Genomic DNA, 288,358 nt, shown 5'->3' on the forward strand with positions numbered 1-288,358 from the left:
TTAACAAAAAATTTCGCTGATGCTCAAAAGTATGTACTACGCGGTCTTGGTTTGTTGCCAACGTGTGAATGCAGTATTCGAGACATTGCAGCAGCTGCTCTACAGATTTGGTTGAGGAACCCTTTTCTCATTGCTTTGCTTAAACGGGTAGTTAGAGTGGAGGACAGTGTGAGCACAGTAGTTAAGGAATCTCTGGACATCTGGAAGGGGGAACAACACTAAAAACAATGGAGAATGTATCTAGTCTGCTAAATCATGTCAAAAAGAGGTACATCGTGTATAAGATGAGAACACTGTTGTGTGAGGGCTGTTAACAATGCGATATGTGACACAGATAGGACACTATGTTGTTCTAGATTTGACAAACAGACAGAATGTGTTAGATGAATGACCTCGGGATGGCGTACCATGGTGGAAATCACAGCGGATAAATATGCAGATGTGAAATCTACTCTACTCGATATAGCAAATGTTTTTCCTGTGAATGATAATGAGTTTCATACGGGGCATGTGTTTTGTTTTTGTACTACTACTATATATGATTTGTGTGTTTTAATGCTAACCAGAAAACAATATGTCGATGTTGCTGATGTAATGTATTGCTTAACTGAATATTTGGTTTGTAAAAACATAGGTGCTTGTACTGATTTTCTAAAAAGTGTATACTTGTAATCATTGCTGACGGAGATGTTGCGTATGTCGTTGGAAATAAAATACTTGAACACAGACGTTGAAGTGTCAGTCTTTGTAACAAAGATCATGGAGGAGGTGATGAGGAATATATACTATGCGACTGAAAATGCAGGGGGTTATGGAGGCAAGCAAAAACTTAAAAAGGCCATATGACACTACTGGAGTTCGGTACGCAGATTCAGACATAGAAAATTGGCTCATGAAGCAAGATGTATTTACGTTGTTTAAAAATTAAGAGTGGTAAATGCGTCACAACGTCCTTTAAAGATATCTTAGCTGAAGGTAGAATACCGCATAAAATTCAAACAGACGAGGGAAAAGAGTTCCTAAACAATGATTTCGAGGCGTTAATGAAAATTAATAGTATCGTACACTTTACTACATCAAATGAGACTAAGGCATCTGTAGTAGAGCGCTTTAACAGGACTCTGAAATCTAAAATGTGGCGTTATTTAACAGCCAATAATTCTAAACGATACGTTGATATATTGCAGGATTTAGTCATCTCCTACAATCATAGTTATCATCGTAGTATTAAAATGAAACCGACTGACGTAACAAAAGATAGAAGAGTAATTCGTTTTAAATATGAGGTGGGCGATACTGTAAGAATTTCAAAACTACGCGGCCCTTTTAAAAAAGAATAGAGAAAGAAAGAATATTTCGCTGTAAAGGAATGCGTGTCAAGGGACCCTCCTGTTTACAGGTTAAAAGACTATGACGGCGAAATATTACAGGGGACATTTTATGAGCAAGAGATGCAAAACGTTATTATAGATAAAAACAAAACATTTAAAATAGAAAAGATTTTATCTAGAAAGAAAAGACAAGGCTGGGACATGGTGTTAGTCAAATGGGTCGGATGGCCAGATAAATTTAACTCGTGGATTTTGGAAAAACAGGTCATTCAGCTACCTTAGCAGATTACAAACACACGTATAAATGGATACAGAAGATTTTTTTGTCACCCTGCCCAGCAACTCGTCTGCATTATTTTACCCGAGCAATACAATAGCAAACTTTAGAACGAAACTATCCAAGCATTTACACTTTAAATCAGCATACGAGGTGGGTTTGATAGAAATACAATATCCAAAAACATGGAAATCGTTTTCATCAGAAGACTCAAAATTTGTTGTGTTTGATCAGCTACACAGAGATTCTATACAACAATAGATGAACTAAACAGTTTATCTGAAAACAACATGGGTCACATTGAGCTTGATTACAACAATATTACCAAGAGAGTAAGCATTTTACCAACGAGAGATGTAGAATTAATGTTTCAAGGAAAACTTACACAAATGTTGGGATTTATCCCCGGAGCGGCTTTTAAAACTCACGAGGGAATTGCAACATTTAGATCTCAGCCACAAACTAACACAGTGTTGACACAGATGGCGTATTTGGTAACATCCTGCCGATGTTAACGTAGGGATGTATAATATATTTGTTTATAACGATATTGTTGATCATCAAACAGTAGGGGATTGTTACGTCCCTCTTTTAAGAATAGTACATATTTCGGGTCCAAACAACCATATGATCACAAATACTTATGACAGACCACACTATCTGAGGCTCTGCAAAACACACATCGATAGTATCGAGATTTCTCTCAAGACAGATCAGAATCAACATATCCCTTTTACGTACGGCAAAGTGATAATAAAGCTACACTTTCGACCAGTAAAATATCAGTATTAGACAAGGAGCAAACATTTACCATCCATATGCTCACAATGCGGACAAGTATGTTGCATATTATACAGCCCAAGCAGGTGGTGATTTACCAGGATATAGCGTCCTCGGTGCTCAGTATGGTGCAGGGTTAGGGGGTATCTTTAGGGGTTTGTTAGATTAGCATTCCCCTTATTCAAGAAAGGATTTACATTTGTTGGCCCTCATTTAAAGACATCCGCTAAAAACATAGCGACAGATGTTATTACTAACGTCATGAACAGACATCAAGAGGGGTCGGGTATAGTGGCCGTGGCCCCCCGACCAATAAAACGACCTCCTGGGAAAAGAGGGAGTTCCCCACCAAAGACCCATACTAATACTAGAAAAAATAAACAAGCAAGGAGAAGCAAGTCGACAAAACATTTTCTAACAAGAATGTCGTTGGTACACAGCCTGTCACAAGAGTGCGTTAAGTCGGAGCTAGACCTGTTTATGGTGCCGTTAACACAAACAAGTATTGAGAAATGCGTCTATGTCGAATTCCCTCCTCTAGCAGCGGTATCAGACTCTGCACCCCTTGAATTTTTCATTCCACCTAGTACGGAGGACTACTTGGATCTAAACAATACGTTTCTGTACACGCGCGCAAAAATCACCAAAGCTAATGGCGGAAACCTGGATCAAGCAGACGAAGTGGGCTTTATCAACTACCCTGGATGTACAATATTTTCACAGGTCGACATATCGTTGGGGGACCGACTCATAATGCAATCATCAAACACATATCCTTACAGGGGTATAAGAGAGTGCCTTTTGAACTACGGAAAGGACGCTCTGCAGACACAGTTTGGATCCGGACTATTTTGCATGGATACAGCAGGTCATATGGACGACGCAACGGTTGGAGGACGCAATGGACTAGGACTAGTTAAAAGAATGGAGTACACACAAGGCGGCCGCGTAGTGGAGCTAATATCCCCTTTACATTCTGACAGTTAATGACAAATGGCGTAGACCTCAAGATAAAATTCATAAGAGCTAAAAACGAATTTTGTTTAATGCGCAACACTGTAGATGACTTTTGGGTTAACATTATGTCAGCAAGCCTGTTTGTAAAGAAAGTCACCGTATCTCCGGCTGTTAAGCTAGCACATGCTAAGGCATTAACGCATGGCAACGTTAAATATCCCATAGACAGAGTCTGTCTTAAAAATTTTAGCGTCCCAACTGGCATTCGTGTTTGTAATTGTAAAAATGTATTCTTGGGACAAATACCTAAATTTATTGTAGTAAGATTTGTAGATCATGAGGCATTTACAGGTAGTTATGCGCATAATCCATTTACATTTAACCATTATGAGTTAAGTTTTTATGTTTATACGTTGACAGCCAACAATAACCTTCAAAACCCTTTCAACCCAACTTTACCAGAGGGAATGCCATCAGGGAGTATCATCAATTGTACTCGGCAACTGGAAAGTATCTTAAAAACAACGCTATGGCCATAACCTGCGACGAGTTTTTTAATGGATATAGTCTGTTCTGTTTTAACCTGAGCCCTGATGAAAGATGCGGAGACCATATGTCGCTCATTAAAAACGGTAGTGTTAGATTAGAGGCTCGTTTTAGAAATCCGCTTCAGCGCACAATAAATGCGGTTATTTACGCTACATATGATTCTATAATTGAGATATCATCAAGAAGACAGGTTCTCATTGACTTTTTCTAACTTCAACAAACGATAGTATGAATACGATAGAACTGTCAAAAGTACTTTATAAGGTAGTGAAGCAAGGCATCTTTCTTGGAGTATTTGCACTCCCACTCCCACCTGGGAGGACAACACTGGGTCGCTATCTATCTACTCTCCGGTATACTCACATTTTCCTGAATCCTTTTCTGTCTTTCTCAATAGTAATTGTTAAGTTAGACAAGTGCAAGATGTGGATTCTGTAGTGTGCGGTCAGCATTGTGTGTTTTTTCTTTACCATATGGATAGAGGGTTATCTTATGACAATGTAATAACTAAATATAGTAATAAACGGTCATGCAATGATTATATGGTGTGCAAATTTGTGAAAAAAATACGACCCTCGGTTGTATGTAGTCAAAATAATTATGCAGAATGTAACCAGTGTGTCCAAGTATCAGATTCTTTCAAGTGTGTATAATAATATTAGAAGTTGTGTGCCATTCATTATCAAAATGATTCATCGATTGAAACGTGTACGACAATATTTTTTGTTATTATGGTGATATAAATAAAAACACTTTGAAATGAAAAAGTTATGTCTCTGTATTTATTTAAAACTGATAACGATATACAATTAAAAAGTTATCCAATCACTCAATGCATTTTAGGAGATACAAAGGGACTTGTTTCATTGTTTACTAATCGATGCCCTCTGGTAACAAGAGGTGTAGATGGTTGTCCAGTAATAAGAGGAGAAGTCTTTCTCTTAATCTCGTCAATTTTTCTTTTGACCTGTTGATTTGGTACAACTGATAAAGGTATATTCAATATAGCCAACGATTGCAGATATTCATCCCAACCTGTAGGTCTCTGGCTGTCAGTCACGTTGTGAGAAGCAGTCACTCCTCTTATCAAATCATACACGAGACCCTTTAATAACATTACCGTTAAACACAAACTCCCCATGTTCAGTTCATGCAGATATGTTTTTTGAGGAGGACATTTTATCCAAAATATGCTGAGCTTTATTCCTGCTGTTTTTTGGCATGTTTTTAAAAATTTCTTCAAAAACAAAGTCTCTTCCTTTTTGATTCTTCTGCTCTGAAGAGTGAAAATCCTCAGCGATCGGCCCGGATGGGTTACTCATTTTGTTACTGAGAAAGTTTAATTGTCCGCTATAGTTTAGACAGTTAACACAGTTAAGAGAAAGCATACTTAAATCCACGCTGAATCTCAGTAGACCCTCCCGCCTCTACATCACAATCTCGCAACTAGATGTTACTGCATATAGAGAGACAGAGACAGAGGCTCACACACCCGCAATGTAGGACAGCCTATCAGCTTTAAAGGCCGTCCCTCAGACATCCCGTGATGCATTTCGACTATGGGAGCTTTGTTAAAATTTACTGAAAAAAACTCCTATTTGTATGAAATACAGAAGATGCTTTGTAATTTATGTTTTCTTAAATGTTTCTGGTTATAATATAATGTTTTTTGTCGGTAATTATCATTCCTATGACAGTTTACTACTTAAACCGTGAGTGAAAGGACTGTTTAATTTGATGGGGATGGTGACCGGACAAATTCTTAGCAAGTTACTGCACACAGTTCTTAGCAGATTGTATAGTTGGTCTGTTAAAGTGCAGTTGCTACATTGCTAGCAAACATGTGTTGTTGAGAAACTCTCCTAAATTCACATTGGATTAGAGATGTTCTGTTGGCTCAGACTAGTTGGTGCAGTAATAACCTGCTATGGTGGGAGTTGATAAATGAAAACCCCCAGAAAACAGTGCTAGTCACATCAAACTCTCTGAAACTTTGAGCAACTAATAGTGCTTACGGTGTTTGGCTAAACTAGGCATGTGATTGGGGGAGCGCACAAAGCTGCCCTTTATTTACTACTACTTTGTAATTATTTAGTGTTCACAGGCCATCAATACAATACTTACTGTGTACCTATATGGAAGTAAGACATTTCCCCTTGTTCCCTTGTCACTTTCTTATGAACAACATACAGAGCTGGAATCTAAAGCATTACCAAATGTCGTCAGTTGAGTTGCATTTTTAATGTACATGTAAATGTTCAATGTTATACTGAAAAACATAATCCAGGTGGCGCATGGAAATGAATGCGATTGAAACTGGCATTCATCACATCACACTAATCATCCAGAAGAGCTTATCCATGCCGCTCAAGGGGAGAATAGCAAGTCATTAATTTCAACAGCCATCAGACTGAAAACACCCCTACATTACAAGGCCAACACAAGCTCTATGTCCAAGTGTCACATTTAGCTGTTTTAAATGTGCAACTGCCAATGTAGCAGTTTTTAATCCATGCACGTGTTAAATTTGTTAAATCACGTTTTTTTTAGCAATATCAGTGACATGTGCTCCAGTGGTAATGTCAGTCTCTAAGTGGATATACCACTGTGGTCCAGACTGAAATATCTTATCTTCTAACAAATGTTGGACAAGAATGGTCCCCAAATGATGAATCTTAATTACTTTGTTCCCCTCTTTTCCTCACCATGAGTGACACGTGACATTTGAGTGAAATGCCTCAACAACTATGGGATTAATTGCCATGAAATTTGGTTCAGACATTCATGTCCCTTGCAGAATGAATTTTGATCACTTTGGTGACAATCCATTCAGCAAAATTTTAATTTGTCCAGTACTTTGTTTATGACCAAATACTATGTAAGCGTTGTCATGGTGAGTATGTTAGCATATAGATGTTGCACAGAAACACATTTTCTGATTTCTAACAACAAAATAGTGGCAGTTGACCAGATGATCAGTTAAAGGCTTGTACAATCATGTCTATCTTTCACACTTAAATGCAGAACACAGTTTTTCCAGTATCTTTTGACAATGTAAGCCAAGAAACCCTGTAGTTTCGCTTGCATTGTGATCGCTTCAATAACAGTTCATAATGATTCATTGCAGTCACCAAATGCCCGGATAAATAACAGTGTGTGTAGGTGTGTGTTCGTGTGTTTAAGCTACATGTGTGTAGAGGCTGCATCATGATTGATGAAGGGCCTGTCTTGCCAAATGATGACAGATGTGAGTCTGACTGACACATTAACAGCATATCTCACACTAATATGCACATAAAAACATGTATCCATTACAATAATATTTATCTTACATACATCGACAGTCACAAACATGCACTTACTTGAAGCATCTCAAACTAGAGACGAAGATGAAGGAGGAGGGAAGCAAATGCAGAAATGAAGGACAATTACGCGGCTTTACCAGAATGGGAATTTAATATTCATGTCAGGAGGACACAAGAGTCTAGAAGGACCACCTTCGAAGCTAAAACATTATTCATTTATTCACTCACGCACACACACAGACACACGTCACTTTATAATTTTCCACCAGGGATATTAAACTCTTTTATAGAACGTGTGCATCTGCTTGTTTTTGAACTCTTTTTAAATAAGATAAATGTCAAAAAGTGAAACTTTTGAAACCAATTGATTTTAAACACACATATGCTGTTTATACGTATAGGCTATAAACAACAAGCAGCAACCTTGACAGGGTCATCGGTCACAACGTCTGGAGTCACCGTCCGGAGTCCGGTCTCCTCACACCTCCCGCCTGCGAATAAATTGCTTCATGTATCGCGGCAACAGCTCCAGATGCTCTGAGTCACCTTGAGACAAAAGGCTGGCCTGCCCTCCTTGATAGGTGAGAGGGAGGTAGGAGAGAGCGAGAAGAGGAGATAAAAAGAGAAAGAATGCGGGAAGAAATCAAGAGAAGCAGAGAAATATTTGGCACATTGGTAGAGGGTATATGCGACTACAGATGGCAAAGGAGATGGCCGAGAATTGTCAGAGGAGGAGAGATAGAATGAGTTACAAGAGAGGAGGAGGGAAGGAGATGAGGTGGCTTTTAGAAGAGATAAAGAGAATAAGGGAAGGGTGGTGGGGTGCAAGAGGAGAGGGAAAGATAGGAGAATGAAAGAGAAAGTGGGCAGCATAAGGAAAGATATTAACACAGTTGATATGAGAACCGGCAGGAGGTGAGCAGGAGGGCAGAGGGGGGAGATATTTTTTTGTGTGATAGAAAAAAGGAGTATGATATAAACTGCAGGGAAATATGGGGAAAAAACTATGATAAGTGCCGATAAGTATCCCACGTCCTCATTTCCTGGCTGAAAATGTGCAATTTTGCACTGATAGCCTTATTAAAGGGAGAAACACAAGCACCAAATCACAACATCATTACTGTTTCACTGACATACATGCAGAAACGTGACGTAAATGACAGCCACTGTGGTTGTTTTGACTTCCATTATCACATTAACTAAATCATCAAAGCAGCACAGCATTCTGAGTGTGACAGCTGTCTGTGCATATGAGGACAGATTTTATTGTGCTACAGTGCGCAATTAAACTTTGAATTTGAGAATCTGCTATGTGTGTGCGCGAATGTGTGTGTGCAGTGGTGCCTCCTGTATCCGAGACGAGACGATTGGATCTGCCAGCCAGCAGGAACGTTAATTACTTCAGCAATCTTCAGGCTCACTTCCCACAATCACTCCCATCTCAGGGAATGGAATGAGCACGGCCATTCAGGAAGCCCAGATCCAGACCGAGCCTCCGATTCGAATCTGTTTTTCGAGGAAGAAGGAAATCAAATAAGCAGAACAATGCAGATGGAGTCCAGAGTATGTGCACCGTGAAGAAGTTCTTCTCCTTTCCACCTTCTAAAAAAGCTGGGACAATGATGTATAATAAATGCTTTGATGTAAATAATCACTTCTGTGTGTAAAGTTGAGAATTTTGGTTGTCAGGGAATTTAAAACAGACGCTAAGGGACTTAATTAAACAGAACATTTATTTCTGTAAGTTAGTCTGTCTATTCCTCAGTTAATCATTTAATTCTTTAATAAACCTCCAATTCCATTTTCCTGCAAACTGTAGCAAAAGTGCAGAAAACTAAAGGACGCAACCCTATCTCCAAGAAATTTACATACCGCTAATTTGCTACAGCAAAATTTTATCAACATAATGAGGAAACTTTGCTGATTTATGTATCAGTCAGATGTTTCAACAAGCAGTATTAAACAAACCAGACACAATGTGTGAATTACTGAGATTTGGAGATGTGAGTAGACGGACTTCTATGAATTCTGTCTGGTACAAAAATGTAGCACTGCCTGCAGCGATTGTGTTTCTTACCACAATATCATACCACAATATCATTTGGAAAACAAATTAACAATATAAAAGTAATTTGTAGGTGACACGGTTGAAGAATGATGATGTGGTTCTACGTCATGCACCTCGTAGCATTTTTTTCCTCAGCTTCATATTGATCAGCCTGATTTTTCATCCCTTCCAAACTGTCACAGATCTCTATTAGACCAGAGGCTTCAATCCTGAGGTGTAGCAGTCTCTCGATGAGTTTTTCGGGGAGCAATTTCTGTGTGGCATATCCAGGTCTGGGTTGTGTGTACACAGCCTATATATCATCAGTCTGTGGATTCAGCTGCAAACTAGAAACACAGAGGAACAAGAAGATCTCTACAAGAAATAAATCAGCTTTTTGGAGGATCTTGATTTCTGCGTGAGAAGATGCTGCAGCTCATCAGATGAAAGCCGCAGCTGTGATTAGCGGGTGTCGCCCTGCTGACGTCCTGTGAACGACACTATAAAGCACACACTGTTGCCTCTTCTCTTGTCCTTCCAAGGTGACAGCTCCTGGGGTGTTTTGGCAATGATCACTTCAGCAAATTAACAAAACCCCACGATGAGCCGCCAACGGCACAACCAAGGAACCAGGCCACACACACACATGCCGTCTCATCACAGAGTGCGAACAGACGTCTTCCAGTCTGCCAACAAGACACCAACACACACATACGCACACACTGCAGGCTACAGAAGCCAAAACCATAGCACTCTAATTAACCAGTCCCACCCTCCTGACCCAGTAGCCAAGAGCAGCCTTATTATCAGCCAGATCGTTACCCCTCTCTGAGTCTTTTCCTGCTCTGCTAAAATGAGGTTCAGCCCTCTGCTATCCTGAAGGAGGACTGCCAAATGAGAAGAGAAGGGAGAAAGATATTAGTTAGGTTGTTACAGATGAAGACTTGTGGTTTTCAAAGTTAATGACCCTTTTTTTAACATATCAGTGTGTGATAGATTCTCAGTTGGAGATGGAGAAAGTTGTAACAACAGAGTTTACAGACTATCCTTTCTACTCACTGAAAAACTCATCATCATCCTGCCTTAAACTTTTATTTTGTTTCTTTTCCTGTCTTGTTGGTGATGAACCCACTGAGACTGCAGTTCCATTCAGATCTATGGAGGTTTTTGGCATTTTTCAACTCAGTTTTGTGGGAGGCATCTTTTTTCATCACAGCAGGCAGAGAAAGTTAGCAACTAGCTGGTGAACATTGTAGAGTATTTAGCAGCTAAAAAGCCAGATATTGTAATCAGGAGATGGTGAAGACCAAAAAAAGGAGAATATGAGAATATGCGGCTAGTCTATCTTTTAAGGGAGCTGCGTCAAGCTGCACAGAGCAGATTGAAGCAGGCAGGAAGCCATTTAACTATTTAGTCTACTTACCCATGGTAGAAGCGCAAAAATCAAGGTAAATTACCAAATCAACAAAATCTGAGCAAGTCAGTAATATCAAACAGGCAAAATGCTCCGCTTCTGAAATGCTCCCAGCGGCACTCCAAATGAATTGTAATGTTGCTCCATTAACTTAAAAAGGTGATTATATTTATGTCTTGAGTTAAAGGGGCATTATGTAGTTTTCAGGGCCACTAGCGGTGCAGTTTTTAGATTGCAACCAGGTATGTGCTCACATGTGTGCTCGCCTCATGAGCAAGCAATATCCGCTCATGAGCTGCATGCAACATCACGCAGCACATCTAAATGTATTGGATGAGCTAGACTGAATATTAAATAGAGTGTTGTCCTGCTCCATTATGTAGCATTATTATTGCGTTACAGTGACTGAGATAGTGGAGAAGCTACGCACCTGAGTATCAGTAAAACGACAATAAATCTAAATTCAACACTACAAAGCTAACATTAGCTGGCTGTCCCCCTGCCCTTGCATCACTATAAGCTATAATTAACACATCACTCCACATTTGCTTTGTACCCCTACGTCATTTCTTGCAGGCTAAAATCAACACTTTGACATAATACTGGTGGTACACAAGATAGTCATAACATAGGATTAGGCATACTGGCTGTCAGAGGTAACAGAAAAACCCGTTTTTATGTGAGATTACAACCCCTTCACAAACAGCTGTCCCCAAGTTATTACAGGTTTAAGCATGGTGACTTGCTGAACTGTTACCAGATTAAAGAAAGCAGTACAGAAGAAACAATGAAAAACATTCATCCGGTTTAACAACTTTGTGTGTGTGAATGATAAACTGTCTGCAGACCAAAACATATATATCACATAGTTGTAAGGGGACTTAAAAGTCCATTTCAGTTTTATCCCTGAGGAAATCAGTGGGGAAGCAGCAACTATTAGAAATTTGGAACGATGATTCCAACCGAGTCGGTACAGGGACACAGCGACCTTCATCAGGACCATAGACATCATCTGTTAGCACACAAAGACACATACACACACACAAACACAGAGACACGCTCACTCTCTCTCGTACTCATCCTTATTCTTGTTTTTAGGCATCTGCCAATAAATGGCAGTGGAAATTTGTGTGATTGTTGCTGCTCAAGATACAAACACCTCTGTCTCACCGGGCTGCCACACAGGCCTATTGTCATCGCGAACATTTGCCTCCGGGTTTGACATTGATTTCCTGTTATACAATGCATTTGACACGCTTCCTCAGGACAGCTGGATACTTATTCTAAGCTGTTAAAATAAAAGTATTGCAAAACAGTAGTTAAGAAATGATTTCCTCATGAATCACTGTGCATGCAGTTCATCGCAGGGGTCTAAAGCAAGGGCAATTCACTACTGCAGAAAATGTACTTGTGACCATTTCATTCTCACCCTGCAGTTCGCTATTTGTCATATAAACCATGAATTTATTAAACTGCTCTGCAGAGATTAAAAGATGGTCTTCAAATTCAGCCTATTTTCAGACATTTTTATGCCCAGAATTCACTGAACAACCCAAAGTGTCTTTCTCCCCAGCTGAAAATGAAAGCACTAAAGCCCAATTCATGCTTTCCATGTCAGTGCGGCCGCAAGGGTCAGTGTGACTTTTGGAAATTTTGTCATCTGCCCATGTCTACCCAAAATTTGTGACTGAGTAGATCCTTTCCACAACCTTATAATTCATCTTTAAGGATAAACATAAACAAAAAAAGAATTCCTTCTCCTGCTATTGTGAACCCTGAAGTTGCCTCGTAGTTCATGGGGCATGGTGTCTCAGGAAACACTATTTTTTATCAATTTGTTTGGGGTCTAAAGGGGTAGAATTAATTCATTTTCTCTAGAAAAGGAAATAACTCCTGTTGTAACGAACACTTGAGCACATGAGACCAGAACCTATTAGTACAGTAGTGTGATAAAATGACTCTGCATGTAATTAAAAAACTCCAAAAAGTAGATTCAGTGTTGTTAGTCTTCATTTTCTGACTGATTTCCACTTTCTAATTATATAATAATAATGTTGCCCATATTTATTGATCAGTACATCACAAAGTCAAGTTTTACCAGCTGATTATGATAAAGAGATGAGAGCCATCTGTACATCAGAGGTGATAAATAAAGCTTGTGGAAGGTTGTGTCTTGCACAAGCTTGTGTGTGTGTGTGTGTGTGTGTGTGTGTGTGTGTGTGTGTGTGTGTGTGAGAGAGAGAGAGGGAGAGAGAGAGAGGGAGAGAGAGAGATCAGAGCTGTGAAGAGCAGATGAAGGTGGACAAGTTTGCTCTTTAAGGGAGACGATAAGATGGGTGTACCTTATCTGAGTCAGCACAAACCACCTCTGACAACACTGATAGAGTTTTCAACCCGCGGTGTGCGTGTGTGAGTGTGTGTGAGGGAGAGAGAGAGAGAACGAGACAGGGAAGATATTATCCCTGCTTTTAGAGGCAAGACCAATTTCTCCAGAGTGAGTTTCTGGCTTGTGGTACAAACAAAATTAAAAAAGCTATGTGAAAACAATGTGCGCCCAAGCTAGTATTTCCAAATTGCTATAGTAAAAATCTCCATCCACAATGAAATGCCTAGACAATAGGGAAATGGTTAAATTACTTCTTCTCCCTCGTCTTTCTGTCCACAAACAAAAACACTGGGCATCACAGCAACATCTGATCTGGAGTGGGATCTCCGATGAGACAATTAAATCCGACCCATGAAAGCTTGAATCACTGATAGATTATCAGATGTGAAAACACTACACAGTGGTTTATAATACTATGAGGAAGGGTTTTTGCTAAAACTCTGGAACAACACAGAGGAGACTCATTTTATCGTTCATCAATCATTCATGTTACATAGTAATCTATCTGTTGAGAGTGAGTTTCTATGTGTGCATAGTGTGGACAGTCTCAAAGTGGCTTTATTGCATATATGTAAACTATAGTATGTACTTTAACAAAAAAGACAGATACAGATGTGTGAAAACTAATCTACAAAACAGATGCATGCACGCATTCACTTTCCTTTCCCTCACATTTCTAGCTGTCTTCACCTGCACTCAGTTGCTTGTTTCGTTTCCACTGTCCATTTATCTGATCCTGTTCATTTACAGAGGAGAGAACATGACACTTTCTGATCACTCTCCCTGAGTCATCGGCAGAGCCGAGTATGTGAAGCCCATCGCACCTGTCAGCGCTTGGGGAGAGAGATCACCATCAGACCATCCAACAGAGATCAAACCAGACACACTGGTTTGGATGTAATGAGAGAGAGGAGAGGAGAGGAGTAAAGACTAGGAGAGGGAGAGAAAAAAGGGGAAACAAGGAGAGGAGTTGAGAGATTAAAAGGATGGAGGAAGAGAGGAAAGTGGGAGAGTAGGGTACAGAAAAACAAAGGAAGGAGAGGTGGAGAGGAATGAGGAAAGGAGAAAGATAAAAGAGGAGGGGAAAAGGGAATATGGGAGGAAAGAGAAAAGATGAGACAGGAAATGAACGGGAGAAAGGTTAAGGAAAAACAAATGAAATGGGAAACACATGAGGGAAATAAAGGAAAGGAAGAGGGGAGAAAAGAGGAGATCAAAGGGAAGGAAGGGAACAAAAAGAGGGCGAAACGGACACAAAAGTAAAGAAAAGGAGAAACCACTAAAGGAGAGGAAAAGAAAATTACAGGAAAGGAAAGGATAACAGAAAGGAGAAAAAAGGTAGGGAAAGGAAAAAAGAGTAGAGTACAGCAAATGAAAGGAAAGGAGAGAAGGCAGAGCTTGAGACAGATGTACAGTTGGTCAGTTCTCTGTGAAGCACTGACAGGTGAACTTGCACAAGCCCCACTGGAGAGCTGCACACTTGCCAGACTTTTATCTCTAACGTGTACATGTGTGTCTCTTTCTGGTATCGCTGGTGTGTGTTTTTGCATGTTTGTGCATGTCTGTGTGCAGATGCGCGGAGACTCTGTCTACACTGTCCAATCAGCCATGCTTCATTACTTTCTTTGTGTGCTTTTGAATCTGTTTACGCCTGGATTAGCACCACCAGTGATCCGTGTGCGAAGTGCCGCCTTAGCCCGCAGAGCCGAGCCAGGACTCCATTCATCTTTACCTGTCTGCTGTCACCTCACGCCACTGACTGCTAACCTGATACAACAAAACGGTGATAACCGCAACAACAGGGTAGAGAAAGGAGGCGTGAAAAGAAAGAGCACAAAGAGGAGGCCATCAAATGGATCGAACAAGGCAAAGAGAGAAAACAAGGAGAAGAAAAACAGAAAAAGAGACTGTGAGCAATACTTGAAACCCAACCAGACAGAACACCAGACAGATAGATGTACAAAACATATTTTAGCATGATTCATCTGAAATCAGTAATCTTCTGCTGCTGTTGTCCTCTTGTTAAACAACACCGGATCGAAGAAACCGCCGCTATCGATTAATATCCAGCGAGCAGGCCCTTCTCATCACCACAGGCTGTTCTTGTTTGTTTACTTATTTATTCATGCTGATTTCATTTCTGATGAAAGAGCCATCCGCCTCACTGCGTTTAAATAAAGCCTGATGTATTCATCTATTGCAAACACTCACACAGTAAGGAAGTAATTGCAGCACAGCATTTAATACTCTTTAATTCACCGTAATCACATTACACACTGCCGGTATGTCTGGGTCTTTTTCAAAATTCTTTTTCCTGTTCAACTCATACAGGCCTAACTTTCTTTATTTGCTGCATTTTGACCCTCAATACTGAGGACCAAACAGATCGACGGTAAAAGAAGAGTGAATTTTGGATTGGATTTCTGCTGTTGCTAGGTGTCTGAAAGATGTGTTAAAAAGCCACTGTTTGCTAATGATTGTTAATCATATCAACTATATATGGAGCCACACGATTATCATTTTATCCCCATTCAAGTTAGTGTAGGCTACCTAAAGCGCTAAAAATAAACACAAAAAAAATGCAAAAAACCCCACCACAAATATTGCTAAAAATAGCTAGCTAACACTAATAATACAAAAACAAACACTGAGGTTGGTTATTTGTTTCACCCGTAGTCGAACTTCGGTCTTCTGTGTGAAGGTCTCCCAACCCACTACCTCCAAAATAGGAATTTTCTGGTTATTTATATCGTATACCTGGTGTACTTTTTCCTGAAATTTTTACATGCATTTTGTCAGTCGGCCGCAAGAGATCACTCATAATGTAAAATAAGCCCTTCAACTATTGACCTATGTTGTCGTTTTCTGGGGGAGGACAGGCTGGTATAAATGTGTGGCTATGTGCGTAACTTATGCCATATGCTACAGAGTAATCTCGACATAGAAGTATAAATCAGGCTTTAAAATGTCAAAGGTGTGCCTTCTCTGTGTACTGCTTTAAATGAGAAAGGGGTTGTATAGAAACTAAGTATATTTCTAGCGCCAGAAAAAAGACCCTTCTGTATATCACTTATAAGGGCCCAAAAACATCCACATAAAAATACAATACACATACAGTCACCCTCCCACAAAAAAAGGCATTGATCCATCCACCTGGCTAATGACCCAGGTTTTGAAGGATTAAATTGCAAACATGATGAGTCAAAGTAATCTACTGGATAATGTCTCATCATTCGTCACTGAAAAAAGTTATAAAGGTCAATGAAAAAATCTACTCCTAATGACTATGGCCAGTGTGTATCTTGTTTTACTGCTTATTTTTCAAGTCAAATAATCAAACTCACAGGAGAAATGTATTCTGAAGCATGCCTCCGTACATACAACAGGGACAGAGTGAGTTTCTTTGGGGGTGTAGATGGGAGTAGGAGAGGTAATGAATATCTCTGTGAGGTTTGTAGACTGTCAGTGTGACTCCCAAACCCACTTAAATGGCTTCACGCTCTACATCCCTTCCCATCTCTTGTGCCCTGCAACCTCAGGAACAAAAAATTGGACTATGCAATAGCTAGGAAATGAAAGTCAAACTAAACCCTGCCCATGGGAGGTTTCCCATGATATACCTGGACCTTTCTGTTGCTCTGTGTGTGTGTATGTGTGTGTGTGTGGAGACAGTATGTCTACTGGGGACAAAATTTGACAAAATAAAACATACATTTGATTTTTACTGCAGCTGCATTCAACATGATGTAAAGTGGTTTCTGTCTTAATTGTTAGGTTAAGGTTAGTAAATGGGGTTAGGGTTCAGTTAAACCTTCAGAGAGTGGATTTAAATCACTGCCTTAAAAGTGCTGAACCAAAATGTGTGTGTGTGTGTGTGTGCATGTGTTTTCGTGTCCACAAACTGTTAAAACTGTAATAAATCCTCTTTAGCTGAGGTATCTCGGTTCCAATTCTGTTTCTAATCATAGTGTTTTGACCTTTGGGAACCAAAGAGATTTTGTTTAAGGGGAAATTTGTTTTTTTTTATTGTTTTATTTTAGTAGGCTACTTTTTGCCATCTTTCCTGTAACTCATTGGTGAGATCTCTTGATGCTAGAAGTCCATTATGGCACGATTACTTGCTAATTACACGGTAACAAAAGTAATTTTTTTATATTCCTCATCACATTACTTTTGTTACGCAGCACAGCTATGTTTAAAGTGCAATGAAGTAACTCCAAATCACACATAACATTCTCTATTTCACACATGCAAAAATAGAAAACGAGACGTTGAGTTTTACTAAGCAGCCTCACAATTTGGAAATAATTACTGACCATCTAACAGCTAGCTAAGCCTCAGTTCATGGCTGTTTTTGCAAAAAGCTTCGAATTCAGGTTGGATAAAAAATTCTCTCTCATTTTCAATAACTTCAGAAAAAAATCCCTGCAAATGTTGCAAGCACAATATCATGTGGGACTAAAGAGAGTATTCATTCACATGACCCCCGGACCCCACAGTAAATTTATTTAATATTTTTGAGTATTGATTTCACACTCTTCATATGTTATATATCTTAGTGTATTCATATACACCCCTTACTGTTTATTTATACATTACCTCCTTTACCACTTTTGGTTTGCTCAGTACTTGCTGTGCAATGACAGTAACATTGAATTTAATGTAATTTACATTACATTGTGAGTCACTTGCAATAACTAGAAACAAAAGGCAACTGATTATTAAAAGTAAACCATAGTAACAAAAGTACCTATAAGGTAGTACCTAGTATTAGGTTGTACTAATGTACATAATATATGTTTATCCTTTTTTTTTACCAACACACATCTGTCATAAAATAATTATAACACATTATAACCCTACATTGTTTCCGCATCCACACAACTTAATTTTATGATGGCTAATCACACATTTTGAACTATTTTGGATGATTATCGTTTGGTCTCTTTTTAACATGCCTTTATCTCTACATGGTTTTTTAATTTAGGCTTTGACAAGGCCGTGAAAATCAACTATTAAACAGATCTACCTACTATAAACGGAGATAAACATATCTGCATAATTGCCTCTAAAAATAATCAACTGTTTGAAGCAGTTTGAACCTGACACCCCCCGCTTTAAAAGCGCTTTCTCTTTTTCTGTTGACTGACTGACAAAATTACCTTCCATATCTTTCCTTTTTTTATGAAAAGCGATGGTGTATGTGGCCCCTGAAGAGCCACGTGTCAAGTCAAGGTTTGACAGTATCTCTTGAATCGTTGTCCTTCAAGTAGCCTTTCATCTGTCTTCCAGTCATGTCTTGTCTTGTCAATATCAGACATGTGAGAAAAGGGCAATTCATTTTTCACCTGTAGGAGATTTAGATCACTCTGATGTTAACAGATTCATAATATAAGAAAACTATAAATTCATACATCTGCTTGAACACATCTACTGTACATGAAGTGTGTATGAATTTTAAATGGTCTTCCTGCTTTCTATGATGTTCCTTTCCTCTGGGCAGACCCAAACTAATATTACTCAGACTCATCTCATCTGTCCAGAAACATTATAGTGGTCTATTACAGCTCTCTATCTCTCTCTCTCTCTATTTCCCCCTCCAGGGCACAAATGAACAGAGCCGTAATGGGAACATCTCTCATCCATCTCTCTCCTCCTATTCTGTTCGTTCGAGACTTAAAAGCAAGCGGTTAACGAGGAAGAGTAAGAGGAAGTGGACGAACCGACTGGCTGTATCTTTGAATCAACCGTATGTGAATATATGTGCAAATACAGCCACACAATGGTCACATGCACACATTAGCAAAATTTGTTCTTCTATACTGCAGATCACTGCAAAATAATTTTGTGTTAATAAAGCTTCTACATTTTCTTAAAAACACGAAGATTTAAATTAAGATGATATTGGTGATACATGAAAAGTCTTGATTTGTTCAGAAAGCCTGTAAAGCATTTTAAGTGAGAATTGTGAAAATGCTATATTTAAACCATGGTCAGCATCAAAAGAATCAAATATCCTGTCTCCAAACTTAGTCCAAAGTTAGAATTAAATATGGTAAAAATGTGAAAGTGAACTGCAGAAACGCCTGGTGTTAACAGATGTAGTACCAGTGACAGCCCGCATCTGGCTCTTAGGTAGTGTTAATAATCCACCCTGATTGTTATCAGAGCCACATTTTTCCACAAGTTACATCTCTGTGTTCTTTCTGGCAACAATTTTGCTAATGATTACAAGCTGCAGGAAGAAATAAATTCTCCATAGAGGTCTGAGAGAGGTTTATTAAAGGATATAGGCGTATTTTTTAACCTTGAGCCTATTATGTTTTTGTGTCTATGTGTCTAACTGGGACAACGTTTTTTGAAGTTGGTCCAGTATTGAGCGAACAGTCTGCAGTCGGCGGCAGCGAAACAGGGCTGCAACATAATCCTTGCAGGCAATTGCGGCCCGTCAAAGTATGTCCACTAAAGTGCGTGTTTTTGGCGCTGACAGGCTCAGATTGGGTCAGACAACATAACAGAGAGGATTCCGACAGAGTAAGATCCTTTCTGTTTAACCAGAAACAGGTGCTATATCACTATCATCACAGCCATCAGACTCCACTGACAACAGCAATTTTACCTCGCAGAACATGGTCATTGCTGGTCTGGTTAGTTTGTTGGTGTTATTTTGTGACTTTGGTGTTTTTGTTTCACCACTTTTCCTCTAGCGCCACCATGAAGTTGTCATGTAAACCATTTGCCACTGCCGCACAGTTACACTTGGTTACACCACTACAGACCTCCATCCTTTAAAACAGTTCCATCTGTCGGTCTAAGAATAAGTAGACCTAAACAGAACACAATTTAAACAAACAATGTATTGAATAGGATGAGTGAATATTAACTCAGCTGAGGCAGTGTTTGTACTGGCTGATGGTCCAGCATCTCCGATTCTGACAAACTTAAGCCTAACACTTCTAAATTAGAGATGAAAATACTATTATTAATTTTATCAGCTGCATCAGGTCTATTCAAACTGGCTCCCCCAGATTTCCTTTTTTACCACATCAACTTAATGTTACTGTTATTTGTTGACATCAAACTTGGAGAGAACACAAGTTTACCTGGTATTGTTGTTCCCACAGTTCACTCTCAATGTGTTTTTTTTTCTCTTTCTTCTGCCTCATCCTCTCATTGAAGTTGTAAACGTTGACACCTGCTTTGACACCCTACGCAACTTACCAGTGAGCTTATAGGGCCCCTTGGCTCTGCTAGTTGCTGACAGAGAAAAGCAGACAGATGAAAACAGGAACAGATGAGGGTCACATAGTGCCACCTGGGTAATGCAGTTTATTTAGGGCCATTATAAATTGTCCAGAGAACACGATATGAAGAGGGGAGAAAAGACTACCGGCAGATTGTGAGAAAAAAAAGGTTATGGTACACCAAAAATTAAAATGTGCCAGTACTGTGTAAAGCCCACTTCAGACATTGTACGGAAAGATCACTTTTATGAACCTAATGTGAAATGATGTTGCAACTAAGTGCTGTATTAGCTGTAGCCAGTGTATTAAAACTGATATCAATACTGCAGTTGCAAAAGTAATTGTGGTGTTAGTGGTAGCAGTAGCAGTACTGCTCATCTCCATCGCCTGATTTATTTTTAGTAGGATAATATGCCAAAATCCTCACTCCATTTAATTACTAGCAACTGACTTTCACCAGATGTTGAGCTTTCTGGCTTTCAAGTCTCACTTTGTACTTTCTACCCAAAACACAACTCACTTTTAACACTCCAAAATCTATTTTTAATTAAGTGTAAATGCCATGATTGATTTACATTCTTAAACTCCCTGTTACTGTGTGTCTGTCTGGCTGTTCAGGTATTATTAGCAAAAAAGGAAACTGAGTAATCACAATTCTGAATGTAATTTTTCTGAGGAATTTTAGATGGATATTTGAATATAACAAACCTACAATTCAGCAAGTAAAGTTGTGTATTTGGATCTTTTAAAATATATAGTTCCTCTAAAAATAACAGCAACAATGACAAAAGAAATACAGTCAAGCTGTAAGGATTTAAGAATAGCCCACAATCAATACAATAAATTCAGAACCTTGTACCTTTACAAAATAACAGCTCAAAAGGGATTTTAGCCAGGGGCAAAACAAGGCTAAAGCTTTTGCGTTGAAAAAAAAAAAAGCCACAGGAATACAAAGAAGAGTGTTGTCTAATGCTCCACAGAGGGTCAAACACATTTGTAATGTGTGGATGAGCTGCCACCGAGGAGCACTACAGGGACAGTGGCTATGTTTGCAAGATCACGAGTTAAGCGATATCACAAGGCGATCACAGGCTGGCAAGTGGATGTGAGAGTGGATGAGTATCAGGAGGAGATAAAAAATAAGCTGTGAGGTGGGGGGCTAGAGAGTGAGAGTGACGAAGAGTAATATTTCACAGTTACCATGTTCTAAAAAAAAACCAAATACACAAAAAAACGAAATGAACGATAATTTTGCTCCATAACTATAATGTAATGAGTAAATAAAGAAACAAACTGTTTGCGAAGAAGTTTGCCAAATCATCTTAAAATGTTTCCACTGCCCCCAAGTGTCCAAAAAAAATCGTGGAAGGAGAACACACGGAGGCTGGAGTAATCTTTAAATATTCAGTTTGAAGTGTACACCAACAAGCATTTCAGACTTGTTTCAGTGAAAACTACTGTTTACTTTTAAACAGGAACCTCATCCTACAGACAAACGAAAGTTAACGAATAATCAATTAAGGAGCAGGTTAGCATACTATACCCACATGTGCTTACGCAACTCAGACACAGAGGCCTGGGCTACACAACTAGGACTACAAATCTATTGGTCCAGCAGTATGGAATAACTAATAGACTGTAGAAACCAGAATGTGTTTGGCCAGTGTTCAACCTACTCCATAGGGGATGGGTTAGCATCATGACAGCAGGTGTAATGAAAGGAACAGACAAGGAAGCTAGGGTTGATGAAGTTGCCCTTTGTGTTGTTGCAGGAAAAATAACTTTAGTTAGAATGCTTCAGGGGCGTAGGTGTAGACAGAGCAGACAGTGCAACTGCAGTAGGCCCCGCAACAGGAGCAGTCCCCACCAGGTTAAGAGCATGACTTTGCTGCTTACATCATAATAACAAACCTAGATTTCCAGCTCTCCTCCTATCACTAATGCAACTTTGAGATCATGTGGTATATATACACTCAAATTTGCATATCCCCTTTTGCCGTGGTGCCAGTCAGTAGTATCACCCACAAAAGAAAGCAAAGTATAAAGAAAATAGATTGCACAGTTTTCACAGACTGAATATTGTCTTATTTTCTTTGGTAAATTTATGACGTTTCATAGAAACATAACTACATATGCAATGATGATTGCTGGGCAGTATGTATGGCTTCCCAATCTTACGTTAAAATTTGATCATGTGACAAGACGACAAGACTTTAGCTAGGTTAAACCAGGTGAAGGCAAGTAGACTAGCTGAGCACACATACAAGCTACCAGTCATGCCATTCAAACATAAAAGTTGTTCATTTCAGGGACAGATCGCCACCAAGCATCTGTTGTGTATTGTGTAGATGTGCTTGTGGGTTTTAAACTGTGCCTTAGCTGGCCTGTTTTCAGAACGTGGTGTGTTTTTAAGAAGGCTGATTTTCTTTCTTATTTACCATAATCTCTTGCCTCTCTATCAAAGAGGAATGTGGTTGTAGTGATTCCGGAGGTTATTGTACTGAAAATGCCCCAAAAAGTCTACGTCATTCAGCAGAGTGAGCACTTCCCCTGCACTCAGCTATTTCTAAGTTTTAAGATTTTGATAATGACAGCACTGGACGTGCTCCTTATAAATTTCTCTTTGACTTCTGTACTTTGCAAATACAAAAGAATAGGTGACACATTATGACTCTAAAATCCATCACATAATACAGTATACTTTAGATTGCTGCGTCTGGGCGCACGCAACACAGCCGCAGCAGCAGTGAGTGTCTTTGTTGGAGAGAAGCACATCAAGAGAACTGTTTAATTTAATATTTTAATATGGAAAGTTGATTAAAGGATTTTTACTGCATCTAATCTTATCTGACCGATCTAGCTATCTAATGAAGAGACAAGGCACACAAATTTACCAATATAGGATTTCCTTCTAGACACAAACACATTGTTTGGCATTTGTGTGCGTGTGCTTTGTAACTGTGGAACCCAAGGGCCCATCATAACAGCCTGCACTGGGGCCCATTGTTACTACCTTACGCTACTGGACTGCTGGTTTGCTCCAGCCAAAATATATATTTTGTATGTGATCATGGGCAATGCAACTGATATGACTGGGTTGGCACGCCATCCTCACAAACCAACACACACACACACATGAACGCACGCACACACACACACACACACACACACACTTTAGACATCATGTATACATTCACCAATTCAGGTAATATCATTAGGTCAGAGTTTTCCTTGGCACTTAGTATTAGTACGCAGTATCTGCACACATAAGTACAAAAAAACACCATCTTCACTAGGCAATCAGAGACTGCTGAGATGTGTCAGTGCATTGCCAGCTGCCTGGCTTTAATCTTTGGCTGCTATCTTCAGGCTACTCATAGCCAAAACATTTACAGTTCTGTCAAATATTGGAACTCTGAGCCTGATCACACACATGCAAACAAAAATAATGTTTCTACACACATGGACAAATATGAATGTTTGCTCAACAGTGTGACTGCTGCTTAGAGGTGAAATGAGTGGGCTTTTCACCAGTGGTAATACGCACACCAGCTGGGGTGTAGGAGATCTCCAGCCACAATCCGCACTGAGATCCCCGCTGGGCTGCTGGGTAACAGTAGATGGACACATCCCAGGTGTAACTTTACACCGCTGCATGAATGTAAATAAGGGACGAGCAGCAAGTGTGTCAGTTTTCTCTGCATAAAAAAGATAAAACAGTCTAAATCGAAGTGTCAGCCCCTTGGGGTTGCCTTGCCTGTAGTGGGACTAAATCAAAAAGGTTTAGCCTCTAGAGCTCAGAAAATGTTATGACAATCTGCCAATTTGATTAAATACCTTATGTGCAAAATATTCCCCTCAGGGGGCGCATGAGTAAAAACTCATGGACAGCCCAACATTTAAAGGGGGCCCATTCTCTTGTGAGCATGAATATGCTTGGTGAACTCCATGGTAAACCATGCTTTAGGTTTGTGTTCAAGTGGGAAGTTGTGCATCATGGCATTTCTTAAAAAAAAAGATTAGGATTCTTTTATTAGTCCATTAAAAATGTTTTCTTTCAGTCTGTAGTTCAAAAGCCATCTTACCCTGCAGCAGTTTTGCAGACAGATTGATTGACAGACAAAAAGTATTGAATCAAACATATATTAACTCAGGACTGTTAAATAGTAGTTCTTCATCTTACCTAGGTGACCCTTGGATGTGGGGCTATAGTCCATAAATCCCTGCCCTAACATTAACCTGCATTATTCCTCCCTTTAAAACACAAACTGACTGAGCTCAAAGTGACCCAACACCACAGTCCTGAGGCAAAACCAGAGGGAGGATACACACACGAGCTTCACGACTCACACACACACACACACAGTGAAACACAATACATTTTCTGTAGTCCTTCCCCACAGTGGCTTCACGCAGGGCGATGGAGTGTCAGCCTTGTTTGGTTGCTGTGAACAGAGAACAGGTGCAGCAGTCGACAGATGAGGAGAACTGTCTCCCCTGCTTTCTGAATAAAACACCATCTATCTCCATTTCAAACTTTCTCTGCACTCATTCTCTCCCCCAGTCGCTATTCTCTAAACAACTGTCACGTTAAAGTCATCAGCTTTGTGAAAAAGCACTCAAAATTCTCACTCTTCTCTTGTTTTTGGAGAACTTTTGTTTATGGTTTGTGCCATTTGTGAACTAATAGTGCATCATCAGTTAAAACTCAGTCGCTTCTTGTCATTTGGTAGGGTTGGTCTTGTCATTTTTACTTTATTAGAGGGATACAGACTGCACAGAAAGAAAATAATAATTTTGTGACATTTAGCGCCTGATGGGAAACAGCTATTAAAGTGTTCAAATTCACTAGGTAGTAATTAATATGTAGCAGCCTGTTCTCATGTGACTTACTGTTGTCTATTGTTTTTGATGTTGATATGATCCTTGATTCAGATTATTTAATAATCATTCAGTTACTTCCTGATTTGTGACTTGGGCCAGGTCAAAGCCCACGAGTATTTGAAAATATCTGACATCGGCTTCTCATAATGGTAGTGCACATTTTTCTACAAAAAACAACTTATGCCTTTAGAACATTAGATGCTATAATTACATGTAAAGGGCCTGCACTACTCAGGATTTAGTATTCCTTTTTACAGTGTTGCACAACCCAAAATGAACAGAGCAAAACGTGTCCATTTTACTGCAACTTTTTAATGGGAATGCCCTCAGTTCAGTAGAAAAGCCCTTATTTCAGCCTAAACACTGCATTTCTCTTAAGTATTCTTGAAAGAATAGTACGCCCTTCCTAAAGTATAAGCACAGCAGTGGTAAGCAAACATACATACATGTTTCTACCATGGAGTAACAGAACAATGAATAAACCAAAAATATAATGTAAATTATTACTGTAATCAATCAAAAAGAAATGTCAAGTAACAGTTTCAGTTTGCCTCCTCCATCATCTCTTTCTACATCTCAGTCTCTTTTAAGATAATTTCAGTTATTCCTGAACTTGCATTTTTCCCATTATTCTTAATAATAATGATGATTAATCTTGACGCTGTGAGTAGGATATGTAGGTTTTTTTTTGCAGAACATGGGGCAGATTATGGCACTGAGTATTTGCATGCTATGGGCCAGGTCAGATTTCAGATTATGTTTTCAGATTATGGGACACACTGTCTGACAGATGGGAACCCATAAAGGGAGTCTTCCAGAAACAGCATCCCCCCCACCTGTCCTGATACATGACCTACAACCTGGAGCCCACCAGCCAGTGACTGATGGAAGCAGATGGGGAATTTGCATGTTTTAGCCCAATAATAATAAATAGCATTTTGACTTCCTCCGTGCTTTGACTAACATAATTCCTAACAGCATCCATATATAAATTGTTATCGTTTTTCAACAATGAGGCAATTACGGAAAATCAGGAAAACATTTCTAGTCTGAATTTTCAATAAGAAATGGCAATCGCCAGACTAGTTCTCAGTACATTTTAGATTTCCAAAGGGCCGTTATCAATTCAGTGCAGACAAAAATGCCTCTGGATGCACTTGGATAGATCTACAACTAATCAGAGCATCGAAAAGTGTGATGCCCATTAGTAGCCCCCTCCAGTTTTGTCCTCCATTCAGACTTTCTCTGACTTTGTCCTCTTGTCTTGTGCTGTGACTTACAAGTACTTCTACAGTGGCTATTGGGTGTGACCCAAAAGCAATGGGGTCAAAATGTACGTCTGTCATACACTGACCCCCATCTCACCAGAGGAATGTATACATAAACAGAGATAGGCAGGGATGAAGTACATCTCTCAGTCTCTCATTATTGTCCTTTCATACACGATAAAGCAATAACTGTCAACATCAAGATCCGACAACATTCCCCAGTGACAAAGAGAGAACAAAACACACTAACACACACACATATACAGCTAGATAGACACATGATAACACACACATGAGTGAGGTGAAAATTATCATAAGACTGTAGTGTGGGACAGGACAGGAAAATACAGCCACAAAACAACAGTCAAACAAAAGTCATTTCATCCCAGAGGACAAAACTACATCAATAAAACTATAAAATGTTGCCTCATTGACCTGATTTCTGCCCTATGTACACACACACACACACATTCACTACTGCCTCACACACTGCCAACCACCCACATGTATTTAAAGTATTCATACCAACACAAAAAAAGTCGGTCATTTGTCAATGCATTTCAGTGACCTATGTGACTGTTCCAAAACTAAATTACATAGATTTTTTCTGCTCTGTGACCTCTATGGTTGAGGTTTAGTTACATTTGGGCAACTAAAACTACTTGGTTAAGGTCAGGGAAAGATTGTGGTCATAGTGAAATGTTTAAAAAAGTAAACATTGACTGGTTGCATGAGACAGTATAAGCCCTCTTCTCCAGTGTCAAAGGCATCCACCAACCAACACTTGACACTTTTTAAAGAGGTTTAATTTTACATTAGTTACTGCTTTGGAAGTGAACATAATCATGGCATTACATTTACTCAAACATATTAGCAAGTGCAAATCAGTTATATCTGAACGTAACTTGGAGAGACAGGGTTGTACAGGAGTACATGTCTCACCATCTGAATTAGAACATTTTAGAGGCCAACAATGTAAGTGACTGATGAAAAGGTCTAAAAGGAAAAACTCTTAAGAGTCTCAGCAAGTGTTGGTTGTTTAAAGTAATGTTTGAAGTCCAGCAGGGTTCAGTGTTGCAATAAATCAGCACCTGTGTGAAGGTTTTATCCCTGGTCTGACTTTTAAACTCTGAAGACTGCAAAGCTCTCAGAGAGAGGTTCAGAGTGTGAAAGGGACTTGGTGGCATGGTGGCTTTGTTTGAAATCTGTAATTTCAGCAGTGACATTGCATTCTCTTTTGATCCTTGTCCCTTCCTAGTACCTGGAGTTAAAAAGAAAATTCCCACAGAGGTACAAGAGAGGCAAAGTGAAACATGTGCACTTACCCTGAGGGTGTAAGAAAGCACTTCATGAAAGTGCAGAGATAAGAGGAAAACAACAGGGGTCTGGAGGCAAACAACAGAAAGAAATGGAGTTTCTGGAAAGTTCTGAGAGCAGTAATTTGCCTAATGTAATCACTGTAATTGAATAACATTAAGCTACTTCCACCTTTGCTACCAAATGAATAGTAGGCCTACAGTGTATGGCATTTGAACAATAGACGACTCAATTGGCAAGAAAACATAAATGTGTTGTTTTAAGCATTTGAACACAAGACCAAAGCTGTCAATTTTCAACTGAGGACAGACTCAGCACACAAGTACCCATAACATGTGTGATCGTGGTGGGTTCATCCAACTCATTCTCACTCCCAAGTTGTCACATATGGACGCATGGTCAAGACCCCTTGGGGTTACTTTGTAACCCACTGGAGAGCCCCTTAGCGTCATAGTTCAACACATTAGGAGAAGGCCTGTAGCGCTGTTTTGTAATGGTAAAGGTAGGTGTATAATATGTAACACTGCAAGTAAGGAGGTGGTTGGCGTGGACGGATAGACGGGTGGACGGGTGGACGGGTGGGCCAGAAACCGGACTTTCAAGCAGGAGACTCGTGTGAAATGAAAAGTCAGCAGTGACAGTTTTTCTTTGTTACATAGGTTATAAAAGTAACATTACTTAACTTACGTTAGTTAAGTCACGTAAGTAAGGTTATTTTAAGCCAAATCATTATGTTAACCCTAACCCTAACTAATAATGTTCCATTTCACAACGTTAACCAGCAGTTTATTTTGAAACTCTAACAGAATATTTATTGCATATTTATTGTTGCTAACTTGACAGAGGAGCCCTACACGTCCAGAAACAACGCTAAAGGGGTGCCCAAGGTGTTGACCAAGCATCCACATCTGATGAGTTGGGAGTGAGAATGTGTTGGTTCATACCTATGCTCCCATGATCCTAAGTTGAAGACTTATAAGTAAGGGCTATCTTCGCCAATGAAATTGCAAAGGACCCAGGGGAGATGGACAAAAATTGTCTGCCCGCAAATTTGAGGGTGTAGGTTTAAAAGAGTATAATCAGTAGGCTATAAGCTGTCGGTGTCCAAGGAAGGTTAAAGAAAATAGCAGTTGCTATTGATTTTAACATTCCTTGGATCACTATTACCTGGATGATTGAGAACCTTCACAGTGATCTCAACATATTGACATATTGGGAAAGATGCATTGAAGATCTGACCTAGGAGAAAAAAACATTGTTTAGAACATCAAACAGGGATACTGAACTGGGGAACGTAGGACCCTGGAAGCCCAGGTACGCTCCCAGCTTATTCAGTGTTGCTCCCTGCTCTGCATTCTGCACACACAGATTATGGGACAGATCAGTTCGACCCCACTGTCAGACAGATGGGAACCTAAAGGGGGTGTCTTCTAGAGACAGCACCCCAAGGTCTCCCCACCTGTCCAGATACATGACCTCCTACGTGGAGCTCACCACAGGGCTGATGACTGACTGCATGAGACCACAGAGAGAGATGGGGAAAGGGGGAGGAAGGTGTTCAAGCCTGTGGGGAATTTTAAAACGACCAAATTGTGTATATTTGATATTCACCTTCTAGGCAGTTAGTGGTTTCAGTTCAAGCAAGCACAGTATGACACCAAGTTGCAGAGATCTGTAACCAGCTTTATAGGTCAACCTTCACAGGGAGTCATTATTTTGTATTTTTAGGTGGTCATGTTGTGGTAATCCAATTGTCAGCAAAGGCTGTTTAGAAAACTCTTGCTTGCCGTTTTACTGAGTGAAGCGCTGACATTAAAATTCTTAAATATGATAGATACACTGCCACTATCATATCTCAGCTTAGTTATTACAGCAAACATGTTTGCAAACAGTTGTCCACTTACACATGCAGAAGACACAGAGCACAATTAGTATTCATTTTGAGTCATATTTCTGGCCACCTGGGGTGTGTAAGTCGAATACTCAGTGGCCTTTTATCTTTGGTTTGCTTCTCCTCCAGCTCCAGAGGAAAACATCTGGTTCATTAGTTGTTAAATGCTTAACTATATTCACTGAGGGACTTTGTCTATCTGCCATTTGGTGCTATGCTGGTAGTGTACAGTGGGCTTATCAGTAGCTTGTTTTTTGAAAACAGCTGCCTTTTGCTAGTGGAAACAAGGTTTAAGAGAGTTTGGCGTAACATAACATAAAACAATTTGTGCTAAACGATTGGTATGATGCTTTAAGAAAAGTCATGACACTTGTTGTCATATAGGCCATCCAGGGCAATGATGACTGAGTGAAAAGGGACATCTTTATATGTGTGCTCACATTTAGTCACACAGATGCTATCAATTTGTTATAAAGGTGAGGAGGAAATAAGCCTTGACCTGTAAACTACAGCACCTCTGCTGCCTCCATTACACAGCCCTCCATCCATGTCGGTGTCTCGCAAGCATCCATCAGACAAACAGGCTTATCGGAAACACCCAAGGTCAGAGTTTGACAACGTAAGATGAGGTGTTGATCAAAGTGACAGAGCTAAGTAGAGTACGGTAATAGGGTAGTAGGTCATGTACAAGAAGCCTTCAGAGGTATTTTTTATACAGCGACGTACCACAAACAAACTTCTGGCTCCTTCTTTCAGGTTGTCCTGTTTTTGATATGATGGAGATGCACTACTACACAGCTTTAAGTCCAATTATAGCAGCATTTCATTCATCATGACTGGTTTACATAATCAATCTTGACAGTTATAGTTAAGGCTGAAAAGAACTGGCTTTTGTTGGATAATAAAAATTAAAAGTCACTTAGTGATTGAATTTAACTTTGACATCCCAAGATGTATTGTATATTATGTTTATGTTACCAGTTGTACAAAGTATTCAAGTACATTTACTCAAGTACAGTAGTTATGTACAGTTTGAGTTAATACTACTCTGCCACAGTTTAGAGTAAAATATTGTGTTTTTTATTTGACAGCTTTAGTTTTTAATGATAATGAAGATACATTTTTTTATACAAAACATATGATCAGCATTCAAAAGATGACACTTAACAATTAGCACCACCTTGGCCAACTACAACAATTTATAGATGTCTGTTTCCAAGTTAATACATCAGTAATAATAATACAATAATGACATATTAACAACTTTATAAGGTGGTGACATGTCAAAGTTATGTATACACCACTGCCCCCAGGTATATATAAACTGGTTCAAGTAAATGGTCTGAATACTTCGTCCACTGCAGCTTGTAACAGATATGAGTTGTATAGTAAGTGGAGCACATCGCTGAACTCTCAGAAATCAAACAATCATATCAGAACTGTTACTGTGAACTAGATCTCAGCCTAACAAGCTGATGTTCACAAGCTGGTGCTCTGTCAGCGGTAAATACCCACCAGCAATATGTATTACACCACCTAAGGGCATGATACTTTTGCATCCTAATATTGTTGGTACATGAATATTCTACATCCAACATATGCTTAAGATTGCACACAGGAATATTGTTTCACATTAATAATGTCCTGTTTTTTTAGAGATTTGCATCCGGGATGAGCTCTGTGGTTTTGTTTAGCATCTTTGAAAACATCTTTTTCAGTTTTCTTTCAGGTCTGCATACTCATTTAGTTGTTATTAATGTTATACAGCACATAAAACAGCATAAAAGTTATTCTGAAGTTTGTTTCATTTGTTGGAGTGACTTATTATGTTTTTTCAGACACTAAGCAAACCCAATGTGTTGTGTGACTGACCAGGGAACAATTAATTATCTGAAAGCTATCAGGACTGTTATTCTAAAGGCAATTTTATATACTTTCCATCCATACATCCATCGTCAACCGCTTATCCTGTGTACAGGGTCGCGGGATTTTATATACTTTAATATACTTAATAAAAACTTGAGCATTGATATTTGTAAAATGTGTTTCTACACAATCTTTCAAATGAAAAACATTATCCACCTCAGACAGAAGTTAATATTCAAAGTATTAATGTGGATTATCAAACCACTCTTGTTGTAGTGACTTGACAACATTTATTCCCCACCATAGACTCTGGTTTAGATAAATTAAGAAAAAAAGCTTGTGTACTAAATCAAAATGCCAACTTTGCATCAGGGAATAAATGTTTGAGCCAGTGCATGATACAATGAGCAAGCTGTGGATGTGAATCATTTCTGTCATCGCAGGTATTACAGTTCTTTGCCTTAGGCAATGCACAATGATTGATAACTCAGATGATTACACTTTGCCAAGGGGAGAGGGAGGAAGATCAGGAGTTGTGAGGGGAGGAAGAGAGGAAAGGAAGGGACATAATGACACTAATGATAATTACAGAATTGTTAATACCTGAATCTTCAATAAAGTAGCTGTGCCCTCAGTCCTAGACATAGCAAGATATCCTTTAATCCCCATATCATCCATGGGATTTAGCCAGTGTAGAATTTCAATCCAAAGGCAATGGGATAAATATGGATCTCAGTGAGGCTGAGATGTAATTTACTTTCTCTGAGTAAAAGCATCACAAGTGACTGTTAACTAACAGGTGTCATCATCCATCTCCCATAAACCCTTGCATGTTGGGGCCTTTTCCTGTGTTGGCTCAGAATATTGTTGACAGTACGTACACAATGACACAGAAACACAGGGTTTTTCATTTCTGGATTATGCAATTTTAATGATGACAGGCAATTTACCAACTTTGGCTGGACCAGTGTGTGTGAATTTATTTGTGTGTGCGTGTGTGAGTATGCATGTGTGTAGTTTATAAACATGGACCGGAAGGATGTGACAGTACATTAAGAAAAAGACCACACAGCATACTACATTTAAAGTTACAATTACTGTCTAATAATGTCATTCAAAATGAATAAAGAATAATTTGTCAAAACTGAGCCAAATTTCAGACATTTTATGGTACTTCTAAGTAGGGACGCGCTGGTTCACCATTATCTGTATCTTTATCTGTTTAAACAGTTAAATGTTTTGTAAATGGTCGGGACTAAGTGAAAGTTGGTAATTTAAGCCTGAAATTCATTGATATGGGTTGAAGAACTGCCTCAGAATTGAGCTTCAGACCAATGTTTTTGATCACGATAATATGATAACTATTTACGGAACAAGATTTTTAAAATAAAAGTTCCTATATTTATTGTTTATTAGAAAACAGATATTGACACATTTTACTCTCATGATACTCATACTTGTAAAAAGTAAATTTTCTCCCTCCGCCCTACTTTTGAGTTCTCAGTCTGGCTTGTAGAAAATTTTTTAGATCAGGCTGGTAAATACTGTTTAACACTTGTTAATATGACCTGCAACTAAAAATATAGTTTCCTGGCCATGGCTGGGCAGAGGGAAGGGAAGCTGTAAATGTGGAACTGACATATATAATAACTTTTTAAGTTGATATAGGAAACTTTGTCGCCTAATACACAGAAGTAACAGAACAACATTAGCATTAATTTGGAGTGGTGTTTCTGACTACTTAGTAAATGTTAGTTCAGTATTTACTCTCCTTTTAATTCCCTGGTCTCCATCAACTCTGGATGTAAACATCTGGCTCTTTTGCTGTTATATGCTACTTAATGTTCCAGCTAGTCACTGACTGTGCCTGTCTGATGCAGCCTGTCCTCACCAGACAAACAACCATATAGCATGTTCAAGCACATTATCACGACTCATGTTTAGGTTTTTTGTGGCTGCAACCTCTAGGAATTGCTTTTTTATAAAGAGTGAGAAAGTCCGCGTAAAGAGCTGGACATTTTTAATGTCATGTGACTTACATCACGTACTTAAGGTCCAGTTGCCTGTCGCGGGACTGGTACAGGAAATGCTCATTTGTGTCGTTTTTGGAGGCATGGACAAACGACCTATTTTGTTGTTTAGAGGACATGTTGGTCTGATGTTTGGGGCTGGCTTTTTCGCTGAATACCGCTTTGCACAGCAGAAGGTCAAAATATTGGGCTAAAGGAATCTATAAACCTCTGTAGAACAGAATGGAACTGCAGTAGTAATAGCTCTCTTTGGGTTTGTCACTACTAGCGACCCCTTTTACATACACAAAGTGATGTGATCTAATTTTAATATAAAAATATTGATTATGGCAGCTACAGTTCCATTGCTACAGCTGCTAAATAAAACATTTGAGAGATGGAGACATAGACACTTCACTTCGAAAAATTAGTTATGTTTGAATTTTGCTGCGTCATGTTGGCAGCCCTATCCCAACAGTCTATAGCAGCTTGCTAATTACTGGATAGGGGCCTTGCTTTCCCAAACTAGACCTGACAGTCTTAGGTGGCGCACTCTTAACATCACAGCAGCTAAATTAAGTCAGTGAAAATTCCCTGCGGTGTTCTCTGGTGGACGGTCCTCCTAAAAGCAACATGGTTTGTCTACCATGCGTACGTTGGCCCCTACAGCTGCTGTCAACATGTTCTGCAAAGGTTGAACCTGCTCACCCTTATTAAACTAAGCTCATGGAAAAACATTTACTTCCTGCATGGCTGAACATGAACAGAGCAGGTGGGAGGAAGCAAAATAATGTTTGTGTGTGTTTGTGTGTGCATGTGCTCGCAAATTTACGTATAGCCTTGTATGTTTTTTTTTCTTTATGTGTTCGTTTTTTTGTCTGATTTAACTGCAAAGTTCTGTGTGTATTTATGGACAAGCACCTGCATGTGCTTGCTGTTACTATTTGTTTGTGTGTGTGTCGTGTGAATGACTTATTGCTCCCTGATGAGAAAGTCTGTCAGTCATACTTCAGCATTGACGGGCTGATAATCACCTATAATTAGCTGGTCTGGAGCCAAACAAGCCAACAAACACACACACACACACACACACACACACACACACACACACACATACACGCGTACCTATCCAACAGTGCACCGTCGGAGTAAACTGCCAAGTGTGGACCTGTGTTTCCAGTCCTTTTTAAGTAAAATAAATATAATACAAAATTTACTTTTACTGTCTTTTAACATAATATTACTGCAAATTTGCTTTTTTTGGCTTTTTAAAGAAATTGCCAAGAGGGGACTTAGATCCTTAAACGATAGCTACCTATCCAAGAGGGGACCTCCATTGTTATGCAGTGGAACTTTCTGTGCTCATTCTCACCTAATGAGTGTTTTTACCTTCAAAGACTTTCTTTGTTTCTTTCAAAAATGGATAATTTAACTTTAATGTGAGCGATGTGTAAACATTTCACCGTGATCCAAACTTTAATCACTTTAACTGAAAATAAATAAACTTTAAACTTTATTTCAGAAGTAACTTTGCTGCATGCATTGATATCAAGCACTACAGTATTACCAACAAAAATTACTTGATCTAGGTTTCAAATACCGTTTAAATAATAAAATATCTTATTACACTAGTGCACTTATTTTAACTTTCTCTTAGGGGAATTCATATTCTTCTGTGTGGGATGGTCATTTTTATGACCTGTGTGGAATGGTGATGTATGCATTTTAAAGAGTTACTTTGTATTTGCTCTTAATAACTGAATCTTAGACTGGTTTTGAATCACACATCCACTACACTCTGTTAAGGCTATTTGGATATCTTTAGGGGCTAAAGTCATTTATGAATATAATGAGTTCAGACAACAGATAATGAGTTATCCTTTTTCTAATAAGGATAATTTGACATTCAAACTATAGCATGTATGACAAACGAAAGCAAAAACAATAATACTTATGAGAAAAATATAATCTCAACTAAGCAGTCTGTTGACACATGATTTGATAATATGCTTTTAAAACAAAACTTAAAGGCTCAGCAATAGTAGATTTCCTAACTAGTATTAAGCTTCAGACTGTAAGATAAAAGGCTACCCAAATAAATTGATGTCCTGATGGGTTTTCATCAGGAATGCGTGGTATTTTCATGTTTGCATTAGGCCTACAGAAAAAAGGTCCACACTTGTATGGTATTTAATGACATGAATCCACTGTTGGTTGCTACATAACGACACATGTCCCCTCTTAGATAGTATGGAGCAACAGTCACACTCCAACATCCAGCATCAATAATTATTCCGCATGATTTGTTATGTTTTTGTAATGAAATATAAAGTCTCAGCTTTAATGGATGGCTTAAACATTTTCACTCTTGACACTGTATTATAATGAAGGGCTGCCCACAAGTTTAGGGAGTCATAAGTAAAACTTTACCAACTTAAACCTTCAAGAGCCTGAAGTTTGATCCTCCACCTGAGAATCTGCTGCCCTTTGCTAACAAATGTGTAACCCACATTACCCATGAGAAAAAGACTATTACCGATGACATGACATCCAGAGGCAAAGTCGATCCCTTGTTGAAGTGTGGAATGAAAATGCTGGTTTAGTTACAGACTTGCAAGCTTCGATGTACCTGTGTACTTTATGGACAAGCCCTAATATAAAGGGCTACCCAAATTAATTCATGAAGCATTAATGTCCTGATGAGTTTTCATCAGGAATGCATAATATTTACTGGTCCGCATTGCCTACAGAAAAAAAGGTCCACACTTGTATGGCATTAAATGACAGGAATCCACTGTTGGTTGCTACATAACGACACATGTCCCCTCTTAGATAGTATGGAGCAACAGTCACACTCCAACATCATTAAATATTCCTCAAGCATGATTTGTTATTATTGTTTTGTAATGAAATATGATGCCTCAGCTTTAGTTGATGGCTTAACCATTTTCAATCTTGACACTGCATCAAAATGAAGGGCTGCCCACAAGTCAGGAGATCATAAGTACTTTAAGATAAATAAATAAAAAGTAGGAACAACATGGTCAGCAGCAAGATACTTTGTATTAATTTTTTATTAATTGCTAAAAACATATTTATTAAGTTTTACTAGACCTTTGAAATGGTTTAGCCCCCAAATCTTCCAAATATGATATTGACCAATTAGGACATGGTTTTAATCAATTTTACAATGTACTTGTTTCTTTAATCTATATTTATAGGTGTGCATTTTGTTTGTTGATTTGCATTACAGAAATGTCCACTGTTGGCTGGTATATAATGACACAAGTTCCCTCTTAGATAGCATGAATCGACACTCACACTGCAACATGGATGAGTAAAAAAGAAATGTATGATTCTTAAAAGAAAATTATAATGTAACCTAAATAGAATCTTTAGTTATACTTGTAAATAAGGTCTATTGTTATGTAACAAGTAATAGTTTCCAAATAACTCTCAATTAAGTCTTTTCCAACTCATAATATGTTCTTCATTCAAAAGTATTGCTCATAACTAGTTCACTGGTATTTGACGCTTTTGACCCACACACATTCCCTATTCTGAACTTGCCTCCTTTCTCCAAACAAAACATTAAAGCAAAAAACTTTACCAACTTAAAAATTCAAGAGCCTGAAGTTTGATCCTCCACCTGAGAAGCTGCTGTCCTTTGCTAAGAAATGTGTAACCCACATTACCCATGACAAAAAGACTATTACCGATGACACATTAAATGACAGGAATCCACTGTTGCTACATAGGGCACATGTCCCCTCTTAGATCCTATGGAGCAACAGTCACACTCCAACATCATTAAATATTCCTCAAGCATGATAAATAAATTTAAATTAGGAAGTAAATGGTCAGCAGGAAGATTCTTAATGTTCTCTTTTTATTTGCTAAAAACAGATTTATTATGAACTTTCCAATTATGACAATCACAGGATTTCAATCAATTTTACAATGTACATGTATCTTTAATCTATATGTAACGGAATGCATTTTGTTTGTTGTTTTGCATTACAAAAATGTCCACTGTTGGCTGGTACATAATGACACAAGTTCCCTCTTAGATAGTGGATTGACACTCACACTCCAGCATGAATAAATAAAAAAGAAATTGATAATTTCTAAGAGAAACTTATAATTTAAACTAAATATAATCTGTAGTTACTTGGGGTTTGAAGAGACACTAAGTTTACAAGACTAGGCGAGACACAATATTGGGTGCAAGTGTGAAATGTTAAGTAGTTCAAGTTCAAAGGCCTAACGATCATCATTGGTCGCAAGAAACCCTCCCCCACACTGCAGACAATCAGACACAGATTCTCACTGCAGACAATCAGACACACGTTCACACCCCTCACCTGCTCCAGGTCACCTCTCAGAGACAGCACTCACACTTTCTCCAGGATTTTGTATTTAGCTTAACTCTGCATTGGATGCTAATTCATAACACAGTTTCCTACAACCACAAAAAGAAAACGGTAGAAATATATGTAGACATATGTTTAGTAAAAGTGCCCAAACACCCAATTCTAATAAAAATCTGATGATGGTACAGCCAAAGAGAGAAAATAAATACAGGAGAGAGGAGATGCATGCTAATAAGCCACAGGTTTGATTAGAACTGGGCCACTGCAGTAAGAACTCATTTGTGTATGGTGCACATGCTCCTGAAGACACACGCTCATAAACTGAAAGTTTCTTGCTCTCTTCTCTCTTAACTTTGACCCTCAATTTACTGTATACTGCACTATAATGGCCACTCTACATTTTGGGTTTCAACAATACGCTTAAAAGAAATGTATGCCAGTTTGTATAGCATATTTACAATATTGGTAAGCCTGAGAGAAGTTCTCACCACTGTTAAATTATAGTATCCCTGACACAAGTGGCATGTAACACAAAATAATTAAACACTCAATAAACACAATTAAGGCAAATAAAACAGAAGCCTTTTAACTACATAGCCTAAATACCTATGGTAGAAGCACAAAAAGCAAGGACAAATGACCAAATAATAAAAATCTGAGCAAGACAATAAGGCATTATGTTGGTTCTGAGACAGGCTGTAGGTAACTCCACCACTACACTTAATGTACGTAGAAGTTTAAATTCATCAGAAGAGAGTGACCTAGAATTTGAATGACTATGAATGCCTGGTTGACATTCATTGTAAGCCTTACATATTAAATGATTCCCACTGCTTGTAAACCTTTTCAGTGACTTTAAGCATTGTTGATCATGTGTCAGACCAATCAGAGAGACCATCAGTCTTCCTTCTTTTGAGATAGATTTCCATCCAAATACACTATATGGACAAAGGTGCTACCCCTGTCCTAATAAATTTGGTAGGGGCTGTGTTTTCATGGGTTGTTAAGGGAAATCTTGCCTATGGATTTAGAATGGGATGTCATAAAAGTAATGCGTAGGTGTTGCTGTATTTTTGTCCATACTAGTGTAATAAATTAACTCCATATTATACACAATCGCTTTAAAATTAATTTGGTGATATTTTAAAAGTTATTCAACCCCATTATTTGGGGGGTGTACTAAATCGCACATATGTATGGTTATTATACTAATTCTTAGTAGATGTTTTCTGGTGTAAAACACCTTATTTAGCTACTTTTTGTGAGTAGCTTGTAACATAGGGTACAATTTTCAACAAAAGTGGAGTATTGTACATCCGCTCTTTACAGTTTCAAAATATCTCCCACAAGACTCCAGAGAAGTTGCATTACTAAAGGCCAAGTCACTGGTTTGCGATCTTGACGCCCTAACGACCATCGTCAGCAACAAGAAACCATCCCCCACGCTGCACACAATGGAGAACAATGACTGAAACTTCACAACCCTCACCCAAGATGACTTCTCAGAGACAGCTCTCAACATTTCAACCTTAAAACATTTGTGAATCACATAGGCTCTAGTCACTTAAATGTAGAGGATTCTTTAAATCTACATCATTAACTGAAGACATGTGTAACTCTTTCTAAAAAATCCACAACAATACCTTCAAGCAGTATGTCTGACATGTCTACCACAGTAAACAAAAGTAAATCAAACCTATATCTAATTGCCAGAGAACATTTGCATTACTATGCCAGCAGTAGTTAGCATTTGATGTCTTATCCTAAGAACCAATCACTGTCCAGATAGCTAGTCAGGATTGTGTATATATATTCTGGGCTCCTCAGAGAAGGTGCATGGCAGTCTTTGGTGTCTTGTGGAAGTGTTGACAAGTATGCAGTTTTTTGAAGGAGAAAACCAACTTTAAAATTTCTTTACTATTCTTACTAATCGTTTACCAGTCATCCATTTATCTGTCTATCTTAACGGTATGTAGACATATTTCACCTGTGTTGTTCTTTTGAAAAACTTTTTCATCTTTCCATCCTGAAGACCAAAGCGAGAGGTAAGTTGAACATTTTTACCAATACCCCTTGTATGTTTTCATCAAGGCTGTTTGTAACTAAACTATCAAATTTAAATATAACATGTACATATATATATATATATATATATATATATATATATAGTATTGTATAACATAGTATATTCTGACTGTATCAGATTGTACAGATAGTTTGTTATTGTATATTGATTGCTTAGTGTGTAAATATTTTTACACCTATGTAGAATGTTACCTGTATATTGTATATAGGGTGTATATAGTATGAATATTATTTATACTAATACATAGAATTTTAACTGATTCTACTTTTATTGTATTTTATTCCTTACATTCCTATATACATATATGTACACAGAAAAAGTACTGATAGCTTATATTGTTTTACAAAGTCACCCAAGTTATCATGCTGTTCTTCTCATTGTATAAACAATAATCTTAAATTAACTTGTTATAAGTCAAGACACCATATGATGTATAATATATTGTAAAACATTTCACTGGAAAATGAGAACCAGAAGGGTTTTTCCTAAAAAGGAAGCCTTGCAACTTCACTGCATCTGAGAAAGAAAAAGCCAAATTTCAGAAAGGATTCATCTACAAGGAGAAAGGTATTAGATCAGAACATAAGATTCTCTATTCAATACTGTATTTAACTACAACTTTCTTGGTTGCTAATGAATTATAAGGAAATGGAGCATTGTTAAGTGTGTGCATAGTATTATACACTATATATAGTTATATGTTGCCATGTAAGGTGCAACCTGAAAATGGTTTAAAGGCATAGCTTGATTTTGTGTTCAGATATGAGAACAATATTGATCTTGTCATTCAACTCTCAGCAAGTCAGTCAAGCTAAGCAGGCAACAATTAAAATAAGAAATACCCACTGCCATCATACATAGTGTACAATTTTGTGTGTATTATATAAATGTAGATACAAATCCAAACCCTTAGGGTGACATTGCATAAGATCCCATCGAGTGTTAGAACTGCTGAGATAGTGTTGGTCGTTCATGGAATTTGATGACAGACAGACTGACAGATAATTCATTTATTCAGTATAAAAATCACCACCAAAAACACTGAGCCAGGAGAATTCTTGCAGGAATATATTTGAAGACACATCACTGACTCCAAAGAAGGGGCCCGGTTCTGAGAGTACTCCTTGTTATGGTACTAAAGAAGTCCTCAACGATTACACAGTGGCATTAAAGTACTATAAAACAAATGTCTGGGTTTGATAACAAACCGATTCTCTATTCCCTCAACAGCCCAGGACCTCCACATCCAGCATCTTCACCACCAAGATTGTCTGAGACCAGCCAGCCGGACAGCTGCTGCAAGAATCGTTTAGCATCCTCAAATAATTTCTGCACAAACTGTCAGGAACCATCTCAGGGAATCTCATCTGCATGCTCGTCATCCTCTTTGGGGTCTCGACCTGACTGCAGTTTGCCATCATAACCGACTTGAGTGGGCAAATGCTCACATACGATGGCGTCTGGCACTTTGGAGAGGTGTTCTCTTCATGGATGAATCCCAGTTTTCACTGTGCAGAGCAGATGACGTGTGTATGGCTTCGTGTGGGTGAGCGGTTTGTTGATGTCCTAGTTGTGGATCGAGTGGCCCATGGTGGCGGTGGGGTTATGGTATGGGCAGGCGTGTTTCACGGACAACAAACACAGGTGCATTTTATTGATGGCATTTTGAATGCATAGAGATACCATGACGAGATCCAGAGGCCCATTGTTGTGCCATTCATCCACAACCATCACCTCATGTTGCAGCATGATAATGCACGGCCCTATGTTGCAAGGATTACAATTCCTGGAAGCTGAAAACATCCCATTTCTTGCATGGCCAGCATACTCACCGGAGGAATTGGGGCAAAAACAAAAGTGTTGCGTTTATAATTTTGTTCAGTGTAAGAACACAGAAGAGGGTGGGCACATGAGGAACTTTCAGTTTAGGAGTTTGTGTGTGTCTTAGCTTAAAAGCACATTCAATAAAGTTTGCTTCAACATAGTTCTGTATATTTTGTACTGTTTTCTATTTGTGGTTGAACAACTTGTGTTATGAATAGCCATCCAACGTTGTGATGGTTCTGAGATGATCTATAGGTAACTCATCACTATTTCAATGGCTATTAAAATCACTAACACACATTTAAACTGTACATGCTAAAGAAAGAAGTTGAAAATACTGAGATGTAAAAATCTATAAAGACAAATACCTGCCAAATATCAGTGTGAACTTAATGCAGCACTGGTTGTGTGTTCTCCAGTTGATGCAAACTCTAAGTTCCATTGTTACGATGCTGCACCATTTGACAGCCCTCAAATATGCTTCTCTATTCGCCAACAAATGTTTAACCCCACATTTCAAAAAGCTACAATGAGAACATTGCTGGTGACACTTTTCTAAAAAACAAAAACAACAACACTACAGCTTATATATTTGGTTTAGATTATAATTTTCGAATTGTCCATTTTGCTTATTTCATATTATTTGTAAAGTGTGTCTGAATGTCTCTGTGGACCTTTCTCTAAGGCTAAGAACAAATGTACTGCCGAAGCATTTTAGAAAGATTTTCAATTTTTCAGAGACAGGCTTCATTTAGCCCCTTAATTACCACATCATAAAACCTAAACACGCACATATGAACTTGTTCATTTGTAGCTAAACTAACCTTTTCAACATTTCACACTTTAGTTTCGACATGATGTGATTTCAACTGTATAAAAGTAGCTCATCTCGGCCACACCTACTGACTACCAGTTATGCACAGCGTTCTAACTTTCAGCTGTATTCTAAAACTAACATAGCTATCCTTATTAGCTAGGCTCCTTACATGCTTGCTGATAACTTTTTTGAAGGTGGGTCTCCGACATTGACAACATTGTGTTGGATAGATTTGTGCAGCGGTGTTTAGGAAACTAACTATTCAATTGACAGACAGGTCTGTTGTCAATGTGTTTGCGAGCAACAACTTCCTAAATATAGATTTAGGACACATACAAACACTGGTCATGTATCATGATAATTAACAGCATTAAATCCATTGATTAAAAATTAAGAGATCTTGCAGCTGACCTTTGTATTCATTTTGTTTTTACTTTCACTTTTTTTGTGCTTTTAAAATACTCATTCTGCTGTCTACTGGGTAGTCTATCATTTTAGTAGTCTGAAGCTTGAAACAATTTAGGAATTTCACTAAAACTCAGCCTTTGTATTTTGTTGAAAATAACTTCAATAAAAACTCAGGCTTTATATTTTCTTACAATAACAGATTATACCAAATAAAGACACTCTGTAATTAGTTTCTTCTCATAAGTATGATTAAATTTGCTTATTTATTTTTTTCTCACAAGTTGGAGTGTGATTATCGCTCCATGCTATCTAAGAGGGAACTTGTGTCATCATGTACAAGAGAACAGTGGACTCCTGTCGTTCCACACAGTACAAGTGTGGTCCCTTTTTCTGTAATTCAAATCAATAAATAAAATGCATTTCTGTAAGTGTAGACTAAGCACATAGATATGATGACAAAATGTATTGACATTCAGTGGTTGTGAAAACTGGTCAGTTTGGTGTTTTAGGACTGAACAAGTTTAAAGCTGTAGTCAAAGTCTGATGTGAAATACTTTTTAACAATTAATTAAAACTGAATAGAAAGTATCTTACCTCTAATCATTTAATATATAATTCAACTCTGGTTGTTTTTCTATTTTTGTTCCTTTTTTGGAATCTAAAATCCATTTTACTCTCCAGGCCTTCAGTGTAGCCCTTTATTTTAATACATGTTGATCTTAAAACACAAGACATCCACTAAAACTCAGCCTTTATATTTTGTTTTAAAAGAATGTATAGAAAATAAAGAGACTATTTAGTTAGTTTATTTTGTCTCAAAAGTATGATTAAATTTGCTTATTTATTATTTTCACACAAGTTGGAGTGTGATTATCGCTCCATGCTATCTAAGAGGGAACTTGTGTCATCACTACAAGCGAACAGTGGACTCCTGTCGTTCCACACAGTACAAGTGTGGTCCCTTTTTCTGTAATTCAAATGCATATCTTTAAGTGTAGACTAAGCACACAAATATAATGAAAAAAAATGTATTGATGTCCAGTTCTTGTGAAAGCTGGCCAGGTTAGTATTTTGGGACAGAACAAGTTTAAAGCTCTAGATGTCAAATGTCAAATATTTTTTATTAATTAATACATTTTTTTTATAATTAATTAAAACCGTAAAGAAAGTATCTTTATACTGACCATTTTATTTCTAATTCTACCCTGGTTGTTTTTCTATTTTTGTTCCGGTTTTTAGAATCTACAATTCATTTTACTCTCCTGGCCTTCAGTGTAGCCCTTTTTTTAATACATGTTGATCTTAAAACACAAGACATCCACTAAAACTCAGCCTTTATATTTTGTTTCAAAAGAATGTATAGAAAATAAAGAGACTATTTAGTTAGTTTATATTGTCTCAAAAGTATGATTAAATTTGCTTATTTATTATTTTCACACAAGTTGGAGTGTGATTATCGCTCCATGCTATCTAAGAGGGAACTTGTGTCATCATCTACAAGCGAACAGTGGACTCCTGTCGTTCCACACAGTACAAGTGTGGTCCCTTTTTCTGTAATTCAAATCAATAAATGAAATGCATATCTTTAAGTGTAGACTAAGCACACAAATATAATGGGGGGAAAAAAAGTATTGATGTCCAGTGCTTGTGAAATCTGGTCAGGTTAGTATTTTGCGACTGAACAAGTTAAAATCTCAAATAAATGTCAAATAATTTTTTATTAATTCATTCATTTTTTATAATGAATTAAAACCATAAAAGTATCTTTATACTGACCATTTTATTTATAATTCTACCCTGGCTGTTTTTCTATTTTTGTTCCCTTATTTAGAATCTAAAATTCTCCAGGCCTTCAGTGTAGCCCTGTATTTTAATACATGTTGATCTTAAAACACAAGACATCGACTAAAACTCAGCCTGTATATTTTGTTAGAAAAAATTAAGAAATTGTGTTTCAAGAGACAGCTTTCTTTACTGAGTAGCTTGTATAATAGCCCCTCTACAGTCTGATAGACTCCCTGGGGCTGCAAGCCATTCACTCTATAGGGGAGTGTTAAGAACGACGTGTGTGAATGAGTCGTTAAAATCTTTGCTTGATCCACTAGAGGCACTGCTGAGTATGGACTTAAACACTCACACACCTGCAGGTCCCCTCTTGACAATAGTTTAAAAAATTTACCAGATGGTTTTAGACATGATTTTAGCATGATTTAAAGCATGTCCAACAGGGGACCTAAAAAATGTCCCCTGTTCACTTTTTAGTCCCCTCTTAGTGGGTGTGTAACGACGTCGAGGTCCACTGTTAGATAGGTTGGTAAGTGCACACACACACACACACACACACACACACACACACACACACACACACACACACACACACACCAGTTTTATTAACGTTGGCAACAACTCACTTTTCAGTAAGTTTATTCCCAAATCAGATGTCTCCCACCTGTCCGACCTTTGGTCCTTGACTCTTCTTAATTTGCACTCCAGGGGTCATACCAGCATGCCCTGCAGGGGCAGAGGATATAGTGAAGTAGAGTTTGTCTGGTGTAAATTTAACACTAATGGGTGCACAACACCCACTGCAATTCGCCTTTTCAGTACAATAAATCAATAGGGATACTATGTTAATCCACCCACCTGTTTCAGCGATGGAGAGGGAGGGATAAAGAGAGTAGTGATTTAATGCAAAAATAAAATATAATTTGGATCATTGTATGAGTCAAAAATAGATTTCAGTTAAGAGTGTGCGTTATAATTTATTTATTTTTAGTAGACAGGCTCATCTGTTTGCAGTGAGAGGAGAGGAGGCTTTGGAGGAGAGCCGGATAAGTCACCGCTCTCAAAGAGGAAGGATGAGAATCAAGGTGAAGATGAACGGCAGAGTAGCAAAGAAGAGTATTAACTGGATGAATGCAGAGGAGGATGACTGAGAGAAGAAAAGGCTTATTAAAGGGAGGTGGAGAGGTGAGGTGGGCTGTGTTCGTCTGAGCTCTGACCAGTCCCTCTGTTTTGACTGGCAGATGGGTCCTGTCGTGGTGCCGCCTGAAGGATGGTGTGCCATGCCGACGGTACACACACACACACACACACACACTCAATGTTCTCTTGCAATTTTACTTCCTTTCCTGCCAGCATGGCCGCAGCACTGACAGATTGAGAGCAAACAGGCAGGCAGGCAATCAGCACAGACACCTGAGAACGCCCTAAGGACCACAGGTCTCGCTGGCAGGAGGAGGGGACTGCTGGCTATGTTGCAAAACACCAATTAGGTCCTCAAAAAAAAAAGCTCCATTAAAAGACCAATTAAAGAGCCATTACAGAATAATGAGAGGAGTGGAACCTGTTAGGTCTGAACCAACTTACTAGACAGACAAACACCTGAGCAATGTAGTTTTATTGGACAGCCACATGGTCAGACGTCACTCTCAGCCACTGAGGTTGTGCTGACAGTGCAGACTGACATGACAGAGGGTTACGGTTATCATGTACAGTAGATGACCCATAATATCATATTCGTTCAAATATATATTCCCCTAAGTGGATATCAGGTGAAGAAGACCTATGAATCTGAATTTTCAGAACATAGAAAGATAGATTTCCAAATGAGTAATTTTGACATAAAATGGGCCACATTTGCAGTGGAACATATCTAGGGAATAAAGAGGGGCATTTTCCTGCAGGGCATGAAGTGAGCTGTCAATGAATTCCCTTTTTGTCGTTAAAAGATGTTGGACTTTACAAGGGCAAGGCAAAGAATGGTTCGTAGACTGAAGACTGAAATTGTCGTCTAATCACTTCACTATGTGATTACTGTCTATTCCTATCCACTGATGTGGCCTCTAGACACGTGTCTAATTCTGTGTGTGAGAGAGAGAGTCCCAAAGACAGACAGAGACAAGTGTCCTTCTGCTTGATATCTCAGCCTCCATCAAGACCAATCAATACAATCTCTCAGAATTACTGTCACAACAGAATGAATTACCCTGCTATGCACAGAATACATACAGGCACACACACACACACACACACACACACACACACACGCACACAACCTCTGTATGCTACTCATTCCTCCTTCTACACACGTTGTAATTTATTTCAGCTCAGCAACTTCGCTGTTTTGGTTCAGTCTCACTGCTCTCATAATCCTGTTTTGGGCCACTGCAGACAGCTGTTTTCAGTAAAAAGGCTTCGATAAATCTAGTGCACATAACCTGCCCAGAACCAATTTTCAGACAGGCAAAGTTAATGACTAGCTGGTGAACTTAAAGTAGTGGTGCATTTAGCAGATAAGGAGCCAGCTTTTTCCCTCAGGAGTCGGGAGTGACCGAAACGAGTTCTAAAAGAGAGTAAATATTAGAGTTCATTCATCAGGTGGCCAGGAACATCACTCCAAATGAATGATAATGTTGTGGTGATGATGTGTCAACATTGTGTTCCCTGCCCCAAAGTGGCCACGTAAATGTATTATTGAAAGTTTAAATTATTACCCAAGCTATTCTGTTGTAAACTTACATCATATAAATTACAGTTATATACTACTAATTTGCAAAAGCAAATATGTTTTGAAGGAATTCTCACCAATTAGTTTAAAAACAAATCAGTTGAATACTAACTACAGTATTATTACACTTTTATTAAACACGTTATGTTTAGTCACTCACAGCACTTTGTTAAGGTTAGAGAAAAATTAAATTTGAAGCAGTCTGACCAAGCCATCATCCAAAAACACCTCTCCACACGGACTTTGTCACTCTTTAAACTGCGTCACCTGACACTGACCTGACATATAATGCTTGTAGCGTTACAGTTTTTTTCAATTGCTAACCTGCGTTGGTCAAAACTGAAGTCACATTGTCAAAACTCTTCACACAGTCAGCGCAACAGAAGTGTATGTGGACCAAACTGTGAATCATTTTTCGTTGCTTTCACACAAAATGCATTCAATGACCCCTTTCTCCAAAATTCTCCAAAAGGGGACAGCTTCAGATGGCAGTAGTTTAAAAACATGGATCAAGGAAGACAGGTTGGTGGGGAAAGAAGAGTGGCAAGGGGAAGGCTTTGTGGAAGACAAAGGAGAGGAAAACCAAGAGCGGTGGTCTCTGATGAGATAAGGGCCACAATTATTGACCATGTTGTAAACCATGGTCTCTCTTTGAAAGAGGCTGGTTTAAGGGTGTAACCAAATCTGCAGCGTTCAGATAATTTTACGTTTTAGATAATCTGCCAATGTTGTTGTCTTGAATGACATGTCTGTTTGTCTGTCTGCTCATTTCTCACGCTATCTGACTTTGCCATGTTTCCAGATATCTTACTTATCTTATCTTACTTTTAAGAAATCACTGATGGATATGATGTGCTAATCTTAGAAAATACGACACATGTTGTAATAATAAACCTGATTTATTCTTTAAAGAGACTGGATGAATGGATAAAATTGACTCTCCTGCGAAGATTGAGCTTATCTGATTTAACCAATGATTGTGCATAAAATATTAATGTGATTTTATTATGTTGAAATACAGAGTATCTCTCTCTCTCTTCCCTAATCTCTCTATCCACCTCTCTGTCCTTTTGAGTGAGGATCTATCCTTGTTATATGGTGGCAGATTGACTTTGGCTGGAAAATAGATACCATGTATCCTTTGGGTCACATTTGTCTTCATAGATACCATGTTGAAACAGCGAGAGAGAGGGTGAGAGAAACAGAGAGTGACAGAGAGATGGTCAATAAGTAATAAAATAGAGAGGACAACAAGATGGAAAGAGAGTTAAGGACACATAGGAAGAAAGAAACAGAAGGACGAGAGAAAATAAAGGGAATGTGAAAACCAGTGAAATAAAAATGATCTTCTGATTCTGGCTGGCTGCTTTGGGCATCTGGGATAGGATGATGAAATGGAGGATAGGTGTGAGATGATTAAAGTATTGTGTTGGCCCCGTGAGACCCAGGAAACATCCGTCCTCTGTTCTTAATCACATGAGACTGCCGTGAAACAGCTGGCCTCAATGTCAGCACAGGGCTGCTGGTCTGGGATCTGTGGAGAAATACAGCAAGGAGACAGATGCTGATAACTAATAGCTGTTGTTAGAGAAAAACCCTACCCACAAGTCTGTTTTACTAAACATACAGCCTTGGAACAGAGCTTTTCTCAATATTCGGCTCGCTTATGGTGCATAGATAAGCATGTTTTTTTATTTGATATTGATGTTGTTGTTTATTTAATACTTTGGGTTTTAGTGTTGTTTTTTAGTGGCATTTAATGAAGACTATTACCATAAGCCCTAGACCTTTGCGGGCTAAATGACTTGCCAAAAGAGGCGAGTCTGTCACAGTGTGCTTGCTGACACAATGTGGCTGGACTCAAATGCAGACAGAATAGGCAGATAAAGTGCGAAGGGCCGGGTATGAAACACTGTGGTTGACAAGAGGGACTGAGGATCAAACTGTGACAGAGTCTATGGAGAGTAATCCGTAACAGCAGGACAGAGAGGAGCAAACACAACAGAAGTTTTAGAGAACAGGGATTACAGCTACAAAATTATAAAAATTACTCTAAGAAGGAGGTTTGTGAATTTTATGGTTATGGGCAAAATCTAGTTACGACGACATATGTGAGAAGGTTGCGCTAGTAAATTTTCATGGGAGCTTTCTTTGTGCTCAGTCACAAAGTAAACATAGTTTAGCTTTTATTGAAATCATCAAGGTTTTAATTTTATCCAGTGGAGGACGTATGTTAGAATATGAAATGCCAGGAACACGCTATATTTTTCCAGTAAAACAGATTAAAGAAATGCTGAATGAGAGAAGCTAGGCTAGCCTGGTATAAAATCTTGACTTCAGCTCTCTATAGTGGTGTTCTCCAGTGGGTGTGAAATTTTATTACCGATTGAAGTTGTTGTTGTTATATAATTGTAAATATTATAATTCATATAATATAATAATATTATTTCTTAAAATCTTTGATTAGTGTAATATGTGTATGAGCTGTTTGTGATTAAGTCTGAGTCCTGTAAAGTTACAGGACTGCTTGTGAGTGAGTCTGGACAGTTAGGTTAAGACTAGCTAGACCGCCTCCTTGGTTTAAAGTGTATGAGAGCTGACAATGACTAAGCAGGTTTTGGAATAAGCATGAAAAGTAATGTGTTGTAGGACTCATTGCTCACTTTAAGCTAGGCTAACAACAACTGCAACTAAACGCTTACATCGCCAGTATGATGTTCGGCAGCTAGTGGCACACCACAACAATTGACAGGCTGTAATTAGCTATGATTTGAACTACAGTAAAACATATTATATGGTACTGCATTACTGTGTAGTGTGTTTGAATCATACACAGTACAGTAATTTAATTTGTAGAGTTATTTGAAAAAAAAAATCAGTAAATAGCCAAGCTGTCCATTTCATTACTTTATAGTCATGTAATAAATATACACATGTCCATCCACTTATAGTGATCAGTTAGACCCTGACAGATGTGGTGACTAAATGGTTTTCAGTGTATATTTAGGATGATTTGCATGTTTAATCTCAATAACATGTTGCGTGTCAAGTAATTATATTGTCTCCATATTCTAACAGATGTCAGAATATATTGCAAATCAACCCCAATCACTGAATTGTAGTCTGTACATGAGCTCATCTCATTATGATATGTAAAATATGTAAAGTGCAGGCTGTACAAGGCTGGAATGAGCTGGACTTATTGGTATCACGCAGCTTGTACGTGGTCATAAACAGCATAATGCTGGCATTTTGTCAAAAACAAGCTGGATACTAGAGCTACAAAGCTGCTCTGTTACAGAATCAGAGCTGTAATTGTTATGACAGGAATTAGTTTGCTTTCAGAGAAGATTCTCACAATCTGTATGGCTAATATGCATATTCAATACATGGCTTATTGAGATAGTTCCTTATTTTAATGTAAATGTTACCATTATTATTTACTCTAAGTTTCATATAATAAAAATGTATGATAGGCTAAAACGATTACTTCTTCCATCCTCTTCCATCCCTGCATGCACACCATACGCACAAGTTAATTTGATCAACTGTTCATCTTCTCTCATCACACCCTCACCCTTATCTGCATAGGAAATATGCAGAACATATAACAGATCAGGCATACACACACTCACACATTGTCATCTGTGGATACACAGACAGAGGTCACTTTGGGCATTTGTGTGAGCAGCGGTGTTGAATATTTAGATTGGAAACTGCACTTTATGCCACTTCAAACAGAGCACCGCACCAAACAATTGTCATTTGTATGTGGTGAGTTTGTGGATATTTTATTCACTCGTTCACTTGTTGTCAGAAGAGCTGCTTTTATTGGCTGAGGACAAACTGGAGCAGTGACCAGTGTATTGTCATTGTTTACTTACGGGTGCTGAAAATTGTGTCTGATGAAAGATACAAGAGACAATTTAAGAGACAAGAGGAAAGTAGGGATAAAGAAAATAGCATAAAGAGAGAGTAAAGTCAACAAAATATATTCAGAATCACTCTCTATAAAACTGTTTTCAGCCATCTACGAGTGCTTTAGGTTCACCAGTAAAATAGATAATGTATAATAATAAAATAGATAGTGATGCACTGAGGTTGCCCTACATTATTATAAACATTTCGTGTGCACTCTGACTAAATTTTCATTTTACGAGTCTATTGTATCGTAAAAGTTGTCAATATACAGTGAATATACTGTATATACAGTTGGGGTGGGAGGGAGTGGGCAAAATAAGGGAGGGGGGAAATTAAGCAAAAAGGACAATACAGAAATAAGCAGAAAGGCAGCCAGACATTATTAACCATGATAACTGGTGGGTATATCAATATCGAGAATGGCTCTCTTTTTATTTCCACACGTAAACACATTCACACGCTCTAATATGAGCACACATGCAAACCTCCTCAAGTGTTGTGCAGCTATCAGTCATGCTATGATGGAAAATAAATGTATAACTTCACATCTCCATCTGACTGCCTCAGTCTAAATAGAAGTTGCCTCCAAGGGACACACCAGTGGCGCAGCCAAAGATGTTATTTGGCAAACTCCAGCAGCCTATAATCCCAACAAGGCACAAACATGAGTGTCATAGCCTACAGAAAAAGCGAAGCAGGAAAGCCAGTTTGATTTGAATGGTTCCTGCAATAGAAACTGATGCAGGTTCTGTTCAAGAAAGCACACCTGGCCTTGCTTTGTTAGCATTTTGTTTATGTTTGTATGTTTCTGTTTTTCATCGTCATGATGTTGATGATACCTATGACAAGAAGCACAGAATATATTTACCCATGATCACAATAATAGAAATAGCTGCTGTTATTGTTAAAAACTGTGACCTGGATGACTGAGAATCTTCACTGACAGCTGTTACTGTTAAACTTCTTTTGTGATTGCTGTGTCTCTTAGTTAATATTCAGTAAACTCACTTGATTATTTATAGGCCTCTCTCAACCAATTATAAAGCTAGCTGATGGAGAATTAAACTACCAATTTCTATTTGCTTTCCTTGCAGTGAATTAATTCATTATTGCTCTACCACCCCACTGCCATTCTGTCAATATCTTGATTTACGTTTGATATTTCATGTTACTGATATCTAAAAAAGTTCTGATGTACTTTTTATGTTTATATTCATGCAGAGATAAGAAATCTGATTGCATCTGTTTTACTTTTTCAATACGAAATCAGTGGTGAAATGTAACAAACTACATTCACTACAAGTACTGTAGGTCGGTGTAATTTTGAGGTACTTGCATTTCCACTCAATGCTTTATTCTTTTGGTCTAGTCAATTTTGAGCCTGAGCTTCTCAGAAAAACAACCATATAGGGCGTTTCAGCCACACAGATGTACGATTTATTTTTACATTTATTGTGGCAGCGACCTCTGGTGACCATACAGCGCAAACATGATGAAGATGGTTACATATTTATAAATAGCAATAAGTTGTACTCCGGTGGTGGTGGGTTAGGTTGAAGGATAGTAACTTTGCTGTTTTCCACCCAGGAGGTCAGCGTTAGGTTCCTGGAGTTTTGGACTTTGAAATTGCCGTTTTGGGAGGCATGGACAAATGCCACCGTTAGGGGCGCTATTATAGGATACACTCATATAAGTCGTGTTTAGTTTAAACAAACTATGTTGTTGTTTCGGTCGGAGGACTTGCTGTGGATGTTAGAGGCAAATATTGTACTTTTTTACCACTAGTTGTGCTATAGAGCAATGTTTTTACAAGTGGGTAGCAATGTAGCAATGTGCCAATATAAACATAACCTCTGTTTACAACAAAACTCAACAGAGCATCTTTAAGTGAAGGATCTGAATACTTTTTTCCACCACTGAACAAGCTGCAGATGTGTAGGCCCTAACACACTTCAGTCCACCTCAGCTGGGAGGAGTAAAGGAGGAGTTTTATTTCAAGAATACAGTGTATTTTTCACAATTCAAAATCTTGCTAGAGTGAATCTCATACTACATTCTGAAGTGGCAACTGGATGGAAACCCGTCTTTCATGCTTCCTGGTGTTTTGAGTATCAGCCGCTATTCGAGATACTTGAAGAGGAATAATTTCAGGAGATGGCACAGAAGAGCTTATTCCAACCTCCACAACTTGAATATAAACTGCTCAGAATTCCAAACTGTTATCACAGAGTGCGACCTCTTCTGTCACTTTTTTCACCAACCTTTCATTTCTGATTCTGTTAGAAAAAATCATTGCTGAAAGGAAATTTCATTTTCAACAAAGCAACAGGCAATTCTTTTCTCCGCCAGTCATTGACATGTGTCTGGGCATAACTCGTCTGTGTCAATCAAACTCTACCAATTGAACGTTTCTCCTTTTTAAGGTTTGGCTTTTTTGAGATTAATTATGTCTTAAATTATGATAGAATACGCTGTTGGAACTAAATGTTTGACTCTTGGATCAGGCAAAGGCAATCTGCCCTGAAAATGTATTCATTATCTGCTCTCTAACTCTTTAACTGAGAAACATTGCCATCAAGTTGGACAAACAGTATTTCTTTTTTATTAAAAATAAATTGTCCTGCTTCAGATAGGAGTCTGGCTATTATAGTTCAGGGGGCAGAGGGTGTTACGTCTGATTAAAGCAGGAATACACTCTCCAGTTTCAAGGTCAAACCTCATCCTGACTATTAAAATTCACTTTGCAAGCACTGATAGCAATGCTAATGACCACATGAGAAGGAGGAAGGATACTTAATCAGGAGAAATATTCTTCTCATGCTTCCCCTGTTTCAGGAGACAGGGGGCCTCTCCTCATTTGCAGTGTGACTGCTGTGTTGCATGGGGTGTCCCTGCCGGCTGGAGATGACGGCTGCAGAGAGGCAGCGGAGTGACTGACGACTCAGAGATGGTCCGTCTGTCAGACAGAGTGATGGCTGGGAGACACTCGCTGACAGATCAGGCGAGACGGGAAGAAATAAAAGGAGAGGAGGAGGAGGGCCAGAAGGGAAGCCTGGCAGCTTTGTCTTTCAATCTGGGGAGATGTGGGAGGTGGGGGACAGCAGGAAAAACAGAAGTGCTTGAGTGGCGACTGTGTTGCTTGTGGATCATCAGGCGGCACCTATACTTGTGGATGGTGTTATCAAGGGGGATCAAAGAGTGAAAATGTGCTCCATTAAGCTTGTATCCATGTGGTCTGCTGCCGGTGTGAAAGCTCTCACCCTGGGCAGACATAATGAACAGCCTAATCAGACGAGTCTGTAATCAGCCGAGTATCTTAATTAGGCTTGGGAGGGTTGCTGAAGAACAGTGCTCAGACTGGCCTCAATCAGTCAAGCCTCAACCAATCACATCTTGACTGGGAGGGAAAATATATATTTCATAATACCTTTTGATTATAGGCTTGAAACAGATGGGTTCTTCCTTAATATTTTTATCAGATTTGTAACTGATGTCATTTGTTGTCATGGCTTTTTTAAAAGGAAATTAAGCAGCATTTTTAGACATGCTTTTAGACTAGCGGAGTGGCTCTCATTGTGGCAATGTCGATGAGATCAAATCTTTTGTTTATTTTCGAGTAATGTATAACAGCTATTGGAGGGATTGCCATAACATTTGACACACATACCAATAGTGATCAGAGGATAATCTGATCCAGTATCACTATACTGGACTTTAACGATCCTCTGACTTTTCCTCTAGCACCACCTTGAGGTTGACATTTATGGTTTTGAGTGAAATATCTTGGATTGCCAAGAATTCATGTTCCCTTCAAGATAATATGTGTAACTTTGGTGATCCATCAACTATATGGTCTTACACCATCAGGTCAGAATTTGCCAAACCTGGAAAACTCAGCCTCAGCTGTGCTTTGGGTTTAGTGCTAATTGGCAAATGTTAGCATGCTAACATGCTAAACTAAGACCGTGTTAAACAGTCCGCCTGCTGTTTACCACTATCAGTGTGTTAGTATTGTCATTGTCAGCATGCTGGTATGCTGAAAGCATTTAGCTGAAAGTTCTGCTGTGCCCAAATACGGCCTCACAACAAATGCTGTAGATTCTTAGTCTGGTTTTAATTGTTGACAGCAGCATGATTATTTTAATTGTGGATATAATAATGTAGAAGTATCCTAATGAGGAGCAGGTTAAATAGTTATTATTAGTTATTAGTACACTGAACAAAATTCTAAACACAACACTTGTTTTTGCCCCCATTCATCATGAGCTGAACTCAAAGATCTAAGACTTTCTCTATGTACACAAAAAGACTATTTCTCTCAAATATTGTTCACAAATCTGTGTTAATGAGCACTTCTCCTTTGCCGAGATAATCCATCCACCTCACACGTGTGGCAAATCAAGACGCTTATCGACAGCATGGGTATTGCACAGGTGTGCCTTAGGGTGGCCACAATAAAAGGCCACTCGAAAATGTACCGTTCCATCACACAGCACAATGCCACAGATGTCGCAAGTTTTGAGGGAACGTGCAATTGGCATGCTGACTGCAGGAATGTCCACCAGAGTGTGAACTGAATGTTAATTTCTCTACCATAAGCCGTCTCCAAAGGTGTTTCAGAGAATGTGGTAGTACATCCAACAGGCCTCATAACCACACACCACGTGTAACCACACCAGCCCAGGACCTCCACATCCAGCATCTTCTCCTCCAAGATCATCTAAGACCAGCCACCTGGACAGCTGCTGCAACAATCGGTTTGCATAACCAAGGAATTTCTCCACAAACTGTCAGGAACCATCTCAGGGAAACTCATCTGCATGCTCGTCGTCCTCATCGGGGTCTCGACCTGACTGCAACTTTGCACAGCCATTGAAGAGGAATGGACCGATGTTACAGGCCACAATCTGACTGACTGGTTTCCAGACCCCCCTGGACTCCTCCAATACAGTGAAACTGCACATTTTCGAGTGGCCTTTTATTGTGGCCAGCGTAAGACACAGGATGGATTATCTTGGCAAAGGAGAAGTGCTCACCAACACAGATTTAGACAGATTTGTAAACAATATTTGAGAGAAATAGGCCTTTTGTGTAGCTACATAGAGAAAGTCATAGGTCTTTGAGTTCAGATCATGATGAATGGGGGCAAAAACAAAAGTGTTGCGTTTATAATTTGCGTTTATAATTTTGTTCAGTGTATTAATGTCCAAATGCAAGGCCAATGTAGACATGCTTGACACACCTCTGAAAAAGCCGTGAGATCGGATTCCCCTGAATGACAAACGCAAGAATTTCCTCTGCCTGGAGATACTGGGGAAATTAAAATAGGCTATGCTTCCATAGTTTGATGTGGACCAATCGTCGGGAAGCACACACTCCATCTCTCCATAATCAATTTGTTGAAAAGGGAAAAAATTGAGTGGAGATTGAACACACAACCCTTTGAACAGGTGTCCTGTGCACTACTGACTGAGCTAAAGTAATTTACACAGTAAATAATGGATTATAATTGATAAATTGATTTTGTTCTGGCCCGCCATCTAATGACTTGGAAAAATTTGGCCCAATGCCAGACTTATTTACTGACCCCTGCCCTACAGGTTATACCTGTGTATAACTGGTAAGTTAAATTAGAAACTTGCACCATGGAAAAGTTAAATAAATTTGCATAGCAGCAGCGCAGTCAATCATCCCAGTGTCAGGCAAGGGTTTCTCAAGGGGTCACACATAGTTTTCACTCTCAGGTTTGCCTCCTCCAGGCTTTACATATCCAGGACAAGTAGGAGCACTGAGACATATATTAGCATAAACTCTTCCCTCTCACTGCCTCTCTCACTCTCTTTGTCTGCCCTTAACACATTCATTGACAAGTCCTGTTTCACCCCTGTTGAAACTAATTGGCCTGCTTCAGAATCGAGCTTTTACAACTAAATTATATTACTTCAGTTTAAATGAAACACAGAGAGTTTGTTTTGTGTATTTAAGAGTGGCTCAGGTGTCTGCATCTTAACAGCAGCTGTTCTTTCTAAGGTTGTATGTGCATGTGTTTGTAGTGTGAACTGCTTGTGTCTGTGCACAGATATTTTACTGCAACCTTTGATCGCATTTTGCAGTCCTGAGAGTTGTATAGCACATCAGCATAACTGAAGCAAAGTGACACAGTAACACAGTCATCAAGATTCAGCAGAAGGACAACACATACTGTACTGTAAACCTGCAGGCTAGGGGAAACGATGAGTCAAGACTTTTACTGAAACAGACACAGAAAGCAGAAAAAAATTAGATGAAAGGTAAAATTGTAAATGGAGAGAAAATGGGAGGTTGAAAAGTAAGTTCGAAGACCATTTTGATGTTTTCAAGTCAGCTCTCTATTTTCATTTCTGTCTAGCTTCAGCGGCTGCTATCTTTTCTTCTTTTGTGTTTTCTTTGTGTGTGACTCATCTTACATTCTGCCTCTATCTTTGTCTTTCAATCTTAGTATGTAACTGTCTCTTTTCTTGTTTTTTCTCTCGCCAGTTTCCCTCACCATCTCTCCCACATACAGGCATACAAACACATACATGCACACACACACACTCTTTCCTGTCATTTTATCATTGATTAAAGAATGTCCCAGAGGTCTCAGCCATAATCAGCTCTTCAACTGTTCATTTAATCTGCAGCTCTGAGCTCACGGAACTTACTGCACACCTCCACAGGTTTAGACTAATAAACAAACACATGTATCTTTACACAGAGACACGCACACACAATTTCATTCAGATGGGACGTGCGAGAAAAATTGCACCTAATTTTTCAACAATTTCTACACTGCATGTTTGGAAATGAACATCGTAAAGAAATTGTTTCATTTTTGTTTTTCATTGCAGCGCCATGATTCAGTTTGTCCTTTCTAGCAGTCATGACAGTGTGTAGTTGTGGGCAATAATAATTCTCAAGATTTACACTCTTAAACTCTATGTCTGAAATACACGATTAAGTATGAAGAATTTTGATTAGTCCTTCCACCGTCTGCGCGTCACTGTCCCCTCCCCTAATTGACTTCCTGGTGTTTCTTCCCACGGTGATAATCTCCGATCAACCATCTGCCGTGTCATCTCTGTGTGCCACCGCTCTGCCCTTCCCTCCGTCCCTTCGCCATGTTCCCACTTTCCCCCGCTGATAATGTCAAGATGCAATATCCCCTCCGAACAGCCATTAAACAAAAAAATGCAGTGCATTAAAACAAAGTCAATAATTAGTCGTGCACTGTCCTTTCTGACACTGTCTATGAGCCCCAACATCTATGAGGTTGTGTGTGTGTGGAAAGGCCCTCCTGTGATGGACGTAATAGGCCAGGACAGATGGCTTGCTCACTAACCCGCCACTACATGCACACACACACACACATACACGCTTGAAGCTCAGCCTCGGTGTTTGGTCGTGGTTGTTGTTGCCTGTTTCAGTACTAGCCTTATTCTGTCGCTCAGAGCAGCAGGAGAGAGCTACATCTGTGCCGCGTTTGCTTGTGATGTCAGTACAGAAATAGAAATGAAGGAGCTGGCGTTTGAACCGACCATTCAGAGCTCTGACATCCCTGGGTAAAAATAAGCTGTCTGGGATGCGTTGGGCTCTTTGGTGTTTGGTGTTGAGTTTAACATCTACTTGTCATAACCTGGTACACATGACAATGTGACGGGGCAACCACAGGTGTGTTAGCATTCAGCTGAGACTGGATGGGATATCATTTGACTTTTTTCACTGTCGGTATTACAATAGGTCGAGTTTGATTTAATTTCCCTGATCATTATCAATTTGTTCTCTAATGATTGAAATTTTGGCGTGTGAGTGGCTCCATGTGCTGGAAAAAGGAAGAATCCCAAACAATGAAAAGAAATAGCTTTTGGTTGTCCTATTTTGTTATTAGTAAATAAACAATGTAAAATCAAATTGAGCTATTTCCAGTGTTATAGCAAAGTCAGACGGGATCAGCACTTTCTTGCTTTTTACTATTAAAAGTATTAAAAAAGTAATGCAAAAAAAAGTGTAAAAAATCCAAATTGCCCCAAAAAATCAATCAAATGTTAAAGACTCAGATTTGGTGTCATGTCAGAGGAAACTGTCATTGGATCCTAGCATGTTTTTGTTGATGCTTTACTGACAATTTGTCATTTTAGAATAACATACTTTATGATGACCAAGGCTAGACTGTCTGGCATCGCATTATTTTTCAGGAAAAACACAAGGTTACTATATACGTAGCATGTGAATCACATTATTTTGACAGGAGTCAACAGAGCAAAGATGATGTGGCAGTTCTTCATGTAGCTTTAGTGCTGTTAGTAACACAGACAATGGCAGTTCCATAAGGAGCGATCAATTGGTGTGTAACAATATTTATCAACAGAGAACAACGTTGCAGATTAGACTGCATCAGTGTGAAGCCTCTTCATCGAGTGTAGGCCCATATGAAGATGGGTGATCAGACACGATCCGCTTGGAGTTAAGAGGCAGGTAGTAATCTCCCTGGGCATCTTAGAAGTCATGGTAGAGGTGGGATGCACAATAGTAGGTATGAAACAGACAAATTTGCAATGAACATCCAACTGAGTGACAGAAGGAATGTGAGCAGAAAGATCATTGGTCAGAAATGGTGATGTCAGAAATAGCAGAAATTCACCCATGAAGTAATAGTCAGAAAGTATGAGAAAATATCTTCCTTATTGTACTTTTGCAAAAATTTTTGCTTGAAATAACTATTGTTCGCTCCACCTACACACCTAGCAAGTCACAGCTTTTTGCTGCCGGTTTTCACAGATATCATTCTCTATCAAATGTGCAAAAGTACTGGCAGTCAGAAATCAGTATCATACGCTGAAGAAGGTTGAGAGCAAGTGAGAGCAACAAAATAAATTATGACGCTATAAGAACTTAGTGAAAAGGTAAGACTATAGTGTATCTGAAAACTTTATTTACATTTACATTTACTCATTTGGCAAATGCTTTTATCCAAAGTGACAAAGTTACAAAGTGCTTTACAATGATAAAATAATTTAAATAACTGAGGGAAAAAAGATGACCATTAAATAAGACCCTGCCAGAGAATCTCAAGCAGCGAACAGGCTCATTTGATGATTATGATGATGTTAGTGGTCCAACATTTATGAAAGTTTTGCCTGTGAAAAAAGAATATTTGCTCACGTTTTGATTTTTTCATTCATTCATTAGTGTTACACAAATGTATGGTCCTTGATCTAATAAAGCCAAAATGAATGAAATGATCTGTGGTTGAGTCAGCCCATCTGCATGGTACTTGTGTCAGTTCTGTGAAAGTTTTTTTCTTGAAGTGTCCTGCTTAATAGACCCATGAGTCAGGCTGTCACTTTCCTCTGGCTTTAGGTTTGAGCTCCTCTCACAAGCTCTCTTCTCTAAGGTCGAGGCCACCATTGTCCCCAGTAAGAATGGCACACAATGCAGTTTAGGGGATCTGTCCAAAAACTCACTTGCACTTGACAGAGGCATCGATTGGCTAATGCTAATCCCGAATCTCCGCTGATGAGAGTTGCCATCGACCCGTCACAGAATTTGGGCTGCTGCAAAGGCAGAGAGGCAGAGAATCAGGGGTCCATCATCTTATCTGCTTGACAATAAATATTTAAAGGCAAGGAGTAAACCCCTGAGGAAAGGTCTTTCAAAGTGATTGCATTTACTGTTTGGTGAAATGAAACCCCTCCTGGATGTTCTGTGTGTGTGTGTGTGTGTGTACTGTGTGTTGGTTTGTGTCCTTGTATGTGTCTGCAGATGTTGTGTTTGTCTGCCTGTGTGTGAAATTATAGAATTATGTCCTATCTGTGTCTCTGTGTTTGCTGTTACGTTTTGTAGATTGTAGATTGTCTATGTGCTCAAATGAGAAATTGTGTTTTGTGAGTCAACTAGGTGGATCATTGTTGCTTATCGCTGAAGGATACTACGAGCAAAGAATAACGAAGGCCAAAACAGAGAAATGACGAAAGCAGTAATTAGAAACTCAGCACCATGAAATTCTAATGACATTACGTGGAGTTGTTTCTGCAGAAAACAACAAGAGGATTAAAGTTTAAATGACTCATTTGCAAAGACAAGCAATAAAACCGTCTTCAGCCATGTGATCTGGGTTTGAGGGCATATAATGCAAAGTTCATCATGCATTATTTATAAGTCTTATATTAAAAGTAATATTATGCAGGCTTCCTGCGTCTCCCATTACAGAGTGGAAGTGGAGCAATTGATTAAATACTTCATGTGTTTGATGCATCACGTGTTAATTCAAAGACTAAGGCAGCAGCTACAATAGAAGTATATTTTCTTGATAGCAGTGTGGCAATAAGTTCTGATAACGTTCAGTATTTTTTATCAAAGTAAAGTGTCAAAGTATTCAACATTAAATAAATAAGAGACATTGTGACATAATGATGAGGTAATCTTTAACCAATTTCTCTAGTTGTGACTGTATTTCCTAATCCAGGTTACCAGTAATGATATATGTCTTTGCTCTTTTAGTAAAACACAAGCGAAATCCATCCATCCATCCATCTCAACCGCTTATCCTGCGTACAGGGTCGCGGGGGGCTGGAGCCAATCCCAGCTGACATCGGGCGAAAGGCGGGGTACACCCTGGACAGGCTGCCAATCCATCGCAGCACAAGCGAAATATTGTTTGAAAATATAAAATATTAAATAGAGTAACATCAATAAAAAAATGTTTTACTTTTGATTAAGTTGTTTTTTTATTTGATTCTCATTTTATTTGAGTCATTTCCGGCTTCCATCTTTGTTTGGATTAAGAGAAGAAGGCGCAGGAAAACGAGTTAAAAATCTTTTTTTTTATCATAACAGACAGATTCTGGAAATACCTTCAGAACAGCAGCAAGTGTCTTTAAATGACCTTCTGAGTTTGAAAGGTATATATTTTTGGATATAGGCCTATTTATACAATTCAATCATGAGCACATTGTTACTGGCCAACAAGCTAAACAGCATGTTGACAGGACTCACTGCCCAAGTACTGAAAGCGCTGCTGCTGACAGCAGATAAGATCCTCTCTGACACGACCTTTTAGCTCTGTTTTAATAAGTTTGAGCTTCTCACCTCTGGTTACTGTTCCTGGACCCTGACTCCCAGGAGGAAAAACTCACCAGACCAACAGTCTTTCCATCCCAAGAGTTTATTGCCATCCCAGACAAATGTTATTTTCATTTAAAACATTTTTTATGTTTTGATTTAGCAAGCAGTAATGCATGTAATGAGAATATTGATGCCCCTTAGGCTGTCTATAAGGCTGTTTCCTTATGTAAATATGTTTCTGTTACACTTTAACAAGTGCACAGTGAACCTGTGTTTTTACAGAGGACAGTCAAGTTATTCAAGAACATGTGTACGCACCTCTTGTCTACCTGTAAATAATTCCAAAGCCTCATCTCTATCACATCAAATATTTAAGTGGCTCCCAGAGTAATAAAGTTAGAATTGATTAGTGGACATGACCCTGCGTTTTGACGCCTGGAGCTGAATGGAACCAATAAAAGAGGTAATTAGAGGAAGAGAAATCGGAGAAAGACTGAGGGGGATACACTTGTGTCTATCTTTGTTGGCATTAACAGATATACAGTCAAAGGGCAAGCGCTCAGTTTAACTCTGGCACTCTCACAACTGGCTTTCATATCAGCAAGAGAGTAAACCAATTAAATCTATGAAAATATCTGAAAATATCCACTGAGATGAGATGTGCAGTGAGGCAGTTTGTCATTCCAGCCACATTCAGTTCATGTGTGTAGGCTCATGTACAAAGTCACAACTAGCTAACTATTTCTTTTAATATTGCACTGTAGAAAGACTACAAAGGTTTCTACAAAGCACATGCATGCCATCTAGTGTTAAACTCCAGTAATCAAGTTGGTTCAGCAAGGCTACACATCTGACAGTGTGTGAGAGACCTGAGGACATATTTGCTTGTTTGTTAGCTGATTGATGTTCAGGACACACGGCTTTTCCACATCCACCTTCAGTTTGTGGGACTATCTGTCAAGTCACTATGCTACTTTGCCATGCTGTTTGGATGGGAGAGAAGTCAAATTTAGGAAATTAGATGCGAGACCATTACCCTGTGTCCTTGCTGGCCAGCATGTGGTCTTGTAACGTGCGTAGTCATTTCTCTGGAGCCTAAAACCCATTTGAATCCGATAACTGAGCCCAGTGCAGCACTCAGGCAGCCAAGCCTTTAGCAGATCAAGAGTTTCCAGGAGGCATCATATGTGGCCTCTCAACTTGTCATCTTCTGGGACTCATGTTGATGCAGTGCTAATTGCTTGTGATGTGTGATTTATTGTATTTGTCATTTGTACACTCAAATAATAAAATAATTTGTGTGTATGAATTAACAGAACATGGTTCAACTTTGTGTTTAGCAAAATAATAAGCAAGATTTTCAGTCATCCAGGTCATAGTTATACAAGGTAGGTTTGTAACAAGGGCAAGTGGACTTGGTCAAACATATTCAAAGATGTTTTTCCACTCATCCAAGATGCTTCTTCAGTTCTTCAGTATACTATGTCATATGTCATAGTTCAATCGCCTTGCTTGCCTGCTGTACAGATACATACACACGTTAAAAGTCATGGTCAAGTGGCTGTCAAAGATATTCAAATAATCAAACATGCAGGGTAAAAATGAATGAGGCATAATCAAAAATTAAACCATACCATAAAAATGATCTTTATCAATAGTGCTGCCAAGGAAAGAAAATCACAATTACTTCAAACACGTGTGAACAAATTAACAGCAAGGACATCATCATAGCATCCATTTGTAAGGTTTAGAGTCATCATTTTCATTGATTTACAGCATGTTTCTTATCCCTGATTCAATTATTCCACAAAAACAGTACTGCGTGGCATAGGATCCCAAAATCGCTGTGACTGAGTGTGTTTTTCCTTAAGCGGCGGGTTATAAAAGTCCACTTTTCAGAAAAAAACTGTCCTTTTCAAAACATACAAACTGAGCCAAGGAACAGCAAGCACAAAAATGTAAGATAAAAGTCACCCAGAATAGACGAAAGTAATTTGGAAGCATTCACAGTATGTCCAAGTATGCATGTTCAGGTTTATGTTGTGTAAATATTTATCAAATGTTTTGGTGTGTACCAATAACTGGTGGTAATTAGAAAGGTTGCAGTAATCCCCTCAGAGTTTTGTATGGCAGTTAGGTTAGGCCACCATGTTTGCAGTAGCTGTCAGAGGAAAGTGTGGAACACACGAGCCTTCAGACTTCTGGTTCGGGGAACATTCCTTGTAGAGAACTTTATCACCTTGTACAGATTTGAACAGCTCCCCAAGCTGGAAAACGGGAACCAACGAGCAGTCCGCTTGTTCCCGTGAAGGTTCCAGAAGGAGGAGGAGCAGCGCTGGAAAACCTCGATGTTGACTGCATACTGACCTGGTGCCCATTGAGACACACACACCAGAGTCACAGAGGAGGCGAAGCCACAGGTGTGAGGAGAGACGCCATGGAAAACAGACTCCCCAGGCCTCATAGATGCACCTCTCTCCCAGACCATTCCAGCCTCCTCTGCCACTCCCATGCCACTCAGGTTGCAGAGCGCCTGAAGGCACACCTCCTCCAGGGCCTCCTTGTCAGGAAAACGGAGCAGGATGGCAACAAGACGAGGCACTGCACCTCGACGTAGTAACAGTTCCTGCAGCTTAGCTGAAGGCAACAATATAAACACAGAAAACTGTTGTTTACGGTGTGTAGCATTTTAAAATATTTATTCTAAAAAATAGTATGATTAGCATTTCTTTTTATAAATCTCACTGAACCTGAGTAGGAAGAAACAAACAATAACAAGCAACCCTGTCTCACATTAGTGGCTTGACAATTTTCCCTAAGTCGGACAGAATTTCACATAAACCATGTTGGTTCCTATTGCAGAATGATTTTATTTCTCTACCTGGTATTGTGTGTGTTTTACCAAAAATTTAAACACTCAGTTTAATGTGCTCTATGATGCACCTGTCTCTCTTGCACTACAAAAAAATGGACCTTTTGTCAAACAATGCAAAGTTTAACTTGGTATAGGCTTCACAACAGTCCTTTTCTCACACATACCACATCTTCTACGCTGCAATTCAAACATATTCAATATATAAGATAATTCATATAGAGGTATGGTTCTAAACTTTCTTAGCTCTGAAAGGCATTGGTTTGTCAAGGTGATTAACTGGTCAAGAACATAGGTTTAAACAGCTTTGAGATTATTCACCAGAGTAAACACAAAGCATTATTGCTCTAAAGACATGAGTTCTTGTGATATTCTTCTGGCAGCTTGGATGACATCTCCAGTGTTGACTTTATCTCCAAATTCAATCTCTCTGTGCTCCAGAGAAGGGTTAGGGTTAGAACACACAAAACAAGGAGTACATTTCCAGAGCTTGTCATGAGGTAGGTTTTAGTGGTTTACTCTACTTACAGCTGTCATAAGACATGCGTGAGATAGCTCTGGCAGCGTGAAGGAGCAGTTCTTGATCCTTACTGGTCAGCACAGACAGCAGAGCCGGAACCAAACCGGCATCACCAAAACCTTTACAAACCACAGCTGAAAGGAAACAAAAAAAACCCCTCAATGAATAAACTCAAAACTACACAGACAGAAATTGTGCCGAATAAATTAGATCCAGCGTTTTCTAAGGGCAGCCAACAGAGAATCAAATATGTGAGGCTCCAGCAATCAGCCAACACAGGGATGATCTCATACACTTAATTAAAAAGAAACAAATAAGTTGCAGACCAACATATTTCTTTATAAATAACTTACATTCCTTGGCGAGTTCAGCCACTAGTTTTGCGGTCAGCACAGCGAGAGGCCCTCTTCTCCTCAGAGACAGCGCCAGAATTGGCAGGATCCCACTGATCACTACCTGCTCAGCAGCACCTTTGTCTGTACACACATGTAATTACACATGTCAACACAACAAATACAAACACACAATGACCATAACATATTATAATCACTTTGAGGCCATATCTAAAGAAACTTGTGACTGGAGTAGGTTTTTTAATCAACATGTTCCTTTAATCATTGAGCAGAATGGAGTTTAATATTTTGGTCTGTTTCAGTCTTACTTTGTACCTGATTTCCCTGACCCTTCTTTACCTCTCTTGCCTCTCTATCCCCCTTTCGCTAGGAGACACAAATACAGCTTAACGTCTTTCGAGGACTTGCAACTGTCATGCACCTGATCCCTTCTTAGCCTCAACCCCCAGGCTCCCCATCTTTTACCGGTGGGATTTTGCTACAGGTTTTATCATTCAAAAAGAGGAGCTGTTATGATATAGCTGCCACTAGGAGTGGGAGGCATGATGTGTTAAGGTATACTTGTATGGAAACACATAAATATGTAAATTGCATGTGGCAGCAGAGCTGTATGTGTTTTGCAATTCAAATCACATCAAATGAAAGACATACCACGAACACAAAAAATAACTCTGAAACCACTCATTATACTGTGAAACCTACAACACATTATGATTTTTTTTTAATGCTGTCTAGCAGACAGTGTTGTAGCTGAGGCTTGAGGGAGAGCATAACCTAAAATATATTCCAATTAGAAATGAGATATCACTGCGGAAAAGTAAATTAACTCACTCCTCTCTTTAATGTTGGCCAGCACTGTGTTCAGATGTGGTTTAAGTTCATCCTCTATCAGTTCCAAACCAAGGACTCTGATAGCACCTAATGCATTGTTCAGGTTGTCTGTGGGGAGATGTGGAAAAAAATGGAGACATTAAATAGGCCAGCAAGTATGCATGCTGTTTAGGAGTGTATGAAATATGAATCCCATTACAATTGGGTGAGAGTGAAGCAGGGCTGCCCATAAAGCATATTGGATTAAAACATGCAAATGAGAACATTTCAGTACAAAATGTTATGACTGTGCAGTTGTGGAGTTTTTTCCGTCTGGACCTAAGTAACCGATCGACAGACTGCCCAATATTGCCATTTGTATCCATCCGGCCAAAATGGTGCCAAACCAATAGGGTATCTGGTTCACTAACTGTCAAGTGTAGTGATCCAAATCTAATTCTACTATATTTGACTCTGACTCCAGTGGAAATTAATTAAAACATTTTTAAAGCTGAGTTACAGCAGCAGTCAAGAGGCAATGGAGGGCTACATACTGGAGACAGCTGCCTGTGAGCTGCTGCCCTTAACAATTTTCATACAGCTGACCTGACCAGCTTAAAGGGCCTTGGTCAAGGACATTTCAACAGTAAATAGCACTTCCCTGGTCAGATTTTCCCAGCTGTGCAAATATAAAACCCTCCAGTCACCAACCCAATTCTTTTGAGTGGTCCTTCAATTGACTTATTCAGAAGCCAGTGACCGATAATGATTAGTAGCAGTGAACAATGTATTCCCAGGCCTTACTTCAGCAAATAGCAGACTATTAACTGAAGACAAAAGCTTGTGGACGGTTATTACAGGTTTTGCATGTTTTAGCCCATTTACTACACATTTCATGTATACTTTTCACATATAACCATTTTGCATACTGTGCTACACATTTTAGTATATCTTTCTCTACCGTTTCTGGCAGCAATTAATTACCCGACTCCTGAATTGTGGACTCAACAAGCACGTTTCAAGAGTCTACTAAGTGATTTCCATATTGCAGAAAATAATAGCAAACAATGGCTGTACAATTTTTTTTAAGTATCACACTGGCGTGGTCCTTCAAGAAAACATGACTGAAAAATCTAAAGTTTAATCTCTTCAATAGGTATGAAAATGTGTGTGTATGAATAGTATTCCCTCCGCCCCATCAATAACTACTACTGAGGTGCTTTCAAATTAGACAGTTAACCCTAAACTTGTCTAATTAAGCAGATCAGTGGTCAACAGTACTCATGTCTCATTGCACCAACAGGTCCCATGTGTGAACGTGAAGCATGAGCGTTACTGAAACACATTAATGTCAAAGCCAATATCAAGATTTACACTGTACATCAGTCATGATTCTGCTCCACTCACCGTTTGGTGTGTAGGGTTGCAGTCGATTGGATCTGCGTTTATCTCTGTGGGAACGTGTGTAAGTGTACATGAGTGGCACATTAGGGTGTCCCATAGTGCTCCGTCCTACCGTCTCTGGAAAGCTGGTGGTGAAAAGCACGGCACTTTTTTATTGTTCATTCTTCTTTTGCTTCTCTCTTGCCAGATTTCTTTCTTTTGGTGAAGGTCTCTGGAGTCATTAGCTGTAGCTTTGAGGGAACCTACTTCAACTGACACTACATCTCACTTTAATCCCACTGCTGCACTCCCTACCCATCTTGTACTATTGTTTTGTGCAAAATAAACTTGTCTATGTTTTGTACAGGTCTGTCTTCCTTGTACTCCAGCTGGCCCTCTGTCCCATCTCAGGGTTAATACAGAGAAAATCCTTGCTAAAGCTGTTCTCCCCCCCCTCGTGTGTGTATGTGTGCGTACACAGTTAAGGTATTAGCACTTGGCTGACTCTGCTGAGCGTATTCTTACTTACTTAAAATCTCCCACAATGCCTTTCACCCTCTAGAAAATCCAAGTGAAAACAACAACACAGACAGGTGAGCATCTGCTTTTGTAAACAAGTGTATTATTTGACGGCATTTTCCCCGAAATGCTAAACATTGAACAGAGTTGGATTGCAAGTGCCAGTCTTTAGCCTTATTTAATTGACTGATAAATGAATGATCTTTTAATTAAATTTTTTGCCATCATCACAATATATGACAGAGCTCTGTAATTAAACAAATGCTTCAAGGTTAGAGTCTCTTAAACTCCCAAATATATGAAGCTTTTTACTCAATGATCAAAGCAGTTATGCACCACTTGGTCCATTTAGGACATCACAAGACAATAACAGACTCAATGTAGTTAAAAATTAAATCGTTATATTTTACTCAACTCTTGCAGTAACAGACATTTCAACAATCTAGTACAGAACGTTAGATGTTTAACTGGAAATCTAAACAATAAATACAACAGGAAAACAGGAGACATTGTACCACCAGTAAAAGATATAACACAGACCTCTGATATTAGCTGTTCTACATTATGGACTGTACCTGTGCATGGACAGGTTTTCTCAGTGTTCAACATGTTTAAATTTATACATACCGTGGGGATTTTATCTGCTCACTGATAGCATACAAAAATAATATATGGTTGGATTCAGTTATACTACATTCATACAAAATCTGCTACTAAAGAAACAGAGAATTCACTTTAACAAATACTTTGACATTTTGGGAAACGCGCTTAATTGCTTTATTGCCTTATTGCCAAGAGTAAGACGAGAAGATTGATACCACTCTTATTTCTGTAAGGCAAATGTGTAGCAGCAACCAGTTAGCTTAGCTTAAAGTCTGGAAACACGAGGAAACAGTTAGCGTTGATGTGTCCGAAGTAGAGTCTGACCGATATGGGCCTTTTATGGCAGATACTGATTTTGATATTTGAGGATTTTAAAATTTGTTACTCTGATTTATTGGTCGATATAAAATACACAAAGGCTATACTAACATTTGTTATGTGTAGTTATGAGACCTCACCAACATAACATGACTTAACAAATTTTTTTTAAGTTGTTATGAGGGGTTCCAGTTAGCTCACTTGGTAGAGCAAACGCTCCATATCCTTCTATTAATGGCCCTGGTTCGAGTCCAGTCCGCAGCCCTTTGCTGGTTATCATCTCCTCTCTGACTCTCTCTCCCTCCCTCATTTCCTGTCTCTCTTCCAGCTGTCCTATCGGAAATGAAGGCCAAAAATGTCTTTTAAAAAATAGTACTGAACAAAAGTACAGGGTGGTGGATTTGTGGCTTTCCAAACTCCCAACAGCAGATTGCAAAGTGCCCTCTGGTGGAATAACTATGCAATGATAACTTAATACATGATTGAAGGATCCGTCTTCTGTTACTTTTTGTAATTAGCTGTTATAACACCGACACTGATTTATCTGCAATTAGCTCATCTCAGCCATTAATATTGGCACACCAATTTATCGATCAGGCTGTAGTACCAGCACCTCTGAAGCTCACAAATGCACACATTCTATGTTGTTTTTTTGACAGTTGTATTTTGTAATATCCATCTTCTCATCTCACGTGGTAAGAAAGCTAGTACGTGTTATTTCCCAAAATGTCGAACTATTCCTTTAAATTGGACTTGAACATGTGACTTTATACCTTGATGTTGAGCTCCCCACAAGTGTGATCTCCTTCACAGGAGCTCAACCCAGCAACTTGCGCAGAGACTGTGTGCCATCACTCAGTAGCCCTTTGAAAGGGACTATGTTTGGTTCTTTAAACCTATCATTTGACCAGGTGTCAAACAGTTCCAGCTACATTGAGGCCACTGGAAACAGTCTCATATCCAACAGAAACCAGGGTAAGTACATTACTCTCCACGTCATCTGGCTTGCACTGCTCTGCATGGGTTTCCACAGGACCAGCAGCTCCAGTTTCCTGCCTTATCTTCTTCCTGACTCTGCCTCGCCCCTTGCCTTTTGAAATGACCTTCCCTTGCTCATTGACCCCCCCAGGCCCCTTGACAGACTTCTCATGGTCAGTTGAGCAGGTTTTGCGGTGGCGCCTGCGAATACGCCGCATTGGCGGACCAGAGTCAGCTGGATCTGATGCAGCTGCGCCAGACAGGATCCGAATCTGCTGTTCAATTACCATAACGACCATGTCCAGTGCAACGTTCAACATTCCCAGACCCAGACCATGAGTGACGTTGTCAAATGCGCCGCTATTGACTGGGTCCTTGAAACATTTTCTCATATCCTCAAGGTGGTTCCTTAGAGAAAAAGAGAGTGTTATTACTCTGTTTCTCACATTAACACACTTAAATGTTAAAAGAAGGACATACAGTACGTACTTTGTTTCAATAATTTTGGACCAGTGTTGAACTGTATTTGTGTCGGGGATGAGCTGTTTAGCCATGTTGCTGTAGTCAATGTAGTCATGGGCAAAGTCCTTCATATCGTTACACAAAGCTCCTGTGTCGCCTAAGCACATACATACATGGATTTAAACACAGTTTACTCTTTTGCACTCTTCTCCACGTTATCAAATTTAAACATTCCTACACCTAACATACGTCTGTCACCTTCAGTGAGTTTGGAGAAGGAGGAGGATACAGAGGTAGTTGTGCTTGGCGTGAGGCCGAGTACATTGAGTGACTCAAGTAGTGTTTTCTTGCTGGCCGGGCCTCTGCTGACCCGAGTGTAGGCTGCCAAAGAGCGCAGGGACATCTTCTCCGGGGCCTGCAGGCGACGTTTAATTTCATCATACGAGATGAGATACTTCCCTAAAATCAGAGCCGTACAGGAGGAGGTGAATCAGCACCAGCAGTTTTGGGATTCAATAGCACTTTATCAAATCTGAATATCGAATTTGCTTACCTGAATCTCTTATCATATTTAATGAAAAAAGTTTTAAATAACTTAACAAAAACCACGATATTCAAGAAGTCAGGATCTATTTGCTATTGAGCCAAATGACTGAATGCTTTTAACGTTGTGCTGTGTTAATAAAAAGAAAAGAGAAGATATAAAAAGGTTCAAGCCTGGTATTTTAGAAACTTGAAACCGGAACCAAAATGGAACCAGTCATTTTAACAAATGGCCACTTACGAGCCTTAGATCCTTTCATGTTGGGATCCAGGAGTGATGACACCTCTGCAAAAGGCATATTGGTTGCAGACTCTGAATTTGTGCTTGAGTTTGGTGGTGGGTCCTGATTCTGGGACACATCCTCAGCCTGGACTGGGGCAGAAACCTGCATCTGGGCCTGAATGTGAGGCTGTACAGTGTGCATTTCCACCTGGTTCTGTTCTAGCGGAGCCTGGCCATGTGTTTGAGGGAGGATCAAGGTGTTTTCAGACAAACCCTGCAGCCCAATTCCCCCTTGGGCAACACTACCTGTTTGCTCTGAAGACACCTGAAAGATGCCCATAACTGGTTTTACCACTGTGAAAACCATGTTCCCCTGGGCATCCAAACCCACCATCCTAGTAGATGGGTCCATCTTCACTGAAATTTTATCTTTCTAGTTGAGGGAGGAGGCTCAAGAGGGTTTAATTATCAGATCAGGTTCCTTTAGAGGCCCATGTAGTGTTACAGTATACTCCTATGTTCAGAAACAGTTATGGTTAAAGCTGCCCTGATAAAAGGGGAACGTAAACAGACTCTCTATCTATAGTCACGGTAAAACCTCCCACAATGAAACTGTTAGAACATTTCACTTTCTTTGTAGCTTGTAATCACTCATGGCAACACCACAGCAGAAGTTTCATTCTGAAAGAAAAAGAGAAGAAAAAAACATCATGGTCAATAAGAAAGTTGTTGTTTTTAAGTTTTGTGACAGACCTTCTAAACATTTGAAACGATTTAAGAGTCAACTCAAGCCAGACTCAGTGCATTAGAAGCTGAAATATAAAGGATTGGTTTTGGTTTGGGAAATTTAAGGGAATAAAAATGTATTTGACCTAAATTTTGTCTTTGATAGTTAAAGGTGAAAATGATATGGTGGGAATTCACTTTATTGACAGTACACGGCCATCTGGCTATAAATGGGACAAAGATGAGCTGGTTCATTGCAACAGCTGATGTCAGTGCTATTAATCTCTTCAGAGAATTGATGTTTGTTACATGTCCTACATAGCAAAGGTAGAGAGAGAAATCTAACATCTGTCCACGTTTTTTTAGACGATTGAATAATTTCAGACAATTAAAAACAAACTGCAATCTAAATGTACTTCAGTTACTTTGCTAAGAATTTGATAATTAAATCATGAAATAATCCTATTAGGTTTAATCTTTTTTAGCTCAGTAGTGTGTAACTGTATGAAACATGTAGGCTAAAACAAAAATTACCAGATACATATAGTTAAATCCTTGGGAATAGGAACAAGACTTTCTTCTGTGCCATTTTGCAATTATCATTACACCATAGGGGATACATATAGATTATAGATAAAACCAATTATATAGTGTCACATATACATAGTGGTTTCAGGTAATCCTAATATGTTTTTCTGTAGTATCGACATTTTTGTTGTCACTTTTTAACCAACAGACTATAATGGGAACATATAAATGAGTTTAGGTCTTGATCTACACTAGTATGCATAAAGTGGTGGGACTTAGTGAAAGACTGAAAAAAAAGAAAAGACTCCTGTCAAATGCACAGAGCCTACCTAAATGTGGGTTTGTATTTAGAGGTCAGGGACAGAAGGAGACCATAGGCTAAACAACACATCTGTAGCAGCTGTCTGAAGTCCAAAGCTTCAGAATTGACTTGCTCAACTTTTGCAGTGGTCGAAAGTAACCAAGCACATTTACTCAGGTACTGTACTTATAGTGAGGAAAATAAGTATTTGAACACCCTGCTATTTTGCAAGTTCTCCCACTTAGAAATCAAGGAGGGGTCTGAAATTGTCATCGTAGGTGCATGTCATGTGTTTAGACATAATCTAAAAAAAACAAAATCCAGATATCACAATGTATGATTTTTTAACTATTTATTTGTATGATACAGCTGCAAATAAGTATTTGAACACCTGAGAAAATCAATGTTAATATTTGGTACAGTAGCCTTTGTTTGCAATTACAGAGGTCAAACGTTTCCTGTAGTTTTTCACCAGGTTTGCACACACTGCAGGAGGGATTTTGGCCCACTCCTCCACACAGATCTTCTCTAGATCAGTCAGGTTTCTGGGCTGTCGCTGAGAAACACGGAGTTTGAGCTCCCTCCAAAGATTCTCTATTGGGTTTAGGTCTTGAGACTGGCTAGGCCACGCCAGAACCTTGAAATGCCTCTTACAGAGCCACTCCTTGATTATCCTGGCTGTGTGCTTCGGGTCATTGTCATGTTGGAAGACCCAGCCTCGACCCATCTTCAACGCTCTAACTGAGGGAAGGAGGTTGTTCCCCAAAATCTCGCAATACATGGCCCCGGTCATCCTCTCCTTAATACAGTGCAGTCGCCCTGTCCCATGTGCAGAAAAACACCCCCAAAGCATGATGCTACCACCCCAATGCTTCAGTAGGGATGGTGTTCTTGGGATGGTACTCATCATTCTTCCTCCTCCAAACACAGTTAGTGGAATTATGACCAGAAAGTTCTATTTTGGTCTCATCTGACCACATGACTTTCTCCCATGACTCCTCTGGATCATCCAAATGGTCAACTTAAGACGGGCCTTGACATGTGCTGGTTTAAGCAGGGGAACCTTCCGTGCCAATGCGTGATTTCAAACCATGACGTCTTAGTGTATTACCAACAGTAACCTTGGAAACGGTGGTCCCAGCTCTTTTCAGGTCATTGACCAGCTCCTCCCGTGTAGTTCTGGGCTGATTTCTCACCTTTCTTAGGATCATTGAGACCCCACGAGGTGAGATCTTGCATGGAGCCCCAGTCCGAGGGAGATTGACATGTTTAGCTTCTTCCATTTTCTAATGATTGCTCCAACAGTGGACCTTTTTTCACCAAGCTGCTTGGCAATTTCCCCGTAGCCCTTTCCAGCCTTGTGGAGGTGTACAATTTTGTCTCTAGTGTCTTTGGACAGCTCTTTGGTCTTGGCCATGTTAGTAGTTGGATTCTTACTGATTGTATGGGGTGGACAGGTGTCTTTATGCAGCTAACGACCTCAAACAGGTGCATCTAATTCAGGATAATAAATGGAGTGGAGGTGGACATTTTGAAGGCAGACTAACAGGTCTTTGAGAGTCAGAATTCTAGCTGATAGACAGGTGTTCAAATACTTATTTGCAGCTGTATCATACAAATAAATAGTTAAATCATACATTGTGATTTCTGGATTTCCTTTTTTTTAGATTATGTCTCTCACAGTGGACATGCACCTACGATGACAATTTCAGACCCCTCCATGATTTCTAAGTGGGAGAACTTGCAAAATAGCAGGGTGTTCAAATACTTATTTTCCTCACTGTACATACACTTTTGAGGTACTCTATTCTGCTTTATATATCTGCCCCACTACATTTCTGATGCTTTTATCCAAAGCGAGTTACAATTGCTATATTTGTCTGGAGCAACCAGGGGTTAAGTGTCTTGCTCAGGGACACATTGGTGGGTCACAGTGGGGAGTGAACCTGGGTCTCCCACAACAAAGCCATGCATCTTATCCACTGTCCCATTACCACCGCTTGTCACTCCACTACATTTATTTACCAGCTGCAACAAAGTGATGCTTACATATAAACGCATCCAATTATATAAGATTTCTTATTCTGGAATTGTCCCTTTTGCATATAATGGATACTTTTATTTAAGTATAATTTGATGTTAATACTTTTGCACAAGTTTTGAATCTTTAATACACTGTATATGAGAATATAGGAATGTGATTCGTTTGACCATCAGCTTCATAACAAAGCAAAGGGAAGAAAAGCCTCATATGGTTTTATCATTACACCAAAAGCTCAACTAGCAATTTAGGTCAAAGTTTTTGTGAACACTGTTTGCTGGCCACCAAAGCCCAGCTGCTGCTCCATAGATGGCTCTCTACTTCAGCTCCAACAACTGCACAGTTTGTCCAAGCGTCTACTAAATAATTAAACCCACATCAACTTTTTAAAGGCTGAGGAATACAAGAGGCGTCCATTAACTAAACGATGAGCCTCGCGTTCAGGGTGAGTTGGCATCTCAGATGTGCAAACTAACATAGCGTCAACTTTCGAAATTACACCAAGACAAGCCTTCCTCTCCTCACCTGACATTTTAAAAATACTTAATTACAATAGTGATACATTTGGACTTGCAGCTACACGACAAAAGACGCTGACTTTTAAGATACCAACTAACAACACAAATTTGATCACTGCTAGTGTTACATTTCTCCTAACTAACATTTATCATGGCTGCCAGGAGCAGCCGTTTCTCTACAGCAGCCCTGAAGCGTTACACAAAACGTGCAAAACTGTGGCGGACGGTAGCCGGTCTGGACAGGACAGGCCTAATTTAACCGGTAACCGCCGATGCAACTAGTGACGGCTGTCCCACTCACCGAATTGCCGTCTGACTTTTCCTAAAAGGACACTGATCCTAGAACGGTCCGCGTCGAAGCCAGCGACATTTTTCCTCCTTCTCTGCTGTTGCTTCGGCGGGTTGCAAATCAGCTGTACGTGAACTACCGCCCGAGAGCCGTAATCCCACCGCTCATTGGTCGACGGAGATATCAATCACGTGGCCCGCGACTTGTCATTGGATAAGCGTGCTGTCAATAGAACAGAGGAGGCGGTATTTCCGACTCAGACCTATCGAGATACAGTGGAACAAAATCTTGTACTGATTCGTTTGTTTGCTTGTCTTTTGTCTAATTTTCGAAGGTGTTTCAGGCTGAGACATAATTTAAACAAAAAGTCTACAAGGAATAGTCAGTTCTACTGGGTTATCTAGCTGATTGCTAACTAAAACCGCATTATATCTGGAACAAAAATAGATTTGTTGGTTTTAACGTTACTCCTCAAATGTATAGGTGCTTCTGTGATAATTATTTGTTAGTCAGGAGCGAATGCCAAGGCTTCCAAACTCAAGGGACTCTTAACAATCATTCTAAATGTAATATTAGGATGCTCTGAGCAATAATTCACTGACATGTGCCAGTAGTTATTAACATAATGACTAATAATTACTGGAAGCATTGATTAATCATATTGAGTTTCGACATATTAAATATGCTAACTAAATATTGAATTAGAGCTTCAGTGTGTATTACGGAAAGGTTTATGTTCGCAGAACAGTTCTTTGTCATTGAAATAATGGTTCTGCAGCCAAAAATTGTGTAAATCACCTGTCAACCGCTGTATGGACAGGTCAAACACAGACCCAGACAGAATAATACCCCTTTCCCAACTATACATTATCACATTGGTTCTAACAGTAGGGTCTGGGGACCCCCAGGGGTCCTTAAGGAGGTTCAAGGGGTTCCCAACAAAAAGGGGAATCATTTATTTTCACAGTGTCATCCATAAATAACACAATGACAGAATGTGTGACTATTTTAGTTGTGGGTTTCATTTACTTTCTGAAATAAAACATTTAAAAGCAAACATTCTATCAGATGTGGAACCCTGTGACAAAATCAAATGGGGCTCCGTGGTCTACTTTGTGTCAGGGGTCCTTGATGTGAAGTTTGAGAACAACTGCATTATCAGATTGATCCTGATCTGTATTTTCTGAACAGCGCCTACATAATAGTCCTGTGATTATAGCCTAATTATAGGAAATTAGATGTCAAAGATGTGAAAAATAAACTTGCTGGTTATATACAATATGTAAAATAATAAATGTAACAAAACGACTTAAAAAATCAAAACCCCAAACTGAATTTTCTTTTTTAGGAGAAATTTGTGTGTTGTAAGTATTCAGATTGTCCATCAGATGGCATACTGTAGCTTGAATGCTGGATAGTTCATTCATCTTCTGCGGCTACTGCACCATCTAGTGAACATTTTAGAATATTACACATCCAAATCAGTAGAAAGACTCCTACATCTTCATTACCATAACATTAAATCTAAAGTCCCAAAGTGTTCTATAAAACAATTTCAGTGTAAGCACTTGATGTATTTATTAATGCACTGATGTGGACCCTGATCCTGAGTGGCAAACAAATTCTGCAGTGGAAATCTCTTGGTTACGGACTCTTGTCTGTAATTTGCATAGATGCAGCAATGTTGTGAACTAGCATGACACAAAAGTGCCTTATGAACTGAGTCTTTTTATCTCACTCCTGCAAACAATTAATTTTCTACAATAAAAGGTGGTAGCTATTTATTGCAGCCAATGAATTGTATGTTTGCACCAAAAAATAAGGCATCTTTTTACTTATTTCCTTTGAATTTATTTGGGTACAAATAAAAAAAAGTACAAAATAAAGCATAGAAAGTAGTAATTATGAAAACAATGTCAATGACAACAACATACAAGAAAAGGCAACAGTTAAATAACTCCTTAAAAATACAGCCAACTAATCAGGAAAACTCAGCAACCCATGGTACTATACACCTACACAAACAGACATGACATTTAACAGTCAAGTTTGGGTAAGAAAAGGCATAGACCTTGGGTGTGTGAGAATACAACATTGAGTGTCCAGAAGTGCACAACAATCAAGATATTTTAGGCCATTTTTTCATTATACACATCACCGTAAGTGTAATATCCTCTCTGTCTAATAAAGCCAGTCTTTTCCCTCGATTGTCATTTACATCACTACTGTGAGGTTGAGCCCCACAAACATCCCCCATTAAATTGATCTTTCTTTCTTACTGGCCTTAATAACAAGCACTGACAATTACCAAACCATATATACTCATAATGCACAAACATTGGTACAGTGTGTTGCATTCACAGTGAGCTTGACACCATCCTGACTTGACGATCACATAAATGAGCACGACAGGAAGCTAAAGTGGAAACACTTGATAGAACAGAACACGCACCGTATGTCTAGCAATCTTTGGCGTCTGTAGGCTTATAGGTCTCAGAGCCCATTAGCGCCGTCGCTCAGTGTCCACAACAAAGCACAGTGGAGACCTGTTTGGAGGTATCCAGTTACTGTCTGGTTAGTCTCCGTCACACTGCCTCACAATCTTGGCTAATGTCAGTCACTGAGGGGTTAACTGTTCATTTTAATGGGGATGGGGGTGGGTATGGATGCCCTCGGCTCTCCCATTAGGAGACTGTTGCCTTCGGGGCTCAGCGGGTCTTGGTGTTAGTGCTGGTGTTGAAGATAAATGTGAGTAATGGCTCAGTGTTTACGTGTGCGCTGGCCCCCGGTGCCCGTAGTGGTGATGTAGAGGAGGGGCTGGGGCTGCCGCAGCTGGGGCCCTCGCTTCAGGTTATTCATGTAGGCTGCAGAGGACTCTGCATTTGAGCCTGTAGAGAGATGGGGAGATAACAAAAACAAAACTCGATAAAAAGGTTGTTATGGCCGAATGTCACTTAGTCTACATTGGCAGTGACAGCGGTTTACCGGTTTGCTGGCTGCTGTGGGGTGCCCGGACTTTGGCAAGAGGAGGGACCCCTCTGTACTGGGGGCGGAGCATGGGACCCTGGGGCTGACTGTTATTGTGGAGATGGGGGTCTGATGTGCTGTCCAGAGGACGGAACCTCTGAGCTGTGGTTGTCTTAGTTTGAGGCAGCTGCAAGCGAGAGCAGGAAGAAATTATAACACCCAAACTACTTGTTCTATAACCACTGACAATCTAATAAATGCTGTTTAGTCCTATGATAACTATTTTGTGGGTTTATGGCTTACATATGTATTATGTGACACCATAAAAACCAGGCTAAAAAACAAGTAAATGATGCCTGTTTCTGCTAGATGTGTAGGTCAATAATTTGTATACATGTAAGCCTGAAAAACTGGACATCTACAATTTCACTACTGTCACAATTGAGTTCTCAAAGTATGTACAATGTAGTGATGAGTGATTCCCTTGAAGGTTTGATTTAATGACAAACAGGCATTGGGCATGTATTTTTCTGAAAGTTTTTTATGTGTGATATATATGAGTGTGATAATAATGATATTAAGGCTTGTTGCCATTTGCTTTGGAGTCTCATCAGTGTCTCTTAAGGACATGATACAACTCTTCCACTAATGATACTGCACATGCTGAATTTGGAAAATACTCACTGCTTGACCAGTGACCTCGAAAGAGCGTGAGCGCCTCTTCTTGCGGCGAGCTTCAAAGTCCAGTTCACGAGGCATTTGGTTCTTGCTGGCGACCTGGCGGTTACGTGGGCGTGTCCAGGTCACATGCAGGCCAGGCCCCTCACCTGTGCTGCTGGACAAATTATCGTCCGAGGTGGCGTGTCTGAGCTCGGGACTAGGCTGCCTGCCGGGCCGCATTGGCAAACCTCTACTGGGTGCCTCAGTCAAAGACAGACTGCTTTTCTGCTTCTGGGGGTCCAGGGGAGAGGGGGTAGGGGGTAACCGCAAGGCATCAACCTCCAGAGCTTTGGAGCGTCGACGGGCCGCTTTTACTACAATGTTCTGGACGCCCTTCAGGATCTGCTGCCGCTCTGTGGAAACACAGGGATTATTAATACACCGGCGAGTTGATCAGGCAAAACAAACAATTTGAATACTTGACCTTGGGCAAAGGGACATTGCAATGCACAATTATCTAAATTGAGGGTCTAAGAATGGAGTGTGTTGTCTACTGTATAGATTGTAAAGCAGTTTAAGGCAAATTTGTCCAAATAAAATTGACTTATCAGAAGAAGAAAAAAATGAACAGGTTTATCTATTGTGAAAATGTTTAGCTGTAGCTAATGTACAAATGCTAATCAGTGTGAAAAACTTTTCAAAATACCAATTCACAAAACTGGATTAAAAAATGTACTGTTGAATGTTCTTACACCACCACAACAACAACAACAACAATTATTTGACCCCAATTGCCCTTCCACTAACCCACACTGCACATGCACACTCAAACTTCTTACCAGTTTGTAGAAGAGGGATATCAGCCCCGGCCTCGCTGCTCTCAGGTGAGGAGTCCAGGTGGCTGCTGACACTGTGGCTGAGATGGCTGTAGCTCAGAGAGCTCTCAGGAGCCAGCGGCTGCAGCTGCAAACATGAGATGCAGAGTGCGACATTATGATCAGACATTCACTGCAGTTCTTTGCTTTCAGATGGTCACATTGAGTGCTACCGTAGTCATTTCTGTCTCCATAAAATGAAATTTTCATTTTGAATAGGGCATTTGGATTCAAACATTCATAACTCTTATTACGTAATCTTGTCGATGAGTCACACTGGATACATTTACATAAAACCAAAGAAGATTAGATGCAGGTAATATTATTTCAAGCCTGGAACAAAGATGTAATTCTACTGGTTTGCAAATTTCAACATGGAAAGCTGAGCACAAATCCTGGAAGCAAGAGTTGAGAGTGAATTCTTATTATAGCTTATGGTGGAGTTTATTTTATGGAGCTGTGAGGATTGAAAATGAAAATGTTCTACCGGAGTGAAATATCTGGTGGAGTTTTATTAAAACAGGAACCCATATTGCTTTAAGTGAAAAGCAACACCCGACTAGATTGTATTAATCCACACCACGAGGCCCCCCTTAGGGATAGCTACTGAACTGGAAAAAAACAAGGCAAATACTGCCTATTAAAATTGTCCTCACCTCTCTGTTGCCCTTCCCGTTAATGTGGATTGGAGGCGGGGTCATGACAGCCGGGTTTTTGATCTGCCTAGCATGAGGGCTGTTCTTAAAAACTCTGTTATTGTCCCTGACACAGAAAAAAAGATATAACAAGTCATTATTATTACTTATAATGCAGTTGCTGTATAAAATCTAAATGGGAAACATATGAACAAGATGTCCTCTTACAGCTCAGGCTCAGGTAGAATGGGGGGCAAAGTGTGTCTACGGATTTTAACTTGGCCACGTCTGTTATCAGAGCACATGTTGCGCACACTCTCCTGGTCAGAGTCCATGTCCTGCATGTTGTCGCGACCCTGACCGGGCAGGGTGATCTTGGGTAGAGAGCCCTCCTGGAAGTGAGAGCAGAGCATTTATTAGGAATTATGTGTATGAGCATTCATCTAGAACACCTTATACATGATTATGTTTAATTTAGTTTCTAAATTTGATTTGTCATGCGGGGGCTACCTTGATGGTGTGTCTGATGGTCACCTTATCCAGGGCCATGGCTCTGTCCAGTTTCCTCTCATCCAGCTCCCTCATGTACATATCATACAGCTCCTGGAGGTGTGGAGGTACTAGCAGACTGTGGTCTGGAACACACAGAGATTATTTTCGCAATTAATTGTTTGGTCTATACATCATCACATAAACAAATGTCAGAAATATTCAATTTACCATAATGTAAGACCAACAAGAGCAGAAAACTCTTAGATTTTAGAAACTGAAACCATCAAATGTTTGGCATTTATGCTTGAGAAATGACTAACAAGATTAGCAAACTAGCTGCTGATTAATTATTTCGATTGAACAATTGTTGCAGCTCTAAACCAGACTTGTGGACTTGCACAGCAATTAACTAAACAACAGATATTTAATAGAGATAGGCTCACCATCAATGAACTGTTTCTGCTGTTGAATGATCTCGTCACACAGGTGTCGGTGCTGCTCGAAGCGCTGCACCACATAGTTTTTCTGCCGGATGACATTGTCCTTGAGCAGCGCGTGGGACTGCATCTCTGCGTTCTCGATCTCCAGCTCGTGGACCTTGCAGAGCAGGCCCAGGACCTCGCGTTGCTCCTCTGAGCTCACCCGCCGAGGCAGCAGCTCCTCCAAGCGCCGAGCCCGATCCCGAAGCTCCAGAAATCTGCGCTCAAGCAACGCCTTGAGGACCAGCGGGGAAAAGAATGGTACAAGATGTGTGCACTTTTCTTTTTCTATTCATAAAAAAATGTCATGTAAAGAAATGTAAAATCACAGCAAAGCCTCAAATGATTTATAAGGCATTTGAAGCAAGTGCTTTGTTTTTATATTCTAAGGAAACTTACAAGTATATGAACCAATTTCCCACAGTTTTAAAAAGTAGATCAAGAATCCTACCTTCTGTTTGTGAATCCTTTTCTGTTCAGCCATGAGTGTAACCAGGTTTTCTCGGGCCATCGCCACCTGCTGGGTCTCTGTGCTGTCCGGAGGAGACTCCGGGCAGTCAGAGTCCTTCTCACTTTCATCCTTATTGACACTTTCCTTCCTCCTTTCAGCCCGCCACTTCCTCCTGCGCCTACTCCGCTCCTGCTCCCAGCTAGGAGAATAAGAATACACACCAGCATGTCATCTGGTTTGTAATTTACAGCTATTGATCACATTGATCGCTTTTCTGCAGCTTCATTTGAATGTGCACTGTCCTGAAAAATTATCAACCCATATAACCCATGGTTAGATCAGTTGTAACCAGTGAAAATTAAATGAATGTAGCAAAGTGGTTGCTATGGTTACCTGCTCTTCAATACACCTTGCTCACAGCTGGTATAATTAATACTCAATACTAATTTTGATTATATGGTACACATACTCATAGTCATATAAGTCAATTTGCCACATTGTCAGTTCCTGAATGTCACACAGGGGGTTACAGATCACTGTATTACGCTATCAGACAGGGTAGGAAAGACAGATATATATATCCTAAACACTGACTCTGCAATGGTTAGCAGGTGTTTGGAGGTGTCGATCTGGTTCTCCATGTTGCTGTTTTCCAGCTCCATCAGGCTCCTCCTGATTTCCATTTGTTGTCGGAAGGCATCCAGGAGATGCTCCCTCAACTGGTCCATCTCGGCCCGACTCTGATGACTGGAGTGGGCCTGGACCTCCGCTACGAGTGGGGAGAGATGACAAGAAGAGAGAAGAGAGGAATAATGAATATTAGGAATAAGGATATTATTCAGGTACTGGAGGAGGCAGTGTGGAGAAGACTTTACCCTGGACATGGCGGATGTCAGCCCGGTCTGAGTTGAGCTGGCGACTCGCCTGATCTGCAATCTTCTTCTTGAGCCGCTGGATCTCACAGCGCAGGTCTGAGATGATGTTGGTGTACTGAGCAATGTGGTATGACACATTTATAAGGTTCTTCTTTACCTGTAGCACAAAACGATGATGAGAAATATAAAGAAAAGAATACTTAGATATTTGAGACTGAAAGTTGCATTTTCTAATTGCAAGTAGCTTAATTAGATTCAACAACATAATAAAATGCCATAAAATTGCAAAGCACTTTACAATTTGCTTATAATTCAACCATAAATCACCAATAAACTGTAATAAACTAGTCTTCTAAAGTGAAGTATCATTTCAATGAATTTTTAATTGTATCTTGAAATTCTCTCACACTCATCTCTATTTCAACTGTAGTAAAGACAAATAAGAGACTAACAGCTATGTGTTCTGAGCTCACCCGTGTTCGAATGCTTTTGGCACGGTCAGCGTAAGCCAGCGTGTTACGAGACTCCTCAAACGCCATAGAGGCGGGGCTAATGTGGGCTATCATGACCGTTCGGCTGTTCCCGCCCAACGAGTCCTGTCATTCAAAGACATCAGAAGAGAAACAATACATGAATAATATCTGAATCACAAAATATAGTTCTATCCTGGAGTTGGTCTCCTATAAATTCTGAAATTGCTGTACCTTTAGTAGTCGAGTCAACTTGCTGTCTCGATAGTTGACATACTTGGTGCCATTTCTGTCACTCAGGGCGTTGATGCAGTTGCCCAAAGCCAGGAGGGATCGGTTGATGTGGGCCCCCTCTTTCAACCGCTGACCCCTATTCTGAGTCTAACAGATAGACAGATAGATGCGATTAAGAGATTTTAACACCTTTTAGACTCAAACCGGGGACTTTGTAATTACATGGTCAGCACCTTAAAGGCCCTGAAGACTAATTTTCTTCACCTTACTTATGATGAGCAAAGTGATCCCACAGTCCCCCAGTATTTTCTTTCATTATAACGATTTTAGTTATTTCACCTGAGAGACCACCTTCTTTTTCCCTCTGTCCTCTTCTAATTGGCTTCAAGTTGGCCGGGCTCAGATAGGAAAAAGTGATGTCACATTCTTACGTGAACCAATCAGGATTTAGCAACATTTGAATGGATAAATGGGTTGTTGGTCACTGTCAATAAATTCTGATCAAATCACACAAGCACAGTCCTGATGGAGGAGATTAGCTAAGTTTTTGAGTTTTAACCTCTTGATAAACAATACCTTTTTTACTTTCATTGTTACATATTGAATATTTAATTTAGTTACAGAGCAATGCTTAAGAATATAATACTTGACCACCTGGGCACCCCACCCTAACACGTTTCCTCTCTTGCCCAGGAGATGGCATTACCTCCTACCGTTGGTCTATCAATACTTTGCTCAACTAAATCAACTTACTAACTGCATGCACACTCAGATACAGAGAAAATGTTCCTTGTGGCCCCAAGTGCCAAACAACTCTGTTCTGCTCAATTACTAATGGAGGACATATGTGCTATTCAGAAATAGTGTGGCTGTGAACCATTCACACTGTCTCCATGGTAAAGAAGTGCTCTCACTCACTGACTGTTTGCATGTTGCTGTCATGGCGTACAAGGACGTGGCAGTGTTAACATGGGCGACAATGACAACGCATTCATCTGACTGAAAGAAGCAGACTCAACTTGAAAAACTTCTAAAAACTGAAAAAATACTCAACATTCGCAACATTCTCACTATACTGCTTAAAAAGAGGTCAAAGCAACAAGTGACAATAAACGGAAATAACTCGGGTACTTTCCACCAGTGTCAATCACAGTTTTACACCACAACATGATCCCATTTGCCAAAAGGTTGGTGTATTTAATAAACTGCACAGTGAGCTATAATGGCAGATATAAAGAGGCTTTTATTAAGGTCTCCTGAGGTTTATGGGAACCTCAATCCTCTGGACTGTTGTAAAGATACGCTGCCAAGCATCCCCAGTGAGCAGACTACATTTGGGTCCAGACACTCACAAAGCAGACTCTTGTTGTTTTGAGGATATACACATGTAATGTCCATAAAAGCTTAAAAGAAGTTGTATGTATGTAACATGTACATTAGCCAGTCTTTGAACTTGAATTTGAGTTTGGCAGAAAAGTATGTGACACATTGTCTAGCTGTACAACTACCATTGAACATAATTTCAGTTATTTAAAAACCTAATGACTAAGTATATATACACACACCTGGGCTGCTCGTTCTGAGCCGGCGAGGTCAATCATGAAGAGGCGTGCAAAGCGGACCTCCTGCAGGACGTCTCGACACCGGCTCTGCTGTTTGACGGCCACCTGCAGCACAGCGTGGGAGCGAGATGATGTCTGATTGGCGGCTGTTGGCTCCTGGGTGCGCTGTTTGTTGCCCCTCATCAGCAATTCCATGATCTGTAAACACAGATAGAGTTATTTGTCATGTGTGCAGTGTGTAGTCATGTTATGCACAGTCAGGTAGCTCCTCTAACCTCTTGTGCATTGATGGTAGAGACCTCTGTGATGCCAGCAACCTGAATCTCTCCTTTAGAATCTTCTCTCAGGTCCAAGAAGCCCGAGGATGGGTTCAGCAGGTCACGGATCATCTCATTATAGATCTATAAAGACAGATAGAAATATAAAACCGTCAGCTGAATGCACCTGCAACATACATAGTTGAATTGAGCACAAGTCAGGTAAATGCAACACTTCATGTATATGCTCGACATGCTTATGTTATGTTCCTCTGAATAACAGACATGAATTAACTGGGAGGATGTTTATGTCCATTGAAAAAGGTTCCATTCAGGCTCTCAGACCTCCTACACAGACCCAAACCTGGTACATAAACATCAAGTGCTATATTTTCAGCAACTTGTCATTTAGAAACCACAGCTTGTTGGGTGGCAGGCTGTCATTAGCCGGAGTCAGTGCTCTTCATTCACTAAAAGAAAATTCATGTGACTTCTCTGTACTGACATTGATGGTGCAGCGAAAGCCCCCAAACCCACATAAAAGCTCAGTGCAGGAAGTGACATCCTGGAAAGTGATGACTGGGTGACAAACCACTGGGTTGATGCTGTACAGGTAGTTTTTATTTGTCAAGCAGACCTCAGCCTCAGACTCTGAAAGGCTGACACTTTTACTGACACTGACAGTAGGATATGTGTTATATTATTTTTTTCCATCTGTGCTCTTTCATAACTAGTGAACTTAGAACAAGAGTCCACAGCCATGCTAGCAGCTCTGTGACGCTGTACACAGAGTGGTGCTTTGATCAAAATGCTAATGTAAGTGTGCTAACATGCTCAAAAAGTACTAACGTGCTGATGTTTATCAGGTATTATGTTTACCATGTTCCCCATCTTAGTTCAGAGTGTTAGCATGCTAACATTTTTAATTAGCACCAAACACAAAGTACAGCTGAGCCTGTTGGGAATGGCATTTATTTTTCAGGTATTCGGTTATAAATCAAAATATTCAACAAATGAATATGTTGACCTGATGGTGGCACTAGATGAAAAGTCGGGATCACCAAAGTTATTACAATTCATCTTCTGGTCATCATGGATATTTGTATACATTTTCATGGCAATCCATTGGATACTTTTTGAGATATTTCACTCTAGATAAGAGTGGTGGGCTGACCAACAGACTTACAATGTGTAGAAGTGTACAGTAGCAAAAAAAGAGTTGGGAAACTAAATCAGAATAAACACAAAAGAAAAGGGGGAGGGGAGTACTGTGTGCATGTGAGTAGTGAAGAATAACTGTGCCTTTTTTTAAAACTCGTACAGCGTACATTTATTTGTATTCGCTGCATGTATGCTTCTGTGCATGTGTTTTAGAGATTGCATGTGTGAAAGCGAGTGTGATTTGAACAAGAAAAGTAGCGGATGTGTGCACATCGCTCAGTCAGGTTGTAAAACAGCGTTTAACCTCTTTGCGGTGAGGCAGCAGTAGCAACAGATTGCTCCCTGGAAACAGCAAACACACATGTCACTCACAGCCTTGTGTCAGGATTCATCATCAAGACTTGTGCAATACAGGTCAGAGAACATCTAGACCAAGATTGCCGTTTTCATATGAACATTTTCACTTCCACCTACCCCCAGTGCTACTAAAGAGATTGTCAATCATTGAACATAATAACAAACACAAAATTTAATTTCAATTTCTGTTCCATTTTCATTTTCAGTTTAAGGTTTAATGCTTTTTTCATATTTGCTCTTTTTATACAAGGTTATATTCATCATCTGCCCCTTCCTTTCTGTCTGTATCCCTTTCTTTTCTATCTCTCTGAACACTTTGCTCGTCCTTTGTCTCTTTTTCTCTCACTTTAATTTCATTTCCTGCCAACCTAATATTTGGGGGAAAAAAAGTCAATTTCTAATTTTTCCTTTATATTAATGCTGCCATATTTTCCAGAACGACTTTTGGGAGCAAATTATACAACAACTTGTTCACTTAAAATCACTAAAAGGTTCACAGTCATTATGGAGATAATTTACGTGGTTATTTTATGGACTGTTTTATGGATCTGTGGCGTTCAACCTCAGTTACAACGCACAGTAAGACAATACTCTTGGGAGTTCCTAATGCAATGGGACGCACAGAACCGTGTGGACATGCAGATGGATGATCACAGGGAAAAGAGGTGTTCGACAAAGATTAAAATGTTACAAACTGCGGCGCAATAAATAAGACAGACGAGCTGCAGGCTAACACAAACTATCTACATGAATATAGAGATGCCTGCATTATGGCCTTCAGCGAGACATGGCTTACCTCAAAAGATACCGACTCTGATCTGACAATCAGCGGCTTTGGTGCATACAAATACTATGGGGAAATCCCAAGGAGGGGGAGTATGTGTACACATAAATCAGCGGTGCTGCAATAATGTCTCCATCAGGGCATCCATATGCTCAGCTGACATATAACTGTTGTCCGTTTATCTCCCCAGGGAGTTTCCACAGCTATTTGTGACAGTGGTGTATATACACCCAAAAGCAAATGCACAAATCGCTGCTGACACTATCTACAGAGTGAATCAAAGACTTCAGTACCCTTCCCCTGATGCTCCGTGTTTTTTAATGGGAGATTTTAATAACTGTAAACTTAAAAAATCCCTGAACCTTTACCAGTATGTTAACTGCCCGACGAGAAAAAATAAGACTCTAGACTTGTGTTATTGTTCTATAATAGAAGCATACAAGGCTTCTCCTAGGACCCCCCTTGGTTCCTCCAACTACAGTACCATCTATCACTGTATACAGGACAGTACTTAATACAGACTTAAGGTGAAGACAAGAGAAATCAAGGTCTGGAGTGAAGATGCTGTCTCTGTACTACAGGGATGCTTTGACTGTACAGAGCTTGGGATGGAATGAGAAAAATGAAATACAGGAAAACAAGTCATTTACCTTGCAGGTTATGATGGTAACAAAGACTTAGCTGACGCACTTAATACTTTTTATTTACAATTTGATACAGAGGATTTTGCAGATGAACTCAGGGAAATATGCAGAGTCTGCCCTCCCCACAAAGACAAATCTGATGTCTTTGGAGCAGCGAAGGGTTCCAAGGCAAAATGTGGAAACCCAAAAGAGCTAAATGACTTAAGACCAGTGGCATTGACATCACTGGTCATGCAATCATTGGTTAAAGGGGAATTGTTAGAAATGGTGGGGGAAGCTCTGGACCCCATGCAGTTTGCATATAGAGCTGGGATGGGAGTAGAGGATGCCCAAATCACATTACTCAACTTCCTGTACAGTCATCTAGAAAGTCCCGGTACGCATGCTAGACTTTTTTGTTTTTGGATTTTTCATCTGCATTTAATACTATCCAGCCACATGTATTAGCCAGGAAATCGCTCATTTATTTTAATCTTGATGTTAACTTTGTGGGCTGGATTGTAGATTTTTTAACGTGTAAGTTTCAGAGGGTGAGAGTAAATGGCTTTCTGTCAGATCAGCGCTCCTCCTCCGCTGGCTCTCCTCAGGGCTGTGTCCTGTCCCCTCTGCTGTATATTCTCTACACCACTGACTGTAGAAGCCAGCACGAGGACAGGCACATCCTGAAATTTGCTGATGATCCAGTTATCATCAGCTTGCTTAACAAGACAGAATCTGAGCACGGGCCAGTGGTAGATGATTTTGTTATATGGTGTGATGAGGCCTTCCTCCAATTAAACACTACAAAGACCAAGAATATAATCATAGATTTTAGAAGGAAGTCATCCAAATCACCGTCTCAGACCTTCATAAAGGAACCGATATTGAATTTGTAAGTATCAATATTTACGAACAATCATTGATAGTGACCTGAAATTTGATGCTAATTCTGATGCAGCAACGTTTGTATTTCCTCAGGAAGTAAAATGTTTTCGATGTTGACAAGACAATGATGTGTTTGTTTTCTTTTATTGAATCTGTCCTTCCTTTTTCTATGATTGCATGGTATGGAAACCTGAACATTAGGGACAAAAACCACCTAAACAATATTGTGAAGGTGGCTGGTGAGGTTATAGGTATCTCACAGACTCCCCTGACTGCTTTGAACAGCAGGTTCTCTGTAAGTCCAGGTTTAAACTAGACTGTAAAAACCATCCTCTACATTCTGAGTTTGAAATTATTCCCTCAGGTCGTAGATTTAGAGCTCCACGATCAAAGTGCAATAGGAGCAAAAACTCCTTTGTTCCCTGTGCAATAACCCTGCTAAATTGTCTCAGGTAACATCATATTTAGAGATTGTTTTATGTTTTCATGGTAGGCTTACTTATTTGTACTGTATGTACTGGTTACATTTTATTTTATTTTTGTGTGTCTTTTTTGCGTATTTGTTTTTTTAATTTTATTTAACCTTTATTTAACCAGGAAGTCCCTTGAGATTGAAATCTCTTTTCCGAGGGAGACCTGGCCAAGACGTTGTTGTATTGTTTATTCTGATCATTGTATGTATGTTTTATCTTGTGCCCTGACTGCAAATCGAGTTTCCCACTTGGGATAATAATAAATGAACTGAACTGAACTGAACATGATATAATATTTTCTGTATTTAAAATAGCTCCATGCAAAGTCTGTCATATACATTAAAACCTATGTGTACAACTATACTAATTTCAAATTGACCAAAGTCATGAAAAGCCAAAAATGACCTCTTTAAATGGGAGTACCAAGTCAAAGTAGTCAGGCTCAGTTACTGCTATCAGAGTCAAATGAACCATCTCCATTGTATCAAGTGCTATTTAGGGCTTTGTCATTAAACACGCAGTCTGAGCTGTACCTGCTTCTCAGTAATGAGGTTTGGAACCACAGCCAGCAGGCATACAGAGAAACCACCATCATCAGCCTGCTGTCTTATCTGTGGTTCATCATCAAGTAACAAAGGCAGCGGTAATCACTCAGCCAACAGGACCACAGATCACTCCACACCCAACAGTACTGTGGGCTTCTGTGCAACAAAAGCACATATACACCTACAGTGTGTGATCGGTTACTTACTGTGTTAGAAAATTTGTAAGTCTTGTCCAAGCTATAGTGGTATTACTAGTTAAGTGACAGATAATGTAAAGACAACAGACATAAGAAAGACATACATCCTGTCGTTAAAGTAATTTTGTGTGACAGTCTGGTTGCATTATTACCTTTGTGATGTCTTCAAAACGTCTCTATTCATGTCACTTTGCTAAAAAAACAACTCCACCTAAAGCCCCTGACACAACGAGCTAAAAAAAGTAATATAAATTGAGACAACTTTTGATAGTTTGAAGTAGTACTGGCATTTTTAGCCTAACAAAAAATAGAAATGAAAAGGTAGAGGGGAAAAAACAACAAATGGATGAAATTCCTGCAACATGGCTAAGCTGCTAAATATCCAATGATAAGGGTCAGTTGGGGAAAAACCACAAAAACAACAGCTGATGGTTTAATGGTGGTAATCTATGTCTGACTACCACTTTGTATTTGACTTCAAAAAGATTTTTCTATCAGTAGTATGCCTTTAATCAAGGTAAGTGCATTTGTACATCTCTTTTCAACAACAATTTAAAAGGCAATTCAAAGTGCTTTATGTAAGACATAAACAAGGCATCAAGACCAGATATAAAAGAATCAAGAGGCATATAAAACACACACATCTAGCAGTGTGGTGTTCTACAAAGTCTGTTCATCTGTGTCTGGGCTTCTCTACAGGGTGTGGGTAAGGATGCTGTCTCAGCTCATTTCAGACGTGAAACGAATGCCAGACTAGCGTAAAAGGACACCAGTAGGACCTACCTGCAATTGGCATTAGCTAACAACCTCAGATCTTATCAGTGTGAACATGTGATGGTGAAAGACAAAGTTCTAATTGTGATGCTGACAGAAACAGAGATAGATAAAGACAACTCAAATGTGACCAAATCAGAAGAAATCTTTGAACACTGAGTAAGCAATCAAGTCAATAGCTATTACATTTTGACTACATGGTCATTAGGAGATGTGTCACCACTGCATTAAGTAGATGTTGGGAGTGAGGAGAATAAATGTGGAGACAAGTTGTTGAAAACTGAAATCCTGACCTCCAGATAGGACATGGAGACGCTATACAGCATGTCGTCACTGGTCTCCTCGATGGCACGGAACAGGTCATTCAGCGTTCGAACGTAGATGCCTGGCTCCTTGTCTGTCCCCAACATAGTATATGTCTTCCCACAACCTGAAAATACACCATAGAAAAAAAAAAACAAAGAAAAAAATGTCTAGTCTGTCATGCTCCAATTATATATATCAGATCTGTTTAATTAACTTTATTGGCCATATACAATTTTACACAGTACAATGCATCCGAAATTTGTCCTCTGCATTTTACCCAACCTAATCAGGAGTAAGTAACGCCCAGGGAGCAGTTATGGGTTCAGTGCCTTGCTCAGGGGCACCTTCTGCAAAGGTCCGTGCTGGACTCGAAATGGCGACCTGGGAGATACATAGTGGAACTTCTAATGACTCTGGTTTTATGTCAGTAAGTTTACTGTTTTAGTTCTTTCTCACCGCTGTCATCAGCGTTAGCGATTAGCTGTTTAACATAGTGGACCATTTAACAGCTAATTAGCCAGATATTTTTGAGTTTTTGGACACTAGACCAGAGTTAAAAGAAAACTTTTCAAATGAATGACCGTGATGCTCTGTGTCTCATGGATGTGTAAACAGGCAAACGTGTGCTAAGCTATGTTTTCTATTTTAGAAGGTGATACTAAGAAGATCTTTTGGCCCCAAAAACCAAATAAACGAATGAATGCAGTATTAAGGATATCACTCATGATACAGTATTTAAAATTGGTTAACCAAAGTTAATACTATATTTTAAACCAAACCGCCTTATGAAAGCTAAATGCTAAAGCTAAACTTGTTTACAGTGTCAGCACAGGATGTGCCATCTTAATTTGTCCTTGGCTGCTCTGACCACACTGTTGCACATGGTGTAAACAGTGCTGTCTTAATTTGTCCTTGGCTGCTCTGACCACACTGTCACATGGTGTAAACGAACACATACACACACACACACACACATGCTAAAACCCCTGTTTACTTCCCAACGAGAAGAGTCAAAGAGCTGCGGATCTTAAGTAGTCTTTGACAATCTGTCCCTACCTGCTGGAAACGTGGGAGGTAAAGCATGACTCATTTTCTAATCAGACCTGCACTACAATTTAAAACCAAAGCAGATGCGAATAAGGTGTCTCACCTTTTCCTGAGAGTGTGCTGACTAAACGACTCAAAAGAGGCTGACCAGAGATTATGCACCAGAAAGCTAACACACCTCCATTCAGACCGTGCTTAGTTGTGTTTGTGAGTTCTGTGTAACTCACTCACACACACAAACCTGTGGGTCCGTAGGCAAACACGGTGGCATTGTAGCCTGAGATGAGGCCTTCAATCAGCCCTTTGGTTGTAGCTCGGTACACCTCCTCCTGCACCGGAAGAAGAAAATAAACTTCAAGGGTTCAAGTGCACATGCTGTGCCACACCTGTTTAGATTTCATATAGTTTCTGTTTTTATTTGAACTTTTACTTTTTGACTGACCTGACTGGCTGAGTAGTCAAACGCCACGTCAAACATGTAAGTCTTCTCCCTGGAGCGGTTGGCACGCAGGATGTCATCCGGATCTTCCATGGGGTCCATCAGAACCACCATCTAATGATGAAGATGAAGGCAAAGAAAATAAAGAGAGACAAGAGAATGGGAAAAAAAGAGGTACATGGTATGAGTGGGTATTATGTCTCCAGGCACAAATTGACGTCAGTGAGCAGCTAATTAACTTGAAGATATGTCTCTTGTCAATCACTGTCGAAAGTTAAGCTAAGTTAAGAAAATGTGAGCTCAATTCAGTGAGGTGAGAGTCTGTTTGAAAATATGGCATAAGCAAATGACCAAAAGGACAGTCGGAACGTTACTGAAACACAAAATTACTGTCTCAACTAGATTCCGGTGAGATTATAGGGAGTGGACGCTACTCTTATCATTTAGTGTACAGCGCACAGATGGAGAATCAGCTGTCAGGTCAAGCTAATACAAAATGCAGATGGCTCTCTGTTTGTTGCAGATGTCTGTTCTATAGAAACACTTTGCATGTGGTGTACAACAGGACATTAAAAGCCATCACATGCTCATAGCTACCAGCTCAGTCAGTTGTAAGATTCTGGCAGGTTTATCTGATGCAGTGGTGTTGAACCTTTTGTTTAAATGTAGCCCTACAGTCCAATCAGACGAGCTCATGTACCCAGTCATGGTCCTCACTGTTTTGACTTCTCTGCAATCTTCTTAACTAGCTTTCAAACAATTAAAGCAGGTGGCATTGAGGAAACATCTTAACTGACTTAGGATGGTGTTGTTCTGTGCAGCCTGCTTGTTGTAGCTGGTAGTTACAAGATTATGGTGAAAATAAATACACTCGCAATCAACCTTACACTAATTTGTAATCATACTGTGTATCTTATTTATTTATCTATTTTCCTAAAACACTACTGTATAGTTTCAAATGAGTCCGGTGCACATGGATTTTTGTGTATTCGGATCAGATTAAGAAAATGACTGGTAGCTAGAATGGAGAAAAGAAATGTCCTATTTAAAAGCAAGGACAGAGAGAAACAGGAAATATTTAAAATATTCACTGATATTAATAATATTCAATTCTTTTTAGAACTAAAACTGTTAAAAAAAACTAATCAGCAAACTAAACTTAGTAGCACTTTCCTACCGTTCAACGTTTCATTACCAATAATTTTAAGAAATATTATAAAAAAATGTCAATGGAAACTGTGTTCTCCAATGTATGACAGGCTGTCAGAAACAGCCCCTGTCCAGATCAGGGACACTTCTTACCGTGTGTGCGCAAATGGGCATTCACTCTGCCATAATCTGAATGTTGCTTATCGGACAGGATGACCTAACCATCAAGGACATTCATAATGTAGCATCCCAAAAATGGGTTTTCGTGCATGTGAAAGTGTGAGCAGTATATGACTAGATGGAGATTGGGATGTTTCATTGTTCCAATTGTGCTGTTTGACAAAGCCTAAGCCTAACCCATAATCAATGGTACATCACAGCTCTCCCAAAGAATATTTCAGGGACAAATTCTGAACAGATGCTGCACAGCATGACACAACAGGAAAATATTATAATGCTGTTGACAATTCACCAAATCAGAGTGGGTGCAACTGACTTGACAGGTTGTCCACAGCTAAAAGAAAATTATTCCCTTGACAGGGGTTTGGGTTTAAATCTCGTGCTATGGAAAGGGCAGAAAAGTCAATAATGATTAAAAAAATAAGACAGTACAGAGGACCTTTGGGTTTATTTCAGATACGACTGTTGGGTAGCTGGGAGTTTGCCATATTTTTCAGCTTATCAGCTTTGTTCAGCAGTGGACCAGGAGAGTCCTCTGCAGCCTGTAACACTGAAGCACCCGGCTTGTTTGATGACCCCCTCAACCACTGAGCCGCTCACTTTGAAGCCTCTCAATTGAAATTCAAGAGGAGAGATAGGGAGAAGAGAAAAGATGGAGAGGTAGGGGAAATGAATGAAACGATGCTACTTGTCCGTCCATGGACTTTACTCCTTTACTGGGCTCCAGATATGTCATGCATTTTTTTCCTGGAAGAGTGTATTGTTCTCTGTACAGAGACAATGAGGCTAAATTAGGCTCAAGACACAAGTAGAACTTCTGAAAATACTTCCTACCCCTCTTCTTTCTCCCCATTCTCTTAACTTCCTGCTTGCATGCCATCCAGATGCAATGACGCCCGAGTTCTGATCGCATTTCACAGGAAAGATATACTTCTCTTAGTATCAGAAGCACTTAAGGTTAGAGGCACTTCAGAGACCAATCTGAAGACCTCAGTCAGAGGAATTAGTTTGTCAAAAAACAAGAGTTTGTCTTACATAGCACAGGTGACTCCATTGATAAATAAAACTAAAGACCGTTTTTTGTCTCTTTCAGCATAGTTAAAATGTGACTTCACAGCAGTTGGTACAATGTACAGACACACAGAAAATACCTGGAGGGAGGGAGGGTTTGCTATTAGATCAGATTCCAGTTCTAAATATAAAACAAATATTTAGGAAGTTTAGGATTACCTTACTGATTAGGCTTTTTATACATATTTTTATACACAATACATTTTGAACCAACACACACGCACAATAAACATAAATAAAGAATCTTTAAATCAGCAGGTGCATTAGCAATCATGTCCTACATCTGAAATTGTCACAAGCCTAGTTGCAAACAACAAAATTGTGAATTACAACCACCATCTGGGGAGCAGAATCTGGTCTCAGCAGTTTACACTAAACCGCTGTTCCATCACCTTCCCACTGTATGTGATGTCTTCTGTTTCAATAAAGAAGAAGACACAATTTGGCTGTTTCCATCTTTTTTCTGTGTTTTTGTTGACAGACTGCATGAGTATAAAGTAGCAACATGACTATGGCTCATACAGCCTGTTAACTAAGGTAAACAGTAATTCCTTCACTGCTGCATCTAAATAAGTCATTTGACAACATAACAACAAATCAATGCAGCACCTGCAGAGCTGGGGACAAAAATGACTTATTCTTATTACTTCGACATAACATCCACCCATGTATGAGACAACATGCATCATCGTTTTAGAAAAGCGTCCTCATCCACACTAAAATGTGACAATGGTGTTTCCAAATGTGTCCACTGTGTAGAGCAGTTTTCTGGTGTGAAAAATTAAAATTAAATGTGGACGCAAGGTGAAACCAGCTTAGTGTGAACATTGCATGCATGCTGTGTGCATGTGCAATTGTGTTCCTTGCGAAATCTGATGAGTATGCTCTCACATAATTGCATGTACAGTAGGTATCAAATACTGTGCGCATCCATGCCCAGTTTTGTCCATGTGCACGCACTTGGGAAAATGATCAAGGCCAAGGGTGTTGATAACACTTCTTGTCCCATCTGTCATCTGTGTTTCTTGAGTTACAACTGTCCACAGCTACACCCATGAACATCCACACAGCACCTGTTGCTTGGGCAGGTTCTGTACCACTAATTTTCTTAAAGTCTTCTGATAAGACTGTAAGGTGCTGGCTCTAATGACAGTACACCATGTGGCAGCATGTGCCTCAGGGTTTCAATGCCAACTTATCCTTTTTGTTTAGTCAACACAGGTGCCCTTCCCAGTAGATCATAGTAGGCTTCTAAGAAACAAACAGTCTGGGGTAAAGTACAGGTCGCCCTTGGTTGTTGAGCGCTGATGTCAAGTGTACAGAACAGGTTAAGGAGCATTTGGAAACATGGCAGTCTCATTAAATCTCCCGCACATCCTCTCGCTTTCTCACACAGTTGCATGGAAACATCTATTCATACACACATAGCAACTAAGAAAGCAGCATTTCATGTCCTCTGCAACAAGCAAGTCTGTGCAAGCAGGGTGGCATGACTGACCACAGGAGTTGAGGTCTGCACTCCTCCACAGTGTGCTTGGGTGTATGAATGAGAGGAGGTGTCATCTGTTGTATTTTCTACACATTCAGACAGTGGCACCTGTCTTGTTCTGTGGGTACACTGACAAACTTACACAGATCATTTTATCATCCAGAGTGCAACAGATCTTAATAGAACTGTTAGCCGATTAATTGATTAGTCAATCTACAGAAAATTTATCGGCAACTAGTTTGAGCTGGTTTTAAGCAGAAATGACCTGGTTCCAGCTTGTTGATTGTGCATATTTTCTGGTATTCTTTCTCTTTTATGATGTTTCCCTACCAGTCAGTCGGAATTGAAGAAGTCTCTCAGATGAGGGACAAATCCGCTTCAAATACCTTCAACTGATTCCAGTCGCCCTTGATTTTAACCTTCCTCGAATGAATATTATAATGAGTAGGTCTAGTAGTCTAGACATACTCTATGGAAAGTGCCTTGAGATAACTTCTATTATGATCTTTGGTTTTTGGACTGTTGATCGAACAAAACAAAACTGTCTCCATGCATCTTGGTATTCTTTTTGAACATTTGAACTTTGAACTACATTTCCCCAATTGTTCTCTGTATTTGGTACAAGGTCATGTTATTGCAAAGAGGTAAGTGATACTAAATGAACATCCTCACACAAACACAAAACCAATTCATTTCTATGCCTGGATAAAGCCTATGATTTCTTTCCACATGGACTGGCCAAGCCACAGATTAAGTGTTATGATTATGTGTTAAACACAGATATCAGCTGATCAAAATGTCAGTTAGTGTAGAAGTTACAGTCAGTCACTGTAGAAAAGCTGATAGTCCCCCCTATTTGCGCCTGAATCATGAATCCAACAGGCTTAAAACTGGGCTGTGAATCAGTGAACAGCTGCACAGCAACCACTCTATAAACACAACATGCACAATACAGCAAACACATTAACCATAGACCCTGATAAGATGAATAGAAATGTCTCACTGGTGTCTCTGTTATCGAACAAAGTAGTGTGCAAGCTGTAATTATGACAATGATGTTTAGTTACAGGGACATTGGCTGTGACTCTAATGTGAAGACTTTGCAGATGTATCTATTTATCTAACCTCCTATAGTAAATTGTCTGACCTTACCCTGTTGAAAGCCAGTCTAGGTAGACAATTATTTCGATCAAGAATGATTTGACAGTTGAAACTATGTCAGGTAGACGATAGAAACAGTGTGAGTAGAGTCCTTAGCGTGATTTCCAAATGTCCACGATGGTGGTTAATTCTGTCTGACCTATCTGCAATTCTGCCAGGAGGGAAGTAGCTGGTTCAACTTGTTAAGCATCATCTGTCAAAGATTAGGAAACATCAGAATATTAGCAGACAAAGAAATTGCTCAACAATAGTCCAGTTCGATAACATATAATACCTTGACTGATGTCAAGGACAGATTTTCCACTGGGGTCTAAATTGGGCCCTGTTGTTCTTTCTACTGGGATTAATCACCCCTTTCTCGATGACCGCTGACTAATTCATAGCCGCCACTAAAGGAGATGTCAATTTTGACACAAGCGGGCTAGATGCCTAAATGACCCAAGAACTGCATGAGGTAAAAAGGAAAGTAATTTCCTGGTCGACAGCCTCTGTAAACGTGGTGTCATTTTTAGCAGTTTTAATCATGCTGTCCCCTTTCACAATGGCCATCACATGCTACACCCACTATACACTTGGATGCAGGGCTTGACTCAATTTAACCTGACCCCGGGGGATGACAAAACAAATGGTCAGAGCATAAATTTACACGCCGTGGCTATGAAAAAAAAAGGGGCTCCTAAAATATTCATATCCTCACAGATCAGCCAAAGTCAAAACAACAGCTTGCTTATGCAGCGACATGAAAGCAATTAGCGTGATGGAGTTATCTAAATGCCATAAAAAGCAGCTGGGTGCAATGAAGCACCCTTGCACAGCGCCATTCTCGGCTGATGGGTTTTCTAATCAACAGGACCTGCTGGTCTGGTCGTTAAAGCAGCAGGGTTGACTTGGTTGGCCATCTTACTGATTATAGCACCGCTAAATCCCACCGTGGATCCATAATTCAAAGCCTGGATGTGGTACGGTTTCACAAGCTGGCCTACCCAGGCTGGTTCTCTTTGACTCGTTCCACTATTGTGTGCCAAGTGGCAAACGCTGCCAAGACAGACCCACAAAAGTCAGCAGTCATGTAGCATGACTTTTATAAGCTTTGGTTTCATTACACCTAAATGATGGCTTGGATAACTAATAAAATGACAAAAGAGCAATTGGATATAAAGGCCATTCAGCTCACTGGCCACCACTCACACTGTAATAACACAAAGAGCTTGATTAGAAACAAAATTAAGTATTTTTCTCTCTTGTACTAAACTATTCTCCATGATCTTTACAATCAGACTTCCATCTGGTCTAACTGCCAGCAGGTAAGACTGGAAAGAAACTCAGGTCATATCTTAATAAACATTTAAGTGAAATTAACAAGACAATAGTCACTTAAGAAGACAAATACAGCAGTTACAAATACAGACTGATAAAAAATGATAAAAAGAACGGCTCTGAAAGACCAGACAACAACACCACATGGCAGCAGATAGAGAAGGACGTCTTTTTTAAACAACAAAATGCAGATGGGGTCTGAATCAGAACAATAGGGCTGAAGCGTGTCAACCACACGTCAAAGGTCATGAGGTTACATCCCATGACCATGCATGTGTTGGAGAGATTAAGATAGGGACTATTATCTGTGTGTCTTTTATCTTGTTTTTCCCCCGAGACACCATCATCCATTTAACCCTCATATCCATGTGACATGTGTTGTAGCCATTGAAGTGTGTTTCCAATTCAGTTTCAGCTGCTTAGTGAATGTGTGTGCAACTGGGGATGATCATCAATGCAACACCAAGGTATTATTTGAATCCTAGAAAATATTTTGAATTTTCAAAATCTCCACAGTAGAGCGGTATACTGTAAGCCATGAAATAGCAACAAATCAAAAACCTTTCACTGTTTAAAATCCTTTAAAAAAATAGTTTGATTCACACTAAGAAATGGTCAGTTGGGCAAATGGAGGAACTTTCCACCAAATCTATCTTCTCCTTCCAATGGCAATGTCCTTAGGTCAGTCCACCACTTCAGTCCAGACTGAAATATCTGAAACTGAAATTGATTTCCAAATAGATTTATTCCAGCAATGATGCCTGCCAGAATATGAATCCTACTGACTTTGGTGACTTCCTGACTTTTCCTTTAACAGCACCATCAGGTTGACATTTGTGGTTTTCACTGAAATGTCTTGACTACTTAGATGGACTTGGATGGCCTGTCATGAAATTTGTTTTGCGTTTCACTCATGTCACCCTCAGGATGAATTGTACTTGAACTTTGGTGATCCCTTAGCTTTTAATCTATTGTCATAATCAGGTCCAAGTTTTACAGTAATTTATCCAACACTTGGATATATAATAAATACTTGCAAAACTAATGACATTACTGTCAGCCTCAGCTGTACTTTGTGTTTTGTGCTAATTAACAAATGTTACGCAAAGATGGTGCACAGACATGTGGCTGTAGTGTGTCAGTCTTGTTAACAAATAATTATATGTATGTTATAGAATATTCTTGAAACAATACGACCTCAAGCATATGCGACACATGATAATATAATCTTTTGAGTGACTATTTCTTCATCTTAAAGTAAGCAGTTAAAGACATATAAAGTATTTGCAATTAGCCATTAATATGTTTACAGCACATAGGTGACAATCTATACTATTCATTGTCTTGTATAACGCTCCTTTCACTTTTGTGCAGATATTCATCTCTAATGTAATGATCAGCCTCATAGAATCCATCATAACATGAAATAAGTGTATCTGTGTGTGTGTGTGTGTGTGTGTGTGTAAGCGAGCACGTGTGTGGACAGCTGGGCTCTCACTGCTTGCATTTCACCTTTTTCCTTGTCTTATCTTTAGGTTGCACAATGACATAACCACAGAATCATTTAACAATGACATCTGAGTGCTGTGTGAAGAATACCGCAAAGAACAAAGGATCAAGATCACAAAAAGAAAGCAATCAGGTCTAAGCGGTGACCTTTACGGAGCAACCTTTCAAGCTGGTCTTTCAGAAACGCAACCAAAGTCCACCTAGCACAATTGCGGCTGGTTATCTGATAGAAAACCTCAGAGCTGCCCTCTCTGAACCCCAACAATGCTACTGTATATCCTGTTTCAGGGGCTCTCGATGATTGCAGGTGTGTGGTGGATCACAGTGTACCTGATACAGGGTGCTTGATAGCGCTAGGTCTGCTCTTCATTTGTGGTTACATAAGCTGTCTGGTTGTGACTGTGACAAACGAATGCCAGATCATTACATTCGGACGAGAGTAGAGCCCAACCAATATGGATTTTTTAAGTCCGATACCGATTTTGATATTTGAGGATTTTAAAATCTGATATGCCAATATATCGGCCGAAATTTATTTTCCCTTTATTTTGAGAAATGCATAACATAAACAAAGATAATCACCTATCTGTTATGTTGAGACCATACCAAGATACCATGACATAATGCAGTATAAAAAGAAACTTGTTATAGTTAGAAATAGCACTTTGAACTAAATTACAGCAAAATACATTAAAGTTTTTATAAATAGGAGTCAAATGTATAAAACTACAGAAAACATTTTAAAAATATCTGATTTGAGTACTACTACTAATTAACATTAAATTAAATAGTGCATATATTGTGGGGGCCAGCAAAACATAAACTATAAAAAATACTAATAAACTACTACTACTAAAAATAATAATAGTACAATATATCCTCTCTCATGTATATTTGTCATGCAGTAGTTATTACCTTACATAAAATCCGCCACTTTCTACATCTACTTTATCACCAGCACTCTGTTAATTCTATCCAAAGCTACGAGAAACCATTTCCTAACCACAACCCAGCTCTAAAAAATGGCGTCTATGATACAGTGACACACAGGAAACGCTGACCTTAAATTAATCTAATACTACATGATTGTCTACAACGAGGACATGCAACTTTGAGATTTCACATTTGAAAGGTGAGCTAACTTAGATAACTTTGTTAGGCAAGAAGCCATGTTACATACTTGTTCAGCTCACGTTTATTCACAAGTCCCTTCTGGTTTAATCATTTCTGACACGCCGAAGCTGCTCTCAGATATAATACGTCAAACACTAACGTACAGTTTATTCGTTCTTTAACATTAGCACTCCTCCACTGATAAACATGCCATTAGCTTTGTGGTTAATTTTGTAACAGGCAGAGTTCTGTGATGTTAGAGAATATTTAGAAGTAATAAATTTGAGAGAAATAAGAGGACTGGTCGCTAGAACTGCCACATGTTTCAGAAATAAATCTATAATCACATCTGTCAGCAGCGTAGCCTCCAACAGCCAACTACCTTAATATTAAACACTCTGCTGTGAGCCTGGAGAGGGCAGTGAAAAACGGGAGGGTTAGGAAGTCTGGTCTACAAAGAGGAGAAGTGATGAGGGCCATTTTTATTATTATTTAAGTCATGTAATGGACATGACAAAAGAGCAACTCACCGGGAACACTGAGCGTGAGAGCAACCAGGAGCTACTCTCCGTGGCTCTGGTAGACTGCGGTCAGCTGATGTTTTGTTCTGTGGTGCTGCAGGGTTTCAACAAAGGAGCAAACTATGCAACACCAGAACACTCATGACTTGAGGGAAGGATTCGACTCGTTGTTTCTTTTTTGATAATCATATATCGGCTGTTATAAACACAGATGCAGATATATCTGCAACTAGCTCATATCAGCCGATAATATTTGCAAAACGATAAATCGGTCGGGCTCTAGACCAGAGTCACTGTAATTCCAACTCAAGACACTCATGTGTGCACCTGCAGGAACACACGCACACACACACACACACACACACACACACACACACACACACACACACACACACACACATAGACAGATCCTTGCAGGATTCTCAGACTCTTACCTAAGAGATCTTGAAAGATCAAGAAATGGATAAGGCAAATTGCTTGTCTTTCTTTCTGCCAGCTGTTTATTTGTTCTCCCTTGCTCATTACCCTCGTCACTTCGATTCTGCATGTAGCACAGCTGTATTACTGGATAGCACAGGCACAGATGGTTACAAGGGATAAGAGGAACAATACAGCTATTTGTCATCCATGAAAGCGATTCATTGAACCTAAGATCTAAATTAAGTGTGAAAAAGTAGAAAGTGCCCTAATATTGCCATTAATGTCAACCTCAACATAACAAGTGTCTATGTGCCAGATGATGTAATTTTAAATTAAAATTGCAAAAATAGTGAAAAAAATATTTGATCTAAACCACAAGCTAAACAACTACCCTTGTGTTACAACACATTTTATATCTCACAAGTTTATATACTGCAAACTAACTAAAACTGTACTAAAAGCACAACCTCCCTTGCGGGTTGATTAAGCTGATTACCAGCAAAGCTATTACTTATCTACTTGGTGCAATCACAAACAACAAACATCCAAGGGTACACCAACTGGCAAGAAAGCTTAGTAGCCGAATGACAGCCTGGCACAGGCTGCTGTCTATTTAAGGTCAGAGGTAGCCTTGATGCCAGAGGAGTGCCATAACACACGAACTAGGACAATCACCAATTACCCAGACAACAACACACAGACATGCACACATACACATGCTTCAGAGAATCAAGTTACAGCCCTGTGGTCTTTGTGGGTCATCTAACCACAGGCTGACATTTTGAGTACCAGAGGAACAACTTAAGAGTCCATCTGAAGTTGTACAGCTGTCCTTTTGGCATAAAATAATGAGATCAAACAAGGAAATCTCAGATCTCAAATCTCAAGTCAAGTGGAAGCCCACCTTTACTAACTTACCCACTTAACTAATATTTCCTCTTAAAAATGTAAAATATCAGGTAAGATACAGTGAATTTAGGACTACATTATTGTTATTCATCTTCTTCTTGTCACTCAAACCATGTATCCGTGTTCATAACAAGTCACTGAAATGAAAACAACAATGATGACATTGAATGATAAACACCTGGTAATGCTGCAAAATTTGAATCTGCAACAAGTACGAGTTTCAGCAGAGCAGTGCAGCTGTGTGATTCTGCTGAAACATCTGAACTAAGATAATTGCTGCCTTCAAACGAAACATGTGAGGTTCTAGTTTTGATATGGAAGTCATTATGCTTGACGTTTAGGTGGTAAGTCAGGAGAACACTGTTGCTAAGCGACCGATAGCAAAAAAAAGGTGGATGATAGTTTTTGAATTTCAATAAAAGAAAACTTACCTCTGGTTAAGAACAAATAAAAAAACATCAGCATATGTCACACCTAATAAACTTGGAGCTACAGTATCAAAACAATGACAGCATCCAACTGCCTTTAACTTGACTTCACATATGACTACACTAACAAAGAATACTCTCAGTTCAGGAGTTCAAGAGTTAAGGGTGTGCAGGATTCACACAAATTGCCGAATGAGGACAGTTTTGCCCATATGCTGGGTTTTTTTGGAACACAGAATTTAGTAAAAGATTAAATAAATGTACACTTACACCATTGTCTCTCATTTTATGTTCTGCTTTTAATCATTCCTATATAACTCAAACAGTAAAGTATATAATATAAGCTAATTGGGGGAAATGTGTTTCAGTAAGTTCATTGAACATGAATGCTGTATCCATCAGAGCGAAATTTAGTGGAGAATGAGAGAATAGCTCATATCATAATGTCATGTGTTGAACCTTTGATAAGTATTACCCTTTGGATGAACTTTTAAGAAGGAGACAGCAGCAAGCTGTGCAAGGATCCATTTAGTACAGTGTCAAGTTAACTTCACGCCCATGTTCGCATATAATGATATCAGTAATAGCACAATGGTACTAAACACCATGCTATTTTCAGGCATCTTAGTCCATTTGCTTCCATCAGACATGACGAGATATCATCTGTGTGAAACACAAAAGCAGTCATTAGTGTTTCCAAGAAGCTTCCAGTCTTCTGCAACCACGGCACACAATGAACTTTCCACAGGGTTTTCAAAAAACACTGTACTCTGTTTTTTGAAGATGAAAGATTTCATGCACTGAAGTAAAGACAAATAGACACATAGCCACACATGCTTGCAGCCCCATGAGACTGTAAAGCTCATTATGAAGCAAGCAAAATTGGTGGATGGGTGAAAAAATTGACACACAACGTGGGTTTTGAGTATTCAGTTTGGTCGCACTGGAAAGTGGGCAAAATTATCTGCCTGATTTTTGAGTTTGCTGATACATTTTAGTATGCAGATTATGATGAAACAGCTCATGTAAGAGCCCAGGAAGGACTATTAAAGCACTAATCAAAGGCTTTCTCTCTGTGAGGTTTAAATGTCAAAGTCATGTTCCAACATCAGTTTGATTGACATTCATTGGCACACATCATGTATCATTTCCTGTTATTACAAACCAACTATGTACTTTATTTTCTTGTAACTGCAAACAAGCATGAACACTGCCATACTTGCTTGATAGCATATTAGCATCATATACTATATTTCTGGATGCAGCCCTCAAAACTTAACAACAAAACGTTCCAAAAGTGACTCAGCTTCTTCTGATCTGCCACCTTTGCGGATAAGGTAGGATTGGGTGACACTACTTCCCGGTAGGCTACTGCACATTAACATTTCCATCGTTTCCAGCTTTAGCCGGTGATGTCATTTTACTGGAAAGGCGGTCTCATGGATGAGCTTAACCAGACAAACAACAATTTGTTATGACTGGGATGTAACAGAGAAACACCCTTATGGACTTACTCCCTCTAGGTCCTCAACAATCAAGACATATGGGAGATGAGGTTGTTACTGAATTACCTCTCAATCTCTAGCTGCAAATCTGTCTGTCTTCAGTACCACTTTGCTCTGTCCTGATTGTCCCTCAGCCTCCTTCTGTCCACCTGTTGCTCTCACTGCACACCACACTTTCTTACACAGTCACAATTGTTTTCAGTGAATTGGTTTTCTTTTTAGCGGTCCTTCATATCAATTTGTCAGTGTCCTAAAGAGATTTTGAGAGGACGCTTTGCTGTTGATGTGCACTTTGGTTGTTGTGTTGCGACCTATTAGCTATGTTACAATGGACCAATCCCTGCTTGTGTTTCTGGCCAGAGGCCCAATAAAGACGGCACATTGATGGCCCTACGGCTAGCCTGCACTTACTGCTTGTGTAAGAGCTATTAGGTGGCCATGGATGAAGCGGAACATTGTCCACATCCTGATTCTGTTACAGAACCAGAACAGAGCACACACATACACAGACAAATGCACACACACAGCACCAATTGTGCTCTTATCACAATTTTGCCCTAAAATGGAAAAGATGTTATGCTTGCGTAACCTGTGTTATTAGTTGATGTGGTAACAGTAAAAGCCCTCTGGGTCGTTCCTTCCTTTTTATCACCCCCTGTGGACTGAAGAATGACTCAGAAGACAGCAAAGGACACAGCATGGTGTGAACAATTCACACCTGCTGCATTAAGTCCTCTATTATATAACAGCTCTATGTTTAATACTGTTTTCTTATCAAAATGCATAATGAACTCATTGTAATTCCTAGGTTTCTCCCAGTCCTTGTCACAAAGGCCCTGCTGTACAGGGGTTAGTCGGGGGCAATAAGTGTGTTAACTTGAGTACTACAAGCTGTTCAGAAGAACTAACAGCAGGGCCACTCCAGCACCTAGTCTCCTTCAGAGGCCCCTTGTAGTGAGCTGTCACGCCCTGTCCTCTCATCAAGATTAGGAGTGGAAGAGCAAGGAGGGCATCGAGTGGGATCTCATACAACTCACACAAACATGTACAGACCCACCCACAAGCACTCATTGTAAAAGAGACTCAAGGGGGGGGCAGGGATCAGGGGAATAAGAGAGAGTGTCACTCTGAGTCAAAGCAAATAAGGAACGCAAAGATTATCCACTTCTCAGGGTCAGACAGTCTATTTGTGTTGACATATTAACCTAGCTTGGCAAAAAAGTACCTAGTACCTTCTGTGTGTGACCCAATATAAACTCTTCTGTGCTTCTTCTTCATTTCTGCATCTCTCTGCCACTGTTGCCATTTTAGGTTCAGGTCTCGTTCCTGGATCTGTCTCTGTGTGTGGAAGTTAAATCTTCACAGTTAAAAAGGACAAGGCTATTTGTAGTTCCTTTCCCTCTCTTGTCCAACTGTGAAGCTATTCAAACACCTCGCCTCATAAAAAAACAGACTCTGCATGGACAAAGTGTGCTCATTCTTATGTTTTCCCCCAGAGTTTAACTAGGCTATTATGCCAATGAACGATGGTGATGGAGAAAACATTTCCAATAGCCGATGGTGGGGGAACATTATAACAGTAAGGAAACTGGGTCATTTTTATGCAAAATTTGAGAATTTCTGATGCATATTACTCACCCTCAGACCAGCAGTAAGATTTCTCCAAATGAAATCTGATTTGCTGTGTTTGCATTATTGTATCAGGCTAACTACAATGCAGCCTTTAAGCGTAAGGCTATTGAATCTCCTTTCACTGACAGACCGGTGTAGAGGGTGGTGGAAACTCTACACTGAGCACTGAGGTGAGGTGCTTTGTACTCAACAAAGGCAGAAAATTTGCCAATTCATGGTACACTGTATTCAAGTAGAGTTGTACTAGTACTAGTACTTGGACCAGGTTGAATGCTGATTATTGTTTTAATTTGAACTTTACAAAGGAACGGAGATGCAAAATGGCACATTTTTGTTTGCCTGCTGGCTGACATTCTCTCTCGCTCTCTCTCAAAATGAACCACCTGCCTCAGGGTTAGCTTTTCCTCTCCTTCAGGTAAACACGTGAATACAAGGTAGGAACGTTTTTTTTGTAAGTCTCTGCTCCTCTTGTTGTTATGAAGACAGGCTTTTAAGTCCTCAATTATCTCCACAGAATTCTCACTTTGAAAAAGATGACCATGAAATGCTACCATCAATACTGTGTGATATATTTATTGCTACCTCTCTTACAGTCCACTCCAAATTGCATTGACAACCCTGCCAAAAATCGGGCCAAACAAATGTTCCAAAAAAAAAATTATTTATTTCTGCCAATCCATCTGCAGATATTTTAAAAAACAACCAAAAAAGGGGCCTTTTCCCTTGCTGTTTCTTCTCATTTTCTCATATGGAAGACTGTAAAACTGAGGATTAAAAAACACAAAAAAACAAACAATGGCCATGACCTTGTCTAGATGTCTCCATGGAGACAAGGCCTTACTGTAAAGCACTCCCCACTGTGTGCTACTGACAGGCCAGGCTTGCCAAAGACATGCAAGTTCAAGGGATAAGTAAGACATATCCTGCAGGGTGTAAACACTCATTTCTACTGACATGATACATCTACATGAGTATTAAAACGCTTACAAACGTGCTTGATTACTGCACTGACTCAATCACCACTGCCAAGACCTCAAAGACAGATTGGTTTGGAAAAAGAAACCAGGACTCGGTGTAAATACATTAAAGCTAAAACATGCTTTAAAGAATAAAGTGTTGTGTATTCTGTTGTGTTTAGCTGATTATTTATCCTATCTAACGTATGCTCTAAATTCCTACCACACAGTCTTTTATAAGTAGAGAGAGATCAGTAGTGAGATAAAATAGTCCTCTCAGGTGTCTCAATCACGAGGTTGAGCGACCATCTTATCCTTGGAGGATAAACATTTAGCCCCATAAAGAGGGCTATCACCTCTCTGGGTCTTTAGCTCCAACGTGGGATGGTAAATATTGTCAGACCAAGGCTACTCTCAGTTTGGTGAGGTCAAAACTCCAGCAACACTTGTAACATAAAGGACAACTTTATTGTCAAACCATCAGGGTCATCAGGGTCAAAAAACCACAAGCCAAAACTCGCTGGTCTGACAGTAAAATTGTCAAAGAATGTTGGTTCTTTATCCTACAGGTGTTGCCGGGGTTTTGACCTCTCTAGATTTTTCCCGTTCTTCATGCATTGTACTAACCCCAAGCTCTGTGATATTTGAACTAAAATAATTTTTGTGCCCAGTCAGTTACAGCCATGACACACAAACAGAATGAGTAAGAGTAAATGGCACTCTAGCAGCTGGTGTAAATCACCATTTTGTCCATAAACGTAGTGGTGGCCAAAAAGAATAAATCAGCAGTTTTAAAGTTATAGTAAGTCATATGAGTGTGGTTTTAAAGGACCATATTGGCGTTTTAGAAAATTAAGTACAAATCACATAGATTACCACCCAAACATTTTCAAGGCATTCCAGTGAAAGCACACATTTTTTTAAATGATCTCCTTTCAGAGGAAACTATCAACTTCTATTATTCTTTATGTGTTTTTGCAGATACCTAAAACTGATTTGTGTTATTACTACAGTGGAAATAGCTATAATTTTTTGTCTAAATCACATACCACTGTGTATTATACAGCTACAAGCTGGGAACCAAAACATACCGGCTTATTCAAGGAACACACAGCAACAACGCCACAAAGTAATGAAAAAACAGCTTTTTCTTTTTCACAACGCTCATAATTTCCGGCTTCTTATCTACAGAACTTGTTTCTTATCTTCTTTAGAGCTCAAAATAGGTTATACATGTAAATATACAATGAAACTGTAACTTTTTATGATCAGATCTCCGTGGGTGTTCTTTCTTTTGTCCCATAACTATTTAAAATGTTGGCTGTTTTGACTGTCCACAGCGTCCCAGAAGGCACTGGTTTATAAATTCTCCAATCTGTGTCATTAAAATTATTTTTTAAATCAAGTTTACTTACACAAGAATAATGCTTTGATGCTTTTACAGAGCAAAGCTTCCCTGTATCTTGAACACAGTTTAGGTTTAAAGGTACTTTTCTATGCCGACCTTGACTGAATAACAATTGCTCAACCTGAGCCATTTAATATCTCATTCATAAATCCACCTCACTACAACTCTGACTGATGTCCTACTCACTCAAGGACAAGAAAAGACTATTGAGCATAAAAGGCAACAGGTGGTCTATGAAAGGCAGTGGCTGAATCCCTAGAGGCTGTCACTGAGGGAAGAGTAAAGCCAGAGATAGAAAGAGAGCAGGTGGCAGAAGGCTTAACCTGAGCTAAAACCCATCCTATGAGCTCATCTCCGCAGGCCAGATCTGTGTACTCCCACCCAGTCGGCCAAGTTAGCCACCAGCCCCCTGCTAATCTGTCTGAGCACTACCTCTTGACCATATGGTCACTGCCCGTCTGCCTGTTTCACAAACAAAGTAATCAGTACACAGTAATGTGTAATTGTAGAGCAACAGCGTGTGGAAGAGATTTAAGTTGTTATTGGCATGTACAGTACATCTCTGCAAATATTTGTGTGACCTGGGTGATGGCTAAGGAAGGTAAAAAGATTTAGCCATTCTGTGGTCTATAATCTCACAACATGCTTGTGTTGTTGTGACCTTCCTCATTATATTACCTCCATTCATGTCACAGCAGCAAAGGTGAGCCATTCTCAAGACATGGCCTAGGTAAACAGCAGATTATCAGATTGCCACGGTCTCAATAAAAAGTATGTATTGAACAGTAAACTCTGCTAATCTACCTGCCTACTGCTATGCTGTCTATCTATACTGTCCAAGCAGCAGACGTGCCGATGTCGTTCTTAAGACTTGGTGTAATTTAATTACTTCTGAGAAGACAGACAAACAAGTCTGATCTCAGCACTGTGGATTAAATGTTGCTAGAAGTGTTCTCTAGTAAATCCTTCTGCAGCATGAACGAACACTACTAATCACATCCTTTCCCTCCAGCACTAGTCACTGTCAAGTCTGAGTCACTGTGTCAGCTGTTGCTATGCTGTCACTTTTTTGGCTTTGTCTGAGTTAATCAAGAAAAGCTGCCCACCACCTGTATGCCCACTGCTGACTTAATCAGCCTACACTGAGCAAGGAGACACCTTAGCAGCTTTCCAGCCACGATGCTCATTATCATTTGCACTATGTTCATCATCATAACACGCTCACCGTTGGTACTGTTAAATGGTCTCCAAGAGGGACCGGTTCAAACGTGATGACTGCTGGGAAACATGGTCCTCATGGAACTCGTGCTTGTCCTTCTCATATGAGAGGTAATTTAGTAACAACCTCATTACATACAGCACACAGTGGTCATGCTCTAAGGACAGGATCATCTCTCTTGTGTGACAGCAATCTATGTCCAGATATTGAATTTTTTTTCTATGGCTAGGATAATTTATCCATTTTTATTCAATACAGCATGATGTTCATTTTGTAAACACTGGTCCCTAGACTGAAATAGACAATAAAGCAGGGAATGTTTCAGGGCGTGGCGACCTTGTGTCGATCTGTTATCCCTCCCCGGTGCCACCCTTTTGTCCAAATATGGTATTTTATATAGTCTATGGTCTCTGGTCAAATTTAAAGGAAATGTGTAAGACTAACCCTCTGCTGTTGTGTATAACTGTGGCGATCATAGGTAATCTACATTCTGTTCATTCTGAAACATTCCTGTCATAGTTTATTCTAATGGTAAATACAATTAGCATAACGGCTCCATTCAAAGCAGTTTATTTTCCAAATAAATCAGAAAGCCATCTCATATTTGGGAGCACAAGTGGGAGTAGAGTGGACAGGTATAGTGTTGTTTCTGTTATCTATTTTCAAATGTCAACATATTAGATGATTCAAATATACAGTGTGTCAAATGTATGTGCATCTTAAGGCCGCAACTAACTAATCAAATCAGCTTATAACATAACATGTGGGTTGAATTTCTGCTGGCAACGCAGTGGTGGCTGCAGTAAATAGCAGTCAGCTGTAGCAATAGCAATGTCTTAAATTGAATAATATATGAAGGTTGGTGTAGAGGTGAGCCAGTGAAAGTAAGTTAGCAGCAACATAATACAGCAGCAGCAGCAGTCAGTGTCATCCAATTGCCCTGGGGCAGTTGTTTCAGTAGAACTTTCTGTTTTATGTTTTGATTGTCTTTAGTTGGTGCACAGGGCATTAATAACTACATGCATGTCTACACATGCCAAGACTGATCTCAGAATAAACTTTTCTCTGAGAAATGGCAGCAAATACTACAGCTTGATAGTATGAGTACAGCATACAGGTTTTACACATGAATGTTTGTTAACAGGTCAGATGGAATACTAGGACTGAATTTGTGTAAAGCCTTTGTGGCTCAGGAGGGAGGGCTTGTGTGTGTTGGTTGGGGGTTAAGATGACAAATTCTAAAATGAAAAAAATCCAGGGGTATGGAGTTGGAAGAAGTGGGCTTAACAGACCTATGTAGCCCACTACTCATTTCTGCTAAATTAGCTGTTACTAGCATAACTAGCTTGAACCTCTGACATAACTGTCAGTGGGTCGAATGGAATTGTGGGTAATGTACACAGCAGGCAGGTTTTGACAAGGAAGAAAAATGCATGAACCAAAAAGGACATATCTTTGGTTCTGCTGCATCGATTTTGTGTTTGTCCATCGTGAGTCTGACAGTGTCATAGAAGTATAGAAGTGCAATGTTAAATCAATGCAGTACTCTTTTAAAGGATTAACCGACTCACAAAAAATTGCAACATAATTGTTAGATGAATTCATAACAGAAATAATCAGTGGCTGTGGCCCTGGCTATAACTCTTTATCATTCAAGTCAGAAAGACACTGAGAGAGAGACTGAGCCACAATCTGCACGAAGGCTTTATGTTAGAAGGGTTACACAGCTCTGCAGTTGTTGATGTCCAATTAATCCCCAGGAATTCACCATGGCAAAGCTTTCAGCCATCAGCTTATGAAAGAATTCATCAGTCGTTAGAAAGGTCACTCTCTTTGCTATAGGTCTGAGTCATACAGCATTCATTTACAAATGAAATGAAATGATGTTTGAGCTTTACAAACGAGCTGTTTTTAAAAAAGATCCGCCGGCTTTACAGAGGTCCCTGCAGATACCTTATCTGTACAGCCTGTGACAGGCAGGAAGAGGGTTCTGAAACGGAGACAACAGCCGTCTCCCACACAAGAGCACACACACTGACCCCATCACTCACTCACATGCATGCATACTGCGTGTGCACAGAGGTAAACAGGTTACTGACACACACACACACACACACACACACAGTGATAGAATGAAGGGCAGTCATCTCACCTGGTCGTCCACTCTGTGGGCCACGATTGTAGCCGCCTCCTCCTGCTCAGCATCGCTGAGGGGTCGGATCCTCAAGGCAACCTGCGGCACACAGATATAATTTAGTCGTCCTTGAATTTTATCAACACATAGATGTCCAATTTACTGAAATTACAAGTTAGAAAATTAATTGAACTCTAGCTAGGGTAGGAATAACACTGACAGAGCACAAAAGCACTCTAGCTTATATAATAAACAAGTTTTTATTTATGAACAATGCGAGTCTGAAGTCTGCATTGATGCAGAATGGAGCGCAAATTCAATTCAGTACAAGAAGAAAACTACATGAGTAATCTTTAAATGTCAAGCACAGGTTAAAAGAATATTTTACATTCAACCAGAGAGAAAAGGAAACTCATATTTAGAAGGTACTGGGCTTAAACCGAACCCTGTTGGTTGATTCTTTTTAATTCAGTTGTTATTATATTCATTTTAACATTTTTTCTCTCTAGTTTCCAGTCCCACAGCCCAAACTATGCAGATTAGGTCAACTGAAAAACTCTAAATTGTCCCTAAATATGAGTATAAATGTGTTACATTGTCTATGTGCATTAGGTCTGTGGCAGACTGGTGACAGGTCTAGGGTGTACCCTGCATTCTGCCTAGTACATGCTGGGATATGTTTCATGCTGCCAGCACCCTGAATGTGACTAATAGGTACAGAAAACAGATGGATCATTGGATTGACAAACAAATTCAACCCCACATGTCACTCTACTTCACAGTCTAAATAATGTCAATATCTCCTGCAAAAAATAATCAACGAATTAGAGTGATGACATTTTCCCACAATACGCAATACTCCTAAACTTAAATCTTAAATGTGAAACAGACACCTGTAGCTTTAGATGCTAAATTAGCCTTCCCTTATGAACACTGGAGAGCATTTGGCAGATACAAACCACCAATGGAACATCATATTAGTACATTAATACAATCACACACGGTTACCCTGTTGTTATACTTTCTCTCCCTGCATGGTTTCTTTCCATGAAAACATTCAGATCAGAAGGAAAGGGTTTGATTAGGGCTGAAGGAATAATGTAATTACAATTATCATGCCTGATATTGCAATTGTGATATTGTCATACTGTATTATAATATATGCGATGTTAGAGGGAATTCTGATATTTACATCAGTGTTCTTGTTTTCATTGGAAAACATATCAAAATGAATTGTGGTGAGAGTTTTGCGGGGATCTATACCAAACAAAGATGTTTTCTTAAGTCTGTAGAATATGATGTGTGGGCCTGGACACCTCTGCAGCACAACAATATTTCGATAAAATTTAAATTGAATTGTTCAGCCCTACTTTCAATTTGGGAGCAAAATGGGAAGACAGACAATAACAATCGCAGCAGTGGTGTACCCAGAGGCTGGCATGCAACCCACAGGCATTAATAAGTAACAACTCTGATGTACTGCTGACTGTACTGAACTGTTGAATATATTGCAGAATGTTAAATTTTTGGGGTGTTGTGTGTTTGTAATAATAATAATACTATCAATTCCTGTCCATCTTAGTTCCACCAAAGCACCAAAGGGGGGATAATAAAGTGTTCTCTCTGTCAGCACCCTGTAGAAAGTGTACTAAATGCTGGAGAAGAGAGACCAGGCAACTGAAACAGCCACTTCAATTATTCAGATATGGGCTGCTAGTGGAGGACTAGGAAATGTAATAACATGCTTTTAGGATTTATAAAAAGAAACATCTAGTTATTTGAAGAAGAAAAAAAACATCTGCAAAAATACACTTTATTGAGGACACCTGTCCAATCTAACGAGATTCTGCCATAAAGTCTACTTTTATGATGCCTAATAATGTCCAGGTGTTTTTGACACAGATAAATTATGTTTTAGCTTTAGTGTGAAATGGTGTTCCTACTATTCTGTTACAACCACAACGTTACAATCCTGGTTTCTATTTTTAAATCCCTGCCTACCCAGGAATTAAAAGCAGCATTAAAAGGATAACCAGTTTGAACTTACAGTTAGTTGTTGGTCCTTTGATTCCCCAGTGTCCTTCATGGTCACTTTCGGACAGAGTGAAAAATAGTAAGCGTCAACGGCAAACGGGACACTGGACCATCCTCTTCAGTGTGGGTACCGGTGGCATGCCAGCTCCTCTAAACAAACACCTGCAGCCCTTTCGCTCGCACACTCAACAACTAGTGGACTCTTTGCAGCTGCTGTTATAGTCTCTCAGTGTCTCCTCACAGCAGCTAACTACCGCCGAGCTCAACAACCTTTAACGTTTTCTTAACATCTAGTCTAGTCTTCCCTCCGTCCTTCAAAGTGCGTCGGCGCTCCACCGCTCGTCCCGTGTGTCTCTGCAGGTTAGAGACACGAATACGAGAATTACTCCAAAGACGGAGAGAACTGGGTAACACCCGGAGCAGCCCACCTGCTACACTCACTTCCCTGTGTGCTGGTTGGGGTTTGTGTGTGTGTGTGTGTGTGTGTGTGTGTTCACGTTGTCCCTGGAGATCAGCGGAGCACCGGTGCCAAGTGGCTACAGTAAAAACAAGCTAAAAAATGCTACTTCCGATTAGAAAATAAAACTGCGGCATAGCTTCATAACATGTGACGGGATAGAAAGCATATTACGCCCGAAAAAAATAATATGACTTGGATTTTATAAAAAAAAAAAAAAATTCTGTTTGTTTTTTCTTCACAAAAGCAAATATACACACATTATAGCAGAGCACACTCACTAAATTGCAGCCTTTCAGTGTGCAAACAGACTAACGTTTACACATTAAAGCTCTTGATTATATTTTTTTAGAATTTTTATTTAACCTTCTAAATTGGTCCATATAAATCTACACATATTGCGGATGTACCACAACAGCACTGAGCAGCGCATTTTGTGAGACTATGCTGACATCTGCTGGAAGAGTTAAGAATTACATCAACGTCAGTTGGCCACAAGGTTTTTTACAACTGCTTACACACGTTTTCAAAGGTATTGCCGCCTTTTTTTTTCTTCAAAATTCTACACACAATTCCCAAAACTGCTCACACAAAATGCAAAATGCCTCATATCTCCTTCAAAATGAAACACTGCATTCAAAATGCCATAAACACATCTTAAAATGAAGCATTGGCACCAGATTGCAAACACTTTTTTCATAATAGTAAATTATTGGATATACCATTTACACACTGTTGTCCTAAATCTAAAGCTCTTTTGTCTTTCATAGGCTTATATTTACATTTCCATACAATGTTGAAACAGAAAATATTTATTTGGCAAAATATTACTGTTGTAACCGTAGCACAGTGTTCTGTACAGCAGCATACATGAAAAGAAGATCCATTAACATTTAACCAAAAGTATAATTACTTTTATTGCAAAAAATGAATACTTATTTTACAATACTGCATTGCTGAAATAACCATTAGATTGTTGCAACCTGTTCTAATTTGTCAAATTATGGATGCCAATGTAAAGCGACTCAAGTTTGGCTGGACTCTCAGTCTAGCTTCTCTCACTGTCAACCTGTGGTTGATCACATGATCAATAAGTGTGGCCCTGATCTCATCAGTGATGGCTCTCCTTCCTTCTCTTCTTTGCCATCATCCTCTTCTAATTCCTCCTCCTCCTCCACTCCTTCCTATCCTCTTCCAACTCTTCCTCCTTGAACTTGTCCTTGTTGTCATCCCCTGCCTCTCCCTCCTACTCAGCTTGCTTTCTGTCCATTGTTGGCATCTATTGTTCAAAACAGGTCATCTGACCTTTGACCTATGTTCAAAAATTCTTTTCCCACTCAAAGTCAACCACCAGAAAAAACATGTGTATCCACAGCCAATTTTGCTAATTCTTACATAGTCTTTTCAAAACTGTTAAATTTAAGTTCAAAACCTTACACAAATTCAAATGGACAGCAATTTGTCAAATTACAAACCCCACTGCAATACATTCAGAATCCTAAAAAAGGATGGTTATGGAGACAAATAGTGAAATAGTATGGAATGAAATTATGTAAACGTTACCAATGACAGCTCATTCCCATCTCAGTTAGAGTCTTACACTGGTCTTTTCACCTGGTGATCTCATTACTACCTATAAAAGGAGACATCTTTGGAATGTTTTGTTACACCTCCACTTCAAAATGGAGCCTGCAAGAGACGGAGGAGAAAGAGTGGTATGGAGAGGAAGAGGATTCTGCATGCGTGGTGGGGTAAGACAACGACAAAGATGACCAAGAACTGTAGTCTCTGATGACATGAGGGCTACTGTGATTGACCAGGTAATCAAGAGCAGCCAAATGTGGCCCGCTCAACAGTCAATTGTCAGAATCTTCCAGTGAACCAACAGGTAAAATATGTATTCTGAAAAGGCATAACTGCATATTACCAAAATAAAAATCTATTGCTTGTGTGTAATTCTTGTATTTATACAATATATAGTTCAGTGCCTGCACAAAAGGGAGTTTGGGGAATTGGGTGAGAAGTTATGGATTTGACTTTAGAGTTTCAGGAAAAGGAGACATAATTTCAAGAAATGTGTCCGAGCAATCAAGAAAAACTGTAATCGATAACAAACATAATCTTTTGTTCCAGCCTTAGATACAAAACGACCCCACTGAACATATTCACATTAGTATAGAACAACATCACAATGTTAATGTTGATAATTCAATAACAATAATTTACAATAACCTTCAAGTTTACACCAGTTATTCAGCATGAAACTCAACCATTGAGGTGCTATTAGCAGGTATTAATTTACAGGGTGTCAAACAGGACTAAAATAAGGTGATTGTGATTATCTTTAATTTCATAAATGTTAGATGGTTGATTACATGTAATGTCAGGAACGTGGCTGTGTCAATTATCATCAATGTAACCAATATGAATGAATATTAACCCAAAATCCCCACTTAATCAATGGTCATTCACCATATACTGTTTTCAGTAAAGGCGTTTTAAGGTTACTCAAGTTTTGAAATGTGAACTCAAGCTCACCTAGAACTGCAGCAGATTCCATTTATTTTACACTTACTAATACAAGTCTGTAAATGAGTCTTAAAAGACTTTTTGGGTGTACGACGTATTATGCCAACAAGTTGTGGGTTGGGATTAAAGTACATTCAGTTGCGTTTCTGTTCAGTGTATCCTCACAACAGTTCCCCCTGTGGTAAGGTGCACATGAACATCCAACAAGAAAGTGAGCACACATCAAGTTGTACTCCAAACTGATTTATTTGACTCACAATTAGACCCTGAAGCTTAAGGTCGCACACACAAAATGAAACACCACTCTCAGTGCCTGTACAATGTAACATGCTGAGAGAAATGACACGTAACAAAATAATGAATAAAAAAAAAAACATCAAGTATTACATCCCTACAGAATGTCATTGTTAGTCAAAACAAACATGTATTGTTTGAATGGTTTGAATTGATGAAAATAATTACCTGAATATTCTCATTAATCATGGTTAGAGCAGCACCGCTTCCCAAGTTATGACTTTATAAACTCTATTCTATTAGCTGGATTAGATAAGAAGAGATATGAATTAATGGCCCTTTAGGAATTACAAAAAATAATAGGGATCCTATGCGACATCGCCACACAAAGCTAGAAAAAATATATAAAAATGGCACATTGTTTAAAAAAAATCTAAATAAAACACATTGTTGATGAGAAAAAAGTCTGTTATTGTACAACTTATATACACAAACCGGGGTCTAAAGGTAGTCTTGTCTACGGGAGATGTAGAAACCTGCAGGCATGTCTCTGTGTAAATATAAATAAATTGTACCTTAAAATTACCTCCTGCTGTGTGCTGCCATTAGTGGGTTTGTGTTTCACAAATATCAAGCATGAATCATGTTTACATCAGCTGTCATGTTCACATTTTTCTCTTTGGACACCTGAATGTAAGTTTTTGAAAAATGTCTTTGAATGGGAGGGACAAAAAAGTTCAAATTGTGTCATTTTTACATTATTGTGGACACATTGCTATGTTTTACTGCAGCGAGAAATAAATCCTCAAAATGGCTTCTCTCACCTGTTTCATCTACAAGTTTTAACAGAATAACTCAAAGACAAAAACAGTCAAATCTTTTCGATCACAGCTTTTTTTCCTCCTTGATGCTTCATCAATAGATGACACAGCCTGACAACCAACTTGTATCAGTTAGCAAAGGAACACAATGTATTAAGGTTAGGTTCAATAGCACGTGTCAGAAATATTTAGCAAGTTCCCCCAAAAAGGACAGAAAAATGTGTTTAATCATTTATGAGCATACAACATACTGAGACCAGTACAGATGTGGTTCCATTGTCCTGAGACTGAAGTCCTGGACTAACAAGATGTTACACCCCTGCTCTCTGTGATGCTTGGAGTAGCCACACACTCTCTGTCGGTTGAGCGTGTGTGTTTGTGTGTGATGCCGTTTCCCTCCTTGGACAGATAAAAGAAGTCTATGCTTGGAAGTCGTTCCCAAAGTGTCTTCTCTGTTCCTCGGTCATGGACAGATAGGTGGCCCTCATACTGGGGGAGTACTGTGGAGGAAAGGTAAACACACAGACACACACAGAGAAGATTATGAGCTGATTCTGTGAGCTGACAGCGATGTTTCACAGGTATGGACTGAGCCTAAACATCAGCTAAAAAGAAAGAAAATGTCATGGGGGTTTAAATTAATAGTCCACTAAAAATCTATCTTTTGAGAATCAATTTCTCACCACATATAGGATTGAAAGTTGGCTCTGTAAAAATTGACGCTTAGCAAAGGATGGCAGCTTGGATTCGCAGGAGTTACAATGGACTCCCATTACGACCCAGACTATGGCCGTTTCACCAGTAAATCACTAAATATGCTACTTCTACTGCTAATTTAACGTTTTGCAGGATGCAAAAGAAAAACCAACAAATTTTTCTAAATTGCTGAAATATTGTAACATTAACTGTCGGTCTGTCTGTAACATTACCTGTCATTTAAGATCCTGCTGTTCCCTCCCTGTTCAGCAGTTGCTCCCAATATGTTTCCATATTTCTTCACCTGACCCTCCCACCTCATCAAATAGCCCGTATTTATACCTGTCCTTTACCCCTGGTACTACACCATGTTTTGTATGGTGTATGTTCTTGCCTGCCTGGTTATGCCCCTATGGACTTAAACCCACCCTTTGCCTATCTGGGTCGTGGATTATGCTGCAGGAGTGGAAATTTCAATGGATGTTGTGTTGCATTTACATTCTGGGTCACCATTGAAATCCATTGTAACTGCTGTGAATCAACGTGTATGCTCAAAAGATAGATTTTCTGTGGAGTATTCCTTTAACTCACACCTACAAAACTGGCTCAGGCATTTATAACAAATGGAATCTACAGTTTGTTCAAACAATCAATCCATTACTTATTAAATGCACAGTTGGCAATTTGTCAGTCGCTGTTACATTAACATCAACTGTACTATCACTCTAAATCTGTCAATACCTACATCACATAAATTCTATAGCACTACAGAACGCCTGGTGCTTTACACCTGGTGGCAGTACAAGCTATAGAATTGAATGGCTGGAGCAGAACTGCATGCACAGGGAGGCTAAATATGAGGAAATCCAGGGACATAAATGCAGTCCCGCCTTGTGAACGCCAGGGGCAGACAAACCCTCACTAACTCAAACAGACTTTCTGGAATGAGGAGAACAGATTGTGAGTTAAAAGCCATGCCAAACAGGAGAACTTCACAAGAACCAAACAAAGTGAGGTGAGGTACTGGAGAGGTAAAAGACGGAGATGCAACTGAAGGAAAGTGAAGTAGATAATCCTGAGGAAGAGTTGAAAAGACTTACTCGGTTTCTATACTGCTGAGAGTATATCTCCAAAAGTTGATAAAAAAAAGAGGAAACAGAGAAATGAAAGATACAAACAAACAAACGTACACATGACAAACGAACAAACAAAAAAATATATAAAAGAAGCTGTTAGCTGCAGACTACTGGATGGTGCTGTACAGTGGTAGTCATGAGAGAGAATTTAATTATACATTACTTGCTGTTGTTAATTGGGAAGTCATGAGGCAAAGTACATCACAATTGTTGGTTAATTAAAGTTGGAACTATAGACTGAAGGTTAAGGTGAAAGATGACTGATATTTTTCTTTATATTCTACAAACTGTACTTAAATACTAACATGTAGAACATATATTATTATTATTACAGTTGTGTGGAGTTTAAACCTCTACACATAACAATAAAATGCAGTTAATCAAAAATAAAATGTGTTTTTTGTTTGAATTTCTTGACCTGATGATCACAACATTGGATCACTATAAATTTAAAAAGAAGGTTACAAAACAACTGATCTAAAGTCCATTTAAAAGCTGCAGTGTGCATTTAACTGCTGTATTACATCACTCACTTATGCAGCATATTATTAAGAGGCTGTGCCCGATGAAAATTTAATCCAAAATGTTTCTATTTTTATCTCCGACATGTACAGGAGACATGTGGCCCAGCAGGGGGCAAATTTATTCAATGAGGAAGAAAACCTTTACTGTCAACAGTTTAGGGTAAAGACGTGTGTCACTCCCTCTTGGGAATTTGGCCTGAGAGAGGCTAAATAACGTTCATGATTAAATATTAACCACATTACTTCTCCTCCCCTTGCTTTGGTACTGTAAGTCAACCTCCTGTAAGTTATGGAGGGCAGAAGAAGGCACAGTGTACAAAGAAAGAGTATCTCATTAAATACCTTTAAGAAAAGTTAATTACAGAGAAAGGTGATTAGATATGGCTTAACTTCTGAGTGATATAAAAGTGAAATTTACAAAAAGAAGTGAGCTGAGTCACTCAGTGAAAATATGAAAGAAATAATCAGTAACTATAATAGCATTATTTCCTGTGCTTTAAAGGCTAAATCTGTCTGTTAGGGAAGTGACATCATAGGAAGGCCTCTGGGACCCAACGCACCGATGGGGGTGGAGAGCCTCGTCCTATCAGAGGCACGTTCTCGTACCGCGGATTTCCTCCGAACAAAGCGGTCTGGTTCCTGAGAAAGAACGAAAGACTCTGCTTAGATACCAGAGGAAATATGAACACATCGAATGTAGAAATCACACGTTGCTCCACACATTACTTCCGTTCACTCACATGTACTCAGACATAGGGGCGTTGGAGACAGCTGGGGCGGGCGGGTGTAGGCTACTCTGGCTGCCCATGCTGCTGCTGTAGCTGCAGAAGCTGTGCATGTTGGTGACATTGGGGTTCTGAGAGCCTATCCTCCTCGTACGGGGGTTGAATGGATCCTCCTCATCGATGTCGTCGTAATCTCGTTCTCTAGATGAGGAGAGCAACATCAGCAGAGGAGTTTAAGGCTTAGTTTAGACCAGAAAGTTTTCAAACTGTGACGTGTGCTGTCCCGGGCGGCACGGGAGAGTTAAAGGGAGGACAGTGCAAAAAGGAAATGCTAATAGCTTTATTCGGCACACCTTTGTGTTGCCAATTAGTCAAAATGTAAACAAGGCTTAAAACACAGGGCTCAAGTTAACTAATGCTGCGGCAACTTAAAACTCGGAAATATCCCACCTCCACCTAGAAAAAGCAGGGGCGTAGGACTGGTGGAGAAAAAGGGAGTATACAGGGCCCACTTGTGAGGAGGGCCCACAAAGTTACTAGAACGAACAGCCGTGAACGCGGGGAGGGCCCATTGAGAATGCTTCTACACAGGGTCCAGATTTTTGTGCAACGCCCCTGAGAACCAAGGAACGCTACTTGAAGTCCGAGTTCCTACTTGTGAAAAATATGTACTCCAACTTCACGAGAAGCAGCTGAATGACATAACAAAACAATGGCAGCTCCCATGGAAGCACACATTGTAAATGGTAAACCCTAAACTAAACAAAAAGTATATTTGCCTGAATTTAAATGGTCAATGGTCTATATCGGTATAGTGTCTTTCTGACCACTCAAACCACTTTACACAGCATCACATTCACCCCAACTCATACACTGATGAGCAGAGGCTCAAATTGCCAAATACCCACCAGAAACGGAAATGAACTCAATCATACACATTCCCACACCAATTTGGGGTTCAGTGTCAGGACATTTTTACTACCTTCTGATTACGGGATTACGCTCTACCCCCTGAACCATAGCCATATGTAATTAAAATAATACATGCTATCATATAGTAAAACTTGATTTGCATGTAAATTAATGTAGAAATATTTTACCAATGTTATGAGGTAGCTCTTGGAACGTCATCTTTTCCGCACTATAGTAATTCAGGAAAACATTAAAAATGCTAAAACATGAGAAACCATAAGGAAATGCTTACAAAATTTACTGACTTTTGAGGATTATCCAGTGATGTAGCTAGATGGGTACACAGTTCATGAGTATGTATATTTATGTCACTTGTTTTCATTAAAACAGCCATCTTTTTAATTAACACCAAGGGCACTGCTAAGGGTTCAATTGTGTGTACACTTGACAAAGAAACAACAGTTTGTCACGGTGAGCCATGTTTTTTTGTTTCATGTTTTTTGATCACATTCGGCGTCATGAACCATCATGCACCTGGAATGCTTTAAGAACTGAATTTGGAAATTTCAATTTCCGAGTTCCGAGCAATGTGAAATGCTTTGCAACATTATACTACCTGTTTACATCCCCCACAGCATTATGGGAATTGTAGTTTCAAAATTTCGAGTATTCCCATTGATTGAGGTGAACACATAACAGGAATGACAGAATCCCTTAATGTTAACTTTTTTCATGTTGTAGTATAATTGGCGTTTTAGCCCCCGTACAGTATGTTACATTGCTGCTGACCATTTCCAAAAGCATTTTGGACAGCTTGAATTTAGTATAGTTTGAATATTAGCAGAGGGACATGTAATCCATCATTTTTGACATTTCAATGTATGGTAATATAGCTGTGAGCAGGGACTCTTCCTCAGCTCTCTTCTGCTTTGACACTCAGCTGCTGATAAGCATTCATAAGCTCTACTGGTGAAAACATTTTTTTTTGTTTCTTGCATTACAAAACATTTCTTCTTGGTAGTCATCTCGGGTGTCAGTGTGACAAGTCTTTTCAAAACACCCCCTGTTTACACCTGCATTGTTATATGACAATAATGTAACTGACAAGGAAATAAAGGTGATACATTGTTCATTGCGATGGATAACCTCTCTCAAGCAAGTTCCCATTGTCTGCATGTTATTTTGACATTGTTTGACATTGCTGAAGAACAGGGAATGAATATAAACCTGTAGTATGCTGTTGTAATATAAATGAGTGCATATGTGAATGTGTTCAAACGTTCAAAATTAGCCTTATTGTGCTTTAATGGCACTGAATTATTAGCTACTTAAAGAAGATATTGTTTAGTCTGACACCTTGCACTCACACAACTGAATTTGTATTTGTAGCAAAACACCTGAGCACAAAAAAATATTCACACACACAAACGCACGTACTAGTTGGCTCATACAGTGCATGGAGCTGCATAGAGATGGCTGCAGGATGAGGAAATGAGGGCGCTCAGGCAGGCAGGCAGACAAGCAGAGAAGGAACTGACCTGCAGGCAATTTGTCTCCATGCCCTAGGAATGGCACACAGCATGACAGTGAAGGCACAGGCTGCCAGGGTGGAGAAGAGGCAGAGGTAGAGCACACCCTCCACCCCATCATAGCATACCCCCACCATTGCATCCAGGTAGTCCTAAAGCAATCAAACACATAATATAACACAAACAAAACGGCAGAAAGAATTTTCTTGTATAGGTGGTTACTGTCATATTTGAATTCACAGTGGACACAATAAAGCAAAGATGAAACTTAGAGTGCTGGAGTGTGTCCAGGAAGACATATACTTAATTTGTGTCATGCACATTCAGGGGAATGTTCAACAGTATTCATGTAAACTGCACTGCTGTTGTGAGTCACACTGTACAAGTTAAACAGTGCAAGAAACTCACACGTACCTTAGTAGGAAAACAGTTCAGAAAAGTAGAGCTCATTAAATTTCAAATTCTTTCTGTTTTGCCTTGCTTAGCTCTGTGTCGAGTTCCACTTTCAGTTTGAAGCTGAAATCCTGCGTGGCCACTTACTATCCTGTTGACCTAGTTGTGCTGCTGTGATGCCAATTAGGATGCAGTGAACGAACCTTGTTGAGCCCCCTGCAGTCCAGCAGGGCAGTCAGCTGGTGCAGACTGGCCTCCGAGGAGTTGAGCAAGTGCTGGATACCCAGTAGGTCTCTCTGTAGAGAGGTCAGCATACAGTATCACTGAAAAATACTTAAGCACTCCTTCTAATGCTGCTCCCATATAATTTGAATCTGTTAAAGCATTAAAATCATAGCTTGACATTTGTGTGTGATACCTCAGCTGTAGGGAACAGAGGCACAGCGAACTGCAGCAGACCCTGAATCTGGATCTGCATGGTGGTCAGGGACCTCTGGAAGATGGTCAGAGGCTGCAAACATGGAAGTGTGTTTGAATGCACACCATCAAAAGAGCATGCAAATGAACAGTAAGCAATGATCTTAATGGAAGTCTCAAGGGAGGCATCATAATGAAAGAGTCAGCAAAGAAAGTAAAGGTTCTCAAGGCTGAGCTATTGTCAAATAACAACTGCCTTTTAGCAGGCTTCTTCAGCTTCCACAAGGTGAAAATACACTGATGAAACCATAATAGTAGCCTATATATTAGCCTATAGAATATTTCTTAGTGATTTCCTTTTAGTATATTTAAATATTAATAAATTAACAGCAACTGTTGGAGTGTTAGTCTTGAGAGCTCTTAAGAAAAAAGGACATTTGTCACAATGTTAGCATGTATAAAGGAACATAGACTAGCATCTGAAAGACAAAACACAAGCTGTAATATGACACACGGCCAAAAAAAGTAAGAGAAAACGATTAATTTGGTTGGACGAGGCAGTGGCATTATTGAATGATTTACTTGTCACTGTAAAAAAGGGTTTGAAGTTTCAGGGTTACTTAGCTAATGTCTGTAACAGATATATTAGTAGTAAAACCATAACTTTATGCCTTTTTAAAGTGTTTATCCCATCCTCCCACCATAAAGATAAAACCAGTGAAGCTGGAGTGCAGTAACAACTAGTCACGCTGTGGTTTGGTTCCTACCTGTTTGATAGGTCCTCAAAATTATATTTGTTTTCTAAAATTGCATAAAATATTTCATATTGTAAGACACATGTCACAAAGGAAGGGGACAAAAATGCATTACTGCCTTATGTCTTTGTAGGTCAGTGAACTAATACAAAATATCCTATCACTACATTTCAACATTCTGTCATTGTGGTCATGTATATTTATGTTCTCTCCAACAGGGGGCAAAATAAGCCTGCACATTTGGTTCGATGCAAGTGGATAATCACAGTCTACCTGAAAGACAGCACCTTCTGCCCCATGCTTCTTTTTCAATTAACATTCAAGCACAACCATAAATGAATTCATCTGTCACATCTCCAAAGTAAAATTGTATCTTCGCAGTCACCCAACCTAACAAGAGTAGTCTGGAAACCTCCTGGCCTGTGGCGCAATGTTAAATTGAAACAGGATATGGTCAATTACCTCAGCCATCCATAAATGAAATGGCTTTCCTTTGATCTAACATTTTTCTGGATCTGCATGACTGTCCATGGTCAAACTGCTCTCCGCTGCACAATCCAATGTCCTGATCAGATTTGCCTTTTTATTTTAGCTTGGGTGAGCTTGTTCTGAGCCAAGTAAAGTAAAAAAGAATAGGACAAAGAAAGTGGATAGAGGAGGACAGTTAGAAAAGGAGAAAAGATGACGATGATAAGAATAGAAAAAGCTGTGGAAAGAAGCAGAATTGATGCAGGAATGAGGCCCAGAACAACTAAATACAAGGTCACAGAGGGTAGAACGACAGGGCAGTGCTGCGGTTCAGGTTGAGAATACATGAGAGAGTGTGAGAGAGAGAGACATGAGAGAGAAAGAGAGGGAGAACTTGCATGTTTGCCAATCAGTGTGAATTCCTGTATCTGCCAGCTTGCTTGTGAACTTTGCACCTGTTGGGTATCTGTGTGACAGAGAAAAAGAGTGCTGACTTTGTTTACCAAGCGGGGTGATGGCTGTCTGCCCTCTGTTGCTCTGCTCTTGTTATCCTCAGGGCATGTCTACGAGAGTCAGATAATAAGATCTGAGCTCCGCTGGGCCTGAACTCGCAGAAATTGACTTTACGACTGACCGAGGTCAACAGTGAAGTCAGAGATGTGACCCACAGTCTCTGCTTCTCTGAAGATGAACCTCAAAGAACCTTAGAAGAGGGAAAAGATTCACCAAATTGCTTGATCTAATCTGCAATTTTACAGTCTTTGTCTTAGCAGCATTGTAACATTTTGGTATGTTTTGGCTTGTTTGCTTGTTATATGCCAAAGAATGAAGAAATCCAGGAGAAAGAGAGAAAAATAATGGCGAAAGCCTGGGAGACAGTGCTTTGAGGTGACGTTAGGATGTAAATCAGACAGACATTTTAATTAGGCAATCATATAACACTGAAATATGGATGATTTTGATTTATTTTTGTTTATGGAAAACAAAGGGGTCAAACAATGTGTATATTCCCCAAAGTAAGTAAGGTATTGTTTAGACTCAGATACCAATCCCCATCCCTAGTCCTTTGTTTAGTTTATTTTGTTGGACTAAAAGAACTCAAATTTAAGTACACTGAGTCCAAACATACTGCAGTCAGCCTGTAAAATACTGACTGAAGTTTTTAATTGTATACTGCTAACTTCCCCAAAATTCTCAGATAATAACAAACACATGACCACAGTGTCCTCAGTGGCAGCTACAGCCCTGCTGATAGATGTCTACAAAATGATAATTTTTTTAACAAATGAATCCCTGTTCTAACCCCCACATGTCTTATGACCTGAAAAGCACCAAAAATGCTAGGTCATATCAGTCAACATTCAGCCAGAGCTCAGAAAAGCATCCTGTTTCCTACCTGCTGGAAAGGGTTGGAGAGAGTCTGGTTGCAGTAAAGGTAGTAATGAACAATATCTGAAAAACACACACAGGCAGAAGAAGCTCATTAAATGCATTTCCAGCCATAAACATTTTATACTTAAAGGTTCAATGTGTAAGATTTAGTGGCTGATGGATGAGGATCAAACACCGAAACAAAAACAGTGCATGCCGTGATCTGAGAAACATTCGCTGTAGAATTCATTTGTTGAAGAGAGTAAAAAAAGTTATCTTGAGGTGGGATCAAACACTGAACCCTTCGGTTGTGAGTCCTGCACTTTACCAACTCAGCTAACCAAATAACATGTTCATACAGTTCAACCACCATCTACTGGTTGAAAATATTGCTCCGATGCGAAACTTACTTGCAGACCCCTGCTGTATATTATTACTACTTCTTCTTCTAATGAACGTATTCTACATAGTGATGAGTGTCTGCACTGCCTGAATTCTACCAGAAGTAGAACAAGAACAAAGTAGAGATGAAACGCACTCTGTAGCACCGTTTGTCCATTTTCAGCTACTGTAGAAACATGACGATGTAACATTGCGACGATGGAAGGGGGTACCCGTGATTATGTAGATATAAATGGCTCATTCTAAGGTAATAAAAACATAATGGTTTATTACACCACTGAAAACATAGTTATGGATCCTACATTGCATTTCTGTCGATAGATCCTCAGAAATATTACACAGTGAACCTTGAGCTAAAGCTCAATTAGTGTCATGGATGATTACAGCTCCATTATTGCAACATTATTCATATTATGCCCACTGAAACTCACCAGCACCGATGATACCCTTTGTTTGGCTCATGATGTACTTGTCAGGGGACACACAGAAATCACTTGTGCCCTGAAATAAAACAGGAGACATGTAAAAGCAGTAAACAGAAAACAAAGACACAGCTGAAAAGATGTAATGGTTGTTAAAATAAGGATGTTAAAAAAATTCATAAAGAACCAGTGAGAGAAGGAATGAATCAGAATGCCAAATCCAAAGTACCTGACATTAATAGTTCATTAACACTTAGAAAGTCTTTTTGACAAAGATGAATAATAATGATCAGCTCATCACATTTTGACACAGAAAGGAAAATAATGAGGACAGGCTTCTTTTATTATCCTTTTTAACATGTCTAGACAGAAATACTTTTCAATTCTGTCACTCACAACCACTTTTACTCCACCTCACAGTGCTAACAAGAAACCTGCCTTGGCAAAATAACAGAAGTGAGGAGTGGTGGTCTCGTCTGAACTGTGCTGTCTGAATGTTAAATGTCCCCCGGGCTCAAGACAAACACTGCATGTAGCTTAACCTCCTCTGGGGTGTACGCTAATGAGCCCCATGCACAGATGAAATAAAGCAAGCTGAGTTCCTCAGCACACCCGAGCTAGTTTGCTAGAAACAAGGGACACAAGGAGCTCTGCAATTCAGGAGCAACTTGTTACAATTCCTAAAGGGAAAACAGTGATTCTCTGAGAGAGTACTGACTACCCACTGTCTGTAATTAAGAGTTCTGTGAAGGGTTGCATTTATTATGCATTAATTAATTGAGTACTAAGGCACTAATCTAACTGTAGCCTACACAAACACACATACACACACACAGACACACACAATTCTCATGCAGACAAAAAACGTCCGTAGTCAGTCAAGCACAAAAATATCTGACATGCACACCTTTAAACACAGACTGTAGCCACACACAAATATCCTCAGAAAGACAAACAAATACAATGTCTACACACTAACACACCACACTGGCATGCAGGTCTGTTGTTCCTCTATGTGGTGGTTGTCTGACATCATTAGAGCACAGTACAAAACTCATTCTCATATAAAGTGGACCACAGCAGCCTGGCTGCAGTGGCAAACACATTAGCACAAGTTCAAAGGAGGTCGGTAAGTGTGAAGGAAACATTTCTGGGATTTTCAGACACTGTCCGATGTTGGTAGTATGTGAGGGCTCCGTGATTGCCAAGTGGCCGCCACTGCTGACATGTTCTCCCCGCTTACACACAGGTTCACCACAGGTGATCCAGTTCCCCTCAACAGTCCAGAACCATTGAAGCCAGCAAACTTGGAGAGTTGCACATATGTGAATGTGGATTTATTTCAGCTCTGCTATGGAATGATGACCTGGCCAGTGTTTGCTAAAGTCTGTAGCTGCTGAAAGACCTAAAAAAATGACTAAATGAAAAAGAAAATGGATGACTGGTGTGTATATTATATATCATGTCAAGAGTTAAACCGCTAAAAACAGGAAAGTCATAAGAAATCTGAGCTTGAACTAAAGCGAAATCTTTCACAATGATTGAGAACAGATTTATGTTGTCTTACACAGTACTAGGTCTGACTGAGTCCATTATTCAATTATTCAGTTGGAAGAAAATTAACTGTAATTATCATAATGGCTTAAGCATTTAAGTAATTTATCGAGCAAAAATGCCAAAAATTCACTGGTTCCAGCTTCTCAAATGTGATGATTTGCTGCTTTTCTCTGCTTTATATAAATGTAAAATGGTTTATCTTTGGGTTTTAGAAGTTAGACAAAAAAAGCAATTTTGAAGACATCACCCAAACTTTTATGTTTTAGTATAATCATTAATGGCTAGAATTGTGTATTTTGCTATTCAGAGCAATGCAGACTAGACTGAGTCATGGAGTAGTACATCCACACGCACACACACATGCAGTGTCTGTTTAACCTTCACGTAAGCAGGTTACACGCACTCCTGTATGGCAACTTTTTGCCCAAGTGCAGAAAAATCCCCACATACACAAAAGAACACGCATGCACAAGCCTGTACCACCTGCATTAACACATAACTGAGAGGTCACACATACATGGGAACACACACATTTATTCACACACAGAAATTATGTTTGAAGGAGGCCAGTGCAGATTGTTCATGTCATTGCTTTGCTTGTGGCCATTTGTATCCCTGCCTGAGCAATTATCAGACCTTTTTTAAGCGGTGGTGATGTTTGCTCTCAAGCTAAGAAAAAGCCCAGTGGACGTCAACCACACAGTCCAGTCAGGGTCAGCCTCAGCCAGACACCACGTAACAGACAGGTTACATAACAGGCGGACATAAATACCATGATATTAGAACACACATTGAGAGGACAAATTGTAAGAATGATTTCTTTGACTTTAAGGCAATTTCTATAAAGCCAGGTGCTTCATCAAATGGAAATACAGAGCAAAGGGGGAGTTGAAGAGGGATTTTAAAGCCACTAACTTTGGTCTAAAGTAAAAATCTTGACAACTATGGGCCAGATTGCGAGAAAATTTGATACGGATATTTACGGTCTTTGATAAACCCCTGACTATTTTTTGTAAAGCTAGGTAGGTCACAGTTTCCCCCTGACCAACACTTGAATGATGGATCGTTATAGTTATGGTGACCTAAATCTAAAGGACCATGAAATGCATTGGTTGCTGCCTGGCAGGTCATGTTCCCCAGAAAAGGAACCTTTTTTGATTTAGCTGATCCCATTGCGTTTTGTATAACATGATCCTTACCAGGGTACCCCGGGATTCTCAAAATTAAATTTAAGACTTCTAAAGACCTTTTTAATACCACCTAGGATGAAATTTAATACCAACTTCACGGCTGGATAATGGAAAATCTGTATGAATTTTAAGCCTGAGAAAATTACGTGAGTTATGTGAATTTAATAAAATATTTTATTATAATACATTCATATTTAACACACTATAGCTTTTTGTGGTGTGTTTGTACTTTGATAAGATAAAATTAATCTAGGACGTCACTTTGTGATTACAGGGGGGGGGGATGTGTGGAGCTGCAGACTAAGTGCCACAGTTGTTTCCATGAATATTATTGATGGTTGTGACGGCCAAAATCATCAGCATTTCTGCATTTCTCCTGTGGCAAATAAACGAAGCGTCATCACCACCTTCAATTTAACTGAAAACACATTACTGCGTAAAGTCAGTGGTGAGATGACGTCCCTCGCCAACTCACTGACAAAGTTTATGCCTGCGCTGTCCAACCCCATCTTATTAACTGCGTGTCGTCAAATAATTCCGAAATTCTTCCTCTCCTGAAATATTTGCGCATGTCTCTGTCTCCACAGTGCCATCACAAGCCCCTACTGGTAGCTCCTAACCACTTGTGAGACCTCTGGAGCTGTCTTAAATAACTGGGAGAGTAAGAGTAATTCTTAGCTTTAAGAAATTTGATAACTTCCTTTTATTCTTAAGTTTAAAAGCAGGAGTAAATTTCATGAATTCTCAGCACTTAAGACTAAAATGGCACTTTGAGAAGCTTGATAAATACCAGATACCCAGAGCTCTTGCACCGTGAAAACTCCACAGTCCGGAGCGTAAAGCTAAACACAGACGTAAACAGGAACGTTAACTATACTGCGTTATAACATCAGAGTCACACCAAATGGAATATATTATGAAATCTCACACACATACAAAGTATTTATTTATGAAGTTACGGCATTAATTTAATCCTACGAAAGGGCAAGAAAAAATTTAAGACCTTGGTAAACGAAATGTACTTGTAAATGAAATTTAATACTTTTAAGGAATATGAAATTTACGACTTTTTAAATACTTTTAAGACCCCGCAGTACCCTGCTTACACCTACATTTCCACTTGCACGCAACATCCTGTATATCATAGTGTAGCATGCGAATTAAACTGTGAATTATCTGTCTGTTGTTTGTTGATAAGTTCCCTATTGTGCAGCATATTGAACATTGCATGTTTTCTGGGTTTTTTGAAGTCTTGGTTTTCCTGTGTGTCATGGCATTGGTATCACAAGGAATCCACTAGGGATTTCAACCATCGATCAAGTTCTAAAGGATACATGTAACTGGTAGATGAAAAAGGAAGATGAAACCAGAGACTAATGTGTTGTTACGGATCACACCTCCGTCTGCTTTCCACCCGGTGCTCATTATCGCCAACTTAAATTCACACATGTTAACAATCCTGCAGCCCCAAGTCAAAACACAACCTCCAACAACAGACCTGAGAAAAAATAGCACACATGCCTCAGGCAGGTGAGTCAAACACCAGCACTCATCCATTTGATATTCATCCTTTCAAATGTATCTCTCTATTTTCGCATATCACTCTAATTCTTACCCTCTAGGTCATTCAAACATTTGTGTGGAATTAAATCTTTTTTGGCTGTGACCATAATAGAGCAAAGCACTGAAATGATTCACCTATTCAGCATGATAGGCTTGAAAAGCTGCAATTGGATTATTGCTGTCATAATCCTTGACTTTTAATTAAGTTATTCAGGTTTGTATAATGATGCTGACATGGTGTGTGTTTGGGATTTTGCTCTTTTGTCAGTCTATTTTTAGCATTGTGCTGTCTGACAGGAGAGATCAAAAGCATATGAGGTGACAGACAGACAAACCAAGATCAGAGGAATTTGAGACTGGGCAGTGAGAATGTTTTAAAGCCTTTTTAGATTACACAGCATCACTGTAAGGGCTCTTTCTAGCTAACACACATTTTTCTGAGAATAATTTAAACTTAGGTAAGAGAGACTAGAAAGTGCCTTGATTAGAAGCTATCCAACTAATACATGCAATACCTTTGGATGAAAAGTCTTGATGCAAATGCAACAAATTGCAGCTGCATCCTATGTTAACAAAAACAAATTGTGATGTGATTGCTCTGACAATCGTTTCCCATCCTTTTTGTAATAGCACACTGCAGATTTTTAAAATGTATTCATTCACATACAGATATATACACATATGCTCATGTATGTACAATCGTCTCGTCTCCCTTACCCGTACACATTGAAAGACATTTTTCAAGTGCAGTGTGCGTGTAAATAAAGCTATTTATCATCACTGTCTGGCACGACAAGAAATGACTGCAGAGCAGTTTATGCAAGTTTCATATTGGGGTAAGCCAGTCAGTCAGGGCTGAGAAAGCGAAGCAGCTTACCACAGCAGTGGCCAGGTCAGCTCCCAGAGAACTCCAGCTCAGGACCAGCGTAAGCACTCCAAACACCATCATCCTGCAGGGACACAGAGCAACAGCAAGGTCACTGTGCAATTCAGTACAATAATCACTGAATCAAATGCAGTTTAACTGAAGCCTTAGCAGCCAGGATGTGGTAAAGCTCGCCATTTATCCAAATAAAGTAAATCATTAATTGAAACACAATAATTAATGATTTACATCACTTGTCCCACTTTGCAGTAATCTTCCAATAATTTGAACTGATTATAAGTTGGAGACTATTTCTGTCTTAAATTACATATCTAGGGTTTGTCATTTAAACCTGCAATATTTGGTGGTGTAACGGAAACCAGCGAGGATGTGCAGTGAGTAAACCTTACTCCCAGACACTGGCGACTGACGCTATGCCTGTGGGTTTCAGCTTCCTCGTCAGCGTGTCTGCCTCCCGCACCCGAGGTCGCTGGTTTGAGTCAGGACCGTGCAGTAGCACCTCAGGGGCCCATTAAAGTGGCAGCCGAAAGATTATTAACACTGACATTTCATCACAAGTTGATAAGGTGAACTTCATCAAACAGATGCTTACAGTATTTGCATATACGCAACAACATTAGCATTCATTTGATTTGGTGATTTGTTTGTGTCAATCTAATGAATGTAATATTTCCTCTACACCAATATAAAATATCTGCCATTTTAGCTGCTAAATGCTCCACTATGTTCACGAGCTAGGCACTAACTTTGTCAGCCTGGTGTTTTGTGATGGGTATGTTCTTCTTTTTAAGCTTTTTTGCTGAAAAAAGCCACCTGCTCCTCCCGAAAAAGATACTTGGTGAGTGAACCAAAACGGTACATTACAGTACAGTACACTACAAACCTCCGTAGAGCAGAGTTGGGTGATATTTCTCTGGGGGTTCATCAACAAGGAATTTTATAAGAAAAGCATTTATTACAGCTGCTTTAAGTTGATATTTTCATAAGACATGAGGAAGAAATGACATAGTTTAAGATGTAGGACAAAACCTCTCTGGATATATAGATATATAGATGACAAATGTGAGGACAACCTCAAAACTAAAGCAAAAAAGTGTAATTTTGTTAATATAGTTATCAGCATCCTACAGGGAGTACAGTGACGCAAATGGAGTTCTTTTCATAACAGCCTCTGCTATTGAAAGGAAACAGTGTGAGCCCCGAGAGACAGGAGTGGTGATCTCATTGGCCTGTCATCAGCATAAAAAATCAGAGGTCATGTTCATTTCTGTGGGAGTTGATTCTGCAGCCTTAACATACAGCTGCAGCGTCGTGGCTTTATGAATCGAGGAGCGGTGATCAGAGAATAAACGCTCCGCTGGCCTACTTTCGATTACAGCCCCCTGGGTGGATGGCTGCTTCCTGCACCCATGAGGACTAAAAAATGTGGTTTTGGTTTACAGTGGGCCCCCTGCTTAATGATCTCATAGTATCAGAAAGTGACATCAGAGACATGTGACAACAAAGGGAATGAGATGGGAAGATAAGGGTGAACATTTCTACATGCAGGGGAGCAGTGATGTGTCTGTCTTTGTGTGTACAATATGTTAGAAAAAGATCAATACCCATTAAAAGATGAACACTGGTCCTTTCATAGATCTGCTTATGTTAGGTGAAATAATATCCTGAAAATCCAATAAGCTCCTGTTAATTTGCCCACAAAAGCACAATCACGGTATTCCCCTTACAACATGTTACCAGGGCTTAAATATTTTTTGGGTATGCATGTCCTGTCTGTCTTTCAACACTCTCCAGCTCCCTGGCTAATCAAATTCCCAATGTGCAGAGAAGATACTAGGCTTCCAACATTGAACTTACAAGCCACCACATGTCCTTAATCATTCTTACTTTATCTTTTTTTACAGTTCTTTGCTCTCTCTATTCCCTCACACTCTCTCCCTTATATTTTCTCTGCTTCTGCCTCATTTTTTAAATCAGTTTTTCACTCTTGTAGTCTATCACCATCCTTCTCTCAGATACAGAGCCCTCACAAGCCCCGACACTTAACTAGGAAACAGATAGGAATAAGGGCATGGCTTCACAAAGTCCTCATCTTGATTTAAAATTGAAAAGCAGAACAGATGCAAAAGTGGTTCGAATGTATTAGTGGTTTAACAGGGTAATGTCTGCATGTACTTGCATAGTTACATGGAAAGTATCTCAGTATCTTTTCTGAGAACAATACACAAGCACCCTGAATGTGTCTGTATTGTTTTTACTAATTGTGTGTTTACCACTTGCTTAGCTTAGGCTGTGATGAGGGGCACAATCACACATTAGTTTGTTATAAAAGGTCATAAGCCAAAAACGTTGGGAACCACTGGCCTATGTGTCTGCCAGACAATGCTTATTTTACAATTTGTTGTTGTTTGGTGTGTGATACCGGACTGCGAGAGCTTCTTTAACTATGACACTGGGTGACAGGGCACATGAAAGAAATGCTCTCTGATTGCCTCCTCAGTGCCTGTAGGTCACATCCAAACCAAGCGAGACTGTATTCAGTTTTGTGCTCTGGTGGGCAAAGGGGATTCAATAAGCTACATAGTATAGCACAAAATCGTGTGCAAACCTGACGCAAAGCACATCAAGTGAAAAAGTCATAGAGGCCGATGAGCAGGGCAGATGATGCAAGTAAATGCACTCACCAAGGGTGATGTCAAGTCACTCTGAGTTAAATCAGTGTGGGAAATGGATTTTTTCATTAACTGACAAAAATTTAATACTTTACTGTAAACAGCTGTTACTGTATATTCAATCTGTACAACGGATATGGAAAGTGATGGCTTGCACTATTATACAAACTACAAACTGTATGTGTCAATTAAAACCAAAATGAAAGTGATGCAGGAGGCATGGGAACACACTGCCAACACCAATTAGCTTGTGATAATAATCACATCATTCTCTCAAGTTCTAAATTTGGCTTCTGCTTTGTGATTGCCAACTTAGAGACTAACTTAGAATGCATCTCATTATATTGTTTTTTATGTGTCTTGAGCAAACAACTTTCTCACAGATTGAGACTTGCAGAATGTCTCAGCTATCAAGATAACACTGGAAACATGGACTTTACTAAGTAAATTAGTGTTTTGTGTGTTGACCATATATTGATTGTATGTACAGAAGAAATTGTACTTCACTCCAGAGTGCTGTGCAATCTCTTTAAAGTTTGAAGAGCTGAGGTTTTATATAAATCTGCCTATTATGTTCTTTCATCTGGGTTTTCAGCTCTTGGACTGTGGCCCTACTGCTTCTGCTGATGTAATGAATATTAAAGAAACTGGGTCATCACCATTAATATGGATTATACACTTAATATCCTATGTTGAAAATATATATATATACACATACATACATACATACATACATACATACATACACACATATAATATATATATATATATATATACACACACACACACACACACACATATACATACATACACACACACATATAATATATATATATGCACATATACACACACAGAATTACAAAGGCCCAAATACACATCCCTGTGGTACACCATAATTACATGGGTCTAGGTTAAACGGGACAATTTTGAAATGAAAAGGTAGTGTCGAGACAGGATTCAAAGCATGTAATTGTAATGAAGTTTAATCAAGTGTCATGTTTAATTTTGAACAAATTAACAATTTTTTATGTTACATGCCATAAATATGCTTATCTGACAGTGTGCTGGTATTATCTTTACAGAATTCTTCCGGAATCTCCCCAGTGGCAATGGGTAAATTAAACACACAATGTTAAGGATTTCACACTGTGACAGCAGAAATGGCTCTCAAAAACCTGGGTCAACCCTGTCCCATAGAAATCAAGTTTATATATTAATTTTTAGGGCATCATAATTGTTGATTGGATTATATTCATTGGGAACTAAGAAGTGCTTTGTTTTTGCACCATGTAAAACTGTAGGGGAAATTCTGGGTTGGATGATGGGCATATAATTGCATGAAAGACTTTTTGCATTTTGTGTCTCGTGTAATACAGTTTAGGCAACCAACATACTTTGCTTAAGGGTATAGAAGGATCGGTTGAATGTTAATAAAGTAAAGCTTCAAGTCACAGTTGACTTTTTCAATATTTAACCAAGTCCACAATTACATGAACATAGAAAAGTTTTGATCATGCCATGTCATGTAGGAAGACAAATTAAATTTGTTGAATGAGCATTTGGCAGATATGTTCCTCGGTGTGATTCTGTGTAGACTAGTAGTCTTCTTGACTTTTATCTTTATCAGGTCATTAACCTGGTTTCATACTAAAATAACCTCCTTGCATAAATTACAATACTAAATTACAATAAATTAAAAGCAGATATTTGATCAGCACAGGTGGAAAACTAGTTGCTGACCTCAGCTTCCATTTTGAAATGGGCTTCTGCTGTGTTTTTATTGTGACATTTTAAGGTTCAGTTCAACAGATTCTCTGTTACATACTCAGCTTTTGAGATGTCAATTTCTGAGATTTCCGCCACCACCCCAATACAGTGGAGGTGCATCAGAATTTGTTTAAGCATAAAAAAAAATACAATTGAAAAAATTCAGCAGCAACATGCCCACCAAAAACAGACCTAAAAGAAATCTGCTGACAGTGAGGTCTATGGATGTTTCTCCCTCTCTCACATGTGGGCGTATGTTCTTGTCTAAGCTGTTTCTATGTGCCAGGCTAACACCGTGCCAGCCAGTTAAAGCACCAGGAAAAGTCGGTAAGCGCCAAGAGGCTAATCTTCTCTCGAAAGCCTCCAACCATTTCCATTCTACTGGAAGAGAGCATGCCTTGGGAGGGCAGACACTCTTGACACTGACTCATCGTGTTTGTGCACAGGGGTGGGGAAGCTGAAGTGGGGGTGGGTTTGTGGTTAGTAGGGCAAGTTTAGTGCAGCTCACACTCTGAACTGACTGATTGAGAGAGACAGAGTGACGCTCGGATGGATGAATGGGGGCCTGGGTGGATTTCATGCCCTGTGAAAGCTCCTTTACACTTGGAAAAAAATCACACAGATACTGTGAGGACATTAAATTAAAGCACTGCATATGAATATACACTGTACATACCGTGCAGTATGTATAAACGCCTGCAATATCATCTTTCTGTGTAAAATGTATTTTGATGTGTGAGTGTGTTTTTATGCCATAAATCTGTCACACAAACATCATGTTTTCATTGAAATTTATGTCAGCACTTCCTGCCTCCTTCTGGCCAAAAAAAAAACAAAAAACAAAATACAGGTGCTGGTCATATAATTAGAATATCATCATAAAGTTGATTTATTTCAGTAATTCCATTCAAAATGTGAAACTTGGATATTATATTCATTCATTACACACAGACTGATATATTTCAAATGTTTATTTCATTTAATTGTGATGATTAAAACTGAAAACTAATGAAAATCCCAAATTCAGTATCTCCAAAAATTAGAATATTACTTTAGACCAATACAAAAAAAGGATTTTTAGAAATGTTGGCCAACTGAAAAGTATGAACATGAAAAGTATGAGCATGTACAGCACTCAATACTTAGTTGGGGCTCCTTTTGCCTGAATTACTGCAGCAATGCGGCGTGGCATGGAGTCCATCAGTCTGTGGCACTGCTCAGGTGTTATGAGAGCCCAGGTTGCTCTGATAGTAGCCTTCAGCTCTTCTGCATTGTTGGGTCTGGCATATTGCATCTTCCGCTTCACAATACCCCGTAGATTTTCTATAGGGTTAAGGTCAGGGGAGCTTGCTGGCCAATTAAGAACAGGGATAACATGGTCCTTAAACCAGGTCCTGGTAGCTTTGGCACTGTGTGCAGGTGCCAAGTCCTGTTGGAAAATGAAATCTGCAGCAGAAAGCATGAAGTGCTCTAAAACTTCCTGGTAGATGGCTGCGTTGACCTTGGACCTCAGAAAACACAGTGGACCAACACCAGCAGATGACATGGCACCCCAAACCATCACTGACTGTGGAATCTTTACACTGGACTTCAAGCAACGTGGATTCTGTGCCTCTCCTCTCTTCCTCCAGACTCTGGGACCTTGATTTCCAAAGGAAATGCAAAATTTACTTTCATCAGAGAACATAACTTTGGACCACTCAGCAGCAGTCCAGTCCTTTTTGTCTTTAGCCCGGGCAAGACGCTTCTGACGCTCTTGTTCGAGAGTGGCTTGACACAAGGAATGTGACAGCTGGAACCCATGTCTTGCATACGTCTGTGCGTGGTGGTTCCTGAAGCCTCCAGCTGCAGTCCACTCTTTGTGAATCTCCCCCACATTTTTGAATAGGTTTTGTTTCACAATCCTCTCCAGGGTGCGGTTATCCCTATTGCTTGTCCACTTTTTTCTACCACATCTTTTCCTTCCCTTCACCTCTCTATTAATGTGCTTGGACACAGACCTCTGTGAACAGCCAGCCTCTTTAGCAATGACCTTTTGTGTCTTGCCCTCCTTTTGCAAGGTGTCAATGGTCGTCTTTTGGACAGCTGTCAAGTCAGCAGTCTTCCCCATGATTGTGTAGCCTACAGAACTAGACTGAGAGACCATTTAAAGGCCTTTGCAGGTGTTTTGATTAGTTTTTAATTAGCTGATTAGAGTGTGGCACCAGGTGTCTTCAATATTGAACCTTTTCACAATATTCTAATTTTCTGAGATACTGATTTTGGGGTTTTCATTAGTTGTCAGTTATAATCATAAAAATTAAAAGGAATGAACACTTGAAATATATCAGTCTGTGTGGAATGAATGTAGACATTATACAAGTTTCACTTTTTGAATGGAATTACTGAAATAAATCAACTTTTTGATGATATTCTAATTATATGACCAGCACCTGTATGTATTCTATTATTGCTTCTTATCTAGAAGACAATGTGACATTTATAATTTTTCTTATGTTTGGTTATGTTTTAATATAATCTGCAGGTGCTATTATGTCTTTATTTATATTTTTTTCTTGTCACTCATAAAAGGTAAAATCATTACCTTTAGTATTGACCTAAAAATACAGCGCACATACAGCGTGTTTTGTCTTTTATCAAGTGTAATTCTCGTGTGAAGCTGTTTAAAGCAGGTCAAGTGTTAAACTGGAATAACAAGCTTCAGGAAGTTATATTGTGGATAACATCAAATGGCTTCTCTCCCATCTCTCCTCCGCTCTCCAGTCCAATTTGTAGAGCAAAGCTAGTGAGACGGCAACACTCTGAGCAAGTTCAACCTACCGCTGGCAGTGCTAAAAGGCAAATGTTGAAATACAACAGGGCGAGCAGAGCAGTGTTTGTACAAGGACATGAGGCAAAAACTTAGCTGTCTCATTGAATGGCAGTTTCCCATGAGAAAGAGAGGTAACACCTGCCGCCAGCTCCCTCTGTCTACACCTACTCATAGTAATTCATCTCCTTCTATGTTAAAATGTTTAATTATTTTGCACTTTTGCATTTTATTTATTTTATTTGCTCTTGGATATAGTTTTCTAGATTTAGCAATGAGAATGAACAAGGTTTAATCTAGTCTTTCATTTAGAGAAGTGAGCATTTTATTATAAAATGCACATGTTGTAATAGCTGGACAAAATAGAAACTGTAGCAACTGCTGCAGCACTAATGTGACAAAAACAAAATTAATGTATTTTTGCGTCCTTGTTGCCTCTCAGTTAGTTGTGATTTTTCTTCATCTGCCCCTGCGTCTTCACTCTCTTCCTTTCCCTTCTATTGTGCAGAAAACGAAAATCACACATAAAACATAAAAATGGAATTTGGAACAGATTGCCTCTTTTCTTAGTAAACAAAAAAAGCTCTCTTCTCTGTAAATAGGTTTTAAACTCACGTGGTGAGCAGCCAGCGAGACTGCTTGGCCAGCCCCAGACAGGCCAGCAGGCAGATGATCAGGTCCACGATGAGGAGCAGCAGGTAGGAGAGCCACCTGCAGCGATAGACAGAGACAGAAATTAAACTGCTGTGTGAATGTCTGTTTTGGTAAAGTCAGAGCAGTTTTGTTAAAGGGAAATTCTGATTGCATCTAACATGGGTTTTATTGAGCTTTTCAGCTGTTGCCATCATTCCTATCAGTAATAATCATACTGTAGATGTCACCCAATAAATGCCTCCTCTCTACCATAGAGACCTGGAAAGATGACAGGCCAAACAAACACAAGGATGTTGTCTTTTTTATCACCTTTACAAAACCAAAAACAATGAGTCCAAAAGCATAAGAAATGGATTAAACTGTGTGTTTATCTGCTCTAACAAAAGCTGTAAATGTTAGCTTGTTCCACTAACTAGCTAAGGCCAACTACATAGAATAGTAACCTAAGATTACTTGAAGCCAAGGAGCATATCATCACCTGCAGGGTACGCTCCAACCTGCTCTTTATCTGGTTTGGGGAAGTTTCTAGTCAATAGCGAAAACCTGAGACAGTGTTAAGTATGTTTCTCATCCTCAAATCTTCTTCCCTTGTAAAATCACATTAGTGGACTATACCAACTATAAAGCATGAATCTCTTTCATTTTGATTGAAATTCTATAGCATTAAAATTATATTTTCGTTTATAATACGGTGTTACTCTACTAAGGTTAACTAGCTACTCCACATTACGAGAACAAAGCTGCTCCTTATTGCCATATCTTCAACATGGATCATTAACTTCTGAGGATGCTGTTGCCTAGATCAAGTAGCTTTGGCCTCAAGCTTTTATATATTATATATATATATATATATATATATGTATGTAGCCACCATGCATAGTTAAGACCAATTTGACATGGTTCTCAAACTTAAAGGAGTCATCTGGAAACATTAAAAAAATCAGCCAGAGACAGTGTTTTCAAAAACTCATAGAGCATCGTTTAGCTTAGTAAACAACAGCTAGCTATGGCTAATAAAATATGCTAGTGATAGCTGTTGTTTCTGCAACCAAAACTGATGATTGCTGACTAGAAATGAGAAGGCTCCTTTTGTCTACTTCTGTTTGAAATCAAAGACCCATTGTTTAAAAATGTAATAAGAATTTCAAGTGGTTATCTTTCATCTATCAGAATCACGCTTATTGCCAGGTACATTTTCACATATGAGGAATTTGCCTTGGTATATATTGGTGCTCAACTCATAAACATAAATATAGAAATATAAATAAAGAAAAAGTAATGAGTTGAAAAATGTGCAAGTATTCAAAATAATACAATAATACTAATACAAAAAATTCACATTATAATCAATAAGGAATCGAGTATTAGTGCAGTTAGTTCGAAGTCGTTATCATTGTAAAGGGCATATGTGCTGCTGCATGTGTGCTGTGCGAGAATAAAAAATCTTAACAGGCACCGCAACAAGGGGAATTAGGTTTCACTTACTGTACTGTCCTGAGTACAATGTTATCATAACTCACAGAAGAAACCCATATTGTTATAACCAGAATTTTAAATCACATGTTGGAGCTAGAAACCTGAATACTAGGGGATTGGATCCCATTTATTTTCAACAGACACATGCAATAGCTGTCATCTGAGGTGTGCGTGTGTGTGTGTTGATGCTTGAGGGTATGCACCTGTCCAGTAATGCCCTCCTCAGTGTATCCATCTGTTATGTGAGCAGTGGTCAGACTGTGACCGGACATAGAGAGCCTGTCCAGATGGTTAATTATGAATGAACTCAATCCATACGGCTAAATGTTATATATGCTGTGCAACTGGAGGGAGTGGCAGAACATCACTTTTTCACTCTGATCTAGGAATTTATTTCACCTAATTTTTTGTCTTATTCTCTCAGTCAGTGTTCATTTTACTCTCATCATAACTCCTGCACTCATCACTCCAACATCATACTCACTTTGTAAAGTTGTCCCTTCTTTTTAATTATTTATTTTATTTCCCATCCCATCTGTTTCTCCATCTCTCTCTTTTTTCCTTCTCGTCTCTTTTGCACTCTCTTTAATCTCTGTCCTCTCTGTCTCTTTCCCTTTCGGGCCCCTTTTCTCTCCCTTGCCACCACCTCCTTGCTATGTATCCCTCGTTTCATCTTTTCCCCTCTTGGCAGTGTACAGTACAAGAAGCTGAGACATCAACATGCACATGGAGGCTCTCGGGTGACACTGCCACCGTGTTTGTCTGTGTTATCTTAATTCAGTTAGAGTCAAACTGAGTACAGCATAAAGAAACATAGGGATGGGGGTTTACATTTATGTATAATAGAAAAGTACATGTCCTCAAGAAATTGTGTCTGGGGCAAGGGGAACCGCAGGCCCACGGCCAAACTCACCAAGGGGCTCTTATTAAGGAAGCCATAAGATCACACTCTACTTTCCATTTCTTCTTTTAAATTTTAACTTCACTGTTTCTTTAATGAAAGACAAAAAAAATGTAAACCCAAAGAGATTGAATAGATTTAATATCATGCAGTGGGCTATGCATGTGTACGTGTTTCCATGTATACCTCTATCCTGGTGTTATTATGGTGTTCCCACAGTGTTGCCTGTCCTTGATGGAGTGCCTTGACGATCATTTTCTTTGCTGTTTGGTTGACTTGTTAATTTAGTATTAAAATACTGAGTGAAAAGATTTTTTTAAAATGCTTAATTTTATATTTTGATATCAATAACTGGGTTATGTAAGTTGCGGAATACATTTGATGTAGATATTTTCGGAGTCATTGGCAGGTTTACCAGGATGAAACATCTACAACCAGACATTATCGTGTATGTATATTTGAAGTTTGTATGGAGTCGACTGAATACTTGGGATAGAACACAGAGCTAGGTAAGTAGTAGTAGTTTGTCTGTGTCTATAAGAGAGACAGTAACAACTAATGTGGTGAGGTGGTGATGGCGCAGTAGATAAGACACATGCCTTTATCTCGATGTAAATATGGGAGGAATCTAGTCAAACTTCCAGAGGGCAAATGTTGCAACTTTGGGCTCCAATGTCAGGTTGAAGAACGGCATCTTTTCCACCAAAATATCTTCTTTTAGAAAGATGTTACACTTTTGTGAGGGAAGTTCCTGTGATAATCTTGTTTTTTCCCCTATCTGACAATGCTTTTGCAAATGTGAGCCTCCTGTTCACACATAAGGGGGGTTAGGCTTAAGGGAAGTCTAAATCCCCAAAGTTGTAATATAATGTAATGACAGCAACTCTTAATAGAGATGAAGGATCTGTTGGGTATGGATACTAAGGAGAACATTTCTCCCACCAGAGAAACTGAAGACCAAATTCCTGGATTCTTTATGTGCAATTTACATGTGCTCAATCAATAATCTCTGAGTACTGTCATTGAAACAGATCCTTAATCTTGTTAAATCTCTATAATCTGTCCTCAAGAATATTTTTCACTCTCTGTCATCCATTGTATGGACATAATAAAAATAATAACTTGTATAGGACTTTTCTTAACAAAGTTACAAAGATACTGCAAAACCTGATACAGTTAGATAAAACAATAAAATAAATAGTATAATGTAGTCCAGAAGACATAAAATCCTAGTAATTTAAATATCCAGTTTAAAAAGGTGTGTCATTGACATTTAAAAGACAATACAGAAGTATCAGTGTGACTTGTGAAAGCTAGTTCATTAAGTGCCAAGACAGCAAACGCACAGAAACCCTTGGTATAGGCTTAAGAACTACAAGAGCAAATATCAAACATATTGAAAAAAATATGTTAGAGAATCAAACACCTGATTAGAGTGCACATCCCCTGAGCATTGCAAAGCTGGAGTGTTTCTAACTAAAAACTCAAACACGTATTGATGTTATCAACATCAAAAACGGAGAGAAAATGAGTCAGACTAAAGACTAAATAAGAACAGAAAGGGTCTGTTTGCTTCGGGTGTGGCCCAGTTCCTGGAATTAATGTTGGTCTTTATCAGTGTTCTGCCATTTTTGTGATTCAGTAAAGTAATGTGACAAACACTGCGAGAAAGCTTGAAGAGTAAACAGCCAACTCTTGACAACAACATTTGACAAGTCAAATCAACAACATTTGACAAGTCAAATCAAAAGGATGCACATACACATGCGTCCAACTGCACACAAAATATTTATTGGGAGGTGAGGCAGTGATAATGAATCCAATAACAGCTTATAGTGTCTGGCTTTGCTCTGCATTAATAGACAGTCTGTTTAGTCTATTATTGCAGAGCAATGTGGTGTATTGAATTATCGGCTGAGCAGAAGAGTCACATTACAGATCAATACAATACTACCAGCCTGTCTGTTACTGCAGCCTCCACAGACATACCAGCCTCCACAAGGACTGAAAAATTGGCCATGGGGTTGTTCCTGCTCTAAGACGATAAGACTATGAGTTTAACAGTAATGAGACAAGACCTAGGATCATACTTCTTAGCATACTGTAGTTGTTACGACCATTGTCGTCTATGATTAGGGTACATGCAGTGTAAGTGTTGATGCAATGATTGCTAATGATTTAATAGGATTCTTCTATCTTACAACGTCCCACAGAACCATGTCTGCAAAGGACTTCATATTCACCAAAGTGGATGACACACACACATGCAGCCACATTTTTTCATCCCATCCACTAAATATCTTGTGATATATTCAGGTCATAATGTGCAGAATGTAACTACCTACACATGAATTATCTATTTAACTGAATGTTCAATTGGCAAATTGCTCAGTGATGGCAGCCACAAAAGAGACATGATATTATAAACTTAAAGCTGGGGTAGGCAACATCGGATACACAGCTAGATTTTGGAAGTATCCAACTAAAAAAATCCCACTTCCTCCCTTCATGGAGCCCCCTAAAGCCCCCCCCCCAAAAACACATTGTTATGCACAAAGAGTGCATGGGCAGAGTGTGCGGGTAGGTAGGTAGGCCAAACAATCATTTTATTCAGACCAAATTAAATGTTTAGCTGTGCATATTGCAGTCCTGCGACTGCCACAGATACCAGATTGTTTTCATTTTTGTGTCACAGCATTTGATTTATTGATTGCTATCACGATGTAAAGACAATTTCAACAAATATAACACAAATGCTTCTGAAATAAATGGCCTACCCCAGCTTTAAGTATATCCTGTATCTGAAGGAAGCAAATACATCTATTCTACTTTCTGTAGTATTTATATGATCATAAAAATGTGATAGGTCCGGTTTAATCAGCATCCATCTTCCCGTATGCCATTTAGAAAAGCATGTGCAAATATTTGCCTCCCACAGAATTTTGGCTGCATGATAACCTTGATTGATGAATATTCATGGAAACAGTAAACAACATTTTAACCCAGATCCTGAATTTTGTCCTCCCAACTCTGGATAGTTTCCATTTTTGATGGTTTTGTCTTCCTGTTTATCATCATCAGCCCTGTGAGTGAACAGGGCTTTGGGGCACACTGCACTGTATAAGCCAGACACATGTATTTTTCTGTTCCTCACCTGTAGTACTCTATGTTCGCTGTTTGATCAGCAATGCAGGCCAGATCCACTTTAGCCTCCTCCCAGTCAGGCAGGCCCAGCAACTGTTTGATCACGTTGTCAGCCATCTGCTGCATGAACTGCAAAGACTGCACATAGTCGCCCCGCGTGGCTAAGATCTCATCCAGCCTTGCGAGATGCTGGTGCAGGCCACTCTTCATGCTGCCCATGGTGCCAGTCACCTGGATGGCACAAGAGGAGAGGAAAGAGGTGAGATGAATTCAACAGTACTGAGGTTAGGAGTTGAATATCAAGCACAAAGGACAAAAGTTTAGAATTATAAAAAGTCAGTATGTCAGTCAGTCATTCCATCACCACACGAAAAAACATTATCAACTATTGGACGGATTGCCATGAAAATTTGTACAGACATTCATGGTCCCCTGAGGATGAATCTGAATGACTTTGAGGATTCCCTGACTTTTCATCTAGTGCCATATTAAGGTCAAACTTTCTATTAGTCCAGTACTTTGATTATGCCCAAATACCTGCAAAACAAATGGTAGATAGAAAGATAATAGTGTTTTTATTATCTCCACCTTTCTACTACAATAACAAAATTACTATTCTCAGAGCTGAGCACAGCACAGAATTCTGCCCATGTGTGGGTCAACTTTTCTGCCTGAGAAAGTCTGCCAACAAAAAAGTGGTCAAAGGTGAGATTAGCCTAAACATGAGGCTGGGCAGTGCTGCCAATCAGCAGCGGAGCAGAGAGAGGGGACCGTGTGGGAGAGTCGGAATACTGAGTGTGGGTGTCGGTGAAGAGGTCCCTTTTGAGTAAACAGTTCAGCTGGGAAAACAGCCAAAACTGAGAGCCCAGAGGTGAAATAGTAAGTTTGCTGGTGCTGGAGTTTTGTATTCCACAACTGCTGCTGTTTGTCAGACTTTTTTCCAAACTGATGTCTCACTAATGAGACTGATAGTTTGTTTACCTGTTTAAGCCATTAATCCATTCCCCAAGGGGAAGTGTGATCCTCTATGGCAAAAAACAAACTGAAGTAATAAATATTCACTCGTTTACTTTTACACATCATATTATTACCTTATTGGCCAAATACAGTAACACCAGATTATACGTGTGGAGTGAACATCTCCTCTAGAGGCGCTATCCATTTTCTTTGGGTTTAATTATTCTGTGCTTTGCTTGAAGGGAGAAGTTGTTTTCAAAGAAATGGCATTCACACAGACATCCTGCTATTTGATAATTAAAAAGGGTAATAAATGCTTCCATTCAGCTCTGGGTACTTGGCATTCACAGGAGAGAAAACTCATATTGTTGCTGTGTTTGTTAGGGATAGGGTTTGCTGGAGCTAAGGCGAGGAGTGGTTGGGTGGAAGTAATTAGTTGAGTTTGCATTCAACGTGCGGCCCACGCTAGACGGCTGCAAACAAGACTTGGGCGAACTTACAAAGAATATATTGCTGCCACTGACAGCATCATAAAATGCGCATCACTATCTGGTCTGTCTCGAGGTCCGATTCACAAACTATATTGCGCTAATGATAATTCAGTGTAAACGTGCCCATAAAGTTTTGTGCAATTTGCCCTTGTTTTGCATCTGTTAAACGTTCATCTGCAATTTGCTGTAGTGGTCCCAGTAATATTTATATAACTTATAATATAATATTTAAAGTGGCCTGAAATAGCATATGACAAGACATGGTTAAGCAACATTTGGGTAGGATTGGTATAAATGCAGCTGCAAGAACAAAACTTTCCACTTATATCTTAAATTGTTGGATTTGAAAGAGAACACATTCAAATAAAAACGTTAAATATTCTTATTATATATGAACTACACACGCTCTATTATTGGTTTCTACCTGCGGGTAGTTTCGGTTGTGTATGACTCACTCTATATTGAGACTTTTGGCTGAGTGATTGTTATTGGGGATGCTTCAACTGTGAGCTCCCCCTAATGCATCTGGGCGCATGAAGAGCTTTTCTATACTCAGCTACCCCTGCTGGACTGTTATTGTAACCATTGTGTCTGCTTTTGCAGCAGTAAGTTTTATGTTGTTTTCCAGTTTCATTCCCTCATGGTGAATAATAGGTTGCACTGTCTGTGCCATCCGTGAGCATTTAATGCACTGTGATGCACTATTGCCACGCCTGGCAACATTCACTGCTGACATGATCACTGGAAAGTGTTTCACCCCTTAAAAATGTACTTCAGATACAACCAACTCTCTGGAGACGCTAATAATTACACCTTAACTGTGTGGCTATTAGTGCTGCTGCTGGAGTTTGTGAATTTAATTTTTTTGCAGTGAGACTCATTTGCATAGAAATAGGCCAATTAGATGCCAAATGTATATTGCCAAATTTAAATATGTGTAAATAGCATCGGAGAACCAAGATACGATTTGCTTGGCAGTACAGTTAGGGGTGCATTTCCAGAGGAAAGCAAAATCCAAGAAGAGATTTCATAGTTGATATTTCATTTCTCCTAGACACAACTGAGCTAATGCTTTTTTCTCCTACTTTTCAAATTATCGTCTCATTTATGTCTTACTCTGATCAAAACAAGAGATCTCCAAATGATTTTCAATAACTCTACTTTACGTCTCCTGAACATGGGGCTCTAGGGCTGATACACAGAGACAATTTAGAGTAACCAATCAATCCTGCATGTCTTTGGACTGTGGAAACTGGAGCAGGTATGGGGAGAACATGCAAACTCCACACAGAAAGGCAGCCGGCTGCCATGTTCAAACCCAGAACCTTCTTGCTGTGTGCTGACAGTGCTAACCTCTGCACCATGTATATGTGTTTGGAAATGAATATATGTTATGTTTCCTTAAAAATAAAAAAAGAAAGAAAATGACTTATTATTTATGTATGACAAAAATATGTATTTATTCAAATTAAAATTCCCTCTGGTGCACCCAGTGGCAGTATCAAAAAATATGCTAGAAGAATGGACTCAAATCAACATAGACCAATATTTCCACTTATGACCGAGACTTGCTCACCTTTCAACAAACTAAATATTCTGCCATCAGAATTATTTGCACGATGTTATAATAGCATAAATATCCTGCACACAGTGGCTTTCATATTTAAATGACACAAAAAACATACTGGAGTAGCCACTGAGATCATATTCACAGGCATGAGGTGCTCTGTAGTTATCTGATCACTCTTCGAAACTGCTTCCTCCTCAGACTGAACAGATGAAATCGTAGATGAGAAATGAAGGCATGTATCTGATCCTCGCCTCCTGTGTGAGAATCTTATCTAAAACGCCTGGGGAGACAGCCAATCCAGCTAATCTCTCCTTCGTCTTGGTCTGATCCTCACCGTGTAAGTGATCCGCACCGATCAAGAAGATATGATTCCCAGTCCCCAGTCTTCTTGGCCTTTATCTCAGTCTGATGTGTTGTGGCCATGGAGAAGAATTCTCTGCCTCACATCTTTCTGAACAAAGCAGCGGCGTGTGTTTTGCTATTTTACTGTGGGATATTCAGTTCTACACGATGGAGGGTATACAACAAACAAAATAACATAAGAAATCACGATAAATGACATAAGTGTGACAAATGACAAGTGGCTTTGGGCTGAAAAAAATGAAAAAATGTGCTGTCAAAATTCTAATGCTGATTCTAGCTTGGGGAAAGGGAATAAAATATAGATAAATGAGAATTATGCAAAGGTTCTCGTTTACATGTAAACGGGGGGGGGGGGGGGTGATCATGTAGTCTCACCTCTATTCCTCATTGGCTCTACTATCACTATGATAAAATCAAATCAAAAATTGGTACTCAGTCTTTCACATAGACTTCAATCAATCCCATGGCATTTCAACGAAGACATTGAATTGTACAGGGAAAACAATTGTATTACTATTCATACTACATAATAATTCATAGAAGACCATTATTTTCATCTAAGAGCTAATATAGCAAGATCAGGATTGGAAATAGACACCTTGTTGAATTATCTATGTGTGTCTTGCCCCCAACATTACAATACTTCTTCTCAGACTCTACCGAAGGGTGAAACCTCTTTCACTAGAATTTGATGATTATCTTTAAGCCTGTTGGGGCTGGTACAAGACCTCAGAGGAAGTGATACTTAAGAGATGAATCTGGGAGTAAGAAACAGAGAGAGGCTGTAAAAGAACATTCCCAGTTTAAGACGCAAACCTTCCAGAATGTCCTCTAAGCTGAAACAGAAAAATTGCTTGCCAAAGTTTGTTTTCATGTGTTTTTTTAAAGTTCTGAATCACATTGGGTTCCAGATTAAGACCGATGAAGACATTTTACTGCTTTTTGGATCTTGTGCTGTGCTCCATGTTTTCCTTTTGATAAGCTTAAAGTCTCTAAAGGGGCCTGACTTGGGATCAGTTATACAGTTTGTAAATGACCAACCAATTCCACACAGCTCTAACCCCATAGTGGTCACCGACCTCTCAGTCTACGAAATTATTGGTGCTCAATTTAGCTGCTGAGCAAGCATCTGAGGATCATTTCCCTGCATTCTGTACACAACTTGTAATCACTTCATAAACGAGGACCAATGAGCATATGTATTTAAGTAAAACAAAGGTTAAGATAGAGCAGGAAAAAATGTTTAATACTATAACTCATTGTCTCTGCTTGATAGTGGAGATACTTTCTTAAATTAAAACTGAATGTGGGAGCTAATGTGAAATGAAACACATGTCTGAAGTGCCGCAGCAGCTTAGTCACCTCAAAGATGGAGACCATTTTCACCACTGGATAATGAAGCTCTGCAGAAGTCTTTAAAAATATATAATTTCCTACCCTACTTTTTCCTCTCATAATTGATGACCACAGAAGTTTTAAGAGGTTGCCCTACAGGGGGACTTAAAGGTGTTTATGGGTTTGCTGATGAAACACTGAGCGGGCATTAAATCAAGACCTTTGGAAAGTCTCTGGGCCACACAGCAAAGATTGTTGCCCAAAGGCAGGAAGTGGGATCATCACGCTAAATTGGTTTGCTATAAGTACTGTGATACACAAACAGTTCCAACAACTCTATGAATGTCTGTAGTTTAGTTCTTAAGAGAGTTCACACAGAGATGGAGAGGAGCCGAACGTGGTTTGGCTACAGAGATAACCTCTGGCCCGGCATCAGTGATTCACATAAAATTTTAGAAGGCTGCCTATGCAGCCATGTGATAGTAAGGAAGTCAGCAAAAGTGTCCATTCATTATATCTCAACTAGGTAAGCTAAAACACACAACCAGATGTCAGAGAGATCTTTACATCTGCACCTAGGGAAGGTTGTTTAATCTGTACTTCTCTTTCCTAAACCACTGAATAAAAGAGTCTTTTCTGCTGGAATGTAACAAACTTCTCTCTTTTAAGAATTACCAGACTCCTAAACCACAACAAATTGTGCGGTAGAGCCTGCTCTCTGTATTATAGCTGAAGTTACTACATCTATGAATTTGCCGTCAAGGTGGCAACAGGCTTTGCAAGGTACCCCAGATGTCTTTTTTGCAGTCACATTGTGACTTGTATCTTCATTTGGGATCGCAACACTATCATCTGTTCATGTAAACATTTTATTTTTACAACAGCAAAAGTACAATGATTTGAGCCAAAATGATCTTCATCATGTACAGAGGCATCTACTGCAAAGATGTTCCCAGTGGTAGAATACCTCCACAGGGAGGCAATCTCAACTGGTACTTTTCAACACAAAGACCAGAGGTTCTTTTTTAATTTAATTAAAGCACAATGTGTGCCTAATGTGCAATACATCTACCTTTTGTTGTGGGGATAATATCAATGGGAGAAATATGACACTGAACTGTAAATCATAACCATCGCCGAAGGTAACTGTAGTTGGACTTCAGTTAATCTGGCTTTACTGCCTGAACTTGCACTGATCTGTCTCTTGATCTCACACTGAGGAGTGCCATTTCTCTTTTTCTAGACAAAAAAACAGGGTCAGATTGTGAAGACACATGTACACAGACACACGGCATGGTGGCTCAGTGGTTGACACTGTCGCCTCACAGCAAGATGGTCTGAATTCTACCCGGGCCAAGTGGTATTGAGGAGTTTGAATGTTCTCCCCATTGTTGTACTAGTTTCCTCCCACATATAAAAGGGGCAGGTTAAATATCAAGAATACCAGGGGTACTGGGAAAACATATCCTCTCCACACAAATCCATTACCTTTCAAATTCTCCCCAAAAGACACAAATCATTCAGTTCAGTTCTTGAATTCATAATTGTTCCCTCATAATATGCATACCTTATTATTCTGTATTATTACAAAAAAAAACTTCTTATGTGAATGCTGTGGAAATATGCATGTTTGTAATTATGTAGTGGAACAACTTCAAAACCGTGTTTGAGCTCTGGCCAAATGCTCAGTGACTGACCTAGACATCGACCTAGTCCATTGTGTGGCTGTTGGCTGCCAACACCTCTCACAACACCCATCTCTAAACAATAGAGTTATTATTAGTGTGGCTAAATACTTCAAATGTCACATCAGTCCCATTACAGCATAGATAAAGCATCCTAGTTGGCCAGTTTCCAGATTTTAAAGCCTTGTTAATGGTTTTTGCAACTCTGTTTGAAAGTAATGTCACCGAAATTGCACCTCACTCATTATGCAAGTGTTTTGTTTAATTCACATTCTCACTATGAAAGTCGGTGTGTTTCTGTATATATATATATATATATATATATTCTGAGTATATGTGTGTGTGTGTGTGTGTTCATAAACACATCATAAGCATATATTCCAGACCGCAACTAATCAAGGTCTCAACAGCAGTCGAGAAAAAAGCATCTACTGATAATGAGTCTAAATTCCTTCCTTTCCTCTCTTATATACTGAGTCTTTAGAAGCAAACTCACTTCTAAACTCTCTTGGAGCCCAGCTAAAAGGCATTTGTGTGGGCCAAATGACAGTGAGGCTTTCATTGTCAGTGACTTCAATACCGATTTCAATCCCGACTCTGTCAATCAGACAGGCCGGCATTGCTCCTTGTTCTTCCCCATCAAATGGCTTTGTCTCCTGGGCTCATGGTTGATTAGCTGGGGGGAGACTGGGAACTGTGTGGGGTACACTGAGCTCTTTGTCCTACTCAAGAACTAGACTCCTTAACAGTCTATTGCTGCGTGCAATGAACTCACTAATGCACACGCACAGGCGAGTACACTCACGCATACGATCCATATCCAATTGTATGTTTGCACATCTTTACACTGAGAAACACACTGACAAGCTTTCAGATGAGACATTTGTTGATGATTTCTCTCCTCCTGTTAATATGACTTTGAGAAATGAATGTGGCTAAGCGCTTTACAAGAACAATAGGAGAGAATCAGTAAAAAAATAATTCAGTCTAGAAATGACAAAGAGATGTATGGTAATATCGATTTAATAGAGTAAATCAAAAAGGCTAACATGTTTATGGTCGGTTAAGGCAAGTCAGGTAAAAGCTAACCCCCAAATGACAACTAGAGCAACTCATCTGATCTTCCAATATCAGTAATCACAGAGATCTTACATGTTTCCAATTAAAATTAATTATAAAGTGCATCAATCAGAACCAGGCGGCTAAGAACCGCTCTCCATTAAAATCTGAGATAATTTTCCTCAGCAGGCTAAGTCCTAACATAATGCTGCAGAGACTGTGCTGTGGGCTCTATATCCTCTCAGCAAAATGTTTATCACTGAGGCCATGTTGAGTCAGTGCGCTAAGTGACTCACATACTACCACAATAATCTCCATTAACACAGATGGAGACTTAATCCCTACTCTTTGACAGCAAGTCACCCAGGATCTCTGACTGTGCTGACACCATCACAGGACCACTGCTGGCCACACAGCACCGAGGCCACAACACACAGCTAATGCTTATGAACACTACATCAGAAAAAGAGCTGTTCACATGTTGTTTGTCACAGTTTCAAGACTCGAGTTAACATTTACAAGTCTCAAGTTAATCACATTTCAGGTCAAGTCTCAAGCCATTCTATATAAATATAAGTCAATTTACAAAAGTCTCAAATCTTGTGTCTTGTCAGTCTACACATGTCTCAAGTCAATCTGTATAGGTGTCAATTCAGTAAAAAAAAAGAAGTATCAAGTAATTTAAGTAAAAAAATCTTAAATCAGGTCTTAAGTCTTCAAATCTCAAGTTCTTGGGAGCAAAACCACAGTCTTTATAATTTCAAGTCATATTCAAGTCTTTCAGGTCCCTCCTAACTATTAAAATGGCATGGCACTTCAATATCTTGCTTGTGCAGCTGTATTAATAGTGTTTTTAGTCATTTTCATGACAAAAGTCTGACTCAAGTAAAACTTCTGTAAAGCCAAATTGCCAAGTACTTTCACTAATAGTGTTGACAGGTAATCAACTTTAAAAGTACTTAAAAAACACTTTTCTGAAAACATTGGTGGGGAAAAATCTGGAGTGAGAAAATAAGCAACTGTTTTTTTTGACTCTTAACTAAAAGGAGAAACATGCCTTGTCATTAGTGTGACATTTGCAACAGCAAGCTACATTTGGGCATATGTGTGATGAGAGTCTCTAAGATGGGAAGTTAGGCAGATAAAAATAGGAAAGGATAATGCACACATACTGAGCTAAAGTGAGCACACGAAAGACACAGGATAATTCTCTGTTTCTGCCAAGGCCACAGTGGCTGGGGAGAAGGTGGAGCAGAGGGAGTGTGAGAATGTGTGTGTGTGTGTGTGTGTGTGTATGTGTGTGTGAGTTGTCTGTCTGGGAAAAGGAAAGAGTTTGTGTGTGGAGAGGCTGTCAATTTGTGTGTTGTGGTAAAAAGCCATAAAACGACTATAAAAACATTTAAAGGCATACTAAATTGAGTCCTCTGGGCTTTTTTCTTCTCTTGTTTGTGTGTGTGAATACATCTCAACCAACATTTCTGAAGCCTTGACTCAGAGCTGTTTGTTTCTAGCCAGATGGGTATCCCATGTATGAACTGGATGTAACAAAATCACACAAACTTGTATGTTTTTTACAAACTAAAAACACGATGCCACTTAATTCACACATGGACATTATGAGGCAAACAAGATATTCTTCATATGACACTAATGTGAGGAGGTTGGTGTTTCACCTACCAGACTGTCAACACCGCCCAGCGTGTGATTGGCATTGTACAGGGAGTAGGTCAACTGGTACACGCCGTCATTGGTCTCACTGTTGCCATAGAAACCCACACCCACAGCAATGCTGTAGAGAGAAGATGCATGGAGGGATAGGTAAGGCATTGACAAATTAATGAGAAGAGCAGAGTACAACAGCAGCGCTGCTTGGCTTATAAATTCTGCATGTCCAAGGTGATGTCCTATTCAGTCACTGAATACAAAGTTTATCAGCTTCAAAGCCATCATTAAAACCCTTGCTGAATTCAAACATAAATGCATTACTACTGAGAAATAAGGATTTTCTTTCTGTGCCCTCCTGCGGGTAGATCTATACTACATATAAGGAGTGTGGCACAACAGAAAACAGCACCTGAATATTTCATGCATTCTTTTTTACCCTGGCATTTGGACATTCTCATAAAGCAGTATCATCAATTTTTCCATCAAACCTGCCTTTTGGAGTAACACAAAATACAACAGTAACGAGGCACTTTGGGACACAGAAATGCTATTTTGTCAATCAATAGTTAATTGCAATGTAAACAGAGTCCTCCAAACATAATGAATATGGATTGGAAAGGCAGAGTTGCTGTGTGTGTCTTGAGGGAGCATCTTGGACTTCACACACAATTAAGGTTGCGGGAGAAATTAAACAATTCAAAAGTGTTGAATTAATCAAAGACTTTGTGCTTCTTCCATAAAATTTTTTGAGCTGCACATTTAACCACCATGCCCGACTCAAGAACGACTTGCTGCTTTTACTTTCTGCATGATGTGATAAAATATTGTTTTAAGAAATTAGTACTGAAATCTGTGTGTTTTGACGATACAAGTTTATGCAAACCTCAAAAATGAATGATTCACTACAGCAGGCAAAGTAAAATACACTGTATCTATAGAGCACTGAAGCTGCAATAAACTGTTTGGTATCTGTGTTCATTTACGTAAACAACACTCTTTGAACCAGAAATTATACAATACAGTGTTTTGGAATGTATGTGCATAATCTCAAACCGTTTTTGCATATTCAGTCATCCAAGGATTTCATTTGTTCAGCTGGAGCATCAGCACAAACAAAATAATCACAGACATAAATGCAGACTCTTAAGTAGTTTCCCTGGGCTCCTTTATTCCCCAAAGTGCTGCCATTTGATGACATTTGAGAGCACCACAAAAGTGATCTTTACACAAACTCCACAAGTAAATCTCATGTAGAAACCAGTTTCACAACATACTCTAAAGGCCCTGGACAATGTCCAAATTACATTAAAGACTGTAGCTAGTGTGAGTGAAGGTCAGAGATCACACTGGTTGACAAAAAACAATCGCTATACAGTAAAATACCAGCGTTTCCTATCTTTTATGTTTCCTATGTTTTATGGTAGAGGTAGGCTGCAACACCTGAAACAAAGCTATGCTAAACTCAGTGAGACTTATTATCCTTAAAAAAAACAAAACAAAACCCATTAACCTTCAGGGAAAACAAGCCAATGATGCAGCGAAAGCAATAAAGTTATTGTAATGAGTAATGCTTTTGGTTAGACCATCACACAGTCACATATCCCACTAAACTGATCATAAAATGCAATGCAGTCAGGACCTGTAATACTCAAGAGACGGGACATATTTCCTGGGGGAAACTCTTTATACACACTGAGTCACTAGTTTATCAAGTATATCACCTCCAGTGCAATCCAATTTAACAGGCTTTCAGTAAATCCTACTTTTTATGAAGCATTTAATGTTCAGATACAACTTAAGGTGGGTCACAAATTAAGGGAAAACCCAACATAACATGTCTTAGTAAGGCGTTTTGCCACAACAAGCCTCCAGAATAGTTTCAATGCTCTGTTGCAGACATTCTCAAATTGACTGTACAAGAGGGATGAATACCATTCTTCCATATAATATTGCCTCATTTGGTGTTTTGATGGGGGTGACGGAGAGTTCTGTCAAACATGTTGCTTTATTCTGCATTATACTGAAGGGTGTTTCTGTTTTTTGTACACTTCAACAGCAGCACAAACTACAGCCTCCAAAATGACCACAGATTAATCAAAACACTGGACTCGCAACTACTGTATGTATGTTACATTACTGCGGAGCTGTTGTACTGGATTACATTGCATGTAGCTACTTTATATACTGGCTCAGACTGACTCAAAATTCACTTCATTATCTAATAATCAATGTCAGTAATAAAAACAGGGATGAAAAGTGAATAACTGGGAACCATATCACTCCTTAGAGTTGAGTTGATACAGTATATGTCTATTTAACTTTGTTTTATCATAGATCAATATTTTATGACCTCATTAATTCTACAAGGTTTTATGAGCATGGGTGCCTCTTCACTTATCTAATAAACCATAAAACATCAATACCGCTTTCTCCGATCTCTTAATCACTGCATTTACTTACAGCTATCTCACCATTTATTTCAATCATCCATTACTTTTAGCTATTTCAACCATGTAAGCATTGCCTTTTGCTATTTCAAAAGATATATATTACTTTTAGCTAACTATTATAGCATTAATGAATACATCCATTCTTTATAGCTATTTAAACCATTTATCCACTGCTTTTAGCTATTTTCGACTTTATAAATAACTTTAGCTGTAACATGTATCCATTAACATTACTTTTAGCCAACTATTTCAACCATTTATTCATATCTTTTAGCTAAATATTTCTACCATGTAGCCATTACTTTTATCTATTAGTGTTACTTTTAGTTAACTTTTTCAACTGTTCACTCATTACTTTTAGCTATATTTCAACCATTTTATGGCAACCACTTTGCTTGTTTGCATTTACATTTACGTTTTACATTTACTCATTTGGCAGACGCTCTTATCCAAAGTGACTTACATTTGAGGAACAACATACAAGCATCAACAGAGCATCAAATACAGATCTACAACTGACAATACATACTAATAAGAGCAGCAATAAGTACTAGTAAGCTCATAGTACATATCACATCAATGGGGTAAATACCTAGGGAAGGAAGTAAGAGTTAACAAAAAGTGCAAACAAAACAAAAAAGTGCAATCAATACAAGATAACTGTAGGGGATAGAAGAAGAAGAGCACAGAAAGTGCATGTTAGAGGTTAGGAGTTAGAGGTGTTATAAGAGGAAGTGTTCTCGGAAGAGATGAGCTTTCAAGAGCTTCTTGAAGTTAGAGTGGGACGCCCCTGCTCTGATGGCGTGTGGTAGCTCGTTCCACCTTCGTGGTGTCACAGATGAGAATAGCCGGGACTGGGATTGCTTTGTGTAAAGGGATGGCAGAGCCAGGCGGCGTTCATTGGTGAAGCATAGCGGCCGAGAAGGAACGTAAGTTTGTATTATGGAGCTTAGATAGATGGGTGCAGACCCAGTAGTCACTCTGTATGCAAGCATTAGTGACTTGAATTTGATTCTGGAGGCCACGGGGAGCCAGTGGAGGTCACTCAGTAATGGAGTGACACGAGTCCTTTTGGGCTGATCAAAAACCAGACGCGCTGCTGCGTTCTGAACCATTTGTAAGGGTTTCACCGCACAAGCTGGAAGACCTGCTAGGAGGGCATTGCAATAGTCGATGCGAGAGATAACCATGGCCTGTACCAGAAGCTGGGTGGCGTACTGAGTGAGGTAGGGCCTGATTTTCCTTATGTTGTATAGAGCAAAGCGGCATGACCGAGAGACAGCAGCAACATGGTCTGAAAAGGACAGCTGGTCATCAATCATGACACCCTAGTTTCTCACCACCCTTGTTGGAGTGATGGTTGCGGAGTTAATTTGTAGTTTGATGTTATGGTGGATAGATTGCTTGGCTGGAATGACCAAGAGTTCAGTCTTAGAGAGGTTTAGTTGAAGGTGGCAAGCCTTCATCCATGCAGATATGTCCGATAGACAATCCGTGTTCCGCGCTGAGACAGTGGGATCGCCTGGCGGGAAGGATAGGTAGAGTTGCGTATCGTCTGCGTAGCAGAGGTGTAAATTGAGAAGAGAAGGGGCCCAAGCACTGAGCCTTAGGGCACCCCTGGCTCAGTACGCCACCCAGCTTCAAATTCAAGTCACTAATGTTTGCTTGCTAGACTGTATAAAAGATGTGGAGGCAGCCACCAAGGTATCAGCCATTGGTTTGTGGACTACCGTTTTGAAGCCTCTAGTTTGGCATTTTGGTCGTCGCCATCTTGCGTTTTTGGAACAAGAATTTTGTTTTAATTTATAGCGATTTATTATCCATATTCGGACAACAGGGTGGAACTAACTAACTTGATTAGTAAGTAAGTAAGTTAAATGTATAACAGCGCTAGTGCATCTGTAATTCACGTTAGCTGTGATATTAACGGGGATGCTAATTTGGGCTAGTAAAAAACAGGCCTAAAACCTTTTTCCAGGAAAAACGCCTAAAATAACATACCTAAAATGAATCAGGAATAACTCCCCAACCATATGGGCTAGATGCATAATTCTCCTTTGAAGAGTCAGAAGCTAAGGAATATAAATCCATTGTAAATTAACAGATTTATTTTACCATTACAGACTAAATGGATGCAATAAAGAAAAATATGATATTTTCATCCTCGCCTGGTAAAAAAATCTATATGTTAAATGCAATAAACCATCAAAACCATCGTCAAATGGATTGTAATGCAACTGAATATCTTTTAATACACCTGGAATGCAACTGTAACTGTAAATTCTATAAAAATAGACTAAAATACAACAGTTATTGTTAGAGCTGAACGATTAATTGCATTTGCGATATTATCACGATATGATAAAACGAGATTTTCAAATAGCAAAGGCTGCGATTAGGCTCTGGTGAAATGACACACAAGAGTAAACAAGTCTACAGAGGAAACATCAACTTCACACATAATGTTGTACATTTACAACATACAAGAAATTAAAGTAGCACCGGCCACCCGCATGTAAATTGCTGGTTGTGGTGGGTGAAATCTTTGGGCCATCTGCCGCTTTGGCGGACAGGAAAAATGCACAACAGAAAGACACGTGTAGTATGGTGAGCGTATTGTGGCGATCGGCACCTGCGTCACACACACAGCCACTATTTAGCTCAGGAAATATCAGTGCAAACGCACTGCACTGCTTACCAGCATCAGAGGCTGCGGGGGTGCGGAACTCCGGTGTTGTGGGAGAATTAATTAGCTTGTCTATTAAACACGAGAGGCGTCACTTGGTTTTATTTTCGTTGCCCAACTTTTGAATTGAACCTCAAACTGAATATTTTTTGAGGTTTTTGATGAGAGATGGACTCCTAGGAGCTTACTGGATAATACAGTTCACACTGGTGAACTTTGTTTTTCTGGCTGTCTGTAGGTAGGCCGACCTGATGATGTTATATCATATTATTTAAAGCGATGACCTGACTCTCAAATTATCTTTCTCATATTATTATAATTTGATATTTCTTCTCCACCATTGCTCATAATAATTCATGCAATTCATGCATTACCTAATTTCATCATAACACAGGCCTGGCCTACAAAAAAGAACAGTGTATGTTTAATCTATCTAATATTGTGTTGGTCATACTATACACTGATTTATTGCTTGTCCGTTGTGAATAAAGAATACAGAAGGTAAAGAGCTTAAAAATTTATCGCATATTAAATCACAATCTTAATATTGGTAAAAAAATCGCAATTAGTTTATTTTCCAAAATCGTTATTATACAATTTTTTTAATATATACCAGGCGAATGCCCATATTTTGGCAATATTTACTGTTTAAATGTTGACTTTTTTGAGAGTTATCTTTAAAACACTATTTATGTCCACACAACCACATAACATAAAGCTTACGAAACATTGAAATAGAGAACAGAACATCCCACAGTGATGGGGGGGTGAGGGGGCATCAATCGATCCCGATTAAGCAGACCTTTCCTTTGATACCATGTCTATGTAGCTACTACGAGTTGGCTACCAGACAGCAAAAAAGACTGTGTGTTCCAAGGCGGCACTTCTTCTCCTTTGGAGAAAAAGGCAAGAGAATGCATGCACACAGCTCCCTGGTACTGCGCAATAAGATGGCGCCCGGTGATATTTTTACTAACAAGTCAGCAGATCTGTGGACTGTAAACAGCAAAAACGGCAAAAGTCAGCGGTTATAATTGTATATGTATATTGGTGCGTTTGTTGTTACTTTTATCCAGCTAATTAGTCTGTAATTTTGATCATTTGAGTGATGTGAGCCACGGCGCTGATCTCAGGGGGAAATTAGCTTTGGTTTGAGAGGTTGGACATGAGTATATATTCTGATTAGAGATAACTGGATGCTTATAACTGCAGCCATGTACAGTGATTATAGAGCCATTTATGTTGTGATATAAGCTTATTTAGATGTTTGGTATTTGCTGTGTGTTAGGTGTGGATAAAAATGGTCGGTTTGAGCTTCTAGCTGAGCCTCCTAGCTTCACAGAGGTGTTTAGCATGGATAGGGTGATGCAATACTAGTTTCAGACTAGAATTTCTATTTGCATTTTGTGTGAAAATCGCGTGCCCCCGGTACAGAGGGCGTCAGGGCTCAAGAGGATGTTGTTTCAATCATGCTGGTCAAATATACACAGTGCAGTGGATACGATTTGCCTCTATCCTGACTGACAAGTCGCCATGGTAGCAACTTGTCAATCACGAGGTAGCCATGCCCTGAAGCATACCCTGATTTATTCTAAACGGGACCATAATTTTACAAAATGAACATCATGCTGTATTGAAGATGACTTGAAACTAACAATTGTGACCATAATCTCATTAGTAAGTGTTTACTGAGGGAATAAATCAAGTGAGAAGTACGGTCATTTGTCATTGACTTCTATACAATTTGACTTATCAGTGGAGTTGCCCTCTACTGGTCATTATAAAGAATGTATGTTTAATGCACTTTTGCAGTGACTTCACTTTTCCGACATACGAGTATGTGTTTTTTAAATTCAAATTGTGATTTCTAATCCACAATCTTTCCATGTACTGCCCAGAAACTACAAAAGTACCCCCTGGTTGGGAATCAATGCTACTGTGTCATCACAAAATGTGCTCAAGAAGAAGGCCAGAGGCAGGTCAGGTCAGTCCCAGAGGGAAGGTACGCAGAAGTCAGCCTAATTGAGTCTTAGAGCAGTATCCTTAACCTTGTGGACTTCCTGATGCTGTGGATAAGCGTTAAGCAGAAAAGAGAGACTATAAATCTATGGTCAATGATGCGTCTTGCAGCATTCACTTGGAATTGGCAGAGCTGTTGTGTGTCAGTGTGGTGGTCGATGCTTAGTGCAGGTGGAGCACAACAACAGGGGCTATTTTCCTAATTACTACAACAAGGACGTAGTCTCATTAACTGACACCCTGCAGGTAAACCACCCACTCTGCAGATTTTATCACAACTCTCAGGAAGAGGAATAGAGAAAGGGAAGAGGTGGTACATTAAAGACAGAGCAGACACAAAAAAGTATGGAGCATTGACTATTAAAAGATGTGGGTGCAGCTTGCGTGACATCACCCATTAGTTTGTGGACTACAATTTTGAAGCCTCGAATTTGGCCTTTTGGCAATTGCCATCTTGAGTTTTTGGAACTAGATGTGACCATATTTGGATGAGAAGGTGGAGCTGAGGAGGATACACTCTAGCTTTGTTAATAACAAGGCAGACATACCCTAAAGCATACTCTGCTTTATCGTCTATTTTATTGTAAATGGGACCATAATTTAGCGATATTTCAACCATTTTATCTTTTACGATAACTGTTACAACTACTTTGCTTGTTTGCTGTGATATTAACTGGGATGCTAATTTTGGAGCGTGAAAAAAGTCTTTTGGCCATTACCATATTAATCTTAAAACCATCATAATTTACAAAATTAACATCATGCTGCATTGAAGAAGACTTGAAACTAGCAATTTAGACCTTAAATCCATCTGGAAAGTGTTTCCTGAGGTAATAAATCAAGTGAGAAGTAGGGTAATTTTGTCATAGACTGCTGCGTTCCATTTACCTTGGAAGTCGGAGCTGGAAATTTCAAGTACAACAACAGATATAAGTCGGAAAACCCAGATGGATCCTTTAGCCATTGTTAGCAATAACAGTTTATAACAATGCACTGCACAGTATTTTTCACATCAAGACACTGTAGTATGTCCACAGGTATAAGTTGGACAGTACTGTGCGATAGACAGAAGTGCGATAGACAATATATTACTACAACAATACTGTTGATGCTCGGGGGCAGCATTCTTGGATTTTGAGGTTGTGGTTGATGAGGTTCTCCCGACTTTCCCAAGTCAGAATTTCTGACTGTCAAATGGAACGCAGCATTCGATTCAGTGTAACTTATTTCTGCAACCAGTGGCGTAGCCCCCTGCTGGCCATTAGAAAGAATGCAGGTTTAAGGAACACTGCGTTGGCTTCACTTTTCAGACCCGAAGGTTCCTGCTTGGTTTGGAGAGAAACAGGAAGTGACAGATACAGATAGACCAAAAGAGACACAAGTAGACAGTGTATACTGTAAGCAGACAGGGAGATGGACAGTTTACAACAAATGATATGACACAAAAGCAGAGAGCAAGACAATTGGACAAACAGAGCAAGGCAGACAAAGAACAAAGAACAGGGAACAAGTAAAAGAATATGTGCCTTACTTCTCACCACATTTAATAATAATCCACTGATTATGATGTCTATACTAGTACATTATATTCATTTATTTTTGTTCCCCACCAAATAAAACCACCTAAAAAATACCATGGGAGCTGCTCTCCTTTCATCTCTGTGTGTCTAAACAGATCCTCTAGTGCTCCAGACGTAGAAAATGCATTGGGTAAAAGTAGTTGGAAGAAACATGGACTTCTTTGAACCATGCAAATATTATAAGGCTAGAATCTAATCAATATACGGAAAGTGTGAGGAAAGAGAGAATATCTCTCTTTTTCTACCCCTCCTTCACTCTGTCAGCCCTTCCAGTTCCCTTAGTGCTGCTCTTTGAAATATCTACAGTCTAATTAAAAGAGATAGAATATCTAGATATATTTGAGTAGGCATGTAGTGAGCAGGAGTCCAAACTGTCAAGTTGATAAATGAAAAAATGGATAAAAGACATTGACGGGAATTCGAAAAAAAGGAACCAAATACTTCAGCCTGCAGCATAAAAATGCCCTTGGTCACTATGAATAGACTCGGACATGTTTAAACATTTGAGATTTTGCCCCAGAATGGCAGCAATGACTCCCATGAGATGACAAATATAGAATTTTATATTTTACTCTGCCCTCCTGAAGTCTCAGCAAGGTCCACCCCAAAAATCCCCTTAATATGCAGCCTACAGTTGCCCTGCAGGCCTAAAATACAAAACACAAATAGCTCCTTTCTGCATTTTTTATGCACGCATCTCCATTTTCAGAGCTAGGAAAACAAAAAAGCAAATTTAGGGCCTGAGATGCCATAAAAACAAAGTTGTATATTGTCATTTACCAAATGTTAGACGACCCCAATAAAAAACTGAAAGGGGTCTTTAAAACACAACTGCCGGTATGCTTTTATTTCTGATACTATAGACATTTTATGACAAGCATCTGGTGTGTGAAAACATTTCTGTATGGGGTACAATGGAGGACACTGATATCATGTAAACAGACCGTTTATCTCTCTTCGTTTCTTTCTCTCTCCTGTTTCTAATGTCCTCCATTCTCATTTCTGATTGGCACAAATACAAATAAATATTTCAAGTGTCCTGGAAAGGAGAACTTCTGATGATCCACTTACATAAACAGTGGAAACACTGCTGTCATTGTGAAAAAGTCTGTGCCGGGTCTCTACTGCCTTTGTAAATAAAACCCCCTTTGGAGTAGACTGGAGAATGCTGACAACATTTTCTAGCTTTTTCAGTGATATTATTTTAAATTGTCATTTATTTACACCTGTCTGTCAAAAGCACAATAACCAATTGTTAAGTGTTGTTCACCTCAACTCTAAAACGATTGGCAAAACATAAAGATCCCTTGCACAGATTAATGCTGTCCTCTGAAAAGGCTTGCAAGATTATCAATTACCCTGTACTTTAATTAACACAAACAGAAGAAAGTCTGATTTTATTCCACAGGCTCTAAGGCTAAACACTATACTAGAGATGGTCAGATACCTTGTGTAAAGATTGATAAATACACTTGAACTTTCTACACTATTTGACATAAAATGCCTAAATCATGTTGGATATTATTGGCCAGATATGGATTGGCCACTTCCATTAACTGACTGGGGCAGGCATTTTACTTCAGAAGCATTTTTTGTATATTTGTTGAAATTCAGCAAACAATAAATCTAATGGTCTAACAGAAAACTGAAAAAAACAAACGTAATGTAATTATACATACATAGTAAACCTAGTACAACCTGCTTTCGAAATACTGTACTTAATCATGGTCATGCCAATAAAGCAACAATTTCGTTCATTTTCAGTACCAAACTATTATATAAATATACAAACTAGCAATAATATATACTGTGAAGTATGATGTTTATATTTTAGTAAATCAAACCATTAGTCCAGATGTTCTCAGTATGAGAGGCTTGATCACTTAGAGTACAGTATAATTACAGAGTTAATGTGCTACACCATGGGTAGGGCTGCAACCACAGCTGAGTGACATCTGCTCTGGTTTCACCAGTGTTAATTAGGATGGACATCACAGCATATCAACTGCAGCTACTGTCAAACATAATTAGGGTTGAGGACGGCAAGACTTTAAGCAAAGGCAGAAGGAAGAGGGAAGGACAAACAGGACTGAGTGTAGAGGGACAGGAAATACAATGAAAGAGGACATAGTGAAGAGAAATGGGGAGTAAAAAGTGAGGGTGAAAAGAGGGGAAGGATCTGGACTGATGAGATTAAAATGAAGCCAGTTTTCCTGTTTCCAAGTCCAATCCAAAATCCACTGGGCATATCCAGCAGATTGACATAATCAAAGTTGGGAATCAGATGAAGGAGAGGTTCCCATTTAAAGCCTGAGCTGCTACATAGCAGCAACCAGACAGATGGTTATGATTTTGTTTAGAGATCTCGCAGAAGGTGAAAGATTGGGCTGTCTAAGACCAACTCTCACTAAACTCACTAAACCATCAACAAGCTGAGACAGGATTAGACTTATATTTTATAGCACAAGGACCCCATATATGGACATTGTTACACAATATAAGAAAAAAAAAAAAGCTAGTTTTTAAATCATTCCCAGAATGAAAGACAAGGATGAAAGCTACTCATTCAATACTGTTTATTCAGTCAATTCAAAATAGTTTTCATCCAAATTCAGCACAAATTTTAACAAAATTGCCAGAAAAAGAAAAAGTGACTTAATGTGCATATCCACCCGTCTGTTGTCTGCATCGAGATAAACAAAGGACACAACTAGATTTCTTAGTTAAAAGAGCACCAGTCAAAACTTTAGGAAACAAAAATGATGGAAAATAAAATGGAAAATATTGCATTTATGTTTGTTCATGTATTTATTTGTGGAAGGTTACTTCCAACTCATCGCTCCACATGGATCTGATATTTCCGTCTCTTCAGTGGACGTTCAAGTCACATGCTTCATGTACCTCATGATTTATTCACCAAGTCTTTTCCACTTTTCCATTGAAGAACAGTAAACCACATAGAATATTTGCAATGGAATTTGTCGTGTAATGTTTTTTTTATATAGTTCTGTGGTTTTAAATAGGCTAGTGAGTGACTGCACAAAATTACTTTGTAAAGACTGAGTCAGTGGTGATACAGGATGGATATGGACCTTATGGAATATCTGGTTGTTGGTCTGTTTTTTTCTGGGTATTATATTGTCTATATTTTATGAGTTTACAACCAGCTTTTGTCACAAAAGTTTATTCATTTTTAGGGGTCCTAGCATGAAGCAATTCTTGTTCTTATTAACTAAAGGTTCTTCGCCAGTGTATTTTCACTCTTCTAATTTTGAATTTGCAACATACAACTTTAATGTTAAGAGGAGTGTGAGTCACTCGTTTTAAGAAACTACACATAAATAACTAAATTTAACAAAATGAACACCGGTGTATTTGGGTGGGAACAGAAGCCATCCGCAACCCTTATCAGAGAGAAACCACAGAGTAAAAGTGTGCAACATTGCAACATCAAGCTAAGTGTTATATGATTATTGTTTTAGTGCTGTTTTTGCAAGTAGGGATTCAAAGGCAATTTGATATTCAGAATGTTTGTCATCATGCTTTTAGAGCGAGCCTTGAATAGAGGGGGTAAAATATTTAAATGTTTCCTTTTAAAAAACTCTGCTGGGTAAGGCACAAAGAAGAAAGATGATGTAAGTAATTAGTGTAATTCACCTTAAGATGGGTCAGAACACAAGCGTTAGCCTGCAGTGCTGCGGACCTTTCAGGATATTTTACACAACCATGACACCCTGTGTGTTTCCATTTAAAAATGAACCATCTCTGAAAAAAGATGGATGTAGGATAATGCTCGATTATGCTAATTTAACACTACCCCCTGGTTGATAAACATGACTCTCACATGGTTGAGAGAAGTATCTACTCCTCTGGCAACAAATTAAATTAGCTACTTTTTGGGGAGAGCACATCTCATTGACTGGCCTAATAGGTTCTATCTGGTGATGTACGTGCTGACTATGTTACATCAGTACATGTGTTTTGGTCACTTTATAACAGACTGTAAGCGATTGTCCCTATAGTTTGAGAGCTGTAGCAGTCCATGCTTGTGAGCTGCATGAAGAGTTGTTTTGCAAGTTTGACACAGCAGCAGAATGTTAACAGAATGAAATGTTGGATCTAAGTAAAAAATAATGAACTGCTCTAGGTTGTCTGTGTACCAGCTAACGGCTATAATACTGATATCATTCATCTTTACCGCAGCTAAACATAATGTCATTTCACATCAGGACTGTTTTCAGTTCACCATAGACTTGATGAGATCCAGCAGCCTCCAGCCAAAACAACAACAAAAAAAAAATCACATCCTGCATTGCTCCTCCGCTGTTTAATCTGAGGAAACACTGGGTCAGATTTCATCTTAAAATATCTTAAAAAATAAGGACTTGTTTTTCTTCCTCTGTAGTCTAATTTTAACCATTTAAGTGGTTTATTGAACAAATTCTGCATACTTAACACATAATAAGTAAGCTTGAAATGTGTTGTAGAGTATTTGTAATAATGGTAATGTCATTTGACTCACCACTGGAAACCTGAAACCGACTTTTCAGTATTTGGGTTGAATTACTCAGCCAACGATGTAAACAGGAGGCTTTTTTATAGAAGCAAAATAAATAGGCTACGCTTGATAAACTTTATGGTCTGCTAGTGCATTAAGCTGGGAGAAATGTTATTTACAAGTAATGAAAGAGTTTAAGGAATCTATGAAAATGTCTGTGCTGTACTTCCGTGTAATATTCATCTACATTCATATCATTTTATATAATATAAGATGTAAAGAGTAAAATATTCATACAACTCATGATGTTTCTCTGTCTTATTTTATATTGTTGCCTTTTATATATGTTAGTCTGCACCTAAAGTAACATAAAATACTATAGGCTACTCAGAGGGAGTATTGCATTTGTGTCACTTGTATTGCATTCTCAGCAGAATATTCATAATACACCCACATCAGGATGGCTGCTCCCACAACAATGGAGCTTGAGAGTCAGAATGCCAGTGTAAACCCAGGGCTGGTAAACTATAAGATGACTGTGCCAATATCCCCTCCAAACAGACGCCATAGCTTCTTAGGGACCTGTTCTGACAAACACATATCCAGACGGATGTTCAAGGGAAACACTGCTTGTACAAATATCAAAACCTTTCATTCTTTTGCATATTTTATGTCTGTTTTTAAACTACAAATCACAAAAAATATAGAAAGCGTGAGGGTTATCAGAGAGATTTCAACTATATCAGTGCTAAAAGAGATTTACCAGACATGATAGAGATCAAAGAGTGATCTCATCAAAAGGAACATTATAAGGAAGACTGACAATGCTATTGTGAACCCAAACCACAAGTATCTGCAGAACTGCAAAAAGAAGCCAAAGATTTTTTGAAAAGGGAGGTGGACTGACAGGTATGTAGACCAGAAAGAGAGACCCTGAACACCCCGGGAATACAAATGGGAAAACAGAGACAGGCAGACAAACAGACAAATCTGTCAATATGTGCACAATGAACTATTAAGTTGTGGATCTCACTCTCAGACTGAGAGTCTTTGCAGTGAAAGCATCATACCAATTTCAGCTCCCCGTTAGGAATACTGAATGACCAATAAAGAAAATGGGAAAACACACAGAGTGGCAGACATCAACAATGAGTGTGTGCGCACGATAATCAGTAGTTAGGCATAACATCTGGTCTTGTCTCATCTTGATTCTCTCACCATGTGATGAGGCCGGCAGCAACAGCAGACCAGGTGACACAACAGGAGTTGGGCTTCTTGCTCTCCTCTTCTTCGTCTTTGCGGCAGCAGCACAAACAGCTCAGGTAGATGGCCAGACATAGCAGGTTGACGCCGAGTCCCGCAGCAGCCACACAGCCCAGGAATATTAAAGACTACGGGGAGAAAGAGAAGGAGAGGCGATGACTTAATGCAGCTAAGTCAGAAACAAAAAGTGGTTTCAGAGCTCATGTTTTACCTCAAGCAATGAACAACCTGGAATGCAGGGTCACTTATGAATAATGCTTCCCAGCAAGTTTTACATAACTTTAGTTTTGGGGAAATTTGCCTGTTGGTTCACTTGCCCATTAAAAGCAAGGTATTGCAATCTTATTGGTATATCACATATATTTTTCTTTTTTTTTTCGTCATGTTTCTTTATCTGCTCTGTAAAGCGACTTTGAGTTTGTGAAAAGCGCTATACAAATTCAATTTATCATTATTATTATTATATTTTATTGGTATACCCCATACATTTAATTTGAATTAAACTCAACATGCTGTCGATTGGTTGTCCAAAGGAATAAAAGTTAAAAATAGTTAAAAGTTAAAATAATCTTTTAAAATAAATATTTTTAGTGCTTTATCAGGCTTTTTAACTTCTTACAGGTACAGTTTGCAAATTTCATTATCAGTAACACCCTTTCCAGTAGAACAAAGTTTTTACCAAAGTAGCTTAGCTCCGATAAACCGACTGCACACTAAGCTTACCTGCCCAGAACCAAACAGCAGGCAAAGGTAACGACTAAGCTAGCTGGTGAAAAAAGCCAAACAACTAGCAACTATGGCCAGATATTTTTTTCTCAGGAGTTGGAGACCAAAATAGAGCTAAAAGGAGAGTGAATATTAGACTTGGTGGTCAGAAACATGTCTCAAAATGAACACGTTAGCAATAACATACTAGCCATCTGCTTTTAAGACATTCATATGACAATGCTCCTTGTAATAATTTAAGTTAGCATACTATAAGCCAAAGAGTTAGCATGAAGTAGGCTACTAGACAACATGAATTATTATAGACAAATTAATGCCTTTAAAGTGTGTGTTCTGTTGAACAGGTAATTTTTCATCTGCTGTCCATTTGAGAAATCTCAAAATGACATGACTCATCAGATTCATAGCCATTAAAGGCATATCCACTTGGCCTCTGCTTAATAGCAGAGCTTCATTCAGTAATCAGGCATGTGATTGGCAAAGGGCAAAAAATCAGGAAAATATGGATTGTAAAGCAGGACCCATGACGATAACTTATTTGGTGGATGTGTTGCAGTGGGAATCAAAGACAAGTGTCTAATACACTGCCCCATCACAACCTCTCTATAATAATTATTATATTGTATTCATTTTTACTAAACTTCAACAGCTAAATGTGCAACATTCAACATGAAATAATTGAGTCTATAACTAAATAATATAACTACTAACTTTCAAATTAGTTCAGTTAAAGTTAATAGATTATTTTTAATGAATAAGAGACAGCAGCAAAGGTTTTCGCCTGTTTAAGACCTGGTGGCCTAACTGTTAAAGAAACATTACGTTATATTCTTCAGGAAACTCAGATCAAACAGTCAGATCAGTCTCAGTCTACTGATAAACTGTAGGAAAAACATTTCAACTGTGGCAGCGGGAGACGAGAACGACCGCAACAGTTTCGGGATCGCGCCAGTTACACAGAAGCCGTTGCCATGGTTATCGGGGGGGAGTGCTTGTTTGCCTGTCTGTTGATGAGGAGCGCAGAGCCATCTGAAAAAGGCCTTATATAAACCCTCTAACAACCATTCACAATAAATTAATTTATAACGGCCAAAACCTTTAACATAAGGAAGACGTAAATGATTGATAAATAGACAGCAAAGTCAAACTAAACATTAGACCTAGCCTAACAAGCAATAATCAAAACATAGCCTAACTTACCCAATTTATCCGAAACTTATTGTCGACTTAGTCTTGGGCAAGTTACTCAGAAATAATATTAGGCGTACCTACTAGTTACTTAGCATAAGCCTTTAAAAAGTATTAACTTAGCTACTTAGTAGCTACTTTACTGGGTGATATAACGCCACTCTCTCCCGATGAGTCCAAGCATCACTGGCAGCAACCCCTGATATCTTAAATAAAGATGGCATAATATAGTATTTCAACATGCTCCCCATCTCCGTACAATAGCCTACACATGGAGTGAGTAGTGGTGCAATATAAAATGATTCTGTAATGGGAGCATTATTTGATATGGGATATTAGTCAGAATACGCTACCCCTGAAATGATGTTATAATATAGCCTAATCAAAAAACAGAACATGTCATAATACTGTGAGAGTTATAACTTTATGGGATTGGAAAAGGGAACACATAAGGTAGCATTTTTCGATAGGGCAGAGCGACTCGATAGACTGTGCTGTCGATTTGCGCTACGGTTACATTATTCGACAAGGCAGCATAGATCGTAAGAACACCGGAGTTTCTTTGTGAGCTTCACGTTGCTGTGTTGCTTTAGTATAGTATAAATGCAGAATTTTTCGCGATTTAAAGTTTTTTGCTGGTGGCACAAAGCTTACAACGGATGACAATGTTCTTTGCATTGACTGTGACACAATAATGGCAATAACGTTACTTACAGCTGTCGAAAATAGGCTACCTCTTTCTCCCTGTTCCCCCGTCTTTCTTTAGCTTTTTGGCTGAGATGACTTGAACAACATAAGCGCGACCGCGGTCGCGCTTTCACGTTTCACTAATGGAAGGTGCGTTCAGTAGCGCAGCGTTACTTGGATTAGCAGTTTTGGAAATAGTAATCCGTTACATTGCTCTTTACTGGTGAAAGTAATATTACAGTAGGCCTATTAGTGCCCAACACGCTACCACTGATGCGCGAGAGCGACCGTGGTTCACACTATGCAGGTGTGGAATGGGCAGCTGAACGCAAACAAACATCCTTGTTGATACTTGGAAAGGAAGAAAACTTTACACACGTCAGCCTGTAAATGTCCTCAAATTCTCTCCATTTCACTCGGACAGCTCCTGTCCCTGAGTAATATAAAGATGTTCAGTGACTCCAAACAATCAATTTCCGACTAACATCAACAGTTACTCTGATTAGCGCGATAATAAGACACACAAAAACAAATGAATATGTCTGCTCCCACAGACAAGGCCAGCTGCATCCACACCTCCTCATACATCTCTGCATCTACTTCTCCCTCTCATTCCTCCTTTAGCCCCCATCCCACCTTCTGTGAGAGATGGAGTGCCATGACAAAAATAGCAACATGACTGTCCTAAGAGCCTCAAATGAATTCTGCAGCCATCTGTGAGCAGATGGGTTTATTCAAGCTCAGCACCTCTTTTTTAAACGCCTTTCTCTTCCTTTTTAGTTTGTCTGAAATCTTTTTGGTGCTGGGCCATCTGTTCCCATGCTGCGATGTTATGTGTCCTACAAGTCAAGCAGTGGGATTTAAAAATAAAAAATAAAAAAGGGAAAGAATCTGCAGGATTATGTCAACTATTGCTATAAAAGAGCCAGGTACTTTTAAAAATCATCCAAATGCCTCAAAACAGCTGTTTTTAGAATCTGACACAGTCCCTTTCCTGTCAACTTTGCTAATAAAAGAGCAAAAATACAACAAGATAGATATCATCACTCATTTTGCACTTTTTGCTCTATGAAACTTAGTTTTTATCATTTGCCTACACCATGAATCTCAGTTTTTATTTATTCCCTTCTCCCTTAAAACAATCTGTCTTTCTACTCTCTCTCCTCTGCCTAGCTCCATCTGTTGGGGTGCAGTGTCTCATCTTGTCTCATTTCACGGCTACATGCCTTTCATGTAGAAGGCCACACATCTGCTGATAAAAAAAAGGGAAAAAAAGTAAAGTGTCAAAGGAAGGACAGAGCACTGTCTCCACTCATTGACCCCTCAAATTCCTCATATTGTCTAGAGGGCCATTAAATAGGTGTGGAACTTTAGCACCACAATTTAAGAGATGGGATTATAAATGTGTTAATGGTTGTGCTCAGACAGACGGATGGCAGTGTGCACCAAGGTGAGACAAAAAGACAAGAGAGAGAAGCTCCTCGTCTCATCTGTGATGAGAATCGGTGTAAATTGGGTGTAATTGAGGTGAACCCAGTAAATGAGACGGAGATGTGGGACGCAGGTGGATAATACAAACGTGGGGGGATGGGTGGGAGAAAGCCCCAGATTGGTCGAAGTGGAGAAAAGGGGGGAAACTCCTGCTGAACGCACAAACACTGGGCCACCCAGCCGCTTTTATTGTCATGGTAACCTGCAGGTTAGTTCGTGCCCTTGCGACAGGGAGGGAGTACGAGTGAAAGGGCGAATTACCACAGCCTATTTGAATTAAGCAGCATGTGACAGGCCTGCTTAAATTGCCATGCCTCTGTCTTGTGATTCCCCTGCAGCCAGGCAATGCAGAGAAAGGAGGGAATGTGGCAGAAGGGGCAGAACCAGTCCGAAAAACAGTAGAGGGACCTGGTTGGGGCTCAGTGACTCACATGGACCATCAAAGGTATAAGCTTTGGTTTATATTATCTTTTAGTTGTACGTTCCATCATGTTTGGGCCACCAAACCCCCCTTAAACTCATCGTATAATTTAAAAATTGCATGGGGCTTGCCGCGAACCTGTACACAGGATAAGCTGTTGACGGATGGATGGATGGATGGATGGAGTTTGAGAAGGAAGTCACAAATTTCTTTTTGGAGAAACATTTATTCCAAGGTTGCTTTTAAAGCAACTGACAACACTCTCCACTTTCTGTCTATCACTCTCTCTCTACTGTCCTTTCTTCTCAGTAGTAGGGCGCAAAAATAATGGCTTTTGAATTATGTAGCATTCATTCAGTGGACTGAACATGCACAAAGACACACACCAAAAACCCCATCCTGCAACCTTCACTTCCCAAGTGCTCCAACCTTCCATTATGTGTAAAAACACCATTTATGGTTTACCGACAAGAGTGTACACACATTCGCTCTTTGGTAAAATCAAATTGGCAGGTCTGACCACTTAACTGCTACCTAAATTAGGTCTGAGTAGTTTCCCATAAAAGCAGACTCGATATGTTAACACCCTTCTCCTTACTTACTCATTCTCAACTCAAGAGGCCCACTCCACTGTTTTCTCTGTTTTGTTTCCCCTCAATTGTCCCTATAGACAGGGGGTGGGGTTAGCATGAGGCTGGGGGCAATGACACAGGAAAGAAAGGGAAGAAAGATCTAGCAGTGCGGAAAGGCAATCACTGAGATCTGGAGCGAGTAGAGGGGGAAAGGATGAGAAAAAAGAGAAATAGGAAGAGAGGGTGACAGAGTGATGGAGGGAATATTGTAGCTAATGAAAGGAGTAAGACAGCAGGGTGTGGATGAGAAAGAGTGAAGACAAGGGAAAGAGAAAAACGGGGCAAGGAACAACAAAGTGTGTGTTTGCACGTGCCTGTCTCTGTAAAGGGAAGACAAAGACACAGCTACCTCATCCACATGGCTACCTCAGACAGACTCTTCATTACTCAGTGCACAGCCCAGTTTCTCTCCTAGTCCATTGTAGATGGCTTCGCCCTGAGGCTGGAACGTTGCATAATGCTACGATTTTCCCCAGATAGTGAGCAAACCTAAGAATCTCATTGTTGAATGTACAAAAATGAACACACACAAGTGCGTGATAAGTCAAATCAGCCACGTGCTCTGCCCCAAAGGACGACTAATGGACTTATTTAAGGGATGACATGTAGGTGAACTCAACAACAATTTTTTTTTATCATATTCCATCAGTTACTCAAAAATACTCATGTAGCCACTGTGTGAATTTAATAAAATGCAAAGCTGCCAGTTCATGTTTTGCAAAATGTAATCCAATTAGGTTTTCAAGATGTTTTTAAATAACTGAGTAATCTATCAACTGTTTTTTTTATTAATCCATTATTTGTTTTATCTATAAAATGCCAATCCAAAAACTGATTAAAATTGCCAATTAATCTTCTGTGAACCGAGTAACTGATTTATCTACTAATCATTTTTGCACTTATAAACCAATACAAAAGCCCTGCAATAAATCCAACTTCAATGCACTTTATAAGTCCATATTTAAAGCTTCACAGTTACGCAACATCATTGCATCAAAAGGACTCTGAATAGTGATTTCTTGCAGAAAATGCTTCCAAATGTTCAGTGTCCATGTATAAAAGAATGGCATGTTTTCCCCGTGAAAATCTGACCTGAATACCTCATGAAGAGCACTTCCCTGTTAAAACAGGTGCTTTATTGGAGCAGAATGGAAAGAGACCAAGAGGATGAGCTATATGTCAAGGCAGATGCAAACAACAGTCTAAGTGGTATATAGTGTGTGCCTTATGCCTAGAGCCCATTAAAAATCAATTTTTAATACACAAGTAGTGACCATAATTAATACATAGAGATGGAAAGGACCTCCATCTGTTACAGTGCATCTGCTAAGCAGGTCTAAGACGTGTAACAGTGGAATTCTACAGGCTTGGAGCGGTGCTAAATGCACGCTAAGCGATACGAAGTGTCTTCCGCAAGCATGGCTGCTCAACAGCAGGTGGCAGACAGCTGTGCGGAGGTGGAGAAGGTCTCCAGGCGCAGCGTGCACTGATGTACAGTACGTGTGTGTGTGGCCTCAATGGACAGTGACATTCCTTCAACATGATAGGGGTTAAACGGGTGTCAAGCCAGTTACAGAAGGAAAAAGACGTGGACAAAGAAAGAACTTCCACCTTAAAAGTCAAAGCGTAGTGAGCAGCAGGAGCCTCTTCTCGCTGTTGCAAATCAATAGAGTTGGTTTTAGAGATTTTTTAAAAGAATGGTCAAAATTTATAGGCAGATATATCTTGGCTTTTAGTTCCAAGTATGAGTAAAGCTCCCAAAACACTGGATCCTACAATTCCCATAATGCAATATAATAGAAAGTTTTTATGAATCCCTCACCCCAAGTTTTTAACACAGGGTTTCCGCTGAAATTTCTAATCACCAAGCCCAAGCTGAGATAACATGATGACAAGAGCAGAGACATTTTCTCAGACTTCCCAAAGCTCCCCCAGATTTAGAGGAGACATTATAAAACTGCTTTCAGTAATTGAAAAGTTCACTGACCTCCATGTGGTGTGAAGAGTGCCCCTTCAAGAGCAAAAACAAACTGGGACAAACAAATTGTACTGGGAAGCAGACACAAATTTGAATGTAAGCTGCAGAGTGCCTTGAGAAATGGCATCACTATGAAGAAATGCCCCCCTCCCCAAAGATCAATGGAGCAGTGCGACTCACTGTATTCCTCCACGCTGCTGCCTGTCCCACACTGACACTTGGGCAAACACCCCAGGGACCTGGGCTCTTTCCGGCTGAGTGCACTCGGCTGGGCCTGCCCGTGTTCACAGCTGGGACACCATTAAGTCCCAGCAAAGCGACCCATGAGTTATGGATGAGAGGAGGAGGAAAAGGGAGGAAGATGGGGCTTTGTTGCTAAAGGATCCTTTAAATCTGTTACGCTGCACTGTCGTGTTGCCCTCAACACAAACAAACTGAAGGTCTCAGGAGCTTTGTGAGGTGTAGTGCTTGCTCATTTTCTAAGATTTTTTCCATCTTTTCAATAAAGAGAACTGTTTGCCTTATTCCTGTTGTTCTGTATAACCTTCATGAATCTCTATCAAGTAACTGCCTCTTTCTGTGCAGGTCATGCTTACCGGGACATCTTTGGAGTGCGGCGAAGCATGCTACCTCCCTGTTTGCTCAACTCCCTCTGTGAACCCGAAGCCCAAACCCTTCCTCACGGGAGCCAGGGGTCGTGATTTTGATGCTACACCCCCCCCCAACAAAGGATCCCCAACCCCCAAAGGAAGAGCAGACTTTCATTGTTTTTTCTGCTGGAGGGGAATGCATGAATCCACTTGTCCCAGTTCATGCAGCACTGGTGGGTACATACATTTGATCTGACCTGCTGAAGATTCGTTTTGTGGTCTTCATCACCTACTAAAATCATGTCACAAAGGAAATGCACAGGAATACCAAACAATCATAAGCCCCCAGCTCAATGGATAGTCATTCAGTGCTGTCATATCTTGTTTAAATGTTGTTACATCAGCATGAGGGATGGACATGCTGCCTTATTAGTACAGACCTCGGCCATACCATCTAGCCAATCAGGTGATGCTAATCACTGGCTTCAAGCACTATAGAGACAGATTGGGGTTAATGACCTTCTGGAGAGCCAGAGGGGACACCGTCAGTGCATCCTTTTATGTGTATGCATAACACAAATGAGGACTAAGTAGATTGCTGCGTAATATATAAAAAATGCCGGGGTTGAGCGGAGGAAAATCACTGTTTTAACAATAAGGTCACACGGTCATTAACACAAATAGGGAGAGGCTGAGGTGCGACAAGGAGCATGGAAATCAAGAATAGCAGATTTAAGATTGATTTTCTTGAGGAGGCAACAACAAGAGCTGGAAAATTTCCAATGCTATCAGAGTGGTTCCGATAGCTGAATAGATAATGGATTTTCAGGCTTTGGTATGCATAATTCTCTATTTTCTATCACACAAAACTACGCACAGCTAAGTCAACAGCTTATGCATTCAGTTGTAAAATCAGCTGTAATCACCAAAATTTTTTCCTTGTAACAAATGGCATTATGTGAAGATGAGCTGGTGCAAAAACACAATCAAATATTTGAGATCACAACATCAGGGATATTAACAAATGTTATGAATTAAATAAAAAACGTAGGTATAATGACACAATAATAACTGTGCTTTAGGAAGCCATTGCTGCTTAAAGAACATTATCTTTACCTAAAAATGGGGGAAAAAACACATTTTATCCTCATGGCTTCTGTCTCCCACACGGCTTTAACACAATGGCACATCCATTTACAGTAGATTGGTATTGGAAGGTGTAACATCAATGAACATAGAGGGGAAGGGGAATGAAATGCTGATGCCGCAGAAATACAAAAGTGAGAGAGCGAGAAACAGGGAAAACAAAGACAACAGAAGAAACATAAAGGTCTGAAGGAGGATGCTGTTGGCATGCACTCGGGTAGAACACTGTTCCCAGGGAATCTCTGTGAGAAAAACCACTGAAGCAGAAAGATCAAGTGTGTTAAGAGTATGTGTTTGCTTCTGTAATTGAATAGTCTGTCTGTGGCTTGCTCATTTATCCCATATTATTGTAGGCCACGGTAATAGCAAGATAAAAGCTTTCAATAGAAATTTGTCTGAGCTGGACATTAAAGTGATCAGTCGGGGGACAGGAAAAGTGGATGTTGTTTTGTCAAGGACAAATGGTGCAGCTATTAAGCAAAACTCTTTGTTCTCTGGTGCTGTGGGATAGACGAATGTTCTTTAATCGTCTGTTCTGTCATTGTTATACAGGAAGTGTGGAATCTACCTAAATGTCCATGATTGTTAAGGTAATAAAGCGGATGAAATTTTGCATTAAACTGAGAATCAATTACTGAGTATCTAATGCTGTCAGTTCTCTAAAGTAACCTGAAGTTGCAAAAAGCAAAAAGACGAACGTGATTAATCTCACCTTAAAATACAAACACTTTATTTCCATTCTTTATACTACACTACAATGGGATAATGTAGACTTTTTTAGTAGTGAATACAGAACATGGCATTTTTTCCTTCAGCAATAGTGTAACAACACGTTATGCTATTTTCTGTGCATGACTGAGCATTCACTATGAGTATAAATCCCCAATCTGTAATTACTGTGTCAACCACAGATAGTAATAATAGGAAAATGTTTAATTCTCATAAATAAAACGCAGGCCAGCTGTGACCTCCAGATAGTGAATTACCATAAAAGCAAATTTCACAATATATCCCTGCATCCCCCAACAAGGAGAGAACTCTGTTGTGAAGTTTGCGGATGACACCAACATCATCAGGCGGATTTCAAACAATGTTGAGACTTCATATTGGGAGGAAATTCATAATCTTGTAGAGTGGTGCGGTAACATCAGCAAAACTAAGGAGCTGATCAATTGATTTCAGGAAGAAGGCGATAAAGACACACACTCCTGTCTACATCCGTGGTGCTGAGGTGGAGCAGGTGAATACTTTCAGGTTCCTTCTAATCAGCATCACAGAGAACCTGACATGGTCATCTCACATCTCCACACTGGTGAAGAAAGCTCAGAAATGACTAGATTTCTTGAGAAGAAGAAGGCCAAATTCCCGTGCCAAGCTCTTGTCAGCTTTTACAGAGGAGCAATAGAAAACATCCTGACTGTAAACATCAGAAACTGGCATGGGATGTGCACAGCCCAGGACCAGAGGGCTCTGCAGAGGGTGATTAAAACTGCTCAGAAGATCATTGGTACCCATCTTCCATCTCAGTGACATCAGTGAGGTGAAGTGCCTACGCAGAGCCCAAAGGATACTAAAGGACAGTACCCACCCAGCCACAGCCTGTTCACCCTGCTGTCTTCTGGGAAGAGATATAGAAGTTTTTGCTGCTACACCACTAGACAGCAGAACATCTTTTTCCCCCAAGCTATCAGGCTCTTAAACTCTAATTCATCCTCAGCACTGCTCCATTTATTATAGTTTTTTTTTCTGTAGACCATTTTTATAATTGATTCTATATTAATATATATATTGTCTGCTATGTAGCAGAACGGAGTTACAGAACTCAATTTCACCCTATAACTTGTTATATTGTGACAATAAACCTACCTACTTACCTACCTAAATACCACCAACAGAAATGAAAATGTATCAAATTGTCTTTCATCAAAAGACCTCATCAGTATAAGCTACATGACTCTGAAACTGTGGCAACTACAATATGTCATTTGTTAATCAAATAAAATGAGTAAACATTGGCTGGATGGATATGAGGAACAGCAGTCCATGTGATGGCACAAACGTGTTTGAGTCACAAAACAGGAAACGGGAAGGGAAGTCAGATGGAGTAGGACCTGCTGACCTACACATGATGTCTGGCTCAACACACACACCCAAACACATGGGCGCACACACACACACACAAAGTGTTTTGGATGAGCTTTATGCATTTTTTGCTGTCTCTCTCTCTGCCGTCAGGCCTCGGGACAGGGAGATACAGAGCAGCAAAATATATTTCACACATCAGACAGAGCTTGCTGAGGAGGACTGAGTGATCACTGAGGAGATCAGAAGATTTTCTCAGGAGCATGTGCATCCCCAAAGCAATCATCAACACTGCTTGGGTGTCACTTTCTCACTGAGAGGTCAGTAAAGGCCTTAGTATTCTTAAAATTGCTTATAGTGCCTGAAACCCCCTTTCCAACTGTGGAATCGGGGTGGCCGAGTCTGTGTCGGACAATCTCCATAACTTCCCAAACAGACAATTATCATTGCTGCAGGCAGCGATTGCCCAGGTATGTGGAGGAGTGAAAGTAGGCTCTCTCTCCACAGAAATGTCATCACTTTTATTAACTGTAAAACTGTGTGCACCACCATAGATTCCTTCTTAGAGACAGATCAGTGTGAAGCAGCTAGGATGTGGCTGTAAAGGCAGGCTTCATACTTTTACATTCAGAAGTAGTCAGACAACAAGCTGTATGACCTAGCTTGTTTCATGCATACAGAACCCTTTATTCAGAAGTTTGATGCAGCAATGGATAAGATTTTCCAAAATATGTGACTGTAAGATAAAGAACAATAGCTTGCTTATTGTCAGAAGACAGAAATTAGAGAAAAACTCTAGTCAGGTGATTCAGCTGACGGACATTCCATTACTGACAATACCAGTGTCCAACAGTGGATGAGAAACCTACTACAGCAGACACACATATGCACAGACAAAGAACAGTGAAAGATCACAACCCCTTGCATTCCATCACATTTGCTGGCCCAAAGCCCACAAAGGAATTTCACCAGGATTGCCCACACTACAACTAGCCAATTACACTTCCTTTAAAAAGGCATACAGGCTGGGTTAAAGGCACGACTGGCTGCTCAATACTCTCCGCAGCAATGGCCAACTGAACATCGATTCAGCAATTCCTTTACAAAAGAGTGGACTTATTATCTTTGTTCTGTTAAACTGAATTCTTTACTATGCTGTTAAACATTTTAGCACTGAAACAAACTGGATACAATGTTCATTAATACCACAGTGATGATTTGCAGCATATTATCACTGCTACATAAGACAGTCAAAAAAGAAGGTGGTGATCAGAATTAAGCTTGCCAGCCCACATAGGACAGGAAATGTAATGGCCTAAATAGCCTTGCATCAGCTTGAAATTGTGTCATTAGCTTTGGTGCTTTACAAAAAATTATTCTACAGTGTGGGGGCACGAAGGGCTTGACCTATATCTGTGGAAGACAGATAACAGAGAGCAGGAGCATGGTTGTGTCAGAGATGAGGCAGGGAGAGAAACAGAGAAACAAAAATCATAGAGAACAAGAGAAGTGGATGTTGGGATGATGGGGGTTTCCCACCCCTGATTCGAGTGCCTGTCTGTGGTTGACAGTCTTCTCAGTCTCCCCCCACGTACACACCCCCCCACACACCCTGTGGCCCTGACTCTACCACGGTGCAACCATTGAAACTGGCAGCATGAGAAGAAAAAAATCCTTCACTTCTCTCCCTGTATGTTCCTTGATAATAGCAAAACATAAATTCAATTTAGTTGTGCTACCATCTGATATCTTACAGAGCAGAAATGCATCAATCTACCACAGTTGGTGAAGAGACAGCAGCAAAGGGAAGAATCACAGCTAATGTTAAAGCCAATGTTTCAGTGCTGTAAGATGTGATTGGGCTGTAGACACTAAGACAGCTTTCAATCTTTGTTTTTAATGTACACTTCCTGCTCTGCAACAAACAGCAGACAAAATTAATGAGTATCATATGGACATAATCGAGCATTTAGAGGCTAACGTGTTTCCCTCGGGAGTTGGTGGAGTCCCAAAACTGAGCAAAAAGGAAATAAGTTATTAGGCGTACATTGTGGCCAGAAACACAACTCTGAATGAATGATAATGTTAATTTTTCTTCGTATCTTCAGGTTGTGTAAATTGGCAACTATTCTTACAAGTTCGCTACATCAACATAATAAGTCAGTATTGTGTTTACAGCTTGTTTCCACTCCCCCCAAGTGGCCCAAAACCTAAAAGTATATTGTTCACGTTGTCTCACTATATGGATATTAACGGAGCAATTGTTAACATTATTGGTGACAACTAGGCTTTTTCTAATGCGACAAGTCAAAATATCTGCTGTGAAAAAAACCTATTGCTTGTTTAAAAGTTATATATATATATATGTTTTAAATTGCTCCAGTCTTGGTCTGCTATGACCAGTGGCTTATAGTGGCTAATAGCTAATGTTAGCAAACTTCAGCTAGGTTTTGCTGTGAAAAACTGACATCACTAAAGTCAGTTTGTTACTATAAAACTACATTTTATTTGCCATTATCCTGTAATTGTCACTTGTGGCTATAGTGGTTGTTATACAGCAAGAGTTGCATAGGTTTGTTTTAAGGTCTGTCATTGATCGTCATGTCTTTCAGCTAATCAAAGCAGTTGCAGCTTGCTTTCCCCAATACAACTCCATCCTGCTGCCCAAATTTTTGTACAGTAAATGATGGCATGGCAAGTGAAAGCATGATAACAATATTTCACAATACAGTCTTTTGTGATACCAGTGCACGGTATCCTTCCTTCCCTTCCGGGATTATTAGTCTAAATTTAACTGATATCTGCAAGTGTATCCTTTTGCTAGTTCATGTTTATTTTACATTTGACTGACATCACACATGTGATTCCCATAGCCAATTCTTCCATTGTCTGTCACTTCACTTCTAAAATTAAACACTTTGACATCTTTAGGCCCCTTTAGGCACCCTTTCTGACTCACTTGGACCCTAAAGGTCCCCTTACCTCATGCTGAACACTGCTGTGCTAAAATGCTGCAGCAATGAACTTAAATGTCATTTATTCTCAGCATGATGTGCCTACATTCACTGACAGAAGCTAAGCTGTGACCTTGAAATAATGAAACACTCATAGTATTTGACATGTGTTAACTTGCAGGTCATTAGTCATCCAACGTCGATCCTAGCCCCATTCATAGCTGTGTGAAACAGCCCTGTCACCGCCTCTGGAGTTAGATGGGAACTCCCATGGGTGAAACACATCTAGATGCCAAGATTCGCACACGAGTATGGTTCCTGATCCTCTCTCTTTCTCAAATTTTGCAAAGAGGAGTATGGATTTCTTTTGGAAAGACCACTAATGATAACATGATAATCTATAGCATCAATAACTCAAAGAATCTTGACTTGGTTCACTGAGCTAAGGGACTGGATATCTGGACTATTCAAGGTGGCTACCACTTAAGTGCACTGGGTGACACTCACACAGACATTATGGGCCACTTTTGTCATCAATAATTCAAACTGTAATCTGAATCTGAGGCAGCATAAAACATAATGGTGATGAACACCCTACAACTGGTTTCCACAGTTAAAGTATAAGCATTATATTTAAGGATAATTACAGAAAGCGAGAAACGTTGTCACAGTAGCAATAATGATTGTGTGTCCCTGTTACTTGTGACCTTGATAAGGGGGCTCCTGATAAAGCCCCATGTCCCCTCTCCTTCTACTGACCTGCTGGTAGTTCTCTTCTTCAGGCTGGAAGCCGTTGTCAATGGGCTGAAACCTCAGGTTGATGTGAGGAAAATTGTGAAGCCAGTAAGTCCACCAGGGCGCAATATAATCCACCCGAGCCGAAGACATCCCTGCCCCGAGAAAAAGTTAGGCTACAGCCTAAATTAGCCTCCCTTTACTAACGCGAGCTGTTCGGTCCGCTGCCGGAGATCTTAATCCCGTTTCATATCAAACAAAGACAATGATCAAAGCATGCTCGTTTGTGGAAACACTCTCAGTCACACATGAGAGAAAACGTCCAAGAAGTCCTGCAGAGACAGCAGTGTAGTTGCAAAGTAGAGTTTTTTTTTCATAAAACAAGAAATAATCACAGTGCGCCCATGTCTCCGCGGACCCACAGCTCCTATCCGACCGACAGCCGCTCCAAACACACACAACCGTCACCGCCGGTGACGCGCACTGAAAGAACATGAGGATACAGGCGCGCGCAGACGCCCCGCTGTGGAGTTTAGAAATAACAGTTTGCAGCCTCTCTGAGTAGTATAGTCTACAAGTATAGTCAACAAATACACATATTCACTCACTACAAATATAATTTTAATCTCAACATAATACTTAATTGTTTAAGTTGTATCAGTTTCTCTTTGCGGAACGAGCTACTGCACTGCCACATAGCGGACAACTGGGGTGATTACAGAGGACTTTCACATACAGATATAGTTTAATTCCTCTACTAGTAGGGGACGTCTGAGTCAAATACTTGCAACGTTTATCCTCACAAATTGTAAAAATAGAGGTTGGCGACTATCTACAGCCTTTTTCACATCTGTAGATACTTCTGTAAAGTGAAGTCAAACCACAGGTTTTACAGATCACTTCATCCACTCTAAACCCTGTCATCAGGTTTATCTACAACATAAGTGTGCATATAGTAATCTTTGAATAGCATGTTTGTGCAATGCTGCACTAAAGTTGTAGCCTATTTTATAATACACAAAACAGATAGATCCGCTGTCGATTGCCAAGTTAAATCTTTCTAAATATATTTCACAAGTGTTTGACAGTGGCAGCCCCTTTATATAGATGTTCAAATTAATTTCCTGTAAATTAAATTATGTGCAAGGCATTTTATTCTTTCCCACAGACAAATCTTTTATAGATCATCAACCACTAAGCACATGTTCTCAATGGACACATGACTACCAGCATTTGTAGAAAAGCATGAACAATGTAAACACCACAATGATGCAGTTCAGCTTTTCCATCCATCCGGGCCATTATGTTTGGATCAGGGCATGAAAATACAGTGGACAAACACCACAGACAAATAACTCAGTTTTCCAATTTTTTATTACAATTCTCTGTACATCACGGATTTACTTCAGCTCCTTCACAGCCAGACCTGTAAAGACAAAGAAAAGGTTAGAAAATCTTCACTGCCATGAAAACATCACACCAGAAAAGACAGGGGCACTCTTTCTGCACCCAACACTTGTATTTTTCGCTAATGAACACCTACAAATCTATTCACTGAACATCCAACGCGACAGCCTGGCTTCAGTCATGCCGTTACTTAGAATGGCTGCTACACGATTTATTGTAAAATGATTGTTAAATTACAAATTAGTTTTGCAAAAACAATTCCACCTATTATTCAACTTCATGAATGCAGTTAAAGTACACTAATCATATTTGAATCTGAGCTTGGCAGATCTCCTAAAAACAGATCAAACACTTTTATTTACACATTGCTTGTGTTTTTGCTGGACTAGAGCTGCATCCTTATCAGAAGCGCAATCCTCGAGTTACATTTGTTTTGACAATGCTCAAGCAGCCAAAGCATACAACAGTTAACACTTGGAGAAACACGTTTGTCACAAGTTCATTCAGATTAACAGAATGAAAAATCCTTAAATTCATCAGTAAAGCCCCACCAGCACCAGGGTTCACGAGTGACCTTTTAATGGAGAAGATCCATCCAAGTAGCTCATCATATATTCAAATCAAAACAATACCTGTACACCAGTGAACAAGTCACCTGTTTTGTATAATGTGTATATTTAAAGCCCTGTTAGTCATCTTAAAATGTTGACTACAGTTCCCTATTGTTAATGCTTTATTTGGGCATACGTAACGATTGAATGTTAACATTCAGTCATTTTGGCTCCTGTCTCCAGTTTCAATCGTCTTCAGCAGCCTCAAGAATTTTGTCATCAATCATCCCATATAAAATGGTACAAAGCCAGTCGAGTTTATTTTAAAAACTAGTTTATACATTTGTTTTCAAGTAAGATGCACTGGTATTGTTCCAAAGGCCGAATAAACACGTGGAATCCATGTCACACATGTAAAACATCTGCAGTACGTTTTTATGAATGCTTGGAGAACTGCCATTTACATCAATATGATTTTTATGAGCACATTGCTTCCTTTACAATGTTTTACTATGGCTACAGACATCCTCTGTAGACAAAAGGAATATATATATATATCACGCTACCACTACTTGTAATGTACATGTTCATCCTTGTGACCCACATAGGAACATACACTAAACTAACAGTGGTCCAAAACTTTACATAGTACATTTAAATTAGACCCAAGGAAGATGTAAACCAAACAAAACAATCTAAAAGTCAAATGTATATAATTAATTCAAATCCAAAAACCCTTCACTATGTTGCCAACTGGGATTCCCATGTTCAAACCAAGACTGCATTTTCCAGACTGCTGTGTCTAAGTTTGCTTCACAAGCTGACTTGTTATAACTTCTAATACTGACCTGGGGGCAGAGACTGCTTGAGCTTCTCCGCCTTCTCCTTGTCCGTGATGACCAGGGTGTACAGGTACCTGCTGCAGCGCACCTTGAACTTAACATTGTCCTTGTTCTTCTTGATCTTTACGGCTGAAGGAAGATAATGAAGCCAGTTCAGATTCAACACAACAGGAACCTCTACTTGAATCACAATTTAAACTTCTGTGACATAGATGGATGGAAATTTCACATGCTTGCATGTTAAGCAGACCTGCTGAGCACTCACTTTAGACTCAATGTTACACTAGAAATCATTTGGAATAAATTGAAAGTACCAACTGACAGTCTTCTTTCCTCAGCAATAAATAGTAAACTACACTTGGGGACTTACAGACCCCTAAAACTGAGCATGTACATCAACCAGGATAGGCAGGCGAGACAAGAGTTTAACTTACACTTGGCATCCTTCCTCCTGGCCGTCAACAGGAAATCTTTGATTTCTTCTATCTTGCGAGGCTACAAATAAAAGAAGAGAGCAGGAACAATCAAGACAAAGCAACAAAATGAACAGATTGTGGCTCAACTGTAAATTAATGTTAGGGGACCGGTGGAACTGACGTTTCTGTTAGAAATCGAAACTCAGCACTAGGTCCATCATTACTCTTGCAAGACTGTGAATGCATCACGAGCACATCAGCCTGAGATGTTTGGACGTCTTGCTGACGGCAAAAACAGGTCTTCATTTAAGGTAACCAACGTCAGTTACGTTAACCTAGCCATCATTAGCTAACGTAAAACTGAAGCCTGCAGCAGATGGGAACGGCTGTTAAGTTACAGCTGACCAAACTTAGTTTCAACTGTTAAATTGATTTAACAGTTAACACATCATCGTTCATGTATGAATGCTGGTATTGGCTGGCGAACATTTCTATCCTCTGTAACAGTCCCAAGCTAGCGGCATTATGCTAATGCTAATAACCAAATGCTAGCCACTTTATAGGACATGTCGATTGATTTATCACCACAAACACACATTTGAAGTTTCGCCATGTCGACATACACAAGATACAGCATTATCAGCTATGTACACATAGCCACTGAAGTGTTTAAATGAGAACACGTCCTTACCATGCTGCCGTGTCAGCGGACTGAGCGCTGTGGAGGACCAGAGAAAGATGGAGTCAGTTTATCGGTTATAACATCGGAAAGAAAAGTGCTGGAAAGCAAATCATCATTTCGTCATTTAGCTGATGAATGAACTACCTATGCTTTGGCAGTAACATGCATGTGATTATTTGCGTTAAAGAGGATGGATGATGATTGAAATCGTTATGGTGTTTATGTGTGAACGTGAAACTCACTCAGTCTGCCAGAGAGGGGATGGAAAGGGGTGGAACTTCCGGTTAAAGATGCTTTTATACAGTGCTACGGCAGATACAGAGGGCCAATATTAAGAAACGCGCAAACGTCTCTGTGTAAAGTCATATCGAAATTTGTTTAGGATGGGTGTTCTGCGTTTACAGAGTAGTTAAATATAAATAAGTGTTAAATATCGCACATCGATTATGCTTGGTGCTCAAATCGTCAAGATGGACACATAATAATAATAATAATAATAATAATCTTTATTTGTAGAGCACTTTTCAAAAACAAGTTACAAAGTGTAAAGTGTAAAGACAATAATACCCAAGAGACAATAATACAAAAGCAATACAAGATAAAATCATGTAAACATTGAAAAGACTAAAATACACATTTAAGATAAATTTAAAATAAGTAAAATAGAATAAAATAAAAGGGATAAAATAAAGTCAAATAAAATCGGGAAAAGCTCTCCTATAAAAGGTATGTTTTAAGAAGGGACTTAAAAAGAGTTCACTGACTCAGCCGACCTGATTTCCTGGGGCTCTGTCCCCTTTAGTTCTCAGTCGAGACTCTGGAACAGACAACAGACCTCTGCCCGAGGATCTCAACGTGCGTATGGGACTAAAAGGTCAGAAATATAACAAGGCGAGAGGCCATGAAGAGCTTTAAAAGTGATCAATAAAATTTTAAAGTCAATTCTAAAACATACTGGGAGCCAGTGTAATGAAGCTAAAATAGGGGTAATGTGGTCATATTTCTTTGTTCTGGTTAAAAGCCTGGCAGCTGAGTTCTGGACAGTCTGGAGTCGATCAGTAGATTTTTGGGTTAGAAAGGTTAAAAGTTAAAAGGCTGTTGCAATAATCCAGGCGTGATGAGATGAAGGCGTGTAAAATGGTCTCGGTGTCCTTAAAAGTTAACATAGATCGAATTTTTGCTATATTTCTAAGTTGATAAAAACATGATTGAACAAGCTTTGTGGTGTGCTGCTCGAAATTTAAATTACTATCAATCCAGACACCAAGGTTCTTTGCCACGGCTTAATGTGATTTACTAGGGAACCAGTAGATGGCAGTATTTGTCATCAGTTGATTGATGTTGTGATCAATGGTGTCAAAAGCAGCGCTAAGGTCCGGGAGTACCAGGACTGAGCACATGCCTTCATCAGCAGACATTAAAAGGTCATTGGTGACTTTGAGCAGGGCAGTCTCAGTGCTGTGGTACTTCCTGAAAGCAGATTGAAACTTTTCAAATAATTTGTTATTTTCCAGTACAGTGAGCAGCTGTTTGGACACAATTCTTTCTAAAATCTTTGCAATAAAAGGCAGTTTTGAAATTGGTCTAAAATTATGTGGGAGGGAGGGATCTAAACCAGGTTTCTTTAAAAGTGGGTTCACGCAAGCCGTTTTAAAATAATCAGGGACACAACCAGTAGATAGGGAGCTGTTAAAAACAGAGATCAAATGGGGCCCAACAGAATCTATTACTTTCAGTAAAAACATTGTAGGTATTACATCAAGTGGGCTGGAGGAGACTCTCATTTGTGATACTGTTTTTAAAAGTTCAGTCGATGGGATAAAACTGGTTAAAACTCTCTTGTTGCTGGTGAGGAACCTCTGAGTAAGAGGCCACCGGGGTAATAGAGGCTCTGATTGACACCACCTTATTGGTAAAATAAGATAAAAACAATTCACAGTCATCATTACTTCCAGCTGAGGCACAAGGAGGGGTTGGGTTTACCAGCTGATCCACAGTATTAAACAGAAACCTGGGATTGTGATTATGTGTAGTAATGACTTCAGAAAAATAACACATAGACTGTTTTTAAAAAGGATGGACACCGTTTCCCAAATGTGAGACTTTTTAAGTGAAGATGAAACTGTTTTATCATCTTGTTGCTACATTCACTTAAGATACAAATTCAAAACATGCACTATAAGTAACTGTATACATTTACAGTTTTATTTTATTTATTTTACCATATGTTAAGTTCTGTGTGTGTAAAATGAAGGGAATACAAACTTTGTTTCATTATACAACCTAGCACCTTGTACCTTGTATCTCTAGTTAGTTCCATATTTGTCTGTTGTATTTCTCAGTTTTGGCAGTGGTTTGCAGACAGTGCAAACAAAGACACAGAAGCTGACTGAATTGTGGAAAACTTGAATTGAATTAATGTAAATATTTCAAGAACCTGTTTTGCTCAATAGTCATGTATTGTCTATTCAGAGAAAATTTGTCACTTGAAATGTTGGCTTTTGTAGCCCAGAAAACTGATCTAATTTAATCTACCACATCTGAGATGCGCACGCAACTAGGGGGCAGAAAGCAGCACACTGTCTTTGCAGCGTATCAGTTTATACGGTGTCTAGCAGTAGTGTTGGGCAGTTACTCAGAAATTGTAATGGGTTATTGGCTTGGTTAATGGCTTTTTACTTATTACTCATTTAAAAAATAACAATATTACTTTACTTGTTACTGGGTATTAAAAGTAAATAGTCATGTCATTCGTTACGTTACAATTACTTTCAGCCACCGCACCCCATCCTTAAAAGTGACAGGAAACCTGTTCAGCGGCGCATTTTAGAAATGAATCCACTTTATTGGAACAATAACTAACCTGAGGAGTCAACAACCAGCCGAACTGAAAACACTGCAGCCTCTCAGACCAGAGGATACTGTATCATATAGGCTATGGATATAGGCCAATTAAAAATAATAAAAAAGAAAGCAGGTCCCTCCCGACATTTTCACTAATTGTGTATTCATAAGAGAATCAAGGAGTATGATTTTTATGAAGCAAAATGTTTTTTAATGTCACTGTCTGAGATTAAAAAAAATCCTCAAGCAAGTGTCTCGACTTTTGAACTAACGTTACTGTTTTGCACATGCATTGATAAGAGAAGTATTCAGTGCTTTTACAAAACACAAAACATTCATTAATGCTACTCTCTCCAACGTTAGCTGCCAGAGTTTCTTTCTACAGGCTAAGTTTCACGTTGTTGTGCTGCTTTAGCAGATGCTTCAATACAAAATTGTTCGCGGTGGAAAACTTTTTGGTGGTCCACAAAGTTTACAACGGAAGACAATGTTCTTTGCATCTCTGAGTGTGAAACAGCCAGGCTTAATATTATTACTTACAGCTGTTTACAGCCATTATTCCTTTAGCTTTTTGGCTAGCAGCCCACTTGAACAACATTAGGTCCGGTGTCACAGACCTGCAGCGCAGTCACGCATGTTACATTAATATGCGAAATTAAACACAAAAAGATTATTATTATTAAATCAACAAGAACTTACAAACAATGCATAATCTACCTTGATTACAGTGGTTGACTACAGTCTTCTGACCAGCTATCAAAGCGCTTTTGCTGCACACGCATCCAGTAGTGTTTGTACACAAGAAACCCGTCTATAAAGGAGCCTATAAAAGGTGGGTTATTTAAAAGTGCACATTCTGGCATACTCAGTCAAGCTGTGATTCTATTCAGTGGTTGCCTAAAGGTTCAGTGTGTAAGTTTTAGTGGCATCTAGTGGTGAGGGTTGCAAATTGCAACCAGCAGCTCATTGTGCATTCACGTGCAGCTTGGATGGTCCCATTTCCCGAGTTGTGAAGACGCTCTTCCAACTTCAGTGTGTGTTCATGAGCCGTTTGTCCGTTTGTCCATTTGGGCTACTGTAGAAACATGGAGGTGCAACATGTAAGAGGATCCGCAGTGTACGTAGATAGAAATGTCTCATTCTAAGGTAATAAAAAACATAACAGTTAATTATGTAAGGTCTTTATACATCACTGAAAACATAGTTATGGATATTATATTGAATTTCTGTCAGTAGATCCTCTTAAATAGACCTCAATTTGGATAAAGAAAAACTGTTCCAAGGCAGACAGACAGTGCTGCATGCATGTACAAAGTAGACACAGGGCAGGAGCCAGGATTCAAACTCCCTTGGTGAAACCAAAACTTCTAGGTAATTTAGCCACCAAAAGGATAAAAATGACTTATTCCTGTAACTGTTCATGTACATATCCCTTCATCATATTCTTTTTGCTTTTTGACCCCTCAAAATGAAGCATTGCTCCTGGGAACCCCTTGTCCTTCTTTTTGAAGCCAGAAGCATTTGACAAGAAAAATCTTCTCTACACTGCCAGGAACAGAATTCTGGTGGAACTAACCAAATCACTGTAATAACATCTCTTTCTTTTTTTCAGAAACAATTTCATTTCAAGTGTATTGAGTTAAAAAACAAAACCTTTAAAAACTATCATGTGTAATTACTGTGTAGTTGTAGATCATTGATACTCAACTTGATACTCCTGTGTAATAATGTGCCAGGTGGCCTATATATATAAGTATATGTTCAATAATGTCACTAGGCTGTTACATGGGAAGTTGCATATACAAGCAATCTGTAAAGTGCGCAGAAGTGGTGACACATAATGTCACATACACATGAAACAGTTCATGAAAAGTTCACAAACACCTGATCTGTTCAGCACATGGGAGAAGTTTGCCCTCATGCCTTTCTGCCAGAAAGCCTTTCTAACAAGCGGTTAATGGTAACAGTTTGGTTAGGTTTAGGCCCCAAAACTACTTGGTTAGGTTTAGAGAAGATCATGGTTTGGGTTAAAATAATATCCATCCACACCGATCTCCTCCCCATGGGGACTTTGTTGCTGGTCCCTGGCATCCTGTCATTTTGCTAAAGTAGCCAAAGCAAAGCAACTTGAGTATCCCTGTTGTAGTAACACCTGCTCAATTCTGTAAACCTCACGACATGACCTGAGTAAACATTAGAAGTGAAATATTCAGTAGAAAAGGATAAATAAATACACATGCAACAAAAAGCAGCATCACTGAGCTGGTTCAAAAGTCAATTATAGCTCCTCTTGTATGGACAATAAAACCTCTTCAGAACTGACACCTCCAAATCTGGATCTTACCAGAAAGTAAATGAAAATAAAGGTTCACAAAATAATGAAACAATGAAAATGCTTTTCACTTTTTTAAAAAGGATTATATTCACAGCAGGTTGTGTCAGTGCTCCAGGTTTATCCAGCACCCCTTGGGCTGAGAGAGAGAAAAAAGATAAGTAGCCAAATTAGGCTGTATTCAGTCCAACAAGTGTTTTCTAGTGCCACATGAACTGTAAATTATGGTTGCTGAAATTTTTTTTTGCTTGAGACACCTCCTATCTGACTTATGGGTTCAATTATACAGTCAAGACAGATAAATCCAAAGGGTGCCAGAATAATAAGCCTTTAAGTATATAAATGGTTTGCACTGAAGACATTCACATCTATTATCCCCACAACTTGACAAAAATAACTGACAAAAAGGAAAGTTAATGGGCCAATTGTGCTATAGTCAAAGTTGTGAAACACATTTCTGCTTTGTGGTGTCAGTTTCCTTTCTTTTACTTTAGCTTACGGTAATGCATGGCCTTGTAATGCACTTATACATAACAGGTGAGCAAAATGGCACCCCGTCCCACATTTTTTTAAGTCACTCACCAAAAATGCCCCTATATTCCAACACTCACAGTAAAAAGACATCAATCATTCCCATCTACTCAACGCGCAAAATAATACAGACAAAGATAAAGAGAGAAGGATATTTACTTTTGAGTAAATACAAAGTTAATCTACCTCGCTGTATGCTCCTTCCTTCCTAACTCGAAAGACGTGGCAGTGATCAATGCAATTTCTATGTTGTTGGCTGCAAGAGCCAACACAAAAGTCTTCATCTATTCACACAATCCAAGGCTGTAAAGACCCAGTGGAAAGCTTTATTTTTGACAGAAATGTCCCCACAACACCTGTTATATGACAGTGCTAACCATCTAACAAGACAGAGGGCAAGAAACATTAATGTTACAAACCAGGAGTCGCTTCAAAACTTAATCTCAAGGATGGATTGATACAGACTTCAAACTTGGAACCTGTACATTTTTACTGTTTATTTTGTTGGTTAGCCTGTTGAACGTGGCTTTAAAATTATATTAAAATATTAAACCTCATCTGAAGCCAATTACCACAGCAGTAGATTGGTTGTGAGAAACAGTATTTTCACATTGCTTTTTGTGGAACTTCATATTGCAACACTAGCTCATTTGGCTTTGTTGTTGCATGAGGTTCTTGTTCATGTGAAGTCTCTAGTCTATCTACCACCACACACACTTTGTGCCCCCTGAAATGAATTCTGCGCCCTTGAAACTCACCACACTATTGAATACAGATTCGTTATAGATGTTTCTTCTGAGTTCATTAATGAGCTCCATCAGCTGAAGTCTGTTTTAGTATTCAAGCTTCAAATAAGATTGGTGATCTCTGTCAATAATTTACTTCATAACTGTGTGGGCCTCGCACATTTGGTCGTTAAAGTTTGAGTGACACCTTTGTTCGTATCCACAGAGATCCACTTTGACATTGCATTAATTCATAAAGACAGGAAACACCAGATCAGTCGTTTTTAATTAACCTACTATCTACTTCTCTGCCCGTGTCCACAGGCCATCTACCCCTAGATACTCAATCAGTGCTTGTACTATTGGACACGTTTCACTCAGGATTTAAAATTTTTAGCAGTCTAATGTCAATCAAGATAAAAGATGGAGTGAGGTTTCTTTCACTAATGGTTTAGGATTTCGGAGGAGGACTGTGGCACCTCTGCAATCACCTCCAACACTAATGCAGGCTCGAAAACCGCACTGCAAGATGTGTGTTATTATTCCGCCATTCCTTTTTGTGTAATTGTGCACAATCTTGAACCATTTTCCTCGCCATAACAGAGTCTGAAATGAACAGTTTATCTCAGCATGGCTTTGGACTCCTTGCTGCCAAGAAGATTATTCTCTATTGTTCCAACTGACATCCGGCACACCGCTCCTTGGCATAGCTGAGGGAGTGTGAAGGGGACTTAGCTTTAGTAAAAGGATGCTGGATCCAGAGATGGGGACTCAGGTTGCGACCTGGACTTAAAGTCGCACTTAAGTTGCACACACAATGACTTGAGACTCGTCCTCAACAGACTTATGAATTGAGTCAGACTCAAGATTTGGGAAACTAAACAATGAACAACAGTCAGCACTCTTTATTTTATTTTTTTTGGCACATTAACATTGAAGAAATGTCTGGCCTTACCTTACCTGACCTACCTTATTATCATGCAGATGACTTTAAGCTGCAGCAACAACACCATGTCACACCTGTAGTTGCTGTGCCATTTGTCGTAACCTTTGGCAATGATAACTGCACACAAGAACAAACAGAACAATTGCTAAATGCAAAGTCTATGACATCAAAATATAGGACGCTGGATGGACCACGTCAAACCTTAACAGCCATCTGAAAACGCACCTGGATGGGTCAGTCATTTGGTAACATGAATGTAAATGTCACCAAAAACCTTTTTTTCAAATTTTTGGTTTTGAAACAAACAACAGATTTATCCATCCATCCGTCATCAACTGCTTATCCTGCGTACAGGGTCGCGGGGGGCTGGAGCCAATCCTAACTGACATCGGACAAAAGGCGGGGTACACCCTGGACAGGTCACCAGTCCATCGCAGACAACAGATTTATGTTTTTTCATTTTTAAATTACTTATGATAAGGAATTATGGATAATCCGATGACACCCAGACTGACCACGTAATGTTCAGGCTTATAGGTCACCGTTACACTGGGTTTGAGAGGCTAGAGGGATGTGTTAATTCATAGGTGATTATAAATCGTCATTAGTTAGAAATCCAGTGAAATTATACAATGCGGTTGTACTCTAACTGCTTGATAAATGAGTCTGTTCAATAGGGGGCAAAATCTGTCACCACTGTGATTAAGCAACAAGTGAGACCTTTGTAGGATCTCACTACTTGGTCTACATTTGAGCTATATCTTCATGTTACAAGCAAAATACAGTCAGTAACTTGTGTGTTTTTTTCATATTGCATTTCAATGCTAGCCTGTTTAAAGTGATCATAAACCAAATCAATGCTGATACTGTATGCTAACAGATAAAGGAGTGATAATACACTACATCCTTAGATATAGGTTTGCAGTATTCTCAGTAGATCGGATGGCATGCAACAGATGGTAGAACGCTCATTAAAACCATAAGAGACTTGAGGCTTGACTTGGACTTTTGAGCATCTCTGGCTGAATCTTTCCACTCTTAAAGATTTGAAAAATTGTCTTGATCGCCGTTCTTAGAGTGTGATAGGAGGGAACTACATTGTTTTCTTGTTATAGGATCATATGGACAGAATTAAATCTGATATAGACATGGATATTAGAAAGCTTATCATATACATTATACAGTATGAAATCAACATGGGGACAATTTTTTTGTTGACATTGTTTGGGGTCCCACAGATCCTACTGCTCTATGTGTAATAATAATTAGTAATAATAAAAATTATAATAATATTCATTTTTTTTTAATTATACCATATACTGTTATGTGTTATCTTTACTGAATGTCCAAATGTGTAAGGGGTGGATGGATTACAATAAAAGTGCACGGGGAGGATCAGCTCAGCCTCATGGATTACAAAAATTACCATGCTCAGTTTAACCAAAGCTCTTCTGCACTGGGATGCTCTTTATTCCATTTGCTTGCACAGCAACAAACATGATCCTCTGTGCTAAGCCATTTGTAGAAACCCAGCCTGATTCTAAATATAATTTTTGACAACTGCAATTCTGGTTTCCTGGCAATAGAGGGCAGTGAGTCATTGCTCATATGGGTTTGAACAGTGTCTCATCCTCATTGGGACAATGGGAGACGCTGTGTATCAAGGAATGGACTCCAACAGTCACCAGCTCTCCATAATATACCAGGGAGTGACTGCAGGAGCGAATGTTATTTTCTGCTTACAGGTATTAAAACAAAAGACATTTGATTATATAAGTTTTCTTGTCTATGAATACAACAAACCAGTAGAACCCATTTCATCAGGGTTATTGCCCAACACCCTCTATAACATAGGATTATTTGCCATAAACAACCCAGGAATCTAATTATCAATACATCTAAGCTTTGTTTTTGCTTCAACATATACTTGTATCTCATGAATTTTAAGATATATGGACTGTGTGCCTGCCTTAAAAAAAATGTTTAGTTTGAAATGACTATCATCACTCCAAAAAAAAGATGGATTCAATTAGCCTGCCTGGGGCAATTTTTAATTTATTTACACAGGGGTGTTCGTTTGTAAATGAATTCTGCAAAACTTAAAACTCATTTCAAGTCCTTTTGTGGACACACCTGGTATTAAAATAGTACCCTGAAACTATAAATCACCCTTTTTGTGTAAAGGTAGTAATTGGAATAAAAATGTGTACCCTCAGGCTGAGGGATGATCATACTTTGTAACCGTGCGCTAGCTTATTAAAAAGGCATAGTGGGGTTACATGAAAAACACATTCTAGCTCAGAGATCCTTTTTAAATGTAACAGACACGTTAAGCATGGATGATGGAATTTCAGGAGCTCCACCACAGACGTTGTAGGTAATGATACACATAATTTTCTGCCTGCAGGCCTGTATGGGCGACAGCAAAAGCGGCTCTACCTGAGAGCTAATGAGTAATGCAGCGGCAGGTTCTGTTATTAATCACAATTTGATCTTTGGAGGAGAAGCAACAAAAGATTACCTGAAATAGTTTATTGAACTGTCATTATTGGATTTACTTCGGTCATGAAGTCGGTAGAAGGTTTTAAATGCACGTCTAGCATGAATGCATTGTATAATAGAGCAGAGGTGGTAGGGTTCTTTTTCTGATTTAAAGGATTAACTGTATCCAAATGTATATGTTATTCACTGCAGGAAACCACCTCCAGTGATAATGTGGGATGAAATGCAAAGGCTTAAAAGTTAATGTGAAATTAAAATGAATGTGTCATTAAAGTTATGTTCAAGTGCACCTATCATTAGAAATGCAAGGAGAGAGTACTTCAAAATCCTCTCTACCGCACTGGTTCCCTAATCTCCCTGATTATTGATCAGATTGATTTGTTAAGTATTGATCCCTTTGCCGTCAGCCTTATCAGAGGCAAACTTAAAGTACATCTGCAGATGAGGGGCGATTATTACAGTCTGAGGATTTACCCTGACAGAATCTCAATGTGAATGTGCTTAGACTTGTCAAAGAAGCCACAAATTGTTGAGAAAGTTTACTGTGAAGTTCTCAACTATCATGTTGAAAAGTGTCACAGCAAACTGCTATGTGAGAAATGAGTGTTTGGATTTTGTCACGACTTGCTGGTGTTCAGTCTTGTTCAGTTCAGAAAAACAGGACACGGGAGAGATTAGAGAGGAGGAAGAAGAAGAGCTTTCTGCACAGGTCAGAGTTGGCCGGCAGATGTATTTTGCAGATTTGAATGCTGCATTGAGAGCTTATGGAGAAGACGTCAGAGATGTTACAGAGAGTTGTAAGGATGACCCTGAGCTCCCTGAAAACAAAGGTTGCAGTGGATGTTTAAGTACAAGAAAATAAATCTTTCTTGCAATTGATAGACACTCTATTATAGAAGAACTGTCACCTATTCCATCCAGTCCATGCTGTCATCAATCCCACAAGTTATCCCTCTGTCCATTTCCACTTTTCCCATCGTGCAGGGCCGCAGACTCAGACTACTGTAAAATAATGAATCGTGAATTTATTTATAACAGAATGAAACAAGTAGTGATAAACTAAATTGCACTTTATGGTGGGCCAAGGCCAACTAACTATAGTAAAGAGGAGAAAAAGAAGGTAAACAGAACTGAGCCCAGCCCTACTTAAACAAGCTCAGACTGCAGCCTGTTGGGAGAGAATGTAGACGCCAATATGCCCCCATGCACCAGCCATTGCCATCTTCTCTGCTTAAATAGCAAGCCTTCAGGGAGCAGCCAATCATCTGTCACCAACTGGAACCGTTGCCACCAATCCCCCGCCGAGCAGAGACAGAATCCACCAATCACACTGATGTTATGGCACAGACCTATTTACATAAGAAACAGAACAGGTGGCAATAAATACTGAACATAGGCCTATATCCAAGTTCACAAATTAGGACCACAGTCGTAGCAACATGTATTGAGAGGTGAACAATAACCTCATTTGTGCACTTGATGAATGTGAATCTCTGTAGATCTAGGAAGGTCAAATATCTCCACACAGGAAGTATTCTTAAAATTTGGTGTGGGCATTCCATGTGTTTGGTGGCACTTTATCTCCTTGGCTGGTCTCAGTAAACCATGCTAAATAAAGGCTCGTGCAGACTACATGACTTTCAGCATCGGCAGATCCATCTGCTGTTCAGACTACACAACTTGCTGTCTTGTAACGGGAGTCTTGAAGTCGTTGTGGCGTTCACACTATGTGACTGATAGTAGACATGGGGTCACACACTATACGAGCTGACAGCGGCTGTGTCACCTGACAGCTGGTCTCTAAACCACGTTTTCTCAAGAAAATACACGGGAAATGTGAAACGGGAAATGACTCAAACTTACACACGAAACAGCTGTTGTTTGTTATTATTGGAATTTTTGACCATTCTTCTAGAAGTGCATCTGTAAGGTCAGGCACAGATGTTGTACAAGAAGGCCTGGCTTGCAGTCTCTGCTCTAATTCATCCAAAAGGTGTTCAACCAAACTCGCTCATCCATGTCTTTATGGACCTTGCTTTTTGTACTGTTGCGCAGTCATGTTGGAACAGGAAGGGGATCATCCTTAAACTGTTTTCAAAGTTGGGAGCATGAAATTGTCCAATCCAAAATGTCTTGGTATGCTGACGCATTAAGGGGCCAACCCTGAAAAACAACCCCATACCATATGCAGTCAGGCAAATACCGTTCTCCTGGCAACCGCCAAACCCAGACTCATCCATCAGATTGCCAGACAGAAAAGCATGATCTGTTACACCAGTGAACACATTCCCACTGCTCTAGAGTCCAGTGGCGGCGTGATTTACACCACTGCATCCAATGCTTTGCGTTGCACTTGGTGATGTTCCATGAAGCTCTCTACGCACTGTTGAGTTAATCCGAAGGCAACACGACGTTTGGATGGCTGTAGCTATTGACTCTGCAGAAAGCTGGCGGCTTCTGCGCATGCGCCGACCCCACTCTGAGATTTTATGTACCACTTTGTTGCTGAGAGGACACACAGGTCGCACAGGTCGCAAGCTATCACGGTACCACACCTGAATTCACTGACCTCCTGAGAGCGACCAATTCTTTCACAAATGTTTGTAGAAGCAGTCTGCATGCCTAGGTGCTCGATTTTATACACATGTGGCCATGGTGTCCCAATACTTTCGGGAATACAGTGTATATCGTCATATGACACAGACCTATTTATTAATGGCAGATATATTGTAAATCAAACACTCTCAAGCTTTTTGGATGTAAGGAACGGCAAACAAGTGAAGATCATCTGCCTTTTGCTTATTGCTCACACTTGCATGCCATCCGCTGGTGGTTAGAGGTGGAGTGGCTATCTGCTCTGTCATTTTTGCAGCCAGGTAGCCACCTGACTTGAATTTCCCTAATTCTGTGTAGAGGGCTATGGACTAACACAGCTCCAGAATTTGGTTACCATACGATTATTAATGGAAACGTACTTAATATCTTGCAGACCTTGGATAGATATGCTGTTGATTTTGTTTGCCGTTGTTTATGTTTTCCAATTGAGCTACCTTTAGAAACCAATTAGTTTCTTTAGGTCATCCAGAGGTGTTGTCGTGCAAAACTAGCCGAATCTGAAAATGTTCTTTTGGCTTGCATACCAAAAACTTGCAAACAAATGGATTCATTAGGACTGCCAAGAAAAACTTGCATATAATCTACAGTGAGTGAGCTATGGCCAGACGGTGTTTGTTGTTTGAATAGGTATTATTCAAACCATTTTAAGATGAGTTTGAATACACATTGAATTTCAGGTAAATTCTCTGCTTGAGTTGTGTTTCCATCACATTCCCACTTGTCTTTCTACTTCTCTCTACATATATTTGCATCTATTTTGTATACCAACTTGATTTAGAAATTGTGGACTTCCCCAACTGAGGTGCACTGCCTTCCAAGGCCAGGTGGACCTAATTCAGCAATCAGCTGTAGCACTCCTGGGGTAGAACTAGGACAGAAAAGGAACATGGATGCACAGCACAGGGAAATACATACAGCCGTAACAACATTTACCAGATTTACCAGAACTGGCTTTAAAAAGTCATAAAATGTCATATTGAATCCAGAAAATGATGAAATCTTTGGATTGTGCATGAAGTTCAATCTATGTAAACATTTTGTATGTACCATAATCCCCTCTCCTTTGCCTTTCATGTCTCTCTGTACAGTCCTATAAAAACAAAATGCCAGCATTTTAAGGAATACTTTCCAATTACTTTACATTCACATTCCACTTTAATCTTGGAGCTGTGTCTGACATTGTCCAAAATATTCTTAATGTCGACCCACTTTTGTTTCTAATGAATAGATCTGCAAATGTTGTCAATAAGGTAAATAGAACCTAAACTACTTTAGTTTCAGGAGAACAATTCTTTACTCTGAAATGTTTGACTTATAGCACTTATTTGTTGTGAGCATGGAACTGAATAAATTGTCTATAAAAACTAGTACTACTTGTGGTGGTAATTTAAAAGGTCTGAGTTTCCTCAAATTAAGTTAATTTAAGGAAGTCTGAAACTGTCACAAATAACACTAGTACAAGATAACTCAAAAGGGGTTTCCAGTCTAGGATAAATGGATATATATTACTCTAATGTAAAATGTGAACATAGAAAGAAACGGATTTAAATATGTTGTTTTTAAATTTTGATAATACACCTATAGCTAAGACTCTTCAATTGAATTATCTATAAACTGGCATTAAAATTGATTTTTAATCACAAACCCATCATTTTACAGGAAGTTTACGTTTCTTTTTTAACCTCATTAAAAGGTTTGGACACCTGTCATTTAACAATTAAATATTACCTTTCTGTAAAGTTTGGGCAATTATTTACTATTTTAAGCTAATTTGTAATCCAAGCATTATGATAAAAGTCAACATCTGTGTTACAGTAGGGCCTAATTATGGCTATTCAATGATCAAAACTGTGTTTTGACAGTTTAACAATGCTTGTAGACATTATACACTGATTAAAATACCATTTATTTAATGTTTTTATTTTCCAAATATCCAAAATTAAAGGAGATATTTGTCAATTAACAAGCAAATTTATGTCAAATTACAGAACACATGTTTTTTGTTACAGTTAACTGTTACAAATTGTACCAAGTTTAAGAAATGTTTTTACAGCATTAAACTTAAATTTAACAGTTTTTTTCTTTTAAATAAGAAAAATAATATTTGTGAAAATACGATAAATTCCTGAATGTATTGTAACAGTTTGTTTATGTCAAAAGACTCAATATTTTCTTTAAATAACAGAAATGTTATGGTTATTCAAAGCTACATGTTATTTTACATTAATATAATTTTAGAGTAGATGTAAATTCACAGTTTATTTTTGTAATTTGCAGATATTTTCATGTATTTCAAAAAAACAATAAAATCGGTTAAATAAAAAGGAATAAGAAGTAAAATTACAGATTTTTACAGTGTGGCCCAGGGTCTGGTGTAGGTGGTTTGGATGAAAAAAAGTCTATAAAAAATATAGTATTTCAGAATTGGGGTAAACCAAGCGAATAACAGCCCTTTCTCTCTGGACACAGAATTTGAGAAGTAAGTGATCTCTTTTTTATGAAGAAGAGTGAAGAGAGAAAATAGAATGAAAGAATAGTTTTGCTCTGATGAATGAAAATACCAGAATAACAAGCTGACTTTTATCTTCACACATTCTTCTTCATCTTATAAATTATCAAGCAAGCAAGTTTCTGAGTTTATTGAATTGCTATTTGACATTTTTAACATTGTTTGAATTTCTATACTTTCATCATTAAAACCTAAAAACACATGGTAGTGGTAGTTTAAGTTGTATTTATACAGATAGATGGACACTTTCTTGGTTGTCTCTGAACTGAATAAATTCCATAACAGTCAAAGTGTACTTATATACTATATACTATATTTACCATAACTGTAAGAATTTAAAGAATTTTTGATCCTTGAATCCTTGAATGGAGTCACTATTCATTGTGTCCTTGGGTAAACTCAATTCAATTTTATTTATATAGTCCAATATCACAAATCAAAATTTGCCTCAAGGGGCTTTACAATCTGTACAGCATCCAACACCCTCTGTCTTTAGATCCTCAATTTGTATGAGGAGAAACTCCCCCAAAAATCATTTTAACACAGAAAAAATGAAAGGATCCTCAGGAACAGAGGAGGGATCCCTCTCCCAGCAGGGACAGACATGGATTAGATTTTGCATGTACAGGTTAGATTTTAACAACAGTAAGAAAATGTAGATTGTAAAACATATGTAAAGACAGCAAACATTGACTGAAGAAGAAGAAGAAGAAGAAGCTGTTTCCACTGTCTGCGTCTTTCTTGCAACAAGTACTCAAACCTAAATGACAAAATAGGTTGTTTGTCCATATCTCCAAAATGGCACATATGACAATTTCTCGTACCAGTTCAGCGACAGGCAACCAGACCATAACTAAGTTACATAAGTCACATGAAATGAAAGGTGGTAAATGTTGTACATTACATACATTACATTACGTAACTCATGTGACGTGTATCACCTGACTTCACATGTGACAGAACTCACGTTAATCGCGTGACGTAAGTCAGTAACAGCAGTTCTCCTAACAAATCTAATTTGCATTCTTTCTTTTTTACATTTTAAAATCACTTGAAATTATCTTGATAGTTACACGGAAACACTCCCATAGTCAGGCTATCTATTCCACGTTAGAGGGAGGGCTGTACTGGGCTTTTATAGCAGTTCCCTGACAACACAATGATTTTCAGTGTATCTAGCTCACCATCCTATCTAGCTATCCAGCTCACTGTAACACTTTGTTCAGCCAGTTTGGTACTTAGCTCTGACTGTACAGCAGAGTACATCATGAACAGGTAGTTCTCTCTGACTGTCCTCTGGACCATGTCGGAGACCTGCCCAACTGCCATTTGGTGTCTGTACAACTATCAATTTTCACTTGCTGCCCTCGAGCTAGCGCACACACGCACAGACACACACCTGCCAGCCTGCAGTGCCAGGATGTCTATCGTCCCACATGCCCTCAGTCCGATTGCCCTTGCCTGCAACACTCTGCACCCAGAGTGTCAGTCTTGGCTGACAGCAGGCCCGCATTAGCCAGCTAACATTTCCTGGCTTCTGTTTGCTCAGCATGGGCAGAGCTGTCGGCTGTACACTGTGCATACTCATGTCTTAGCATCAGAACAGCTTACAAACGCAGTCATTAGGATGACAAATTTCATTGGCTTGTAAATTGCTGTTTCTGCCAAAAGATTCTGCTTGGTTACACATGTGTAAGGTTAAGCTTGATTAAGTCTGTAGTTGTACATTAAGGGGTTACGATGTAACCTCAGAGCCAGGGCACACAACCACTGTAGCTTTTCCATAGCTGATGTGCACCTCCTCAAAATGTAACTACACATCGGGGCAACAGCGGCTACAGAGATACCACTTGGGGACGGCACAAACTATGATTGGCTGCTTGTGTTTTCTGATAGGGCTGATATTGCTGATAGTTTAGACAGCGTTAAGGAAGTTAAAGAAAGGCTCAGTAATCTGCTTTTCAGTAACACACATCTAACATAGACATCTCCATGAAGCCTTGTGCTCACACATTGCTTCACTCTGAATGAAAATAAATATGGCAGAAGCTGTGGAATATAATTAAAGCTGAACATGTACAATAGATGCATCTAGTGTTGTGGTGGAGCACAACTATAAATCAAAACCTACACCACAGGTATCTACAGCCCTTTTTTAAGCATAAATCTGGCTCTAAAGCATTACTGTTATTCCAAGTTGTACTGTAACATTACCAACATATTCACATTCCCAGAAAAGCATTATCTTTCAAGATTTATTTTACTAAGCTCTGCTTAGTACTCTTGCATCTCTTAAAGTATTGCACTTACATTTATTCATTTAGCTGACGCTTTTGTCCAAAGCATGTCAGAGGTCACACACTTCTGGAGCAACAATGGGTTAAGTGCTCACACCATTGTGTGACCCATCCACACAATGGTCACAGTGGGAATCGAAACTGGATCTCTCACACCAAAGGCATGTGTCTTATCCACTGCACCATCAACATCCCAGTACTAGCAGTGTAGCACTGCACTTCCATAAAGTTGGTGGACCTGCAGGTCAAAATCCAAGCTGCAGAGCCTGAGATACCCTGACTTTTAGTCCATAGTATGAGTGAAGCTCCAAAAAGACGGTACTTTTCCCATAATGCAACTCAACTGCCTCTCATTAGGTCGTCAAAGTCTTTTAATGCCCATTACTCCACACCCCCAGATTGTCTATCAGGCTTTGTGTCAAAAATGTTTTACTCTCAAAGCCAATCTGAGATAACCTTCATGACATCATGAGGGTTATTTTCTCAGACTTTAGAAAGCTCCCTTTAGAGCCACAGAAGACATTATAAAACTGTTGTTTTCATAGGCTGATCTGTACTGTGACATATAAACTGACCTTCACATGCCTCTTGAACAAAATCTTCTTTCATCATCTATCATTTAGACTTAACCTATCACTCTACTTTTATGCTATTAAGGCAATACAAACAAGTATATCTGTGTAGTGAAATTGTGTTGAAAATAGCCAGTATTTTATCTGGTTGTTATGACAAACGGCAGTAGTCAAACTTAACACCACACTCCTCCTTCTCAGTTGTATGCTTTTCTTTCAATACTTGAAACTAGTGTGGCCATAACCTTGATTCCATTAGGTTAATCAGTATATTCCCTATCTACATAATGTATATATCTCACTCACTGCTCTCATTACTATTGGATCATTACTTCCTCTAATACCATGTACCTTCCAGCTGCTCTTTGTCAGTGGTAATTAGGTGATGATCTGTAGCAAAAGATATTAAGATGAATTCTAAGGGCAATGGGTGAGATCATAGAATGAGATAAGTCCTTCGAATGTCCTGATTAAGCTATAAAATGGCCCCGGGGCACTTTGGAAAAATGGAGCACAGAATCTATTTTCAAATGCCAGAAACAGTTCACCAGCATTGCCATTTTGTGCATAGAGAATATTGCTGCTGCAGTCTATTGCTTTATGAAGGTGTATTGAAGTCTCTCACTTTCCACCTACTCCTATCGCAGCGTTGAATATTTATCGCATCTCCCCGCCACTATACCATTATAGTTAGATGAGATATTTATGATCTCAAAAACAAAAAGGATCTATTTATCCATTGTGTAACTCTGCATTCTCTGACTGCCAATGGAGGCATGTAAACATTTCTTTGTTGGTGAATGTCACAGAAAGTAGTTGAAGAACCACTTCAGTCACTCTTGAAACCTGTTGAAATTTTATATTAACAATTTTCATATTTTGCAAACACAAACAGCCTTAATACCACACATTAAGCATTCAGACACCCCCCCCCCCCCTTCTTGTTTCTTATTTTTGTTCAATAGTAGGGCATTATAGCTATCTCAGCCCTCTTGTGTCTGGTTTAGTAAAAGAACTCAAGTTCACAAATATGAATTATACCACTACAGATTATGGGAAGACTTTTGGAATATGTTGTGCTTATTTAAAAATTCACTGGGACTCCCCTTGAAGTGCAAGATAACTATAACTCATCATGGAGAGAAGTGGTATTATATGAGAACTATGAAGAGTCCTGAGGCAGGAATACAAAGGTGTGGACCCAAAATGCATACACCAGAACAAAGCAGGTTCAGTTGATATTTTAATACAGTCCAACAGAAACTCACTGGCTTACAACTGGTGTAGCAGAAGTCCAAACTAAACAGAGCAAAATCCAAACAGGCAGGTGTAATCCAAACCATGGGAAACAGGGCACGAGGCAGAACACTCAACATATGAAGAAGACACCACACTGACACCAACTGAGGCTAATCTATACAGGGGCACACCACACACACACAAGCAGGCAGGGCAATTAAACACAGGTGAGACACATGAGCAATCAAGGCAAACAGGAAACAAAGCTAGACAAAAACACCAAACACCAATGATTACAAAATAACAGTAACATATGAATAACAGTAAGTAAAGCTAATGACAATACACAAGGACGAGTGTTCCAAAATAAAACAGAGAAAATGAAACAGGAGCATAACAGAACCTAAAAGAGAACACAGGGGTGTTTACTGTTTGTTTACTAATGTTAAAATAATTAAATACCATTAAATAAACAATTAAATGAGAATATTATAATTATGGGGTTTTGTAAACAAATCCATTGTATGGAAAGACTCACTTTATTCTAAAGTAACACATAAAATGACATTTGTCTTATTAAGAGTGCTATCTGTCAATCCAAACAGATTTCATTCAGAGATATTTCTGTATAGAAATTGGCCATTTATACCAAAGAGTTGTACAGTTAGATTTGCTGGGAAAAGGTAATGCACTTTCTCCCAGAATCCTGGTGGCAAAAAGGATTCTCCTGTGAGAACTACATTGCCATTAACAAACACATACACACGACCATTAAATCTTAGTTAATCTTAATTAACAACTCCAGATGTTTAGCAAATAGCAAGGAGATTATGGTGGCAGAAAAAGACATTGGCATGAGTGTATCAGCAGACTAATAGTGAGAGAGGACACCTATATAAATATGACTGTATATTACCAATCAGCCAATGTAAGCGCCTGAAATAATGTGCAACACACACCAGCCATGTTACATCATCTGATAAGCGTCAATTGATGCCTGTAGCACATATCTAATACATCAAGCAGTCAAGGTACAGGAACCAAAATGTGCCAATCCAGGAAGTCCAGTAAAGACCAGTCTTTAGTAGGCCTTTTCACAGCAGACATTTTTACTTTTCATAGTAGGAAAGAAACAATAAAGATGGCTCTGTTTTATTCAGGTGTCCCAGTAAGCCACATCCTTCAAAGAAGGCGGGACAGGAAACGGAACAAAGCTGATGTAACTAGCTAGCTAACAATACAGGTTAGCGATTCACACACATCTTCACCATGTGTGTTTACACCCAGTCATGGGGCACATCTTGTCCGTGAGTACTGGCACTTTCTTCCACAAATATGGCAATCCAGCATTCTACAGACAGTGTATACAGGTGGTGACGGATCACCTGCACAATCTAATGTGATAAAGAAGGTCTGAAGTAAATATTATCTTTCTGATGCTCACAATGCTCATTGTCTGTTGAAAACATGCCAGAAAGATGTTGACTGAGTTTATGGTAATTTGTGAGACTATATTTCCTGGTGGCATTCTATTAGACTGTTTTTATTGTACAGGCATTTGTGTCATTGTGTCCACCTCTTGCACATTATGAAATAATATACAAATATGTGCATGTAGTTCCAGCTTGCCATGTCTTACACAGTTTCAAAAATGTGATTCTAGGCTTGATAATCTAGCATTTGTTGTCCCCCTGCTTAGACTCTGTAAAGTTAATTCAAAACTCTCCTCAAATATTTCAGTCTGTGGATGTGTGTGCGTGTTTTTGTGAGTGATGAGTCATGAACAATCATATGTTAAACATGCATGTGCACAACAAGGTCACCTTTGCTTTCACCTTCAGTTTGACTTACTATGCAGACAAGTGAAGGAACTGAGCTGTACTTAGTTCCTGCTGGAGGATGATGCTAGAAGATGCATTAAATTGTGTTTGCCATTCACCCACACCACTCCTCTTTGTGGAACTCACTATTCAGAGCCACTGTGACAAGTGCATGACTCCCGCATGAATTATGGATCATCCCAAGGGGCATACACCGGGCCAAAAAAGCTGTTAGGCCCTGGGGCCCTCTATGTGTGGCATCCCTCACTCCATACAAATTCACTTCCAGTCAAAACTGACAAAGGGTTGTCCTTCATAATAAAAAGTGAAAATGAATGTTGCAGTCTTCATGGTATGTTATCATTTTGGCCAAATGGTGCATAAAGTTGGGAAACTCATGGTTTGATCACTTTTTGATGTGCATGATCTGTTCAAAAGCACCAAAACATCAACATGCACTCTTGCTTTGAAGGAAAAGGTTGGAAGTATGTTTGGTTTTACTAGCTTGAAGAAGTCATCATTTGACTATTCTTTCATAATGTCTGCACTATTTGGTGTATTTTCATTATCCTCACAATAGTCCTTCTTCTTAAAATGGAATTGACAGTCGACTCCAGCTCCTGTGCTCTGTTAATATTGCACTACAAGTGTGTTCATGTGTAAGGGGCATTTTAGATTCCCTTGCTGCTGCCTTTAGCTGCTGCCTAAGCGTTCTCTTTTATTTTCTGAGAATGTAATAAAGGATACCATTGAACCGGTTAAATGTTTTCAGCATGCTCATATGACACTGTGGATCGAGGCTTCTGGCCCTTTCCCAAACCATTACGCTATAACTTTAATGCTTGTGAGGAACTGGCAAATACTCCGAGCAAAATGTGACTTGCTTTCAGCTGCCCCCTCACACACAATGCCAAGTCTCTGCAAGCTGCACTTTTAGATATACAAGTTTTACACTAACAAGAGTTGACACCTAAACTGGTGGCATTTTCATGCTTTTGCATTTACTCCATTATATCCACAATGACATGAATGAATGAGCATAGTATTTGAGTGTAAGAGGAGGAAATTATAGATTAGGAAAGCAGAACGAGGCAGGGGAAGCCTCTGAGCCGTAGCAGTAGGATTAATTCCCTTATTAGTTACTCTCTGCAGTGATGCTACACCATGAAAGTCTAATACCATCTTTTTATGGATTTGACTCAATTTAGATTACCTCCCTCTGCATTCAGAAAAGGGATCGCAGTGTCTCCTTCTGTTGCATCCTTCTCTTTATTCCAGTGGCGTCTCGTTGCTTTGTCAGAGTTGATGTAGGAGAACCGGTGAATAAATTGAAGATTGGGAAAGGAAGTGCGAACCATCATCACCCCAAAGTGAAAAACGCACCAACAGGAAAACAATAACAGTCTGTGCTTGGAAGGATCATTAAGGTAAAGTGAGATGTTTCTCGACATGTAAAAGAGACAGGGTTTTGCGGTGGATATAGTGATTTTCAAGGTGATTAAAAAGCCATTAGTGGTACGACTCTCACAGGTAATTCACAAGGTAGTCATTCAAAACCCAGTTAGAAACCAGGAAGAGCTCTGACTGAAGAAATGACTGTTATTAGATAAAGATATTATATCAAATTGCCCAAGTGAGAAAGCTCCCCCACAACCTCCTGTCTATGAGCTAAATCGCTGTCATTTGGAAAGATTGGCTTTCATTTCTTCTGGCATTTTCTCATCAAATAGGCAAATCATGAGAAAAGCTCAAACTTATTTGCCAGGGAATCAAGACAAAGATTACATAAAAATCACATTTAATTAAGTCATATGTTGTCTGTCAATGTCCAGGAATTTAACATTAAATAGATAAAACAGAAGAAACAAGACCATGGGACATTTTCAAGAGAGTAGACAGATATTCTGGAATTGATTTCTTCCATATAAACTTTATACATTATCATCTTTTTGGAGGAAAAAACATTTTCTCACACAGTGGAAACTATTATTGAAATCATGTGTCATTCAGTAGTGCTTATTGAGTTGTACACAGAGTATGCTTTTCTAATGTATATTTGTACTCTACATTGACCACAAACTCGGCTTCTATTTCAAATTACAATCATGATGTAAATCTATTTCGATTCATGGCTTATTGGCTTCCATCTTTCATTCCAAGCTCCATTATTTTTGAAGATTGCTTCTTGGTATTTGATGATATGAGTTCACCAGCCAATCTGGGCACCAAATTCAACAGAGGGATAGGAAGTTGGTCCACAAAAATCAGCACGGATTGACATTTTCCTTCAATGTTTCCCTTGTGTCTTAAATAAACTCAATTTCCCATTTCTGCCATCATTGTATGACCTGTTCTTTTTGTTTAATCTGCTATAATCCAATTGTATATTTATTACTTCACCTGAATTGGACCGGAATGTGATTTTCATCTTGGATCTGACTAATTGTTGAGACAAATGAAAGTATACACCTTGACAGCCAGGAAGTCTAAACTACAGGCCTAATTTAAAACTTTTCAGGTTAGTTATTCCATCAGGAAGTTTCATTTGACTCTCTTGGCGTAATTGGTTGAATTCACAGAGCGATTGGCATAGTCTATTTTTTAGATCTCTGTCACACCTCCAAGGCAGGACATTGTGTTGCTCTATTTTTGTCTTGCCCAGGCGGATCGTAGAGGAAAGCTGTTAAAATTCATAAGATGTGCTTTTGTAAAGCATTTCCAGACATCCATCTCGGTAGATTTCAGGGGCTTTCAGGTTTACTCTGCCAATCCTTAACTCAGCTGCCATTTTTTAAAGTTTGTCTTATCCTTGTATTGTTGCCAGGTATGCACTCCTCTGGGCATGGATGGCATCTAAACCTGGGCAAAGAAGTAGGAAATGTGTTGTAGAAAAGATAACTAACATTCTGTCTATGTTTTAAGTTTGGCCTGATATGTTTATCAAACAAGTCGAGTCTTACATGAAGCTGTAGGTCATGTCTCGGCACCCGGTCCATAAAGACTTTTTGCTGTACACGTCCGCTGCAAAATAAAAACTAAGAAGGAAACATGTCGAACCATCCCAATATTCCCTTGACATCTCCTCTAGAATTTGAAATAGAGTTCTGTGGGTTTTAACAAATCTTGGACAGCATGAGTTTGTAATGACTAGGCCTCTAGTGGGATACCAGTTTAATTAAAATCTACCAGGAGTCTCATCAGCTTATTTGAAAGCCCATTTAGCTGGCAATGTGAAGCCTGAAAAATGATGGAGCTTTGGATCAAATGGATCTCCATGTTGAAACAGGGGAGAAGTGTATACATGTGCAATATAACCTGAACAAGCATGTTGTAATTATGAATGAAATGAATCAATGAATTTAAATAAAATTCTCAGCAGTCATTACAGTCGTTAAGACTACCTGTGCAGTAACGACTGTAACGACTGTCGTCACAGCAACAAGGAACACTAACGAACCAGCGGTATCGATGACCCGGGCCAACGACCCCACTGAGGTTAAATAGCTGAGTTTCCCTGCCAGTCAGTCAGAACTGAAGAAGTCCTTTGGATGAGGGACGAAACGTCTTCCAGTATCTTCAACCAAGTCCAGTTGCCCTTGATTTTAACCTTCGTTGGATAACTATGACCTGGATGACTGAGAATCTTCATAGATAGCTGCTATTTCATCTGTGCATACCAGTTTGTTTGCATGTGTGAGGCTGTTAGGTCTCTATTGATATTACCAGAATTACCACAGTGTAAATTGTGAGTATGAATAACTAAATAAAGGATACAAGTATAAGAATAAGATTGAATCCAGATTGAAAATATTAAATACAGAAATGTTTCATTAAGGGGAAAAAGGGAAGTTTATATTTGAACTCCTTTGGTGTTTATCTCAACATTGCTTGGGCCTACATGTTTTACAGCCATTGATTCCAACTCTTTTATCTCTGTACTGAATATATGACCTATTTAAGAATTTCTTCTTATTGTGAAAATAGTAACATATTCCAGTCACATATTGCATATCTAGCTGTCTCCCTATTAGAAGTCTCTTTGGTCAATTAGAACAAGTGTACACATATAATATTATGATGTTAAACACAAAACCACCAACCATAACTGCCTCATTGTGTAACACATTCTAACAGTCTCAAGGGCTTTGGGAGATGTAACCCCTCCCTGGTTTGAGGAGACAGTTGCTCTTGTTTGAGTTAGGGGTTAGTGTGAAAATGGAAAAGACAGAAGTGGAAGCTGAGGCTTATGTGAATAGCACTCTGTGAATAGTTTTCGGCTGTGAGAGATAGGACCAGAGTGATTCCCTTCAGACTTTAGGCCTTTATTAATGTCCCAGTCCAGGTTTTCTCTAAGGGACGCATGACCGAAGACGAGCTCCCACTTTCATCTCCCAGTTAATGAGAAAAGGCCAGATAACCATTGAGCCCCTCTAGGCTTGAGCAGAGATATGGTGGCCCAGGTCTCGTTCTAATCTCCTAACGTAAAGTTTCATGCTTCACTGCCCTGGGATCCAGGACCACTTCAATACGTCAATATATACACATTTAAACATCATGTACAAGACATGTATTTGCTCTTGTACTTTATATCAGATGTTGTTCAAAAAGGAAGTCTCTTTCTGAGGATGTTGTTGCACTCCTCCCCGTTAATAGCCCTCAGGTTTGGTTTCCTCAAGATTCATTAGAAGTACTGTTGTTGATGGACTGAGGTTAATTGTTTGGAACAGTCTGACACATTTGGAGTCATTCCACTGAGCATCTGTTAATATAACATACAAAGCAAGACAGTGGAAGAGTGGTACATAAAGTTTATGCTGCATCCATTAATGTTTTTATGTTAACAATGGATCAAACCACTATGTTTAAAATAAATGCGGAGACTAGTGACACACCCACAGACAACCAAGTGGTCATAAAGCATACTTATTGTATTGTGTAGTGTGTTACTGTAGTGTGGACACACTTTGTAATGGATAGAATATACACTGTGAGGATTCAAGTTTCTGTATTTTGTCAACACACACAGAAGACCAAGTAAGCATTGTTTTTTTAACTACATTATTCTGTATCTTTAGCTCCATTTCCATATTTTTCTGTGTGCAACATGTATGTGTAGTGGTAGGTAAGAATTCAATTAGAAGGAGGTGTCAGTTCAATTTGTCTTCCCTTTGTTTCCTAGAGATGATAAATTTATTCTAGAATGATATTCAAGAGAATACCCTTTTCTCTTTTTCATTATTTCAGTTTCAGTGATTGCTCCTCATTGTTTTCAGTGATTTATTGAAGACCCCTTTGGAAAAGTGGTATGAAATACTAAAATAAATTCATGAATGTCGAAACTATTGGAGGAAAGAAATATTGCCCATTTCCAAAACTTCTGATAATTTGAATTCCATGACAATGTCACATCACCAACCAGTCTCTTCTTCAGGCACCAAGAGCAGCAAGTGGCATCAATATCAATTATCAGTTTTATGACTCACGCCTTCCCATCCTTCAACTGCCCCTCCTAAACTGCTCCATTTCCAATCTTCACTCCCATTAACTCTTTTCTGTAATTGCATTAGGAGTGACCAAGGGGAAATAGATGTGTAAAATGTATGTTCCAGAAGGAAAGTCATTTCTCCGCATCTGCAAGTAATTGAATTTTAATTGTTATGCAGAACGGCATTTGTAATTGAGTGGGTATGTATAAAAAGGAGACAGAACAGCAGTGGGAAAGAGCCTTATTATTACACTGAATATCAAGTTAACCGTAATGGTTTAGACATCACATTGCAGATTCCTCACAAAGACAGAATACACGCATGTGCCCGGTAACACTTTCAAAAGCAAAACAATTACGTTTTATATGGTCTTATAATTAGTTCATATGGTATTATGTCCACCTGTAATATATTATACAGGGATAACACTTTACTTAAAGCAAACAATTATGTGTTATATGGTCTTATAATTAGTTCATATGGTATTATGTCCACCTGTAATATATTATACAGGGATAACACTTTACTTAAAGCAAACAAGGACATGCTATATAACTTTAAACATTACTATAAGCTATTATTCCATTTTATATCACTAATTCTAAATGGTGACTAAAGTGTATTTATAACAAGGCAGAGTCGTTGGTTATAATGTGTTATGGAACATGGTCAGAGATTCTTGCCGCACATTGATATAAACTGGTATTACCATTAGTTATAAAACATTAAATCAAATGGTCATAATACATTATGAACTTTGCTATAGCGCCTAATGCATATTTGTAAGTGATTATAACAATTGTTATAATGTCTTATGGACGCATGATATCGTGTTATAAATATATGCATAAGTCATTATAGCAATGACTTTCATAGAAAGTGTTACCATGTGCCCTTACATACACACAAATACAACCCTTAATAATAACACAGGCCTGACTCAGCAAGCTCATGCTTGAAATGACTCTGCTCATTAACCATTTTGTTCTATAAGGGAAAATTCTAACAGCAAGATTATTAGCCACTTGCTGAATGACAAACATATATATACTGGAGTTATATTATTATGGGAGGTATGGGAGTCAAAGCCTGTGGCACTGAGAGCTTATACACACATGCCATTAGTTCGTTGTGATTAGATTATAGACTTTTGGATTTTATAGTACAGAAGTTGATTGACATTGTGTTCAAATATGGAGTTTATAAAAAAAAGAATAAGAGTTAGGGAGCTCTGTTGTTCGGTCATTGATCCAAACTGCTTTTAGAGTGGTTGGGACATACTTACTGGTCAGCTTAAAGGTAGGCATTGACTTAAGGTTGAAGAGAGGCTCAGCTGTTGAAGCATATGGCTTTGCATCTTTTATATCCATTTACTTTATTAGCCTAATTTATCAGTGTATCCAAGCTGTATAGTCTCTTCAGTGCATCTGGAACTGCCTATCCATTCTGGTTATTTTATGTTTTTTAAGTAGTTTGTTTTGTTCAATACCAAAAAATACCAAAAAGCATACTACATCAGATTCCTAACACTTCTAAAGCTATAATGCTTGGTTGTAAACCTTGCTTTGTTGTGTGTTCTGTGTTTTCTGATTCTGTTTCTGTCTGTTTCTTTGTCTTATTTTGAGATGGTCTGTTTGGTCAAGGGTTCTAAGGTTTTGGTTCAGTTTGCTTGTCCCGTTCCAGGTTATTTTGAAATTGTCTGTTGTCTGTCTGTTGCTCTGTGTGTCTGCCTGTTTCCTGTTTTAGTTTGTAGTTTGCTGCTTTGGTTGTCTGTGTTTAGTTTTGCTTCTTGTCTGTCCAGTTACCCCAATGTGTATCTACTGGACCCCGCCTGCCTGTGTGTGTCTGTTATATAAGGCCTTTGTTTCTGTTTAGTCTCTGTTAGTCCGTTATCATTTGTGCCATGTGAGTCAGTCTGTGATCCTTTGTCCTGTATTCCCTGTTACCCTGCTTGCTTGGTCACTGTTTTTGTGTTTCCTGGAATATGTGTTATTGTCGGCTTGGACAATTGTATGTTTCACTATTTTTTGGATAGTGGACATGATGTTTTCCTCTGTTCTCCTCCGGTCTTATGTAGATACTTTGCTGGACTGCTCACTTTAAGTTTAGAATTTTGAGTTTTGTTTAATCTTCTAGAGAACTGAACCTGCTGAGTTTGTATCTTGCGTTTGGGCCCAATCTTGACAAGTTGCAGTGGGATGAAGTCAGAAACGTTAGTAACCATGTTACTAACGACTTGAGTAAGTTACTTTTAGTACTGGTTTCTTGTTGTAATTTCAACATTTTATTTATTGGTGATGAGGTTGTTGTAAGGACCCAGTTTCTGCCAGTTACACCAAAAAGCAGGCAGACTGATTTCACTGAACAGGTGAGTTACTGTTCTCCAGTGAGCTACAATATCCACCGATCAGCAAGAACATAATGACCACTGACAGGTAAAGTGAGAAAATGATCATCTCGTTACCATGGCACCTGTCATTTGGTGGGATATATTAGGCTGCAAGTGAACATTTTTTCCTCAAAGTTGATGGTTTAGAAGCAGGAAAAATGGGCAAGCTAAGATCCAAGGAAGGAAAATTGGGGAACCGGCGACAGTCTCATGGGCGGTCTAGGTTCATTGATGCAAGTGGTGAGGGAAGTCTGGCCCATTCTGGTCCGATCCAACAGATGAGCTACTGTAGGTGAAATAGCTGAAAATGTTATTGCTGGTTCTGATAGAATCAGAAGGAGCTTTATTGCCAAGTAGTGTTTTACACATACGAGGAATTTGCTGTGGTGATAAGGTGCTACACGTAGACAAACATACAGTCGACATAAATAAATGTAGAAATATATAAATATGGAATAGAAGAACAACGTTGCAGATATATACATGTACATTATTCTGGGTCCGTGCCGTGCAGAAGTAACGCAACGGAAGAGAATTGTGTACATATAAATATATAAACTGACAACATAAAAATATACAACAACAAAGATCAACAATCAACAACAAATATGTGCAACGTGCCAGGTCTGTGGACGACGAGATGAAACAGTATTTACATGTGCAGAGACATTTGTATCAATTGAAACGGGGGAGTGTCAGTGGGGGACCCGGGCCTTGTTAATGAGGCTAGCTGCAGACGGGAGGAAATTGTTTTTGTGGCGAGAGGTTTTGGTCCTGATGGACCGCAGCCTCCTGACAGAGGGGAGAGTCTGAAACAGTTTGTGTCCGGGTTGGGAGGAGTCAGCTGCAATCTTTCCTGCACGCCTCAGAGTCTTCAAGGAGTACAGGTCCAGAAGAGAAGGAAGATTGCAGCCAATCACCTTCTCTGCAGAGCGAATGATGCGCTGCAGCCTGCCCTTGTCCCTGGCAGTGGCAGCAGCATACCAGATGGTGATGGAGGAGGTGAGGATGGACTCAATGATGGCAGTGTAGAAGTGCACCATCATTGTCTTTGAACTTCTTCAACTGGCGCAGAAAGTACATCCTTTGCTGGGCATTTTTGATGATGGAGGTGATGTTCAGTTCCCACTTGAGGTCCTGGGAGATGATGGTGCCCAGGAAGCGGAAGGAGTCCACAGTGGTGACTGGGGAGTCACACAGGATGATGGGGGAGGGTGGGGCTGGGCTCTTTCTAAAATCCACGACCATCTCCACTGTCTTCTGAGCGTTGAGCTCCAGACTGTTCTGGCTGCACCAGGTCACCAGATGGTTGATCTCCCACCTGTAGATGAGCCCAGTGAGGGTGGTGTCATCCGCAAACTTCAGGAGTTTGACAGACTGGTGACTGGAGGTGCAGCTGTTGGTGTACAGGGAGAAGAGAAGGGGGGAAAAAAACGCAGCCTTGAGGGGATCCGGTGCTGATGGTCCTGGAATCAGAGACATGTTTTCCCAGCTTCACGTGCTGCTTCCTGTCCGTCAGGATGTCTGTGATCCACCTGCAGGTGGAGTCAGGCACGCTCAGCTGGGAGAGCTTGTCCTGCAGCAGGGCCGGGATGATGGTGTTAAAAGCAGAGCTGAAATCCACAAACAGGATCCTGGCATAGGTTCCTGGGGAGTCCTGGTGCTGGAGGATGTAGTGAAGGGCCATGTTTACTGCATCATCTACAGACCTGTTGGCTCTGTAGGTAAACTGCAGTGGGTCTGTAATGGATTTTAGGTGGGACAACACAAGGCGTTCAAAGGACTTCATAACCACAGAGGTCAGGGCTACGGGTCTTAGTCGTTTAGTCCTGTGGTCCTTGGTTTCTTGGGGAGGTGGAGGCTTTGAAGCAGGCTGGCACATGGCATGTCTCCAGTGAGTGTTAAAAATGTCTGTGAACACCGGAGACAGCTGATCAGCATAGTGCTTCAGGGTTGATGGGGAGACAGAGTCTGGCCCTGCTGTTTTGCTGGGTTTCTGCCTCCTGAAAAGGCCGTTGACTTCTCTCTCTGTGATGGAGAGAGGAGGGGTGGGAGTGGAGCTGGCCAGCTCTGAGGAGGAGGGCGAAGAAGTGGTGGACTGAGGCTGAAGCTGAGCGGAGGAGTCATGGGGGACAGTGTCCGATTGACTCTCAAAGCGGCAGTAGAACTGGTTCAGCTCATTTGCCAGGCGAGAATCATTTATGGAGATGGGGACTTTGGGTTTATAGTTTGTGATCTGTCTGAACCCCCTCCAGACAGAAGTGGCGTCGTTTGCAGAGAACTGGTTCTTTAGTCTCTCTGAGTCATTTAGCTTCTCGCACCTCCTTGCTAAACCTGTACTTTTTTACTTCGTCTAGCATTTCTGTTTTCTCCCCCCGCTCCTGGCAGGAGCATAATTTTTCCTGGCACATAAATTGCCTGGAAATGTTGGCGGTATTCAGAGCTCTGAGGAGTTACCTGCCCGCCCTTAAGCGGTCGTCACGTCCTTGTCAGAACCGACAATACGGCAGTGGTGGCCTATCTGAATCACCAGGGGGGTCTGCGCTTGCGCCCATTATGCAAACTGGCACACCAGATCCTCCTGTGGTCCCAGCAGAGACTGCTGTCCCTCAGAGCGATGTACGTCCCTGGGACCCAGAATCAGGGAGCAGACCTGCTGTCGAGACAGGGGCTGAGGCCCGGGGAATGGAGACTCCACCCCAAGGTGGTGGAGTGGTTGCGCGAAGGTTCGGCCCAGTAGCCGTGGACCTGTTTGCGTCTTGAGAGACTACGCACTGTCCTCTCTGGTTTTCTGGATGCCATGGTGCAGACATGGCCAAGGCCATGGTGCAGACATGGCCGAGGCTGCATCTGTATGCTCTTCCCCCAGTTGCTCTGCCCCTGGGGGTTCTGGAGGGGTCCGTCAGGACGGTGTAAGCCTACTGTTAGTAGCCCCGTGTTTGGCTGGCCCGAGTGTGGTTCTATGTCCCTAAGGTTCCGTCCAGTTTGGCAGGGTCCACGGTGCTGCAGGCGTTTCATCCCCCACCTTATGTGACGGCGGAGGACGGGAGACTTCATCTGCTCTGCCCTGTCAGAGCACTGAGTATTTACACTCTGAGGTCTTCCCGGTGGAGGAAAGCAGACCGGTTGCTGGTGTGTTTCTAAACACGGCATCAGCAACTGGATCGTTCAGACAATTTCCCTGGCCTATCAGGTGTGCGGTTTGCCTTCACCTATGGCCGTCAGGGCGCACTCTACTCGAGGCATGGTGGACTCTAGGGCCCTCCTCGCAGGGGAGTTGCTCCAGAATTTGTGTGACGCGGCTGGCTCGCCACCCCTTCACACTTCATCCGGTTTACAGTCTGGACCTTCCTTCTGCACCCGGCACCCGTGCGCTCTCCTCTTAGTCGTGCCTGCAGGTTTGCACTGGACGCAGGTGGGGTTTCGGCACGGCCTAAGTGGGTATCTCGTTTCCATAGTGTCGTCACCGACGCACTTCGAGTTCCCTCAAAGGGGAACGTCTCAGGTTACGTATGTAACCCTTGTTCCCCAAGAAGGGGAATGAGACACTGCGTCTGTCCGCCACACCTCACCCCGCCTGGAGTGCCTTGCTTCATAGAAAAGGGCTAATGTGTCCTTTGTGCCAACGTGCTTATATACTGCTCCGGTTATGCCGTCATACGCTACCGTTCTAGCAACACCAATAGAATTGGAGTAGTTTCATTCATAATTCAGCCCTGCCACGCCCAGAGGCGTTCCCATAGTGTCGTCACCGACACAGTGTCTCGTTCCCCTTCTCGGGGAACAAGGGTTACATGTGTAACCCGAGACGTTTTTTTCCTACACTGAGCAAAAGTTCTCTTAGCACCATAACTACAGAGAATAAAATGTAATCTATCTCTGTGTAAATTTACTGTAAGTTGCTATTTATATATATTTCACTTTGCTTTTTGGATAAACCTTTATTACTGACTCCAGTACAGACTTCTGTGACAAAACTGTCACAGCTCCATGGATGGAAAGGTAACGATGAATAGATTTGTCATGACAAATGCCAAACCAAACCCTGGAGCTTTGATTAAAAAAAAGCAGTTCACTTATGCCTATGCAGGCTGAAAGCTCTAAAATCATCTCATTTTAAGCTGGAATTGGTTATAGCAAACAAATCTGGCCGCAAGATGACCACAAGTAAGTTGCCTAATCCTATGTGATTCATTAAAATAAATCTTCAAGATTTGCTGAAGAAAAGCATGAGACGAGAATTGCATCATGAGGGTGGTTTTCTTATCATCATTGAACTGACCTTGGAGAACCACTGCTTGGCTTTAGCTGTGACCACAGATAACTCAAAGCTCCAATTGGATTAGAGACATTGAACTATTGGAATTGAAATAGGTGGTAAAGAGCAGCTATGAAATAGGTTGTATTTCTCAGTAGGCATTAGCCCAGCCCACAGGGAGACGGAGTGTGCTGCCAGTGTGCGGAAGAGATCAGAGAGAGGGGATCCTCCTCTGCAGCTCCATTGTAGCACAGGTAGCATAGATCAAACAGAGCAATCCCCACAGAGCACCCCAGAAAGTGCTTACCGGGAGGCAATCTTAGGCAGCCCCAAAAGAGAGGCATGGCATATGGCCTTTTGAAGATAGTGGTTTGAGATTAGAGCATATCCTGAATCAGGGAGAGTATTGAGAGGGGCTGAACTGCAAGTATGTTGGTAAGAGACAGAATGTCAGATAAGGGAAAGGCAGAAAATCTTAATGCAGCTGTTTCAAAGTATACAGCAGAAAATGTGTATAGACGAGTTTAGATATTGATCGGCACCATCATCAAGGGCTTGAAGCAGAAGTGTTTTCATGAACCGACTGGAACTCAATAAAGATGAGGCTAAAAAGTGTAACATCAAGTCTTGTTTTCCACTTTGTGGGCTCCACCTAGACTTATTTCCGGCTTAATTCCTGTATCTGCACTGCCCTATGCAACTGGAGAGAATAAAACAATCCAATGTACTATCTAATAGTATAATTTATGACAGACTGTAGTAGCAGTGTGTGTTCTCTTGCTCATCAAGCACTGTTTCTGACAGCTCTCCCCTGCAGCAGCCGGGAGAGTCGGCCACTGTTACGATGCCATTTTATCTTCCAAACATCTGAGTAATATAAAAACTGCGTCATTGTACTCTAAGGAGGCTGATATAAAAAGGCACCTCACTTGGCCGAGACTTATTACCACTCCATTTGTGAAGCGATGTCTTGGCGATATTTCGTCTGATAAGATGGCAATTTCAATAAGAGGCTTCGCTGGCTTTTGGCCCCTATGGGCTTTGGCTTGAGTAGGAGGGATATATTTCACAGGGGAGAGCTTGATGAAATGAGGGGTAAGCATTTGCAAAAGTGAGATAAAACTGTCTTTCCCACCCCCCAGACATTTTGCCAAGGAGTCATAAGAAGTTTGCTCTGTGTTCACTGGGAGAGGGAGGCACAACCATATAGTAGTGGAACAGTCTGTGGTTGGTGTCCCATCCATTTTCCACTCTGATGAAGATGGTACAGAGGAAGCTATTGGTGGTAGTGGTGTGTGGTGGCAGGAGGGTGATTTGGGGATGTGCCAAGCCCAAAATTAAGATGACAGCAATGACAAGGCTCGATGCCAAACAGATCTATCCCACTGATGCAAGCCACAAGCTTAACAACCCATGTATGCTCTATCTCTGTGTGATGTGCGTGTGCATGTGTCTGAGCTTGTGCACGCATGTGTGTGTTTGATGTAGCGTGCAATATGTGCTTCTGTTGACAAGATCATGGAGACTCAGCGTCAAACTAGACAGGCTGGAGTAAACACCTGTCATCAGGCTTGTCTACAGCTGAGGTGAATCATTGCACATGTACGTCGGCCAAAATGTCAAAATAACGGCATGGAAAACAAAATCTGTGAAGTAAATGGGGGTGGAAATCACAGCATGTAGAAAATGTTATATTGGCTGTTTGATTTGTTTGCCTAAATCCAGAGGTTCTATTTTATTTTATTCTCTAAAGCAGAGGTTCTCTGTTTTGTCCATTGATTACTTTTAGCTAAGTATTTCAACTGTTTATCCATTACTTTTAACAATTTCAACTCCTTACACATTACATTTAGCTAACTATTTGAACTCTCAATACGTGGTGTTCAGGTTTTACAGGTGAGCCAATAAATGGAATAATAAAAAAAATAAAAAAGAGTCCTGATGTGTCGGTCTGTAGTTTTAGAATTCAGAAAGAGATCGTACCTTACTATTTGCTGAACCTTTATTACTTATTCTCCTACTTTTCAGTCTACTTTTTTACTTGAACAAATAATTGACATTCACCAAGTCCCCTTTCAATTTGACTGAAATTTTAAGGTTAAAGTCACGCTGAATATGGAACAGCATTCATAAATTAACCTGAACGTTTTTCATATTTTCATTTGGAAAGTCATTTTGTGTCCATTCTGAAACGGTTTGACTGAGAGATTAGAATAAAATAAAAGTCAGGCCCCCTGCTGACCTCCTGCCTGCTGCTTTGAAGAGAGAAGATCTTAAGTTCCTCTGGTTCTGGTTTTCCTTGCTTATACAAGGTCTCTCCTCTCCACTAATGGAGATTAATTATGTGAAGATAACAATAGAAGAAGAGATATTAGGGAAAACTGCTTCTCCCATTCAAATAAGATGGCCATTTTTTGGGTGATAAGGAAAAGAGACACTTCTTATCTTCACTGGGAGCAAAGATTGGTCTTAAGTATATGCTCGAAACGGATGTGGATCTCTCCTAATCACAAGCCTTCCCCTGACTGTGAGACACTAGCACTGTCCTTAAAATAATTCAGCATCAGTCTGTGGTCAGTATTTCTGCCCTAAGTGGAATGTGGAAACTGAGACACTGCCTTTGGTAGAACTGCTAATTAAAAGCCTGTCTCTGTTTTCCACAGTGTGCTCTCAGTACACAGCACAATGCAAGAAAACTGAAAATGTGATAAAGACCTATTTTGAAGAAAAGTAGTGTTGAGTGGCTCTTCTCCAAATCTCCAGAAGTGCAAGTTCAGTAATTACTGCAAGTTTTTTTATGTTTTACGACCAGCGTTGTTGCTCTAAGTCTAAGTCCTTCAAGGGAAGTCTGTAGATTTTGCCACAAGTCTTCCTAAGACAATTGGAAGTTAATTGCATATATTTCATGTCACTGAATGCTGACTATTTGAAGTAATTCACATTTGAACAATTTCCTTTTAAACTAGATTGTCATTATTTGGAGGGAGATTTATTTTCACAAATTAGTTTTACAGTCCGCTGACTCATGGGAGATACATACAGTTACACACAATAGATAGAGTTGACATATGGTCTGTATGGTATCAAGTTGGCATTTTAGGTTTTTAATAAAATGTGTCAACATCTACAAGCTAGATTAGCACAAAATGTGGCACAAACATTCATAGTTTCTGGACAGTGACTTTGGTTATCCTTAACCTTGGTAAGGACTTTGGTTATCCTTAGCTTTATCCTTTTCATCAAGCACCATCATCAGGTAAAACTTTGAATCTGTGCAACAATTAGATTTTTCACCCAGTACCTGCAAAACTAATGACATTTCCATCAGTATCAACTGTGTTTTGTTTTTAACCTCTTAAACAGAAATATCTATTTCCAGGAAAAACGCCTAAAATAACATAACCAAAATGAATCTATAACTCCTCAAACATTAGGCCTAGATGCATAATTCGGGTCTCCATTGAAAAAGGAGATAGTCAGAAGCTAAGGAATATGAATCAACTGTAAATGAACCTATTTATTTTTCTATTAAAGAGGAAATGGAGATGCAATAAATGAAAATATGATATTTCCACCCTCGCCTGGTATGAAATCTATATTTTAATTACAATATAACCAAAACCATCATCCAACTCATTAAAATGCAACTGAATATCTTCCAGTACACCTGGAATACAACTGTAACTGTACATTTGATGAAAATATAACATATTACTGGTGAGTTCAGAAAACATGTGTCTGTAACTTTAGTCCAGCTATCATTGTACTTTACTGTGACCAAGTTACCATAGCATAGCCCTGATCGATCCAAACTCCATTTAGAAAACAAACATTTTAGAAGATGTTGTCCTGCTGTCTTGCTGGCAGACCTGACAAAGCATGAATTCATATGTTTAACAAATCTGCATCATGTTGTAGTTATTTTGGCATCAGTTTGATCCGTATATTGCTATTTAATCACAGCAAAATGTTTACTTTGGGTTCATACAGTTGTAGTAATTGCGAGTTTTGTATATTCACCTTATCGCGTTAAAATCGCTTTCTCGTGTTGTGTGTGAACACTTTCAGCAAATGTACTCACGCGAGGAAAGCGTCACGAGGCGAAAATTTGTGGCTGGTCTGAATGCGGCATAAGACCTCACTGATTGCGCAATACCAAGATGGCGTGTCTATATGCACACAAACAACAGCATTTTTGGAATGAAAACAGCAAAAACGGCAAAGTCAGCGGTTGCTGCGTTTGTTGTTGTTATTAGTTGGCTAATAACGATATGGGTTACACAGCGGATCAGAGTTGGAGCTGAGCTTTCTTTAGAGCGGTCGGATGAGTGTAGGATGAGAGCAGGGATATATGGAAGGCAATAAGCGCAGCCATGTACAGTGATTACAGAGCAACTTTTGTTGTGATATAAGTTTATTTAGATGCTTGGTGTTTGATGTGTGTTTGGTATGGATAAATGAGGTTGGTTTGAGCTTGTAGCTGAGCCTCCTAGCTTCACGTGGGTGTGTGGCATGCACAGGGTGACAAAATACTATGATTGTCCATGGATTTCCCATTAATGTCACTTTTGTAGTGAACAACGGTGTGGATTTGTGCATTTTACATGGAATAAATTTGGAGCTACCCTAAATTCCTTTCTCCTCCCCAAAGAAGAAGGGGAGGGGTCAAAGTTGCTTTCTCTAAGTGCTATCCCGACCATAAAACTGGCACCTTTTTGATTCCGAAGCTGATAACGCGGGGCCTGACTGTTAAACTGACAAAGGGACACGAACCAGCCATTGGCATTTCCCTAAACATCCTATCAAAACTGGCCCCCCACACACGTTTCCATGGCAACTGACCTTATTCTTTGTTTTATTGCCACATCAAAAAGGAAAACCCCTGTTTCACCCAAGTGTGACATGGTCCAGACACTGAACTTTCAATGTAAAAGGACTGCAGTCTCCAAACACTCAAAGCATTTAATTAAATCTTTAGTTACTTGATTACGTTTGCCTCTATTTGAGTAGTTATGTTAACTGTTGTTGCTATCTGTTGTTGATATTAGTGCTGAAAAGAAGTTACTTGTGAAGTGTTTGATTATAATACGTGCAAATAGATTTCTTTTAGACATTAAGTTTAGAAAGGCAGTCCCTTGGGAAACCTGAGACGCCCCCTGGGGAACCACGCCCCAGGCAACAAAAGAGCGACACGCGACCTCGCTTCGCTCTCTTCTCTTCGCTGTTGGCTCTCTTCCACTCTGCTCTGCTCGCTGGACGCTTCGGCACGCGTTTGGCGTGCCTCGCCAGGCAACGCCCTCAGTCGGCCAGCGAAACAGACAGGCCCTTTTGTTCGCCTGAAGCTACACACCTGAAGTGCCGAGACATCGATCTGCCTTCAGTTTGTTTTAATTTCTTTATTTCTTTTATTTGTTAAAGTTATCAGTTCGTTAAGTTACACTGGACTAATTCAGGAACGACCAAGTTCCATTTTAAGCCTTCGTCGAGCCAACTTCACCGAGGTCAGACCAAGCCACGTGGTCTCGCCAGCTACAACGAAGGAAACCTGAAAACAGCCGAATTGCCAGACGGAGGAGGCGTTTTCAATCAGACACGGAGAACCCTGGAGAATCCCTAGCAAAAAGCCAGGATCGGCAGCTAGCGTGGGACCCGTGCAACAGGCCAAAAGCAGACTGTCGACAAGCAGTAAGACTCAATACACGTTCTGTGATCAGATGTCCATTTTAACTCCTAAACTATAGCATTAGTTTACTTTCATTAGTTCTTCTATGCCGTATGAGTCAAATGCTTCCCACAATCGAACCTCCAGGCTCATTGTTCAGCAAATGTTTATGTTCCCTGTATCCAACCATCTTTTTATCACCTTAGTTAGAGAATAAATTCACTGTAATATAATCAAGAGCTGTGTGTGTTGCCTATTTCTAGTTCCTGCCAAGAGAATTGACCCTTTAGATATGAGACTGACTGACTGATTTAAGAAAATTGAGTGATTATTAACTAACTGATCACTAGTAATAATTGAATAATTATTCAAAACTACCTAGAGGTCCGGAGACTCTAGGATTATAAGAACTCCGGTGGTGCCCTGAAACGAGGAAAATTTGATTTTATGAATATTAATTCATAATTGGGTATCAATTCTCATAAATTTATTAAAATGCATAACTAAAAATTTTAGGTCTGCTACACTTTGGTCAAATCGATTTGTCAAAACCTGAGGCTTAAATGGTTTTGGTTTTAAAATGTATTAAAGTGAAGCAAGTTAGGGAGTCAGTCCTCATGTCATGTTTCACAGCAGTCAGGTCTAAATCAAGTCTCCCATCTATAGCTCTGATTATGGCAAAGAGAGAGGTCAGGCAGAATTAAATGCTAGGGAGAAAGAGCAGGGCACTGTCATGGGATGCTGCAAGTGTGTAAGGTCAAACACCAAATCATGGCAGCCGCAGTGACACTTTTGAGAGTTAATTACTCCCTGCTAAGACACAAGTTGTGAAATGCTTGGTTTGTCATGTTGATTGGACTCTTAAATGAAGGCTTTTGCATGGAAAAATAAATAAGAAAGTTACAGATGGTGGTTTTCTGAAACTAAAGGGATTTCATAGTCTCTTGACAAGTTTTAAACCAGTACACATCTTAAACATAATGCTGATTTCAGGGGAGCACACTGTCATGGAAATTATATTTAGAGCTTGCCTAATTGCTGTGCTTTTATTGTTGCAATTTGACAAGGAGATCATATAATAAAGCCCACTTCACATGATCTGCATTAATAACTTTAGTATCTGACCATCAGCTGCACACCAATGTTAACTTTAAATCTCACACATACTGAATCACCAGTTCTCTTGATTCTTACCTTGGTAGCAACATGGATTTTTCCAACAGTTCAGGTCAGGCACCTGTATAATTAAAAATATAAGAATATATATAAAAATGGAAAGAAGTCAACTGGAGCAAAAACTTGTGATGTAAGTGAGGACAAGGTCATGGTTGAGGGCAGGCAGGACCTCAAAAGAGATTGGAAGTTCAGAGACAATGAAAATAAACCCAATAGATCTTATCGCCTATGCATTGTCTTGTATTCCATTGTGATAGAGCAAAATCACATCAGGGATAAACACAGTATGAATTTTTAAGAGGCACCTCTTCTTATTTCTATTCTGTCTTATTTTGCCTCTGCTCAGAATGACCTCCGGTAATCTTCAGAGGTGAATATCGCCATTTCCCTGAAACCTGAATAAGAAAGGAGATTGTGAGACCTATCGGGGGAGTTGAAGCACAGGTGTTGAATATTACAGTATGTGTATTTCATTAGTGTTTGGCAGTTTGAATGATGTGGTTGGAAATATTAAAAGCAGCATAGGTCTGTGTGCATTGATCTGAATAGTAAAGGCCACCTTGGCTGTGAACAGAATGCAACAAAGGAAAATGGACATAACACATCCAGCAGATTGTGAAACTGATCAATGAATATTTGATCAGCGAAAGCATCTTACGAAAGATTTTCAGCTGAAATCAGCTACTGCCTGCAAGCACACAAAAAGTGAAGAAACCGCATTTGTATCTGGCACAAACACATGCACAATGAGTGCAATGTATGAAAATGTATTATACCATATGTATGATGAATCCAATATATGCAGGCACACATTTTCATCCTGCAAGAGAGAGAGAAACATCGTAGTAGGCTATAGGCATAGTAGAAATGCACAACTGGGGCTCAGATCAGGCTTTATATGTTCATCAAGATGGCTATTGATCTGCATTTGGAAATGCAGCTCAAACACTTAACATCTTTACAACACGTGAAGTGGTTGTCTTATGATTCTGTTACCATTTTCCTCTCTGCTTCCTGCAACATATTTGCTTTGACATCTTGCAAGGATATTTCCAATTTTAATATTAAAAAGCAAAGCATACTGTTGTGATGTGGGGACAGAGTGGACCCAAACGCAACACTCGGGAAGAATTAGGCTTTGTTGAAGGCGAAAAGGGGTTGAGGGAGTGGAGGTGAGGGAGAGGCGGACACCAGGGAAACGCGGGCACGGGGAACCGAGGAGACTGAGACAAGGGAGCCGGGGGCACTGGGGACCGAGGAAGCAAGAAGGCACGGGGAGGAGCCGGGAGGACGCCGTGGAAGAGGTCCGAGGGGAGAGGGCAGGGTGGTGAGCCCAGCTGACGGAATGGAAGACGGAGGTGAGTGGACCTGGAGGGGAGAAAGACAGACAGACAGGGTTAGACACTGGAAACAAAGCACAGGGAAACAGAAAAGACGCAGAACACGCAGGAGCTTGAGTGGTGAAGTGGCACCGGGTAAGGTGCAGGTGCAGTTCGTTGGCTGAGCGAGGGAGCGAGGGAGAGAGAGAGGGAAAGCATACACTGGGGGAAAGGAGGAGACACAAACAGGCAGGCCAAAACACCAGAGGAAAACAGAATCACAAGCAAAAAAAAGGAGAAATAAACAGGACACTCACCATCAGCCGGGATGCCACCACAACAAATACCATGTTATTACTTTTAAGCTTCCGCAGGGCCTCCATAGGTTTTGATAATAATATCAAACTCTTCTGACAACACCGAACCATGACATAACAGTTAAAACAGACGGGATAGAAACTTTCAACTTCAAACAAGTTTACTTATTCTTGGGTTGTGTGGTATTGTAGTTACATTGTCTTTTAGTGTTTAAATTGAGGAAAATGAGAATTGGCAGAAATATGCCAATTAGGAAGGATTTTACTGCAAACACATGTATTTATGTCAGGAAATCTTCTGGTTGTCATTAACATCCATTAGTGTATGCATTTACAGCATTTACAGAATATAATCATACCAAGAATTGGTAGCGTTCTCTGAGCAGACATTAAAGTTTCTGTCAATTTATAGTTTCATGTAAGAACTTTCATAAATCATTGCAAAGATGAGAGTTAATGGAATTATTCAACTAGGCTACAGGTCTGCAACCTGGCTTAAACTTGACGGGACCTTGACAGTTTGATTTATTAAGCAATTTCTCGCTGGTTTATTGTTATGATGGTTTTGGGGTGTGCTTTATCAGTGGGGAGAGAGGTTAAGACTGTGTCTTTGTGCGTGCGGTGACTGACTAATTAACCCTTTGTAAAGCTAGATTACGGCTGTTTATGTCTTCATAGGTGGAGAGAAAGATGGACAAAAAGGGAGACTCACTAGGCCAGTGGTTTAAAGTATCTGGGTGGTCATGCAGGCATCTGTGTGTCCAAAGCAATGTCAGTCAAACAAAATCAAAATATTTGTGAACATAATCATGATGGGGAGTATGTTTTTGTATTACCATATTGTAGAATAAATAGGCTACATGCAGTGGTCAGATTGCTACATTTAGAGACACAACATAAGAAAAAGGTAGTACAATTCTGATGTGAAATGTGTGTCACATTCCGGAAATAGTTCAGAACCATTCTTCCTTTGTATAAGGAGATGGATCTGCATCCTAATTAAACATCCTGTGTATTGGCTTCCTGTCTTTTGGTGAAGCAGAAATTACCTCTCTCCACAGAGAAGAAACGCAATTTCAGGGCCTGTTAGACACTGAACTCCAGAAGTAAACATAGACTGTATATAAGAAGTGGACATAGCCACCATGATGTCACCCACTGGTTTGTGGAGTACCGTTTTGAAGACTTGAGTTTGACATTTTGGCTGTTGCCATCTTGGTTTTTTGGAGCCAAAAGTGACCATATGTATACGAGAGGGTGCAGCTTGGGAGGATACACATTGCTATGCCTCAGTTCACGTGCCAATCACAAGGTAGCCATGCCCATGCTTTATCATCAATTTTACTCTAAATGGGATTTACAAAATAAACATCATGCTAAAGACTTGAAAACTAACATAAACTCACTAGGAAAGTGTTTGCAAAAGTAATAAATCAAGTGAGAAGTTGGATAATTTTGTCATAGACTACTAGACAATTTGACTTCTTTTTGTAACCAGTGTAGTCGCCCCCTGCTGTGGAAAAGAATGCAGGTTTAAGGCACTTCCTCATCAGCTTCACCTTTCAGACCCAGATCCTACATCCATTTCTTATTTACATTCATGGGAGTAAACAGGGAAGTGTTAGTGCTTATGTCTGATGAGGGCACAGCCTGACCACAACAGCACTCAGGTGGTGGACCTTCTAGTCCTTGATAGTGAATCCTGTTTCACTCAATGGCTTTCTCTCTAACTTCGAGAGTGTAAACACTGACAGAGTGGATTGAACTTCTCCTAATAAGCACCCTTACAGTAATTATACTCATGGAGATATGGAGTATGTGCAAGTTGCATTTGTGTGTGTTGTCATTGGGTGCAATAAGTGAGGAGTTGGAGGAGGACTTGAGAGAGGAAAAAATTGAGACCGGTGAAGACTGCATTTATTCAAGCGATTAATGAAAATGTTTAATGCAACATGATTTGTGAAATAAATGTAGAAACCCTTTTGTTTTTGCAAGAAAGGCAACCAGCATTAAACAAGTAAAATGATGAAAAAAAACAATACAATTTCTTTTGTCTTTCTTTCTTTACTCGTTTACTCACACTGCTGCAGTGTACACATGTCATTCTCAGTCTCACTCCATTTATTATGTATAGATATACCAGTGATACAAGCATACTCAGTGGATTAAAGATAGTGGTACCACCTGAAGATCTGCTGGCCATGTAAAAATTAAATGAGGCTGTGAAGTAGAATGTGAACAAAGGCAAATGCAGAGCCTATAATGAGTCTCTGAAGACATCAAAAGTGAGAGAAAACATAAAACAATTGATTCAGGTTCCATCCTGCAGGCTTTCCATCAAAATTGGCAAATGAATCATCTAGTAGGTTGCGCAACCCACATCTCTCATGTTACTATGCTGAGATAAAGAGTTTTAATAATTTACAGAGTTGACCTTTTTTGAACCTTTTACTTATTCTCTCAGTAAGGCCTACTTTCATTCCATCTATTCACTCTGACAGAGTTAAAGACAATATCTGTCTGAGCCAAAAGACAAGCACATCACAATCAAATAGGTCTGGCAAAAAACTCCGAATATGACACACTATTTCCAAACTCTGATGGGAAAATCTTACAGATATGGATTATTGCATTGATTCCTATTCTTTTTTTTAAAATAGAAAACAAGGAAAGAAGATTAAAATTGATTTAATAAAAAGATTAAAACAATAAATAAGCCACTGCTGTTCCAAAACCAACTCTTCAACTGTACCGCTCCCACTTAAAAATGAAAGTAGTAAGACAAACGTGTTGCAGTATGTACATGTTCCGCTGTGTTGCCTTTGACAAATAATACACAACCAATGCAACAACCTGAACACACTCGAGAAAACAAAGACAAGAACGAATGGGACAAAGTCATAAGGTCCAGGCAGGTAGATTCCTGCCTGGACAAGACAAAATAACATTAAAAGGGATTGGAAATAAATAAATCACTATTACAACCACTATTACAAAGCTGGGTGAAATTACAGTTGTTACAATTATTATTTGTTGGCAACAAGTCCAACAAACCATACATCTACTGGTCACAAGGTTGGCGATTTAATCCTCCTGTTTATCTTCTCCTGTCCACATCCAAGCGTCTTCGGGCAAAACACTGAACCCCGGGTTGCTCGCCAGCTAGTGCACACCAAGCCAGTACATTTTCATCATGTCAGGTCATGAAGGACATATAGTAAAAGGCGTAAAATCAAAAAGCCCACAAACATTTAAAATTTTATTTTTATGACCTAAAGATCAATTGTGACCCTAACCTACTGCAAAAGGGGAAATATCGAGACAATCCTGTTTACTGGTCTATTACCAATGATCTCCAAAGCCAATAAAAAGGTCCACAGTGAAAATTTAATAAAGCACCATGCCAATGTTATTTTTTAATGCAAAGAATAAAAATGGAAATGTCCAATTCTAAGATCCTGTCCATTGGTTTTAACTTCAGTTCATAACATTTTCAATTGACATGCATCTTTGTTAAGTGAAAGCTACAAACCATAAATGTCAAGTTTGCTTAATTTTTAATTTCACTCACTAACTGATATCTACAGGACTTCTCTGGATATGCTACATTAGAATCACTGCAGAAATAATGTTAAGTTTTTGCTTTCTTTACTTGCGGGGAGCACAATTAAGTCTCTAAAGCCTCTCCAGCTGATCCAGAATGCATCAGCGCGTGTTCTGTCAAGAGTCAAGTTCAGAGAGCATATTTCTCCTGATCTAGCCTCCTTACACTGGCTTCCTGTGAAATATAGAAAATATATAAATTTTTTCTACTTACCGACAAAGCCTAAAATGGCCAGGCACCATCTTACCTCAAAGAACTCCTGACACCTTACTGTCCCAATAGAGCACTGTGCTCTCAAAATGCAGGGCTGCTTGTGGTACCTAATGTAACTAAGGTTAGAGTGGGAGCAAGCATTAGTTATGAAGCGCCTCTACCATGGAACCAGGTCATAATTTGGGAATCGGACAACATCACCACTTTTAAGGCTAGACTTAAGACCTTTCTGTTTAATAAAGCTTTTAGTTAGGGCAGGATTGAGCAAACTTTAAAATATTAAATCGTTTCATCATTTTATTTTGTTAATTTTATTCTGATTGTATTTTATCTTGTGTTTTCTTACATGCATTCTGTATTTATGGTTTATTTGATTTGATTTTAATGCATTTTGTAAAGTGTATTGGGACCATGTCTTTTGGTGATTTTGCACTTTAAATAAAACTTGACTTGACTACAATTTCCATTTAAAATGAACTCCTGGCATTTCTATTACCAAGAATAGCTTATTATCTGTAAGAGTCTCTCTAATGCAAGATAGGCTTCTTTGAGCTGCTCTGATTACAAAGAAAGAGCCACTTTGTGCCGTACATATGAGTATATATTCCGCGTCAGATGAAGCTCATTTTGTTTAAAAGGTCCAACAGTTTATACACAATTTCCTTGTAACAATAAGGTTTTCAAATGGTAAATTCAAATTTCTTGAGTTTTGAGTCTTCTCAGCGTGTAATATTTCTGAGGATCTATTGACAGAAATGCAATATAATGGTGTATAAAGACCTTACATAATGAACCATTATGTTTTTATTACCTTAAAATGAGCCATTTCTATCTACATACACCGTGGGTCCTCTTACATGGTGGTCGCCATGTTGCGCCGGCATGTTTCTACAGTAGCCAAAAATGGACAAACTACTCTACAGAGCGCATTTCATCTCTTTGTTCTTCTTCTTCTTGTAAAATTCCGGCAGTGTAGACGCCAGTCACTATGTTGAATGCATATGAAGAAGAAGAAGTATTAATAGTATCAATAATATGCAGTCTCTGAATAGTCATCTGGTTTATTAGAAGTAAGGAGTGAAATTTGGACAAATGGAGGACGACACATATTATTTAGCATGAGCTGAGCGGGAATCTTCGTCATCAAAGAAGTGAAAACATGATGAAGCCTGACAAATCTGGGACTGATGACGGCAGAAATCAAGGATATAATCTATGTGGATTTTCCCAGATGGAAGGCGTTGATGGGGGAGTGATGTTTTCAAAGAGCCGCCGAAGTTGCCTGTTTTCTGCCGGACAGGTAATTAAATTAGTTCAAATTTAGCAATGCAAATAAAAACTGTTGTTTGATAGCTTTAGCTAGAAGATGGGCATAATCACAGAGAGAAGTGATAAGTTTTCCTTGTCAATGTTGTAAAATATATTATTGGATTATAATTTATAATGTAATGTTATTCTCTAGCTCTGTATTTTCGCTTTGCTACGTGGACAGAAATGTGCCAGTTATGTTTGCGAGACAGTGTCATCTGTCAGTGGTCATACTTGCACTATGTGTAATATTTTTTGAGATGTTCTTCATTTACTTTGGTGTGTTAGTCCAGATGAGCCAACTCTCCCAAGATGTAACAAGATGTATGATTACAGGAGTATGCCACATCATGTAGCAATTCATTTCTTGATGTTGTTGTTTGATAAATAAGTAACAATATTATTTGCAATACCATATGGTTCCACTAAATAATTAAGTAAAAATAATTTCTTAATATACCTCATTTCATTTCTTGACTGGCTGCTCTCTGCGGTCTCACACAGTTTGTTGCAATTTGCAATCCTCACCACTAGATGTCACTAACACTGACACACTGAACCTTTAAGTGAATTGATGTTCCACTTAGGAAGCCAAGAGGCCATTCTGATATGTAATGTGTTACTTCTCTAATAGCATGTAAAATAATATGAGTGAGATTTTATGCACTTACTTGTTTTCTTTTAGAGGGACACAGGAAGATCAATAATAAGTTCACGGCTGTGCATTAAACACAGAGCTTGAGTCTCAATGTGTTTAGCGTACCTTTGCAATAACGATTGGACACAAGAGGAAACTGCTCACCAGGCTCTGTCAGAAGGGAGACAAAATGCTTACCAAAATCCCCTAAAGCTGACTCATTTATAGAATGTATTTTGTTTTTTAACCTGTAAACAGAAATATAAAAATTGATGATTTGTGGTTTTTGAGGTAGTCACAAGTAATCCTTGGTGAACAACAGCTGAGCACAGTCACCTTGCACAGCCTTGTCATAACTTGTCATCGTGCTGAGAGACCAAAATCTAAAAAATCACAATTTTTTTTTCACAAGTTAAACAAAATCAATACATTGTGTAAATGAGTCAGCTTTAAATGTGTTGGTTACCATATTTCTCAACTTCTAACAAAGCTAGTGAAACTTGTCTAAACCTATCCCAAACAAGTGTATTTCTTGTTTATTAAATATAGCACCTTTCACAGAACAAAGTCACAAAATGTATTCTTTTAAAGCTGCAGTTTGGGTAGAACAACTCCAAAATCATAGCAACAGAGCCCGTACGTATTTGATGCCCTGGGAATGGGAAGGGGTTGGTAGGTCCTTCTGTGTCAGATTGTCATGTTATGGCTGGAGTGTTATCAAACAATTGGTTGCTTATACATTCAGACACATGAGCATTAAAATTAAGTCCTCTTTTTCCAGACAAATTTGAGTCAGTCTATTCTATTTGTCTGTTTCTGATTTTGTCAGCCAGCATCTAAGAAAAATATGTGGGTCTGGCTAGTTAAAAGTTTAACTCTTTTCACCGCCCACATTTTTACTTTGTATATCCACCATGTTGGCTTTGCAGGTAGCCCACAAACCACCATGGTCATGTTTTAAGGATTTATTATACCTAAAGACAAGCAAACCAAAACAATAAGATGAAAGTGTGCAAAAACTGCAAAGAGCTACAGATTTGGATGTTGACTCTCAGTGGAATCAGCAGTACTAGCAACCCAGGGGATGATAGAGAGCACAGAGGTTTACTTTTCTTTTCACTGTTCATATGTGTGCCTCCATCTCACCATTCTCCTTCCTCTGGCTCATTGGTCCATTACCTCTCTCTCTCTCTCTTTCTCTCTGCCCTGCCCTTCATATCACTCCTCTGGACACTCAGGCACCCATGACCCCGTGTGTGGGAAGAGGTGGGAGAGCTCAGGGAGCACAAAAGGACTGGCTGCTATTAATTTTGCCCAGGCAACCTTCACAATAATCCAACGAGACAGCCATTTAATTGCACTAACCCTGAGCCCGCGGCAAACCTGCCTGCCCCTGCATTCTCCTTTCTCAGTGAATACCAAGGAGTCGTCTCACTTCGCCTTCATTAGATAAGTAGAAAGAAAGTGTTGGAGGGAGAGTGCAAGTCTAAAGAGTTGTATTATATTCCTCTCTGCTCTTTCCTCTCCTTTGACTAATTTTTAGTTTTCTTAACACTGTTATCTCAATCCTTTATAGATAAATAAAAGACATGTCAGGGAAGGTTATCGATGGGTATTGTGATGTAGGTTTATTTTTGAAAAGAAACTCTGGAGTATTGTTCACTTTCAACAGTGAGTTACAGCTTGCTGGAGGGAGACATTTTGGAACAAAGGCTGAGAATGAGTTGTTGTGTGCCCCAAAGATAGACTGTGTTAGAGCTGCAGAGGTCATGGAAAAGCATGAGGACTGCTGGGTCGAAATATTATCCCTCCAACCTTTCTTAGAGAAAATTAACAGCCTATTTCACAGCAACAAAAAAAAATTAATTGAAAATTATGACCCAAAGATAGAGGCTGCCTTCATTGCACTCATGCAGTACATGGCCAAATGAAATAACTATTTATACTAAAAGTTTAGACAGACACTAAAGGCCTGGTCACACCAGCATTTAAAATGGCTAAATTTCCCTGCAATTTCAATTCATTCCATTGCAATTGAGCAATTAGTGGATTTGCTCATGGGGGTGAGGTAAATTTGAATTTTGACCTTTAAATTTGTGCCATTGACCAATGGCAAGCTATCTCGACAGTGCTAAACTGAAGTATAGAGAAAATAAAAAGTATCTCTGGGAGCTATTGACTAACTCGTGCTAGCCTGGCTTGTTAGCAAGTTAGCTCACCAGCTACAGTAGTAGCTCTGCAAGTACAGTCACTGTGTCAGTAGGCTTCTGGAACCAGATATTTGGCACAACACACACAGGTTAATTTCACGCTACCAGTTTCTGTTGTGACCAGGCCCTAGTAGAGAAATTTAGTCTTAGATTGTATCATCATGAGAGATTAAAAAATGCTGAAATGGTTTGAGTGGTGGTGTCAAAAGAAGTTGTGATTTGGGAGCAAAAAAGGAAGTAGTTCTCTTCCCATTTTCATATAAATAATCCAAAAGGTTGTAAACCCACATTGGATGAATCAGGCCATTTAGGAACTCTGTAGAAATGCTCCTGCAGGTGTAAGTGGCTTGATAAGTGGTCCTCCATCCTGTCAGTCTTTACTCACTTCCTCTCTATTTTGCTGGCCCCTCTCTCAATAGCTATCCCTTCACTCCAGGTAATTACAGTGCAGCAGCACCATGGTCAGTAAAAGGCGAGGCCGACCACTCCAGGGGAAGGTGCATGATCCATTAGCTGAGCACAGGGCTCGACGGCCCATTCCTCATTCCCATTTGTCTTTCCCTGAAAACCCTTCACCTCCTCCACCCCACTCTGCCTCAGACATCTCCCTTTTTCTCCTGTTCCATCAAAGATACAGAATTGAGCACACGCAGAAAAAACATCTTTAAAAACGAATTTCAGCTTGAGAGCTCTACAGAGCTTTTTTACATACCTGAATAAAACTGTGCCCTGATAGCCAGGCAGCCAGCCAGTAAGCCAGTATGCACTCTAACTGAATCATTCACCGTGGGAGAATTTTGACAAAACAGAGCTCAGCTGCTTTGGATTCAATAAAGGCAAATGTAATATATTTTTCATATGCTGATACTGCTTTAGTCCAAATAATATAACTGGCCCACTGAGAGGTGCAGCCTAATGGCTTCACAGAGTTTTCATTTTCATGTCCTTTTTCATTTAGTTTGCAGTGTCGTGATGACAAAAACAGAGACAAAGCATCAACAACCTTTACAAGAAAAATCCCACAATTACTGCTGCTTTTACTGTTAATAAATCTAAAAATAGAGGTAAAGATCTTTATGTAGAGACATCTCCAAATGAGGAAAACAAGTAAGAATCACACGTCAAGCAATTAATCATTCCAATAGCAATTTTTAGAAACAATTACACTCAATTCAACAGTCTGAGCTGCTGCCATTCTACTGCCTGTTACACTGAGTGACTCTTGCTGGCTTATGTGCTGATAGGTATAATTCTTCTAGGCTTCTATTACCACTGTGTCTGTGAAAATATGGAGCTAAATTAGGGACAGAGGTTTTGTCAATTTGTAAAAAAATATGTTTTTATAGAAAAACTGAAACATGAAAGTTTTGAATGGAAAAATTCAACTATGTATTCAAACTAAAAAATGTGTAGTGAACAACGGCGTGGATTTGTGCATTTTATATTGAATAAATTTGGAGCTACTCCAAATTCCTCTCTCCTCCCCCAGAGAAGAAGGGGGGGTCAAAGTTGCTTTCTTTAAGTGCTATGCTTGGGCAGTTGATCGTAAAACTGGCACCTTTTGATCTATGAAGCTGATAACGCGGGGCCTGACTGTTAAACTGACAAAGGGACACGAACCAGCGATTAGCATTTCCCTGAACAGCCTATCAAAACTGGCCCCCTCACACATGTAACCTGGCAACTGACCTTGCTCTGCGTTTCATTACCCTATCAAAGGAATACCCCTGTCTCACCCAAGTTGTGACATAACCCAGAAAGCCGAACTTTAAACAACCAAAGACTGGAGTCTTCGAAGACTCAAAGCATTTAATTAAGTTTAATTAAATCTTTAGTTACCTGATTACGTTTGCCTCTATTTGAGTAGTTATGTTAACATGTTGTTGCTATCTGTTGTTGATATTAGTGCTGAAAAGAATCTAAATAAGTTACTTTTGCAGTGTTTTTATCTTCAGCAAGACACTCCCTCATCTAATGTAATCAATGCTTGTTCATAATACTTTCTTACAAAATTCCTTTAGAAATGATGATAAAGAAATGTAATACTATACTCTTAATCGCCAGCTTGAATTTAAGGATGAATCAACAATAATTCCCCGGTTCCTAGAGAACCGGGGAATTGATCTTGAGAGATGATCTTGGATTAATCTAAGCTTTCCTCATGTAACCTGAGCTCCCCCAAATGGACGAAATAAGTCTTACATACCCTCGTTGGAAATGCCGTTAAATGTATAAATATCCTGACCAATAATGTGACAATTGTTTCCTGTTACCAAATGCTTAACTTAGAACAGTACAACCGTTTGACCATTGAGGTTCGATTGTGGAAAATATTTGATTATAATACGCGCAAATAGATTTCTTTTCTTTTAGACATTAAGTTTAGAAAGGCAGTCCCTATGGAAACCTGAAACGCCCTCTGGGAAACCACGCCCCAGGCAAAGAGCGACACGCGACGTCGTTCGCTCTCTTCTCTTCCCCTCTCTTCTCTGCTCTCAGCTCTCGGCTCTCTGGACGCTTCGGCACGCGTCCGGCGTGCCTCTCCAGGCAACGCCCTCAGAGTCGGCCAGCGAAACAAGCCTTTTGTTTGCTTCAAGTTACACACAAGAAGGGCCACGACATCGATCTGCCCCTCAGTTTGTTTTATTTTCTTTCTTTCTTTTGTTTTGTTAAAGTTATCAGTCCGTTAAGTTACACTGGACTAATTCAGGAACGACCAAGTTCCATTTTTAAGCTTTTTCGTCGAGCCAACTTCACCGAGGTCAGACCAAGCCACGTGGTTTCACCAGCGGCAATGAAGGAAACCTGAAAACAAACCAAATTGCCAGATGGAGGACGGTGTTTTCTTCAGTCAGACACGAAGAACCCCGGAGACTCCCTAGCAAAAAGCCAGGATCGGGCAGCTAGCATGGGACCAGCAACAGGCCAAAGCAGGCCGTCGACAAGCCGTAAGACCTAACCAACATTCTGTGGTCAGAGATTTCCTTTTAACTCCTAAACTCATAACGTTAGCTTACTTTCATTAGTTCCCCTCTGCCGTATGAGTCAAATGCTTCCCACAATCGAACCTCCATTTCTCATTGTTTAGCAATTGTTTATTTTACCTGTATTTAACCACCTTTCATATCGCATTAGTTAGAGAATAAATTCACTGTAATATAATCAAGAACTGTGTGTGTTGCCTATTTCTATGTCCCTGCCAAGAGAATTGACCCTTTAGATATGAGACTGACTGATTGATTTAAGATAATTGAGCGATTATTAACTAACTGATCACTAGTAATAATTGTATAGTTATTAAAAACTACCTAGAGGTCCGGAGACTCTAGGATTATAACAACTCCGGTGGTGCCCTTAAACGAGGAATATTGTTGATTTTATGAATAATAAAATTCATAATTGGGTATCAATTCTCATAAATTTATTAAATCCATCCATCCATTCATCATCAACTGCTTATCCTGCGTACAGGGTCGCGGGGAGGCTGGAGCCAATCCCAGCTAACATCGGGCGCAAGGCAGGGTACACCCTGGACAGGTCGCCAGTCCATCGCAGGTAAATTTATTAAAATGCATAACAAATCTAGGTTTGCTACAATTGGTGTAACATTTTTTTCAGTTTCAATAAAATGTTGGGTCAATTCTGAAATTATTTTGCATAGATTGTTAATTTTCATTTTTCAATTTTGATATTAGAGGATTTTTTCAGTTCCACATTTAATGTTTTCAATCAAAGCAATTTTTTACAGCTTCAAATCCTAATTTTTCAGTTTCAGATCTGTTTTTTACATTTTGATTAGTTTTTTTTTTTTTCAGTTTCAGACTTTTGGCCTAGATTTTGCAGAGGGAGCATGGCTTCAACTGAGAGGGGCGCGTCCGCGAGTACGCGAGAGTCCATGTGACGTAAAAATTGTCATCAAAGGGGGTACGCACAGACCCTCCCAATTTTTATGACCGCGCAGACTACGCTACCAAGGCACCAACCGATCTACTGCGCATGTGTGGAAGGAGTTTGCCAAGCTGACTATAGAAAGTAATATAAACAGAAGTAGTCCGCGGCTGCGGGGTCCACAGTTGTCCGTGTGCACATCCACTCATATTCAAGGCTTTACAAAGAAGGCAGAAGACTTTCAGAATCAGAATCAGTTTTATTGCCAGGTATGTGTACACATACGAGGAATTTGACTCAGGATTGTACATTGCTCACGATGCGCTTACAATAATACCATAACATAATAATAAAATAATAATAAAATAAAATCAGACACAAACTACAGTATAGACAACACTAATATACACACTATGAACAAAACAATATATATATATACAAGAGTAAACTATTCTCATTATGTACATGTTGAAGGTGGATATGATATACAGGTACACATACACATACATGCATACATGTACACATGTACACAGTGTGATGGAGCATAGTGCAAAGGATGCTGGAAAAAATAAATAAGACCTATGACCTTATGACCTGAGGTATGTGTATTGGTATACAGTATATACAATATGACATAGTATCAACAGCACTGAAATAGAGAATGGTGAATAAATAAATAATAAGTGGAAACCAGTAAACAGGTGGCTGATTAGAGACAGAGTTACTGGGTTATTGCACAGGAATTGTTCCTGACACTGTGAGTCAGAAATCAGCTGTTCATCAGAGTGATGGCTTGTGGGAAGAAACTGCTTCTGTGTCTGTTGGTTTTGGCGTACAGTGCTCTGTAGCGCCTACCAGAGGGGAGGAACTGGAACAGGTCGTGCCCGGGGTGAGATGGATCTGCAGTGATATTGAATGGAGGGCAGGTTGGCACCGATGATTTTTTCTGCAGTCCTGACTATCCGTTGTAGTCTGTCTCTGTCCTTTTTGGTGGCAGATCCAAAACAGACAGTGATGGAGGTGCAGAAGTCCACAAACAGGATCCTAGCATATGTCCCTGGAGAGTCGAGGTGTTGCAGGATGTGATGCAGACTCAGGTTGACAGCATCATCCACTGACCTGTTAGCCCTGTAGGCAAACTGCAGGGGGTCCAGCAGGTGGCCTGTAATGTCCTTCAGGTGGGCCAACACCAGTCTTTCAAAGGACTCCATGACTACAGATGTCAGGGCGACGGGCCTGTAGTCATTTAGTCCAGAGATGGAGGGTTTTTTTGGGGACCGGGATGACTGTGGAGCGTTTGAAGCAGGAGGGAACTTCACACAGCTCCAGTGATTTGTTGAAGATCTGAGTGAAGATGGGGGCCAGCTGGTCCGCACAGATTTTCAGGCACGATGGTGAGACACCATCAGGTCCAGGAGCTTTCCTGATCTTCTGCCTTTGGAAGAGGTGGCTCACGTCCTCTTCACAGATCTTGAGTGCAGGTGAGAGGTCAGAGGGGGAAGGTGACTGTTTGAAGATGGCGTTGGAGTGGAGGAGAGGTGTGACTCTGGGCTTTTTTTAAACCTACAGTAGAAAGCATTCAGCTCGTCTGCCGGGATGCGCTCGGTGAGCCAGGATTCGGTGAAACAGAGGGCAGCAGATCTGCAGAAGTCCGAGTTAGTTCTGTTGAGGAGCAGCAGTTCGTCCATTTTGTTGGCCAGAGAGCGGACATTCGTCAGTCGAATTGAAGGGAGCGCAGTGTGAAATCCCCGCTGTCTCAGTTTAACCAGCGCACCTGCACGTTTTCCCCTGCGCCATTTCCGAAGGATCCCAAACAGAGCTGCCGCTCCTCCAACGCAAAAGAGCAGTGGAATAGTATGAGCAGTTGAAAGTCCAATGTTTAAGAGCTCTTCTCTGGTAAAAGTTACCAGAGAGGGACGGTAGAAAACAGTGTTAATTAACAAAAACACAAAAAGCACTACGGAGCGTAATCCCGAGGCGGCCGTCTGCGGCGCCATCTCTCCTCAGTCATGTTGCCGTAGGTACTACGAGAACTGTGACTCAATGCTTTCTATCCACTATATACAGGTGATTGGCAGTAAACAAAATGATGCCTGTGACAAAGTTCCATTTAAAAAGCAGTCGGACAAAACGTGGCATCTATCACACTGTAAGAGCAATAAACTGTGCCAGATTGTGTAGTTCAGCAGCCACACTTTAAGATCGGACTTCTCCCACTTCCACACACGAGAATAAACGCACCGCAGTATTCACTCATCAAGCCATAACTGAAACTGAAAAAAAAAAAATGGTACACTTATTTGAATCCATGGTTGTATTTTTAAGTTTAAGACCAAAACTTAATTTTTCAATTTTAAGTTTTAGTTTTTCTATTACAGTATTTTTTTCAAATTAACAAAACCCTTGGCCCTGATTTAGCTCCATATGAAAAACAGAAGAACATTTTTTTGTTCTTGCAATGACCTTCTGTACAACTAATAGTTACGTCCATTAGCAGAGCAAAGACAAGGAGAGAAACTAAGCCAGTAGGGTTGCATCTTGCTGTCACCTCCTGGAGTTAAAACCTCTTGTCTTGTTTAATCAGGTGCAAAGTCCGTACTGATCGATCCTGCAGGTATAGGACCACAGGACCACAGGACCAAACCTGAAAGCTCCAGTACCAACTTAAGAATACAGTAGAAGAAAGGAAATCTGAAATGAAAATACACTTTTTTTTTTCTTTCAGAAATATAAAACTGATTACTTATTTAAAGTATTGTTGTACAGCAGTTTCTTGTTGTAACCATGTCCCACAAAGTGTCTCAGTAAGTTATCAGTATCTTTCCTAAATCTTGCCTTCACTGTAAAATGAGAGCTCTGCATTTAAATGTTTAGTGTGTAATATTGCTGAGGATCTATTGACAGGAATGCAATATAAGATCCATAACTATGTTTTCAGTGGTGTATAAAGACCTTACATAATGAACGGTGATGTTTTTAGTACATTAGAATGAGCCATTTCTATCTACATAACCGCATGTCCCCCTTACATGGACGTTGCCATGTTGTGGGTTGCAATCAAGTGGGAACCTCTGGGTCTGAGAAGTGAGAAACCTGCATTCTATCAAACGGCCAGCAGGGGCGACTCCTCTGGCTGCAAAAAGAAGTCTGGTTCCATTAGAAATAATGGCAAAACTACTACTGTGTGTAAAAACCTACTTCTTACCTGATTTATTACCTCATTAAACACTTTCATAATGAGTTTATGGTCTCATTTGTTAGTTCCATGTCTTCCTTAATACAGCATGATGGAGATACCATGGCAACCTGTCAATCAGGCTAGAGTGACTCATACCAATGGCACTGTGCAGGCCCGCCTTCAGGGGGGGGTCAAAGGGTACAGATGACAAGGGCCCAGTGGGGGTCTATGGTTGACCCATAAATGGGATCAAGTACAACACTTTACTTACTGTCTTATATGAATAATGAAACCTTTTAGATGTATTTACATGATAAATAAATGTATTATTGTCATTACAACATATTTCATACTTGTTATCTGATAACCCACCCCCCGCTGTTATTGTGAAAATGGTATGGTCGAAATATTTGGCCATTCAGATATGCAGGACCCGCAAATGTAAAGTGAGACTGCAGCCTGTCAGGGGCCCAAAAAAAGAAAAGCCAAAACACAGAGAAAAATTTAATCATAGAGAGACAATGGCCAAATTTCTGGCCCAAAAAAAGTGTTAAGAAGCACCATGTAGCCTATGTATGACAGGCGAAGGTGAGGAGCGAACAGTTAGGCATACTAGCAAAGCTTACCATGCTTGATAACCTTTAAGTAATAACACCAGAGCTGCAAACTGTCAGGCATCGAGTGTGAGACTCAGGCAATTGACAATTTTCACGCTCTCACGCTACACATCAATTTTCTCACGCAGTGAAAAACAAATCAGGCATGTGATTGGCACAAGACAAAAAAGTAGGAAAATATACTGAGACCCCCCCGCACCCCGATTAAACTGGCGGCGGCTCTATTATGACATGGATTTTACCATCCATGTTATAATAGAGCCGCAGGGCACATGACAATAACTTATTTGGTGGATGTGTTGCAGTGGTAATCAAGAACAAGTGTTCAATCCACTGCTGTGTTCAAGTCTGGCATCGGGCGGGCGTGTGTGTGAGAGGAGAACGACCGCGGCAGTTTCACGGAATCGCGCCAGTTACACAGGAGCTGTTGCCATGGTTACCTCACGAGCGTTTGTTTGCCTGTCTGTTGATAAGGAGTGCAGAGGGACCCCACGGATCAAAGCTGCATGAAAAGGCCTTATATAAACCTATGATATAAACCCTCTCACAACAATTCACAAGAAATTTTTTTATAACTTGCCAAAACCTTTAACATAAGGACGACTTAAAAAGCAACCATTCATACAGCAAACTGTAGCCTATATAGCCTAGGCTATATGATTGATCAATCATATAGCAACAAAGTCACATTGACAACAAAGTCAAAGTAAACATTAGACATAGCCTATAACAAGCAATAATGAAAACAGACCCAATTTATCCGATACTTATTGTCAACTCAGTGTTGGGCAAGTTACTCAGAAATAATATAGTTGTTACCAACTAGTTAGGCCTACTTAGCATATAGGCCTACTCCTTAAAAAAGTAATAGCCTATTAGCTACTCTATTTAGGCTACTACTGGGTGATATAACGCCAGTCTCTCCAGATGATCCCAAGCGTCATTGGCAGTACCAGTTTCTTTCTGAGTTTCACGTTGCTGTGTTGCTTTAGCTGATGCTTCAATTAGCCTAGTATAAATGTAGAATTGTTTGCGGTAGAAAGCTTTTTGCTAGTCACACAAAGATTACAACGGATGGCAATGTTCTTTGCATCTTAGACTGTGACACAATAATGGCAATAACGTTACTTACAGCTGTCAGAAATACCTCTCTCTCCCTGTTCTCCAGTCTTCTTTTCACTTTTCACAGCTGACTTGAACAACATAAGGTCTGGTCCCGCTAACCTGCAGCGCGGTCGCGCATTCATGTCAGGGTTGGTGCGTTCAGTAGTGCAGCGTTACTTGGATTAGTAGTACTAACTGTAATAATATAGCCTAACTGTTTTGGAAATAGTAATCCATTACAATACTCTTTACTGGGAAAAGTAATATTGCAGTATTACTGCCCAACACGTTACGTACCACTGATGCGCAGACCTCCTCTTTTTGGGACTGTGAGCTGCACTTTATCTGAGGTGCTGAAGTTAACGTGTGGATGTTTGGTGAGATTTCTCTCATCAAAAGTGTTTTCAGTAAGTTTCTTTTATCCACCTCCTCCAATCATCCAGTAATACAGTCCCAAACGGTTCTGTGGCTGACAGTCTTAAGGGGCCAAGTCAGCAGAGCAACAACACAGGCTTTTTCCATAGCAGAGTATAGGGCAGGTAGACTGTTATTCTTGTAATATAATATATAAATTTTTTCTCAACATGTCAAAGAACAAAGATAGTCTATTTGGGAGGGATTCTGAATGGGAAGAAAGTTTTGAAATATTAATTATTCATTAGGCCATTAATAAATGTGTTCTTTGCGTGCAGCATGAAGGGACTACAAACTTTTGTTTTGTTATACGACAACCTTGTGTTGTTAAAGCTTTATCTAGAGGAGAAACATATCTAAAAGCAGCATACAGTTTCTGAAAGCTTTACTGCATTATATTCTTGTTCTTTGCATTGTCATCTGCCAGTGAATTTTGTGTTTCCCTTTATATTAATAGAGATTAATAACACCCACAAGTTCCCCTGTAACAGCCTCTAATAAAAAAACTGCATCACCTTTTGTGCTTTATAGTCATATTAAGTAATTGAATATATATGCAAACGCTGAATTTGGGAAAGGTTGTTATGGACTCTCTCTGTGTCACTATAAGGTCAATGGCCTAGAGCTTCTTTGAAATTGCCCATGTTTGTATTAGAACTAAGGGTGGGTGGAGGTGGTGCTGGAGTGGGTGTTGATGAGGGGCCCAATTTGAAAAATGTTGTCCCTCTGTCCATAATTCCTAATGGCGTGCATGGTGCTGTGTAAATTTAATCAGAGCCACTGAAAAAAACTTATTTGGAGTTGGCTGTTTCTCTTGTGAGTAAATTTTGTTTTAAGCCTGTTTTTGCTAGCCAAAATTATCATCACAGTTAAAATGACAGTAAACGTGAATTACAGATGCACCTAGCTAACCAAGCTAGCTAGCTTCACACACATCCGTTAGCTCCACAGTCTCGTTCAAATATGGTCACGTCTGGTGCTGCTGGTTGCCAAAAATCAACATGGCGGCGTCCTATCGGCCAAACTGGAGGCTTCAAAACGGAAGTCCACAAACCGACGGGTGATGTCATGATGATTACTTCCACTTCTTTTATACAGTCTATGGTTGCAATTCGCGAACTCACCGCTAGATGTCACTAACTCTTACACACTTAACCTTTAAAGAAACATTATGGAATGACTGTTATACAATGAGGTCTGAATTTCAAAATTTCCATTTCCAACAGCACTCTCACTCTGCATTGCAATCTTAAAGAAAATCAACAAGTGTCACCACTCATGTATGACACACTTTCTATTAATTAGGGGCAAAGGCAAAGGAAAATGCAATCAAATCAAATTCTCTTTCATCTGCAGGACAAAGAACAAATATTTAAAACAGCAGGAAAATTTTCTGCCTATGCTGACATGCTCCTCTATTTCAACCAGTGTTTGTTTCACAGAAATCTGTAGATTGGTTCCATAAGGAGCTGAACAATAAACGAGCCAATAATTGTTTTTCATGTAGTGAGTGATGACCTCATTGAATATATTCATACACTATCTGCATAAATGCATGTGTGTGAATATATGTATATGTATGAATATCCCAGATATGTGACTATGAGAAATTATAGCTGTTGGTGTGCTTTCATCTTTTCTCCTGGTCTCTCACTTTCTCCGTTTATTTTTCTCCATCCCCTTACCTGCACAGAAGAAATCCATTCTGCTGACCCTAATCTAAAAGCATGACACAAGGATTAATAACTTGCCTGATATAGAATATGCACAACTTTCTGCCAACCAGATGAATAGGCTGCAGTCCAATTGAAATAACATATGAGGAGCTTTTTAATCATTGGGTCAAAGAACAAAATGCCCTTGCTTCATTCAACTCACGTAAAGGACTAAATGGCCTACAGGTGGTAGCAGCCTCCACACAAAATCAGAATTAGAATCAGAATCAGCTTTATTTGCCAGGTATGTGTATACATACGAGCAATTTGACTCAGGATTGTACAGTGATCACGATGTTCTTACAATACGTTAATATTGTTAATAAATACACTAATAAAATCAAAGTATTATGTGCAGGTGTTATGTACATGCGGTAGATGGATTTGGTATACAGTATATACAATATACAAAATGACAATATGAACAGTATGCTGAAATAGAAAATGATGAATAACTAATAAGTGGTAACCAGTAAACAGGTGGCTGATTAGAGACAGAGTTACTGGGTCATTGCACAGGAATTGTTCCTGACACAGTGAGACAGAATGACTAAAGAAGAAGAAAAACACATTAACATTATAAAACATTTGATGCAATATTTGTTATGATAACTCGTGGTAGCTACCTCTGCTTCTTGTTACCATTACAATATAAAGACATATATGACATAAGACATATGTGAATATTTAGTATTTCTTTACCTTCTGTCATAGTTAACTGATTATTGTGGTGTTATGAATTGTTGGTCTGATTCTGGGAACATGGTAGATCAATCAATAATGGAAATCAGCTTTAGCTGCAGCCCTATAAAATGAGGCTAATGAGTGTAAAGTTGCAAGCCAGAAAACCAAAACAATGTTCCAAAATAAAGTAAATGGCTCTGTAGAGCTGAGGGAGACTGCAGAGTTGTAATTCTCTGTGGGTTCTATGAGCGACCCCTATCCCATTACATGTAATCATGTTATCCGTTGTTAATAAAAAAAACCATATTGTTTAGTCCAACTTTAACTTGTTCAGTGTACAATAACTGCTGTCCAATTTAACTGACAGTGTGTGGTTAAAGTGCACACAGAAACAGTCAATGACAGAAAAGCATTTTGCTGCTGCCTTTCAGTCAGCATTTCAGCACCACTTCTGGTGGACAGCTCCTATTAAGCCCAGACCTCTGGCATTGATTCAGATGCTCAAACCTGTGGGAGGATGTGGCCTACAGTTCCTTTCTCAAACACATAGCACATGAAGCTGTCTTTCAGGCTCACCTAAAGTTAACTTATCCAAAGAATAAAGTCAGGTTTGATAGTTAGCAAAGCATTTAATTTAAAACAACTACACTAGAGAAATTATAGTGCCTGAAGGTCAGCCGTCTCAACTCCCCTCAACTTCAAAAACACATCCAGAAAGTTTTACTGCTGTTACTTACTTTAATGTTGATACTACTATGTTTTGGTAAATTGAATGGAATGGGACTGTAAAAAATGTATATATATATATAGACTATTCAATTTACATCCAAATATTATAATCAGAGAAACAAGTAGTAGTTTAGAAGGAACAGCACCATGGCATTTTGAGAGGATGTTGCCTAAATGTCAAGGATGAAACTCTGTTGCATTCATTGTCTCAAAAGCCACCAACCAGGGAGTGTTTGTACCCATAAAGATTGGTCTATATCCTAGCAATATATTCTTAAATTTCATGTTAACTTATTTATAACTAACCTTAAAGCAAATTGTTTAATATTTCCCACCCATCTTACTATTCAGATACATTAATAAATGAATTAATTACTAATTTAGCTGATGCTTTTATCCACCCCAAAACAAACAAACAAACAAATAAAAAAAACAATAGGGGTTGAGTGTCTTGGTCAGGGACACATTGATGGATGTTGTAGTGGGAGGTGAACCCGGGGCCCCTGTGTCTTATCCACTGCTCCATCACCACCCATAGATAAGCTACAAACTGTACAAAAGCCGCTTGTCATTGCAATGTTCTGACCTCAGCGGTATGCAGACGTTACAAAGGGCTGTAACTGGAAATACATCTGGTTATTTAACGGTTTCTGTGTATTGTGACAAGTGGTAAGTGTCGGCCTTCAGCATTTGAAAACATCACACAGATAAAGCATTAACATAGCACCAATAAACTGACTTTGTATACTTGAAGTTTGTAGGTTTATGTAAGTTTCCACTGTGGACAAGACAAAGCTAATATTAGATTTCTTTAACAATGAAAAGCCAGATAATAGAGATTTAAACATGTTGTCTTAAATTTACATAGTGTCTTTAATGATTGTTTTATTTATTATTTATTTGTTGAATTATTCCCAGATGGGTATGGACTCTTATTTTACACTGACGTTTAGGATAATTGGGAGCAAGCAGTTTCTCCCTCTCCGCTGTTCAAGGAAATGTCAGTCAGCATTAGCATACTCATTTATAGAGTGCTACAGCTGTCCCTGGCTGCTACCTCACTGACCCTGGCTCTCCGTGCACCCAGCCACCCTTTTCAAGGAGGGTTATCACAACGATTATGAAAAATGACTCCTAAAAAAAAATGATGTGACACATTATCTCAATATTAAGGGAGTTTGAGCGAATAATAAGTTTTGCTTATTAATCAAGGTATGAAAGGCTAAGGCGCTGCCAAGTGAAGTTAAATGCCACTGTCAATCTCAGCATGAGTCACTTTTGACTTCAAAGGACATTTCACCTGAATCATGTCACAGTATTTATAGAAACACCCATCTCCAACGGAGCTCATAACCCTCATGCGAGACAGGCAGAGATTTTTTTTAGGACTTTGGTAGATGTGCACAGAAACCTCAACATTTGCTGAAAATAATGAACCTGTTACCGATTTTGTATGAGTGGATACTGATGCATCTGTAGCTAAGCACAATCTTCGTCTATAACCTCTTGTGCATAAGTCTCAGTCTATAAACTCTTACCTGTGCGTGTGAGCATATGTGCATATTAATGCTCTTGCATGTGAGTGCGTGGCATGCATACATTTCTGTAAGCACATTCAAATTTTTCCTGTTAGCACATTAGGGATGCCAAACGAATAGTGGTTGGTAGATAAACCACAATCGCCCTGTGAGAAATATATTATTCTCTATAAGTCCGCTTTAAATAAAAGGAAAAAAGCAGGCTTTGAATTCCCAGCTCACTTTTCATGAATAAATGATGTGTTTGAATGAATCCATGTCCTTTCTTGGTGTCCTTTCTAAAGTTCGCAAAATGCAGACACAGCCGTACATTTCCCGTCTACGAGCTAGGTGCTGTTAATCTGATGGCAGAGCTATTCACTGTATCCCCTTGTTACAAAGGCTACATTGGTGAAGGCTGCTGATCGCCTAAAGGTCTAGTTTCAAACAGGGCATGGAAGTATAGCAGTAAGTATAAACTTGAGTGTTAGATAGTAGCCACTGCTCTTTGCTTTCTGCTTGCTGGGACTTGATATGTGGCTTTAGTTCTCTTGTGCTGGGATATAAACAAACAGAAGAAAAGGCAACCTGCATCATATGTCCAAAACATGAAAGAATGATGTGTTCATCTTCACCAAACAAAGGTCACTCTCAGATTTATCACCAAGTGGTAAATTACTTCTTGTTATTGTATTCTGAGTTCTATATTTATGTATATTGTACCCGTTTGTGGGTGTATGACAGGCATGCACTTCACACATCTAATTGAATTGGTCACTGTCATTAAATGCTTAAGCAGCTCAGGGGGCAAATTAGCTCGCAGACGTCTTTCAGAAAAGGAAATGAGGACATATGGGACATGTCTCTGAGCTGTACAGAACAGACCCATGGGAGAGACTACCAAAGGGTAGTGCCAGTCACAGCTCATGCCCAAAACCAGTCACACAAAGTCAGAGCCACGAACAAGAGAGAAACAGAGAGCAGAAGAGAGAAAGGCGACTCACTCAATGAGAGTCTGGGGCAAAGATAAGAGAAGAATTAGCAGTTAATTTGTGGAGAAATTAATCCGTTTTCAGAATGAATCAGAGCCTAACTCTGTGGCATTGTTTAAGGCAGTGAGCGCTCCTATCTCATGTCCCCAGATATTTGCAGGTCACTACAGAGGAGAGGATTTCAATTTGGTCACTGATGTTGGATCAAGAGAGAGGAAAGACACAAAAGAAGTCTTTGTTCCAGCAAGGGGTTCACTGGAAATGGCACATATCATCTTGGGAGAATTTCACAGCTGCCAACGTGCGCCACCGCGACATGTGTCTTTATAAGTTGTTTTTCATGAAGGCAAACTGAAGGCCACACAACAGCCAAACTGAACAAACTGTAATTGGAGCAGCCTTTATTTGATATTGAGCATTTAATCGCAGATCATTAATGCAGTGCCATTTAAAAAGCCCCAGCATCCCCGGAATATAGAGAAGGTGACATTTAGAAAGCCCCCAGTTCTCCACTGACACCAAATATTTCGCCAGTTACTCAAATTAATTCACTGATGACTTGCCTTTGGATACGAGCTGCACAACATAACAATACAAGAGAAATTTCTAAAATGATTATACACCAGGCAAGGTTATACGAAAGCACCATCGGCTTCTGTTTTTCTTAGCAGAAATGAAAGACTTTAAAATGACACTGCAGTAGCCTGGTTAAAATTGAAGTGTGTGTAAGTCCTTTTGGAATGGTTGAACAACTTGATTGACTTTGTCTAAACAGTGGCACATCACTGAGCTTAGATCTTACTACATTTTTACCACATTTCCAACAATACCTTATACACTGTACGTAAGTATATCATGTGTCTTTATATGGGAAAGAAAGAATATAAAGATGGCTATTTCACTTTGAGACATGCTCTCAGCTGAACTAACTGACCTCTGCTTTTCAATGTCAAAGCTCGGGACTGAAGAGGAGACATCTACCCTTTATGCAGGAGCCTCCATTTCGAGGTGCCTTAACAAAATGGCATGAGCTGTTGTTGTTATGAGTTTCACTGTTTGTTGTTCCTGTGACTATTTTATTTCAGTGCGCTACACTGGTGACAGCTGTTGACAGTGCGAGGCATCAGGAAGGAGAAAGAGCCATCATTTCCAACAGCGGAGGCGAGTTCTCCCTCTCAACCTTTCATCATCCTCGCACCAGCGAATGAATTTGAGAGACAAAGTATTTCTCACTGTCTGAGGTATGGGCATTAGTGACAGCATTTCATTAGGGCCTCCACAGGCAATGCATTTTGTGGAAGTAAAATGCAAGATAAATGCAAAGATATATATTAATGGTAGTGTGAGTGACTGATTGGTGTCAAAGAGTACTCTCTTGCAGTGCTCTCAAAAAGGTTTAAAGAATAAGGCAGATGTTATTTTACATTTTTTAAATTTAAACAAATTCTAAGAAATGTATTAAAACACCTGTAGCCTGGGTGTAATGCTGTCTGACTGAAAGTTACACTGTAGTTTTGAGCAAATATTATATTATATATAGGAGTAAAAAGTGCAGTCATTGGGGACTACTTTCCGCTGTGGATTAATACACATGGGATTCTCTAGTGAGTGTTCACAGCAGCAGGACAGTATCAATTCATTTCTGGTTTTAGTCTTTTTGTGGGACATTTGCTGACAAAAAACTGCAGTATGGCTACCCTTATACTTTAATATAATATGAAGAAGACATAGAACCAAAAAAATAATGATGGTGTGCATGATTGTTAACACAAATCTATGGCAATAAAACAAAGGGGTGTGAATCCATTAACTACTATTATCAGAGAACGTTTGCAGTCATAAACTCTCCCTCTCCATTGATGTTGGATGAGAATGAGCTGTGTTCTCCCTATTAACTTCTTCTCATTATGACACAGAACAAAACACAAACAAACACACAAAAGCCGCAGCAAGCAAAGGAATTAAAATTAATTCATGGCACCTGCTTCCAAAGACATTGAGCCTCCATCGGCTTGCTGCTGAGGATTAAGTAGAATTGATGGCGACACATGGAAGAAAGAACAAAAAACTACAACGAAACAACATACATACATACACACTGTCCACAAAGCCCATTTGCTTGATTTACTGGGCCTTTGCAGAAAACCTTTCGACATGGTTTAATTAGCATTCGTTTTACACCGTTTTTCATGTTTAAAAGGTGATGAATTGTATAATTAAAGGGCTCACAATGTAAATCAATGGGGCAGAAAGAGAGGAGGTAATTAAACATAGCCCTGGCTGGCATCATAATGTTCCAACTTTCATGGGAGACAAGACACCCCCCTGTGCCGAAACACTTGTTGACTGTATTAATGAAGGAATGTTGACACACAAAGACACCTCTTGAAAGGGAAACCGTACAAGCAGCTTTTTATCAGGTTAACACAAAGAACTCTAGTTGATTAAAATGCTTCTCCATCACAGAGCCATTCTGTTAGATGGAAAGGATTTTATGGACACAGTTTCTCTTGGCATGAAAGGTCTAAATTAGTCCAGCAAAATGGCATCTTCACTGGTGTCTCAGCCTGTAAATTTGCCAATAACAGAGCTGCATGTTTGCTGTCTGAGGCCCATAGGGTGACAAGGAATTGCTCTAAAACAAGTAAATTCTAGTATTTTACACCATACTACTTTGATCATTCCCCATCCTACATGATGAGAAAATGTCATGGTTCTGCACCGTTCTGCTGGGCTTGTGCTTCCATCCTTAAACTGCATCTCCCTTTCAAATCAAGCTTGCATATTTTCTATTCTCCCTGGATAATTGACATTTTAGTGCTATGAAAAGCTGCAAATGCTGATGTGACATACCTCATTTGCAGTCTCAGTCCCCGTGCTCAACTGACTCAAAGCCTTAGGTGTTCTGCTACTTGAGCAGCCAAAGATAAAGCTCCTTTTTTTTGGCCAACCATCCCAGAGTTTCCTGGGATTGCCAGGGCTGGCGGCAGGGGTGCAGATGTGTGGTAATTGAGTTTGGAATGGGCTGTTTGAGGTGGAGCCGCTATGCAGCTCAGTCATAGCTATCCTTCCAATTTTCTCTCTTTAAGGAGTTTTCACCCCAGGGAGTGTGCAAGTGAGTGGACTATGACTGACTGTTACTGTTGCATGGAGTTACAGATGACACAGACTCTTCTCTCACTGAAACACTCTTGCCCACAACCTGTTCTCACATACTGTATTGTAGCCTACTGTGCTAACAAGATTAACCACTGACTTAAGTTCAGACATCCTTATAGTTCCCTCCTTTGGCTCATTAATTTTCAACATAGTAAGAATGATAAGTTCCCCTTCATTTGCTCTTTAATTTAAAGCATAGTAAGGATGATAGCTGATGATGACTGGGACTTGGCATGAAATAGGATTTTAAAAGATAGTTTTATTACAACTTAGGTTGTAATTGCCATAGTTTGGGTCATTTTGCCTTGACTAGTAACTAGTATCCAACTGTATTTACCAAAATAATGTGAAAGACAAAATAAAACTGAGACAATGTAAGGAACACGAGCGGTCAGACAATCAGGCAGCAGCAGGATCTCAATAACTAACTTGGGTAAAATGTTAAAATAAGTGTAGAAAATAACTAGTCACCAGGCAACCAGTGGAAAGTACTGGTAGGTGAATGAAAGACATGAAAGAACCCAATCAAAGTATTTCCCAAAATGTCAAAGTGTTCCTTTAAGTTTGGACTGATTTGACTGGTATGGAAACGTAGCCCAAATAGCTAGAAAACGCATGTCAAAACAGATTTTAGAGGCAAACTAGGCAACAGCTCTGACCTGACATTTCTGTAGTGAATGATTTCCACTGACACAGTTGTATTCAAATGTATACATTAAATATTGAAAGACTTAACAGCCAAGTGTCATTATCTATTTTCAGTTACACATACCTTATCAAGATGCAATACATAAATGTGCCACTATGTGAGACTAAGATTTACTTTCATGTTACTTGAACTCCCTTGTTGAATTCCCATTGCACTAGCCACAAAATAATGACATATATAATATACTGCCCATGCTGATTCCAAGCTGTAATTGTGCAGCGTGCGTGGCTGTCATCCAATGTCAGAAAACAGCAGGTGGAGCGCACATGACCACCTGGAACATGAATCATGCATTAATCCTTTCATAGACACGTTCTAAATGATGAGACTGACAAATACCTATTAGCAGCCGCTCCTATGAAAGAGAGGGTTTTAGTTGGCTTTTTTAGATGTGACATATGCCAATCTAGCTTTGAGCAATGTATCTTCTTTTCATCTCTTGTTTCTTTTCACTTAACAAAGCCATAGCTTCTCTTTTGTGTGATGCAGGCAGGCAAAGGCCAAGCCCATTACTGAACAATATAAGATTACACACAGGAAAACATGCATTGAAGCTATTACCTACAAAGAAGCTCACAGGAGGTCAGATTTTCCTGTTGTTGAAAGATCGGTCTGTGTGAATAAGAAGAAGTGAGATGGTGATAATTACTGGCAACCTGACTACATGAAAAGATTTAAAAACAAATTTGAGAGCAAAGAATAATGGGTGTTAGGTTACATTTAAATATCTGCACGATAGCACAGAAAAATACAGAAAGTGGATTTTCCTAACTAGTGTATACACGCTTTGAAATACAAAACCTCAGCTTTGACTTTATACTTAAACCACCCACCCTGTTATCTCTCTAAACTCAGTGATCCTTCACCCAAACACATAGTGTAACAGCTGGAAAAAAATAGCACATTGCAGACGGCAACAGTAAACAGAAGACATCAAATGAGTTCCAAACTGTTTTGAATCAGAAAAAGGAAAAGTGTGTTTTCAGCATTAACTGTCATTTTTTTTCACTCACAAGTACAAAAAGTAATTGGGTTCAGATTATTCTCTGAAAAGCAAACATAATTTGTCCTGCACAAAAAATCAACAGGGGCAAAGCTTAGAACTGTGTGCAAATTTGATTTCTTGTGCTTCAGGGGAATTGAATAAGGTTGTTGATGGAAATGGTGCAGAAGGGGACGGGGATGTGAAAGTAGCCAGCCACCGTTTCTTGGAGGGGTTACAATTTAGAGGGTGGAGCAGATGGACGGCCAACAATCAAACAGCTGCTGTAATCAATTCAGCATGAGAGTTCATCATGAGTGTGCCTGAGAGGGAGAGTGAAACTGAAAGACAGCAACAGAAAGAACCAGACTGAGGGCTTGCTGCACACAGATTAGGTTTTTTATGTAGTATAGTTGTGCAGAATACGAGTGCATGAAAATGTATTGTATAATATCCAAATATTATATCATGTCGTAGAGTAGATGAAACACATTGGAGCACAGGATTATAGTCTACATTTTAGCGATCATGGAGACATGGTTCTAGGGATAAAGATGTCAGTCTGATGGTTAATCAACCACTTTGGTCCACACTGAAATTATTTCCTGTTTTATTTTGTTAAATCCTTCCTCTTGTGTCTGTTTTTAATTACTTATTTGGTCTCCCTGTTTTCCCTGTCATTGTGTCAGTTATTCTTTATTTCTTGGTTTACTTTGGTATATTCCTCTCCTCTCCTTTCAGACCTCTTCACTTCCTCCCCTGATGTTTTTCACACCTGTGTGACAGTTTGCTCCACCTTGATTGTTTCCACCTGTGCCTTGTTAATCACCTCCCTCTTGTATATTTAAGTGAGTGTCTTTCCATTGTCTGTTTTCAAGTGTCCCAACTTATCACCTGTGTGTTTGGATTTATGGTCTTTGGATTCTTGCCTGTACCAGTTTGGATTTTGTTCACTTTGATTTGGACTGCTCACCTCTGTTTTTACTTTTGCCTTCCTCTACACCACATAATCCTGTGAACTTCTTATTTTAATATTAAATATACAAAGAACTGCACCTGCTCTGCTTAGTGTTCTTTTGGGCCCAAATCCCTTGTTTCTTGTGTCTGCGCTCAACTACTATGACAAATTCAGAATGAATTGAATTGCAATGGAATTAAAATCATATTAAGAATGCTGATGTATGCATTTAGCTAAAAAGCTTTGCTGTGTCTGTGTATGCACAGCCTCACAGAGCTGCATTGCTGGACATTGTTTGTCTGGTCAATATTGCTTGATTTCTCCAAGTAACCCCTACTATACTCCTGTACTATATACAGGAAATGTGTAGCTAGTTGAAAATGTATATGTAAGCTGCAATAGCTTACAATTCAACACATAACATTAAGCTTTGGGTCAAGCAGGGTATCTTCTGTGCATAACTGAAGGCCAAAGTTGAAGTGTGTCATAGTGTTGCGATAGCAAACCTAATGCTGCCTCTTTCTTCCACTATGACACCCCCAGTCACTGCTGGCCTGCTAATATGGCCTTTGCTTTTCATGTTTGTAGCCAGCTATGAGGTCAATGTCTTCCAGTCTGAAAAGGCCTTAACACACCCAGCAGATACAATGTTAACTTTGGAGACAGCGTAGGATGTAGGCAGCGACACAGCTGACTTCTGATGTGGACAGAGCAACTGTCAATGGCTCGAACTGGCCAGTCAACTTACCCGACATACATTTTTACTGTCCACTGGCCATTGATTATGTCAAACTATGTGTGTGTGTGTGTGTATGTATACACTCATTATAATATATATTATAATGAGTCTGGTATATATATTTGTCTGCTACTAATTAATTTTATGGTGTGTTCTGAACAAAGGTTGACATCTTGAGCCCACAAACTATTAACTTATATGCTTTCAAAATGTGACATTTGCACACACAATCAATTAGGAGTTTCTGCTCTGACATTTTCAGAGGCAAAATAATCATAGTAGAAATGGGCTAATACGTTATAATAAAGCTACACTGCATGGCAGCAGCTCTGAATAAACCAGGGGTGTCAAACTCATTTTCACCAAGGGCCACATCAGCATTACAGTTACCCTCAAAGGGCCAGTTGCAACTGACTGTATAAACGTAACTACTCCTTAACATATTGTTAAATAACTGTCTCTTTATTTGATTATGTATTCAAGGAAATTTATCAGATGTAAAAAATATAGCCATAGTAAGGAAATGTCTAGTGTTATTATAACAAATAAATTAATTTATCAGATTTAAAAACCCTCATTACTCCATCGATCAAAGATCAAACATTTCAAGGTAAGGCAGGGCAAGGCAAGACAAGTTTATTTGTATAGCACATTTCAACACCAAGGTAATTCAAAGTGATTTACATAAAACATAAAAGCAAAAGGGAAATATAAAAAAGTTTAAAAGCAACATAGGGAAATAAATGTGAAAAAATACACATTAAAATATAATAAAAGTTACAGTGCAGTGTACAATCAGGGTTAAAAGAGTTAAATGGAAAATAAAAACAGGCTGAGGGGTTGAGCAAATAATTGAGTTACAATTATTTTGAGAAGAGAATAAACAGTACACTTAATCTACTCTCTCTAGCTAATCTGTACTCGGGTCCATAGTAATCTTTGGATCCACTGAAACTCCAAAAACCCTCAGACACTACAGACAAACCAGGACATATCTGTCCGCAGGCCAGGCCATTTCAAGTAAATTACAAAGACAAAATTCATCAAACATAAGCTTTTACAGCAACTTAAATTTTTCACAGTCCAGAGGTGCAGAACCATGGTAAAACAAATAATTGTGAGCTGCTAATAACATGAGGGACAGATGTGGCATTTGATAAAACAAATAGTCCAGCTGCACACAGCCTTGCAGAGGGCATACATCCAACTAATGAGATAGTTTGATTACCTGGAAAAATGCAGACGTATAGGCTACTGGAGCCTAAGCCTCGGTCACACTACACGATTTTTAGCCCGATTTGTTGCTCGGCGACCGTCAGGATGTGATCAGCGGTTGATCTGCGGCCGCCAGTCGTTGTGTGTGAACTACTCAACAACACATCAAAACGGCTCCCTGACACATCACCGACGTCTGCCAGATATCTAGCATGCCAAATAAAAAAAAATACTCTCAAATACTCAAAATACTATTTTGTCATGCCGTCACGCCTCCTTAAGTCAGAGGATCAAACCGATAAACATCGTTGTGAGCTAGCTAACCAATTTATCATGTAATTTACTTAGAACTTACAGTAGGTATGTTCATTATGGCATTTGTGCGTGCGGTGTTGGAGGACAGATGACAGGCCGCACTTTCACCTGACACCGTCTTATACACAGTCATCAGCACACCATAAAAAGTAGTGGGAGTTATCGTGTGCAGTGCGTGACAGGACCGTCGACTGTATGATTGATAACAGCTGATACTCGCACATTAGTTTCTATCATAGGTAAGTAATAGCTACTCCTGCCAGACAGTAAAGTGTACTAAACTTTACAGCGTAGTGATGTTAACACAGCAAATCATTAGTGAACACTCCAGCCGATCAGTTTTTGGTTGTCATGGTAATTGATTACGTCCGACTATTAACCACACCCCCATTCTCTGTTTGAGAAAAAACGGCAAAAAACTGGCTTGAGGGGGCTTTAAGTAACGTTGATCCTTCATCACTGATACTGTCTCATAACACAAAAGATATAGGCCTAGCCTACCGGGTTTTCTCCTTGAAGCACAAACATGTATTCACTTTCCCACCATTCATGAAATTGCTTTCCTTCTGCATTAATTTTTCTCATCTTGGACATTTAGGGATTGTTTGTATACATTTCTCATCTTCACTTGTCGGAAAACTACCGTAGTGGGTGTGGAAACATCGCAATCTAGAGGCGGGATGCCGTGACTTCTCGGGTCACATGCATTATGGGATATGTAGTTTATGGCAGCATAGGCTTTTATTTTAGGACAATCGTGAATCTTTAAAGCTTTTGCGGGCCACATAAAATGACGTGGCAGGCCGGATTCGGCCCACGGGCCTTGAGTTTGACACATGTGGAATAAACAGTTATCCTAACTTGCTGCAGGAATGCTGTCAATCATCACCTACTCTAAACGTGTGGCGTGCTTTGCCCGAGGTTTGTGGTGATGGCACGGAGGATTGCATCAGTACATATAGCTTATGTCTCAAAAAATATGTATGCTTTTGGAATGAATTTCCTAATTCCTTTTGCTTTTTTATTAAGTATTCAGACCAAGACTTAACAAGGCCAAGTAGAATTTCTAGTATAGTTTTGACTGGTGAGAGATGGAAAATCAAAAAAACAAATCAATGGATTGTGAAAAGCCTGATTATTTGTAACCCATAAGAATTATAGGTGAACAAATCAGGTAAATTTATTTTCTATTTGAAAATTTATATTTAAAAGTGGTTTTTTTTTTTACATTTCTCTGTGTTACTTTTATCTTTTATTTAAAGGCACTTTGAATCGCCTTGTTGTTAAAATGTGTTACACAAATAAACTTTTAATGCTGTACTGTTTTTGCGGACGGGAAATATCCAGGAAATTAGGAACAGATAGATTATTACCTGCCTCAGGGATAGCTCCTTTATCACTACAATTGTACTTTTTATTGAAATTAAGAATTACATTGACAGTATTCCTTTTTAAAGGGCATATTATGTATTGGTATATTTAATTTGAATACATATTAGGCCTCTGCATCTTTTCAGCAATTTTATACAACCTCGAATCTGTGGAATATGGAATGTTGGAATGTGACTTATCTTGTGTTGGATTCTAGTCCAATTACCATCTATGAGTTGGCACTGATTATTATCTAAGTGACTATTTTTACTCTCCAAATCCATTAAAATGCATAGATTTATACTATAGTCTATATAGCCCCCTTCGGCTAGGACTCTAATATTTCTAAAATCCTGGCTACAGCCCTGCCACAGTTCGTATAGTCATTCCAGAACTGATGTGTTTTTTTTGGCAGTCTGCGTGTTTTCTGAGAAAGACATGACTATACCATCACCATTCTGAAATAGAAGGAGGCATGTGCCCCAGCATGTCTTTAGCCTTAGCAAACATTCTTGTTTGGATAGCCCCGATTGCAAAAAAAAGAACATACAAAAGTCCCAAATGAGTAGATCACTTGATTAAATAGGCTTGAAGAATCATCTTCACAGGGTCTGTGTAATTTAAATTTCCGATTTACAGACTCTGGCATTACTATCTTCTTTACATCCTGCTGTAACTTAAACTGAGTAGAAATAAAATGGTGGCTATGTGTTGTTGGCTAATCCCTCTTTGCTCAGGCTTTGCTCTTTCAGTGTCCTTCCTATCTCCTGCTCTTTACATCTTTTCAGTGTAGCTCCCCCGCTCAGTGCTTGTAGACTTTTATTCACTAGCGAAACCATTGTTCTGCAAGTCCACATTGCTGCTGAAGGGTAAAGCTCTATCAAATTTTCATCTGGACAGAACTCTATGGACCTTTCTCTGAATGCACTCCTGTGTTGGCTACAAAAAGCACATAAAATACTGTATGGCTACTGTTGAGATAGTGTTTATCACTGGTCAGATAAGAAAGAAGTTGGCTACACAGTTTGGACTGTATTACACATTGTCTAGAATCTCCAGGGCACAACTGACCTTTAGGAAGAAAGAATTAAACAGACCAACAAAACAATTCCATTACTCTGATTAATTGATTTTGAATACTTTCAGGGAATTGGCTAGAGGGGTAAAAGGGTATTTGTGCTGGCAAAAAGACTCAGATTGGAGTTAGAAGCTAAGACATAAATAGTTTCTTGTAAATTGATGAAAGAAAGGTGCGTATCATGATGAAGCTACAGACATTGTTGAATATTTATTAGTGCTGAAATACAGCACTGACATAGCTATCGATTCACAATATATGGCATGCATATAGCGACTGTAAATACCAAGTAGCCATAACCACTGTACAGCAGAATGTGTAAAAATAATGCTTTATTAGATAAATGAAAGATAGGCATGAGAAAAAAGAGCTCCCACAGTTCTCTTTTCTCTTGCCTATGGATATTTTCTGCTACACACCTGCCTATAAGAAACTGTAGGTGATTACAGCTAAATTAAAAGCAAATACAAAATATAGCTCCTGTATATAACACTGTGATTTAATAACATCATGCAACTTTATGGAGGTACACACACAATGGTCCCATACATTATGGAAAGAAGAGAGATTGTAAGGGTCATTAAATCAGCCTTCACCCTTTCAAAAAGTCAACAGTGCTGCTCATTAAGATGGAGGCTAGCCTCCCACCTGTGGAGCCTGGACAAATCCAAAGGAGAGAACCAAAAAGAATTGGATCGCGACAGCATACTGAGCAAGCAGCTTCAACATGATGACAAAGGAGCAAGTTTGGGATCAAAAGGATGGGAGGATAGGAGAGAAACAGACTCTGCGCATGAGTAAAGGAATGACTGAACAAACAAGAAGACTGATGTCTTCAGTTACCATGCTTTATAGATGATATTCAAAGCAAGGCCCTGCATTTATCACACCACTATTGCTGTGGTGCTGTTACTGCAACAAATCAGGTAATGGTGAAGGGGGCTGCATTAGCATAAAAGGTATGTGGAGTCACACCTGGGAATGGATAAAAGGAGACGGAGTGAATGAATGAGCAACTTTGTGTTCATGCGCTGGCAAATGACAAAAAATGAATTATAAAGAAAGAGCGATATCTACAGTAAGGAGAATAAGGAGAGATACCACTGATGGCTCTCCCATCAGTGGTGGAAATAGCTATGTTTTACTGTTTTAGCTTACTGGAACCATACTTGGGTGGAGGCGGGGGGTCAGCCTGGGACCCACAATTTGACAAAGTGTATTGTTAAACTCGTATTTATGGATGTGTATCGTTAAGCTTTTATCTAACTACTATTGGTTTGGTTCTTTATCAGTTCAAATATTGGTTATTTTTCATTACTCATAGTAATTAAAAAAAAAAAATTATTTAAAAAAGAATACATTATTACACAGGATTATTAAATAAATATAACAAAGTCACTATATATATATATATATATATATATATATATATATATATATATATATATATATATATATATATATATATATATATATATAGGCTACATTTCTGGTTGTTAAACAGGAGTATTGAAAAAGTATTGGCTTAGGTTTTGTTTGTAATTTTGTAGTTGTCGTCACTTCACCTGCTTCACTTCACTGTCTCCACCGCTGCCTCTCTGCTCTGCTGTTGTGTGTTATTTGAAATTTCATCACTCTTCGCTTGAACCCGAAGTTGTTCTGGTCCGCAATCATGCAGGCCATTCCAAAGACTTTATTGTCCTGAAAGGATGTCTTGCTGTTAAAATACAAATAGCATAAAGCTACATACACAGACCATACACATGAGCACACACAATACTCACAGAACATGCACATATTGCCACCAACCACAAATTGCACACTGCCCATTGTACAACATCCCTGTAGTCATCAGTGTACATAGTATGTGCAGTCTCATCAACATAGTTATCATATGATCTACACATATACAGTTAAATATAAAAGCAGTGTAACGGGGTTAGCCTCTGGCTAACTTGTCGTCCACGGCTTTGTTGGACATGGGGGAAAAAGAGTTCTTAAAGCGGTTGAGCCTGTACTGTGGAACTCTGAAGCGTCTGCCTGAGGGAAGAAGCTGGTACAAGGGTAGTGTCTGTAAGATGTTCGGGCCTGTCTGATGATTGTTATATCAATGACAGTCTGGAGTGTGAGATGCTGCCCATGATTTTCATGGCTCTCTGTATCAGCCGGGGAATCTGGGCTTTCAGCTGGTCACTGAGGTTGACGATAGAGTGGGAATCTCTGAGTAGCAATGAGCAAAGCTACACAAGAACAGCCTTCACAGAAGTCTATTACTGGCCGACACGCCCCCTTACTGTATTTCAGTTAATGATTGGACACTGCAGTTGATTGGACTGATCTGACACATCACAACACTTTCATACCGGAGTGAAGATAGATAACAGATCAAACTCAAGTGTATCACTTAATTATCTATTGTATTTGTTTTCTGATTCACCAGCTTGTCAGAAATCTGCGTTCATTGTAGGTCTAAACAACAAAAGAACCACAAACAACTTTCTTACATTTTTAGAAAGATTTTTCTTTTCAATATCTGGTGCTTCCCCCATTAACTTATTATGGATAGAATTACAGAGAGTGTAGGAGAGTCAGCAAAAAACATTTTCATTTATCGGAATTTCTATTTAGTCACATGTGAGGCTGATAATTCCTGAGCGTCGGGTTTTTTAAACATTAAACCATTTCCAGTGTTCTAAAGACAGCATTATCCTATTCTGGGTTATTCAATAATGAATTCACAATGAGAAGATCAATAAATACAAATGCAAATAAAGGATAAATAAAAAATGCACATTCTGCTCGTCCTGCGCCTCTGAGCAGGACATAGTACACAGTATAAATACAGAATACAGGTTGTTGTTTGTGTGCAGGTGTTTGTTAAACAGGTAACTGCTACAGAGAAAAAACATGCTGCTTTGGCAGTGGTAAATGTGTGCCTTTATTAGTATTAGCACAGTGCACATGTGCACAGCCACAAACTCCATCAAAAGTCTCTACAGCTGTTAGCCGACTGACAGCTGATCCTGCTGCGATCTGCTGCAGGCGTCATCAGAAAGAGACGTTCACGTGCCGCTTAAGAGGAAAAGACGTCTCATTTCTAAAAAAAACAAACATATTTTATCATTTCTTCTTGCAGCAGAAGATTATAGAGTCAGTCAACTCACTGATAAGTGAGAGATTCTATTAGTTCTATTGACACTTTGGACTGTGGCAACGCCAAAGCCTATCATTTTGTTTCAGTTCTCTGGTGGATTTGGGCAGGAGCCCAGGGACAAGGTGTCAGAAGTGGGAATGAGATGGGCACCTGCTGGGAAAGGTGAAAACCAGCTCACTCCACCAGGGTGGGATGACTCAGTTGAAGCAGCTCTGAGAGATTCCTGTACGTATCAGTGTCTGCATCAGAGGCAATGAGTCATGCTGTTCAAATGGGCTGTCACTTGCACTGAAGCTCAGGGACTGGGAGACAACGAACACTAGTGATTAGCATTTGTTACAAGTTGGCTCCTTTTTGCAACAAAAGCTCACACAAACATCACCTTAAAGGGCTTTATTCAAATTACAAATCAAGGAATCAGTAGGGACAGGAGTGCATGGTAAATGGTCTGTGCTTTCTAGTTTTACGACCACTCAAAGTGCTTTTACACTACGTCACATGGCTAAGGTGCCAACTGCTCATTAGAACAGAAATTAACATTCATCCACATTCACACACCGATGGAACAGCCATCAGGAGTAATTTGGGGTTCAGTGTTTTGCCCAAGGACACTTCTACTATCCGCTTGGAGGAGCTGGTAGATCGAACCACCAATTATCTGATTAGCAGGTAACCTGGTCTACCTCCTGTCTCCATATATGGGTGAGTGTATCAAGAGGAGTGTGTAAAAGTAAGAATAAACAAATAGTGTGGCATGGTGAAAGAGGACCAGTGCATGGTCTGCAGCCATCTTTAATACAGGTGAGCCAAGCAGTACAGCCTTCACACTCACTACAGGCACCCTGGAACATAACCTGACATAAGTAAAAGGCACACTAACACCAAAACAGAGGACAACCCCAGGGTTGTTGCACATTAAAGACATAGCGGTGTCAGAACAGACTAGGCTTGCAGTGGAGAACAGTCTAATGCAGGCCTGGCATAATTACTGTCATGCAAGTGAGAAGAGTGTTGAGGTAACAAGCCTGGGTTTATGATTTTCTCTTTCTGAGCAGGAAAAAACTAAATAAATTAAGGAGAAGATGCTAATCTCTTCAAGATATTTTACTGTGGTATGAATAAAAATGTTGCCATACAACTCTCATTAAACAGTTACGTGATTGTATGAGGAGTTTTATCCATGCCTCTGAGGTATAACAGAGGTGCCATTGATATGAAATATATTGCTGTCCCATAAGACGTTAATATGCCTTCTAGCTTTGGTTTGCAGCTAAAAATACGGTGTTTGCTTAATTGATCCAGTCAACAAGGCAAGCTCTGGGGGAAACCCTGTGACAGTTTAGATTTGACTGACTGAATCTCTTTCTTCTATTGACTGTAATGGAAGTGATACAGCCTACATGGGGTGTCTCACTGAATTTACAGCTGCAGTCTGACATGTTCTGCAAACATTAGATTGTTGTATGCTGTAACTCAAAGAACCAATATGTCCAATGCTCATATCAAACTGAACCCATACACGTACACACACACAACACTCACAGTACATGCACAGACCGACAAATGGCACACTGACCATTGTACAATGTCCCTGTAGTCATCGTAGTCATAATGGTGGTATACATAGTATGTGCAGTCTCATCAACATAGTTAGTTATAACATAGTCTACATGTGTACAGTTGAAAATTAAAGCAGAGGGGTTAAAAAACAAGAAATGCTCTCCTTCCTGCTTCTCTGCATTTAGTAGGTTGCAGAACCCATTTGATTAACCGCTTTGTGATGCCATGATTGGCTATAAACTCTGCCATACATGACCTCCAGCAATTATCATTCGCTACAGCTTTTGCACATTTTTCACGGTTAAGCCCCCGAGACACAACGTATCATTTTCACACTCAAAACAACACAGCATATACAGAATACATCAATTTTGCAGTAGCAGCTGCTGCATGATTATTTCAGCTGTGACTGTTTGGATATCACTTTGAATAAGATTATTGTCTTTAATTTCTTCTTTGTTAATAAACTGGTACTTAAAATGGTTTACATACAGCCTGCTGATGTTCCCCAGGCCTTGTGGTAACAATGTGAAATGAGGCCCATCATATACTGTGTCTGGAGACGGTACATGTCCAGTTGGCCACAGTGAAGACAGCTGAGACTCCCAATCGCACTGCGGTAAATGGGTAAGCAAGAGGATACAGAATGATAATGTATTTCCATTCTTAGCTTGCTAGTTTGTTAATGACTGCTAACAAGCAAAGAAGCTAACAATAGCTGAACCATATAGCCCCTGGCAGACCAAGACAAGAATACACAGACAACGTTATAATTAATTAAAAGCTAACAAGTCGAACCAGCAAGCCTGGATTTCTGTGCAAATACCTGGACCATTATTTACAGATTTGTATTGCTATTTTTCTTGCTTTTAAAAAAAATATGAAAACAAGAATCACGGCCACTACAACTACCCCAACTACTCCAACTTTACACACCGATAGGACATGTGTGCAGAGGTGACAACATATGCAGGATATGAACTTGTCTCTCAAACTCTTTTTTTCATTCACAACCATCACTTTTGTGCGTACAACCAAACGCACGAGTGTATGAATTACTGTGAGGAGAGACCATCAAAAATATAAACATGTTTGCCTTTTAGATGTAATTGGACAATGCTTGTCCAAACTTGTTTATTTCAACCAAAGCATGGCCTTTATGGCTAGAGAGGAGTTAGCAACAATGCATGTGTTGTCTATGTGATGTGCAGTTTCTGTACCTCGTGTACTGCATGGTGAAATAACATTTTGAGGTTTCATAATTATGGTAATGTGTATTCCATTTTTTCCCACTGATTAACATGTTTGTCACATGAAATATAATATGTCCTCTTGGCCTTACTCAGATTGGGCATATTCCCACCTCACAAAAGTTTCAATTAGATTTGTAAAAATTGCCCAATGAAAAAACATTGCTCTTTCTTCACCTCACCCTTTACCTCAAAAAAATCCCATCCCAAAATTGCCTCCGGATAGCATCATGTCTTTAAAAGTAAGATGATTACAAAATTTGAATGCAGGATGTAGATTTCTTCATTATTCCTTAGCAGGGATGGAACTGAATTCCTTGTGCCCTGAGTTAAACGCAGGAGTGAGGTTTATTTTAACACCATCTTCTTGGTAAACAAACATTTTTCTTGACAAACCTATTGTTGGCTATCTCTAGGTAGAGACATAGGGAATATTCTAAACACATAAAACAGTGTATGCAATGACCAGACCCATTGTCTGACTTTTGGATGCTGAATGATACTGAATTTAGCCTGTTTTTGTGCTTACCTTGTGCATAATATGAATTTATAATGAAGGTGTACCAACCCATTTCTGGGTGTAATCAGAGAACAAACCCTCAGGGAAAAATACCTGACAGTGAGAGAACAAAAACTATGTTTGGATGTGGAGTCACATTCAGACTCTGTGGAGATGCATATAGATCACAACTGAGAAACAATCATGGGCTTACACACATGTAAGAACGTGCATCCATCTCAATATGGCTGCAGCGTATCTTAAACTGTGACCAAGGAAGCAGAAAGAGTGATTACTGTCTGCCCCTACCTCATTACCACCTGTGTATCTTGCCAGCATGCAGGTGGCAAAGTAGTGTGTGCCTGACACTATGGTAACTGACAGATGTAGTGCATTATGTGTATGTGTGAGAGTGACATAAATTTGCTCCCTCTTCAGACCAGTTGTTGCAGCCTCCCCTCTCCCTGACAGCGCCATAGATTAAGCCTTAAGGCAAAAACTGCTGTTTGGTATTCCACATGACCAATCTATGCTGCCTGGGCCACACCAAATGGAGACAGTTTTCTCTATTTTGGCTGAGCAGCTGTTGCCACCAAAATGGAGAAGAATGGGTTGACGCTCTGTACAGTGACCTCTGTGGGCAATTAAAGTAATACAAAATGTATCTTGCATCTTCACGTAAAATAGGCAATTTCAAAGTTGCATAAAAAAGAAAACGTTATTCACCTACGGCGTAACCAAATCCCAGAAACGGCATATATTTGAATCTGGTTTAAGGCCCTATTAGTATATAGCAACAGTATTTGAAGCAACAGAATGCAATGAAATTTGGTTAACTTTGACATGCAAATTTGTGCAAAGTTGTCAGTCATGTGACATGTGCGGTGACCTGCAGGGCAAAACAACGGACCAACATAGCGGCTCATATTGTGACTCCCCCATAGAGATGCCGCAAAAGCAGTCAAATTTTTTTTGGATCACCTCTCAACTTAAGAAAAAGAAAGATATGAACACAAACTGCAAGTGTTGGCATTGTCAATCCATATGACGTTACGGCATCCGCTGATGCATTTCTACCGTTAAAAACCGCCAGGTCCCTGCTGCCACTCAACTGCAGTAATGTTTACTTTTACCTGGTGGGCAATCCCTCTCCAAACACAGCCCAGGCTTTTCTCCCCCTCGATTAGTGCATCCAAAAGCACAACAACCATCCAGCCTTTTGGCAACACAAAAGTAACAAACTCAAAGTAACAGTGTATCACTTGCTTCCTGGTTGGTGGGCAGCAAGGAAGCGTGGAATGTGACGTCACGTGAAAACTATGAATAGCCAACTATTTTGACAGTGCTAAGATTTAAGAGAATAGAGTCCAAAATGGAGGAAGCTACTATAGCATTTTGTAAGGGTTAGGATGTGGAGACAAGTTGTCCATCATTATATACAGTCTATGGAGTGAACCTAGCATGCTAACTAGCTAGCACTCAGAGATAAATTTCCAACATTTCATTAACTCTTCATTAAAGAAAACGATGGCTAAAGCTAATGCTGATAGTCCCTGATCCTCCATAACAATTTAAACATTAACATGAATGTTATTTGCACTTCATGCTGTCTTCTCTCCCTTAGCTTCCTCCTAATAATAATGTAAAAGTGAGCAATAATATTAATGAACTGACAGCTCAGTGTAAAAAAAATACTAATTTATTATAAAATAGACATATTAGCAGATATTTCAGGTTGTAGGAGTTAGCAGACAGCTACAGAGCCCCTAAAGTCCCATAAGGTGAATATTGTGCATAAGTTATCAAAATATTACTTGTGCACATAAAAAAACATTACTTGCTCCACAAGATAATTAACTTGTGTGCCAAACATTTTAAAACACACAATGTAGCATTTTTATCACAATTCTTCAAAAATCAAGCAAAGATACAAAGATGTATTTTTTTTAACGTTAATTTTATTTATTTATTTTCTGTTAGAAAGCTGTAACCTGTGCTGCTCGTTGATGGTCTGGAACAAACAGTGGTCATTTCTCACTACATTTAAAGCTAATGTTGTCTAGTATGGATTAACATTATCACTGCTACTATTGTAGCTACTGCTACTGTCTCATTGGAATTCCAAATTCCATCAATAGCTAGCCAGAGCTAACTGCATCTAAGTCAAAGTGTTGTGTAGTAAGAAAGTGCTTGAAAATGGGAGAATGAGTGCCACATGTAAATACACATCTAAATAGTAATTTTAATATTTTGCAGCAAATTGCTTTATGTTAATACTGAAAATGTCCATTTACAGTGTAAGTATTCTACCCCTTTGCTTTTGCAAACTGCTGGTACTAAGAAAAGTTACATAAATAGGACCATGAATTATTTATTGATAGACTCATGTCTTAATGGTCATTGTCTGTTGAAAAAATAATTAGGTACAATGAACATTATACAACTGAAACCTTAAGAATGTGCTGTCTATAGGGGTGTGTGATATTTAAGGTATTCACCTGCTCTTTATTTGTTACTTCCCCAACCACAGTCAGTGGGAAGGCAAGGTTAGAGGAGTCCTCAGTCTAAGACTTTGCCCACCAGCAGACCTAGAATGTGAATTGGAACATTAGTGGCTTTATGCAGTCCAGCATGCATGCTGCATCCAATACACTACTTATACAAATTTGGTTTCATTGTGAGTTAGATTTCTTTTCTGTAAGAGAAGATGGACTCCCATCATCCTGAATAGGGTTAGGTTTTGAGACAGCGAGAGGGAAGAAAATAACGTGTCTGTATTGTAAATGCTTCCACATGCAACTAACATTCCTCTTGCCATTCTCCTTTTCTCTCTGCCTGTATCTCTTTAACTTTTGGGTTCAGTGTGCAGTATGGTATGTTCCATACTGCCTGCACCCTCTTCTGACGCAGTTGAAAAAAACTCTGCATATATAAGTCTGGAATGTCATCTAGCATGAGCAATGAGGCCTAGGACAAAGAATAGAAAGGTAAGCAGGTGGCTTTGTACTGTATGCATATGTGTGTGGGTGTACCAATAAGAATGTTCAGGTGGTGTGGTGTGTGTGTGTGTGTGTGTGTGTGTGTGTTTGTGTTTGTGTGTGTATAAGGGAGTAAATTGTAACAAGAGTTTTTTTCTCTTTAGAATGGCAGAGCCAGAACAGCAGCTCTCATCAGAGGGTTGTATATGTGGCTGCGTAATGGGGTCACAGTAGATGTGCAGGACAGGCAGGGGCTCTATTTCACAGGCTGGAATGTGCAAGGCTGAAGCTGGAGCAGGCCATAGAAGGGTCTAAATAATGAATTTTCTCTCTCCGACCTGTCTGCTTGGATATTAAAAGATGTCATAGACCCTGCTGTGTCACAGCAGAGCCAGTGGTCATGATACAGGGACAGCGTAGAGGACAGGTGTAAGAAATTGAAGGGGGACATGCAGATCAAGACTGACAGAATGATATGTTAAGCCAAGTGTTTCAGCATTCGCTTGCCAAACACAGCGAGTTCTGATTTGTGCAATTATGGCACTTCTTTCCAGATGGGGAATGACAGGATGGGCCTTGTTTGTAGAAGAAAATGTGTTGGAAGCAACTCATGAGAATATGTTGGACATGGGCCTGAGAGAGACGGAGAGCAGCCTGCCGTGTTTACCCACATGATGACAAACTCTTCTCCACCTCTTTCAGGTGACAACCGAGAAGTATTGCTAAGCAGATCAGATACAGAAACACTGTTCACCAACCTTGAGTGTTTCCTGAGGGGGATCCCCCCATAACAGTTCTCTACGCATAAGCACTAAAATGGCACTGCTGCTCAGTGCCTAGTCTACTGCAGTTTATTGAGCCCTGGATTTTTTATAGGACGTAACACAGCCATGGCAAACGTATTTGTTGTTAAGTGGGCATGAATTAATAATTCCACACAAGCTTCAGAGCATAAAAACAAATTAGGTCTTGAAAGAAAACATACAGAGGCACATTATTTTAATTAAAGTGTTTGCCTAACGATGATGAGAACATCCACAGGTCCTGTAGCCTGCTGGTTGTGTGGAGTTCATTCGCTCTTGATGTTTCATCATCCTGTTTCATTAGAACTTAGATAATTGCTGCATGTATGTGTGTGCAGACTTGTGTATGTGTGAAAGTTTGTGTTTGTGAGTGATAAGGACAGGCAAGGTGGATGGGGACAAGCAGGAAAGTGACTTAAAGGCAGTACCACATCATTAGTCTACGAGCCAGGCTCACGATGTAGAGCACGGCTGGCATCCTCCATTATTAACTGACACACTGAGGCACTAGTGGAGGTTTGGCGTGTGCAGGAGAGACACTACATCACTTCCTATCACCGTACTACAAGGTGAATAAAGGCAGCACAGTCTGATTACCTATTCAAGGCATCACCAACTCAGCCGATCAACCGAGACGCTGCTGAGATACAACTGATACACACATGGTGGCTTGTGAGGACACAGTGGTCCTCACAAACAAGTCAGCTGGCTTTTTTTCCCTACTCCTTATTTTCTTTTTTTTTTTGTTTTGACATACCAGCAGCCCCTGTAGATGGCACATGGCCATGGTATAAGTGCTCTTCTTCTCTGACAGAACAAATTAGGCTGAGATGACAGACGAAAGACCAAATGGTTCCAGAACGGCGCAACGGAAAGTGCTGTTAATGAAAGTCCCTTGTTTTGAAAATGGGGTTTCACTGGAACCTCAGTGGCAAGGAATCCGTACATATGTAATGCCTCAGTCAGCCAAATTTATTTAGCATACTAAGAGGGGGACAGCTTTTAGAACTGCTTGTTGCCCTCAGTAAGGGCAAATGTTTTGCCGTGAACTGTATAAATGTTCCGTAGCCTTTAAGTTTTGAGGACAGGATGTAATGTGGATCTGTTGCTTCATCCATGAACCGATGTGAAGTGAGAGTAGACTATTTTGTGGAGTATATTAACAAGCTACTTAAAATGAGAACTGTAATTAAAAGGATGACAGCTTCATTAACACATGCAGAGGAGTGGAGTACTTGGATTAGCAGAAAGCAGCTGATTTACATTCTTGTACTGTATGTATGTGTAGAGCCCACCCTGCTCTTTTAAATGTGATGCACTAGAACAGTTTTCCCAGGACACATTGTCAGTACCTGTCAACAGCTGTTATAGTATTTTCTATTTTTCTTCAAAAAACACATCTCCTTGTTTATAGAATTGCTATTTGCAGTGAGTGGGTGGCCAGCAGGATATGATTATTGTGGTGGTGCTTGAAAAAATTGTGATGAGGTGAGAGAAATCACTTATAAGACTTTGTTTAGTCTTTCCTTGACTCTTTCTTTGTGGAGCTGTCTCCCCACTGAGAGACATTTTTTTCAGCATCCCACAATAATGGGACTAAATAACTAGAAACCTAGTTTTCCTTTCAACGACAGCAGGATTAATCCATATAATTCACTGTGAAATCTGATTTGTGGTGACAACACCACACTGAGATGAGATAGTATTATAGTTATTCTCTTGTGCTGCCAGTCAGGGCAGATTGAGACGGAAAAATACACACACACCTTTGGAATTACTTATAGCTGTGTTATGGCTGTAGTTCTGCATGCTTTGTGACATGTGACATTAGACTGATTTTCACTTACTGACCATTTTGACATCACTGCAACTGTGAAACTGCCATCTTAGGTGCACAAGTGTTTTTTCAATTTTAACAAACACACATTAACTTGGCTTGTAAAACACTTTACCTTGAGGATCAATAGATAAATAAACATTGTAAGCCTCACCTTCGAGGGTAATGTCTTATTCTGGCTTGCCAGCATCCATCAGCACATCTTTGTGAGATTGCGAGGTACAGAATTGAACACACAAAGGAGTCCGACAGCTACTTTAAGATCCCTCTTCTCATTAATGTCTAAATTGTATAGCTGACGGGCTGGGGTGTGTGGAGTTTGGCAGGGCCCTGCTCTTTGGGACGCACCAGCATCACTTGGACAGATGGCGGGTGGAAGCAGCTGTGACTAAGGGATTTACAGAGGAGCCAGAGAGCTAGCTACAGCCACAGTGCTGTGGCAATGACACAACCTCAAGATGGAGGTTGAGAGCAAAGTAAGTAAGATGGAAAACAATAGAGAGTATGCCCTGTAGCTCCACTACATTATGTACACCATTGGACACAAGCTGCCTTCTAAATCTGTGAATCCCTGATGTGAAGCAAAACTCGCAGTCTCTCCCATCCCACACACAGACACGGAGCAGAACCTCAAACACTCGCCTCCCCTTTCTTTCCATTTCATTCAGGTCTTCAGAGCCCCCAAAACCAATCCAATAACTTCTTCCCAAAAACTACCATAACTAGCATCCTCTGATATCTCCAAGCACCAAAAATATAGTCCAGGAAAACTTTAGGCTTTTTCCTCATCCCGGTTGATGTGCTGTTTGGCAGGAGGGATGCATAAGAATGAGCAGTTAGCAGCGTTTGGAGTCCAACTGGGGGGCCTAGCTTGAGAAATGAGCTGGCATTTGCAGATAGGCAGGCACAGACTGATGGAGTCACTCTGAGGGGTTCTGAGGGAAATTTTCATTGCTTTTCTGGGGGGTAAATCATGCTGTATGGTAAAGGGGCGAGAGCATTGAGCTACTGTGGGCTGAGGCACAAGGCAGCTGGCTGAGCCTGGGACTTCTGCTGAGCACGATATTAACATGCGGCAAGATGTCTGCGCTGGCATGTGATTTTCTTATCTGTTGCCCTCACTTTACCTTTCACTTGACTTTAGATCATTTTGAGCCTCGATTATATTTTTGCCTGTAAAATTCTGTGAATTTTCCTCAGCTCCTCAGAAAAGGAAAAAACATACTCCATGTCTGTTTATCCTCAGGTAGTCTGTTTGATTAAAAGATAAGATGCATTTGCAGCTTTTGCTGCTAAACAGAAGGCAAAACAGAATTAAGCCACACGTCCTCCAATGTTTTCCCAGCTCTCTCAACATCACTTCTTTTATTCCTTTTTTTTTTCAGAAGCATAGCAGATGTTCCACACCAAAATATTTCAAGTTCTTTTGAGGCCTTTTAATGACGACAGTGTGAGTTGTTCAGCTTGAAAAACAGCCATTTCTAATTAAGCATGGTTTCCAAATGAGGGGGAAAATAGAAAAGGCTCCAAATGGTTGTCATTAGGGGCTCATGTTAGAGCACACAGGTTAGGTCCCCACTGTCATTAAACAGTCTGTTCTCCACACACCGAAAAATAATCTGACAAAACAAATCAGAGGCTAGCATGCATGTGCCAGTGTGCGTATGTGTAAGCATTTATGTATGCATGGATGTGTGTTTTTTTGTGTTTATGTGCTTGTATGTGTATAGGCCTGTCTGAGAGAACAGGCTGAATCTCATTTACAGTCCACGGGGTCACTTATTGACTGAATCAAACCCCCTGACAGGGCCCAGACGGAATGGAAGCTTAACAAGATTACTGTTATATATAGCAGCGGTAATGGGAACCTCTCTGGAGATTCTGGTGCTGCTGATTTGTGCCCTGCTACCCAGATTTGAGCAGAAATGCCTAAAATTCTGCAGACAGCCTCTCCACCGGGAAACTCCTGATGCATTACAGCTGCAACGGATCAATCAATCTACCTACTCCCAGCTCTCCCATTTCTTCACCTGCTGTCTGCCAGGACAGTGATTCCTGAGAGGACTGCCCCTGGGGGCTGCACTCCCTGAGTCTGTACTGCCCATGCATGGTTATCCACCTCCACCGCCAGTTAGAGAAATCATTGGCTGAATGGGCACCTCTCTACTACATTCTCCTGTCCCGTCTGTGCATACATTTAGGGTCTAAATCCAATTGTGCAACAGATTGTTGTTCTCTGTAGTGCACCGCTAGTCAAGTCAGTTTAAGGCAAAGGAGTTAAGAATTGAAGGCGGTGGGAGAAAGGAGGTTCGTATTAGAAAATGCGGTGGCGCCACACTTGTTTTGATTAATGGACCTCTCTCTGCTTGTGAGTGACGAATTATCAGAAGGCTGGATGGCTCGTTCATCACTGTCAACTGAGGCCTGCTAGTGTGGCGTCTCCAGTCCACCAGCCAGTCCCACTACCATCTCGCCCTTATCACTTCCACCTGGTACTGGAGATTTGCAGGAGAAGTAGAGAAAACATTGGAGGGAGGGGCGAAAGGCCGGAGGGGGTGCAGCTGAGATGATGAGGTTTGGTGCGACAGTGTTCAGTCATTGTGCTGTCAGTCATCACAGAAATGGACGCCGCATTTATCCTGAGATTTACTGTATGTTTCCTCAGATAATGTGACTGTAAATGCCTACAAGTAGGCATGATCATCTACCAAACCATTATCACATGATTTAAGTTAATTTACCGAAAAGAGGGGAATGATAAGAGTCTTCTTGTTGAACAATTGAATAGCAGATAGTGGAATTTTGTTTTGTCTCAGTCCAAGGCTCTGCCTGGCCTCTAATTAGGCAGGTAGAGAGCATTTTCGCAACAGGAATCTTATCTTTGCTTTTGCCATGCGACAGATAGTGTTCAGAAGCACAAACACTAATTAATTACCAAGTGTGTACTTTACTGTGAGAAGGCTCCTCTGCTGGTGCCTGTTGTGATGGGCTTTACAGAGATACAGATGGAGACAGGGGCTACACACACACTCAGACACACACACACCATAAAATAAGCAAAACTCTCATTTCCATTTTTACGGTCTGTCTCCTTTTTCATATTCACTTTCTCTCTCTCTCTCTCTCTCTGCCACATGCACTCACTCCCACCTGGACAGAGGAGGGAAGGTGAAGTAGTTGTTTTTCAAGTGAGGTACTATCCTTTGACACAGACAGCAGACCAAGCTGAGCCTGTGATGGATAGGAAGTGGACAGCTGTAGACAGGCAGGACGACGACATGGCCGCGAGCTCCCAACGGAGACACACCTAATTCCCAGGTCTTATTTTGTCAATAAACAGCAGCCAGTGGCACTCAATTAGAGGGCTTTATTGACTATGCTGCCTGGCCTGTGTCAGATATCAGCTGGTGACACAGCGTGATGTCCGACACTGACACTTTCTCAGAGATTACAGAAAATAGAAAAATCAAAAGATGATTGCACAAGCAGAGAAAATAAATAAAGGAGAGAAAGCAGAGGGAGGATTTTTTTGAGAAGTACAGAAGGGAAAGAAAGACAGTGTGAGATTAGGAGAGATAAAAAATGGGCAAGTGAAGTGCTCAGGTTATTATATCTTGTTGGGCGCACTGAATGTGATCTTAAGCAAAATGTAAAAATGTAAAAAAAATCAGATACGACAAATGGTAGCAGTAATTGGCAGTTTTGACTTTGTTGTCTCTCAAGTTTATTCTTGCCACTAGACAAGTCAGGATAAGAAAAATATCCTCTCCTCCATCTCTTTCTTGTGAGTGAACAAATCCTTTAACCAGTGTTTGTTTTCAGTCATCTCTCCTCCAGTATGTTTTCTTTTGTTTCACTTCAAACGACACTGCATCATCTTTTTTTCTCCTGGAGAGGCGGAAACAAACAACCACCAGCTAGCCGGCTTTCCAAAGTAATTGGTTTAGAGTCATTCCTTGAAGTGGCTGCATTTTTTTGAGACATAGATGCTTATTTTTTCAGGTATTGATTTACAGTTTTAAACATTAAAAGTAAATGCTGTGGCTCTTGAGCTAACAAGTTTACAAGAACACAACAATAACATGCTTAAAGGCATTATTTTGTATAGGGCCATAAAATGCTGTTTTACTTAAAAATAAATCTTCGTAATTGGTTCATCTGTCTATACACATCCAAACAATTTCAATTTATTTTTGCAATGTTATGACAATAATATTAAAGTACTTGAAGACACAGTAGAAGAATAAGAGGACTGAGCAGAGGACTATTTCTTTTTTGTTCAAGTGGAAAAGGAAAGGAAATATAACCTACTAAAAAAGAGAATATTTATGATTACCTGAGCCTTTTCTTTGTATGGTGTGTTGAACGCTTCATTTTAGCTATGGAGAGATACATCTTACCTCTACAAGATCTTTGTTGGGAGTTGCACATGCGCAGTTCGGAGTTGAGGACTACTAGCCAATCAGAAGCAGAGTAGGGTGGGTCGTGAGAAGCCGGTAAACACAGCTTCAGTTCAGTTGTATATCCCCTTACCAGCTTAGCAACATGGACTGGAGCAGAGTTTCAGAGTGGTGAGTTATTAATTTGTAACAAAGGTATCTTTCATCCATAAAGTTTTAACTGAGCTCTGTCTCTACATCACAGTGACAACTTCATGTCCATTGACAAAATTTGAAGTCGATCCGATTAATTCTGTAGGAGTTTGTTAAAGTACCGAGCCAGTGAAAGACAATAAATGGGCTTAAATTGCACATTCAAATCAAAATGGCTCGCTTCCTGTTGGGTTTTGGGTATGACTCCAAGAAGCTTTTTTCTGTGTCTTAGGATGATACATGTGCAACCAAAGTTTCGTACATCTGGGTGAAACAGGGAGCTGGGCCTGCATAATTGAAGCCAGTAGGTGGCGCTATGAGTAAAAGTGAATTTTGGCCTGTAGATGTGTTCAGGGTGTGACCCTTACAAAACAGGTACAGGTGTACCTGAAACAACTTCGTGTTTCATGGCGAATCGTTGATTTTCGATGCCATGCCACGGAGACGCATGTACGTTCATTAAAGTACGTAGATGCCATGTGCGAAAACCATATCCACTACTTTTGAATTTTCTGCCAAAAATTTAATTCATTTGGGAAAATAAAGATTTCCTTGCATTTCAATATAGTCCTAAATTTTTCATGCTTGGGCCCTAATTACAGGGTTTCATTACAGAAAAATGTGTTGTTGTTTTTTTCTTTTTAAAGGTTAAGTGTGTTATATTTCTGAGGATCTATCGACAGAAATGCAATACAAGATCCATAACTATGTTTTCACTGGTGTGTAAACACCTTACATAATAAATCAATGTTTTTATTACCTTAGAATGAGCCATTTATATTTACATAACTGCGGGTTCCCCTTTGATGGATGTCTCCACGTTGCATCGTCATGTTTTTACAGTAGCTGAAAATGGACAAACAGCATCACAGAGCGCATTTCATCAATACCCTCTTCTTGTTATACTGGTAGAATTCAGGCAGTGCAGACACTGATCACTATGTTGAATATGTACGTTAGAAGACGAAGAAGTAGTATATATACAGCAGGGGTCGACAAATAAGTTTTGCATTGGAACAATATTTTAGATGGTAGATGAGAATATAAGTCATAATATTGACTTGTACTGTCATATAATTTGGTTAGCTCAGTTGGTAAGCTGTAGTTCTTGTAACCAAATGATAAAGAGGTCAATACCACCTTGGGACAACTTTTTTTTTTGCGGGCAGTTTTGGTGACGATACTTGATTACTGAAAGAATAAATGTGTTTCCCTTGTCAATGTTTGTGTAAACTTTATTTAATGTGTGGTTTATAATGGACTGTGGTGCAGAAACAGTGACAATGTTTCACACTCTTGGCTTACATTTTCCATGTTATCTGTCAGTGGCCAATTAACAATTGGTTTTACTGAATAATTAAGTAAACATAATTTCTTAATAAATATACCTAAATTAACCTCATTTCTTGACTGGCTACTCTCTGCTGTCTCAGAAGACATCTTTTGTGCTGTGTCAGCCACCGTAGCTGTCCTACGCGTTTTGAAAGGTTAGCGGGCTGTGGTAGACTGATGGTTGAAATTCACAACCCTCACCACTAGATGCCAGTAAATCTTACACACTGAACCATTAAATAATTTTTATTAAAATGCATTTTCATGATGAATGATATGAGATAAAACATTGATGAGTTGCCCCCAAAATAATGGACACTGCAGAGGTGGACTTTATTATTCCCTCCACTGATTTCATTATTTTTTCATGTCAGGACTCAGGACATTGCACTTTTTGTGCCCATTTAATAGCCACTTACAAAACTTCTGATTCTTTTCTTTAACTTCAAGTTTTTTATTTCATTTAGTCACCAGGTTTGTTTTGGTGAGTTTAACCACTACAGCTGCTGAAGTCTACAGGCGGAGAGTATTGATTTTGAACAGTTAAACTTAGATATGAAAGGAACCCTGTTAAAAACATTTTACAAAACTTAACACTGAATGATGACTCTGTTTTGTAACACTGACTACTTTTCTTTCTTCAAAAAAATCTCTCATAAGTGATGCAGGTGTTCCTCAGAGAAGTCCACAGGGTTCTACTTGCTTCCGTGATCTAATTATGATCATTAGCACACAGTGTGATGCTAAGCTGCACCTACGTTGACACCCACCAGATGGTTATGCTCTGAATGCCAAAGCTGGGCAGTGGTTCTTCATCCCAGCAGGTGGCTTTTCAACCAGCCTCTGATTCACCTCTCTGACACATTAAACACAGAAATACAGACGGGTGACAAATTAACGGAAAATCCAACCAAGTGTCTTATTATGGAGTCAGGCAACCACGAGCCTTCAGAACAACATTGGTGCTCCTTGTCAAGACGATGGAACTCTATTGGAGGAATGAACACCATTAACCCAAAAGATATTCCATAATTTATACACAACCTTATTTATTAATCAAGTAATATCGATGAGATCAAGAAGCCGTGGGCACTGAATATGTGGTCATTCCAACGCACTTTCAAGAACTTCACTTTAAACATCTGATTCATTTATTTTCCACACTCAAATGTTCCAAACATTATTCTAAATGTAATTCATAAAACAAACAAAATCCATTAATGTCAAAATACTTTTACTGAAAACTCACCAACATTACCAGCACCCAAAGAGCAAAAGGTGGGGTGGTACATGACCGGTCAACAAATGAAACCTAAAGTTATAATAAACAAATTCCTATTAAATTTAATTTGAATACCAAAATACACGCTCACGTTTAGCTTAAGATAAAAAAAAAATCATTTATTTTAACAGCCGCGTCAGGATATGTGAAATTAGACTTGGGAGCAAACAATAAAGTGAAATTAAAAGCGGTAAGTAGGCACTGATCATTCAGGTATTCAGCATGTTACCAAGCTATGTAACCCAGTAAGAAGTGCACCACCATCATAGGACTGAAAACCTAGAGTTAATCCTGAAGTTACCTTGCTAGCCTCAAATCTTGCTTCATAGTACAGGCCACAGGTGTGGCTCGAGTGTTGATGTTAAACCAGCAGTGCAGAACTGTTGTCTCCCCTGGCAGTGAATGTAAACAGGAGAGCTCCCACCAGGCTCGTGTTCAGAAATAGTTATTACAGAAAAATTTCCACAGTTCTAAGTCAAGTATCCATTATTTAGGTAGAGTAATAGTAATAGTTACTACAAATATTTTACAAATACCAACCTGTCCGAGAGCAGTAGCGCAGCATCTGCCCTCAGTCCCTTCTCTTCCCTCCGAGCTCTCTAGTGAGGAAAGTTACACCAGTGGTTATCTGTATTTTTTCCTTGCCATCAATCACTTTCTATTTTGACTGTAAACTCTCTTCTGAAACTTTCTATTTTTTAGTATCAGAAACTTTTCTTGCACGCTTCTTAGTTTTTTGTCTGTCATACTCTTAGTTGTAGCCTACTATATATGCCATAGGCCATGTAGACAGAGAGAGAGAGAGTTGCGTCATCTCTGGTCAGTGATAGGTTAAATAAGCATTGTGTGAACTTGTTTGGCAAGGGTTTGAATGTAACGGTCTTTCATTTTAAGTATAAAAGTCCCACTTTTTTCCCTCTCCAGCTATAAAAATGGATTTGTCTCACACCAGCTAAAGAAAGATATGTGAATGAATTTTTATAGCTGGGGATAGCTTGTTAAGTTTTATTCATTTTTATTGGGGATAAAATTCATGGTCGAGCTGAGGTAGTAATTACAGTCACCGGACCATCTCTGCAAACACTGCCGCTCACAGAAAGCTTTAATGCCAATATTTTATCCTCAAATATTGTCACTGCATCTGAGTTAAGATAGAACAAAGCTCTCGGGCTTTCAATCTATGTTCCAAACTGGGAGCAGTCCAGACATACAGGTTGAACTTGCATGGGGAGTAATTCTTTGAGAGTATTAGGCAAACAATTTAACTGCGAGCTATGTGCCAAAGTCACAAATGAGCATCCACTGCAGCCAAGTGGGCCTCTGCTTGCCAAGCACAACTAATTATAGGGCGAGTTTGGCCAACGTGTTCAAATGATTTATGATAATGAGAATGACAATAAACCTGCTACTGTCAAATGGTGGGTCTGACCATGGCATGTCAATTTCAGCTGCCTTTCTGTAACATGGTTGAGGAGAGTGCAGTGGATATGGCAGGGTGCAGGATACTTTGCTTCAGTGCCAAAATTCACACCTTCAACACCTACTCGAGAGTTTGTCTCTAGAGGCCTTTTGAATATAATACAACAGAATGGGACTCATGGGAAATCGTGTCTACCTGAGGTTTGCTCATATTCTCCAATAACCTTCTGTCAGAGCCTGTCTGCCACTCACATGATTGGTAGAAGCACTGACAGAATACTGCCAATTAGATACCAGCTGAAGAACAAGAGAGGTATAAAGTGAAAAAAAGTGAAGGAGAAATACCTGCTATTATCCATTTTACAGTGGAGCTCTGGAAGAAAAGTCTGGGTTTGAAGTTAATCTGAATACTAATATTTAAAATGAAATAACCGTGTCAGGCAAAGCCATAACGTGAAACATACAGTATGACTTGCTGCAGTGTGGCCTATTCAATTACAAGCTGATTGCATAATACACTGAGTCTGGGCGTATCCTGAGAACTAAGCCATCAAGCTGCTAACATGTAATCAAAACACAATGTATTGCATATTTCTGGCTTAATAAAATGTACCTGTACTTGTAATAATTAAGCTGCAGTCTTAGTGTCACTTTACATGGAACAGCCAGTATGACATGGCACTTGGGGCCTAGTAATAGCTCTCGGAAGTCAATTAAGGAGACAACACTGCAGTAATTTAGAGAGTAGTGCGGTCTGTTAGCTTGGCACATGGGCTGGTTTGGTAGCAAGTACCAAAAAGAGACGAAATGTGAATCCTAGCCGGTAAATCCAAAGTTGTCTTTCATGTTGTAACTGTAGCCACAGGTAAGCCTACGTTCAGTGTTTTGTTCGGTATTCGGTTCACTGTAAGAATTGGACATTTGAAGGGCAGTTGTGTGCAGTCAATGAGCTAGTATTCGCTGTTAGTGGTCAGTAAATTACCTCCCAGACCCACAATGTCCTGTTTTCTATTTCTACACTTGTTAGATACAGAAGGAATGTATGGTTATGAAGGATTTGACAAAGTAACAAAAGTAATGTGATGTAACAGATTACTTTTGCTGTTGAATAATTATTAGAGCAATGTAACTTTTTTTTTAAATGAGAAATATGTAATGACTAATTGGTTACATTTTTAATGTAACAAATGGTTCTGACCCCTGACAAGAAGTCTTAACATTCCTGTAAAATTCATGCAAAACGCCTTTTCAAGGCATATCCAAAGTAAATTGAATGTAGTTCTTGAACCATTTGGAATAAATGCATGGTTTTGGCCTTCTCTGAAAGATAACACTCTGGAGTGTCTAACCCCGGGAAAGGGACATGTGAGCTTATATTGGGTCAGAGTTCAGCGGCTAATTTGAATACAAGATATCGTGGATGTTTACATTCAAATCAGAGTTATTATGGTTATAGTGACATACGAGCCAAGTCTGCCAACAAATATGAAACAATGCAGCAGCAGTCCCTGGGGATTTATTGATAGAATAATATGTTTTCGTCTGGACCTTTGACAACATCATTTTTTTTGGTGTATCATATGAGTATGAAGTTAACATAGCAGTTGTGGGCACATACCGAAAGCTGCCGCCAGGACCTGACGGCCCACTATTATGTGGCACTTAAGATTTTTAGTTTTTTTGGTTGTGTGGGACATAACTGTATTTACAAGATGTGCTGGAGTGAAGAAAAATAGACCAGAGTGGGCTTTGTTGATTTGCCTGCACACTCAATAAGTGGGTAGAATAAGTGAAAAATTAAACTTTTAATCAACCTTGTTATGCTTAGTACATTGTGTTTATTGGAGTTATGATTTCTTTATTTTTATTATTCTAAACGTCTTGTTTAGACATAATTTGAATGTAATAACATCTAATTGTTGATGTGAAATGTGATTGGATGGTCATTTGTATATGATAGGCTACTAGGATATGGCTACTT

At 39.5% G+C, this 288,358-nt stretch overlaps 5 protein-coding genes and 1 long non-coding RNA gene across 8 annotated transcripts; 1 reads left to right on the plus strand and 5 right to left on the minus strand.

Moving 5' to 3' along the window:
* Window positions 1–64,389: 64,389 nt before the first annotated feature.
* si:dkey-21e13.3 (uncharacterized protein LOC100150043 homolog) lies at window positions 64,390–68,578 on the minus strand. The gene is made up of 5 exons (XM_038735002.1): window positions 68,509–68,578; window positions 67,123–67,230; window positions 66,292–66,414; window positions 65,947–66,072; window positions 64,390–65,183 (listed from the first exon to the last, which is right to left on the minus strand). The coding sequence occupies exons 1-5, from the start codon at window positions 68,576–68,578 to the stop codon at window positions 64,711–64,713; spliced, it is 900 nt and encodes a 299-aa protein (XP_038590930.1). The 3' UTR covers window positions 64,390–64,710.
* Window positions 68,579–69,382: 804 nt separating this feature from the next.
* On the minus strand, window positions 69,383–76,700 carry si:ch73-127m5.2 (uncharacterized protein LOC561202 homolog). Its single transcript, XM_038735597.1, has 5 exons — window positions 76,546–76,700; window positions 72,149–72,811; window positions 71,623–71,823; window positions 71,392–71,521; window positions 69,383–71,310 (listed from the first exon to the last, which is right to left on the minus strand). Exons 2-5 carry the CDS (start codon window positions 72,540–72,542, stop codon window positions 70,839–70,841), a joined length of 1,197 nt encoding a protein of 398 aa, XP_038591525.1. The 5' UTR covers window positions 72,543–72,811; window positions 76,546–76,700; the 3' UTR covers window positions 69,383–70,838.
* A 1,661-nt stretch (window positions 76,701–78,361) lies between these two features.
* Window positions 78,362–116,702, minus strand: kif19 (kinesin family member 19). Its single transcript, XM_038735596.1, has 20 exons — window positions 116,250–116,702; window positions 114,221–114,301; window positions 94,085–94,195; window positions 93,884–93,971; window positions 92,583–92,719; window positions 86,509–86,634; window positions 86,237–86,431; window positions 84,672–84,818; window positions 84,441–84,563; window positions 83,968–84,124; window positions 83,687–83,861; window positions 83,093–83,291; window positions 82,606–82,876; window positions 82,181–82,305; window positions 81,899–82,062; window positions 81,692–81,797; window positions 81,000–81,123; window positions 80,185–80,573; window positions 79,519–79,687; window positions 78,362–79,421 (listed from the first exon to the last, which is right to left on the minus strand). The coding sequence occupies exons 1-20, from the start codon at window positions 116,286–116,288 to the stop codon at window positions 79,294–79,296; spliced, it is 3,054 nt and encodes a 1,017-aa protein (XP_038591524.1). The 5' UTR covers window positions 116,289–116,702; the 3' UTR covers window positions 78,362–79,293.
* Window positions 82,777–83,959, plus strand: LOC119915839. Its single transcript, XR_005447009.1, has 3 exons — window positions 82,777–82,902; window positions 83,251–83,327; window positions 83,749–83,959. It is a non-coding gene; the product is annotated as an uncharacterized LOC119915839 (long non-coding RNA).
* A 2,747-nt stretch (window positions 116,703–119,449) lies between the features above and the next one.
* ttyh2 (tweety family member 2) lies at window positions 119,450–187,367 on the minus strand. 2 transcript variants are annotated; one of them, XM_038735949.1, is made up of 15 exons: window positions 186,922–187,367; window positions 172,223–172,395; window positions 157,784–157,895; window positions 148,657–148,877; window positions 143,087–143,182; window positions 135,215–135,287; window positions 130,037–130,106; window positions 129,229–129,284; window positions 126,611–126,703; window positions 126,396–126,488; window positions 125,809–125,951; window positions 123,374–123,559; window positions 123,194–123,272; window positions 122,074–122,100; window positions 119,450–120,777 (listed from the first exon to the last, which is right to left on the minus strand). In XM_038735949.1, the coding sequence occupies exons 1-15, from the start codon at window positions 187,048–187,050 to the stop codon at window positions 120,697–120,699; spliced, it is 1,632 nt and encodes a 543-aa protein (XP_038591877.1). In that variant the 5' UTR covers window positions 187,051–187,367; the 3' UTR covers window positions 119,450–120,696. The 2 variants fall into 2 exon arrangements, with proteins under 2 accessions (XP_038591877.1, XP_038591878.1); XM_038735950.1 differs by lacking the exon at window positions 122,074–122,100 and having other exon boundaries at window positions 186,922–187,366.
* Window positions 187,368–188,253: 886 nt separating this feature from the next.
* On the minus strand, window positions 188,254–191,111 carry rpl38 (ribosomal protein L38). Of its 2 annotated transcripts, XM_038736321.1 has the most exons (5): window positions 191,038–191,111; window positions 190,805–190,831; window positions 190,132–190,192; window positions 189,704–189,826; window positions 188,254–188,323 (listed from the first exon to the last, which is right to left on the minus strand). In XM_038736321.1, exons 2-5 carry the CDS (start codon window positions 190,805–190,807, stop codon window positions 188,298–188,300), a joined length of 213 nt encoding a protein of 70 aa, XP_038592249.1. In that variant the 5' UTR covers window positions 190,808–190,831; window positions 191,038–191,111; the 3' UTR covers window positions 188,254–188,297. The 2 variants fall into 2 exon arrangements, with proteins under 2 accessions (XP_038592249.1, XP_038592250.1); XM_038736322.1 differs by lacking the exon at window positions 191,038–191,111 and having other exon boundaries at window positions 190,805–190,850.
* Window positions 191,112–288,358: the final 97,247 nt, after the last annotated feature.

Source organism: Micropterus salmoides, unplaced genomic scaffold (assembly GCF_014851395.1).
Source record: "Micropterus salmoides isolate LMB-PRFRI ecotype aquatic unplaced genomic scaffold, ASM1485139v1 Ms_hic_scaffold_21, whole genome shotgun sequence".
NCBI classification, from domain to species: Eukaryota; Metazoa; Chordata; class Actinopteri; order Centrarchiformes; family Centrarchidae; genus Micropterus; species Micropterus salmoides.

What these genes read in the sequence shown, in the direction of transcription:
- si:dkey-21e13.3 (XM_038735002.1), bottom strand. Translation starts at nt 68,578, where the DNA reads ATGTACACTTACACACGTTCCCACAGAGATAAACGCAGATCCAATCGA. An exon ending in GCAACCCTACACACCAAACG is followed by an intron (nt 67,231 to 68,508) that starts GTGAGTGGAGCA and finishes ATCTCCCCACAG; the next exon opens with ACAACCTGAACAATGCATTA. An exon ending in GGCCAACATTAAAGAGAGGA is followed by an intron (nt 66,415 to 67,122) that starts GTGAGTTAATTT and finishes ATGTGTGTACAG; the next exon opens with ACAAAGGTGCTGCTGAGCAG.
- si:ch73-127m5.2 (XM_038735597.1), bottom strand. Translation starts at nt 72,542, where the DNA reads ATGGACCCATCTACTAGGATGGTGGGTTTGGATGCCCAGGGGAACATG. An exon ending in CATGAAAGGATCTAAGGCTC is followed by an intron (nt 71,824 to 72,148) that starts GTAAGTGGCCAT and finishes CTCTGATTTTAG; the next exon opens with GGAAGTATCTCATCTCGTAT. An exon ending in TCCAAAATTATTGAAACAAA is followed by an intron (nt 71,311 to 71,391) that starts GTACGTACTGTA and finishes TTTTTCTCTAAG; the next exon opens with GAACCACCTTGAGGATATGA.
- kif19 (XM_038735596.1), bottom strand. Translation starts at nt 116,288, where the DNA reads ATGAAGGACACTGGGGAATCAAAGGACCAACAACTAACT. An exon ending in AAAGGATTCACAAACAGAAG is followed by an intron (nt 82,877 to 83,092) that starts GTAGGATTCTTG and finishes CTGGTCCTCAAG; the next exon opens with GCGTTGCTTGAGCGCAGATT. An exon ending in CCACAGCAGCCAGCAAACCG is followed by an intron (nt 79,422 to 79,518) that starts GTAAACCGCTGT and finishes ATCTCTCTACAG; the next exon opens with GCTCAAATGCAGAGTCCTCT.
- ttyh2 (XM_038735949.1), bottom strand. Translation starts at nt 187,050, where the DNA reads ATGTCTTCGGCTCGGGTGGATTATATTGCGCCCTGGTGGACTTACTGG. An exon ending in AAGAAGAGAACTACCAGCAG is followed by an intron (nt 172,396 to 186,921) that starts GTCAGTAGAAGG and finishes TTCTCCCCGTAG; the next exon opens with TCTTTAATATTCCTGGGCTG. An exon ending in TCTCCAACCCTTTCCAGCAG is followed by an intron (nt 126,704 to 129,228) that starts GTAGGAAACAGG and finishes CCATGTTTGCAG; the next exon opens with CCTCTGACCATCTTCCAGAG.
- rpl38 (XM_038736321.1), bottom strand. An exon ending in CAGGAGGAAGGATGCCAAGT is followed by an intron (nt 189,827 to 190,131) that starts GTAAGTTAAACT and finishes ATCTTCCTTCAG; the next exon opens with CCGTAAAGATCAAGAAGAAC. An exon ending in CAAGCAGTCTCTGCCCCCAG is followed by an intron (nt 188,324 to 189,703) that starts GTCAGTATTAGA and finishes TTGTCTTTACAG; the next exon opens with GTCTGGCTGTGAAGGAGCTG.